Below are 288,358 nucleotides of genomic sequence, written 5' to 3' on the forward strand. Positions count from 1 at the left end.
CAGAAAGAAGAAGATTACAAGTATTTGCTATATGAGCCATTCCAATCACAACTCTTTTTAAGATCCGAATGCTTATGGCCAAATTTCAAAATGGAAGTTGACATACTTCACTTTGTTAGCCTTTAGAAATATTGTTTTTTGGCGTTAAACGAAAATCACATCTTCACATTTCTAGTCTCTTCAACACATTAATGCACGTCAATAGCAATGTGAACCGAATGATATTAGATTACCTTAGTCGGATATAATAGTATTAATGAACATTGGTTCTTGCTTATAGGGAACGGAAGAGATCGAGGCAATTGATCCGAGTAGAGGCGGCTCGGATGACGACATTTACACAGATGAACAATTCAAGAAGTTGACAAGTCTAAGATTTCTTCACATGACGATGGGGGCACATCTCACTGGTGATTTTAAGGACTTGGTTGAGGGGTTAAAATGGCTTCGTTGGCAAAACCGTCCCGCGAATTTTGACGTAAAAAATCTTCACGCAAATGAATTAGTTGTGCTGGATTTGTCAAGTAGCGGGATAAATGAGAGATGGCAAGGGTGGAATTCTTTCGTGGTAAGAGCAAGTCTTTTTCTTCTTCTTCTTTTCCCTTTTATGTTTTTTTATTTTAATCATAATCACCCTTCTTGACAACCATTTCTTTTTACCGGATGGCAAAGAAGCTCAAATTTCTCGACCTAACATGTTGTGGATCCTTGGAAAATACGGACTTCCTCTCGCCTTTTAAGAATTTAGAGGTTTTGATCCTCAATTATTGTACAAGCCTGCAGCAAGTTGACTCTTCGATTGGAGACATGAAGGACCTCGTTCGCTTGGACTTGAGCTACCGTTGGAAACTCATGACGCTTCCGGAAGAAATAGGTAAATTAAAAAAACCGGGGCAACTCCTTCTAAAATACACTCCGGAACTTTCTGCATTACCAGAAAGCATAGGATCTTTGCAAAATCTAGAAATTCTAAATATTGCGAAAAGTGGTATAAAAGAATTACCCAATGATATCGGGAGGCCGACAAATCTCCGAGAATTACATCGCCTTGAATGCGCAAAATTGGGAGGAAAACTTCCGGAAAGCATAGGGTCTTTGGAGAAACTAGAAATTCTAAATATTTCTCGCACTAGTATAGAAGAATTACCCAACGATATTGGGAGGCCGAGAAATCTCCGAGAATTACATGTTGGTGGATGCGGAGGAAAACTTCCGTAAAGCATATGGTCTTTGGAGAATCTAGAAATTCTAGATATTTCTGGAACCGGTATAGAAGAATTGCCCGGAGGTATTGGGAGGCCGAGAAAGCTCCGAGAGTTGCGTGCTTCGAGTTGCGAGAATCCGAAAGGGGAAAGGAGAGAAAGCATGTGCAATCTTTCATCCCTACAACGCCTTGATGTTAGTGGCTGCAAGAAGCTCCAATCTCTCGCGGACCTTCCTTCCACCTTAACATATTTGGGAGTCACCCGTCAAAGTCGCAAATTGCCTTCACTCTCCCACCTAACCCGTCTCAAGGAGCTAAAAGTCACTTGCTGTGAATTCATCGAGTGCATCCAGGAGCTTCCATCAACACCACTAAAGAATTCTGAATGCTCCCAACCGACGGGTGTTGAAGAATCGGAATTGCCACAATCCCTAAACACTCCCTTCAAGTTGGAAATCTTGGAAGTCTGTGAATGTGAATCTATTGAAATACTGGACGTTTCACAGTTTATCCATCTAAGGACATTATCTGTCGATCGTTGCTGGAATTTACTTGAAGTTCGAGGTCTTGATAAATTGAAATATTTGGGATCCTTGACCGTTGAGTCCCGCAATTCGGTTGAACGGTTGGAGCTTTCAAAGTCCGAGGGTCCGTATGAAGTGCACGTTAAAGATTGCGCAAACTTAGCCGAAATTCAAGGCCTCGATAGGTTAGAGTTTTTGGAACATCTAGATATCACCGGATGCGCTTCAATTGAAAGGCTGGACCTTCCAAAATCCGGGATTATGAATATGTTAGATGCTATAAACTGCGCAAAATTAGCCGAAATTCAAGACCTCGATAGGCTGGAGTTTTTGGGATGGCTAGATATCTCCGGGTGCGCTTCAATTGAAAGGCTGAACCTTCCAAAATCTAATAGTCTCGAAGTACTTACGTTCGACTATTGCGAAAGCTTAGTCGAAATTCGAGGCCTCGATGGGTCACAGTTCTTGGGAGAGTTGCATATCTCTTGTTGCACTTCAATTGAAAGATTGGACCTTCCAAATTCGATAGTCCTGGAGAACTTAAATGCTGATGGTTGCGAAAGCTTAGTCGAAATTCGAGGCCTCGATGGGTTACGATTCTTGGAAGAGTTGAATATCTCTTCTTGCACTTCAATTGAAAGATTGGACCTTCCAAATTCCGATAGTCCGAAGAACTTAAATGCTGATGGTTGCGAAAGCTTAGTCGAAATTCGAGGCCTCGATGGGTTACAATTCTTGGGAGAGTTGCATATCTCTTGTTGCACTTCAATTGAAAGATTGAACCTTCCACATTTCAATAGTCCGAAGAACTTAGATGCTAGCTTTTGCGAAAGCTTAGTCGAAATTCAAGGCCTCGATGAGTTACCGTTCTTGGAAGAGTTGAATATCTCCTGGTGCACTTCAATTGAAAGATTGAACCTTCCAAAATCCAATAGTCTGAAGAACTTAGATGCTAGCTTTTGCGAAAGCTTAGTCGAAATTCAAGGCCTCGATGAGTTACAGTTCTTGGAAGAGTTGAATATCTCCTGGTGCACTTCAATTGAAAGATTGAACCTTCCAAAATCCAATAGTCCGAAGAACTTAAATGCTGAATATTGCAAAAGCTTAGTCGAAATTCGAGGCCTTGGTTGTTTGGAGTTCTTGGAAGCGTTGAAACTCTCTTGTTGGACTTCGCTTGAAAGGCTACCAAACTTATGTTGCTTTGACTCCTTGAAAAGTTTGACTATCAACGGGTGTGACAAGCTTCAAGACATACAGAGCCTAGAGAGATTCTCATCCCGCAAAATTTTATGGATTGATGAATGCAAGTCCTTAGCAAAATTACCGAACTTGTCAAGTTTTCGTGATTTGCGAGAATTGTTCCTGTCAAACTGTCATGAACTTCGAGAGATCCCGGGGCTTGAGGAGTCAATATCTCTAGAACGTATTACTATCTCGGGATGTTCCTCGATTGAGATCCTACCGGATTTGTCATCATGTACCCGCTTGATGAGTCCGATTGTGCGAGATTGCGAGAAATTGACCGAGATTCGAGGGCTCGAGAAACCGGAGCAGCTAGCGGAAATGGATATTTTCGGATGCAAGTCACTTAAAACAATTCCGGAATTGTCTGGAAGGCAGCTTTATCAAAATTACGAGAGAAAGCCATCTTTTTCTGTTAGGGCCCTTGGGGGGATAGAATTTGGATAGACTTTATTCGGACGAACTCGGATGAGCCAAGATAAGGGAGATGATCCACATTTTCTAACAAAGGTACATAAAACGGGTGAGTTACCCTTGCTCTTTTGAGATCTACCGCCCAATTGTCATTTGCAATTTCTTTCAAGATTTATCATCTTCTCATAATCATTTCCTGGTGGATAGTGTTATCATTATTTTTGTTACTTGAATTCAAAGAATCTGGGGGAGATGTTCATGGAAGTTAATGTGTGCTTTGGCAAAATGATTCTTCTTATCATGCCAAGAACGGAAATAGATGAAAAGGCTTTCTAAGCACATCATATGTCTTTAGACTTTGGGTAAGATCCTTCATCCTATGCAGAAAAATAACTATTCCTAGCGTTTGATTGTTTCTGGATTTCTGGAAAATCTTATTAAAACCGATGTATACGGGCATTTGATAGCATGCCAAAGGTCATTGTATAGGTTGAGAAATACTAAATGGAGGACCCTATATGGCGGTCCTTGTTTGAATCCATGTTCATTTGTTTTGGATCCGGGATATACCTAAAAGTCCAAGGCAAATAATAGATTACCAAAAGATCGCATCTTGATGTTTGTAGAGTTGGTATAGCCATCTGTGAGATGCCCGAACATTTGAGCCAAGCAAGACATTAACTAGAATGTGGTTTGACATGATTGATTGTACTTCCCTTATATCGTACATAAGCACTTGTTAGTTCATTTACTTGCTGAAAAGAAAAACACAGGAAGCATTTCCATAAGTTTCCCGAGGAAACTTTATCCTATATGCCGTTTGAAAACTGTCTTGCATTATTTCTAATACATGAATGGCAAATGATGACAAGGAAAGAATCAAACTATATCCCACAAGAGCAAGCAACTTGAGTTGAATTCACTATACTAACTTCCTCAAAGCTTCTGTGGTTGATGATGTTGGGTGTCCCATTAGTTGGACCCGTACGGTTCAAAAAGAATATCGAGTTTGACAGACAGGGATCCCTAAACTTCGGAGTGTTATTAGGAGTGCGTTGATGTTAGTTGCTGGATTGATTTCATCCGACTCACCGGCCATGGTTGATGTTGATGCTGAAATATGCAAGAGAGCTTTCGCAAGGCTTTTCTAAAAGAAAAAAAAATCATCAAAGTATGAGGAGCTCGATGTTTCTTGAACTTCTCCAATGCCCGACAATGCATCCTTGGAATGGTAAAGGATATTTGCATGTTGTCATCTCACATTTGCCCTACTTATATTTAGCAGAAGCTTTGCAGAGCGGGAGATGTCCGCCTCCGCTCCCGTAATGAAGTCTCTATCTTCCTTATTATCTCTCCCACATGTTCCTCTTCCGTAGTTTTATTCATGCTACTCTCGGACTTGGGGGAAGTCTAGCCTTGAGCTTTCCTCCGGGTTTTCGAGTACCGACGAAGGACCGTAGCGTGTGCTTCCGTTCCCGCTTCGGTTCAATAAACCGCCGGCTTCTCGGGTTCGTCTCCTGTTCGGCATTCTTTTGCGACCTAATGGGCAGTCGTCTCAATTGTTCTGACTCGGTTTTGTGAAGTTTGCTTGATTTCTTGTTGGCGGGTGAAGATCGCGGGCTGGAATCCGGAGAAGGATTTGTTGGTGATGGTCACAGAGGACCCGTACGTGTGCTTCATGACTTCAATTGGCAGAGGCCGTAGACAATCTCTCCCGGTAATTTCTTTGAAACGAGAAAGTCTCTCCCGGTACTTGCTTCGACTAGAGGAAGTTCTCTTTTTAATTCAGCGTGTTTGTTCCTTCAACAATGGCTTGGTGCACTCTTTGAGTCATTGGCCTTATCTCGTTTTACTTCTTTCACTCTTCCTAAATGTGCTACGCTTCCTTCTCCCAAGAGAAACCACTGTAATTGCCAATCTAGATCGATTTGTGTTTGATGGATAATTGGACAAATATAAAGGTGAAGTGCTTGAAAGTCTAAATGAGAACAACTAAGGAGTTCCCTAACTTAATCGACAAATACCTAGACCAACCGGAAGTGTATCATGCTGCTGTATTGCCATCTTGTTTCCCTTCCGTGTACACCGGTTAAAATGCCCATGAAAATAAAGAACTTGAATTGGAGGGGATGTCATGTATTCTAGATAGACTAGCTATATCGGTTGCAGAAATGCTTGATGCCCACTTGGAGTTGGTGGGTTTAGACCCGTGAGAACAACATCTCGACACTGTCAGGCATCTATATAGTTTCCTTGGATTTCTACACAATGTAATTCTCGCCTCGGCTCCTCTTCTTCCTCTTTTTTACTGATTGAGAGTTCCCAACAATGAGATATTTAATGTACACTAGATTGCAGAGTATAGGCTGGAAAGTTTCTCGCATTTTGCACTACTTGAAGTTAATTTATCTTCTTCTGATTACAGAGGGCCATTGCAATGCATCATTTTGATTAATCAAGTTCGCCGGTGGGAGTTTAACTTACTTGTTAATAGGATATCTCAAGCAATGCCGCATACTTGTATGATAATCTGGTCGAGAGGGATGGAGTCGGGGATTAGAGAAAGCACGTAAACTAGGAGTGTAGTGGGAGCCGCATCCAAGTATGTCAAGTTCTTATATGATTCTATCTCTTGGTAATTCAAATTCGTAAGGACTTTGGATTAGATGCGTAGCCATGGCGCTTCTTGATAACTATTCTCGCTGGAAAAATTTAGAGACCAATTTAGAGAGCAAGCATCTTTTCTCCGTAAACATCCGAATGCTTCACGCATCATATGATCTTCTGGATTTGGAGAACATGTTGTTGAGTGCACTATAATTCTTGAGCCAACCTTTGAATGGTTTCTGTTGAGATCCTAAGTTGTAGATACTAGTACACTCATGATCCTTGCCCGAATCCACTCCACCTCGAGGTTCCAAAGCGGAACAACAAGATTCATTTTGGGATTGTGATAATGGATTGGAGGCTGCCATAAAGTTGTAGATTCCTGTCACTTTACGTGACACTACTAGCCCAAATAAATCCCATATCAAGTGACCGATATCCCTCTCGGTTGTATTGTACTGTTGTGACGCTTTGCCTCACTTAACAAATTTTTATTAACATTTTCTCGTTATCGTGCGTTAGCTATCTTCCCTCTTATTAATTTTGCGGTGAAAAAATTATTCATGCTTTTTATCTCTCTGTTGTTTTCTTGGCACATTCATTGTGTCGTCAATACCGGTTTCTCATAATTATTCTAATCTACTCCAGGTAAGTGTACAACATCATTATGCTGGCTCGTCCCGGTGGCGAGATTGTTGTCCGGGGATTTGAACATGGTACAGTTTCACCGCATGATGTAGAAGTAAGTTTTCATCTTGTGGCAGCAATGTTACCCTGCGTTACTTCTCAACAAGAAATTCACCCGGCAAGAATCCTTTATCATCAGAATGTGTTCTTCTGCGATCTCTCTTGGGAAATATTCTGAATTGCTCAAAAGCCGCATGATGCAATGCAAACAGCAAGCTTGCTGAATGAACATTAAGTTAAGATGTTTCTGAAACACCGAAAGTCCAGCCAACTCGTTTGATATAATGGCCAACTAATCGGACGGTTGTATCTTAAGTCAACATCGTAGTTGACACTTGTAGTGTGTATTGGAGTCTTTATTCAAAAAGAGTTGTTTGTGATTCGGGTTTGAATCTTCATGTTAAAGTGGAAGCTATTCGGTCCGAGGTTGAGATCCTATCGGTGTTGATTTTTGCTGTTAGAATGACGGAGGTTTGTGGGGTTCAGCTAACATAACATAAAAAGAAAACCAAAAAAGACGAAAAAGTCGAAAAAAGAAAAAGAAAGAGGGGCTGTTCGTGGAGTGAAGAGTACAGAGAAAGCGTTCCCGGAGAAGAACGCACAAGAAAAGGAAAAGGGGCAGCGGCTTTCCGGTCCAGATTCGAAGGCCCAACGTTGTTGTGACTCAAATTTCAGTGTATTGTTACCGAGTCTAAATTGTTCGTTGTTTTCTCCAATCGAAGGCCCAACAAGGTTGCTGTTGGAACCAAAGTTGAAAATGTTTCTAGTGTCACGAACGAGGTCGCTAGAGTCTAATTGATGTGCATTTGAGATTGTGCTTCTATAATTCTATTTGGGATATTGAAGCTCCGTTAGTGTTGCTTTAAGCTTTGTAACAAAGAATCGGCTCTCACGAAAAGAAAAATGATACAAATGAACTTTATCTCAATATACAATCTCATCCTTGGACTTTTTAATTGGTTAATATGATCATTGACCTATTGATAGATGTTCAATCTAAACCCTAAGTTATATGAAAATGTTCAATGCCGCTATTTCGTTAATTCAAATTTAATGAAGTCTTCTCACGTGGCTTCTAATTCGTTAAATTTGAACGGTGGACAAAAAATAGATATCGGGTGGATTGTTCACATAAATTTTCATTTCTGCATATGATAATCGAATTCATATTATGATAATGTACATTATAGAACATGCGTCATTAGATAGTGTCTCATTATTTTAAAAGGACTGTAGTCATTGATTTAAGTCTGCGTAATTGTTTTCACACATCCGACTTGACATACAATAATCAATATCATTAAATGATGTTTGATTTGTCATTTAAGCAGATGGAAGAACTAAATTGGAAATTTAGCAATAGTTCATGGACTACACCGAACAAACTAAAAATTCAAAGACTAATTACATCATATTTTTCCTCATAAAAAATGCAATATTGGAATCTAACTACCAACTTGGTTTTTGAAAACAGATGCCCAATAGTTTGTCTCATTCCTTGTCATTAACTAGAGCATTCCTCGTGGAATCAATGGTCGCACTCGATAACCAATTGAATTAATATTCATGATCAACACAAAAGGCAAGGTGGTGTGAACGACCGGATGAACTTAGAAGGGGCATCCAAGTATCCAAATTCACAGTAGAGAAAATGCAAAATCTGTTGAACTTACTCATCTCAATTGAAACTCTGGGGAGAGATTAATGAAAAATGAACTTAAAATGGGGTTAGACACGAATTGCTTCCTTATAATTGAACAAATTTGGTAATTTCTTAGATAAAATACTTAACCATCTGAATTTCTTTCTGCTTATCATAGAATGCTTTATTCTCATTGCTGTAGTAAAAAATCACCGTGTAGCAACCCACGGATTGGGCATGATCGGTGAGAAAAGAAAGAACCTTCTTTCCTAACCGCATCCCCCTAGAATCACAATCAACGGCCGCGTCTTCAATATGGCCAACCTTGCTGCAGTTCCTTATAAACTTCTTTTCAATGAACACACTTCCAATAGCGACTATCTTTCCACAATCAGTATCCTCTATGGTCATCGCCGAGAGAGCTGAGCTCTTGGAACCGCTTTTGGAAATCCTCATCGGAGATAGCATCGCAAACTATCAGTTGCTGCAGTAGCTCTACAAACCCTTTGCTTTTGTGGGGGATCTCTAGTTTACGAACTTGAAGATTACGTGCTTCATTTAGTGGGACCCCAATCTGCATTTCCTGAGATGAGGCTTCTGTTTACACCAACTTCATTCACATCGACAAGGAGAGAATTAGAATTCATAGAGTCAGAGAAAAGAACATGGAACGCATTTAGAAGCTCCACCATGTTATTAACGGGAAATCACACATAAGACACATAGCATTTCTCTATCTAAGCAAGCCACCTAGCACAGGCTTGTAGTGGCCAAATCTGCTGAGCTCTAAATCATAAAGCAAAAGATAAATGCAATTCCCTTTTCTGCCTTCTTCTATGAAGGTAATATTAATGCAAATGCGATATCAGTTACTTCCTAGTGAGTCTGTTCGCAAAAGATAAAAACAAGAGGGGAGAAGGAGGAGAACTTGCTAATGAGGCTAAAAGAGTATGTACGTACTCAATACAGAGAGGAAAAAGAAGCAGTTCTATAGACTCCTTTGTTCACAGAGTGATATTCTCACTTTAAATTACAAACTTAGAAAGCAGAATCGAAGAACCTATCCACAACTTGGCAACAATTACCGCTGAAAAACAGAGAACGATGAACAAGTTTCCTTCGCTTTGTCATTTTTCAAAACAGCTCATTAAAGCTTCAAATAAAATTCCAACTAAGAAAATGCCATTAATTGCATTCTTTGGTGCACAGTAGGTATCTGTAACAATGTTTGGTGTTAATACACGACACCATTCTCCATTGATACATCGGAGAACAACATCTGCAGTGCTTATTAGTCAAAAAATCGCAAATGGAGTATCTCTTTCTCAAAGCATAAAATATCTCAAAAGATTTTTCTTACATGGACTTAGTTCATGTCTAGGATATGGCAGATAATCCATAGAATACTATCTTGACACGGCTGCATATTTTGGACACAATGCCCATGATGACCACACAACAACAGGAACAACTTTTGCCAACACTCATTAAGTGATTTGCCGGCATTCGTAAAAGCCAGTAGAATTCTTACAGGCAAAAGGGAAAAAATGAAGTTCAAAGTGATGTTGAGAAAAGCTTTACTACTAATTGCTGCAAATTCTGCTAAAGACATCCAAAAATGCCTGCAAAAGCTCTATCTTTAGAGGCATTTGATAGTGGCATTTGCAAATGCCGCAATGTGTATTTCTTGTAGCAAAAATTGTAAGTGCCAGAAAAAAGTCATCGCAAATGGTCCCTGAAAACATTGCTTCACCGCGAATTAACTCCCGCTTAAAACTGTGAGGTTGAGACAGAGAGACAGATTACGAAGTTTGCAACTCCTAAACAGCCGTAACAGTATTGAAACATTCAACCCAAAAAGCAAAAGAAATCGATGGATTACAAAAGCTTCATATCAACTCATGCATCAATGCCAGACACGATAGCAATCTCGGAGAGAGTACACGAGACTGTCCTGCGCTTTTCTAGGGTGTGATTGAGCCTAGCCATCGCCTACTTCTAATCACAATAGCGAAGAAGTCCAGGGTCAAAAAGCTTATCAAATCAAGTCGAAATTCCCAGAATCGCACGATGGCCAGCATCCACGCTCGACACCCAACACTGTCTTGCGCTTTCAATTCAGGAGGACCAAAAAAAGATTACGCATTCCCAACGCTCGTGATAATCACAATCACAAACCAGATGAACGAGAGAGTTACCTTGGGCTCGATTTAATTGCTGTTCCCTGCTCTCTCGATTCGAAGTCGGCAAGTGATTGATGAAATGAGAGCGAGAGACAAAAGGAAGCAAAGAATCTGAGATTTGCTGTGCCTTTGGTAACCTATTTACCCCCAAAGTAAACGAGAGGGGGGCAAAAAAGGAATTTCAGTTTGGGTCGCACTGGGCCAGATCCGCGAGGCGATGGTGGTGGAGAGGAGGGCGGTGAGGGCGGAAAGTTCCGCGAAGGTGGAGAGAAGTTGGGCTGGTGTTCAGTGGTCTCTCTCCGATGAAAACAGAGCGTGGTAGGGAAGAGAAAGAGAGAACAAAGCAGAAAAGGGCAGAGAGAAAAGTCAATGAGAGTGAGACTGAGTGGGTTAACTTTTCTATTTTCGGAACAACTTTTGAAATGAGATATTTTTTTTTCTACTCTCAATAATAATTTATAAAAATAAAAACATGCTTGATAATTATAAAAAAATTCTACCCCTATTTTTTTCATTTAATTGAGGAGATTATATATATATTAAAATTAAGATATATTTATCTTTTTAACTTATTAAATCAAATTAAATATCATTTACTTAGATCAATATATATGAGTAATTTTTGCGTAATTTATCAAATTACAACATAGAAGAGATCAACTATAAAAATATTCAAGATGTGTGTTCAAGAACAAAAGTGCTCCTAATTATTTCTAAAAGTGTTTCAAATATATTTCTAAAAAGTGTTTCGGGAACAGAGAAGTAAGTTTTTTTTTTTTACTTCAAAAGTGTTTTTATTTCTTAAAAGTGTTCTTAGGAACACTTTGGGAATGCTTTTTTACCATACTTGGTTTTGTACCCAAAATATTCCAAAAACACTTTGAGAACACTTTTTTACCATACGCGTGACTAGAAACACTTTTTCGTTTTCTGAAACGTTACCATAAGTAGACTAAAAATCATAAACTTGTATTATTGTGACACATTTTCCCTCTCTATGATAGGATTCTGTTAAAAATGGCCATTAAAAATTTGATGTGGCGCCACGTTAACGTCATGTAAGTGCCACGTCAAGTGCCACGTCAATAAAAGATTAACAATTAAAAACTAAAATAGAAGAAAAAAATCTAATTCACTGTTCATCATCTTCAACCTTGCGATCAGTCGACCAAAGCTTCTCCGGTGCTCGGCGTCGCTATTCACTGCCTAAACCTCCCAGCAGCGTTGGTCGACCCTTGCTTGACCTCCCACCAAATCTGTCCACGGCGGCCACTAGCTTCGTGGGTGGATCTGGCTGCGAAGTTCACAGCCGCCATGGCCACTCGAGCTCGAAGCCGGCATAAGGGTTTGTGAATTTCATCTGCTTTGCGAGGGAATGGGCAAGCCCTACACTTGGGCTCCTGTTGGCCCTGAGTCGCTGAGCGCCGCAGCCCCAAAGCTTCTGGTGCTTCAAGTCCTTGTACTGCAGGTAAAGGCTGTCCTTTAGCGGAAGTCCCTCCAGGCTATGCTTCTTCTCTTCGACCTTTCCCTGACGATGCACCTCTTGCCTGTCCATGGCTCATCTTTTCCCAATCAACAAAATGAACAATAACATCTCATTTTTTTTTTCCCTGAATCAGACCTCAAAGCTTGCCGCCACCATGACCAGATCTATTAGATGTGGTCAAGCAAGGGACGATGAGCGCCGTCGGAAGTCCAAACGGAAGTGGGTCGCAACAGACCATCGCCCAAGGACCTTGCGGGGTCGAAGACAATGAATAGTGACTTTTCCTTTTTCTTCTTTTTAATGTTGTGCCATCTTGGATTCATGTTAGGTTTTTAACTGTCACTTTTAATAAAAGAGGGTAAATGTGTCACAAGATACAAATTTAAGGTTTTTAGTGTCACAAAAAAAAGTTAGGATAAATGTGTCGTAATAGGTATAGTTTGGGATTTTTAATGTCACAAAAAAATTTCAGGGTAAATGTGTCGCAATGGGTTAAATTTAAGGTTTTTTGTGATACTTTCCCTTAAATTTATTAATTCCAAACAATGACTCGTATTAACTAACACTGAATTAATATTTATAGTGTAAATTCATTTTTTGGCTCTCTTTTATTATTTATTTTTTTGTGTATTTGAATTAAGTTAGTTTGATTGTAATAAGTATAGAAATGATAATTTATCATGTACATATCAAAATATATGTTTAATATATAACGTGTCCCAATGTATTAAAATTCTCTATTTATGTAAAAATGATGTGTTGGTATGTCGTGTCGTGCCACGTGTCACGTATTGATGTCGGTGCTACCTAGAAAAAATGTACAGCGTAAATACCAACTTAAAGCAATAATTTCAGAACTAAATAGCATGCGTATGAAGAATTACAAGTACCATTAACATTAAAACGTGAAGTCATGGCATTGCTTTTCGGTCATCAAACAATTTTGCGTCGAATCCAATAAGATGATGATTTTTTTTAACGGATGTCAACTTTATTGCGTCAAGCTAATGATCGACAGTTGTGTATACATTGATACGCCGAATATGTTAGTGTCACGACAGTTAACGCGGTAAATATGCCTAGTACACCTATTAGAGTGGTAAATAGCTATAGGTTGATATATTACATTCATGTCTGATTCCGTTTAGTTTAGATGCATTATAGGCAAAGTAGTCTAACGTCCGAGCTAGAGTTGATTAGCTTTAGAGAACAGTGCAGTTATGCTCTTGAATTTGAAGTGATAATTTAGCACGCTCTTTCCTTTCTTGTTTCACACTCCATAATTTCAAGTATTGATATTTGAGTTTGGATTGTTGGTACATAAATAGCATTGATAATTCTTTTAGCTTGCATTGTTACAAGTGAATATCAGAATAACCTTCTTTGTATTGTAAGATGAAGTAATTAATGCATTGATTTTTTAACCTCTCACTCAATTCTTGATATAAACCTTTTTACTGAAGTTCATTCGACACGTTGAGACATGTTATATATTAAATATATAATTATTATTTCTATGATTTTTTACAAAAATGAAGAATAAATTTCCTGCCCGAGGTACACCTGTAATTTGAACTAGAGTCTAGACATTCGACAGACTAGACCGGACACGTTCTCTCGCACGCTCGGCCGACCGGGGTGAGCCCACCCCTTGCACTAGCAATGTGCACTGCACGGTAACACTAGACAGAACACACACTCTTTCCTCTCTTCTCCCACCCTCCCCTTCATTTACTTTTTGTAAAAATCTCTGCCTCAGCTCTATCTCCTTCCTATCTGTCCCGCGAAAGGGAATGACAACCACCATGATTTTGGCTGTGTCATCTCTCTTCCGGCGCTCTCTTGCTTTGTCCTGCGGCGCTCTGCTCCGGCACAACCGAAGCCTGTTCTCTGCTCCAGTGCTCACCGCGCGTCGTCGGCTCTCTCCCTCATCCGTCTCATGGCCCAAGATGCAGACAACTCCTCCCTCTATCCCCCGATCTACGCCCTCCAGATCTGCGCCATCCTTGCCCCCCTTCCTCACCGACTCGCATGCGCCCGGTGTGTTGATCGTGTGTTGGAGCATGCCGAATGCGTGTCCGTGTCCAACACCAACACAGCACCTCCCTTGACCGGTCGGTGCTTCATAGCGTGCACCAACCATGTTGAATAACAATGTTAATATGCTTAGGTATAATTTGAGTTGCAAGCAAAACCACTCAAAGTTGGTTAACGTGGCATTTCTATGTCAATTGAAAATATACATTAACCGGACGATACGAAAAATTGTCTTCAAAAGAAAATCTTTTTTTAATCAAAAATTTGAAAAAACTAGGGACGATTTACAATGATTTTTTTATGGAGGGCTAGGCAGGTAGATTTAGGGCAAGACCTACAATTGAGGTGTTTTTTTAGACAAAATTCACTTTGGGCAAATTTGAGACTTGACCCAAAGTTACTATGTTTTTTTTTTTCAAGAAAAAAAAAATTTGACATAGAATTGAAATTAAACCTAAAGTTGAAATATTTTTATTTTTTTCAGAGAATTAGGCCTTTTATATTGATAGGTATTGTGTTTGGCTAAAGTCACCGAACCTTCTCATGAAAAAAATTAATATCAATCTCTAGTCCTAATTTCCCTAGAAAATTGAGCATTTTCTTAGACAAGCAGCGCATTGACTTGAGGGCGAGGTCAAGAAGAATTATTTAATCAAAGATAAGCGTACCAATACTACTTGTCCAAGTTGACCAGAAATATGCTCTCCATTATTTAGATATGTTTGTAAGAGTTGCTATAGCTCGAAATGAATGAGAGTGCATCTTATCTTTTGATATCTTGAGACTTGCAGCCACATCCTTATTATTGACCAATCAATTAATTAGTACTCAAGCAATATGTGGTTTATCCACTTTTCATTTTGAGGAATTTAACATTTCACTCTCTTATTAACCATCACACACGAAGAGCGAATAAGATTGCTTTATGTGTTTGATATGGATTATCTAAGGAAATGAACTTAATTTGCTAAAATAAATTTACAAGGATTAAAATTGTGAGCGTCCTTTCTTACAAGATTTGTGCATGTAGGCACCAAGTAAGCTTGTACACGTGAGCTTGTACTATTCCAGTTTGTCGTTTTTTGTCTACACAGTCACAAATTTATCTTGTAACAGGCATGGGCATGATAGTTTCATAATAACAGTACGATGCATCCATCTCTCACGAGCTCGCAGGTGATTTTCAGGTTGGGGTTGTACAAGCATGTGAGTGAAGCAGTGACCACAACGGAAAGATCAAGGATCTGGAGCGGGGGAGATAAAAAAAAATGTGCAAAGGTCGAGGAAGCAACTAGAAAGAATTATCGTGAAGTTAAAAAAGTCTACCTGGTAAAAAAATTAAACACGAGGAAAGGCAAAGGTATTGAGCATAGATGTGTTCAGCATGTGCTTACTGATTCTTCTGCAATCCTTTAAATAAATAACAGTGATCGGCGCATCAGCATGTGTTTACTGATTCTTACTCGATATAAAATTATAATTTAATGTTTCTTGTCCAGATGCATTCCCCAAAGGACATCCTAGTCCACTTTTCATCTTCCCTATAATCCACCTTTTTATGTGTATTGAAATTTTGACAGGCCTCGTCTGTCATCCTTGGATTCTCTTGGGCATTAAGATTTCAGCCGCGTGAAGGGCACCGACTCCTACCCCACGTGGTCGCGGTTCCACGTGAATGAATTACTTAACAAGCTTGACTTATATAAATCAAACCACCAGAGAATAGGTAACAAGAAGGCATTTCCTGTTTCCTGAGAGGCATTCTGGTTCTTTTCTCTGTAAGACTTGAGAGCCATAATCAAAGGCAGATCAGAGCAAAGACGAAATGCATCATCCCATTTTTGGGTAGTCTTTCGCCGTGCTCATGGCACTGATCCTTCTCTCCGGGCTGGCGTTCTATTTTCTCAATAAGAAGAAAGCTTCACACGGCCCTATTTGGGCCCGAAGCACCACGTATTTTTCGTGTGTTTCTTCATTATTTTTTTCCATATTTCCTCGGAAAATTGAATTTATTCCCAGATAACAACGCATTAACTTGAGGGAGGGGTCAAGAGGATTATCAAATATAAATGTACAAATATTTTTTTGTCCAGCTTGATTAGAAAGATGCTCTCCATTGTTTAGATTTGTTTTGGAAAGTCTTTATAGATGAAAAAGAATGAGAGTGCATCTCATCTTCTAATTTGTGCTTAAGCAAGATGTGGTTTATCCACTTTTGATTTTATGACTTTAACTATACACTCTATTACCAACCATCACACGACAGGTGAATAAGACCGCTTTAGGAAATATTTCTTTACATCGGTATTGTGTGCTATAATTACCCTAATTTATTATGTTTCAATCTGTTAAACATTGTCCAAGAAGATGCTCGTAAAATATAAATGAGAAACCAATCCACGTTATGAACCGAAAAAAGGGCACACAAATATATGCTTGATTTGGATTATCTATGGAAATGAACTTAATTTGTTATGGGGTCAAAAAATTTTAATCAATTTAATGGAGATGTTTTTGACTAGTTTTGTCTCTAAAACAAATTATAAGGAATGAAATCGAACATTCAAAAGAATATGATGATCAAAAGTGGAAGGTTTGTGCACGTAGACACCATGTAATCTCGTACATGTGAGTTTGTCCTCTTCCATATTATCATTTTGTCCAAACACAGTAATAAAGAGTTGTCATGGAGTTACAAAGTCTACCTAGAAAAGAACTTAAACAAGCAGAAAAATATCTGTGGTCGATGTATGAGCGTGTTTCTTATTCGGATGCATTGCAAGTCGCTGTCTATTTTCTATTATATATTTAGATATGCCAATTGTATTCATTTACAAGAAAAAAAATAGGCCAATATATGTAAAAATTTACATATCATCGAAAGTTATTTCAGTATGTTCTCAATTATAAACTATACTAATTTAATACAGAGAAAGGCGTACTGAAAGTCTTAAAAGTAAAGTTTATTATAGGAGTCGAAATATCAAGCTACTAAGGTTTATTATATTCCATACTACTAAGAAAGCTATAGATCCCCGGGTTACTCACATAGTCAATCAAGTTAACATAGATATTGCGGGAGGTTGTGCTCATCCTGGCATCACGAGCTTTAAATATATTCAAAAAAATACATTTTCTGGTGGAAAATAAATTTAAAAAAGTGCAGGAAAGTTCAACGACGCAGCAACTGTATGTATTTATGAATTATGACCACTTGTCTACGGATAATAACAGAAATTGTTTTTTTATTCAAAAGTTTTATTTTTATTTAATAATGCCATCGAAACTTGCTCACATGTGCAGTGAAACTTCCACCACATGAAGGCAACGACTCTAAACGCGTGGTTGACTTATGGGTACAAGATTCTCTTTGCCAACTGGTTCCCATTATACAAATCAACCCACAGGGAGAGAGAATTGGCAACAACAAGGCATTCCCTGTTTCCTGAGAGAGGCATTCTGGGCTTTTTCCTCCGTCTGATTTAAAAGCGAAAATCAAGGCCAGAGTCTGAGCAAAGCCAAAATGCTTCGTCGCACCGGGCTTGCATTTTATGTTCTCAATGAGAACAAAGCTCGTGCGCGTAGAAAAAAAGAAGATGTTCTCAATAAGAAGAAAGCTCGTGCGCGTAGAAAAAAAGAAGATGCTGATACAGGCGCACCTGGTTCGATGACTCCGCCGACAGAAGCTAATTCTGATGGATCTAGTTCGTTGCCGACAGAAACTAATGACGGTGGATCTACTTCGTCTCCGATGGAAACTAATAATGGTGCATCTACTTCGCGTCCGACGGCAACTAATTCCTGTGGATTTAGTTCGTCTCCGACAGAAGCTAAATCTGGTGGATCTAGTTCGTCTCCGACAGGAATTAGTAACGGCGCATCTAGTTCATCTCCGACAGAAACTAACAACAGTGCATCTAGTTCGTTGACCGCGGCTACTGGAAACCGCTATGAGGTGTTCTTGAGCTTCAGAGGCCGAGATACTCGATACGGCTTCACTGATCACCTCTACCACGGTCTCCTCAACGCCGGAATCGACACTTTCAGAGACGATGACGAGCTCTGTCAAGGGCAGGACATCAGACCAGTGCTCATGGAAGCCATCACGAACAGCAAGGTCTTGATCCCCATTTTCTCCGAGAGTTATGGTACAAGTAGTTGGTGCCTGGATGAACTGGTTCAGATAATGGAGCGCAAGAATAACAACGGGCAGATGGTCTTGCCTATATTCTACAAAGTGAAACCATCTGACGTAGGACATCAGAGGGGAAGTTTTGGAGATGCATTTCTTAAGCGTGAGACGCGTTTGCTTAAGAGGGGTTTCGATCCAACGACTTTGGAGAATTGGAAGAAAGCACTCCTCGAAGTCAGCACCTTGAGTGGATACGAAGCTGATGGGTAAAATTTTCCATAAGTTATCCTCCTTTTTTCTTTGGAGAATCATAGATTTTGTTATCATGATCCCATTGGAAAAAAGATTTTTTGAATAAACTTTTACTTTTACATCTAAAGATTTTGTAACATTGTGCCAATTTTTTTTTTTTTTGGCTTGTTTATCCTCATCACACACTTTTCTAATTTCCGCGTTTATTCTAGATTAATAGTACAACTCATTGGTGATTTTTTTATTTAAAGCTCATAACATCGTATACCGTGCATGTTAATTGTCACAGCCATAACTCTTTATCTTCCTAAGTTACATTCATTGAGTCATTAATATTGTTCCATTGGTGATATATGGTGATGGTAAATATAAAAAAGGAAATAACAGGTTGTTTTTTTTTTTTTTCATATGTTTGTTTAAATCATTTTCAATTAATTTTCCTATCTTCAACAAGTAATTTCTATATCATGCACCTGCATATATTGAAGCAATGTTCTTATTTTGGGTAAAAATTACTCTTCTCCTTCCGTATAAAACCGATAATAGACACTTGCAATGAAAACTGATAAGAACACAAATTTAGAATATACTAAAATTCACAGCACGAGTAGGAACTTGCAAGCGTGTAGAAGTGGGCAAACAAGGAGAAAGCCTCTCAATTGCAATTACGGTAGTTCGCAGTATCGGACTCCGAACAACTTTTCTAATTGGTATGGCAAGACCCGAAATCATCTTGTATCAAAAGTTATAACTTGTCTTTGCTTATTCAAACGCCCTACAAATTTTCAAAGTCACCTCCACGTCATCCCTCTTATCTTTAACAAACAACAAGTTCAAAATTTCACTCAAATCCATAATAGTTAGAGTATTTAATATTCGTAACTCATACCCTCAAGTTTATTCTGGCTTAATAAATTATTCTGGAGCAACAGTGGGATTGGGCACGCCATGTGAAGCAACCACCAATATCCGGAGGTGTGACAAAAATGATTTTTAAAGTTTTTCAATCAATCCGCAGATTTATTTATTGTTGTGTTCTCATTTGATAAACAACATAAAATTACTGTTGCCACATAATCGAACTCTTGTCACATTTAACAGGTCCGAAGCGGACTTGGTGAAATTGATTGTCGGAAAAGTATTGAGCGAACCGAAGAAAAAGTTTGAGTTGGATATTTCTGAGAATTTGGTCGGAATTGATCGTCATGTGAAGGAGATTATGGAATTTGTGGATACTCAAAAATCTCATGCCACCCTATTTGTTGGTATCCACGGAATGGGAGGCATTGGTAAGACTACTCTTGCCAAAGCCATCTACAACAAGCTTACCGATCGATTCGAGAATCGTAGCTTCATTGCCGATATAAGGGAATCATGGAAGCGTAATGGCGCACATTACGTACAAAATCAATTAATCTATGATATATTGAAGCGCAAAGCCCAAAATGAGGATGAAGGGGCTAAGTACATCTCTTCCAACTTTAAAGGTAAAAAGGTCCTCCTTCTTCTTGATGACGTGGATGATGATGTTCAATTGAAGCGTTTAGCTGGTAATCGTGATTGGTTTTTTTCGGGAAGTATGGTCATTATTACCACCAGAGATGAGAGGATTCTTCAAAAATTTGGGGTGGACTACGCCTATGAGCATAAAGAAATGGATAAATATCAATCTTTGATTCTGTTTAGCAAACATGCATTCCAAAGGGACTCTCCTCCAAGGGATTTTGATGACCTCACCCAAGTAGTTGTATCCACCACCGGAGGGCTTCCCTTAACCCTTGAGGTTTTAGGCTCATTATTGTGCAAACGAGAGCCGGCGCATTCGCGAAGTACAATAGACAAGTTAAAAAAAGTGCCTCATAAGGAAGTGCAAAAAAAGTTATGGATAAGTTATGAAGTATTAGAATATGAACAACAGCAAATATTTTTGGATATTGCTTGTTTTTTCATTGGCTTTAATAGAAGAACCGTATCCTACATGTGGGACGCCTGTGGCTTTTTCCCCGACGAGGGAATTGAAGTATTGAGATCCATGTCATTGATAAAAGTTGGAGATGATCATAAGTTCCGAATGCATGACCAACTAAGAGATCTCGGTAGGGAAATAGTCCGCGAAGAAAACCGGCGGGAGCCTCGTAACCGTAGCAGGTTATGGGACTTTGAGGAAGTCGAAAAAGTGCTAAAAAAAAATAAGGTAACCGTTTCGTGTCTTCTTCGTACTTAGTCCATGTTCGATTGTTAGAGTAATGTTGGTCCACCGCTTAGCGCTTGCTCTACTATTATTGCAACTTGAATGTTTCATTGACGAGATTAGAAAGTAGGGAGGTTGCTCTCTTTGAGTAAGTATTGTAGTGTTAAGATCATGAATTTCTACATTTGCGTCACTTACGTCTTTGATAAATGCGGTGAATAACTTGACTAACGATAAATCATAGAATCATAAACTCAAGCGGAAAAAGAAAAAAAAAAGTTTAGGTCCGAATTAGCACAATTGAAATAGATTTAAGACTGTTTTGGTAATTCTAGAATACTTTAATTGGATATAGTATTAATGGACATTGAATCTTTGCATATAGGGAACAGGAAAAATTGAGGCCATTGATCCGAGTGAAGGCAGCTCAAAAGGCTTCGACAAAATAGTTGAGCGAGATGACAACATTTACTCGGGTGAACAATTCAAGAAGTTGACAAGGCTAAGATTCCTTCACATGATGAAGGGGGCACAACTCACCGGTGACTTTAAGGACTCGGTTGAGGAGTTAAAATGGCTTCGATGGGAAAACCGCCCCACGAATTTTGAAGTGAACAATTTTCACGCAACTGAATTAGTTGTGCTGGAATTGCGATGTGGCAAGATAAATGAAGGATGGGAAGGATGGAGTTCTTTCAAGGTGAGAACGTGTCTTTTATTTTATTTTATTTTTTTTATTTTGCTTTCTTGTGTATCATACTCACTCTAGACTAACCCCTTAAAAGCATAAAATTATTTGTTTCACCGGATGGCAGAGAAGCTCAAATTTCTCGACCTTTTCTTTTGTGAATCCTTGGAAACTACGAAATTCCTCTCGGTTTTTAAGAAGTTGGAGGTTCCGATCCTCAATGGTTGTCGGAGACTGCAGCAAGTTGACTCTTCGATTGGAGACATGAAGGACCTCGTTCGCTTGGAGTTGAGGGGCTGTGAGAACCTCACGAAGCTTCCGGAAGAAATAGGTGAATTAAAGGCGCCGCAGCAACTCCTTCTACAAAACACTCCAAAACTTTCTGCATTACCGGAAAGCATAGGATCTTTGCAGAATCTAGAAATTCTAAATATTGCATCCAGTGGTATAGAAGAATTACCCGACGGTATTGGAAGGCCGAGAAATCTCCGAGAATTAAATGCTTTGAATTGCGTAAAATTGGGAGGAAAACTTCCAGAAAGCATGGGGTCTTTGCAGAATCTAGAAGAGGTACATTTTTTCATATAGTTACTTCAGTATTTTTGCATGAATCCATTTCACTCTTCATCCATAGTATCATAAAAAAGAAGCACAGCCTTTTGCATATGGGCCGAAAATAACATTACCTTTCAAACTCATGTTTTCGTTCATGGGATAAAAGTGACATCCGCCGTTAGTTTTTCCTATTCTCGGTTTAAATTGCTTGGCATCATCCTTGCCATTGCTAGGGGAGCTTGGCCTCGCCGCCGACCCTCGCGTCTCACCGGCCGCCAATCCCATGACCAGCAAGAGGAAGAAGAAGAAGGGAAAAAGGGAGAGAGAAAAGAAAAATAATAAAAAAACAAAAAGAAAATTGATATAATAGCAATCATTACTATAAATTGCCACATTAGAGCCGGCCGGTCAAAGTTGGCGAGATTGATTGAATTGGTATAAACGTAAAAAGGTTTAGGACTCGACTAGCAAAGAAAAAAATTTAGATTTGAACTGGCACGATTGCAATAGGCGGAAGACTTTTTTGGTAATTTTAGATTACTTTAGTTGGATATAATATTAATGGAAATTGAATCGTTGCATATATGGAACGGGGAAAGATCGAGGCCGTTGATCCGAGTGAAGGCCGCTCAGAAGGCTTTGGCAAAATAGCTGAGCTAGATGACAACTTCTACACGTAAAAACAATTAAAAAATTGACTAGTCTAAAATTTCTTCGGATGGAGCGGCCTCATCTCACCGGCGATTTTGTGGACTCAATGCGGGAGTTAAGACGGCTTCCACGGGAAGAATGTCCCGTGAATTTTAAGCCAACAGAATTAGTTGTCCTGGATTTGTCAAGAAGCATGATAAATGAGAGATGGCAAGGGTGGAGTTCTTTCGTGGTAAGAGCAAGTCTTTTTCTTCTTCTTCTTCTTCTTCTTTTCCCTTTTATTTTTTTTTTATTTTAATCATAATCACCCTTGACAACCATTTCTTTTTACCGGATGGCAAAGAAGCTCAAATTTCTCGACCTTACAGATTGTCGATACTTGGAAAATGCGGACTTCATCTCGGCTTTTAAGAATTTAGAGGTTTTGATCCTCAATTATTGTTCGAGCCTTCAGCAAGTTGACTCTTCGATTGGAGACATGAAGGACCTCGTTCGCTTGGAGTTGAGGGGCCGTGAGAACCTCACGAAGCTTCCGGAAGAAATAGGTAAATTAAAAAAACCGGAGCAACTCTTCCTAAACAACACTCCAAAACTTTCTGCATTACCAGAAAGCATGGGGTCTTTGGAGAATCTAGAAATTCTAGATATTTATTTTAGTGGTATGGAAGAATTACCCGATGGTATTGGAAGGCCGAGAAAGCTCCGAGTTTTAAATGCTGATCGGTGCAAAAACTTGGCCGAAATTCAAGGTCTCGAAAAGTTGGAGTTCTTGGAAATCCTGAATGTCTCTGGGTGCGCTTCAATGGAAAGTCTTCTCTTTCCAAAATCTGGGAGTATGAAGAAATTAGATGCTAATTATTGCACCAAATTAGCCAAAATTCAAGGCCTCGATGGGTTGGAGCTTTTGGGAGAGCTAAATATCGGTGGCTGCACATCAATTAAAAAGTTGCACCTTCCAAACTCTAAGGGTTTGATAAGATTAAATGCTGATGGGTGCAAAGTCTTGGCCGAAATTCAAGGTCTCGAAAAGTTGGAAATCCCGAATATCTCTGGGTGCGCTTCAATGGAAAGTCTTCTCTTTCCAAAATCCGGGAGTATGAAGAAATTAGATGCTAAATATTGCACCAAATTAGCCAAAATTCAAGGCCTCGATGGGTTGGAGCTTTTGGGAGAGCTAAATATCGGTGGCTGCACTTCAATTAAAAAGTTGCACCTTCCAATTCAAGGTCTCGAAAAGTTGGAAATCCTGAATATCTCTGGGTGCGCTTCAATGGAAAGTCTTCTCTTTCCAAAATCCGGGAGTATGAAGGAATTAGATGCTAAAGATTGCACCAAATTAGCCAAAATTCAAGGCCTCGATGGGTTGGAGCTTTTGAAAGAGCTAAATATCGGTGGCTGCACTTCAATTACAAAATTGCACCTTCCAAACTCTAAGGGTTTGATAAGATTAAATGCTGATGGGTGCAAAGTCTTGGCCGAAATTCAAGGTCTCGAAAAGTTGGAAATCCTGAATATCTCTGGGTGCGCTTCAATGGAAAGTCTTCTCTTTCCAAAATCCGGGAGTATGAAGAAATTAGATGCTAAAGATTGCACCAAATTAGCCAAAATTCAAGGCCTCGATGGGTTGGAGCTTTTGAAAGAGCTAAATATCGGTGGCTGCACTTCAATTACAAAATTGCACCTTCCAAACTCTAAGGGTTTGATAAGATTAAATGCTGATGGGTGCAAAGTCTTGGCCGAAATTCAAGGTCTCGAAAAGTTGGAAATCCCGAATATCTCTGGGTGCGCTTCAATGGAAAGTCTTCTCTTTCCAATATCCGGGAGTATGAAGAAATTAGATGCTAAAGATTGCACCAAATTAGCCAAAATTCAAGGCCTCGATGGGTTGGAGCTTTTGAAAGAGCTAAATATCAGTGGCTGCACTTCAATTACAAAATTGCACCTTCCAAAATCCCGGAGACCGAAGATGTTAGATGCTCAAGATTGCACCAAATTAGCCGAAATTCAAGGCCTCGATGGTTTGGAGGTTCTGGAAGAGCTAAATATCGGTGGCTACACTTCAATTAAAAAATGGCACCTTCCAAAATCTGAGGATTTGAAGAGATTAAATGTTGACGGGTGCAAAATCTTGGCCGAAATTCAAGGTCTTGAAAAGTTGGAAATCCTGAATATCTCTAGGTGCGCTTCAATTGAAGGGCTTCTCTTTCCAAAATCCGGGAGGCTGAAGAAATTAGATGCTATACATTGCACCAAATTAGCCGAAATTCGGGGCCTCGATGGGTTGGAGCTTTTGAGAGAGCTAAATATCGGTGGCTGCACTTCAATTACAAAATTGCACCTTCCAAAATCCAAGAGTCTAAAGAAATTAGATGCTAAAGATTGCACCAAATTAGCTGAAATTCAAGGCCTTGATGAGTTGGAGCTTTTGGAAGAGCTACATATCGATGATCGCACTTCAATTAAAAAATTGCACCTTCCGGAGCGTGTGATGAGATTAAATGCTGGCTGGTGCACAAACTTAGCCGAAATTCATGGTCTCAATAGGCTGGAGTCCTTGGAAGAGCTGAATATCTCTCGGTGCACTTCAATTGAAAGTCTAGACCTTCCAAAATCCAGGAGTTTGAAGGAGTTACATGCTAGAGGCTGCAAAAACTTAGCCAAAATTCAAGGGCTCGAAGGGTTGGAGTGCTTGATGAGGCTGGATATCTCTACGTGCGCTACAATTGAAAAGCTGGACCTTCCAAAATCTGATAGTCCGAAGATGTTAAATATTAAAAATTTGAAAAACTTAATCCAAATTCAAGGCCTCGATGGGTTAATGTTCTTGAAAGAGTTGAATATCTTTGGATGCGCTTCAATTGAAAGGCTACCAAACTTATGTTGCTTTGACCACTTGAAAAGTTTGACTATCAACGGCTGCGACAAGCTTCAAGACATACAGAGCCTAGAGAGATTCCCATCCCGCAAAAGTTTATGGATTGAAGGTTGCAAGTCCTTAGCCATATTACCAAACTTGTCAAGTTTTCGTAATTTACAAGAATTGTTCCTGTCAAACTGTCATGAACTTCGAGAGATCCGTGGGCTTGAGGAGTCAATATCTCTAGAACGTATTGCTATGTCGGGATGTTCCTCGATTGAGATCTTACCGGATTTGTCATCGTGTACCCGCTTGATGAGTCCGATTGTGCAAAATTGCGAGAAATTGACTGAGCTTCGAGGGCTAGAGAAACCGGAGCAACTAGCGGAACCGGATATTTCTGGATGCAAGTCACTTAAAACAATTCCAGAATTGCCTGGAAGGCAGCTTTATCAAAATTACGAGAAAGAGCCATTTGCATATAGTGGGGGGATAAAATTTGCATAAGACTATTCGGGCGCCTCGGATGAGTCAAGATACTAGAGATGATCCACATTTTCGAACAAAGGTACATAAAGCAAGTAAGTTACCTTTGTTCTTTTGAGATCTACGACCCAATTGTCATTTGTAATTTCTTTCAAGATTTATCATCTTGTCATTATTATTTCCTGGTTGATAGTGTCATCATTATTTTTGTTACTTGAATTCAAGGAATCTGGGGGAGATGTTCATGGAAGTTAATGTGTGCTTTGGAAAAATGATTCTTCTTATCATGCCAGTGATAGAAATGGATTAAAAGGCTTTCTAAGCACATCGGATGTCTTTAGACTTTGGGTAAGATCCTTCATCCTATGCGGGAAAAATAATTACTCCTAGCATTTGATTGTTTCTGGATTTCTGGAAAATCTGATAAAAACCGATGTATACGGGCATTTGATAGCATGCCAAAGGTCATTGTATAGGTTGAGAAATACTAAATGGAGGATCCTATACGGCGGTCCTTGTTTGAATCCATGTTCATTGTTTTGGATCCAGGATATACCTAAAAGTCCAAGGCTAATTATAGATTACCCAAAGAATGCATCTTGATGTTTGTAGAGTTGGTATAGCCATCTGTGAGATGCCTAAACATTTGAGCCAAGCAAGACATTAACTAGAATGTGGTTTGAAATGATTGATTGTACTTCCCTTATATTGTGCATAAGCACTTGTTGGTTCATTTACTTGCTGAAAAGAAAAACACAGGAATCATTTCCATAAGTTTCCCGAGGAAACTTTATCCTATATGTCATTTGAAAACTGTTGCATTATTTCTAATACATGAATGGCAAATGACGACAAGGAAAGAATCAAACTATATCCCACAAGAGCAAGCAACTTGAGTTGAATTCACTATAATAACCTGCTCAAAGCTTGTGTGGTTGATGATGTTAGATGCCCCATTAGTTGGATCCGTAGAGTTCAAAAAGAATATCGAGTTTGACAAACGGGGATCCCTAAACTTCGGAATGTTATTAGGAGTTTGTTGATGTTAGTTGCTAGATTGATTTCCTCGACTCACTTGGAAGGATTCAGTTATCATTCCACCGGTTGATGTAGATGCTGAAATGTGCAAGAGAGCTTTCGCAAGGCTTTTCTAAAAGGAAAAAACATCATCAAAGGATGAGGAGCTCGATGTTTCTTGAGCTTCTCCAAAGTCCGACAATGCATCCTTGGAATGGTAAAGGATGTTTGCATGTTGTCATCTCACATTGCCCTCCTTATATTTAGCGAAGCTTTGCGAGAGCTGGAGATGTCCGCCTCTGCTCCCGTAATCAAGTCTCTCTCTTCCTCATTTTCTCTCCCAACTGTTCCTCTTCTGTAGTTTTATTCATGCTACTCTCGGACTCAAGGGAAGTCTAGCCTCGACCTTCCCTTTGTGTTTTCGAGCACCGACGAAGGACCGTAGCGCGTGCTTTCGTTCCAACTTCAGTCAATAAACCTGCTGGCTTCTCGGGTTGGGCTCCCGTTCGGCATTCTTTTGCAACCTAATGGGCGGTCGTCTCAATTGTTCTGACTCGATTTTGTGAAGTTTGCTCGATTTCGATTGGCGAGGTGAAGATCACGGTGAGGAATCTAGAGAAGGAATTTGTTGGCGATGGTCACGGAGGACCCGAAGGCGTGCTTCACGGCTTCAATTGGCAGAGGCTATAGACAATCTCTTCTGGTAATTTCTTGCAAACGAGAAAGTCTCTCCCGGTACTAGCTTCGACTAGAGGAAGTTCTCTTTTTAATTCAGCATGTTCGTTCCTTCAACAATGGCTTGGTGTGCCCTTTGAGTCATTGGCCTTATCTCGTTTTACTTCTTTCGCTCTTCCTAAATGTGTTAGGCTTCCTTCTCCCGAGAGAAACCACTGTAATTGCCAATCTAGCTCGATTTGCGTTTGATGGAGAATTGGACAAATATGAAGGTGAAGTTCTTGAAAATCTAAATGAGAACATGATGTCAAACTAAGGAGTTCCCTAACTTAATCGGTAGTCACCTAGACCGACCGGAAGTGTACCATGCTTTTGTATTGCCATCTTGTTTCCCTTACGTGTACACCGGTTGAAGTGTCCATGAAAATAAAGAACTTGAATTGGAGGGGATGTCATTTATTCTAGATAGACTAGCTATGTCGGTTGCAGAAATGCTTGATGCCCACTTGGAGTTGGTAGGTTTAGGCCTTGCGTAATCACATCTCAATGCTGTCGGGCATGTATATAGTTTCCTCGGATTTCTAATGCTGAATCTCACAATGTAATGCTACTTGTGGCTCCTCTTCTTCCTCTTTTTACTGATTGAGAGTTCCCGGCAAGGAGATATTTAATGTATACTAGATTGCAGAGTATAGGCTGGAAAGTTTCTCGCATTTTGTGCTACTTGAAGTTAATTTATCTTCTTCGATTACGAGAGGGCCATTGCGTCGCGTCATTTTGATTAATCAAGTTCGCTGGTGGGAGTTTAACTTACTTGTTAATAGGATATCTCAAGCCATGATGCATACTTGTATGACAATCGGGTTGAGAGGGATGGAGTCGGGGACTAGAGAAAGCGCAGAAACTAGGAGTGTAGAGGGAGCTGCATCCAAATATGTTAAGTTCTTATATGACTCTATCTCTTGGTAATTCAAATTCGTAAGGACTTAGGATTTGATGCCTAGCCTTGGCAGTTCTTGATATCTATTCTCACTGGAAAAATTTAGAGAGGAGGAGGCATCTTTTCTCCATTAATATTTGAATGCTTCACGCATCATATGGTCTTCCGGATTTGGAGAACATGTTGTTGGGTGCACTATAATTCTTGAGCCAACCTTTGAATGGTTTCTGTTGAGATCCTAAGTTGTAGATACTAGTACACTTGTGATCCTTGCTCGAACCCACTCCACCTCGAGGTTCCAAAGCGGAACAACAAGATTCATTTTGGGATTGCGATAATGGATCGGAGGCTGCCATAAAGATATAGATTCCTGTCACTTTACATGGCCCACTAGCCCGGATAAATCCCATATTAAGTGACCGATATCCCTCACGGTTGTCTTGTACTCTTAGGACACTTTGCCTCACTTAACAAATTTTGATTAACATTTTCTCGTTACCGTGTGTTCTCTATCTTCCCTCTTATAGTAATTTTGTGGTGAAGAAATTATTCGTTCTTTTTTGCTCTCTGTTGTTTTCTTTGCACATTCATGGAGTCGTCCATACTGTTTTCTCATAATTATTCTAATCTACGCCGGGTAAATGGACAACATCATTGTGCTGGCGCGTCCCGATGGCAAGATTGTTGTCTTGGGACTTGAAGATGGTACGGTTTCCTTGCATGAGTTAGAAGTAAGTTTTCCATGATATTGCTGTAATGTTACCCTCGTTACTTCTCAACAAGAAATTCACCCCGCAAGAATCCTTTATCATCAGAATGTGATCTTCTGTGATCTCTCTTGGGAAATATTCTAAATTGCTCAAAAGCTGCATGATTGCATGATGCAATGCAAACAGCAAGCTTCCTGAATGAACATCAAGTTAAAGATGTTTCTGAAATACTGAAAGTCTAGCCAACTCGTTTGATATAATGGCCGATTGATCGGACGGTTGTATCTTAAGTCAGCATCGTAGTTGACACTTGTATTGTGGGTCCATTGGAGTCTTTACTCAAAGAGAATTGTTTGTGATTCAGGTTTGGATCTTCATTGTTCAAGTGGAAGCAATTCGGTCCGAGGTAGAGATCTTATTGGTGTTGATTTTGCTGTTAGAATGGAAGTTTGTTGGCTGGTTCCGCCTCTTTGTGGGGTTCAGCTAACATAACATAAAAGAAAAGGAAAAAATGGTTAAAAGTCAAAAACAAAAAGAAAGAGGGGCTGTTTGTGGAGTGAAGAGTGGAGAGAGAAAGCGGTCCAGATTTGAAGGCCCAGCGTTGTCGTGACTCAAATTTCAATGCATTGTTACCGAGACTTACAAGTTGATTGGTTTCGTTCATTGAAAACATTTTCCAAATTATTTCTTATTTTCTCCGATCGTGGTTAGAGTTTCTTGCTCCATTTATATTAATCCACTTTCGTGCTGATGAAATTTCTATTGTATTGATGTTGAGCCTCTATTGTATAACAAGAGAAGAACGTTTGTGTATCTATTATTCTTGATGATTAGTGGAAGTTTTTAAGCGAGCCGTGGTTATTTTCCCGCATTGGGTTTTCCACAAAAAAATCTTGGTGTTTTGTTGCCTTGCTCTTAACATTTAACATTTCAGCATTATATTTTAATTATTTTGAGATTGTATTGCTGGAATACACTACTGATTGTTGCTGGGATTAAGTCGATTTTGGTCTGTTCAGTTTTGGATAAGAAATTGATTATGAATTGGATTAGTTTTGGTGAATTGTTGTCCACGTCTCCCCAACAAGGTGGTTGGAGCCAGAGTTGAAAATGTTTCTAGTGTCAATAACAAGGTCGCCAGAGCCCAATTGATGTGCATTTGAGATTGGGCGTCTATTTGGGATATCGAAGCTCGGTCGGTGTTGCTTTTAGCTTTGTAACACGGAATCAGCTCTCACCAAAAAAAAAAAATAACAAAAATAGTCTATGAACTTTAACTCAATATGCAACGTCGTCTTTGGATTTTTAATTTGGCCAATGTGATCTTTGGCCTATTGATAGATATTCAATTTGGTCCCTAGATTTTATGAAAATGCTCAATGTCATCATTTCGTTAATTCAAATTTAATGAAATTTACTTATGTGACTTCTAATCTGTTAAATTTGAATGGTGGACAAAAAATAGATAACATGTGGATTGTTCACATAAATTTTCATCTCTGCATATGATAATCGAGCTCATAATATGATAATGTCTATTATAGAACATACGTCATCAAATAGTGTCTTATTATTTTAAAATGATTGTTGTCCTCGAATAAAACCCGCCTAATCGTTTTTACACGTCCGACTCGACATATAATAATCATCATTAAATGATGTTTGATTAGTTGTTTGAGCGGATGAAAGAACTAAATTGGACATTCAACAATAGTTCGGGAATCACACCGAATAAACTAAAAGTTCAAAGACTATTTATATCATTTTCTCATAATGAAAAATGTGATATTAGAATCCAACAACCAGCTTTGTTTTCGAAAATAAATGCCCGATAATTTGTCTCATTCATTGTCATTAACTAGAGCAGTTCTCGTGGAATTGATGGTTGCATTCGATAACCAATTGAAATTTTAGGGAGATTCATGTAGTTTTCCTTAGATTTATAATCCCGACTCTCACAATGTAATGCTACTTCTGGCCACTCTTCTTTCTCTTTTTACTGATCGAGTTTCCCTTTCAAGGAGATATCTAATGTATACTTAGATTGTAGAGTATAGGCTGGAAAGTTTCGCGCATTCTGTACTACTTGAAGTCAATTTATCTTCTGATTAAAGAGGGGCATCTTGTCGCATCATTTTGACTAATCAAGTTTGCCGGTGGGAGTTTAACTACTTGTTAATAGGATATCTCAAGCTATGCTGCATACTTGTATGACAATCTGGTCAAGAGGGATGGAGTTGGGAATTGGAGAAAGCACGGAGGCTAGGAGTATGGAGGGAATTGCATCCAAGTATGTTAAGTTCTTATATGACTATGTCTCTTGGTAATTCAAATTCGTAAGAAGCTTCACGTCCCATGCGACAGTTGTGGCGTGTCTCAATTGGGAGGAAGATGTCCAAGTGAACAGAGTATGCATCTTTCAATTTAAAAGTTGATACGACTTCTTGATCTCAATTCTTCATATCTTACATGTTATTTCTAATGCTTTGTTTGCAATTAAGTTCCAAACTGAGAATCTTATTTCACTGTCCAGCAGCTTTAATATGGGTTGATGGAAGATTTTTCAAAATCGTCAAAGGATCAGGAGCTCGATGTTTCTTGAACTTCTCTAAACTCTGACAATGCATCCTTGGAATGGTAAAGGATGTTTGCATGTACCTCCTGGTCCTTGTTGTGTGGATTTGGCTCTATATAAGGTAAAAGCTTGGTAAATTATATTTCAAAGCCAAATTTGCAAATGTGGATAATATATCCTCTTGGAAACAGGAACATCAAATTGTGATGTTGCTAAATAAGATGAATGATACTCGTGAAAACTTGGAAGATGCCGAGATGATGATCTTGCAGGCCAGTGACCTTCCATTTGTGCATATTGCAGGAACCACTTGTGCAAATAACTGGGAGTTGTACCAATTGAAGTTAACTCATGATATCCTAAGTTCTATTCCGATCATGTCCATTCACTATTTAATGGAAGAAGGAAAAAAACTAGCATATTGTGGCTCTGGTTCTTTTCTAAGTTTTAAGAAGTGGCTCTGATTGGAATGGGAACCAGAACTGTCCAGTCTGGTTTCCCAGCAGAAATAGTGTTGATCAGGAACTGGTGGTGCTGACGTTCACCCGGTAACCAGGTGTACCTGTCAACTGGTACCCTGCAAACCTGTCAACTAGTCTGGACCATCTGGGCCTTAAAAGAATTTGGAGGAGTAGTATTGGAGTTGGGTTGGGGTTTGGAAGTCCAACCTCTTATAACTAACAAGCGTGCCAACTATTTGCATTGGTGTCTTCTTGTTTTAATTTGTGGTGGCTAATTCATTTGTTGACCATATTAAGATGACATCAAGTGTGTGTAATGTTTTAAGATGCTACGGTGTCTGCTGACTCACTGGGCTTCTATTGTTCGCTTGCAGACTCACTGGGCTTCTCTTGTTGTGAACGTGTGTAATCTAATATATGCAGAGTATTCTATCAGATGACATCACATGCAATCGGTTCAATCGGTCGAACTGGTACAGCAATGTTCCGAAGATTTTTTCTTTGAGCTTCTTACCATGTCCATTCGCAGTTTTGGATGTCTGGAAACTTATTGTTGCCCATACTCTTCCCATTGTGTATCAATGTCCTATAAACTTGCCAGTGTCAGTAACAAATTTATCTCATTGGCTGGGTGGTGGAACTGAATTAATCCTGTCCACGCTCCTTACTACATTTCCACTCAGGACCTACTCTTAAGTTTAAGTGCGACTGACAGGTACGTCGTGCGTCTTTAGTGGACCACTTCATGTTTGTTCCTACAGATTGAAGAAGTGCAAAAGTAAGCTCCAAAGAAAAATATTTATTCAGTTGAAGAAATAAAATACTGAAGCATTGAGTTTTCCCCTAAAACGTTTCAAATGAATTGAGAGGACAAAGTGCAAAAGGGATAAATCTATAGTCGCCAGACAAATACAAAAAGAATAATCATCCTCTTGTGGTAGGTGCCTAGCAGTCTGAGTTACTGACTGAGAACTGCTATGTGCAAGTTCATGATGATAGATACTATCATGGTCTCTAGTATAGCAAGATACCGTAGAGCATTCATAGTATACGTGCATGCCATAGCCTCTTTAGGCACACAAGGTTTGCTTCCCACCTGTGTTTCAGCATAATGCATGTGTCGTACTTTTACTTTTACCAAAAAATGTATCTAAACATCACGTTAGTTATGCCCACATATTCAAGGAACACCGGAATGAAATCAAGTTGATGTTTTTTTGGCAACAGAAAGTAGAGGCGTGGCTTGTGTTTCATATGCAAGAAAGGGAGCCCTGGTCTATATACTGGATGACGATGAAGATGAAATCTCTGATTCAGAATGACTGTTTGTTCAAGAATTTGCAGTGGTTATGCTCGTGTTGCTGCTGTGGTGGACCTCTAATACTTGAAGTTGCAGACATGAGTGTGAGAAGCAATGCATGTGGGCTTTCTGACTGAAGCTCTTCGACTCCACCACTCTTGGAAGGTCTTAATCTATACCTGCCATGTGCCTTTTCTGCTAGGCAGGCATTTGTCGAAGAGAAAGATGGAGTAAAAGGTAAGTATTTGTCTATTAACTCAGATAGAGTCGACCGATGATTCATGGCTTTTATCTGGTGCTGTCTTCATGGTATTGCTGCAAGCTCTGAGACCTCCTCAAGAGCTCCAAGCTTTTGCTTCATCTGTATGGGGTTATCATTTTCATGTGTAAGAGAACCAAATGTTTGGTTTGTATTGTTTATTCTTTGGGTTGAATTGTTCATGCAGTGTACTCGACTAATGAACTTTGCGTTTGAATGTTGAAATCTCTCACCTGAGATTGACTCAGCAACTCCACATGTCATTTTTAAGTAATGCATCTGTCTTGTGTGGAACACGACTAGCAGATATTTGATTTCAAGGTGGCAGTAAAGAACATAGGCTATATTCTAATCTCATAGATTTGGAATCCTCAAATAAATGGTAGGCTTAAGATCATAAGATTATGTCTACAATATTGTTAATTGGGTTTCGTATCCTTAATAAGGACATGGCAGGCATGAATCGAAAGAGAAGCTGGTTGAACCTGGCAAATTGTTCGAATTCCACCAGCAACTTCTATGCCTCCCAAGAGTTTCTAAGAATACTAAATTGAGTTAATTGAGTTTAGAAGGCGTTCAGCATAATGAGCAGAATGGCAAGGAGGTGTTATTAGAAGCAGCAGCCGGATAGAATCTAATCCTGACAAATTGCTTGAATTCTACCAGCAACGGCGATGTCTTGCAAGAGCTTCTAAGAATGCTGAATTGATTCAAGCAGTCGTTCATCACAACGAGTAGAAAGGCAAGCAGAGGGAAGGTATTATTGGTAGCAGCAGCCAGACAGAATCTGAAAGGTTTGATGTTGATGCGGTCCTCTCTTTCAAAGTTATTCTCCAATTTCCAAATATGTTCAGAAAAAAGGCCTTAGAAGCCACATGGAAATAATAGTGCTCTTTCTGAAAGTTACCCTCTGACTATTGTTGTACAAGTTTCTTGCACTGCTATGCTAACTTATGGGTTATGAGTTAGACAAAGAAAAAAGTACTTTAGAAGTGTAATCAATTATGCTGCTGCAAAATTTTTTAAATGGCTGTAGTGAAGATTTTCAATTTCTGGCATGAAGTTCCAAACTATGAAACAGACTGGTAGTTGATTGATGTCTTGGGTTATAAATTCATTTGTCTTGCCTCGATGCAATGAAGTACAGATAGGTGGCTTCAGTTTGCAGTAGGGCACGATGTCGAAGAGGCATTGGTAACCTTGCAAGCCTGGCGCCTCAAAAGTTTTGCCTTGCCACCAATATTGTCCTGCTACACTACGCAGGTGAGTTTGTGTGATGCCCGGAAAATTCGAAATTTGTAAATTTTCCCGAATTCAATAAAAAGAAAGAGAATTGAATTTTAGTAGGTGCAAATTTTGGATCGAAAGGACGAAAGTGACGAATTTGGACTAATCCCGAAATGTCGTTCGATTTCGATTGAGTCTCGAAATCTCGGTCGCCGCGACTTAGGATTTTTAATCCTCACGCCTAGCCTTTTTCCCGAACCGAACCTAGCGGTGAAAATCCAAATTTCAGTCCCAATAGGTTGAGCCAAAAATCCAATCAGTCTCGATTTGCCAAGTTACGGAATTGCCCTCGGATATTATACGTTTCAGACAAAAATCATTATTTTTGAAGAGATGGGTGGGCCCCACTCTCGGTCAATTCAGCCCCACCAGTCAAACCAGTCAACATTTCTCTCTCTCTCCTCCCATTCTCTCTCTCTCCCGTTGCTCTCTCTCCCTCCCCAGTTCACGCACGACCACCCCCCACCGTGCACATCATCCTCTTCCTCCGGCCTCCTTTGCGCGACCTCAGCCTCGAACAACACCACCACACCTTGCCACCTTCCTGCCACCTCGTCGCCACCTCCCGGACCGTCTCGCGCCGCCACAGGACACCGGAAACAGCCCTGGCGCCTGACTGCTCTGTTTCGGGCCTCAGTGGCTGCCCGAGCTGCTCCGGCCGCCCCGAGCCGCTTCCGACCGCCACCTACCACCACCCCATCTCCCTCTCGACCTCCAGAAGCCACCCTACCGCCGTGCGCCGCCACAGACCCGCCGGACAGCCCCGAATCAGTCCCGAAGTCTTGTCTGCCCTGTTTTCACCTCGCCGGTTCGCGCCGCTGTTTCGGCCTCCTCCGCCGTGACCCACCGCCCACCGACCACCCTAAACGGTCACCCTCGACCTCTCACAGCTCCATGAAGTCACTGGTAGCCGATCGCCGCCCGTAGAGCTTGGATTGAGCCCGGAATCACCTCCCCTGTTCTGCCCGAAGTTGCCCTGTTTTGTACCCGGTTCTGCCCACCGGCGGTTCAGCCGCCTCCGGCCGTCCTCTGCCGCGACCGGCGCCACCAGCTGCTTCCCCGAAGACCCCCGACCGAGGCCCAACCTTTCCCCCAGCCTTTGGCCGCCTGGAACCACCCAAAACAGCCCCCAAAGTCACTGTTCTGCTCTGTTTTGCCTCTGCCCATTACTGTTCACCGTCGTCCACCGCAGCTCCGGCCGCCGGCCGCCACCCTCAAGCCCCGTGCCACCTTCTCGAAGTGTCGCCAAGTAGTTCGGGCCATCCCGGACCGAGTTGAAGCCCGAAGTCCAAGTTAGATCGCGGGTCGCCAATAATCGCCGCGAGCTAGGCCGAGTTCGTGTCGCCGCCACCCGATTTGAGACCGCCCAAGCTTTTAAAATTGTGAGTTAGCCCCTAACTCTTTGTTAGGCCGCTAATTACGTTCAGATTAGATTTTTTAGCTAATTAGGGTGTTTAGGTAGTTTAATTACGGTCGGATTAGATAGAAATATGGTTTAGGTTAAATGACCATAATTAGTTAAGATTAGTCAATTAGCTAGGTTGTTTGTAACTAATTAGTGAGTAAAATTGATTGATTTGACTGATTGAATTGATTGATCGCGAGCGAGCGATAGGTCAGAAACGAGTGCACAATTGGAATTGAAATTGGGAATTAATAGTCAACTGGCCGCAATTGATTAATTGATTATTGAATTGTTGGCCGTGAATGCCGGTTTGATTGTTGATTGTCGTGGGGGTCCGATTAGAGGTTAATCGCCCCAAATTGTCTGATGTGTCGGTCGATTTAATTGCGCATTCATGTGACCACGTATGAGATAAAATTGCAGTTTTTTACACGAAAACGGCCTTGGGCCAAGTATTTGAACATGCAAGTATAAGCATTCGACCTAAATCCAAGAAATGAACCGGCTGGTTGTCGAAGTACACGAGTGGTCACATAATGGGATAATTCCGACGATCATTGTCTTCTGATCGTTCGGTCATGGCAATCATTGTCTTCTGATTGCTGGATGCGCGTCGATCATTGTCTTCTGTCTGTACGTTTGCCGGTCGCCGCTTGTGATGGGCCGAAACATTTTAAGATTCTTGTTAGCTCCGTGCCATATCGACAATCATTGTCTTCTAGTTGGTCGAGCTGAGTCACATGGACCATCGGACGCCCTGGCCGGAAGTAAGGGACGATGCCCGATCCCGCCAAGAGAGCACCAACCGACTAGTGTGCTTGACCTACGGGTCGGATCTGATAATAAATGGACTACGCGTGGTGTCCTGTGCATGCAAGTGCTGTGATGCTTTGTAGTAAACTGAATTGATATGGTTGATTGATTGTTGAGTCGAGTCCGCATTGCATTATGTGTGGCCTGAAGGTAAAGCTTGCATGTGATTGAATTATCTGCTCTGTATTGTTATGACTGTTTATTAGGGTGTCCGAGCGAATCAACGTCCTAACCGGGCTTAGGCGTTGGCTCACCGAGATTAATTTCTCACCCAATCGTGGTTAACAATCTTTAGGTAGTGCTGAAGGCTGCGGACGTTGAACCGGGAGGAGTGTGGTAGGATTTTTTGGAGTAGACGAAGGATTAACCTTACTTGACCTCGTGTCTTTTTGAGGTCCTAGTGAGCCGCCCCGAAGTATGGGGTTGTACATATTTACTGTAGCTCAGTAGGGTTAAGATTCGTTTGCTTTGGCTTTGAATGAAGTTATTTTTTGTGAATTGATTGTGTTAATTTTCCTGATATACTATCCCGCTGTTTTGATTGTTTGAGAGATTTACACGTTCCGCATGCGCCGTAAATTCATAGGTCGATAGCCTACCCGGGACGCTATTATTCATGATCCGAGGCGAGTAAGGTAGGGATATTGCGAGCTCGAAAGTCGGGGCGTGACAGTTTGCGCATGTTCCAATGCCATTTTTCGATATTGGATATTGGATACTGTGCACCGGTGTTTGCTGAAGACATTGCGCATTGGACATGCGGAGCTAAAGGATTATTCTTTGATAAGAGTTCTGAGTGGTAGCCCTGTTTTAGAGTTCCTTGAGTTGAAATGATTGCTAGGCTTCAAGCGCATCATAGTTCAATCGAGAGGTCTGAGAGAGTTGGTGATTTATTTTCAGAGGTTTCACTAGAGCAAACTCACAGCATAGTGCAGCGGACAAGATGAGCTGCTGGTTCAAGATACTATGTTTGCTCGTTTGTTTGGTCTGTTAGCTATCGTGAGTGCTTGTGAACCTATGCTATTAGAGACAAACCCACTGTGTTAATCTATGAACAAAATATTATGCTGAGCCAAAAGTCCAGTCGAACAAACACACGGTTATTATGTCAAATTTCTGCCCTGGGCCATTGTAGTCTAAATGCCTTCAATCACAATTTCTGTAAATGTTGGGCTAAAACAGATGTGCATGAAGGAGCCGAAGACGTCATCGGGGTTGATGAAAAAAAAAAAAAGGATGTAGGTACACGTTTTAGAGGTACATCCTTGGGAAGGATACCTAAGAACGACCCTCCACGCTTGGAGGATTGAGTCTAGAAGGCGTCCAGTATAGCGGGCAGAAAGGTTAGTAAAGGCAAGGTGTTATGGCAAGCAACAGCCAGAGAATCTGAAAGGTTTGATGTCAATGGTGCAGTCACTCTTTTGGAAGGATATTCTCTAGCTTCGGAAGATGCTCGGGAAATAAAATCAGCTTCAAATTTCTTCACGGTTCGTTGCAAGTCACAATGTAGCTTTACTTTGGTAAAAGCTTCAAAATGGTGCTTATTTGACTGGCCTATCTTTGTTGATGAGACACTTAAATCTGAGCAAAGGAGCACCATGTGAGGGACTAGTAGACTAATAAGAACTAGGATTCAGTACATTCGTTGCCCAGGAGAGTCTAACTGCGGTTCTTCTTAGGTTGTATATCTCTTTGCCGCTGCTAGCAAGACCTCGCTTTTAACAATAGTTAAAGAAAACCTAGCTATTTCAAAAGCTATTTCGTAGGGTAGAACTAGCCGTGGCAAGGACTCGAGAGATTTTGGCTGGCGTCTTACGCTGCTCTTGCTGTTAATGACCATCTTCTCCAGCAGGAGTGCAGCTCTTGGTAAAAGCAGCATTGGCAAGGCAAGCTTCAATCCGTCATCGTCAAAAGAGTGAGCTTTGAACCCGGCAATCTCCACGCTCTTCAGATACGAACCCAGCAATCTCCATGCTCTTTAGATGCCGAGCCAAGCATAATGAAGTTTTGCAGCAGGCAGAATTCCTGTGCATCGCAGATAAGAGGGAATGGTCGGATCAAACATGGCCTGCACATTTATTGGTAAAAAGACTATAGTGATCCGTCCAAAATGTAGATGAGGATAAGCATGGACACGAATCACATTCGCCGCTTGAATAGAGAATGATTTTGTACGTGCAAGTTTGATATGCATTCATCACAAATTGGAAAGAAAAAAAAATGGCGCGCAGAAGGGGATTGGATTTCGGGTGGTAATGGCAAATGACATGGTCGAGTGTTTCTATCCAGCCGAGTGTTTTGGAGCTTGGTTGGTGATGGACAATGGCTCGGTGGAGTTCGAGCGTGACCCCTCATCTCGACATTTAACCGGGCGTGAGTGTTTTTTCTCGTCGATTTGAGTAATTCATTAGCATATATTTTTTTAAAATTCAAAAGTAAATGAGAATGATCAGATTGTTTCTTCCAAATTACATCTCAATAACTAATCAATCACGTTCGCATCAATGTAATGTCCTTCAGCCTCCATGGGTGCGAAAGGGCGATGTCGGGCGTTTATTTAACGAGGCTATATAGTTATAAAGTCCGGCTCGACCCGGCCCATTTGTCAATCTGGTATGTCTTGGCCTTGCCCGGCCCATTTCTCCAGAAACATTTGAATGCTTCGCTCATTATACTGCCTTCTCTTACACTTGTAATCCGGTAATGGATAGCATTTTGAGTGCAATATAGTACTTGAGCCAATCCGGAATGTTTTTTGTTAAGATCTTAAGTTACACTTGTAATCCTCGCTTGAAGTAAGCTTTCGTGCATCCACTCCCCCTTGAGGCCCCATAGCTGAAAAACAAGATTTGTTTTCTGATTCAGATATTGGGTTGGAGCCTGCCAACAAGTAATAATTCTAATTTACTCCAGCTAAATGTATACCATCCTTATGCGGGCCTCCTGATGGCAAGGTTGCAGTCTTGGGACTGGAAGACAATACAGTTTTGCTACAGGATGCCGAAGTAAGTTTTCCATGTTGTTACTTGAACGTTACCCTTATTACTTCTCAACTATAAATTCCTCCTACAACAGTCCTTGACGAGCGCGTTCTTCTCTAATCTCTCTTGGGAAAGAGTCTGAATAGCTCAAAATCTGCATGGTGCAATGCAAACAGCAAAACTTGCTCAGCGAACATTCGTATGCTAATAGAGATGGCAAGCCATTTTCGTTTGTCATATCTGTCATTGTGAAGTTAACAACGGGTTGCTAGATAAGTCAATCTGAGCCGGATAAGATTAAGTAATAAAATTTATTAGAAAACTCTATTCGAACCTGACCTGTTTGTTAAATAGATCAACAAATTACAAGAGATGAATAAGCCGTTTGAGTAATTAGATTCAATTGAATGGGTCATTCCAATCCTAACATGTTCGACAGAGCAGATGTAAAATATGCATATCTTCATCAATGTCCAATAAGTTTCAAAAGAAACGAGCCGTAAACTTGCAAAATCCTCAGTTTATAAGAAAAGAAAGATTCATATGGTATGACAAATTGTAATCTGTAAAGTTGTGGAAACGAAATTCCCGAATGATGGACTTACTGAACAAAATAGAAACAAGTCATGATAGTTTAGGTTGCTAATCAAGTTGGCACTATTGTTTAGTTAGACAGATTACATGAGTCAATTTGTGTTTTGTGGTTTGAAACTTGAACCTGGAACAAAATTCGTCTATCAATTGTGTTAACTGTTAAATAGGTAGCCACAATTTTGATATGATATGATTACCAGTTAATTGTCACCCTTAGTTGTCATGGGGAAATATGAGTCATGAATCAAAAGGTTAAATCTATTGATTGCAGATTGTTTATGTTTGATATTGGTATTCCATGACAGATGTAAATTAGTTGTATGGTGTTATTTTTATCGTTAGGTAACAACCAATGATAAAGATACTTCAAATTCACTTAACCTCGTTATTTCCAGACATGAGATATTCCAACACGTTATTTTTCTTTTGTCAAATAAGTACCCATTTGACTGCAAGGACACAAAGATCGTGTACATGGTACTGTAATTGCATTCCCTTTCGCAGAATTTAGTATAAGACAATCAAACCGTCCACTAAGCCTGATGTAGCCAACAATATCATGCAAACGACTACCAAGTTTCTGGGGAAGATCAACTTTGAAACTCAAACAAGATCATTATTCTTCTTGAAACTCGTCATCCTACATTAAAGCCATGAAATGTTTTTGACACTACATTTTGATCCATGAGTTAAATTATGAATCAAGGAAATTGATCGCCTCATATCTAATCGGTGGAATCAGCATTGAATTACTTTAATCCCATATCATATAGAATTAATTTACTCATTCAATAGATTTATATACTTTTGGAGTTGAATCTGATTGATGTGCTCAATTGCATTCTCGTATAGGGCCAAAAAAAAAAAAAAATCACCTCGCTGCTAATGTTGTCATCAATGATTGAAACTATTTTTATTGTCAACGACAAATTACAGTATAGTGTTTACTGGGGTCCGGTTCTTCGCGAGAATCTGTGCTCCAAGTTGATGGTGTCATATCGAAGGATTCATCTGTGGCATGCTCATTTTCATCAAAATTAATAGCTTCCTTCGATTACCAGTGACATATGTTCAGTTCAGTCAAATAAGGAAGGTAATTACTTAGCTATAGCTGCTTGGTCAAGAGTAGAATGGCTGAGAACTTGGCTGAGGCTGCTACACTTCTGTTTCTTTGAGATTTCTACCAGTTTATTACTAATCTTCCACTTCATGGATTATATTTTGCTGAGAAGAGAGATTGCTTGTACATAATGAATGTTATCTTACCAGGTTTGCTGTCTATAACAACTTGTTGATTTGTTTGGCTCCTTAGCTCTAATCTCATAATTTTTCATCCTTTTGTTTTCCAACTGGAATGCAGTAATTCATTTGTTCTGTAGAACGCTTCTGGTAACTCTTTGGCATTTGAAGATAACACTACTGGATTCTTCCCTCCAGCTCCAAGGCTTCCTCGCATGCCTAGGCGATGGTCAAAATTCATTCGTAGCTCTCTCAAATTCTTCAGAGCAATGTTTCAATATCCTTTGCAGTGGAGATAAAGATGGGTTTTTGTGCTACAGAATACTTAGCAGTGTGGTCTATCAGATTCAGTCGATGAGTCCTTCTTTCCTTGTTCTTGCTTCTCATACGGCAGTTTTTCTTAATAAATGGATTTGAGGGCAGACTGGAAGTAAATCAGTATTGCCTGGAAAATAATGGGCTGGTTAAGTAAACAACCATACTAGGTGAAGTTATGCTCGTAAAAGTTCTAGATGCTTATGCCATCTCTCAGTCTAGATTTCACTTCTGTTGGTGTCACTTCAGAGATGACACATCCAACTTCGATACAGAACAATTAATTATCTGAAGCTTTTTGTCGTTTGGCCTGAGGCTAGCCTGCCGTGCATGCTTGCTGCTCTTCCCTCAGACTAGTTGGTTTCTGCTCTGTTCTAGGAAGATTTGAGAGAGCCTATGCAGATCTTTCCCTTTCCGGCTTGGAGAGCGAAGACGTTTGTCACGCTTTCCTACAAGATGATGCTGTAAAGACGATCGTGAGAAAAATGCAGAGGGTAAATACCAACTTCAAGCAATAATTACAAAACTGAACAGCATGCGCATAAGGAATTTCAAGTATGATTTAACTTTAAAACGTGAACTCATGACATTGCCTTTCTGTCACTAGACGATTTTGAGTCGAATTCGATAAGAGGGTGATTTTTGTTATCAAATGTCAACTTTATTGAGTCAAGCAAATGATTGACAATTGTGTATACATCAATAGGCTGAATATTTTAGTGTTGCAACATTTAACATGGCAAATATACCTAGAACTCCTATTAGGATGGTAAATAGCTATAGGTTGATATATTACATTCATGTCTGATTCCGTTTGGTTTAGATGCATTATAGGCAAAACAGTCTAACGTCCGAGCTAGAATTGATTGGCTTTAGAGAACAGTAGTGCTCGTGAAATGCGCAAGCATTCTTTTCCTTTTCTTTTTTCACACTCCACAATTTCAAGTATTGTTATTGGAGTTTGGATTGTCGGTAAATAAATAGCACCGATAATTCTTTTAGCTTGCATTTTACAATCGACTATCAAAATAACCTTCTTTCTATTGCAAGATGAAGTAATTAATGCATTGCATTTTTAACCTTTCACTCAATTCTTGACACAAACATTTTAATTGTAGTTCATTCAATGTCTGAAGAGCTTTATTTTATTGAGACAAAAGGACATTAAAAGTGTCAATATTTGTGTATGAGGTTTATTTTAATGCCAATATTTTTTTGAAATTATTTAAGTATCAAATCGGAGAAAAATGATAACTTAAGTGTCAATTCTGCCCACGAGGCATTTTTTTATTAATTTTTTAATGTTATGTGAAATTTTTTTTTAAAAGTCTGTCCACATAGAGTCCACGTGGCAACTTTTAAAAAAAAATTAATCCTTGTCGATGCTACATGTAGTATCTTTTTACAAAATAAGCTAAAATATTAAAAAAAAATAAATTAAATTTAAATAATTAGCTAAACAACTAAAAAATAAAAGAAATAAAAAAAACATCAATTGAAAATCTGTTGAAGCAATGGGCAATGGGCAGCGAGCGTGGGGAATGGCCCGCATTGGTCATTGAGTGGCCGGCAACCCTAGCCGGCCGTAGGCAAGGCCTCGCCATCGCAAATCTAGGTGAGGCTCAATTTTGCCCCATTCTGCGAGGTCTAGCCTTGTCGTGGGTGGGCGAGGTCGACCTTGCCTAACGACGGCCAAGCCTCACCTAGATCTGCGATAGTGAGACCCCACTATACCTAGTGTGGCCTTGCTTGCGGTTGGCCATTACCCGCAATGGTGGCCAACGGCGGCGAGGGCTTCCAAGCCCTAGCCGCAGCAACACAATTTGTTTTTTTGGCTTATTTTTTATCTTTTTAAATTTTTTTTATTGCTGACTTGGAAGTTCCCGGCGAGTCATGTAGATGCCACATCGGATTTCCGGCAAAGCTCACCCGAGTTCGCATTGCAATAATCGTTTTTCAAAAAATTGCTTCATATCTTGCACCCTAAGTAACATCGACACACAACACAACACGTTGCAACACGCCAACCTGTTCTTTGTGGAAAAAAAAATAGAGTTCTTCGACATGTTGAGATATGATATATATTAAATATATAATTACTATTTCTATGATTTTTCACAAAAATGAAGAATAAATTTCCTGCCATAGGTACTTGAACTAGCGTCTAGACATTTGATAGACTGGGCAAAACATACTCTCTCCTCCCCTCTCCCTACTTTTTGAAAAAAATCTCTTGCATGCTTAGCCAAGCGAGCCCAAAGCAGATTTCTGAAAATCTGCCTTTTTTTTCTCTCCTATTAATTAAAAAAATTGAGCTCTCAATTAGCCATGTGCACTTCGGACCAAAAAAAAAAAACTAGCCATGTGCACTGCACGGTAGACTAGACAGAACATGTTCTCTCTCCTCTCACGACTTTGTCTCTTCTCCCCCGCCTCTCTATCTTTAGTTTTTGTAAAAATCTCTGCCTCACCTCTCCCTCCTTCCTCTATGTCTCGCGAAGGGAATGATGACCCTAAAGGGTGCCATTTGGGCCTGTGGGCCCGGAACCGGCCCGAAATCGGCCCGTTGACCGGGCCCACGGTTCCAACCCGGAACCGTGGGAACCGGCCCAGAATCGCCGGTTCCGGGCCGGTTCCGATCCGTGAGAAGGAAAAAAAAAGGGGGGGAGGCGGGGGCCGTGGGGCAGAGAGCCGTTGGGCTCTCGAATTCTCTCAAATCCTCTCAAATCGCTCAAATTCTCCCAATTCTCTCAATCCCGACTCAATTCTCTCAATCGAATTTCCGATCAATTCTCTCAAAAATGACAAGTGGAAGCAGAAATGCTGACAAGGGCAAGATGACTATGGGAGATTCCGAGTATCCCATTCCTGAATATGATCCTCGTGAGTATGCATGTTGGGAAGACGACGACGATAATATCAACTATGTCCCGATTCCAAACGTCGAGTACATCCCAACACAAGAAAGTCTTCATCCTCCCACCGGTGTCGAAGAAACGTCAACGGCAAATGAGCCGAAACGGAAGGGCCGAGATAATACATCCGACTTGTGGCTACACTTCGACAAGGTACGTGATGAAGGCGAAGGTAAGTATAATATAAAATGTAAATATTGTTCGCAAACATATAAATTTACGAAAGGAGACGGCTACGGAACATTCCGTCGGCATTTGACGAAAAAACATCCAACACAAGCAGGAATCGACAATACGCAACAACAAATTTCCAGGTACGCCACTTCTAATCCTCATCCTATATTTCGTTACATCGATGCACTTTATAAACAAACATTAGATGAATATGTTGCCCTTGATTATGCTCCGTTTAATACTGGTGAAAATTTTAATATGAAATATTTGATAAATACTGCATTAATTCCGTAAGCGCCAACTATTCCAAAAAATACTCTTAAACGCGAAGTTTTTCATCTTTTATAAAAAAGGAAAAAAATCTTTAGCAAAATTTTTTGCGTAATTCAATGGATGTGTGCATATATGTAGCGATATTTGGAGTGATCCTTGGCAAATTCATTCTTATATGGGTGTCACGTGTCATTGGATAGGTGACAATTGGACGATTCAAAAAAGACTTATTGCATTCCGAATTTTTGATGAAAGAGATTCGGCACATAATATTTATAGAATAGTTAGGCAAGTTTTAGAAGAATATAATTTAATAAATAAAGTATTTTCAATTGGTTTTGATAATGCCACCGCAAATACCGCTTCTATTCCCGAATTAAAAAATATTTGCAAACCCACTTTTGGCGAACAATTTTTTCACATTAGATGTGCTTGTCATGTTTTAAATTTATGTGTACAAGATGGTTTACGAACTCTTGACACTTCTCTCGCCCCAATAAAGAGTGCAATTAAATTTTTATGGAGTCGTCCCCATTTTATGAAATCATGGGGAAAATTTTGTAAACAAAATGGGAGAAGGGCAAGAAGATTTCCAAAAGATATTCTGACTCGTTGGAATTCTACGTATGAGTTGCTTCGGCAAACTTTTGATTATAAAGATTTATTATGTATGTTTATTTCACAAAATATTCCCGAAATTACTTTACTTCCTCAACATTGGGACGTTTGCAAGAAAATTTTAGATTTTTTGAAAATTTTTAATGATGCTACTAAGACTTTATCTGGTATTTATTATCCTACTACGCATTTATTTTTAATAGAGTCTGTTAATATTGGTAGTGTTTTTAGTGAATATGAAAATGATACCGAATTAGGTCGAACTATTTTAGTAATGCGAGAAAAATGGTTGCATTATTATTTGCAAATTTCTCTTGTCTATTTAGTTGATATTGTTTTTTATCCACGTATTAAATTAGACGGTTTACAAGATTATTTGAATGTGTATTATCATGATTGTTTACATTTGGAAGATTCAATAGATATTTCAAATATACTAGGAGATGTTAAAGAATCTATAGTAGCATTATATGGAGAATTTTGTAGTAGATATGGTTTAAGTGATTCCGGATCTTTACAATCTACTGCCTCACGTAGCGAAGGTGGTAGTTCACTTAGTAGAGGATATAATATGCTTAAGAGTAGGCAAAAAAAAAAAAAAGGAGCAATAGGTAGTATTTCTGAATTAGAAAAATATTTAACCACTCAATTTCAGTTTCGTGATACGTAACATAGTACAGATTTCGAAATCCTGAAGTGGTGGAAGAGTCACCAAATCGATTATTCGGTTCTCGCTCTCATCGCTCGTCGGATATTAGCAACCCCTTCTTTAACGGTTGCAGTTGAACAAGCATTTAGTGCTGGAGGATTAAATTTGGACTCTCGCTGTTCAAGATTAAGCCCGGACTCTGTGGAAGCTCAAGCTTGTGTCGGCGATTGGACGAGGGCGAAATATCGACACCAAGAGTTAGATCGTGAACACGAATTTTTTAGCAATGATATTGGAGATACCACCGCCACGGGTACCACAATGGGTAGCAACGATTGACAATGAGGTAAGTTAGGGTTCTCAAAGGTAAAAGAACTACATGGGCTTTGATTCTTCTATCTCCAAGAAGATATGTAGGCGCTTAATAATAATTCATTAAGTTCAAGCCCATTCCTCCTCTCTTTTTTTTCTCCATATTTTATTACAATGTACAATTTAATTGTATTTTATAATTTATAATTTATTATGTTTATTTTATTATTTATTATTTTAAAAATTAATATTAAAAAAGGAACCGGAATGAACCGCCGATTCCAAACCGAAACTGGAATTTACAACGGCCGGTTCCGGTTCCACCTTTTCGTGGAACAGGAACCGCTGGTTCCTAAACCGGAACCGGCGGTTCCACCGAACCGGCCATGTATAGATGACCCCCATGGCTTGGGCCGCCTCATCTCTCTTCCGACGCTCTCTGTTGTCTTGCGCTCTTCGCGCTATGCTCCGGCACATTCGAAGCCCATTCTCTGCTCCGGTGCTCACCCCGGGTCGCCGTCTCTCTCCCTCATCTGTCTCATGGCCCAAGATGCAGACAACTCCTCCCCTTATCCCCCGATCTCTGCCCTTCGGATTTGTGCCATCCCTGCCCTCCTTCCTCACCGACTCGCATGTCCCCAGCGTGTCACTAATATTGACCGCGTCTCGGAGCATGTCTCGTGTCCGTGTCCTAACACCGACGCAGCACCTCCCTCAGCATGTCGGTGCTTAATGGCTTGCACCAGCCAAGTTGAATAACAATGTTAATATGCTTAGGTATATTTTGAGTGGCAAGCAAAGCCACTCGAAGCTGGTTCATGTGGCATTTCTATGTCAATTAAAAATATACATTAGCAGGGTGATATGAAAAATTATCTTCAAAATGAAATCTTTTTTTTTCAATCGGAAAATTTGGAAAACTAGGGATGATTAAGAATGATTTTTGGATGGCGGGCTAGCGGGGATAGATTTAGGACAAGACCAACAATTGAGGGGTTCTCTTAGACAAAAATCACTTTGGGCAAATTTGGAACTTGACCCAAAGTTACGTGTTTTTTTTAAGACAAAAAAATCTGAGATAGAATTGAAATTACATCGAAAGTTGATTTTTTTTTTCCAAGAAAGGTAGGCATTTTATATTGACAGGTGTCGTGTTTAACTAAAGTCGCCGAACCTTCTTATTAAGAAAAATTAGTATCAATTTTTAGGCCTACTGTCCCTGGAAAATTGAGCATTTTCCCAGACAAGCAGCGCATTGACTCGAGGGCGAGGTCAAGAAGAATAATTTTACCAACACTCTTGTCCAGGTTGATCAGAAATATGTTTGTGGGAGTATCTATAGCTCGAAATGAATGAGAGTGCATCTCATCTTTTGATATCTCGAGAGTTGCAGCCACATCCTTATTATTGATCAATTAATTAATTAGTACTTAAGCAAGATGTGGTTTATCCACTTTTCATTTTGTGGAATTTAACATTTCACTCTCTTATTAACCATCACACACGAAGAGCGAATAAGATCGCTTTATGTGTTTGATATGGATTATCTAAGGAAATGAACTTAATTTGCTAAAATAAATTTACAAGGATTAAAATTGTGGGCGTACTTTCTTACAAGATTTGTGCATGTAGGCACCATGTAAGCTTGTACACGTGAGCTTGTACTCTTATAGTTTATCATTTTTGTCTAAACAGTCATAAATTTATCTTGTAACAGGCATGGGCATGATAGTTTCATAATATTAATACGATGCATCCATCTCTCACGAGCTCGCAGGTGATTTTCGGGTTGGTGTTCTGCAGGCATAAGAGTGAAGCAGCGACCACAAGGGAAAGATCAAGGATCTGGAGCGAGGGAGATAAAAAAAAAACGTGCAAAGGTCGAGGAAGCAACTAGAAAGAGTTATCGTGGAGTTAAAAAAGTCTACCTGGTAAAAAAATTAAACAAGAGGAAAGGCAAAGGTATTGAGCATAGATGTGTTCAGCATGTGCTCACTGATTCTTCTGCAATCCTTTAAATAAAAAACAGTGATCGATGCATCAACATGTGCTTACTGATTCTTACTCGACACAAAATTATAATCTAATGCTTCTTGTCCGGATGCATCACCATGTGCTTACTGATTCTTACTCGACATAAAATTACAATCTAATGTTTTTTGTCCAGATGCATTCCCCAAAGGACATAATAGTCCACTTTTCATCTTCCCAACAAATCCACCTTTTTATGTGTATTGAAATTTTGACACCCCTTGTCTGCTATCCTTGGATTCTCTTGGGCATTGAGATTTTAGCCTCGTGAAGGCAACTACTCCTGACCACGTGGTTGTGGTTCCCCGTGAAAGAATTACTTAACAAGCTTGACTTACATAAATCAAACCACAAGAGAATAGGCAACAAGAAGGCATTTCCTGTTTCCTGAGAGGCATTCTGGTTCTTTTCTCTGTTAGACTTGAGAGCCATAATCAAAGACAGATCAGAGCAAAGACGAAATGCATCATCCCATTTTTGGGCAGTCTTTCGCCTTGCTCGTGGCACCGATCCTTCTCTCCGGGCTGGCATTCTATTTTCTTAACAAGAAGAAAGCTTTGCACGGCACTATTTGGGCCCAGAGCACCACGTATTTTTTGTGCATTTCTTCATTATTTTTTCCATATTTCCCTGGAAAATTGAATTTATTCCCAGACAACAACGCATTGACTCGAGGGAGAGGTCAAGAGGATTATCAACTATAAATGTACAAATATCGGCCGTCTAGCTTAATCGGAAAGATGCTCTCCATTGTTTAGATTTGTTTTGGGGAGTCTCTATAGATAAAAAAGAATGAGAGTGCATCTCATCTTCTAATTAGTATTTAAGCAAGATGTGGTTTATCCACTTTTAATTTCATGACTTTAACTATCCACTCTATACTAATCATCACACAATGAGTGTATAAGGCCGCTTTAGGAAATATTTTTTTACACCAGTATTGTGTGCTATAATTACTCTAATTTATTTTGTGTTAGTGTGTTGAATATTGTCCAAGAAGATGCTCATAAAATATATAGGAGATGCTCATAAAATATATAGGAGAAATTAGTCCACGTTATGAACCGAAAAAAGGGCACACAAATATATGCTTGATTTGGATTATCTAAGGAAATGAACTTAAATTGTTATGGGGTAAAAAAAAATTAATCAATTTAATGGATATGTTTTTGGCTAGTTTTGTCTCCAAAACAAATTATAAGGATTGGAATAGAACATTCACAAGAATATGATGATCAAAAGTCGAAGGTTTGTGCATGCAGGCACCATATAATCTTGTACATATGACCTTGTACACTTCTAGATTATCATTTTGTCCAAACACAGTAATAAAGAGTTGTTGTGGAGTTATAAAGTTTACCTGGAAAAGAAATTAAACAAGTGGAAAAATATATCTGTGGTCGAAGCATTAGCATTTTTCTTGTCGGATGCATTGCAAGTCGCTGTCCATTTCCTATTATATATTAAGTTCTGCCAATTGTATTCATTTACTAGCAAAAGAAAGGCCAATGTGTGTAAAAATTTACCTCTCGAAAGTTATTTCGGTATGTTCTTCATTAGAGTCGGGATATCAAGCCGCTAGGGTTTTTCTCTTAGCTTTTCTTGAGATTACTATATTCTCTACTACTAAGAAAATTATGGATCCCCTAGTTCCTCACATAGTCGGTCAAGCTAACGTAGATATTGCGGGAGGATGTCCATATCGTGGATTTCAGGAATAAATTCAACAGATCAATTTAGAGTTTCAATGTGAGAGGGGTAAATTCCAAAGTGGGATCAAGAGCTTTAAATATGTTCAACAAATACATTTTCTGATGGAAAATAAATTTAAAAAAGAAGAGGAAAGTTCAACGGCGCAGTCACCGTATGTATTTATCAATTAATGACCACTTGTCTACGGATAATAACAGAAATTGTTTTTTATTCAAAAGTTTTACTCTCTTTTTTTTTCTTTCCATTGCTGCTGCATCGAAACTTGCTCACATATGCATTGAAACTTCCACCGCATGAAGTTTGAATTATTGGTGCGATTCTCTTTGCCAACTGGGTCCATACATATAAAATCAAACGGGCAACAACAAGGCATTTCCTATTTCCTGATAGGGACTCCGGCTTTTTTTTCTCCCGCAGACTGGCAGGCGAAAACCAAGGGGCAGAACGGAGCAAAGCGGAAATGCATCGTCCCATTTTTGGGCATTCTTTCGACGTGCTTGTGGCACCCATCCTTCTCTCCGTGGTCGCGGTCAATTTTCTCTATAAGAAGAAAAATAGTGCTCGTAGATATGCGGAAGATGCTGTTGATACTGGCGCATAGATGCGTTCAGCATATGCTTTCTGATTCTTCTGCAACCCTTTAAATAAATAACAGTGATCGATGTATCAAAATGTGCTTGCTGATTCTTATTCCACATAAAATTATAATCTAATGTTTCTTGTCCAGATGCACTCCCCAAAGGACATCCTAGTCCACTTTTCATCTTCCCAACAAATCCACCTTTTTATGTGTATTGAAATTTTGACCGGCCTTGTCTGTCACCCTTGGATTCTCCTGGGCATTTAGATTTCAGCCGCGTGAAGGGCAACTACTCCTGACCACGTGGTTGCGGTTCCCAGTGAAAGAAGTACTTAACAAGCTTCACTTGTATAAATCAAACCACAAGAGAACAGGCAACAACAGCGCCTTTCCTGTTTCCTGAGAGAGGCATTCTGGTTATTTTCTCTGTTAGACTTGCGAGCGATAATCAAGGGCAGATCAGAGCAAAGACGAAATGCATCATCCCATTTTTGGGCAGTCTTTCGCCGTGCTCGTGGCACTGATCCTTCTCCCTTGGCTGGTGTTCTATTTTCTCAATAAGAAAAAAGGTTGTGTGCGAAGAAACGCAGAAGGTGCTCATACCGGCGCATCTGGTTCGATGAATGCGCCGATAAAAACTGATTTCGGTGGATCTAGTTCGTCTTCGGCAGAAACCAATGATGTTGCATCTAGTTCGTCTTCGATAGATGCTAACAATGGTGCATCTAGTTCGTCCACCAGACCGATTGGAAATTGCTACGAGGTGTTTTTGAGCTTCAGAGGCCTAGACACTCGAAATAGCTTTACCGATCACCTCTACAATGGGCTTTTGGAAGCCGGAATTGATGCTTTCAGAGACGATGACGAGCTCTGCCAAGGCCAGGACATCCGACCAGATCTTATGGCAGCCATCACGAATAGTAAGATCCTGATCCCCATTCTCTCCGTGAATTATGGTGCGAGCAGTTGGTGCCTAGACGAACTAGTTCAAATAATACAGCGCAGGAATGTTAATAATGGGCAAATAGTGTTGCCTATATTCTATAAAGTGAAACCAGCTGACGTGGGGCATCAAATCGGGAGTTTTGGAGGCGCATTTCACGAGCGTGAGAGGCGTTTGCTTAAGAGGCGTTTCGACCCGGCGATTTTGGAGAAATGGAAGCAAGCACTTCTTGCAGTCAGCACCTTGAAAGGATACGAAGCCGATGGGTACAACTTTTCACCAAAACATTCTCTACTTTCTTTTAACATGTGTGGATGTTTACAGGTTATTCTGATTCCCGCCCACGTCATTTTCATTCTTTATATAACAAGATATATATAAACACTAACAATAAGATCTTGTTATTCCTTTTTTTTTTTTATAAATTTTTTGCTTTAATGATATAGACAATCTAGTTATAGATATTATGTTCCTATTCGCTTGAAAAATAAATAAATTTCGAATGAATTTTTACTCTCATATTATTTTTATTATTTTGCTTTAATGATATTGACCATTTTTCTTCATGTTTATAGGGTACCTTACATTAGCGTTCGTCAAACTTTTCTAATTACATATTTAAGGGAGACTGATAGTAGCTAATTGGTGATTTTTTTTTAAAGCTCATAAAATCACATACCGTGCATGGTGATAGTCAAAGCCATCATTCTTTATCTTCCCAAGTTACATTTAATAAATCATTAACGTGGTTGATTAGTTGCTATCAAAATTACCTTTACAAGAGAAATTTTTTTGGTCGATACAAAAGAAAAAAAGATGATGATGGTAAATAAAAAAAAGGAAAAATGGATTATTTTATTATATTTTTTGTTTGAATAGTATTCAATGCATTTTCCTATCTTCGACAAGTATATATCTTTCCACAAAAAAAAAAAAAAACAAATATATAACTTACACCTGCATAAATTGAAGCAATGTATTTTGGGTAGAAATTACTCTATTACTTCCCTATAAAACCACTATTGGATCAATTATAATCGTATAACATAGATACTCAAAAGGAAAATAATGTACAACCTGCTATCATCCCTAGAGGCAATGAAAACAGATAAGAACACCAATCTAGAATGAAAATAAGTTCGTGACAAGAGTAGAAACTTGCAAGCGTGCAGAATTGCGCAAACAAGGAGAAATCCCCTCAATTGCATTTAGGTAGTTCACAATATCTCACTATGTACGACTTTTCATGTTGATATGATAGACGGGCCCTGAAATCCTCTTGCTTATGACATGTTTATTGATTGATGGCTGACTCTCATCTTGCGCTAGCTTATTGGATTTTTGCTTATTCAAACACTTTAGAAAAATTTTTAAAGTCAAAGTCCACGTGATCCCTAATATCGTTAACAAACAAGAAGTGTAAATATTGGTTCAAATCCGTAACACATACAATATTCTGGATTCATAAGTGATGCCCTCAAGTTTCTTCCGGCTTAATAAATTATGTCGTAATAGTGGAATGAGGCACACCATGTGAAGCAACCATCGGCATTTCCCACTTTAGTCATAGCATATAAGATAATATATAAAGGTGGAACGAAAGTATTCCTAAAGGGTTTTTTATTTATCCCCAGATTTATTCATTATTGCATTCTCAATAGATAAGCAATAAAAAATTATTGTTGTCACATATTTCAACTCTTGTCACATTTGACAGGTCTGAAGCAAAGTTGGTAAAATCGATTGTCCAAAAAGTGTTGAGCGAGTTGAAGAAAAAGTTTGAGTTGGTTATTTCTGAGAATTTAATCGGAATACATAATCATGTGAGGAATATTATGGAATTTGTGGATGATAAATCTCATGCCACCCTATTCATTGGCATTCGCGGAATGGGAGGCATTGGCAAGACCACTCTTGCCAAAACCATCTACAACAAGCTCTCCAATCAATTTGAGCATCACAGCTTCATTCCCGATATGAGGGAATCATGGAAGCATAATGGCGCATATTGCTTGCAGAATCAGTTTATCTTTGATATATTTAAGCGAGAAAATGAAGTTCATAATGAGGATGAAGGGACTAAATTCATCTCCTCCAAGTTTAAAGGTAAAAAGATCCTAGTTCTTTTTGATGATGTGGATAATGTCATTCAATTGAAGTGTTTGGCTGGTAAACGTGATTGGTTTTCTTCGGGAAGTAAGATCATTATTACCACTAGAAATGAGAGCATTCTTGAAGAGGTTGGGGTGGACTATTCCTATGACCTTAAGGAAATGGATAATGATCAGTCTTTGATTCTGTTTAGCAAACATGCATTTCGAAAGGATTCTCCTCCGGGGGAATTTAAGGACCTCACAAATGAAGTTGTATCCATCACGAGAGGACTTCCCTTGTCCCTTGAGGTTTTGGGTTCTCTATTGTGCGGAAAAAAGCTAGCATTCTGGAGAGGTACAATAGACAAGTTGAAAAAAGTGCCTCCTAAGGAAGTGAGAGAAAAGTTAAGGATCGGTTATGATGCATTAGAGTACGAACAAAAGCAAATATTTTTGGATATCGCTTGCTTTTTCATTGGCACTGACAAGAGAATCGCATCCTACATGTGGGAGGCTTGTCGCTTTTTCCCTGAGGAGGGAATTGATGTATTGAGATTCATGTCATTAATAAAAATTGGAGATGATCATGAGCTGCGAATGCATGACCAACCGAGAGATCTCGGTAGGGAACTAATTCGCGAGGAAAACCAACGGGAGCCTCAAAATCGTAGCAGGTTATGGGACTCTGAGGAAGTCCAGAAAATGCTAAAGGAGAAGAAGGTAAACATTCTGTTCTTTTGCTGACATAGTCCATATTCTATTGTTAGAGTAATGTTGGTTCACTACTTAGTGCTTCCTCTAAAAATCAATAATATCTAGATGTTAAAGTTAATATAATAGGACTAAGATGCCCGCATTTCGTAAGACTTATTTAAAACTTGCCGAATAAGATAGGAACATGAATATCATGCGAGCGTAACATCAAGCGTATTTTATGCAATGACCATGAAGTATGTGATTGTATTTGCATTGTCAATTTAATCATAATTCTGACTCTAGTACTTTTAATCCATCATTTGGTTTGACTCGAGTTGTTGCTCTAACAGACTAGAACTCATATGCAATCTCAACGCGCGACCCATGTATAATCTCAAGAGCCAATTCATTTATTAACAAATTCTAAGCCAATGTCTATTTATTATGTCTTTCGTTCATTAAATAAACTAAAATAACCAAAAGAAAAACGAATATGTTATATATTTTAGATACGACTAAAATTGTATAGATAAATTTTACAACTGAAAAAGTACTGTTTTATAATATTGTTTCAGTATTTTTGCATGACTCCATTTCGCTATTCATCCATGGTACTATAATGAGCAATGGCGGTTACCCATGGCGAGTTAACAATGATAACGGATGAAATTTGTAGAGGGTCTGAGCTTTGTTCTACGATTTTATGGTTAGCCTGTTGTTTATTACGTTTGAAAGGTCATGTTATTTTTGTGGTAGATTCTGAAGGTTAGGCCTTATAGTCGTTTGAAAGGTTTTGCTGCTTTTGTCCCAAGTAAAAAGAAATTGGGCTTATTTTCGGGAATTCGCCAAGAATAGCTTCCTCTTTCACATTTCAGAAATGCTTTGCGCTTTCAACAATTAATCTTTTTTTAGTATACATCAAAGTTAATAGGTTTGTTTAATTTTATTTATTGTTGAGTAGCTCAGTCATCTATGATTATGAATATATCAAATTGTAATCTATAGTTAAACTAAAATTCATGATACTATAATAAGTTGTAGAGAATATTAATATATCTAATATTAGTAAATTAATAGGTACATAATATATTAATATAACTACTATTAGAACATTCAGTTTCTTGTAATTAGTTATTGTTACTCCGATGGAAAATAAAAAGTATTTTTTTTATTTTTTTTAATTGATCGTGAAAGTAGCACAGACAAGTAATATACACGAAATTAGTACTAAGAGAAAGATATATTTCTATTAAAATTAATAAAATCAACTTTTGATTTTGCACATTGCAGTTTGATTAAATTCCGGGCATGCCTTAACTAGTATGGTAAAGAAGCTATAGTACCGGATAGAAGAAGATTACAAGTTGCAAAGTTTTATGCGTATGGACAGATTTCAAAACGTAGCTAGCCTTTATAAGTACTGTTTATTGGCGTAAAAATAAAAACAAATCTTTACATCGGTAGTCTCTTGAACACATTAGTGCACGTCAATAGCAATACGAACAAATCACTTTAGATTACTTTCTTTGGTTGGATATTGTAGTAATGAATGTTGATTCTTTGCTTACAGGGAACAGAAAAGATTGAGGCCATCTTTCTGAGCAAAGGCAGCTCGGAAGGCTCCGGCAAAGCAGCCGAGCGAGATGGTGCGATTCACACGGAAGGACAGTTCAAGAAATTGACCGGTCTAAGGTTCCTTCACGTGGAGGGGGCGCATCTAAGTGGTGATTTTGAGGACTCGGTTGAGGGGTTAACATGGCTTCGATGGCCAAATTGTCCTGCGAATTTTGAAGTGAAAAATTATCACGCAACAGAATTAGTTGTACTGGAATTGTCAAGAAGCAAGATAAATGAGAGTTGGCAGGGATGGAGTTCTTTCATGGTAAGAACAATTTTTTTTTTTTTTGGTACCATAATCACTCTAGCTAGGCTAACCCCTTTAACAAGCATGAATTTTGTTTGTTTCACCAGATGGCAAAGAAGCTCAAATTTCTCGACCTTTCCCATTGTGAATCCTTGGAAGACACGAACTTCCTCTCAGCTTTTAAGAATTTGGAGGTTCTGATCCTCAGGTTTTGTGGGGGGCTGCAGCAAATCGACTCTTCAATTGGAGACATGAAGGCCCTCCTCCGCTTGGAGCTGTGCTTCCGCACGAGCCTCACGGAGCTTCCAGCAGAAATAGGCAAATTAAGAGCTCTCGAGCAACTCCTCCCGCAGCACACTCGAGCCCTTTCTGCGTTACCGGACAGCATAGGACGTTTGCAGAATCTAGACACTCTCAATATTTCTTGGAGCGGTGTAAGAGAATTGCCCAGCTCGATTGGAAGGCTGAGAAAGCTCCGACATCTTGATGCCTCATGTTGCAGAGATCCGCAAGGGGAAATGCCAGAAAGCATGGGGTCTTTGGAGAACCTAGAAATTCTAAATATTTCTGAGGCCGGCGTAGAAGAATTGCCTATTGGTATAGGGAGGCTGAGGAAGCTCCGAGATTTAGACGCTTCATATTGCAAGAATCTGAGAGGGGAAATGACAGATAGGAGCATTGGTGGTCTATCTTGCCTACAACGCCTTGATTTTTGTGGCTGCGAGGAGCTCCAATCTCTGCCGGACCTTCCCTCCAGCTTAACATATTTGGATGTCACCTGTCGAAGTCGCAGATTGCCTTCGCTTTCCCGCCTAACACATCTCAAGGAACTGCGAGTTAGTGACTGCGAATTCCTCGAGTGCATCCAGGAGGAGCCGACGGATGTTGAACAATCAGAATTGCCACAATCCAAGTTGGAAGTCTTGGAAATCGGTTGCTGCCCACTTATTGAAACGCTGGACGTTTCACGGTTCAACCATCTGAGGACATTATCTGCCGATAGTTGCCATAATCTAATTGAAGTTCGAGGTCTTGATAAATTGATACACTTGGAAAGCTTGACTATCAATTGTTGCGATTCGATTGAACGGTTGGACCTTCCAAAGTCCGAGGGCCTAAAGAGATTGGTTGTTCAGCTTTGCGATAACTTAGTCGAGCTTCGAGGTCTCGATAGGTTGGAGTTCTTGGAAAAGCTGAACATCACTACTTGCACTTCGATTGAAAGACTGGCTCTTCCAAAATCGGGGAATTTGAAGATATTATATGTTGAAATGTGCATGAACTTAGCCGAAATTCAAGGCCTCGATAGGTTGGAGTTTTTGGAAAAGCTAAATATCTGTGATTGCACTTCAATTGAAAAGTTGCACCTTCCCAAATCTGAGCGTTTGAAGATATCAAATGTTCAACGTTGCGAAATATTAGTCGAAATTCAAGGTCTCAATAGGCTGGAGTTCTTGGAAGAGCTGAGTATCACCGAATGCGCTTCAATTGAAATGCTAGACCTTCCAATATCCGAGAGTCTGAAGGAGTTATATGTTTCATCTTGCGAAAGCTTAATTGAAATCCAAGGTCTCGATAGGTTGGGGTTCTTGGAAAGGTTGGATCTCTGTTGGTGCACTTCAATCGAAAGTTTACCAATTTTATGTTGCTTTGACACCTTGAGATGGTTGGCGATCACATGCTGTGACAAGTTTCAGGATATTCGGAGCCTAGAGAGAATCTCATCCTGCGAAAGTTTATGGATTGAAGATTGCAAGTCCTTAGAAGAATTACCGAACTTGTCAAGTTTTCCTAATTTACAAAAATTGCTCCTGTCAAATTGTCCTGAACTTCGGGAGATCCCGGGGCTTGAAGAGTCAATATCTCTAAAATTTGTTGCTATCTCAGGATGCTCCTCGATTGAGATCTTACCTGATTTGTCATCTTGTACCCGCTTGATTAGTTTGATTGTGCAAAATTGCGAGCAATTGACTGAGCTTCGAGGGCTCGAGAAATTGGACCAACTAGTGGAATTGGACATTTCTGGATGTAAGTCACTCAAAACAATTCCGGAGTTATCTGGAGCGCAGCTTTATCAAAATTATGAGAAAAAGCCATCTGACTCGGGTCGTGGATCGATAGAATTTGGATTTCCGGAATTGTCTCAGATGAGTCGGTATACTGGAGATGATCCATTTTTTCTGATATAGGTACGTAAAGCAGATTATTTGCCTTTGCTCTTTCAAGATCTTCCGCCCATTTTTCATTTGCATTTCCTGCTTGAGTTTCTTTCAAGATTTATGATCTTGTCATTATTATTTTCCTGGTTTCTCACTTGAATCAAAGGAATCCGTGGGAGATGTTCAAGGAAGTTAATGTGTGCTTTGGCAATATGATTCTGCTTATCGGGCCACTAATGGAAATAGATGGAAAGGCTTACTAAGCGCATCTGTCATTAGTCTTCAGGGAAGACCCTTCATCCTATGCAGCAAAATAAAGATTCTCAGTGTTCTGATTAATTCTGGAATGCTTGAAGTACCGAATAAAAACCGATGTATACAATGCCAAAGGTAATCATATAGGTCGAGAAATGCTAAATGAAGGGCCCTATATGGCGGTTCTTCTAATGTGAGATTTTAGTTTGCTCTGCTCTCACAGTTCATGACTGCATGTTTCTGAGGTACACTTAGAGGGCATCACTTAGGATGCATACTCTACTGACTTGGGACAAAATTTGTCCAACCATTGTGTTCCACGCATTTTATCTCACAGAACTGTCTGCATCAGGTTATTAAGGTAATCACATCAGTCTAGAAATGTTAAATGCAAGAACAGGCTCTTCTCTTAGTGTTGTGGTCGTGGAAGAACTAGCAAACAGGCCAGAAGCAAAACCAGCGTGAAATATTTGGATAAGATTTTAGAGAATTGCAATTAAAATTCTTCTGACTGACTATGAATCCATGTTCTTTTGTCTGAATCCAGGATATACCTAAAAGTCCAAGGCTAACAATAGATTGTCCTAAAGAATGCATCTTGATGTTTGTAGAGTTGGCAAAGCCATCTTTCCTATACCGGAACTTTTGAGCCAAGCAAATAATTAAGATAGCAGACATTAACTAGAATGTCTTTTGACATAATCAACTGTACTGTATTCTTAAATAATCCCTTATATTGTGCATAAGCTCTTGTTAGTGCATTTTCTGGCCGAAAAGAAAAACGCCGGAAGTGTTTCCAAGAGTTTCCTCAAGAAACTTTTTCGCTTTCCTGTATGCCATTTGGAAACTTTCATTAATTCTCACACGTGAATAGCACGTGATTATAAGGAAAAAAGCAAGCAACTCTGAGTTGAATCCACTATGCTACCTTGATCAAAGCTTCTGTGGTTGATGATGTTAGATGCCCCATTAGTTGGATCCGAAGAGTTCAAAAAGAATTTCGAGTTTAATAAATAAAGATCCTTAAACTTTGGAGTATCATTAGTAGTTCGTTGATGTTAGTTGCTGGATTGATTTCATCTCACTCACTGGCAGGATTCGGTTAGCATTCCACTGGTTGATGTAAGTGCTGGAAATATCCAAGAGAGCTTGCCCAAGGCAATCTTAAAAGGAAATCATCAAAGGATCAGGAGCTTGATGTTTCTTGAACTTCTCCAAGCTCTGACTATGCATCCTTGGAATGGTAAAGGATGTTTGCATGTTGTCATCCCACATTGTCCTGATTTACATTCAACAGAAGCTTTGCAGAGCTGGGACTTTCCGCCTCTGCTCCTGTGACCAAGTCTCTCTCTCTCTCTCTCTCTCTCTCTCTCTCTCTCTCTCTCTCTCTCTCTCTCTCTCTCTCCTGCAATTTTCTCTGCAAAGTTGCCGTCAGGGTTGGCTTGGAAATTTGGAATGGATGTATCCCCTGCGGTCGAAAGTTTCTGAGCCAGAGTTTTGCGAGGTTGAGATTTCTCATTGCTGTTGATTTTGCTGTTAGAACGATGGAGGTTTGTTGGCTAGGTCCACCACTTTGTGAGGCCCAGCTAACATAACATTTAAAAAAAAAAAAAAGAGGGGTCAAGGAGAGGGGCTGTTCGAGCAGTGAAGAGTGGAGAGAGAGAGAGCGTTCCCCAAGAAGAACACGAGAAGAAGAAAAAGGGACGACCGATTTTCGGTCCAGATTTGAAGATCAAATGTTGTTGGAATTGGCTCAAATTCAGTGTTGTTGGTGAGACCGACACCCACGAGTTGATTGGTTTCGTTCTTTGAAAACCTTCTCCTAATTGTATGTCGTTTTCTCCAATCACGATTACGGTTTCTTATTCCGTCTGTGTTAATTTACGTCCGTGGAGATGAAATACTGTTGTATTGTTAATGTTGAGCCTCTAGTGCATGACTAGAGAAGAACTTTTATGTATCATACTTTTCTTGGTGGTTAGTGAAAGTTTTTTAGCGGTTCGTGATTTTTTCCCCGCATTGAGTAAAATGTTGGTGGTGTTGTTGCCTTTATCTCTTTAATATTTTAGCATTATATTTACTTATTTGGAGGTTGTTCTGCCAGTTGTTGCTGGGGTCAAGCCGATTTCGGTGAATTGTTGCCCCGTCCTTCCCGACAAGGTTGTTGTTGGAGCTGGAGTTAGAAATGTCACTGGTGTGAAGAACAAGGTCGCTGGAGCCCAGTTGACGTGCGTTTGAGACCGTGCTTCTATTTGGGATATTGAAGCTCGGTTAATGTTGCTTTTTAGCTAACTCTCGGTAGTTACATCATACGACGTGAGTTCAGTGAAACATCAAGTTAAGCAAGGACAGGCGGGACCCAGTCACTGGGAGATATCTTATTACAAATATGCCCCTGGATGATAAAGCTCCTCGACTTTTTCTCTTTTCCTCTTTTTATACGGGGCTAAATCCGTAACAACGCTTAAACTTTAAATTCAACCTTAATTCCGTAATAGACTTTTTTATTTAAAAACTCTTCAACTTTATTAGAGTTAGTCGTAAATCTGCCTCCAATTTTTCTATCCAAAAAATTCTGAAATCTATGTCATGTCTCAAATTTGCTCTGGTAACTTTTTGTCTGAAACAACACACTAGCTGGTCTCAAATCCGCTTTTGCGAATCTTCCGTCCAAAAACAGTCAGTTATTATTTGACGCGACATTTCTATGTCAATAAAAAAAAATCCACATCAACAAATATAAGGTGGAATATTATCTTCAACAAAATCGTTTTTTGATAAGGAAATTACGAAAACTAGGGACGACCGACGGTGATTTTTGGACAGAGGGCTAGCAGAGGCAGATTTAAGACTAAACTTGAAGTTGTAGTTTGCTTTAGACGAAGAATATGCTTTATCAATGAGCGGTCATGTAGGGGCCTTATCTAGTGATCCGCATTGTTTCCCTCTCGACAATTAAGCTTATCCCCCACATCTCACTGGCTGACCTTAACCCCTTCTATTTGGAGGATGAGGCAACTTTGGGACGGAACTTGTAATTAGGTTTTTTTATTAGAATTTTTTTTAAACTAGACCTAAAGCCTTTTATATAGATAGGTACCCTTCTCGTTAAATAATTAATTGTTCGATTTTTTATGCACTAGAACGAATTTTGGGTTTAATAAACTTGTGAGTGATCATTACAGTCGCATGACACTATTTGGGAGCACCACCTATTTTTCATGCATTTTCTTCAATATTTTTTCCATATTTCCTTAGAAAATTGAATTTATTCCCAAACAACAACGCATTAACTCGAGGGAGAGGTCAAAAGGATTATCAACTATAAATGTACAAGTATTTTTTGTCCAGCTTGTTGAGAAAGATGCTCTCCATTGATTAGATTTGTTTTGGGGAGTATCTATAGATAAAAAAAGAATGAGAGTGCATCTTATCTTCTAATTAGTACTTAAGCAAGATGTAGTTTATCCACTTTTAATTTGATGACTTTAACTATCCACTATTACCAATCATCACACCATGAGTGAATAAGACTGCTTTAGGAAATATTTTTTTACATCAATATTGTGTGCTATAATTGCTCTAATTTATTATGTGTCAATGTGTTGAACATTGTCCAAGAAGGTGCTCATAAAATATATGTGAGAAACCAATCCATCTCATGAATCAAAAAGAGGGCACGCAAATATATGCTTGATTTGGATTATCTAAGGAAATGAACTTAAATTGTTACGGGGTTGAAAAAAGTCTAATCAATTTAATGGAGATGTTTTTGACTAGTTTTGTCTCTAAAACAAATTATAAGGAATGAAATCGAACATTCACAAGAATATGATGATCAAAAGTGGAAGGTTTGTGCATGTAGGCACCATGTAATCTTGTACGTGTGAGCTTGTACTCTTCTAGATTATCATTTTTTTCCAAACACAGTAATAAAGAGTTGTCGTGGAGTTACAAAGTCTACCTGGAAAGAGCAATTTTCATATTGACAAGGGAGCAATCTCAGCATTGGGACCGAAACTCACGGTCAAGTGGGGCGGTAGATTTTTCAGCACATAATCATTGCCAATGGGAGCTCAAAAAAGAAAAAGGGTGGAGCTTTTCTTCACGACCAAGAAAAAGATATAAAGAGAGCGTTATGGTCGGCAAAAGAGAGAACAGAGGAGATATATTCTCGTGGAGGAGGTAAAAAGGGAAAATTGAAAAGACAGAGAGACAAAAATTGTCGGGGCACGCGTGAGGAAGAGCTAGAGAGCAAAAGATTGGGTATCAAATCATCTAACATTCAATATCAGAAATCAAATTCATTATCTATCTCATTAATTAGAATACTTTTCATAGATCGTTTTCATTGTACCAAACATATATCCTTTCACAACATAATAATTAATAACTTTAGTTAATCAGATATACAAATCAATAGGTATAGCTTTTTTGCAATCCCTTGATAATTCTCAAACCATTTCACAATAATCAACTCACAAACCGTTTCTGAAAATGCTTTTCATGCCATTTCAAGTAGTTTTGCCTTTTAGCCAAATCATACTTTGCACGTAATATGTCTAATCCTTTTTATTGAAGAGATAGCACTACTCAGCCGAGAATGCCCAACAACATATTTATTCGAGCAGACCATCTCGTAATCATGTTAATTAAAGGAGAATCAACATCAAAACCAAGTAACATGCTACCTCAATTTTGAATTGGCTAAAACGCAGCTTAATCGCTAACAAAAGGATTCCCAGGTTGCAACAAATTGCTCGAGCAAAGCAATTATTCAAAGCTGTCTGAAATGCAGAGCTCACACGCAAAATTTGAAAATTTCGCTCCAATTAAAACGTTACTTCAAATCAACTCGCATCAAGCCCCATAACTTCACGATATCATAATCCATGATTTCCATGTAATTCCATAATTTAAAAATTCCAATTGAATTTCGCAATTCAAATTTCACATAATTTCGAATTTGCATCATAATTTCGAAAACTCCTTCATCCTCACCGGACATTACGGGTCGAAAATGCTCTTTCTTTTTCCTTTCCCTTCTCCCTCTTCTTTCCTCCTCTTTCTCCCTTGGCGCGTGCTCCCCCTTTTGCCTTTATCTCTTCTTTTGCTTTTTTATTTTTCTAAAGCCCACTTTTTGACCAAGTCAAGAAGAAGGGCAAATTATTACGGCAATCGCTAAACTAAACCAAGAAAGGCCACTTGCCGAAAAATTGAAAATTTATGTTTATTAATTTGGCTTTGGATTGATTAAGAAATTGTGAAATCAATAAATACGACTAAATGATATCAATAAGTTGACATTTTAAAAAAAATAATACTCACTTGACAACTAAGTAGAGAGAAGAGTGGTGGGCCTAGCAACTCATTTGAAATAAGAAACAATTAATTTCATGAAAAATCTCAATTGGGTATATTTGTGATAAATTTATCTCAAATTAATAAAAAAATCTCAAATTGATAAAACCGTGACAATTTACCCTTTTTTAATTTCTATTAAATGTTAAATTGTTGAGATGAGTGATATGTGGCAGTTCACTAGTGTACTAATTTAGGGTTTTTACCCTTCGTTTGTCACATGTATACTAGTTTAGGGTTTTTCATGATATTAACTCAATTTAATGGAAAGTAACGGAGGGCAAATTTGTCATGTATGTATCAATTTAGGGTTTTTTATGGTCAAAAAATTAGTTTTGAGTAAATTGGTCACATGTATACTAATTTGAGGTTCTTTCATGGTACTAACCAAATAAGAAATAGACAAAAACTTAGCACAAGTTAAGCAAAGACTAATGGGACCTAGCCACCGGTCGAGGGGGAATACGAAGAAAATTATATATGCTATTTAATTACAAATATGCTCCTCCATGATTAGAATAGGTGAAGCTCCTCGACCTAAATACCTTCGAATTTTAAGTTTAATTTTAATTCTACCTAAAATTTTCTATTTAAAAAAACTTCAATTTAGATTCATTCCTAAATCCGCCCCCCAATTATTTTGTCTAAAAAATTCTCAAATTTTACGTCCAATCCTAAATTAGCTCGAACATCTTTAATAAAAAAAGAACACCGACTATTCTAAAATATGCTCCCGATAATCCTCTATCTAAAAACCGTCGTTAGTTGTTTGAGAGTGCATAAATTAGGGACAATTGAGAGTGGTTTTTGTGACACCCTTGTCCCACATGGCTTAGGGAGTGGACCTTGGGATGGTTTATATGGCTAGACCCTCCTTAGACTTGCAAGACGCGTTTTTTCGAGGGTTGTATGGGCGGCCCTCGGAAGAATAATATCATGAGAATTGTGTGTTCAAAGCGGACAATATCTTGCAAAGTGGCACAGTGGAAGCGTGGTGGGCCTAAGCCATTACAGTTTTTGGATGGAGTGCTAGCGGGGATAGATTTAGGATTAGATAGATTTAGGATTAGACCAAATAGTGAAGGGACTTCTTAAAAGCCTCGTAGAAAGGATCACACAGAGAGTTCTTTCTTCAACAGCCCGAAGGAATGCTTTAAACCCGGTGATTTGTGTTGTGAGCTTTATATCAAAATTGAGTTGTTAATTTGTAAACACTTGGAGCTTGGGTGTAATCTAAGTGTGGGAAACACTCGAGCGAGTGATCTAGCGTAACTTTGATTCTTCGATTGATGGATCTCCATATGGATGTAGAGAACAACACTCGGACCAAACCATGTAAATTGCTTATGTCCTTTATTGTTACTTGTTTATCTCTCTAGTTCTCTCTTGTTAATTTAATTGCAAAATCCTGCCAGTTTTCATGCTAATATTACAAAAATTATCAGAGCCAATGGTAGATTGGTGGTCCCCAATCTATTATGGTGTTTGGTAAATATCTCAAGAAAGGAATTCGGTGACTAACACTGTCTCCGGATGGTGGCTATTGTAGTGTAGCAACCCACAAGCCTGATGGCAACTTTCACGATTTGCTCGGGAGAAAGAGACTAGAGATAAAAGTGAGCATTTAAGATTTAAGTCGAGATAAGTTAATACAAGAAAATACCTAAATTAAGGGGGAACAAACCTAACACTAAACTCACACATGAAGGGGAGGTATTGAGATACACGTAGAGTTCAGTTTGAGAAGTCTCATACTGAAAAATTAATGTAAAGTGGAGCATTTAATATATCAAGTTGCCCATAACTCATTAGATTAAATTTTTAAGTGAATGTGGGTCCAGTTAGATATATTAACGGGTCTGAACTTGGGCTTCCTCTTAGCTGTCTCCTTGCTCCGTCAACTTGTTCGATTAGATAAACCAAACCAATAGTAAAATAAAAAGCAAAAGCAAAAAGGCATTTTCATTTCTTTCTGAGATTTGAAGGATAAATTAAGCCAAGACCAGAGCAAAAAAGGAATTCTTCTCATCAATGCTCGAGAAGTTTTTTAGGATCCTCGACACGTGTTAATAACGTTAGTTTTTTAGCATATGAAGACAATGACTCTAAGCATGTGGTTGCTGTTCCCTGGGAATGAATTACTAATTTATTATGTAGCTTGGCAACTTTGACTTTTTGGTGCGATCCTGATTGCCAACTGATTCCATTATATAAATCATATATCACAAGAGAATGGTCCACAACAGAGCATTTTCTGCTTCCCGAGAGGCATTCCGGTTCTTATCGCCATGAGATTTGAACTCAAAAATCAATGCCGGAATCAGAGCAAAGACGAAATGCGTTGTCTTATTTTTGGATATTCTTTTGCCGAGCTCGTGGCACTGAACCTTCTCTCGGGGCTTGCATTCTTTTTTCCCTGGAAATTCTTTTGCCAATTGATGCGCTCATGTTGGAAAAGTTGGTCCTCAAAACTTAAAGACATGAAAGGCATGAATTGAAAGAGAAGCTAGTTGATCCAGGCAAATTGTGACTGAAGGCATTTAAACCCGATTCTAGAGTTTGCTGAATCGAGTCTAGAAGGCGTTCAGCATGACGAGCAGAAATGCAAGTAGTGGCAAGGTGTTATTGAAAGCAGCGGCCAAACAGAATTTGAAAGGTTTGATGTCAGCGGTCCAGTCCTCTTCTTGAAAGATATTTTCTGGCTTCCGAAGATGCTCTAGAGATAAAGTCTGCTTCAGATTTCTTCCTAGTTCATCGCAAGTTGCAATACAACTTTCATTTTAATGGTGCTTATTTGACTGGCTTGTCGCACACTGAAATCTGAGTAAGAGAGCACCATGTGAAGGACTAGCCACAATTTTGATATGACATTATAACCACTTAGGATCACCCTTAGTTGTCCCATGGAAATATGACTCATGAATCGAAAAGTTAAAAGTATGGATGGTGGATCGTGAATTTCATCAAACAAAATCATAAAATGGAATATAATATTTGAGATAGGTATTTCATGATAGATTGTAATTTATTTTAAATGATCGTTAGGTGAAAACTAATGATAACATTTACTTGGAAGGCTGAGATGTTTGTCAAACTTTTGCACAATATGATGTTGTGGAAACTAGTGTGAAAGAATGTACAACGCAAATACAAACTTAGAGCAACATTTACAAAACTAAATATCATGCATATAACGATTTATCAATATGATATACTTAAAAATGAAATGTCATCGCAATGGTTTGGTTTTTACTTACCAAATAATTTTAGGTTGAATTCGATGAGATGGTGATTTTCTTATCGGATGTCAACTTTATTGTGTCAAATTGACGAAATAATCAATGATTTTATATCTTGATAAGTATATCAGTAGTTAGTGTGGAATAGATCAATAATATGAAATTTTGGATGAGAAAATGTGAAATCAACAAAATTGATCAAATGATTAATTGGTAACTTGACAGTTGAGTAGAGAGAAGAGTGGTGGGCCCACCCCACTCATTCGAAATAAGAAATGGACGAAAAAAAATTGGCAGACGGGAGCGGTGGCCTCAAATTAAGCAAGGATAGGCGGGACCCAGCCACTGGAAGAGGGGGCAGGCTTTAACTCATTCAATCTTAACTCTATCCTCATCTTTTTTATCTCAATGATCTTCAACTTTAGATTTATTCCTAAATCTGCTTCTAATTTTTCTATCCAAAAAATCCTGAAACTTATGTCATGTCTCAAATCTACTCCGACAACTTTTTGTCTAAAAAAACACACTAGCCTATCTCAAATTTGCCCTTGTGAACCCTCCATACAGAAACAATCGTTATTTTTCGATATGATATTTCAATGTCAATGAAAAAATCTACATCGGCAAAGTGAGGTGGAATATTTTCTCCAACTAAATTTTTTTTTAATAAGGAAATTAAGAAAACTAGGGACAATTGACGTTGATTTTTGGATGGAGGGATAGCATGGGTAGATTTAGGACTAAACCGAAAGTTGTGGTTTGTTTTAGACAAAGAATTTGGGACAACTTCGGGACTAAACTTGTAATTAGTATTTTTTTATTAGAATTTTTTTTGAAAGAAATGGCACTAGACCTGAAGCCTTTTTTACAGATAGGAACCCTTCTCATTAAATAATTGATAGTTCCCTTTTTTATGCACTCGAACAAATTTTTGGGTTTAATCAATTAGTGTGTGATCACTGATTAGTATAGTCGCACTGTACTATTTGGGACCAGAGCACTACGTATTTTTCGTGTATTTCTTCATTATTTTTTCCATATTTCCTTGGAGAATCGAATTTATTCCCGAACAACAACGCATTGACTCGAGGGAGAGGTCACCAAGATTATCAACTATAAATGTACAATATTGTTCGTCCAGCTTAATAAGAAAGATGCTCTCCATTGTTTAGATGTGTTTTGGAGAGTCTCTATAGATAAAAAAGAATGAGAGTGCATCTCATCTTCTAATCAGTACTTAAGCAAGATGTGGTTTATTTTAATTTCATAACTTTAACCATCCACTCTATTACTAACCATCACGATGAGTGAATAAAACCGCTTTGGGAAATATTTTTTACTTTAGTATTGTGTGCTATAATTACTCCAATTTATTATGTGCCGATGTGTTGAACATTGTCCAAAAAGATTCTCATAAAATATATACGAGAAACCAGTCCACCTTATGAACCAAAAAAAGGGCACACAAATATATGCTTGATTTGGATTATCTATGGAAATGAACTTAAAATATTACGGCATAGAAAAAATTTAATCAATTTAATGAATAAGTTTTTGACTAGTTTTGTTTCTAAAAAAACCCGTAAGGATTGAAATCGAACATTCACAAGAATATAATGATCAAAAGTGGAACGCTTGTGCATGTAGGCACCATGTAATCTTGTACATGTGAGCTTGTACTCTTCTAGATTATCATTTTGTCCAAACACAGTAATAAAGAGTTGTCGTGGAGTTAGAAAGTCTATCGGGAAAAGAAATTAAACAAGAGAAAAACTATATTTGTGGTTGATGCATCAGCATGTTTCTTGTCCGGTTCCATTGCAAGTCGCGTCTATTTCCTATTAGATATTTAAAAAAGAACAGTAACGTTAAAAAAGAACAGTATCGTTCAACGGCGCAGCCACTGTCGCGACGCTTCGTATGTATTTATCAATTATGGCCACTTGTCTACGGATAATAACTGCAATTGTTTTCCATTCAAAAGTTTTACTCTTTTTTTTTTCCCCATTGCTTCTGCATCGAAACTTGCTCACATGTGCATGGAAACTTCCACCACATGAAGGCGACGACCATAAACGCAGGGTTGACTGATGGGTACGAGATTCTCTTTGCCAACTGGTTCCATTTTACAAATCGACCCACAGGAGAGAGGAGGCATTCTGGGCTTTTCCTCTCCGTCAGATTTGAAAGCGAAAATTAAGCGCAGAGTCTGAGCAAAGCCGAAATGTTTCATCTCAGTTTTGGGCGTTTTTTAGCCGAGCTCGTCGCACTGATCCTTCTCCCCGGGCTTGTACTTTATGTTCTCGATAAGAAGATAGCTACTGCGCGTAGAAATGAAGAAGCTATTGATACTGGCGCACCTGGCTCCATAACTACGCCGACAGAAGCTAACTCTCGTGGATCTACTTCGTCTCCGACAGAAACTAATAATGGTGGATCTAGTTCGCCTCCGACCTCAACTAATTCCGGTGGATTTAGTCCGTCTCCTGTGGAAACTAAATCTGGTGGATCTAGTTCATCTCTGGCAGAAATAAACAAAGGCGCATCTAGTTCGTCTCAGACAGAAACTAACGATGGTACATCAAATTCGTTAAACGCGTCTCCTGGAAACTGCTATGAGGTGTTCTTGAGCTTCAGAGGCCCGGATACTCGGTATGGCTTCACCGATCACCTCTACCATGGGCTCCGTGGTGTCGGAATTTGTGCTTTCAGAGATGATGACGAGCTCTGTCAAGGCGAGGACATTAGACCAAAGCTTACGGCGGCCATCACGAACAGTAAGATCTTGATCCCCATTTTCTCCGAGAGATACGGTACAAGCAGTTGGTGCTTAGATGAACTGGTTGAGATAATGCAGCGCAAGAATAATAACGACCAGATAGTGTTGCCTATATTCTACAAAGTGAAACCATCTGACGTGGGATATCAGGCCGGAAGTTTTGGAAAATTATTTCATGAGCGTGAGGGGCGTTTGCGGGAGAGGTCTTCTCAAGACCTGGCGAATTTGGAGAAATGGAAGCAAGCACTCCTTGAAGTCAGCAATGTGAAAGGATACGAAGTCCATGGGTAAAATTTTTCACCAAGACATTCTCTACTTTCTTTTAATGTGTGTGGGTGTTTACTGGTTGTTCTGATTCTCACCTGCTTCATTATATATAATGACCCATTCGCTTGAATTATAAGATTTTTTTAGTGAATATTTACTTTTATATCCAAAGATTTTGTAACATCGTGCCATCTTTCTTTCATGTTTATAGTGTGTGCTTCATTGATCTTCATCACAAACTTTTCAATCTATGAAAATTATTTTACAAAGGAAATGGTTATGCATGATGTTAGCAAATACAAAAAAAGAAAAAATATTGTATATTTGTTTAAGAAATTTTCAATGCATTTCCTATCTTCAACAAGGAATTTTTATCTCATACAACGGCATATATTGAACCAATGTTCTTACCTTGGGTAAAAATTATTCTTCTACTTCCATAAAAAGTCGATGTTAGATCAATTGAAATCACAGAACATAGATACTCAAAAGGAAAATAAAGTACAACCGGCTATTATCCCTAGGGAAATTGAAACAATATAAGAACACCAATCTTAAATGAGAAACTTGCAAGCGTGTAGTATTGCACAAACAAAGAGAAATGCCCTCGGTTGGATTCAGGTAATTCACAAAATCACCCTCTGTATGACTTTTAGTTTTCAGATTCGTATTATAGGGCCTGAAATCCTCTTGCATCAAAAGTTATGGCTGACTTCCATACTGGGTTGGCTTATTGGATTTTTGCTTATTCAAACACGCTAGAAAATTTTCGAAGTCATGTCCTCGTCATCCCTAATATCATTAACAAACAACAAGTTTCAAATTTGGTTCCAATCCTTAATATATGCAATATTCAAGATTCGTAATCGATGCCCTCAAATTTCTTCTACCTTAATAAATTATGTCGGAGTAATAGTGGAAAAGGGCACGCCATCTGAAGCAACTACCAGCATTTCCCACTTTAGTCTTAGCATTTAAGATCATACGGAGGTGTGACGACAACGATTCATGGAGTTTTTCAATCTATACGCAGATTTGATTATAATTGTGTTCTCAATAGATTAACAATATAAAATTGTTGCCACTTGTTTGACCTCTTGTCACATTTGACAGTGAGTGTGTCTGAAGTAGAGTTAGTGAAGTTGGTTGTGCAAAGAGTGTGGACAGAACTGCAGAAAAAATTTGAGTTGGTTATTTCTGAGAATTTGGTTGGAATTGAAAATCATGTGAAGAAGGTTATGGAATTTTTAGATAGCAAATCTCAGGCCACCGTATTTCTTGGCATCCACGGAATGGGAGGCATTGGTAAGACTACTCTTGCTAAAGCCATCTACAACAAGCTCTCCAATCAATTTGAGCATCGTAGCTTCATTGCTGATATAAGGGAATCATGGAAGAAAGGCGTTCATCGATTACGTAAACTGTTAATCGGTGATATATTGCAGCAAGATATTGGAGTTCGTGATGAGAATGAAGGGACTAATATTATCTCCTCTAGGCTTAAAAATAAAAAGGTGCTCGTTGTTCTTGATGATGTGGATAATGTCAATCGGGTGAAGCGTTTGACTGGTAATCATGATTGGTTTTCTTCGAGAAGTAGAATCATTATTACCACTAGAGATGAGAGGATTTTTAAAGGTGTTAAGGTGGACTGCAAGTATGACCTTAAGGAATTGGATTCCGCTCAATCCTTGATTCTGTTTAGCAAACATGCGTTTCTAATGGACTCTCCTCCGAAGGAATTTGGGGACCTCACTCGTGAAGTTGTATCTATCACCGGAGGGCTTCCCTTATGCCTTGAGGTTTTTGGTTCATTATTCTATGGAAAAGAGTCAACAGAATGGAGAGATATGATAAAGAAGTTAGAAAAAATCCCTCGTAAGGAAGTGCAAGAAAGGTTAAGAATAAGTTACGAAGCATTAGATGATGGACAAAAACAAATATTCCTAGATATCGCTTGCTTTTTCATTGACACCGACAAGACAATCGCATCCTACATGTGGGAGGCCTGTAGATTTTTCCCAAAGTTCAATATTGAAGAATTGAGATTTATGTCATTAATAAAAATCGAGGATGATTGTTGGCTCAGAATGCATGACCATTTGAGAGATTTAGGTAGGACAATTGTTCGCGAGAATTACGAGCGACAGCCTTGGAAACATAGTAGGTTATGGGACTCTGATGAAGCCTTGAAAGTGCTGAAGGCAAATAAGGTAACCATTTATCTTCTTTTCTTCTCTTAGTCTATGTTCTACCGTAAGAGTAATGTTGGTCCTTTATTTAGTATTGCTCTAGTGGGCATAGAACCTTCTGATATTGGTATGCTCGTGTTATTTTATTGACGTGATTAGAAGGTAGGAGGTTGCTCGTCTTAGCATCACAGCTTATCTAGGATATTTCTTAAAGCAGTCTATATTACGAAGTTATCTCCAAGAATGAGGTACTTTCAGTGTTTTTTTTTTTTTAACCAAGATCCTGAATTTCTATATTGTTTCGGCTGCGTCCGTGACACATGCAATAAATTAATTGGCTATGCTGCTGTGAACCATAACTACTCAGGATATATAAACCATATGTTAGAGTTAATATAATATGACTAATGATGCCGCATTTATCGTGAAATTTTAGTCACTATTCCATCATGGAGAATGGAAGGGATACTTATTTTATGTGATATTACGTTAAGTATTCCATTTTACTAATATTCATACGACAAGAAGTAATATAAAACTTACCAATTTGTATAGTACTAGAGATTATATTTATGTATATTATGTAATGACCATTAAAAAGATAAAATTTTTACTTTTTCTACATAAAAGGTCCAAGAGATAAATACTCTAAAGAGTTACACTATTTCATATCGAGAAGCCCAGCCTTTTGCATATGGGACGAACATGATATCACCTTTCATACTCATCTTTTTACTCATGGGACAAAAAATGACATCCGCCATCAATTCTTCCTATTCTCACTTTTAAAATCGCCCCGCACCAAAAAAAGGTTTAAGACTGAATTGGCACTAATGCAATAGATTTAATATACATCAAAGTTATTGGGGTTTTTTTTATTATATTTATGATACTTGAGTAATTCAATTATTTATGATTATGATTTTATCGCATTAAAAACTAAAATTTATGATTAAATAAGAAGTGTTAGATATTAATATTGTCACAAATTTCAGTTCCTTGTTATTAGTTAGTACTCGAATCGAAAATAAGAGTATACGTTATTTTCTTAGTAATCGCTTAAGTAGCACAATCGAGTAATATACACAAAATTAATATGAAATTTACAGAAGGAAGTAATCCTATTTCTATTAAAAATTCATCAAATCAAATTTCGATTTTGCACATTGTAATTTGATTAAACTTCGTGCATCGGACACGCATGTCCTAAGTGATAAGCCAGTGGAGCTACGATACCGGAAAGAAGAAGATTACAAGTATTTGCTATATGAGCCATTCCAATCACAACTCTTTTTAAGATCCGAATGCTTATGGCCAATTTTCAAAATGGAAGTTGACATACTTCACTTTGTTAGCCTTTAGAAATATTGTTTTTTGGCGTTAAACGAAAATCACATCTTCACATTTCTAGTCTCTTCAGCACATTAATGCACGTCAATAGCAATACGAACCAAATGATATTAGATTAATGAACATTGATTCTTGCTTATAGGGAACGCAAGAGATTGAGGCAATTGATCCGAGTAAAGGCAACTCACATGGCGATATTTACATAGATGAACAATTCAAGAAGTTGACAGGGCTAAGATTCCTTCACATGATGAAGGCGGCACATCTCACCGGTGACTTTAAGGACTCGGTTGAGGAGTTAAAATGGCTTCAATGGAAAAACTGTCCCATGAATTTTGAAGTGAACAATTTTCACCCAACAGAATTAGTTGTACTGGAATTGCCGGGAAGCCGGATAAAAGAGAGTTGGCGGGGATGGAGTTCTTTCAAGGTGAGAACATGTCTTTTATTTTTTTATTTTTCTTGCTTTCTTGTGTATCATTATCACTCTAGACTAACCACTTTAAAGCATAAAATTATTTGTTTCACCGGATGGCGGGGAAGCTCAAATTTCTCAACCTTTCCTTTTGTGAATCCTTGGAAACTACGAAATTCCTCTCGGCTTTTAAGAATTTGGAGGTTCTGATCCTCAATTATTGTTCGGGGCTGCAGCAAATCAACTCTTCAATTGGAGGCATGAAGGCCCTCCTTCGCTTGGAGTTGATGGGCTGTTCGAGCCTCACGGAGCTTCCAGCAGAAATAGGTAAATTAAAGGCGCTGCAGCGACTCCTCCCGAATAATACTCGTGTCCTTTTCGCATTACCAGACAGCATAGTAGATTTGCGGAAACTAGAAATTCTAGATATTTCTCGGAGTGGTATAAGAAAATTACCCAATGATATTGGGAGGCCGAGACAGCTCCGAGAGTTACGTGCTTCACATTGCAAAAAAATGGAAGTGGAAATGCCGGAAAGCATAGGGTCTTTGGAGAATCTAGAAATTCTAGATATTTCTTGGAGTGGTATAAGAAAATTACCAAACAGTATCGGGAGGCTGAGAAAGCTCTTTTTAAATGCTTCACATTGCAAAAATCTGAAAGGGAAAAAGCCAGAAAGCATGTCCAATCTTTCATCCCCACAACGCCTTGATTTTCATGGCTGCAAGAAGCTCCAATCGGTGCCGGGTTCAGTAATTATATGCTGAACATATTTGGGCGTCACCTGTCAAAGTCGCATATTGCCTTCACTCTTCCACCTAACCCGTCTCAAGAAGCTAAAAGTCGGTTTCTGTCGATTTCTCCAGTGCATCCCGGAGCTTCCACCAACAATACTAAAGAATTCGGAATGCTCTCAACAGCTGCCAGGTGTTGAAGAATCAGAATTACCACAATCCCTAGACACTCCCTTCAACTTGGACAACTTGGCGATCATTGTTTGTGAATCTATTAAAAAACTGGACGTTTCGCAGTTAATCCATCTAAGGGCATTATTTACCATTGATTGCAAGAATTTACTTGAAGTTCGAGGTCTTGATAGATTGAAATATTTGGAACGCTTGACTATCATGTTCTGCAATTCACGGCTGGACCTTCCACGGTTCGTAGGTCCGAAGGAATTGGATGTTCGTGATTGCAAAAATTTAGTCGAAATTCAATGTCTCGATACGTTGATGTTCTTGGAAGAGCTGAGCATCTCCGAGTGCGCTTCAATTGAAAGACTGCTTCTTCCAAAATCCGGGAGTTTGAAGATATTGGAGGCTAAATCGTGCATGAAATTAGCCAAAATTGATGGCCTTGATGGGTTGGACTTCTTGGAAAGTTTGTATCTCTTGGGGTGCGCTTCACTTGAGGAGTTACACCTTCCAAAATCTGGTCGCTTGGAAAAATTATGTGTTGCTCGTTGCAAAATTTTAGTTGAAATTCAAGGTCTCGATATGTTGGAGTTCTTGGAACGGCTGTATATCTCCAAGTGCGCTTCAATTGGAAGGCTAGACCTTCCAAAATCTGATAGTCTGAAGAAATTATATATGCTAAACATTGCGAAAGCCTAGTCGAAATTAATGACCTTGATAGGCTGGAGTCCTTGGAAAAGTTGAATCTCACTGGGTGCACTAAAATTGACACGCTAAAACTTCCAGAATCCGAAAGTCTGAAGAAATTAAATGCTGGATATTGCGAAAGCTTAGCTGAAATTCATGGCCATGATAGGCTGGTGTTCTTAGAAAAGTTGGATCTCACTGGGTGTGCTTCAATTGAAAGGTTACCAATTTTATGTTGCTCTGACACCTTGAGATGGTTGAGTATCAATGGCTGTGACATGCTTCGGGATATTCAGAGCCTAGGGGAATTCCCATCCTGCGAAAGTCTATGGATTGAAGATTGCCAATCCTTAGCAAAATTACCAAACTTGTCAAGTTTTCATGGTTTACTAGAATTGTTCCTGTCAAACTGTCATGAACTTCGAGAGATCCAGGGGCTCGAGGAGTCAATATCTCTAAGACGTATTGCTATCTCGGGATGTTCCTCAATTGAGATCTTATCGGATTTGTCATCATGTACCCGCTTGATGAGTCTGATTGTGCAAGATTGCGAGAAAATGACCGAGATTCGAGGGCTCGAGAAACTGGAGCAGCTAGCGGAACTGGATATTTCTGGATGCAAGTCACTTAAAACAATTCCACAGTTGTCTGGAAGGCAGCTTTTTCAGCATTACAAGAAAAAGCCATTTGACTCAGATGATCCTGGAGTGATACAATTTGGATTTTCGTATGTTGACTCGGATTACTCGGATGACTTGGATGAGTCAGATTACTAGAGATGATCCACATTTTCTAAGAAAGCTACATAAAGCAGGTTACTTGCCTTTGCTCTCTTGAGATCTACCGCCCAATTTTCATTTGTATTTCCTGCTTGGATTTCTTTCAAGATTTGTGATCTTGTCACTAATATTTCCTGGGAGAAGATGTTCATGGAAGTTAACGTGTGCTTTGGCAAAATGATTCTGCTTATCATGCCAGTAATGGAAATAGATGAAAAGGCTTCTTAAGCGCATCATCTATCATTAGTCTTCGGATAAGATACTTCATCTTAAGCTGAAAAGATAAAGATTCTTTTAGCGTTTGAATGATTCTTAAGCGCATCATCTATCATTATTCCGTTCCTTCAACGATGGCTGGTTTTACACTTTGAGTCATTGGCCTTATGTCGTTTTACTTCTTTCGCTTTTCCTAAATGTGCTAGGCTTCCTTTTTCCGAGAGAAACCACTGTAATTGCCAATCTAGCTCCGATTGCAGCCGATGGAGAATTGGACGAATATAGAGGTGAAGTGCTTGAAAGTCTAAATGAGAACATGATGTCGAACTAAGGAGTTGTTGTTCTACTGAAAAATGAAGAGTGAATGACTGTTGCAAATAAAGAATTCCAAGTTGATATCAGTTGAATGGAGGGACTCTTAGTTATAGGCGTGATAGGTTCCTATCAACTCTTAGACAAGGTTGGTGCCTTTAGGTGATTTTTTCCCTGACTTAACCTGCAGTTACCATCGCGTTTCCGTTCTGGGTACACTAGTTTAAGTGTCCATGAACATAAAGAACTTGAATTGGTGGGGATGTCATTTATGATAGATGGACTAGCTATGTCGCATGCAGAAATGCTTGATGCCCACATGGAGTTGGTAGGTTTAGGCCCTGCAGAATATATTCTCAATGCTCTCAGGCATCTATATTGTTTTCCTTAGATTTTTAATCCTGACTCTCACCATGTAATGCTACTTCTGGCCACTCTTCTTCCTCTTTTAACTGATTGAGCGTTCCCTGCAAGGAGATATCTAAGGTATACCAGATTGTATAGGCTGGAAAGTTTCTAGCATTCTGTACTACTTGAAGTCAATTTATCTTCTTCTGATTACAGAGGGGCATCTCGTCGCGTCATTTTGACTAATCAAGTTCGGTGGTGGGAGTTTAACAACTTGTTAATAGGATATCTCAAGCTATGCCACATACTTGTATGACAATCTGGTCGAGAGGGATGGAGTTAGGAATTGGGGAAAGCACAGAGATTAGGAGTATAGAAGGGACTGCATCCAAGTATGTGAAGTTCTTATATGACTTTATCTCTTGGTAATTCAAATTCGTAAGAGCTTAGGATTAGATGTCTAGCTTTGGCAGTTCTTGATATCTATTCCCACTGGAAAAATTTAGAGAGGAGGCCTTTTTTCTCGGGAAACATCCGAATGCTTCAGGCATCGTACGGTCTTTTGGATTTGGAGAACATATTGTTGAGTGCACTATAATTTTTAAGCCAACCTTTGAATGGTTTCTGTTGAGATCCTAAGTTGCAGAGTAGACTTCTGATCCTTGCCTGAAGTAAGCTTTCATGGATCCACTCCACCTCGAGGTTCCAATGCGGAAAAACGATTCATTTCTGGATTGAGATAATGGATTGGACGCTGCCAAAAAGATATAGATTACCATCGCTTTAGATAATGGATTGGTTGATGCTGCTGCTTTTCTGGTTCTCTTAGACTTCTACAATTTTATTAACCATCATCCACTTCGTGAAACGTTTTGCTCGGAAGAGAGTTTTTCACATAATACATTATGAATGTTGTCTTGCCAATCTAGCTTTCTTTACTTAACTATGGATATGTGGTGTGCTGTTGCAGCAGTTCTACATGCTCTGGTATAATAGTTTCTAACCTGGTATAAATATTAAGCAGAATGGGAAACTGTTTAAGAAGCTTCAAGTCTCATGCGACAGCTGTAGCGTGTCTCAACTGGGAGGAAGATGCCCAAGTAAACAGAGTATGCATGTTTCAACTTAAAAGTTGATATGACTTCTTGATCTTGATTCTTTATATCTTACTTGTTATTTCTAATGCTTTCTTTGCAGCTGAGTTCCAAACTTAGAATCTTATTTCACAGCCCAGCAGCTTTAATATGGTTGATGGAAGATTTTTCGAAATCATCAAAGGATCAGGAGCTCAATGTTTCTTGAACTTGTCTGAACTCTGCCAATGCATCCTTGGAATGGTAAAGGATGTTTGCATATACCTCCTGGTCCTTGTTTTGTGGATTTGGCTCTATATATGGTAAAAGCTTGGTATATAATATTTCAAAGCCAAATTTGCAAATGTGGATAATATTCTCTGTTGGAAACAGGAACATCAAATTGTGGTGTTGCTAAATAAGATGAATGATACTCATGAAAACTTGGAAGATTCTGGGACGACGATCTTGCAGGCCAGTGACTTTCCGTTTGTGCATATTGCAGGAACCCCTTGTGCAAATAACTGGGAGGTGTACAAATTGAAGGTAACTCATGATATCCTGAGTCCTATTCCGATCATGTCAATTCACTATTTAAGACATTGATGAAAAAAAAAAAAAAAAACTAGCATATTGTGGATCTGGTTCTTTTTCGAGTTTTAAGAAGTGGCTCTGGTTGGACCGGGAACCAGAACTGTCCAGTCTGGTTTCCTAGCACAAATAGTGTTGGTCAAGAACTGGTGGTACTGACCCTGTTTGACCGGTAACCAGGTCTACCTGTCAACTGATACCTTGTCAACTAGTCTAGACCAGTTCTGGGCCTTAAGAGAATTTGGAGTAGTGTTGGGTTGGGATTTGGAAGTCCAACCTCTTGTGACTAACAAGCGTGTCAACCATTTGCTTTGTTGTCTTCTTGCTTCAATTTCAGGTGGATAATTTATTTATTGACCGTATTTTCCTAATATATTAGAAAACAGAACAGGTTGCTAGTAAGATGACATCAAGCGCGTGTAATGTTTTAAGATGCTATGGTATTTGCCGACTCACTGGGCTTCTTTTGCTCCCTTGCAGACTCACTGTGCTTCTCTTGTTCTGAGCGCGTGTCATATAATATATGCAGAGTATTCTATCAGATGACATCACATGCAATCGTTTCAATCAGTCGAACTGTTACAGCACGGTTCTGAAGATTTTTTCTTTTAGCTTCTCACCATTTCCCTTCGCAGTTTTGGATGTCTGGAAACTTATTGTTGCCCATACTTTTCCCTTTGTGTATCAATGTTCGATAGACTTGCCAGTGTCGGTAACAAATTTATCTCGTTGGCTGGGTGGTGGAACTGGATTAATACTGTCCATGCTCCTTACTACATTTCCACTTAGAACCTACTCTTCAGTTTAAATGGGACTGGCATAGGTACATTGCGCCTCTTTAGCGGACCACTTGATGTTTGTTCCTACAGATTGAAGAAGTACAAAAGTATGCTCGAAAGAAGAATATTTTTTCAGTCCAAGAAGTAAAATACTGAAGCATTAAATTTTCCCCTAAATGGTTCAAACCAATTGAGAGGACAAAGTGCGAAAGGGGTGAATCTATAGTGGCCATTACAAAAGGAATAATCATCCTCTTATGGTTGGTGCATAGCAGTCTGAGTTACTGACTGAGAACCGCTATGTACAAGTTCATGATGATGGATACTATCGTGGTCTCTAGAATAGCAAGATACTTTAGAGCATTCATAGTATACATGCATGCCATAGCCTCTTTAGGCACACAAAGGCTTGCTTCCCGCCTGTGTTTCAGCATAATGCACGTATTGTATTTTACTTTTACCAAAAAAGGTATCTCAACATCAACGTTTTTTATGCCCACATATTCAGGGAACAGCGGTCTGAAATCAAGTTGATGTTTTCTTGGCAACAGCGAGTAAAGTCGTGGCTTGTGTTTCAGATGCGAGAAAGTGGGCCCTGGTCTATAAACTGGACGAGGATGAAGATGAAATCTCTGATTCAGAATGACCGTCTGTTCAAGAATTTGCGGTGGTTATGCTCGTGTTGCTTCCGTGGGAGGACCTCTAATACTCGAAGTTGCAGACATGAATGTGAGAAGCAATGCATGTGGGGGCTTTCTGACTGAAGCTCTTCGACCCACCCTTCTTGGAAAGTCTTAATCTATACCTGCCATGTGCCTTTTCTGCTAGGCGGGCATTTGTCGAAGAGAAAGATGGAGTAAAAGGTAACTATTTGTCTGTTAACTCAGATAGAATCGACCGAAAGATGCTGAGTCATGGCTTCTATCTGTTGCTGTCTTCATGGTATTGCTGCAAGCTCTGAGACCTCCTCAAGAATGCCAAGCTTTTGCTTCATCTGTATGTATTTATCATTTTCATGTGTAAGAGAACCAAATGTTTGGTTTATATTTGTTTATACTTCGGATTGAATTGTTCACGTAGTGCACTCGACTAACGAATTTTGCATTTGAATGTTGAAATCTCTCACCTGAGATTGACTCAGCAACTCCACATGTCATTGTTAAGTGATGCATCCGATCCGATGTACAAAACACATTCTTGTGTGGAACATGCATGAGTGGCTGATATATGATTTCAAGGTGGCAATAAAGAACACAGGCTGTATTCTAATCTCATAGATTTGGAATCCTCAACTAAATGGTAGGTTTACGATCACGAGATTATGTCTACAATATTGTTAATTGAGTTTCATATCCTTAAATAAAGAGTATCATGTCATGATGATAGCTTTTTGTGAACTTTAGCTGAATTTCCGCTAAAACTAATTAAATCCTCCGCGTTATTTATTTCCCTTCCAAATCTTCCCGTCTTCAATGTATTCTTCCCTGATGCAAGTGCAGAAAGAGTGACGTCGAACGTTAATCATAAGATGGGATAATCACTTTACCAACAAAATAAATGATTGTCATCAGGTCCGCTGCAAGTGCAATCCCCATATAAAATTTTCAATTAGACGAGCTATTTTAGACAAGCTCATTTTGAAGAAATTGCAGTTAAAAGTTTCGAGGACCGAGAAAACAAGAAGAGGAGGCCAGGAAAACAAGTACAATATCGAAAGATCTAAAGTGGGCAATCAAGCTGTTCTATACGAATAAGTAATTAATATGCCCTCAATCGGTGGTTCATCTACCTGCACAATTCTGACACCACTCTTCCTGATGAAGAAACCCCACTGCATCACTCCCTTCATCTTGAGCCAGGCATGAACACCTTTGCTGGCACCTCTAACAAAACCTTCATCACATGATGGGTTTTTACTGAGCACACTAGCCGGCCAGTTCTTCAAACTATCATCTGAAAAGGTCAATTGTGCGTTTTCCATCACGTGATAGCCTTCAGGAAGAGGAGATGTATTTTTAGATTGCAAGCTTGATTTTGAGGCACGGGGTGGTTCAGAAGGGAGAACATTCTCAGTTACTAAAGCTTCCGGACCAACTGGAGCAGGCAAAGATTGGGGTGAGATTTTTCAACTTGTCCTTCAAAGATTTCGAGTTGGAAAGGAGCTTGAGCCTTTCTTCTGCATCGAACAAGAAAAGGTCTCGCCATTGAACTCCCTCACATCAGTTACAAAAGGCCTTTTTTTCACGATGGCATCTCCATGCTCCTGGAAGAAGAAAACACTCAGCGCATTGGTCAAGCTGGACTAATGGAAAGCAATAGTTTCTCTTTTATGGGATCGCAAGTAAAAGCAATGTTGCATTCCAAGGGACGTTGTCCGAACTGCATCTTCCTGTTCCTCGACATCACGGACGTTGTCCGAACCTGCATTTTGTCGAAGCAGTGGCGATCCGTCTGGATCGCTGCCCCGGTCCTCGTCTTCTTCTCCTTTTCCCCCGGCAGGACACCCAGTTCGCCGATAACCTCTCGAGGCCTCTACGCGTCGCCTCGGGTCAGGAAGTTCCGTCTCAACATTGAATTTTTTCGACCATTGGATGCCTACTCTCAGTCCGTGGCTTCATTTTGCTGTCGAATGCCGTGTCGAGGATTCTTCTGTCAATGTGGATACGAGATCGTGCGAGCGCAGTTCCGCTGCTCCTTTATGGATGCTCTTCGTTGGTGAACCTGTATTTGAGGATATGTAGCTTCTATTTAGTAGGCGGTCACCGATTAGATGATGCATGAGACCTTGAAGGATAGCCCTGTTCTTGAGTACCTTAGGTTGGAAGAATGCCGCGGTTTGAAGCAAAACATCAAAGCTTACTTTGAGGGAAATTGTGGTCGATCCCTGCTTTTGGTATGCAATTGACAAGATTTTCCCGTTGGAGATTTCGGGTCCTGTTTCACTGTCGTTGAGTTTGAGAGGATGTTTCGGTATGATGAGGCAGATGGTATTGAAGCCTCATCCTTGATTGAAGCTGAGTTGAACTTTTTTTTTTTTTTTTGAGAGGTGAGGATTTCAGAAGGCCAACTGATTGTTCTGTTCAAAATTGGTTCGAGTCTTAGTGCAATTCAGCCTGGTTGAGGGAACTTCTTCAGAAGCCGCAGAACGCGATTATGCTTTTGATTTGTAATCGGGTCATTCGGGGTGAGCAAATTGTTTTCTATTTCATATTTAATCAATTTATGGATAGTTACTGTTTCCTCTTCCTGGAGTTGAGGAAGTTCATCCTAAATTTTATCACAGTGGAATCTGGTTTACATCGTTTGCTACTCTGCCTGATGTCTACTGGTGCAAATAGACGTTGTGCCTTCAGAATAATTATCAAAAGACCACAGAAAAACCAGGTGGCGTAGGGTCGGTCTATATCCTGCTCAGTTGTGCATCTGCATAATCATGATTCCAACAGGTCATGACAAATTGTTAATGGAAAGTAGTTGTTTCCCGTTTATCTAAGTACTTAAAAAGAAGTTGTTGACTAGAATGAATGTGTAAACTCTGTTATTTCAAAATTTGAAAGCTTGAGCATCACTCAATTTGTCATTTAGATGGGAATCGAAAAACGTCTCATATCGTATGCTTGCTGGGATTTTGTAATCTGTATTTGGAAAGAAGAGTACATTATCTTATTCCTATTCTTATATGTTGCCTCTTTATTGTTGGATGTGCTCAGGCCTATCACTTGCAGCAAAGGTTGAAGATGTGCCATTTTTGCTTCCAGGTTGCAAGTCTCTGACTCTCCATGCAAGCGATTTTTCAAAGTTGGGATTTTCCTGGTATAGCAAAGCTGCTAGCAATTCACCTAACGTAGAGAAGGTACCAATAAAATGTTGATTCCTTTGACTACATTAGGTGAACTTGCTAGCTCCCGTGTTTCATTGATTCATGTACTTTTGGTAAATCTAAAAATCATCTGGAACTCAAAATCCAAAGAACTCGTCTGTTCTAGAGTGACCAAAATGTGTGGCCCTTCATTTGTCTTCTTCATCTTCAGAAATTGCGGAAGTGAATAGTCTCGAGACAAACGAGGCACTTTTGGAACTCTTAGTAGCTTTATTATGCTGTGTGAGTTCAGCGAAGCATCATAGCTTTTGCTTTCCTAGTCCACGATAAAAGGCATGAGCTAATGCTACCACTATATGCAAATGGCATTTCATGAATAGCTTTGGGAACAATGAGAAGCCTTCAATTGATGGGGAGAGATGAAATAGGAGGCATAATTCATCTCTGCTGTACTTCTTTTCGGTTGATATCTTAGCCGGAGAATTAGGAATATTCAGTTTATCATAATAGGGGTGATTGATGTCCATGATGATTATTGTTCATAGAGACTACTGTTCAATCGTGTAAAATGTCTAAGTTCATCGAATTTCAAAAGAAGTTAGTTTTGATATCCATTTGCAGATCAAGTGTGACTTAGCGTTTCGGAATATTGATGAGGAGGAATATTGCCATCTGAAGCTGTTCGTGGGTTTGGCTCAACAACTAAAGAGGGTTGAGATTGTTGGGTTAGATGCTGATTGTCTAGAACTAAAATCTGTGCTTTTCCTGGTGAAGTTTTTGCTAGGTGATGCACTAATGCTGGACCAGTTGGTTCTCGAAGCTAGAAGGCATGAATCGAAAGAGAAGCTAGTTGGTTCTCTGCCTCCCAAGAGCTTTTAAGAATGCTAATTGAGTTTGGAAGGATTTCAGCAGAACAAGCAAAAAAGCAAGAAGACTTAGGAACTGCACGATAACACTTCTGCTTCTGAATTTCTCTCCCATAAGTCAATCTGGCAGGGAAATTCGTTTGGTAAAAACCTTGCCGAAATAAAAATCTGTTTGGTAAAAAATTGATTTCTGGTATGATTTTTAACTTCTAATAGTATTTTCAACTTTTGCCAAGGTTTTGGGCCAACTTTAAGAAGTAAAAAAATTTTACTTCTCCGCTTTAGAATCACTTTTTTTTATCACACTAACCTCCGCCCGCCCACCTCCGCCGGCCGTCGACCGCCGACAGTAGGCCGCCCATCGCCCTGCCCTCGGTAGTCGACCGCCCGCCACCGCCCAACCCCCCATCGTCGCCCGCCGCCGTCAGCCGCCGAAGATTTTGTTAATAATATTTCAAAAGTAGAAATTTTCAAGTATTACCAAACGAATTTTTCTGATCAAAAGTCAATCAGTAACAAAAGTAAAAAAATCTAACTTCTATTTTTAAGGAGAAGTAGAGAAATCAACTTCCGGTCAGAAGTTGATTTACGGTAGAGAAGTGTTACTATGCGCACCATTAGCGATCTGTTCAAAGTATGGATGAGGATAAACATGGAAACAAATCATGTTCGCCGGTTTTTTTTTTTTTTTTGGGCCAAAGTTCACCGCTTGACTAGAGAATGATTTTCTATGTTCAAGTTTGATATGCATTTATCACAAATTGGAGAGTAAAGAAATCGACGCGCACAAAGGGATTGGATTTTGGGTGTTGATGGCAAACGACATGGTTGAGTATTTCTATCCAGCCAGGTGTGTTGGAGCTTGGTTGGTGATGGCAACTGGCTCAATTGAGTTCGAGCTTGACCCGTCATCTCGGCATTGAACCATGCGTGAATGTTTTTTCCCATAAGGTACCGATTCGAGTAATTCATCAGCATTTTTTTTTAATTCAAAATTAAATGAGGATGATCAGATTGTTTCTTCGAAATTACATTTCAATAACTAATTAATCACAGTCGCATCAATGTAATGTCCTTCAGCCTTCATGGGCCCGAAAGGGCGATTCCGGGCGTTACTTGACAAGGCTATATAGTTATAAAGTCCGGCCCGGCCCATTTTCTCAATTTGGTATGGCCCGCCCATCAAGCCAATGAGTCCGACTCCACTCGTGAGCTTAAATCTCTCTCTTCCTTATTTCCTCTCCCGCCCGTTCCTCCGCTTCCGCAATTTTTCACCGCGAGTTCTCACTTTCCACAGTGGACCTCCTTCCTCTCTTGCATTTTCCTTGCTCCTCGCGATTTGTTCCAGTAGTTGGTGCTTGCGGAGCTTTCTAGCAATGGAACCCCACGAAGGGTCGCGGCATGTGCTCCCGTTTCAGCTTCGATTCGATTGCTCCGATTCGGTTTCGTGAGGTTTGCTCGATGATTTCCGTTTGGTAGGTGAAGATGGTGGAGTGGAATCCGGAGTAGGATTTGCTGGCGATGGTCACGGAGGACTCGAAAGTGGTGCCTTCATGGCTTCAATTGGCTGGGGCTGTGGACAATCTCTCCTGGTAATATAAATGAGAAGGTGACGTCGAAACTAAGGAGTTGGTCTTTTACACAGAAACGAAGAGTCAATGATGGTGATGCGAGTGGAAATCTAGAGATGACTTAGTTGCAAGTAAAGAATTCCAAGCTGGTTTTATTTGAATTAAGGGATTTCATTTATAGGCGCAGTAGATTCTTATCATCTTCTCGACCAGGTTGTTGCCTTGGGAGATTTTTTTTCCATTACCTACACGACTGTCATCTACACCGACCGTTAGTGTACCATACTCCTGTATGGCCATCTTGTTGCCCTTCATTGTGAATTAGTTGAAGTGTCCATGAAATTGCACAACATGATCGGAGGGGATGCCATTTATGCTAGATGGACTAGCTATGTCAGATCCAGAAATGCTTGATGCCCACTTGGAAGTTCGCAGGTTTAGCCCCTGCAGAATACCATCTAAATGTGATCAGGCATCTAAAAAGATCTTCTTAGATTTCTAATGGTGACGCTCACAATGTAATTGTACTGCTGACCGCTCTTCTTTTACTGATTGAGCATTCTTTTATCGTCTGAGCATGCCTTGCAAGGAGCGATTTAATGGATACGGAGATGTAGACTATAGGTGGAAAGTTTCTCACATTTTGTGTTACTTGAAGTTTAATTTATTTTCTTCTCACTACAGAAGGGCATTTCGTCACATCATTTTGCTGATGGGGAGTTTAACTTTTGAATAGGATATATCTCAAGCTATGATGCGTACTTGTATGACAATCTAGTCAAGAGGGACGGAGGGAGGAATTGGAGAAAGCAAATAGACTTAATCTTTTGGTAATTGAATTTCGTAAGAGCTTAGGATTAGATGTCTAGCCTTGGTAGTTCTTGCTGTCTATTCTCACTGGATTTAGAGAGGAGATTTTTCTCCAGAAACATCTGAATGCTTCGCTCGTCACATTATCTTCTGGATGTGGAGAATGTTTTGAGTGCACTATAGTATTTGAGCCAATCCTTGAATGGTTTCTCCATTCTGTTAAGATCCTAAGTTACACTTGTAATCCTCGCCTGAAGTAAGCTTTCGTGCATCCACTCCAACTTGAGGTTCCATAGTTGAACAACTAGATTTATTTTTTGATTCAGATATTGAATTGGAGCCTGCCAACAAGATATGGATTCCCTTGCTTTAGATGACCAACTAGCCCAAAGAAATCCCATATCAAGTGACCGATATCCTTCTCAGTTATTTTGTATACTTATGATGTTTTGCGTCACTTCACAAATTTTGATTAACTTTTTGTCAGTTAATGTGTGTGCTCTTCATTCCTCTTCTTATGTTGATTTTATTGGGAACAAATTATTTCTCTCTCTCTCTCTCTCTCTCTCTCTCTCTCTCTCTCTTTCTTTGTGTTCTTTTTTGTTTATAATGAACTCACTTTCTTTGCACATTTCAATGTGTGTCGTGAATACTGGCTCTTCTTAATCATTCTCATCTACTCCAGGTAAATGTATAACATCATTATGCTGGTGTCCTGATGGCAAGGTTGTTGTCTCGGGACTTGAAGACGGTACGGTTTTACTGCATGATTTCGAAGTAAGTTTTTTATGTTGTTACTTGAACGTTACCCTCACTATTTCTCAACTAGAAATTCCTCCTACAACAGTTGTTTATCATCAGAATATTTTCTTTTCTCTAATTTTTATTGGGAGAGATTCTGAATTGCTCAAAATCTGTATGATGCAATGCAAACAGCAAATTTTCTCACCGAACATTCAGCTGCTAATAGAGATGGCAATCCATTTTTTTTTGGTCATGTCTGTCAATGTTAAGTTAACAATGGATTGCTAGATAGGTCAATCTGACTTGGATAAAATTATCAACAAATTTTTTAGAAAACTTGATTTGAACATCTGTTAAATATGGTAATAAATTACAAGAGATGAATAACCTGTTTGACTAATTAGATTGAATTCAATGGGTCATACAGTATGAATATTTTCATCAATGTCAAACTAGTTTGAAAAGAAACTAGCCATAAGCTTACAAAACTAGCCGTATAAGCTTACAAAATCTAATTATGCTTGTGGGTGACTCTTAAATGATAGGATTTGTATGTGCCTCAATTATGCATGTGGGAGGAAAAGTTTATAAATAACTGGTTATGTTTTTATCAAGCTATATAGCTGCTTTCTCATGAGTAGAATGGCTGAGAACTTGGCTGAGGCTTCTGCCATTCTGTTTCTTTGAGATTTCTAGCAGTATATTACTAATCCTTCGCTTCATAGATTAAATTTTGTTGAGAAGAGATTTTGTTTGTACATATGAATGTTATCTTACCAAAGTAGCTGTCTTTATGGAACTATGGATATGCGGTGTGCTGCTTTGGATATGCTAGTGCTTGCGGCAGTTATGCACACTGTGGTATAATCATTTCTAACATGGTATAAATATTAAGCAGAATGGAAAACTGTTAAGAAGCTGGAAGTCCCATATGGCAGCTGTGGTGTGTCTCAACTTGGAGGAGGATGCTCCAGTGAATAGAGTACGCATCTTTGAACTTAAAAGTTGATACGACTTTGTCATCTTTATGACCGATAGTGCATATCTTATGGCTCACACTTAGTTATTTTAGTCTGGTTTTCTTAAATACTTTTTTTTCCAAACTTAAAGGGTCCCGAGTAAGAATCTTTACCACTAGATTACTAGAAAGAACGTCGAAGACTTCAATCTCCATAACTCTCAGCAACGATGATGCGACGTGATTTTGAAAGAATAAGACTAGTTGATCGACCAAGAGGAGAAAGTTTGTGGATCAGTCGAGAAGAAGGATCCCTTATACCAACCTAGAAATAATTCCATATTTCCTGTCGTCCTCCCTTTTAATCGGCTTTTGGGAGGGACGACTAATTCAGCACATAAGTCCTGTCTTCCACACGGGAAATAGTTCTGTATTCCTATCTTGCTGTCATCCTCCTTTTCAATCAGCTATTGGGAGGGATGGCTAATTCCGCACGTATTTCCCATCTAGTTAACGAGACCCGCATGAACAAAAAAAAATAGAAAAAAAATAAGAGGAAGGTTTCCAGACAACATCACTCTATTAATCGAGAGCTTTGTATACATTGATGTATTATGAGCACTGTCCGGAAAATATATTGGGTACTCAAGTAATGTCAGACAGGAAATACGGCGTATATTATACACGACTCTACTCATTGCTGGTCAAGTGTGCAACTTGGACCGGACGAGTCTCCCTTTTTCTCTCTCTCCCCCCTCTTTTCATCATCTCCCACAAATTCATGTCACAATCTCGTCCCAAGACTCTCTCTCTCCACTTTTCATCTTGCCAACATGTGGTTGAAATTTTGACAGACCTTATCTATTATCTTTGGATTCTCCTGTGCAATGATATTTCAGCAACGACTCTAAGCGTGTGGTAGCTTGACAAGTTTTTGACTTATTGCTGCCATTATGGTTGCCAACTGGTGCCGAAATTAAATCAAACTTGAAAGCAAAAATCAAGGGCAGAGTCAGATCAAAGCCGAAATGCATCGTCTCATCTTTGGGCATTCTTTCGTTGAGCTCGCGGCAGTGATCCTTCTCCTGGGGCTAGCGTTCTATTTCCTCAATAAGAAGAAAGCTAGTGTGCATGGAAATACAGAAGATGCTGATACGGGCACATCTGGTTCGTTGACTACACCGAAAAAAACTAATTCCGGTGGATCTAGTTCATCTCCGACAGAAACTAGCAACATTGGATCTAGTTCGTCTCCAGCGACCGATACTTCCGTAGGATCTAGTTCGTCTCCGACAGGAACTAAGTCCATTGCATCTAGCTCATCTCTGACAGAAGCTAACAATGGTGCATCTAGTTCGTTAGCTGCTTCGACTGGAAACTGCTACGAGGTGTTCTTGAGCTTCAGAGGCCCAGATACTCGAAAAGGCTTTACCGATCACCTCTACAATGGGCTCCTCGATGCCGGAATTGACGTTTTCAGAGACGACGATGAGCTCCCCCAAGGCGAGAACATCAGACCAGAGCTTTTGGCAGCTATCACGAACAGTAAAATCCTGATCCCCATTCTCTCTGTGAATTATGGCACAAGCAGTTGGTGCCTGGATGAACTAGTTAACATAATAGATTGCAAAAATAATAACGGGCAGATAGTTTTGCCTATATTCTATAAAGTGAAACCAGCTGACGTGGGACATCAAATCGGGAGTTTTGGAGAAGCATTTCATAAGCGTGAGAGTCGTTTGCTTGAGAGGCGTTTCGACCCGACGATTCTGAAGAAATGGAAGCAAGCACTCCTTGAAGTCAGCACCTTGAAAGGATACAAAGCCGCGGGGTAAATTTCTCACCAAAACATTCTCTCCTTTCTTTTAATATGTGTGGGTGTTTACTGGTTATTCTCTTTTTCAGTTTTTTGATTTAATGTTATTGACCAATCTAATTATAGATTTTATTATCATGATCCCGTTCGCTTGAATAATAAGATTTTTTTAATGTACTTTTAATCTTATATCCAAAGATTTTGTAACATTGCGCCAATTTTTTTCTTCTTTATAGTGTACTCTACATTGATCTCCATCACAAATTTTCTAATTACATATTTATTTGAGATTAAATAGTACATCTTATTGGTGATTTATATTTAAAGCTCATAACATCATAATATACCGTGCATAGTGATTGTCAAAGCCTTAATTCTTTGTCTTGCCAAGTTACATTTATTAAATCATTAATGTCGTTGATTAGTTGCTATTAAAGTTTTTCTCAGAATAAATGTTTCATTTGTTATATATGATGATTGTAAATATGAAAAAAGAAAAAAACGATTATTTTTATTATATGTTTGTTTGAATAATTTTCAATGCATTTTCCTATCTTCAACAAGTAATTTCTATCTCATGCACCTGCATATATTGAAGCAGCGTTCTTATTTTTGGTAATAATTATTCTTCTACTTCCTTATAAACTGAATCATAGAACATAGATACTAAAAAGTAAAATAAAATAAAATAAAGTATAACCTATTATTATCTCTAGAGGAATGAAAACTCATAAGAGCACCAATCTAGAAGGATGCTAAATTCAAAACACGAGCAGAAACTTGCAAGTGCGTAGAATTGTGCAAATGAGGAGAAATCCCTTCAATGACATTCAGGTAGTTCACAATATCGCACTCTAAACGACTTTTCGGATTGGTATTGCAGGACCTGAAATCATCTTGCATCAAAAGTTATGACTTGTTTATTGATTGATGGCTAATTCTCAGTAGCTGGCTCATTGGATTTTTGCTTATTCGGACGCTCTCCAAAATTTTCAAAATCACATCCACATCCCTAATATGTTTAATAAACAAGAAGTTAAAAATTCGGTTCAAATCCTTAATATATACAATATCCAACATTCGTACGCGATGTCCTCAAGTCTCTTATGGCTTAATAAATTATGTCGAAGTAACAGTGGAATGGGGCACGCCATGTAAAGCAACCACCAGCTTTTCCCACTTTAATTTTAGCATATATGATAATATATGGGGACATGACAAAATCGATTGCCTAAGTTTTCCAATCTATCCCTAGATTTATTTATTATTGTGGTCTCCATAGGTAAACAATATAAATTATTGTTGCCTCATATTTGAACTCGTCATATTTGATAGGTATGAAGCAAAGTTGGTGAACTCGGTTGTCCGAAAAGTGTTGAGCGAACTGAAGAAAAAGTTTGAGTTGGTTGTTTCTGAGAATTTGGTCGGAATTGATAGTCATGTGAAGAATGTTTTGGAATTTGTGGAGAACAAATCTCATGCCACCCTATTTGTTGGCATCCATGGAATGGGAGGCATTGGTAAGACTACTCTTGCTAAAGCCATCTACAACAAGCTCTCCAATCAATTTGAGCATCGTAGCTTCATTGCTGATATAAGGGAATCATGGAAGCGTAATGGCATACATTACTTACAGAATCAATTAATCTATGATATATTGAAGCGAGAAAATGAAGTTCGTAATGATGATGAAGGGACTAAGTTCATCTCCTCAAAGTTTAAAGATAAAAGGGTCCTCATTCTTCTTGATGATGTGGACAATATTATTCAGTTGAAGTGTTTGGTTGGTAATCGTGATTGGTTTTCTTCGGGAAGTAGGATCATTATTACTACCATAAATGAGAGGATTCTTGAAGAAGTTGGGGTGGACTACACCTACGACCATAAGGAAATGGATAAAGATCAATCTTTGCTCCTATTTAGCAAACATGCGTTTCGAAAGGACTCTCCTCCCAGGGAACTTAAGGACCTTACTTGTGAAGTTGTATCCAAAACTGGAGGACTTCCTTTGTCCCTTGTGGTTTTAGGTTCATTATTGTGCGGAAAAAAGTTAGCATTCTGGAGAGGTACAATGGAAAAGTTAATAAAAGTGCCTCCTAAGGAAGTGCGAGAGAAGTTAAGGATAAGTTATGAAGCATTAGACTATGAATAAAAACAAATATTTTTGGATATTGCTTGCTTTTTCATTGGCACTGACAGAAGAATTGCATCCTATATGTGGGAAGCTTGTCGGTTCTTCCCTGCGGAGGGAATTGAAGTATTGAGAATCATGTCATTTATAAAAATTGGAGATGATCATGAGTTTCGAATGCATGATCAATTGAGAGATTTTGGTAGGGAAATAGTTCGTGAGGAAAACCAGCGGGAGCCTCGTAACCGTAGCAGGTTATGGGATTTCGAGGAAGTCCAAAAAGTGCTAAAGGAAAATAAGGTAACGGTTTGGTTTCTTTTGCTCACTTAGTCCATGTTCTACTGTTGGAGTAATGTTGGTCCACTACTTAGTGCTTGCTCTAGTGAATAGAGAACCTTCGACTATTATTTGCCCTCGAATGTTTCATTGATGAAATTAGAAAGTACGGAGGTTGCTCTCTCTTAGTAAGTATTGTAGTGTTATCTGAGATTTTCCTTAAAGTGAATATTACGAAAGTATCTCCAAGAATGAGATACTTTCAATTTTTCTAGATAAATTATAGAGGTATTCAATTTTGGAAAGACCTTAAATTTCTGTAATTGCTTCATTTACTTTTTTGATACATGCAATAAATAAATTAACTATGCTACTGTAAACCATAACTACTTACAATATATAAAGTATAATCCATAGAATTTTAATAGGATTAACGATGCCCACATTTCTCATGAAATTGTAGTCATTATCGCATAATGGAGAATGGAAGGGTTACTTATTTTGTGTAGTATTGCGTTAGGAATTGCATTTACCAATATTAATAGGACAAGGACTCATTTATAACTTACGACAATAAATTAGGAACAGAAATTTCTTATATATAATATGTGTACATATATAACATCAACGTATTTTATGCAATGACCATTAAAAAGAGAAATGTTTTGCTTTTTCGTAGTAAAAAATCCAAGACATAAATAATCAAATTCTATTTTTGTCGTAGATGCCGAAGGCTAGGCTTTAATGGTCAAGTACAAAAGTTTGGGCTTATTTTCGGCATTTGGCCAAACTCTAGCTATCGATTTTTGGTGGTGAAAAATGTTACACACCACACAAAGAAATCTTGGAGATAGAGAAAGGTATCTTGATATTTTGAGAGGGAAGTTTATGTGGGAAATGACTAATCTTAGTAGATAACTTCTGTTGAAGATCTCTTTCTTTTCTTTTTTTTTTAGTAGTTACTCTTTCTTGGATTCCTTTTAAGTGTCGAGATCTAATTATGTCCCAAATTATCAGGGGAAAGTGTCCAAAAAGTTTTAAACCTATTGCATTGGTGTCAATTTAGTCCTAAACTTTTTTTTGTGCCAATTCAGTCCAAAACCTTTTACATTGAAGTCAATTCAATCATAAACCTTTTATTAGTTCCATTTGAGTTCTAAACCTTTTGGATTGATGTCAATTCAGTCCTAAGATTTTTTTGTATTTGTGCAAATCGAGTCAATCTGGTCAATTTTGACCCAAAATTGCTAATGTGGACGTCAATTGCCCTACGTGGACTTTTGTTTAAATGTTACTTATTATTTTTAATAATTGTCACTAATTTTTAATATTTTTTAAAATTATTTAAAAATATTAAAAATAATATTAAAAAAATCCACGTCAGCGCTGGACGTTCCACGTAGGACAACCGACGTCCACGTCTACGATTTTCGACTAAAATTGACCGAATTGATTCAATTTGTACAAATGCAAAAAATCTTAGGACTAAATTGGCACCAATCCAAAAGGTTTAGGACTTGTTTGGCACCAATAAAAATTTTAGAGCTGAATTGGTACCGGTGTAAAATGTTTAGGACTGAATTGGCACAAAAAAAAAGGTTTAAGACTGAATTGGTACCAATGCAATAGGTTTGTGACTTTTTGACACTTTTCCCCAAATTATCATGTCGTCCGCCTATGAGTATCCATGAAATCTTGTACAACATTGTGACTTACAACAACCAAATATCTGGTTTGGAGAAATCCATGTATAGGTGAATATATATATTTTGGTGTGAATGCTTACAACGCATTTGGTTCTCAGGGATAGGATAACTATTCTATTTTCAATCTATTCAAGAGGAAGCAATTATTCCTTCTTTTTCGTTCAGAAATGGGTTAGAAATTACTATTCTCTCGCAAATCAGGAATAGTTATTTCTGGGGGGCCAAGGAAAAGCTATTCCATATAGGGTTGTAGCCAAAAATAGCCTCAGCATTTACATTTCAAAAATGCTTTGCACTTTCAACAATTAATTTTTTTCTATGTACGTCAAAGTTATTAGGGTCTATTTACTATATCTGTTATACTTGAGTAACTCAGTTATTTATGATTATGATTATATCAAATTTTAATCCATAGTTAAACTAAGATTTATGATAAAATGTTTAGTTTTAGAGATTTATAATATAACTGAGAAGTTATATATGGTTTTGAATATATCAAATTGTAATCCGTAGTTAAACTAAGATTCATGATAAAATAATACGTTGTAGAGTATATTAATATAGCTAAAAGTATTGTCTTAGCTATTTATAAGTTGAAAATAATTAATTAACAATATTTCTAGTTACTATTAGGAAAATAATAGATGCATAGTATCTTAATATAACTACTATCACAATATTCAGTTTCTTGTAATTAGTTATCACTCCAATGGGAAATAAGAGTATATGTTAGTTTTTGTATTAATAGCGTAAGTAGCACAGTACAGTAATATATAAGAAATTAATATAAAAATTGCAGAAAAGTTATATTTCTAGTAAAGTAGATTTTGAAAGATTTTATTCTGTATGTGCCATTACATCATAGTTCTTTTTAAGATCCGAATGCTTATGGCCGAATTTCAAAATGGAAGTTGACATCCTTCACTTTGTTAGCGTTAATAAATATTAAATGCTGCTTATTGTCGTAAAAAGAGAATCATATCTTCACATTAGTAGTCTTTTGAACACATTAATGCACGTCAATAGCAATATGAACAAAATTGTAGTACACCACTTTAGTTGGATATAGTACTGATGAACATTGGTTCTTGCTTATAGGGAACAGAAAAGATTGAGGCGATTATTCTGAGTGAAGGCAGCTCAAAAGTCTCCGGCAAAACAGCTGAGCAACATGGTGATGTTTACACAGAAAAACAATTCAAGAATTTGACGAGTCTAAGGTTCCTTCACATTAAGAGGGCACATCTCAGTGGAGATTTTAAGGACTCAATTGAGGGGTTAAGATGGCTTCGATGGCAAAAATGTCCCATGAATTTTGAAGTAAATAATTTCCATGTTAAGGAATTAGTTGTACTCGAACTGTCAAAAAGCGAGATAAATGAGAAATGGAAAGGATGGAGTTCTTTCACGGTAAGAACAAGTCTTTTTTTCCCTCCTTTTATGCTTTCTTTTGAATCATAATTGCTCTAGACTAATCCCTTGACCATCATTTTTTTTTACCAGGTGGCAAAGAAGCTCAAGTTTCTCGACCTTACAAGTTGTCTGTCCTTGGAAAACACGCACTTCCTCTCAGCTTTTAAGAATTTAGAGGTTCTGATCCTCAATAGTTGTTGGGGACTGCAGCAAATTGACTCTTCAATTGGAGACATGAAGGCCCTCCTTCGCTTGGAGCTGATCGGCTGTGACAACCTCATGGAGATTCCAGCAGAAATCGGTAAATTAAAAGCACTGGAGCAACTCCTTCTAGAAGATACTCAAAAACTTTCTGCATTACCGGACAGCATAGATTCTTTGCAGAATCTAGAAACTCTAAATATTTCTGGCAGTGGCATAAAAGAATTACCCAACGGTATTGGGAGGCTGAGAAAGCTCCGACATTTAGATGCTTCAAGGTGCAATAAACTGGAAGGGGTAATGCTAGAAAGTATAGGGTCTTTGGAGAATCTAGAAATTCTCAATGTTTCTGAAACCAGCATGAAAGAATTACCCATAGGTATTGGGAGGCTGAGAAAGCTCCGAGAGTTACATCCTTCAAGTTGCAGAAATCTGAAAGGGGAAATGTCAGAAAGCATGTGCAATCTTTCATCCCTACAACGCCTTGATTTTCTTGGCTGTATGGAGCTCCAATCACCGCCGGAGCTTCCTTCCAACTTAACATATTTGGGTGTCACCTGTCAAAGTCGCAAATTGCCTTCACTTTCCCACCTAACCCATCTCAAGGAACTACGGGTGAGTGAATGCAAATTTCTCGAGTGCATCCAAGAGCTTCCATCAGCACTATTAAAGACTTGAGAATGCTCCCAATGGACAGATGTTGAACAATTAAAATTATCGCAATCCCTAAACGCTCCCTTCAAGTTGGAAATCTTGGAAATCCGTCACTGTGAATCCATTGAAACACTGGACGTTTCACAGTTTATCCATCTAAGGACATTCTACGCTGGATATTGCAAGAATCTACTTGAGGTTCGAAGTCGTAACAAATTGAAATATTTGGAAAGCTTGATTGTTGCATGCTGTGATTCAATTGAACGGTTGGACCTTCCGAATTTCGAGAGCTTGAAGATACTGGATGCTCGTGACTGTGATAACTTAGTCGAAATTCAAGGTCTCGATAGGTTGGAGATCTTGGAAAGCCTGCATATCGCTTGTTGCACTTCAATTGAAAGGCTAGACCTTCCAAAATCTGGGAAGTTGAAGAAATTAGAAGCTGGAGGCTGCGAAAACTTAGCTGAAATTCAAGGCCTCAATAGGTTGAACTTTTTGGAAAAGCTAAATATCGAAGGGTGCACTTCAATTGAAAGGCTAGACCTTCCAAAATCGGGGAGGCTGAAGAAATTAGAAGCTGGACTTTGCAAAAACTTAGCTGAAATTCAAGGCCTTGACAGGTTGGAGTGTTTGGACATGCTAAATATCAAAGGATGCACTTCAATTGAAAAGCTAAACCTTCCAAAATCCAGGTGGCTGAAGAAATTAGAAGCTGGAAGCTGCGAAAATTTGGCTGAAATTCAAGGCCTCGATATGTTGGAGTTTTTGGAAAGGCTAAATATCGAAGGGTGCACTTCAATCGAAATGCTAAACCTTCCGAACTGCGGGAGGCTGGAGAAATTAGAAGCTGGAGGCTGGGAAAACTTAGCTGAAATTCAAGGCCTTGATATGTTGGAGTTTCTGGAAATACTAAATATCGATGGGTGCACTTCAATTGAAAGGCTAGACCTTCCAAAATCTGGCAGGCTGAAGAAATTAGAAGCTGGAGGCTGCGATAACTTAGCTGAAATTCGAGGTCTTGATAGGTTGAAGTTTTTGGAAATACTAAACATCGAAGGGTGCAATTCAATTGAAAGGACAGACCTTCCAAAATCCGGGAGGCTAAAGAAATTAGAAGCAGGAGGCTGCGAAAGCTTGGTGGAAATTCAAGGCCTTGATATGTTGGAGTTTTTAGAAATGCTAAAAATGGAAGGGTGCACTTCAATTAAAAGGCTAGACCTTCCAAATTCTGGGAGGATGAAGAAATTAGAAGCTGGAGGCTGCGGAAACTTGACTGAAATTCATGACCTTGCTAGGTTGGAGTTTTTGGAAATGCTAATTATTGAAGGATGCACTTCAATTGAAAGGTTAGACCTTCCAAAATCCAGGAGGCTGGAGAAATTAAGAGCTGGAGGCTGCGAAAACTTAGCTGAAATTCAAGGCCTCGATAGGTTGGAGTTTTTGGAAATGCTAAATATCGAAGGGTGTACTTCAATTGAAAGGCTAGACCTTCCAAAATCTGGGAGGCTGAAGAAATTAGAAGCTGGTGGCTGCGGAAACTTAACTGAAATTCAAGACCTCGCTAGGTTGGATTGTTTGGAAATGCTAAATATCGAAGGGTGCACTTCAATCGAAAGGCTAGACCTTCCAAAATCTGGGAGGTTGCAGAAATTAGAAGCTGGAGGTTGTGAAAACTTAGCTGAAATTCAAGGCCTTGATAGGTTGGAGTTTTTGGAAATGCTAAATATCGAAGGGTGCACTTCAATTGAAAGGCTAGACCTTCCAAAATCCGGTAGGCTGAAGAAATTAGAAGCTAGAGTTTGCAAAAACTTAGTTGAAATTCAAGGCCTCGATAGGTTAAAGTTTTTGGAAATGCTAAATATCGAAAGGTGCACTTCAATTGTATGGCTAGACCTTTCAAAATCCCGGAGGCTAAAGAAATTAGGAGCTGGAGACTGCAAAAACTTAGCTGAAATTCAAGGCCTCAATAGGTTGAAGTTTTTGGAAATGCTAAACATCGAAGGGTGCACTTCAATTGAAAGGCTAGACCTTCCAAAATCCGGGAGACTGAAGAAATTAGAAGCTGGAAACTGCGAAAACTTAGTTGAAATTCATGGTCTCGATAGGCTGGAGTTCTTGGAAAGCCTGAATATCGCTAGGTGCACTTCAATTAAAAGGCTGCTCCTTCCAAAATCCGGGAGTCTGAAGACATTATATGCTGGTTCATGCAAGGAATTAGCCGAAATTCAAGGCCTCAATGGGTTGGAGTTTTTGGAAGTGCTATGTATCGAAGGATGCACGTCTGTTGAAAGGCTAGAACTTCCAAAATCCGGCAGGTTGAAGATATTAGAAGCTGGAGGCTGCGAAAACTTAGCTGAAATTCAAGGCCTCGATAGGTTGGAGTTTTTGGAACAACTGAGTATCATTGGATGCAAGTCACTTCAAACAATTCCAGAATTATCTGGGACGCGGATTTATCCAAATTAAGAGAAGAAGCCCTTTGCATATCAAGGAACAGTTCTAACAAAGGTACATAAAGCAGGTAAGTTAACTTTGCTCGTTTGAGATCTACCGCCCAATTTTTATTTGTATTTCCTGTAATGATCCTGTCATTATATTTCCTGGTTGAGAGTGTCGTCATTTTTTCTTACTTGAATTCAAGGAATCCGGGGAGATGTTCATGGAAGTTAATGTGTGCTTTGGCAAAATGATTCTGATTATCATGCCATTAACAGAAATAGATGAAAAGGCTTTCTAAGCGCATCATTTGTCATTAGTCTTCGGGTAAGATCCTTCATCCTATGCAGAAAAATAAAGACTCTCGACGTTTGATTGATTCTGGAATGCTGGAAGTACTGAATAGAAACTGATGTATACAATATTTGATAGCACGACAAAAGTCATTGTATAGGTCGAGAAATGCTAAATGAAGGACCCTACATGGGGTCCTTCTTATGTGAGGTTTTAGTTTGCTCTGCGCTCACCATGCAGCTCATTACTGCGTGTTTCAGGTACACTTGAGAATGAATTTACCATGCAAAAGGAGTATGTTGAGAGGAAATCCCTTAGTATGCTTACGCTACTGACTTGGGACAAATTTTGTCCAGCAGTATAGTACACTTCACATTTTCAGACGGTCTGCATTAGCTAATAAAAGTAATCACATCGGTCTAGAAATGCTAAATGCAAGAACAGGCCCTTCTCCTAGTGGTGTGGTCATGAATGAACTAGCAAACGGGCCATAAGCGAAAACGTCGTTGAATTGGAGGTTGGTGCCTTAGGGGATTTTTTCCCTAACTTAACCGAGAGTCATCTAGACCAATATGAAGTGTACCATACTGCTGTATTTCGATCTCGTTTCCCTTCTGGGTATACAATTTAAAGTGTCCATGAAAATTAAGAACTTGAATTGGAGGGGATGTCATCTATGCTAGATGGACTAGCCATGTCAGATGCAGAAATGCTTGATGCCCACATGGAGTTGGTAGGTTTAGGCCCTGCATAATAACGTCTCGATGCTGTCAGGCATCTATATAATTTTCCTTAGACTTCTAATGCCGACTCTCACAATGTAATGCACTTCTGGCTCCTCTTCTTCCTCTTTTTTACTGATTGAGCGATCCCTACAGGGAGATATTTAATGTATACTAGATTGTAGAGTATAGGCTGGAAAGTTTCTCACTTCTTGTACTACTAGAGTTAATTTATCTTGTTCTGATTACAGAGCAGCATTTTGTCACATCATTTTTAATTAATCAAGTTCGCAGGTGGGAGTTTAACTTACTTGTTAATAGGATATCTCAAGCAATGCTCCATACTTGTATGACAATCTGGTCAAGAGGGATGGAGTTACGAATTGGAGAAAGCGCAGAGACTAGGAGTGTAGGGGGAGCTGCATCCAAGTATGTTAAGTTGTTATATGAGTTTTATCTCTTGGTAATTCAAATGTGCAAGAGTTTAGGATTAGATGCCTAGATTTGCCAGTTCTTGCTATTTATTCCCACCTAAAAAATTTAGAGAGGAGGTATTTTTTCTCCAGAAACATCTGAATGCTTACGCAGCATATTGTCTTCTGGATTTGGAGAACATGTCGATTGCACTTTAGTAATTGAGCCAACCCTGGAATGGTTTCTGTTGAGATCCTAAGTTGTAGGTACTAGCACACTTGTGATCCTTGCCTGAAGTAAGCTTTCATGGATCCACTTTACCTCGAGGTTCCAAAGCGGAACGACAAGGTTCATTTTTGGATTGAGATAAGATTGGAGACTGCCAAAAAGATATAGATTCCCAACACTTTAGATTACCTACTAGCCAAACAAATCCCATATTGAGTGACCTATATCCCCGTCGGTTATCTGGTACTGTTATGACGCTTTGCCTCACTTCACAAATTTTGATTAACATTTTCTGGTTACTGTGAAGAAATTATTCAGTTTTTCTCTCTCTCTCTCTCTCTCTCTCTCTCTCTCTCTCTCTCTCGTTTTTTTGGTTGTCTCATCGACCCACTTTCCCTTGCACATTCATTGTGTATGATTCGTCAATACTGGCTTCTCATAATTATTCTAATCTACTCCAGGTAAATGTATCACATCATTATGCTGGTGCGTCCTGATGGCAAGATTGTTGTCTTGGGCCTTGAAGATGATGCAGTTTCACTGCATGATGTAGAAGTAAGTTTTCCATGCTATTGCTGTAATGTTACCCTCATTACTTCTCAACAAGAAATTCCTCCTGCAAGAATCCTTTATCATCAGAATGTGTTCTCCTCTGATCTCCCTTGTGGAATATTCTGAATTGCTCAAAAGCTGCATGATGCAATGCAAACAGCAAGCTTGCTGAATGAACATTAAGTTAAGATGTTTCTGAAATCCTTAAAGTCTAGCCAACTGGTTTGATATAACGGCTGATGAATCGGACGGTTGTATTTTAGGTCAGTACAGTAGCTGATTCCCGTATGGAGGGTCGGTTGGAGTCTTTATTCAGAGAGAGTATTTTGTGATTCAGGTTTGAAACTTCATGCTAAATTGGAAGCAATTCGATGCTTGCCTGCTAAATTTTTCGGGGTTGATAAAGAACTTAAGAGGTTCTTGCTATGGGAAGCTGCTGTCAGAGTTGGCTTGGAATGGGTATATCCCCTGCGGCTTTCCGGTCCAGATTCAAAGGCTTTTGTCGGAATTGGCTTAAATTCCAACACGTTGTTCGTGAGATCGAGAGCTAGGAGTTGATCAGTTCCATTCATCAAAGACTTTTCTCTCGTTTCTCCAATCGTGGTTGGGATTTCTTGCTTCATATGGAGTAATTCCATTTTCGCAGTAATGAAGTATTGTCGTATTATTGACGTTGAGCCTCTAATGTATAACTAGAGAAGAACCTTTGTATATCTAGTGAAAGTTTTTTAGTGGTCTGTGATTTTTTTTTCCCGCATTGTTTTTTTCACTTAAAAATCTTGGTGTTGTTGCCTTGTCTCTTTAACATTTCAGCATTATATTTGCTTATTTTAAGGTTGTATTGCTGGAATATACTGCTATTGTTGCTGGGGTGAACTCTATTTTGGCCAGTTTAGTTTTGGGGACGAAATTTATTCTTGATTGGGTTAGTTCTTGGTGAATTGTTGCATGGTTCTCCCCAACAAGATTGTCGTTGGAACTAGAGTTGAAATTGTTCTTGGTGAGAAACTGTGTGCTTCTGTTTCGAATATTGAAGCTCGCTTAATGTAGCTTTAACTTTGTAACAAAGAGCCAGCTTTCACAAAAGGAAAAATGACACAAATGATCCATAAACTTTAACCCAATATGCAATGTCGTCCTCGGATTTTTAATTTGTTCAGTGTGATATTTGAATTATTAGTAAATATTCAATCTAGTCCCTAGGCTATACGAAAATGTTCCAGGTCATTCTTCTTAATTCAAGTCTAATGAAATCCATTGATGTTGCTTCCAATCCTTTAAATTTGAACGATGAAAAAAAAAAAAAGATAGTTACCCAAGTAATATATACGTGAGTATTCACCTCTACATATGATAATCGACCTCAAAATATAATAATCTATGTCATCAAATAGCGGCTTCTTATTTTTGAAACGATTATTGCCATTGCATGAAGTCTGATTGATCATTTTTATATGTCCGACTCACCATATAATAATCAAGGTCATCATATAATGTCTGATTTGTCGTTTGAGCAAATGAAAGGACTAAATTAAATATTTACCAGCAGTTCAAGGGCAATACTAAACTTGTTAAAAATGCAAAAATTATTTGTGTCATTTTTTCCTCGTGAACCATGCAATATTGGAACAACTAGCAATTTAGCTCTCGAAGACGAATGTCCGATAGTTTGTCTTGTTCCATGTGAAGCAGTCCTCGTGGAATCGATGATCGCATTGGATAACCAATTAAATTTTAGGGAGATTCACGTACTCCTTCAATGCCCTCCCTCGTCATATTATTTCTCCCACCGCGTACAAGGGATTGCCTTAACTGGGAAATCGAGTTTTGATCAATTTGATAACGAGAGCACAATTTGATAACTGACGCATAATAAAGGTGGCCATTGTGCTTGCAACTCTTGGTAACCCGGCCCATCTGAAATCACATGCGTTTCGCCATGATGGACGAGCCCCGGCAACAAGTTCAGGTCCGGCATATAGCCCGATTCCGCCAGAATCAGCCTGCCCATCTATCAAATGAGTCCACCTCCACTCCTCTCTTCCTTATTTTCTCTCCCGCCCGGCAGAGCTTCTTAGCTATGGAGACCGGCAAAGGACTGTGGCACGTCGTGCTTCCCTTTCAGCTTCAGTTCGATAAATCTGGGCATGCATTGCACCACTTCTATTTCAGAAATCAACTTTTGGAGCAGAAGTTGATTTTTCTACTTCTGCTCTAGAAGTTGATTTCTGATAAGGGAAATTCATTTGATAACTGTTGAAAATTTCTACTTCTGAAATATTATTAATACAAAATCTTCTACGAAAAATTAGTGTCAGCGCCGAAAAATTTCTACTTCGTTTTAAATTTTTTTAATATCTTCCGAAATAAATTTTATTATTAAAATTTAGTTATTTAATTTTTAAAGATAAAAAAAATTATTTATTTTTTACTTTGGCGGTGGCATTGGTCACGGTAGCCGGTGGTTTGCAACCGGCGGCGGTTGGCGATTGGTGGCCGAGGGGCGGGGCGGGGCGAGGTAGGGGAGGGGGGTGGCCGTGGTCGCGACGACGATGCGGCAGTGGGGGGGCGCGCGGCGGAGGTCGACCGCTTGATGGTGGGCGACAGAGGCCAACGGCTAGTGGCAATGGTCGGCGGTGGGCAGCTGTTGGTGGTTGCCGGCGAAGGTCGGCGGCGGGCGGCGATAGCGGAGGCATGGTTGAGAGAGAGAAGCATTGAAAATGAAAATAGGATGAAGTGATAGAAACATTGATGTTGAGAGATTTTTTCTTTTGAAAGAGAAGTAACTTTTTTTAACTTCTGGAATTGGTTCAAAAACAACTTCAAAAATAGAAATTTGCTTCAGAAGTAGAAATGTAGTGTTGCGTAACCAAATGGATTTCTGCTTCAAAAGTTGCATTATCGAACGGATTTCTACTCCCGAAGCACCTTTGGAGTAGAAATTCATTTTCAGAAATGTTACCATGGGCATACTAAATAACTTGAAAAACACTTGTACCCAAATGCGGTACGAATATTACAATTAGATAAAATCTGCACAACTATTGTACGCTAGATATAGAGCAAAAGACCACACCTCACTATTACAACGCGTACAAAACACACGGAGCAAACTAACTCATACAATTTGTATTTCAAGGACAGTCTTAATTATGCCACCAACTTTTTAATCTAAAAAAAGCCTCATTTTAGATGTAGAGACTAAAAAAAAAACTCAAGCTTTATGTAAAGTCCCAAATCTTCTTCAAATATTTTTTGTCTTAAAAAATCACTAGATAGTCTGTCAAATTTAACCTTGTTAACCCTTTGTCCAAAAACCATCATAGATGTTTAACGTGGCATTTCGATGTCAGTAAAAATTCAACATCAGCAAAGTGATATGGAAATTTATCTTCAAAATGAAATCTTTTTTGTGATCATAAAATTAGGAAAACTAGGGACGAGTAACAATTATTTTTGGATGGAGGGCTAACGAGGGTAGATTCATGACCAGACCTAAAATTGAGTGTGCGAATGATAACCATTTTATTTTTCTATTTTTATTCTAAACCTGTTTATTGAATAGATTTGGAACAAAGATCGGTTTGGTAACTCAATTTCTTTTTTCTATTTCTTCTGGAACAAAAATTTATTCCTCTTTGGAACAGAAAGAAGAAGCTAAAATTCCTAGCTTTTCTGTTTCTGAAAAAGGATTGAAAAATAATTCTTCTTCTTCTTCTTCTTCTTCTTCTTCTCTCTCTCTCTCTCTCTCTCTCTCTCTCTCTCTCTCTCTCTCTCTCTCTCTCTCTCTCTCTCTCTCTCTCTCTCTCTCTTCCTTGTCTTCGATCCGCTGTACATTGTCCATCGGTCACCAGTCCGCCTTTGCTTGTTCCTCCGGTCGCCGATCCACATCCCGTCTTCCAATGGTCGCTAGTCTCATTTAACGGGTCGTGGGCCGCCGGTCACCTATCCGCCCTTCGTCAGAAGCTAGTCACCCATTCGCCGTCCACCGGTAGCCGATCGTCGCTGGCAAACCTAGAAATTTTATGATGCTATCAAATGAATTTCTATTCGGGAATAGAAAATTTGTATTATTATCAAACACGTTTATCCGCTTAGAAACTAGTCCAAAAAACAGAAATAAAAAAATCTATTTCTGACCAAAAATTGATTTCGGAATCAAAATGGTTATCATTCGTGCCCTAAGGGTTTTTATAAAAAGAATTTTGGAAAAATTTGTGATTGGACCCACATTTATATGCTTTTCAAGACAAAAAAAAAATTGAGGCAGAATTAATAGTAGATCTAAAGTTGAAATTTATTCATTTTGGCTAAAATCACCAAATCTTCTCATTTAAAAAGGTATTATCAATCTATAGGCCTAATTTTGTGAGCGTCGGCATCATATAAGCTATGGCTAAGCATAATGGACCAATCAGTTTGGGAATCACTTAGAATAGACCGAACCAGCTAGTGTGGTTTGGTTTTTGGGGGCTTCGGTCCGATTCTCGATTTCGGGAGTACTAGACCGCCCATACCGGACCAAATAACATATATATTTTGAAATTTCCTAAACTTGAACCTAATATTTTTGCTTTTTGTTTCCTTAGTGGTGTTTTAGCAATAATGCGACACAATTAATGAGAGGTGGTCCAATAAATATATCGCTAGCGAGATAAATTTAACGACACATCACCAAAAAAAATACGACCGGTCTAATGATTGGACCATCAAGGAATTGCATCGCACCGGTTGGTCCCAAGATCATCCGATCCGACTCTCGCTCTCTAAAATTGAAAACTAGTCCTCCCAATTCGGTTCTTGGTTTAAGGGTGGGACTGAACCGACCGATCACCCCTAATATAAAAGCTTGTACACTTTCTTTCTGACGCTTACTCCAAAGTTTTCTTATAAGGTGGGCCTTTCCTCTCAGAGGACCCCAATAGCTTTGGTAGAGATCGTACGAATTATTCGATGGACAGTCCAACTTCAGAAGACAACAACTGTAAGGTCATCAAAATCGTCGTTTTGTTACTATCATTATTATGATTAACTGGGTTCCAGCCAGATAAATGGCTGGTGAACATTGGCTTTATGTGTCTTTTATTATCAGGAGTTGTTGAAATTTTCGCCCTTATTTTAGGGGAAGAAATTTTTAAGGGTGTTTTCGATGGAAGATGTGACGGGGATAGATTTATACGCACGTAAATCATACGTCATCAATGACGTATTCTCTTAATTAGAAGTTGGTTCGACCACAAAGTGCGTGCGGGTATATATATATACCGGGTTCCAACTAGACGAATGGCTCTTGTTTTAGGGGAAGAATTTTTTAAGGGTGTTTTCGGTGGAAGATGTGACCGAGATGATGCGTCATCAGTGACGTCTTCTCTTCATGAGAAGAAAAGGCCTTGACTGCCATATACTCTTGGCCATTTTTGTATGAATTGAGAAGTGTTGATTTTCGAAAAAAGATCAGATTGAAGATTGAAAATAATAAACTTTCCATATTTGAATATTAAGCGTGCTACAGCTATTTACAGAAAGTGGCATAAGTTTATTTCATCAAGGGTTAGGAATTCTCTAGAAAGACATTAAAAGATTTCCACCGATTAAAAAGGTTTCTTCAGAGTAGTTGGTCGAATAATCCTTAAGCTGTGATACACATGCAAATCAATAGCAGCTGTTTCAACTAGCCCTCAAAAAACAGACTTCCTTCAGCTTTTTCTTCAGAGTAGTGGTCGATTTGCCAACTTGTTTAATATAAGATTATTACTTAGTTTTGTATGTATATACGCTTCGCATCAAGGCATCTTCAAGCGGCATCTTCTTTCCTCCCGTAGAAACACATCGTACGTTCCGCAATTGAAATGAGTAGCTATTACTTAGCTCCATATCCACAAGGTATCCTGCAGACAACTATTAATTAGAACTCAGCTTTGTTCAAGCACGGACCAGAGACTGTGCAATTCCACTCCCTCATCATCTTCCCAAAAATAGATATCCAACCCAACCACAACAACAGCAACGTCTTATCAAAAGAGAGAGAGGGAAAGGGGAAGAGAAAGAGACAGAATGGAAGGAGATAATAGGAATGAGGCATACAGAGAGTGCTTGATCAGAAGGATGCTCTCCCCATTGTTTAGATTTGTTTGTGGGAGTCTCTATGGATCAAAACGAATGAGAGTGCACCTCATCTTCGGATATCTCCAGACTTGCCATCACATCCTTATTACTCATCACTTAATTAATCATTACTTAAGCAAGATGTGGTTTATCCACTTTTCAATTGAAGAATTTAACCATCCACTCTCTTACTAACCATCACAAGAAGAATGAATAAATCATTTTAGGATATGTTTTTTACATTAACATTGCGTGCTAAAATTACTCTATTTTACTATGTGTCAGTGTGTCGAACATTATCTAAGATGATCATAATATATATATATATATATATATATATATATATATATATGAGAATCAGTCCACCCAGATCAGTTTGCTTATTTAATTCACTAGCAAAAAAGGGCACACAAATATGTGCTTGATTTGGATTATCTAAGGAAATGAACTCTATTTGTTGAAGTGTGAAAAACATTTAACCAATTTAAGCAAAAGTGGAAGGTTTGTTCATGTTGGGACCATTCACGCTGCTTGGACTCTTCTAGATTATCATTTTGTCCAAACACAGTAATAAAAAGTTGTCGTGGAGTTACAGTCTATCTGGAAAAGAAATAAACAAAAGGAAAGACCCCAAAAAAAAAATGTTGAGCATTTATGTGTTAAAGTGGTATCCATTCTCCACCATAAAAGACGTGCATTAAGGGCAATAGGCATACCTACCCTTGTACTAGCCGGCCGCATCTGAACGTTCAACACAGGCTGCTCTTTGGTTAGTCCAAGAAATAATTAACTATATCCATGGTCGATGTATCATCATGTTTCTTGTCCGGATACATTACAAGTCGCTGTCCATTTCCTATTATATATTGAGAGAATCACCCCTATTATAGGATTTGGCCTTTTAGATTGATTGCACAAATTTTGAATTGATTGAATCATTTATTCAATCAATCCATAGGACTAGATCTCTAGTCCGCATAATAGGAACAGAGTTATTTCTCACCTGTTATATATTTACAAAATCATCCCATTATGTCTGCCTAATAAAGGCAAATGTGTGTACAAAATTACATGTCACCAACAGTTGCTTCGACCCGAGACTATACTAAATTAATAGAGTGACTAAAAGTCCTAAAAGTACGAATTGGCCGGCGGGGCCCTCAACTACTTCTGTTGAGGAGTTGGGATATCAAGCCCATTATGGCTTTCCACTCCGCTGGCAATAATAGAAATTTTATGCTGCTATCGGATGAATTTGTATTTGGGGAACAAAAATTTTGTATTATTATCAAACGCGTTTATCCGCTTAGAAACTCATCCAAAAATTGTAAATGGAAAAATCTATTTTTCGGCCGAAATTGATTCTATAATCAAAATAGTTATCATTGATGCTCGGTTTTGCAGAAAAGAATTTTGGAAAAATTTGTGAATGGACCTATATTTATGTGTTTTTCGAGACAAAAAAAATTGAGGCCGAATTAATAGTAGATCTAAAGTTGAAATTTATTTAGAAAATTAGGCCTTTTATACGGATGGGTACCTTGTTTGGCTAAAATCACCGCACCTTCTCATTAAAAAAGTTATTATCAATCTATAGGTCTAACTTTGTGAGCATAGGCATCACATAAGCCATGGCTAAGCATAATGGATCAATCGGTTTGGGAACCGCTCAGACCGGACCAAGCTGGCCAATATGATTCGGTTCTTGAGGACTCCGATCCAATTCCTGGTTCCAAGTGAATGGACCACCCATACCGGACCGAATAATTTTTATATTTTCAAATTTCCTAAATGTAAACCTAAACTTGAATACAATATTTTTGTTTTTTGTTTTCTTAGTGACGTTTTAGCAACAATGTTATACAATTAATGAGAGGCGGTTCGATGAATAAATCGTTAGTGAGATAAATTTAATGACACATCACAAAAAAAAGTCACTGGTCTAATGATTGGACAGCCGAGGAATTGTATCGGACCGGTTGGTCCCAAGATCATCTGGTCCAGCTCCCAATCTTTAAAACTGAAAATTAGTCCTCCCGATCCGATTCTCAATCTCGGCGTGGGACCGAACCGAACAATCGCCCCTTATATAAGCATGTACAGTTTCTTTCTAATGTTTACTCCAAAGTTTTCTTATAAGGTGGGCCCTTCCTCTCGTAGGCCCCAACAGCTTTGGTAGAGACCGTACGAATTATTCGATGGACGGTCCAACTTGAGAAGACAACAATTGCAATAGAGGATGCCAAATGGACCCGTGGGCCCGGAACCGGCCCGTTGACCGGGCCCACGGTTCCAACCCGAACCGGAACCGGCCCTCAAGGGCCGGTTCCGGTTTGTAAATTGTTGGAACCGGCCCGGAACCGCCGGTTCGGGCCGGTTCCAACCCGGTTTTTTTTTTTTTTTTTTTAAAAGGTAGTAGGTTTGATAAAAAGAGCAATTGGGCTTTGGAACCGGCGGTTCCGAACCGGAACCGGAACCGGCCCGGAACCGGCGGTTCCGTCGAACCGGCCAACGCTAAACTGCAAGGTTGTCGAAATCGTCTTTTTTTCACTATTGTTATTGTTGACTGCGTTCCGGCTAGATAGATGGCGACTTTTATCATCGGGAGTTGGTTCGACCCCAAAGAAATATATACATACCGGGTTCCAGCTAGACGAATGGCTCTTGTTTTAGGGGAAGAATTTTTTAAGGGTGTTTTCGGTGGAAGATGTGACGGGGATGGATTTATATGCACGTAAATCATACGTAATCAATGACGTCTTCTCTTAATTAGAAGAAGTCGAATTGACTCACGCTGCCATCTATTCTTGGTTTTTTTTTTTTCAGGTATTGATTTTTTTGGTCTGGCCCTACACTATTTACAAGCTACCGTGTGTGCTTTGGCATTAATTTATAAGTGTTGATTTTCGTAAAAAATCAGATTGAAGATTGAAAATAATGAACTTTCCTTATTTGAATATTAAGAGTGCTACAGCTATTTATTAACAAAATCCAATCTGACTGATATGTTTTTGTCATTTTCTTTTGGGTCGTATATGTTCTTGTCATTGACTCATGCACATTAGCATCGAGAGCAAGTGAATATTGCTTGTTATTTTTTTTTTTTTGGATAATTGTATTGAAAGTTCTAAAACTTGTTATGAAAGTGCAATTGAGTCCTAAAAATTTTTAAAAAGTGTAATTAAGTTCTAAAATTTGTCGCAAAAGTACAATTGAGTCTTAAAATTTTTAAAGAGTACAATTAAATCATAAAACTTATCAAATTGATCCAATCAAGTCCTTCTATTGATTGCATTTTTACAAAATAACTAGACGCTGAAAATTGTGGATAAGATACTCATGTTAACAATTTTTGTAAAGTCTCTTTTTATATTATCGTGTTAAAGGAACCTTCGTTTACGTTGATCCCTATCAAATGAGCTGTAAGACAGGTACCCTGTTTTACATTATTCTAAAGTCAATTTGCCAACTTATTTAATAGAAGATTATTACTTCGTTTTGTCTGGATGTACGCTTCGCATCAAGGCATCTTCAAGCGGCATCTTCTTTCCTCCCATAGAAACACATTGTGTGTTCCACAATTGAAATTTTAACTCCTTATCCACAAAGTGTCCTCTATTAACTAAAACTCAGCTTTGTATAATTCCTCTTCCTCATTATCTTCCCAAAAATAGATATCCAACCCAAATGCAACAACAGCAACATCATATCAAGAGGGAGTGGGGGAGAAAGAGAATGGAAGGAGATTAATAGGAATGACGCATATAGAGAGTGCTTGAGTAACCATGCAGCCAGCTTGGGGAGCTATGCGACTGACGGGTGCGGTGAGTTCACCTCGGACGACACCTCCTCGGGCAGCTTCCAACACAAGGCATGTGGCTGCCACCGCAATTTCCATCGGAAGGTGATTTACGTGACTGCCCATGCCGGCAGCGGGGGCTGATGGTGTGTCGATCGAGTGGGCAAGAGAATGCCGAGTCGGTCGGATAGACTTTCTTGGTAAAACATGAAATATGTTTAAGACTCAATTAACACAATTGAAACGTTAGGACCGAATTGGATGGAGTTGATTCAATGTCTGAAGAGCTTTGTTTTATTGAGTAACTAAATATCAACATTATAAATATTTGAACTAACACACATTACAAATTATAGGTGCTTAAGGAATATTTCAGTCATTAAACTAAACCAAGGAATAGCATTTGCCGGGAAATTTTGAAATTTTTTTATTTATTAATTTGACTTTGGGTTGTGAAATCAATAAATTTGATTAAATGAAATCAATGAGTTGACATCTTAAAAAAAGGGGATAAGTACGTTAGAAGTTTTAAAATTTGTAACGAAAGTGCAATTGAGTCCTAAAACCTTCAAAAAATGCAATTAAGTCCTAAAACTTGTTACAAAAGTGCAATTCAGTCCTAAAACTTTCAAAAGTGCAATCAAGTCTTAAAAATTGTCAAATTGACCCAATCAAGTTCTTCTATTAATTGCACTCTTTGAATATATTTAGGACTTGATTGCATTTTCGTGACAAGTTTTAAGACTTGATTGTACTTTTTGAAAGTTTTAGGACTCAATTATAATTTCTTAAAAAATTTTAGGATCTTGGTGCACTTATTCCTAAAAAAAATTAATTGGTAACCGGACAATCCGAAATAAGAAATTGACAAAAACTTGGTAGAGAAGAGCGTTGGCCTCGAGTTAAGCGGGGATTGGTGGGTCCCAGCCACCGGGGGAGAGGGCAGAAAGTAAATTGTTATATGCTATTAGTCACGGCCGGTTCGGTGGAACCGCCGGTTCCGGTTTAGGAACCGGCGGTTCCGGTTCCACGAAAAGGTGGAACCGGAACAGGCCGTGTAAAATGGCGGTTCCGGGCCGGTTCCGGTTCCGCTTCGGAACCGGCGGTTCCGGTTCGGAACCGCTGATTCATTCCGATTCCTTTTTAATAATAATTTTTAAATTAATAAATAATAAAATAAATATAATAAATTATAAATTATAAAATACAATTAAATTGTACATTATAATAAAATATGGGAAAAAAAAAAGAGGAATGGGCTTGAACTTAATGAATTATCATTAAGCGCCTACATATCTTCTTGGGGATAGAAGAATCAAAGCCCATGTAGTTCTTTTACCTTTGAGAACCCCAACTTACCTCATCGTCAATCGTCGCTACCCGTTGTGGTACCCGTGGCGGTGGTATCTCCAACATCATCGCTAAAAAATTCGTGTTCACGATCTAACTCTTGGTGTCGATATTTCGCCCTCGTCCAATCGCCTACACAAGCTTGAGCTTCCACAGAGTCCGGGCTTAATCTTGAACGGCGAGAGTCCAAAATTAATCCTCCAGAACTAAATGCTTGTTCAACTGCAACCGTTGAAGAAGGGGTTGCTAATATTTGACGAGCGATGAGGGCGAGAACTGGATACTCGATTTGGTGACTTTTCCACCACTTCGGGATTTCGAAATCTGTACTATGTTCTGCATCACGAAACTCAAATTGAGTGGTCAAATATTTTTCTAATTCAAAAATATTACCTGTTGTCCCTTTTTGTTTTTTTTGCCTACTCTTAAGCATATTATACCATCTACTAAGTGAACTACCACCTTCGCTACGTGAGGCAGTAGATTGTAAAGATCCGGAATCACTTAAACCATATACGCTACAAAATTCTCCATATAATGCTACTATAGATTCTTTAACATGTCCTAATATATTTGAAATATCTATTGAATCATCCAAATGTAAACAATCATGATAATACACATTCAAATAATCTTGTAAACCGTATAATTTAATACATGGATCAAAAACAATACCAACTAAATAGACAAGAGGAATTTGCAAATAATAATGCAACCATTTTTCTCGCATTACTAAAATAGTTTGACCTAATTCGGTATCATTTTCATATTCACTAAAAACACTACTAATATTAACACACTCTATTAAAAATAAATGCGTTGTAGGATAATAAATACCAGATAAAGTCTTAGTAGCATCATTAAAAATTTTCAAAATATCTAAAATTTTCTTGCAAACGTCCCAATGTTGAGGAAGTAAAGTAATTTCGGGAATATTTTGTGAAATAAACATACATAATAAATCTTTATATTCAAAAGTTTGCCGAAGCAACTCGTGCGTAGAATTCCAACAAGTCGGAATATTTTTTGGAAATCTTCTTGCCCTTCTCCCATTTTGTTTACAAAATTTTCCCCATGATTTCATACATTGGGGACGACTCCATAAAAATTTAATTGCACTTTTTATTGGGGCGAGAGAAGTGTCAAGAGTTCGTAAACCATTTTGTACACATAAATTTAAAACATGATAAGCACATCTAATGTGAAAAAATTGTCCGCCAAAAGTGGGTTTACAAATATTTTCTAATTCGGGAATAGAAGCGGTATTTGCGGCGGCATTATCAAAACCAATTGAAAATACTTTATTTATTAAATTATATTCTTCTAAAACTTGCCTAATTATTCTATAAATATTATGAGCCAAATGGCTTTCATCAAAAACTCGGAATCCAATAAGTCTTTTTTGAATCATCCAATTGTCATCTATCCAATGACACGTGACACCCATATAAGAATGAATTTGCCAAGGATCACTCCAAATATCGCTACCTATATGCACACGTCCATTGAATTCCGCAAAAAATTTTGCTAAAGATTTTTTTCCTTTTTTATAAAGATGAAAAACTTCGCGTTTAAGAGTATTTTTGGGAATAGTTGGCGCTTGCGGAACCAACGCAGTATTTATCAAATATTTCATATTAAAATTTTCACCAGTATTAAACGGAGCATGATCAAGGGCAACATATTCACCTAATGTTTGTTTATAAAGTGCTTGAGTGAAACGAAATATAAGATGAGGATTAGAAGTGGCGTACCCGGAAATTTGTTGTTGCGTATTGTCGATCCCCGCTTGCGTTGGATGTTTTTTCATCAAATGCCGACGAAATGTTCCGTAGCCATCTCCTTTCGTAAATTTATATGTTTGCGAACAATATTTACATTTTACATTATACTTACCTTCGACTTCATCACGTACCTTGTCGAAGTGTAGCCACAAGTCCGATGTATTATCTCGGCCCTTCCGTTCCGGCTCATTTGCCGTTGACGTTTCTTCGACACCGGTGGGAGGATGAAGACTTTCTTGTGTTGTGATGTGCTCGACGTTCGGAATCGGGACATAGTTGATATTATCGTCGTCGTCTTCCCAACTTGCATACTCACGAGAATCATATTCAAGAATGGGATACTCGGAATCTCCCATTGCCATCTTGCCCTTGTCGGCATTTCTGCTTCCACTTGCCATTTTTGAGAGAATTGATCGGAAATCCGATTGAGAGAATTGAGTCGGGATTGAGAGAATTGGGAGAATTTGAGCGATTTGAGAGGATTTCGGAGAGAATTGGAGAGATTGTTCAGAGAATTTGTGACAAAAATGAAAGGGGAAGCATATGTATTTATAGGCAAGAATCATTTTTAATTCTTTTTTTTTATTATCTAAAGCAACGGCCAAATTGGCCGTTGCACGTTGGCAACGGCCCAAAGGAGAGAAGAGGGGGGGGGGGGGCCGGGGGCGAGAGCCCAACGGCTCTCGCCCCGGCCCACTTATTTTATTTTATTTTATTTTATTTGGTTTTGTTTGTGGACGGTTCCGAACCGGCCCGGAACCGCCGGTTCCCACGTTTCCGGAGCCGTGGGCCCGGTCAACGGGCCGGTTCCGGGCCCACGGGCCCAAATGGCCCCCTCTATATGCTATCTGGTTACGGCTGCGTTTGGGAGTGGCTTTCCCAAGGGGCTTTGGACACCCAAAGCCCCTTGGGGTAAAGCCTAGGTGTTTGGGAAATATTTTTGGAACTTACCTTGGTGAAAAGTTGCTTCCAAAAGGCTGAAAGCCCAAGGCAACCTTGAGGTTGCCTTGGGCTTTCTAGCATTCTCGGCATGCTGCCGAGAATGCACTGTACCCCTTTTTATATTTACTCAAATGTCCTCAATATTTATTGTAATTCCAAAATTAGCCCTTATATAGGAGAAAAACTCACGAAGCATCGTTCTTTCCTTCATGTGATTCCCAGAGGACTATCGCAATAAGACAACCAAAAACCCTAGATCTGGATACTCGATTCTTTCCTTTTGTGTGATTACCTTCGACGATGATGGCTCTGTGAAGGTCGGTCTCCATCCGTTCCTTCTCTCGATCCATTGCGTTGGCCCTCGCGATCATCATTTCGACTCAACTACACGGTGAGTTCATCTTCTCTCATGTCGCCACTGTTTCCCTTTAGCATTCGAAGTAGATTCCTTTAATTTCCTGGCACAATCAGCGAAATACTTCACTTTTAGGCCTTTATTAGTGTCATTTTTGCCTGGATTTTCTCTGCAATCCCGAAGCTCACTCTCGAGCTTGAACTCCTTCGACGAGTTCATCCGGAACATGATGCAGGAAATCATCGACGAGTCGGCCAACATCGAGATTCGGCCCGAGTCGCAACACAACCTCGGGCACCAGCCCGATTTCACCAAGGTCGATTTTTTTTTTTTTTTGTGTCGGAGAAGCTTTTGTTCCGTCGAAATGAGCATGAGCTTTTTTTCGCATTTTCGTTTGGCCGTTCGACCCATTTCGATTCAACTTTGGGAGGGTTTAGGTCAGTAACGGCTCTTTAAGGATGGAAGTGTTAGGGGTTGTGGTTTTGGAGATGGTCTAACTTTAGGCGATTGCCACTCTTTAGTGAATACAGTCATAACTATTCATATTGCATAGGTCGCTCCGATTGCAGCTTCGGTCTTGCTGATAGAAATGCTTCAAAAACCTTATCTATGTGAGATTTGTCAAGCACGTTGTTGAACTTGAATGTACTTAGTTTCATAATTTTAGTTCATTGGGTTATCTGTGAAGTAGGAATATTGATAATGGTCTTCAATTGACGACAATTTGTTGTTAAGCTTATTTTAAGAGGATATGCATTCTAGAAGGTGCTTCAATGGCAATAGGATTCTGTCTTTTTCTATTTGTGGAAGGACTAGTTTCATTCTATTCTTGAAAGTCTTGTTGTACATGGTAGCATTCGAGAAGTGAGAAATTTAGATGAATGAAAGGGAAAAGTAATTGAGTGCCTTTTTCCTTTGGGATATTTTAAAGTTTATTTAGACCAAATTTATGCTAGATTAATTTCGGGCATATTGTCCCTCTTAAGTCCAAGGTCGACTCATGCTGCTTTTAGTTGTTATGCATGTTGGTGGTCATCAGAATAGTACTTCATAGACCTATATGCAGTTGGTATATCTTGGATATTGCAATGTTTAACGCACATTTCAATCGATGCATTTCGGTGCTCATTTTTGTGTTTATTTTTTAAAGCACACTACTAGAAATGTAATTTGTTTGCATCTTTAAAATGTTTGTCTTCATTTTATTGGAAGATGGCGGCAAGTTCATCGAAGGAAAAGGCATATTGGGGCCCAGAAGATATAGAAACGTTTTGTAAATTGTGCATTGAACAAATTGAACTAGGCAATCGTCCTGGAAATAACAAAAAGGTTGGGTGGACTGTCATAATTAACAAGTTTGAGGAAGCGAGGGGCAAAAAGTATGACAAAAATCAAATGAAGAGTAAATGGGATAATCTTAAGGAAGAATACAAAAGATGGAGGAAATTGCTTCTACATGAAACAGGATTGGGATGGGATGTAAGGAAGAAGACTATCAATGCAAATGATGAATGGTGGGAGAGAAAAATTAAGGTGTTTATCTCTTTTCTTGTTACTTTTTTCTAGATTCATCTTTTTATGATAGAACTCACAAAAATGTTCCATTATAACAGGAGGATCCTAAGTTTAAGGCTTTTCGAACGAAAGGCATACATCGGGATCTTGAAGTTTTATTGGATAGAATGTTCGGGGGCACGGTTGCAACTGGAAGTGTCACATGGAACCCTGCAGAAGGTTTAATCAATAATGATGCTATTGAGGCCCCACAAGATGATATGGGTGATGGTGCGGGATCTACAAATGATAATTTAGAGGGTAATGCGGTAAAAGATGTTCACCCAAGTCCAAGTAAGAGCCACAAAAGAGCGGCGCAAAGGCAAGCTGGAGGAAAGAAAGGAAAAAAGTTGATTGGACTCGCTAAGTTAGCATTGCAGATTGATAGACTTGTTTCAGTTGTTGAAAGTAGGAGCAGTGTATCATCTCTTGCAAGGGAGTTTGATCCTTACAAGGAAATTATGCAAACATTGAGAGCCATACCCGAGATTAAGCAAGATCGAAAGTTCTACTTTTTTGCACTCTCCCACTTTGTTGAAAAGAAAGATAATCGGCAGATCTTTATGAACTTGGATGGAGATGAAGAAAAACTCGAGTGGCTCAAATATAAGTTGGAAGAGCACAATAGTCGTCGGTAGGATGTTAGCTACTTGTTTGAGCTTTTTCGTATGCTATATTGTTGTAATGTGAGACCTATATGCAGTTGGTATGATTTGCACTCTATTCGTACTCTATTCGCACTATGTATGAACTCTATTCCTATTTATGTTCTAATGTGAGACCTATTTTCATTTGATATTCTTTTGATTGGGTGGAGTTTACGAATATACATATGATGGATGATTTTTATTTATGGATGATTTAAATTATTCATCTATCTTCCGATTGGAACTCTATATTTGTTACTTTAACCAGTTATGGATGATTCTCCTGAAGGGGGAAATCACGACGAAGATGAAGAAGAATATTGGCAAATAGTGGGAGTCGCTCGGGCCGCAGTGGCTTATCGGGCAATATACAGTTACAAAGAACCCTCTATGACATCTTCATATACAGGAAATCAATGGTTGAAAGAATTGATGGGTGAAGATGCTAATCCGATAAGGTACTATCAAATGTTCAGAATGGATAAAAATGTATTCAATAGTTTAATGCATGATTTAGTGACAAGCTACGATCTTCAAGAAAGTAGGAATATTGATGTAATAGAAATGCTTGCAATATTTCTTCTCATTTTAGGACATGGTGTGGGCAATAGATTAGTACAAGAGCGCTTTCAGCACTCCGGGAAAACCATAAGTAGGTACTTTAGCTTAGTATTAGACAAAGTATGTGCAATGGGAAAAGATTTGATCCAATCATCCGATCGGCAATTTAGGGAAGTTCCGGAGAAGATCGGGAATAATCAAAGATTTTATCCTTATTTTAAGGTATGTTCCGCTTATACAATATAAATGTAGCACTAAATATATATTTTTATTACACAATAATATTTTCATTTTCGTGTCGGGATTGTATTGGGGCTATTGATGGCACACATATTCCAGCAGTGGTACGTACACACGATCAGATTCGTTTTATTGGTCGAAAAGGAACACCGACTCAAAATGTATTGGCAGTGTGTAATTTTAACATGGAATTTATTTATGTTTGGGCTGGTTGGGAAGGACAAGCTCATGACACTCGTATCTTCTATGAAGCCATTGGGAGACATGATTTACAATTTCCTCATCCTCCTCCAGGTTCGTGAATTATTGATTTTTGTAGAGTAATACGTATACATGTGTCTATGTTGATTGAATTTACATTATATTTGTGTAGGTAAATATTATTTAGTAGATGCCGGATATCCAAATCGGACAGGTTATTTGGGGCCATGCAAAGAAGCTAGATATCATTTGCCGGAATTTCGACAAGGTTCCGGACCTACAGGTTATCGGGAGGTATTCAATCGTACTCATTTCTCGCTACGATCGGAAATTGAGCGAGCCTTTGGTGTGTTGAAAAAGAAATGGAAGATTCTAAAGCAAATGCCAAGTTACCCGTTTGAAAAGCAAGTGAAAATTGTGATAGCGGCAATGACTTTGCACAATTATATACGGAGATACGCCGTCAATGATAGACATTTTGCAAGAGCTGATTTGGATCTCGATTATGGATATTCAGTTAACCTTAACAAAGCAAATGTGGGGACTAGTGCTTCAACCGATAATTCATCTTCTGACATGGAATGTTTACGTGATCAAATAGCAATGAGTTTAGCAAATAGTTAAGGATGCTTGTAAGTGTGGATATTCAGTTGATCATAATTTATGAGTTAAATTAATATTTAAGGAAGTTTGTAATATTAAGGCGAACTTATTTCCATCCTCATGATTCATGTGATCGTATTCATTATTATGATCTTTTCATATCATGCATGCAAGTAATTATATTTTAACTTTTGTATCTTATTAATTTGTTAATATGTGCTTTTTTTTTTCATATCATGGCACGTAAGTTACTCTCAACGTGAGCATATAAAAATTGCCATTATTATTTTTTCATAATTTTAAACATTTAAAGTTAAAAAAATAAATTAGCACATAAAAGGATTTTCTAAATGTGAGTTCATCAAACAACATTTTTCCCAAAGTCACATCTCAATGCACTTTTTAATTTTAGTTTACCAAACAACATTTGCATTTCACCAAATGTCTTTAGCCCAAAGACACTTGCATTTTCTCAAAGGCTTTCCCCAAAAGCTTTTACAAATCTGCCCCCTGGATGATTAAAGCGGGTGAAGCTCCGCAACTTTATCTTTCCCATTGTTTATATAGGCCTATTTCCGTAAAAGCCCTTCGACTTAAAATTTAATCTTAATTCTATCCTAAACTCTCCTTTTTTTTTTCTTGAAAAAATCCTTAACTTTTGATTTAATCCCAAACCTGCCTCCACTTTTTTTGTCAAGGAAATCCCAAATCCAGTCTCAAATCTACTTTGAGCATTTTTTTTTATCTCAAAAGACAACTCATTAGCTAATCTCAAATCCACCCATGTTACCTCTCCGTCCAAAAATAGTCATTATTGTTTGACGTGGTATTTGTATGTCAATAAAAAAAATCCACATTGGCAAAGTGAGGTGGAAAATTATCTCAAACAATCGGGTTTTCGATCCGGAAATTAGGAAAACTAGAGACGACTACAATGATTTTTGGACAGGGGGTTAGCAGGAACAGATTTTGGACTATACTTAAAGTTGGGGTTTTCTTTTAAGACAAAAATAATTAGGGGCAAATTTAGGATTGAACTTACAACTAGGGTTTTTTCTAAGAAAAAGATTCCGAAAAAGATTGAAACAAGACCTAAAGCCTTTTTAAATATACATAGGTTTTGTGTTTGGTTAAAGTCACTGGCCCTTCCGCTTAAATAAGTAATTGCTCAATTTTTTATGCACTCGAAAGTATAATTTAACACTGAATTTTTTGGGTCTAATGTAATTGTAATGATCAGTACAACCGCACCATACTATTTGGGACCAGAGCACCGCGTATTTTTCATGCATTTCTTCATATTTTAACCATATTTCCTTGAAAATTGAATTTATTCCCAGACAACAAAGCATTGACTCGTGGGAGAGGTCAAGAGGCATAATTTAATCAAATAGAAATTTACAAATATTATTTGTCTAGCTTGATCAGAAAAATACTCTCTCCATTATTTACATTTGTTTGTGGGAGTCTCTATGGATCAAAATGAATTAGGATGGATCTCATCTTCGGATATTTCCAGACTTGCAATCCCAGCCTTATAACTGATCAGTAAATTAATTAGTACCCAAGCAAGATTTGGTTTTTTTACTTTTCAATTGTGGAATTTAACTATCCACTCTCTTAGAAACCATCACAAGAATAGCGAATAAGACTGCTTAAGGAGATATTTTTTACATTGTCTAAGAAGGAAAACAGTCCACCTAGATCAGAACTCTTATTTGATTCACCAGCAAAAAAGGGCACACAAATGTGTGCTTGATTTGGATTATCTAAGGAAATGAACTTAATTTGTTGAGGTGTCAAAAACAGGAAAATTTGTCAAAAAAGTCCTAAACCTATTTCACTTTTGCCAATTCCGACCTATACCTTTTCATTTTGCCAATTCAGTCCTAAACCTTTTGAATTTGTGCCAATTCAATTCTAATTATTTATTTGCGCCAATCAGTCCTAAACCTTCTGCATTTATGTCGACCTCATCCAGCGTCGCCGTCACTTGGCGAGCTCGAGCTCGCCCGACCATGGTGTCCCCGTCGGCGGGCGAGGCCAAGCTCGCCCAACATCGATAGTGCCGGTGGCCAGCGAGGTCAAGTCTCGCCGGCCCTCATCTCGAGTCGGGTTCCGATCCGGCGATTGGCTAGAGAAAGAAGATGGACTAGCAAATAGAAAAAATATTAAAAAATATCTAAATATTACTAAAAATTACCTCATCAGAGCTGGCCGGCATCCACGTTATCGTCAACGGGTCAAAGTTGGCTGGATGAACTGAATTGACACAAATACAAAAGGTTTAGAACTAAATTGGCACAAAAAAAGGTTTAAGAATGAATTGGCACAAATGCAAAAGTTTTAGGATTAAATTGACAAAATTAAAATATTTAGGACTGAATTGGAAAAAGTGCAATAAATTCAAGACTTTTTTGACAATTTTCTTTGGCATTTAACCAATTTAAACAAAAGTTGAAGGTTTGTTCATGTAGGCACCATACGACCTTGTACTTTTCTGGATTATCATTTTGTCTAAACACAGTAATTAAGAGTTGTCATGGAGTTTAAAAGTCTATCCGGAAAAGAAATTAAACTAGAGGAAAGAAAAAAAAATAAAAAAAATAAAAAGGATATATTCACTAGAAGTCCTAAAACTTGTCAAATTGATTCAATTGAGTCATTCTATTAACATCGTCAATTTATCTAATGGAAAATGCTAACGAGGTATTTTTAAATTAATTTTCTTATCCTAGGTGGCATTTTTAATTATTTTATTGTTGAAATCTTATTTAAATCAAATTAAAAAGTGAAAAATGCTAAAAAAATTATTTGAAACAAAAAAGAAAACTGGAAAAAACAAAGAAAAGGGCGGGGCCTCACTGGTGAGGCCCCGCTGCCGCCGCCGCCCATAGCCAGAAGGGGCGGTCGGAGGTCGCCGGCCCTAGTGGCCGGCCCTCACGAGTCTCGGGCGAGGCCTCATAGGCAAAGCTTGCTAGGTACGGGCAAAGCCTCACCCCGATCCGGGTTGAAGAAAACCAAACTCCGGAAGTGCCTAAAAGCCAATCTTGCTGCCTGAAGCCTATTGCGGATGTACGTCTTCATGTGGGGGATGGACTCGATGGGGGAAGAGAGGACCGAGAAAGAGTTTGAGGCGCTAGCGAAAGCGGTGGGATTTTGCAGCATTACGGTGGCGTATTCCGCCCATAACTTCTCCCTTGTTGAGCTATGCAAGAATGGCAAATCTTGCTAATTGGATGCTGCTTCACATAGGCCAGTGCTTGCCCAGCTCAACATTCAAGTGCCCGCCATTGACGAACGATGTCTGTGATTTCTCATCTCATGGGGAACGAGATCTTGGACTAGTTCCTGTCGTTGGTCAACAAGCGCCCGGTGCTCAACACGCCGACCGACTAGAAGGAGACCCCCGCAGCCCATCTGTTCATTGCCTATCTCTCAGGGGTGAAGGAGGAGGAGGTGAATGTGGAGGTCAACGGAGATGAGTACCTAGCAAACCTTGCCAGATTTGGGTTTCTTCGACCCCGATCTCGGGGAAGGTTTCGCTCGCGCCTAGCGAGTCTCGCCGGCCCTCACTTGGGGCCGGTGAGGGCCAGCCACCCTCGCCCGTGGCCGGCGACCTCCTTCAGACCCTCCGGCGATGGGCAGCGGCGGTGGCATGGCCTCAATGGCGAGACCCGCCCTTATCATTGTTTTTTCTAGTTTTGTTTTTTGTTTCAAATAATTATTTTTAGCATTTTTCAGTTTTAATTTGATTTAAATAAGATTTTTAAAAAATAGAATAATTAAAAATGCCACTTAGAATAAGAAAATTAATTTAAAAATGTCACGTCGGTATTTTTCGTAAAATAAATTGACGATATTAACTGAAGGACTCGATTGAATCAATTTGACAAGTTTTATGACTTGATTGCACTTTTTGCAAATTTTGGGACTCAATTGTACCTTCATGACAAGTTTTAGGACTTCTAGTGAACATATCCCTAAAAAAAAAAAAATATTGAGCAATTATGTGTTTAAAGTGGTCTCCAACATAAAAGATGTAGTAAGGGCAACAGAAATACCTACCCTCATTCTAGCCGGCCACATCCGAACGTTCAACATAGGCTGCTCTTTGGTTAGTTCAAGAAATAGTTTAACTATATCATTGGTCGATGCATTAGCATATATCTTGTCAAGATGCATTGCAAGTTGCTATCCATTTCTTATTATGCATTTAGAGAATCATCCATTTATATGTAACATGTAGCCGAAAGTTATTTCATTTGCTAGTAAAATAAAGGCAAATGTGTGTGAGATGCCGCCGAAAGTTGTTTCGGTCTGTTGTCCACTATAGGCTATACAAATTTAATAGAGGTAAAGGCGCACCAAAAGTTCTACAAGTGCAATTTGGCCTGTAGGGCCATCGCCTAATTCCCTTAAGGAGTCAGGATGTCAAGTTGCTCGGGTTTTCCTCTTAGCCCTTTTTTTTTTTTTGGGTTTATTATATTCCCTACTACAAAGAAAACTATGGATCCCCTAGGTACTCTCATAGGCAATCAAGTTACGGTATAGATATTGCAGGAGGATGTCCATATCGTGTGGTTTCAGGATAAATTCAACATATCGTTTAGAGTTTCAAAGTGAGGGGTAAATTGCTGAGTGGGATCAGCAAGCTGAAATATATTGAACAAAAATATATTTTCTGATGGAAAATAGTTTAAAATAAATAAATAAAGGAAAGTTCAACGGCGCAGGCGTCGTCGTGACTCGTGACGCTTTGTTTGTATCTATCAATTAATGAATGACCACTTGTCTACGGATAATAACAGCATTTGTTTTTTATTCAAAACTTTTACTTTTTTTTTTTCTTTCCATTGCTTCTGCATCGAAACTTGCTCACATGTGCATTGAAACTTCCACCACATGAAGGCAACGACTGTCACTGCATGGTTAGCGGTCCCCGTCAATGAATTACTAATTTATATATTGGTGCGATTGTGGTTGCCAGCCGGTTCCATTATACAAATCAAACCACGAGAGAATGGGCAACAACAAGGCATTTCCTGATTACTGATAGAGGCATTCTGGTTCTGTTCTCTCCGTCAGACCTGAAAGTGAAAACTAAGCGCAGAGTGAGAATAAAGCCGAAATGCATCGACCCATTTTTGGGCATTCTTTCGCCGTGCTCGTGGCACCCATCCTTCTCTCCGTGCTCGCGTTCTATTTTCTCAATAAGAAGAAAGCTAGTGCACGTAGAAATGAAGCAGATGCCGATTCTGGCGCACCTGCTTCGATGACTACGCCGACAGAAGCTAATTCTGGTGGATCTAGTTCGTTGCCGACAGAAACTAATAACGGTGCATCTGGTCCGTCTCCAACAGAAACTAATTCTGGTGCATCTACTTCGTCTCCGACAGAAACTAATAATTCGCCTCCGACGGCAACTAATTCCGGTGGATTTAGTCCGTCCCCTGTGGAAACTAAATCTGGTGGATCTAGTTCATCTCCGGCAGAAATAAACAAAGGCGCATCTAGTTCGTCTCAGACAGAAACTAACGAAGGGACATCAAATTCGTTAAACGCGTCTCCTGGAAACTGCTATGAGGTGTTCTTGAGCTTCAGAGGCCCGGATACTCGGCATGGCTTCGCCGATCACCTCTACCATGGGCTCCTTCGTGTCGGAATTTGTGCTTTCAGAGATGACGACGAGCTCTGTCAAGGCGAGGACATCGAACCAACGCTTACGGCAGCCATCACGAACAGTAAGATCCTGATCCCCATTTTTTCTGAGAGTTATGGTACGAGCAGTTGGTGCTTGGATGAACTGGTTGAGATAATGGAGCGCAGGAATAATAGCGGGCAGGTAGTGTTGCCTTTATTCTACAAAGTAAAACCATCTGACGTGGGACGTCAGGCCGGAAGTTTTGGAAAATTATTTCATGAGCGCGAGGGGCGTTTGCGTGAGAGGTCTTCTCAAGACCTGGCGAATTTGGAGAAATGGAAGCAAGCACTCCTTCAAGTCAGCAAAGTGAAAGGATACGAAGTCCATGGGTAAAATTTTTCACCAAGACATTCTCTACTTTCTTTTAATGTGTGGGTGTGGTCGTTCTGATTCTCACCTGCTTCATTTTATATTATATATATATATATATATATATATATATATATATATAAAAGATTCTAAGATGCATGAGTTCTACAATTTTTTTCCCAGTTTTTTGCTTTAATGATATTGACCAATATAATTATAGAATTTATTGTAATGACCCATTCGCTTGAATTATAAGATTTTTTAAGTGAATATTTACTTTTATATCCAAAGATTTTGTAACATCGTGCCATCTTTCTTTCATGTTTATAGTGTGTGCTACATTGATCTTCATCACAAACTTTTCAATCTATGAAAATTATTTTACAAAGGAAATGGTTATGCATGATTTTGGAAAAAAAAAAAAGAAAAATATTGTCTATTTGTTTAAGAAATTTTCAATGCATTTCCTATCTTCAACAAGCAATTTTTATCTCATACACTGGCATATATTGAACCAATGTTCTTATCTTGGGTAAAAATTATTCTTCTACTTCCATATAAAATCAATGTTAGATCAATTGAAATCACAGAACATAGATACTCAAAAGGAAATAAAGTACAACTGGCTATAATCCCTAGGGAAATTGAAAAAAATATAAGAACGCCAATCTAAAATGATACTAAATTCAAGACACTAGTAGAAACTTGCAAGCCTGTAGAATTGCACAAACAAAGAGAAATGCCCTCGGTTGGATTCAACTAGTTTACAAAATCACCCTCTGTATGACTTTTAGTTTTCAGATTCGTATTATAGGGCCAGAAATCCTCTTGCATCAATAAGTTATGGCTGACTTTCACACTGGGTTGGCTTATTGGATTTTTGCTTATTCAAACATGCTAGAAAATATTCGATGTCATGTCCTCGTCATCCCTAATATCGTTAACAAACAACAAGTTTCAAATTTGGTTCCAATCCATAATATATGCAATATTCAAGATTCATAATCGATGCCCTCAAATTTCTTCTACCTTAATAAATTTTGTCAGAGTAATAGTGGAATAGGGCACGCCATCTGAAGCAACTACCAGCATTTCCCACTTTAGTCTTAGCATTTAATATCATATATGGAGGTGTGACGACAACGATTCATAGAGTTCTTCAATCTATACGCAGATTTGTTTATTATTGTGTTCTCAATAGATTAACAATATAAAATTGTAGCCACTTTTTTTATCTCCTCACATTTGACAGGTCTGAAGTAGAGTTAGTGAAGTTGGTTGTGCAAAGAGTGTTGAGAGAACTGAAGAAAAATTTTGAGTTGGTTATTTCTGAGAATTTGGTTGGAATTGAAATTCATGTGAAGAAGGTTACGGAATTTTTAGATAACACGTCTCAGGCCACCCTATTTGTTGGCATCAATGGAATGGGAGGCATTGGTAAGACTACTCTTGCTAAAGCCATTTACAACAAGCTCTCCAATCAATTTGAGTATCGTAGCTTCATTGCTGATATAAGGGAATCATGGAAGAAAGGCGTTCATCGATTCTGGAAACAGTTAATCGGTGATATATTACAGCAAGATATTGAAATTTGCGATGAGAATGAAGGGACTAATATTATCTCCTCCAGGCTTAAAGATAAAAAGGTGCTCGTTGTTCTTGATGATGTGGATAATGTCAATCGGGTGAAGCGTTTGACTGGTAATCATGATTGGTTTTCTTCGAGAAGTAGAATCATTATTACCACTAGAGACGAGAGGATTTTTAAAGGTGCTCGGGTGGACTACAAGTATGACCTTAAGGAAATGGATTCTGCTCAATCCTTGATTCTGTTTAGCAAACATGCGTTTCTAATGGACTCTCCTCCGAAGGAATTTGGGGACCTCACTCGTGAAGTTGTATCGATCACCGGAGGGCTTCCCTTATGCCTTGAGGTTTTTGGTTCATTATTCTATGGAAAAGAGTCAACAGAATGGAGAGATATGATAAAGAAGTTAGAAAAAATCCCTCGTAAGGAAGTGCAAGAAAGGTTAAGAATAAGTTACGAAGCATTAGATGATGGACAAAAACAAATATTTCTGGATATCGCTTGCTTTTTCATTGACAACGACAAGAGAATCGCATCCTACATGTGGGAGGCCTGTAAATTTTTCCCAAAGGTCAATATTGAAGAATTGAGATTTATGTCATTAATAAAAATCGAAGATGATCGTTGGCTCGGAATGCATGACCATTTGAGAGATCTAGGTAGGACAATTGTTCGCGAGAATTACGAGCGACAGCCTTGGAAACATAGTAGGTTATGGGACTCCGATGAAGCCTTGAAAGTGCTAAAGGCAAATAAGGTAACCATTTATCTTCTTTTCTTCTCTTAGTCTATGTTCTACCGTAAGAGTAATGTTGGTCCTTTATTTAGTATTTGCTCTAGTGAGCATAGAACCTTCTAATATTGGTATGCTCGTGTTATTTTATCGACGTGATTAGAAGGTAGGAGGTTGCTCCTCTTAGCATCACAGCTTATCTAGGATATTTCTTAAAGCAGTCTATATTACGAAGTTATCTCCAAGAATGAGGTACCTTCAGTTTTTTTTTTTTTTAACCAAGATCCTGAATTTCTATATTGTTTCGGCTGCGTCCATGACATATGCAATAAATTAATTGACTATGCTACTGTAAACCATAACTACTCAGGATATATAAACCATACGTTAGAGTTAATATAATATGACTAATGATGCCGCATTTATCATGAAATTTTAGTTGCTATTCCATCATGGAGAATGGAAGGGACACTTATTTTATGTGATATTACGTTAAGTATTCCATTTTACTAATATTCATACAACAAGAAGTAATTTAAAACTTACCAATTTAGATAGTACTAGAGATTATATTTTATGTAATGACCCTTAAAAAGATAAATTTTTTACTTTTTCTACATAAAAGGTCCAAGAGATAAATACTCTAAAATTATATTTTGAATAATTATGTGATTGTGTTTGCTTTTGTGAATTAATCCTAATTATGACTCTACTACTTTTTATTTATCATTTGGTTTGACTCAAGCTGTTGCTCCAAAGCCTAGCACTTACTTGCAATCTCAACGTGCGTCCCATGGATAATCTCAAGAGCCAATTCATATGTTAAAAAATTCAAAGGCAATGTGTATCTATTTTGTCTTTTGTGCTACATGATGAAATAAGCTAAACTTACCAAAGGAAAAACGGATATGCTGTATATCATTATATGCAAACACAATGGTGCTAATTTTTACTACCACTGCATGACTCCATTTGTCTATGTAATTATTTCCCAACTAAAAAGGTACACTATTTCATATCGTGAAGCCCAGCCTTTTGCATAGGGGACGAAAATGATATCACCTTTCATACTAATCTTTTTACTCATGGGACAAAAAATGACATCCGCCATCAATTCTTCCTATTCTCACTTTTAAAATCGCCCCGCATCGTCTTGCATAGCTTATTGCGCAAACATGCACAATGACTCACGTTGACCAGACCAAATAACTTATTATTATTTTTTTTTTCACAAGACACGTCATCCTTTTTGGTGTGGGTTGATATGGCTCAGCACAGTAAGCAATGTCGGGTACCCCGTAACGAATTTAACGATGATAATGGATGAAAATTGTAAAGAGGCATCTGCTTTGTTCTACGATTAAATGATTGAGCTAATTTTATTACGTTTGAAAGGTTATGTTTGTTTCGGCCGGAGATGCAGAAAGTTGGGCTTTTGTTGATTGAGACGTTTGAAAGGTTTTGCTAATTTTGTTTCTAGTACGAAAGGTTTGGCTTATTTTTGGGATTTGGCCAAACTTTAGCTATCGACTTTGAAAGGTCAAAAAAGTAGGCACATCACACAAAGAAATCATGAAGATAGATATAGGGTATCTTGGGATTTTGATAGGTAAGTTTATAGTAAGTCTTCTCTTGGATTTCTGGTGAAAGTTTTCTAAACATTTTGTCATGCCTCGACTCTCGAGCTCGCGACATCCCTACCAATATCGCAACAGGTCATAAAAGATAGCGTCCCGGGCGGGCTATCGACCTTTGCACTTACGGCACACGCGGAAACGTGAACTCTCCGGTCAACAAACAACGTGGGATAATAAAGCAAGAAATAGACACGAAAGTCATTCACAAAAGATAATTTTATTCATAAAGTTAAAGCAGATGAGTTTTAACCCTACTGAGCTACAAAAGGCATAAACAACACCATTCTTCGGGGTGGCTCACTAAGACCTTAAAAAGAAACACGGTCGGGTAAGGTTAAGCCATCATCTACTCCATAAAACTGCTCTAACAACCAGGTCCTAACATCCACGGGCTCCATCACTTGGGACTTGAAAAAGGTTTAATAACGACGGGGTGAGAAATAAATCTCGGTAAGTCAACGCCTAAGCCCAACTAGGGCGTTGATTTGCTCAGACATCCTACCAAGCAATCCCGGAAGCATCAAGTATATACTTCACCCACATGCAACCTTACCGGTCTTCGACCATGCATAATGCGATGCAGACGATTCCATAGTCAAGCCAACCAATTCAATCCATTACCAACGCATCATATCAATTTGCATGCATAGGACACCACACGAAGTCCAATTTTTAATAGATGAGGCCATATGGCCCGGCACACTAGACAGTTGGTGCCTAGCATACTAGACGATTGCTGCTCTATTGGCAGGACCGGACATCGTCCCATTACTTCGGCGATGGCAACTACTATGCCAATGTAATTCCAATCGACACGGCACGACATAGCAGGCATTCTAAAAGGAGTGTCGGTCCGTCACAAGCCGCAACCGGCATTCGATCAACCCGACGATACTGATTGACGTGCATCTGACAAGTCGTATGATTCCGAACGACATGACACAATCATGTCGGGAACATCCATTACGTGATCATTCAAGTGCATCCGACAATAATCAATCAAATTCTTATCTTTACACTTAGCTAGATGCTCATACGGTCATGATCAAAGACTCGGCACCGGGCCGTTTTCATGATAAAAATATGCAGTTTGCTTTCACTCGGTTCGCATAAACGCACATATTGTCCACCATACTTTGCATCTAATAACATGGGACTGATACCCACAATTTTCACTCATAACATCCAACACGCAAAACCAAGCATCTAGACATGCAATCGGGACAATTAGCCAACATCTTTTAATAATCTGACGATAAAGGTCAATCCAAATTTATAATTCAACTATCAAAATTCCAATCCAATCATCAATCAAGCGTCCACTCGGTCCTGTCCTATCGCTCGCTCGTGATCACACATCGACAATCATCGCCCAAATAATCGATCCGATCTAGCATCAAATAGCAGCAGACATTCTAACTAGCAAACCGACTTAATTAATCATGGCCAATTAACTTAAACCCAGTCTCTATTTAACTGACCATGATTAGGCTATCTAAACACCATATTAGGCTAATTACTCTAATTATAATAACTAATTACTGCTAATTACACTAACTAAGCACAATTAGCACCCTAATCGGGATTTAACTCACAATTAAAAATCGGCAGTCGGTGTCGGCTCGGGGTTTCAAATTACTATTCACGGATTGAGCCGAATATTGTTTACGACAGCACTATTCACGAGGTAATGTTCACCGAGCACTGTTCACCAACAAGAATTTCCACTGCGGCTCTCGGGACGACGGTGGGGCTACGATTCGGGCGGCTTGGGAGTTGGGTGAGTAGAGGGCGAGGTCGACGGGGCTCCGCGGGCTGAGTTGGAGGTCACAGCTGCGGCGCGGCGATGGCGACTCTGGTGGCCGAGGCTCGGCGGTTGGGGCGGCGCATACGGGTCTGTGGGTCACGGGACCGCCGGGGACTGTCGTCGGGATTTCGGGGCTCGCGAGTCGGCTGTGGGTTGAGGGGTGGCGGCGCACGAAGGCTCGGGCTTGTAGGGGGCACGACGGGCTGAAGGTGGGCGATTCGGTGGAGGAAGCTCGGGCTTGGCGGAGCTGGGCGTCGGACCGGTGACGTGACGTGAGCGCAGAGCTCGGGTCGAGCGGCGCGGGATGGAGGGTCGTCGGGGCTGTGGGCTAGGTTCGAGCGGCTCGCGGTGGTTCGAGCTCGGCGCGCGGCGGCTGGCGACGGAGGGGGTGAAGTGGCGGTTGGGATGGCGTGGCGGTCGCTTAAGTTGCGGGAAAAAGTAAAAAAGAAGAAGGTAAAGTTGAAGGAAGAAGATGAGCAGTGAAAGGAGGGGGGTCTGGGGGACGGCTGAAGGGACTTCCCCACCGTGGCTTGGTGGGGCCCACGGTCCTTTTAAGATTTCAAAAAATTTGGCTCACATGCATTAAGAAGGGTAAAAAGGTAAATTGTCATTTTTGGACTGAACGAAATTTTGGTGCACTGAAAGAAGGGTATTTCGGTCGACTCACGGGCTCGGCTCGGTCAGAATTGGGCTTAGGAGCGAGGATAAAAAATCCTAAAACGCAACGACTAAGGTTTTCGAGACCCAATCGAAATCGAGCGACAAATCGGGACTCGTCCAAAAATTGTCACTTACGTCTTTACGATTCGAAATTTTATATCAACTGGAATTCAATAATAATCCTTTTTATTGAACTCGGTCTCTTAACAGAGAGCCTAATTTCCAGGGCGTCACATACTTAGTTAACAGGAACAACCATTCTATATCTAATCTATTCTGATGAAGCAATTATTCCTTCATTTTGTTCATAAACAGATTATAAATTGCTATTCTCTCAAAATCAGGGGTAGTTATGCCTTGGGGGCCAAGAAAAAGTTATTCCACGTAGCCGAGAACAGCTTCAATTTTCACATTTCAAAAATGCTTTGCACTTTCAACAATTAATCTTCTTAATATACATCAAAGTTACTAGGGTTTGTTGATTATATTTATGATACTTGAGTAATTCAATTATTTATGATTATGATTTTATCACATTAAAAACTGAAATTTATGATTAAATAAGTGGTAGATATTAATATTGTCACAAATTTTAGTTCCTTGTTATTAGTTAATACTCGAATCGAAAATAAGAGTATACGTTATTTTCTTAGTAATCGCTTAAGTAGCACAGTCAAGTAATATACACAAAATTAATATGAAATTTACAGAAGGAAGTTATCCTATTTCTATTAAAAATTCATCAAATCAAATCTTGATTTTGCACATTGTAATTTGATTAAATTCCGTGCATTGGACACACATGTCCTAAGTGATAAGCTAGTGGAGCTGCAACACCGGAAAGAAGAAGATTACAAGTATTGGCTATATGAGCCATTCCAATCACAACTCTTTTTAAGATCCGAATGCTTATGACCAAATTTCAAAATGGAAGTTGACATCCTTCACTTTGTTAGCCTTTAGAAATATTGATTTTTGGCGTTAAATGAAAATCACATCTTCACATTTCTAGTCTCTTCAACACATTAATGCACGTCAATATCAATATGAACCAAATGATATTAGATTACGTTAGTTGGATATAATAGTATTCATGAACATTGGTTCTTGCTTATAGGGAACGGAAGAGATCGAGGCAATTGATATGAGTAAAGGCAGCTCAGATGGCGACATTTACACAGGTGAACAATTCAAGAAGTTGACAAGTTTAAGATTCCTTCACATGATGAAGGGGGCACATCTCATTGGTGATTTTAAGGACTCGGTTGAGGAGTTAAAATGGCTTCGATGGGAAAACTGTCCCATGAATTTTGAAGTAAACAATCTTCACGCAGCAGAATTAGTTGTACTGGAATTGTCGGGAAGCAAGATAAATAAGAGGTGGCGGGGATGGAGTTCTTTCATGGTAAGAACAAGTCTTTTATTTTATTTTATTTTTATTCTGCTTTCTGCTGTATCATCGTCACTCTAGACTAACTCCTTAACAAGCATAAAATTATTTGTTTCACCGGATGGCAGAGAAGCTCAAATTTCTCGACCTTTCCTTTTGTGAATCCTTGGAAACTACGGAATTCCTCTCAGCTTTTAAGAATTTGGAGGTTTTGATCCTCAATTATTGTTCGGGGCTGCGGCAAATCGACTTTTCAATTGGAGGCATGAAGGCCCTCCTTCACTTGGAGTTGTGCTCCTGTGAGAGCCTCACGGAGCTTCCAGCAGAAATAGGTAAATTAAAGGCGCTGCAGCAACTCCTCCCGAATAATACTCATGCCCTTTCTGAATTACCGGACAGCATAGTATCTTTGCCGAAACTAGAAATTCTAGATATTTCTTACACTGGCATAGAAAAATTACCCAATGATATTGGGAGGCTGAGACAGCTCCGAGTGTTACGTGCTTCACATTGCGAAAATATGGAAGTGGAAATGCCGGAAAGCATAGGGTTTTCGGAGAATCTAGAAATTATAGATATTTCTTTTAGTGGTATAAGAGAATTACCAAACAGTATCGGGAGGCTGAGAAAGCTCCGAGTTTTAGAAGCTTTATATTGCGAATATCTCGAAGGGGGAAATGCCGAAAGCATGTGCAATCTTTCATCCCTACAACGCCTTGATTTTCGTGGCTGCAAGAAGCTCCAATCGCTGCCGGATCTTCCTTCCAGCTTAACATATTTGGGCATCACCTGTCAAAGTCGCAAATTGCCTTCACTCTCCCACCTAGCCCGTCTCAAGGAGCTAAGAGTCAGTCTCTGTCGATTTCTCCAGTGCATCCCGGAGCTTCCACCAACAATACTAAAGGATTCAGAATGCTCTCAACAAGCGACGGGTGTTGAAGAATCAGAATTACCACAATCCCTATACACTCCCTTCAAGTTGGAAGACTTGGCAGTCACTTTTTGTGAATCTATTGAAATACTGGACGTTTCGCAGTTAATCCATCTAAGGGCGTTATTTACCATTCATTGCGAGAATTTACTTGAAGTTCGAGGTCTTGATAGATTGAAATATTTGGAATGCTTGACTATCATGTTCTGCAATTCACGGCTGGACCTTCCACAGTTCGGGGGTCCGAAGACATTGAATGTTCGTGATTGCAAAAATTTAGTCGAAATTCAAGGTCTCGATACGTTGATGTTCTTGGAAGAGCTGAGCATCTCCAGGTGCCCTTCTATTGAAAGTCTGCTTCTTCCAAAATCCGGGAGTTTGAAGATATTGAAGGCTACATCGTGCATGAAATTATCCAAAATTGATGGCCTTGATGGGTTGGAGTTCTTGGAAAGTTTGATTGTCATTGGGTGCGCTTCACTTGAGGAGTTGCACCTTCCAAAATCTGATCGCTTGAAGATATTAGATGTTGAACGTTGCAAAGTGTAAGCTGAATGGAGGGACTCTTAGTTATAGGCATGATAGGTTCCTATCAACTCTTAGACAAGGTTGGTGCCTTTAGGTGATTTTTTCGCTGACTTAACCTGCAGTTACCATCGCGTTTCCGTTCTGGGTACACCAGTTTAAGTGTCCATGAACATAAAGAACTTGAATTGGTGGGGATGTCATTTATGATAGATAGACTAGCTATGTCGCATGCAGAAATGCTTGATGCCCACATGGAGTTGGTAGGTTTAGGCCCTGCAGAATATATTCTCAATGCTGTCAGGCATCTACATTGTTTTCCTTAGATTTTTAATCCTGACTCTCACCATGTAATGCTACTTCTGGCCACTCTTCTTCCTCTTTTTAACTGATTGAGCGTTCCCTACAAGGAGATATCTAATGTATACCAGATTGTATAGGCTGGAAAGTTTCTAGCATTCTGTACTACTTGAAGTCAATTTATCTTCTTCTGATTACAGAGGGGCATCTTGTCGCATCATTTTGACTAATCAAGTTTACTGGTGGGAGTTTAACGACTTGTTAATAAGATATCTCAAGCTATGCTGCATACTTGTATGAAAATCTGGTTGAGAGGGATGGAGTTAGGAATTGGGGAAAGCGCGGAGACTAGGAGTATAGAGGGAACTGCATCCAAGTATGTTAAGTTCTTATATGACTCTATCTCTTGGTAATTCAAATTCGTAAGAGCTTAGGATTAGATGTCTAGCTTTGGCAGTTCTTGATATCTATTCCTACTGGAAAAATTTAGAAAGGAGACGTTTTTTCTCGAGAAACATCTGAATGCTTCAGGCATCATACGGTCTTCTGGATTTGGAGAACATATTGTTGAGTGCACTATAATTCTTGAGCCAACCTTTGAATGGTTTCCATTGAGATCCTAAGTTGCAGAGTAGACTTCTGATCCTTGCCTGAAGTAAGCTTTCATGGATCCACTCCACCTCGACGTTCCAATGCGGAAAAACAATTCATTTCTGGATTGAGATAATGGATTGGACGCTGCCAAAAATATATAGATTACCATCACTTTAGATAATGGATTGGTTGATGCTGCTGCTTTTCTGGTTCTCTTAGACTTCTACAATTTTATTAACCATCATCCACTTCATGAAACATTTTGCTCGGAAGAGAGTTTTTCACATAATACATTATGAATGTTATCTTGCCAATCTAGCTTTCTTTACTTAACTATGGGTATGTGGTGTGCTGTTGCAGCAGTTCTACATGCTCTGGTATAATAGTTTCTAACCTGGTATAAATATTAAGCAGAATGGGAAACTGTTTAAGAAGCTTCAAGTCTTATGCGACAGCTGTAGTGTGTCTCAACTGGGAGGAAGATGCCCAAGTAAACAGAGTATGCATGTTTCAACTTAAAAGTTGATACGACTTCTTGATCTTGATTCTTTATATCTTACTTGTTATTTCTAATGCTTTCTTTGCAGTTGAGTTCCAAACTTAGAATCTTATTTCACAGCCTAGCAGCTTTAATATGGTTGATGGAGGATTTTTTGAAATCATCAAAGGATCAGGAGGTCAATGTTTCTTGAACTTGTCTGAACTCTGACAATGCATCCTTGGAATGGTAAAGGACGTTTGCATAAACCTCCTGGTCCTTGTTTTGTGGATTTGGCTCTATATAAGGTAAAAAGCTTGGTATATAATATTTCAAAGCCAAATTTGCAAATGTGGATGATATTTTCTGTTGGAAACAGGAACATCAAATTGTGGTGTTGCTAAATAAGATGAATGATACTCATGAAAACTTGGAAGATTCTGGGATGACGATCTTGCAGGCCAGTGACTTTCCGTTTGTGCATATTGCAGGAACCACTTGTGCAAATAACTGGGAGGTGTACAAATTGAAGGTAACTCATGATATCATGAGTCCTATTCTGATCATGTCAATTCACTATTTAACACATTGATGAGAAAAAAAAAAACTAGCATACTGTGGATCTGGTTCTTTTTCGAGTTTTAAGAAGTGGCTCTGGTTGGACCGGGAACCAGAACTGTCCAGTCTGGTTTCCTAGCACAAATAGTGTTTGTCAAGAACTGTTACTGACCCTGTTCGACCGGTAACCAGGTCTACCTGTCAACTGATACCTATCAAACCTGTCAACTAGTCTGGACCAGGTCTGGGTCTAAAGAGAATTTGAAGTAGTGTTGGGTTGGGATTTGGAAGTCCAACCTTTTGTGACTAACAAGCGTGCCAACCATTTGCTTTGTTGTCTTCTTGCTTCAATTTTGGGTGGGTAATTTATTTATTGACCGTATTTTCCTAATCTATTAGAAAACATAACAGGTTGCTAGTAAGATGACATCAAGCGCGTGTAATGTTTTAAGATGCTACGGTATCTGCCGACTCACTGGGCTTCTTTTGCTCGCTTGCAGACTCACTGTGCTTCTTTTGTTCCGAGCGCGTGTCATCTAATATATGCAAAGTATTCTATCAGATGACATCACATGCAATCGTTTCAATCGGTCGAGCTGGTACGGCACGGTTCTGAAGATAGCTGGTACGGCACGGTTCTGAAGATTTTTTCTTTTAGCTTCTCACCATTTCCATTCGCAGTTTTGGATGTCTGGAAACTTATTGTTGCCCATACTCTACCCTTTGTGTATCAACTTTCAATAGACTTGCCAGTGTCGGTAACAAATTTATCTTGTTGGCTGGGTGGTGGAACTGGATTAATACTGTCCATGCTCCTTACTACATTTCCACTTAGAACCCACTCTTAAGTTTAAATGGGACTGGCATAGGTACTTTGCGCCTCTTTAGTGGACCACTTCTTGTTTGTTCCTATAGATTGACGAAGTGCAAAAGTATGCTCGAAACAAGAATATTTTTTCAGTCCAAGAAGTAAAATGTTGAAGCATTAAATTTTCCCCTAAATGTTTCAAACCAATTGAGAGGACAAAGTGCGAAAGGGGTGAATCTATAGTGGCCATACAAATACAAAAGGAATAATCATCCTCTTATGGTTGGTGCATAGCAGTCTGAGTTATGCTCCTTACTACATTTCCACTTAGAACCTACTCTTAAGTTTAAATGGGACTAGCATAGGTACATTGCGCCTCTTTAGTGGACCACTTATTGTTTGTTCCTATAGATTGACGATGTCACGCCCCGACACTCGGATACGTAATAACCCTACTAAATCGCCTCGGGTCATAATGATAACGTCCCAGGTACGCTATCGACCCACGATAACATATGGTACATGCGGAAACGAACAAACTCCCAACCATACAAAACAACAGGGATAGTCAAACATAGTACCCGTAATAGTAAGATATCAAAATACATATCTATCGGATAATAGGTAGCTCTATAGAGCTACAGACAAGGCAAGGTCAAATCCTCATCTACTCCAAAAAGAATCAACGGGTCCCAGCCTACGAACTTCATCACTTCGGACTTGAAAATGTTCCTACAAAGGGGTGAGATAAAAATACCAGCGAGTCAATGCCTAAGCCTCGACTAGGACGATGATTCGTCCGGATACAATATCAGGCAATCACATATTCATATCAATCACATGAAACTTACTTGACATTAAGTCACGCAGATGTGCATCATGAATATAACGTGAGACCATGCCAACTCGAGACGATCATCGAGGCAATCAAGAACCATGGTACACTCAAACATAAAGTAACCTTGGACATCACACGTAGTCCATTTATTAATGATGATTTTCGTGAATGAAATTCTTTGGATCCATACAACGCAATGCTGGGGTCCATTAATTTGACCCGCACAACACAATGCCGGAATCGACTTCTGATAAACAGGCATCATCCCGACTCCTTTCGGCGACGGCAACCACAAGCGATAACTCAATATCTCAAGTAGGCATTCCCCTAAAGGGCTTCGGTTCGTCACAAGCTGTGACCGGCAACCGACAATCCATGACTCGACATGGAAGGTCGGGCAATTGACAAGTCGTGTGATCCTTACAAAAAGATACGATACGAACTTCACAGGCCACGAATCATCATCCATTATGTGATCACTCAATTCATCCATTAGTCATTCCACTTACTTTATTTAAATTATAACCGGATGCCCAAAACTTGACCACAGGCCATTTTCATGCTACGTGCATCACAATAGACAATTGAATGCATATCGCTATCTACCAGCTTTTGCAAGTAAATACGGGAGGGACAGTTATCAAACAATCATGCAATCATGACAGTCAATGGCCTTCTATTTATAGGCAATCCATGCGAATAAGTCAAGTTAAATATAAACCCAATTCAACTATGTCAACTAAAATTCATAATGACAAAATTATCATTAATCAATTATTAACTAATCAATCGCTCTTGGCTAATCAATCCTTCGCTCACTATCAAGCAAGGCCAAGCACAAAATAAGCAATCTCAAATTAGACAGCCATAAATATGACTAACCCAACCGATTATGGCCATTTAACCTAAATCCACTTTCTCGCCTAGCCGGCCCTAATCGAACTACCTAAACACCTAATGATATAGGAAGACTAATCCAAACATAATTAAAGACCTAATCAAGAATTAGAGGTCAACTCACAGTCAAATACTCGAGTTGAGATTGGCGCCGGTCCTCGAAAATTCTTCGATGCGAGCCTCGAATTCGAACGATCCACGAACATTGGTTTCCGTCCTACGAGTCCAATTCTTTAATTTCTTTGGCCCACGGGCCCAATTCAAGGCCCAACTTCGAAGCCCAACAAGGTAAGACATGGCCCAAGTCAAAATGGGCTTCGGCCCCACTCGATAGGCCCAAATAATCTTGGCCCAAGCCCAAAACAGGGCACCCAAGTCCAGAAAACAGGGGAGGCCAAGACTGTTTGGGGCTGGAACGGCGGCTACGGGCGGCGGTCGGAGCTGGGGTCGGCGGCCAAAGGTCAGGGAAGGTCAGAGGGTGTCGTCGGTGGTCGGTGGTGGCCGGACCAGCGACGGCAAGGGCAGAACAGTCCGGTTTCTCCAAAAACAGGGCAGATTGAGCAGTCTGGACGGCGACGTGGACAGTTTCAATTTCGGGGACTGATCTGGGGGTTTTCTTTAGATGAAAATGTCGTAGAGAGGTAGAGGAAGGTGTGTACAAAATTTGGGGTGGTTTCGGGTCCGTTTGCTATGCGAACGGGCTCTGTTTCTCCAAGTCAGTCTTTAAAAACTGCACTGTACAGTAGCTTGGCAGGGGACGGTTTGGGTTGTCCGGGGTTCCAACGGTGTTGAGACTTCGTGAGGTGGTTGGTGGAGGTCTGGAGGGTGTCGGGGGATGTCGCTGGTCACTCGTGGTGGCCGGAGTACACCGGGGCAACAGTAAACAGAAGCTACAACAAGCAGAAATAGGGGTGCGATGCAGAGGCAGAGACAGGGGAGGTTTGGTCGGGGCTGTTTGGGTTTCCGACAGTGCTGAGGATAGAATCGGGCAAAACAGAGGCTAAAACAGAGCAGACTGTAAGTAGTAGCTGTTTTGCCTACTCCAACGGTTCTGTGGAGGCTTCCAGCAGTCGAAGGCGGTGGTTGAAGGTCAGAGGAATGTTAAGATGGTTGGAGGACGTGGTGGTGTGCGGTAGTGGGCTGGTATCACAGCAAAACAGAAAGAAAAAGAAGAGGAAGGGAGAGAGTCGGTTGTGCAGGGGGTTTACGTGGAAAAGAGAGAGACGAAGAGAAGAGTTACCGCCTTTGACCAAGAAGGAAGGGATAGAGTGGGCCCCATCTCATTTATTTACTTGTCTTGACATTCATAAGAAAACCTAGGGAAAAAAATTTTGTCATTTCAAAAATTGACAGAGGGTAATTTGGTCATTTTGCAACCACGGATAATTCGAGCATCCGGAAATCCGACGGAGGATAATTTACTCCAATCTCGGGTCAATTTGGTCAAACGAGGCTCGGGCGGTAGAATTCCCATTTCTACGGCGCGACGACCAAACGATCGAACCCTAAACTAAATCGATCGACAAATCGGGAATTTTCCAATTTCCGTCACTAAATCCTTAGAAATTCCATTCTGAGCAGCAAACTGGGATTTACATTCTTTCCATAACTGAATTCTACTACTAAACGGAAGTCAAATTTCCAGGGCGTCACAACTCTCCCCACTTTAGGAAATTTCGTCCTCGAAATTTAACTACGGTTACATTTCCTCAAAAAGATCTGGATAATTACGCTTCATAACTTCCTCATTTTCCCACGTAGCTCCTTCGGTTCCGTGGTGCTGCCAAATCACTTTGACTAACGGAATTGTCTTGTTCCGGAGGACATGCTCTTTCCGATCCACGACCTTGATTGGGCGCTCCACATATGATGCTCGCTCGTCCAACTCAATCTCTTCGTAACTTAGCACATAAGCGGGATTGGGTTCATACTTCCTCAACATCGAGACGTGGAACACGTTATGAACTTGAGCCGGTCTCGGTGGTAATGCAAGACGATACGCCATATTCCCAATTCGTTCCAAAATCTCAAATGGTCCCACGTATCTTGGACTTAACTTGCCTTTCTTGCTGAAACGAGACGTTCCTCTCATTGGCGATACTTTCAGGAACACATGGTCGCCTACTTGAAACTCTAAAGGTCTACGTCTTCTATATGCATAGTTTTTCTGACGACTTTGTGCTGTCTTGAGTCTATCTCTAATGAGCTTGACGGCCTCCATTGACTGTTGTACTAGTTCGGGGCCTGTAATTTTTCTTTCGCCCACTTCATCCCAACACAATGGTGTTCTACAAGCCCTACCGTATAATGCCTCAAACGGTGCCATTTGAATACTCTGGTGATAACTATTGTTGTAGGCAAATTTAACCAAATGTAACTGTTCCTCCCAGTTACCTTGAAAGTCCAGGACACAAGCTCGTAGCATATCTTCGAGTATCGGGACCGTCCTTTCAGATTGACCATCCGTCCGAGGGTGGTAAGCTGTGCTAAATTGCAACTTCGTCCCCAAAGCGGTTTGCAGGCTTTTCCAGAATGTAGCAGTAAACTTAGGATCACGATCTGACGTGATAGTCACGGGAACTCCATGCAATCTCACAATATTCCTCACATAGAGATCTGCATATCTATCTAAGGCGAAATCCTTTCTAACCGGGATAAAGTGAGCTGAATTCGTCAATCGATCCACTATGATCCAAATTGAATCATGTCCGCGCTGGCTTCTTGGTAATCCCATCACAAAATCCATTGTGATATGCTCCCATTTCCATTCAGGAATTTCCAGCGGCTGTAACAATCCTCCAGGTTTACAATATTGTGCCTTAACACGTTGACAAGTCGGACATTTCGCCACGTGTCTAGCTATGTCTCCCTTCATGCCACTCCACCAATAATGCTGTTTTAGATTTTCATACATCTTAGTGCTTCCAGGGTGAATGTTATAATTACTACGGTGTGCCTCTGACAAGATATCCTCCCTTAGCCTCTTGTCATTAGGCACAACTAAACGTCCACGGAACTTTAAAATTCCGTCATTAGTTACATGGAAGTCGACACTTCTCTTAGCTGAATCTTCTTGCGGGATCTTTCGGGCGGTGGGGTCCGTTAACCGCAAGGTCTTGATCCTCTCTTGCACTTCCGGTTCAATTCTCAAGGTGGCGATTAGACTCGACGGACGACTTACTTCCAACTTAAAGTCAGAATCCCTAACTTCCTCAAGCAAACGCCATTCACTAACATGTAATTGAGCAATCCCCGATTTTCTACTTAAGGCATCTGCGACTTTATTCGCCTTACCTGGATGGTATAGGATCTCGCATTTATAATCCTTAAGCAACTCCATCCATCGGCGTTGCCTCATATTCAATTCTTTCTGTGAGAATAAATACTTCAAATTTTGATGATCAGTACACACTTGAAATTTTTCTCCAATCAAGTAATGCCTCCAAATTTTCAAGGCAAACACAACTGCAGCCAATTCCAAGTCATGCGTTGGATAATTCATTTCATGAGGTCTCAATTGCCGAGAGGCATATGCAACTACTCTTCCATGCTGCATTAAGACGCAACCCGGTCCCCTACGCGAAGCGTCACTATAAATTTCAAATTCTCCAGGACCAAATGGAATTGTTAAGACAGGAGCTGTAGTTAACTTATGCTTGAGTTCTTGGAAACTATGCTCGCATTTTTCTGTCCACTCAAACTTCGTGTCCTTTTTAAGTAGTCGTGTTAAAGGCGAGGCTATAGCAGAAAATCTTTCCACAAATCGCCTATAATAGCCTGCCAATCCTAGGAAACTCCTAATCTCGGTCCTTGTCGTAGGCCTTGGCCAATTTATAACTGCTTTGATCTTGGCAAGATCAACGGCAATGCCATCTCCAGAAATCACATGGCCCGGGAATGTCACACGAGCTAACCAAAACTCGCATTTACTAAATTTGGCATACAAGCGATGTATTCTCGGGGTTTCCAATACTATCCTTAAGTGTTATTCATGCTTCTCGGAACTTCTTGAATACACCAAAATATCGTCTATGAATACAATGACAAAACGATCCAAGAATTCCTTAAATACCGTATTCATCAAATCCATGAAAGCAGCAGGAGCATTCGTCAATCCGAACGGCATCACAGTAAACTCATAATGTCCATATCGCGTCCTAAATGCCGTCTTAGGAATATTCTTTTTCCTAATTCTCAACTGATGGTACCCCGTCCTTAGGTCAATCTTAGAAAATACAGAAGCTCATTGCAACCGATTGACCAAATCATCGATCCTTGGTAACGGGTATTTATTCTTGATCGTTACTCGATTTAATTGTCTATAATCAATGCACAACCGTAACGATCCATCTTTCTTCTTCACAAACAATACGGGTGCTCCCCAAGGTGATGCACTAGGACGGATAAATCCCTTATCCAGTAACTCCCGCATCCGAACCTTGAGTTCCTTAAGTTTAGACAATGACATCCTATATGGCGCCTTGGAGATTGGTTCCGTTCCAGGAATCAATTCAATCACAAATTCAATTTCCCTTTTTGGTGGCAAGCTTGGCAATTCCGTAGAAAAGACATCGGGGAACTCCCGTACAACCGGTATGTCTTCCAGCTTAGGCTCTTCAATAGAGGTATCAACCACCGACGCCAAATAACCATAACACCCATCTTCCAATAATCTAGTCGCCTCGAGCGACGATATCATCGTCGTCGAGGTTCCTCCTCGATTACCCACAAATTCAAAACTAGCACTATCCCGAGGATTAAATTGAATCACCTTACGATGACAATCCACTATCGCCCTCTGTTTCTTCAGCCAATCCATTCCGACTATCAAATCAAAGTCATACATTTCCAACATAATCAAATCTATCATATCCTCACGACCACTTACTATCGGTTTACATCCAGGGCAGCCTACAACAACCACTACACTATCTTGTAAGGGCGTAGAAATCCTATATGTTGTATTCAACGGATTCGGTTCCAAGTCAACTAGCTTAACAAATTGTTCAGCCACAAATGAATGTGTCGCATCGGGATCAAACAAAGCGTATGCAGCTTGATTATGTAAAAGGACCGTACCTGTCACGGTTGGCGAATCATTCGCCGTATCTCGAGTGACCGCAAACACCCTTCCTTGAGCTGGAAGTCGATTCTGAGTGTTTTGTGGTGCACTTCCTCCAGGTTGCCCTCCCCGTGGCCTATTCCCTTGGCGTTGCGGGCAATCTCTCACTTGATGGCCAGTTTGACCGCATCTAAAACAGGCTCCGGTTCTCATAGGGCACGGGCACGGCCTATGCCTTCGGCGGCAAATGTGACAATCCTCATTCTGATAATAGGTGGGCTTAGTAATGGCGCCAGCTCTGTTTGGTGGGATAGAGGTCCCGCTACCGGGCATCGACCTCTTGCCTTGCCTAATATCTCTTTTGACACGAGCAAACCTTGAACCGGCAGTGGCGGCTCTTTCATTAATACCCCTTTCTACCAATTGAGCCCTCTCATACAGCTCATTATAGTCTTTCAAATTAAAAGGCAATAGTACTTCCCTTATTTCGGGCCTCAGTCCGTCCCGAAATCTTCCGGCCTTGTCTTCGGGGTTTTCGACCGTTCGTGGAGCATATCGAGACAACTCAGCAAATCTTGCCTCGTCTTGATCTACGGTCATCCGATTCTGGTGCAAGCTCATAAATTCATTCAGCTTTCTTTCTCGCACCGTGTCTAAGAAATATTTGTTATAAAAAGCTTCCACAAACTTATCCCAATTAAAAGTTGTACCTTGAGGGAAGACTCATCCTTTGGATGCATTCCACCAATGGCTCGCATTTCCTTGCATCCGATAAATAGCCAAAGTGACCTTATCTTCATCGGTGCATCGTAGTAGGGCGAACGCTTTTTCTAGATCCATAATCCATTGGGTCGCAACTTCAAGATCTCCTTCTCCTGCGAACCTTGGTGGCTTCAACTTCATGAAAGACTCCACCAGTCTATGCATCGGAATACCTTCTACCATAACGGCCGAAGGACCTACTTGAGATGGCTCTGTAGTGATGTTCTGACTTCTTGCTCGTTGACTTATCAATTCCCCAAGTGCGGGAAGGATGTCATCAGTCATCCTTGGACCTCTTTCAGGTGGGGCTTGAGATGGCGTTTCACCTTCCAAGGTCTCATCGACCCTTGGTTCTTGCCTTTCAGGTCTAGCTCGAGGTGGTCTTCCAGCTCCCGAGGTCTCATCAATCTCATTGATCCTCAATCGCCTGACAGGCCTAGTTCGAGGTGCTCTTCCACCGCGTTCGCTCATTATGCAGGTATTATATGGAGTCCTGCTCACCCCAGAGCAAAGCACGATAAGAACAACTCAAGCTATTAAGTTAACAAACAGCAATCACATGCACTAATCGCATAATCCTACTAACTATCCCAATTTCCCCATCGCTCCTTATTACTCCAAACTTATGACCGGGTGAATCGGGCCGACCCGCTCCGATACCACTTCGGGCGGGGATGTCACGCCCCGACCCTCGGGTACGTAATATCCCTACTAAATTGCCTCGGGTCATAATGATAACGTCCTAGGTACGCTATCGACTCACGATAATATATGGTACATGCGGAAACGAACAAACTCCCAACCATACAAAACAACGGGGATAGTCAAACATAGCACCCGTAAAAGTAAGATATCAAAATACATATCTATCATATAATAGCTAGCTCTATAGAGCTACAGACAAGGCAAGGTCAAATCCTCATCTCTCCAAAAAGAATCAACGGGTCCCAGCCTACGAACTTCATCACTTGGGACCTGAAAATGTTCCCACAAAGGGGTGAGATAAAAATCCCAGCGAGTCAACGCCTAAGCCTCGACTAGGGCGATGATTTGTCCAGATACCATATCGGGCAATCACATATTCATATCAATCACATGCAACTTACTTGACATTAAGTCACGCAGATGTGCATCATGAATATAACATGAGACCATGCCAACTCGAGACGATCATCGAGACAATCAAGAACCATGGTACACTCAAACATAAAGCAACCTTAGACATCACACGTAGTCCATTTATTAATGATGATTTTCGTGAATGAAATTCTTTGGATCCATACAACGCAATGCTGGGGTCCATTAATTTGACCCGCACAACACAATGCCGTAATCGACTTCTGATAAACAGGCATCGTCCCGACTCCTTTCGGCGACGGCAACCACAAGCGATAACTCAATATCTCAAGTAGGCATTCCCTTAAAGGGCTTCGGTCCATCACAAGCTGCGACCGGCAACCGACAATCCATGACTCGACATGGAAGGTCGGGCAACTAACAAGTCGTGTGATCCGTACAAAAAGATACGATACGAACTTGACAGGCCACGAATCATCATTCATTATGTGATCACTCAATTCATCCATTAGTCATTCCACTTACTTTATTTAAATTATAACCGGATGCCCAAAAATTGACCACAGGCCATTTTCATGCTACGTACATCACAATAGACAATTGAATGCATATCGCTATCTAACGGCTTTTGCAAGTAAATACAGGAGGGGCGGTTATCAAACAATCATGCAATCATGACGGTCAATGGCCTTCTATTTATAGGCAATCCATGCGAATAAGTCAAGTTAAATATAAACCCATTTCAACTATGTCAATTAAAATCCATAATGACAAAATTATCGCTAATCAATTATTAACTAATCGACCGCTCTTGGCTAATCAATCCTTCGCTCACTATCAAGCAAGGCCAAGCACAAAATAAGCAATCTCAAATTAGACAGCCATAAATATGACTAACCCAACCGATTATGGCCATTTAACCTAAATCCACTTTCTCGCCTAGCCGGCCCTAATCGAACTACCTAAACACCTAATAATATAGGAAGACTAATCCAAACGTAATTAAAGACCTAATCAAGAATTAGAGGTCAACTCACAGTCAAATACTCGAGTTGAGATTGGCGGCGGTCCTCGAAAAATTCTTCGATGCGAGCCTCGAACTCGAACGATCCGCGAACCTTGGTTTCCGTCCTACGAGTCCAATTCTTTAATTTCTTTGGCCCACGGGCCCAATTCAAGGCCCAACTTCGAAGCCCAACAAGGTAAGACATGGCCCAAGTCAAAATGGGCTTCGGCCCCACTCGATAGGCCCAAATAATCTTGGCTCAAGCCCAAAACAGGGCACCCAAGTCCAGAAAACAGGGGAGGCCGAGACGTTTGGGGCATGAACGGCGGCTACGGGCGGCGGCCGGAGCTGGGGTCGGTGGCCAAAGGTCGGGGAAGGTCAGAGGGTGTCGTCGGTGGTCGGTGGTGGCCGGAGCAGCGACGGCAAGGGCAGAACAGTCCGGTTTCTCCAAAAACAGGGCAGATTGAGCAGTCTGGACGGCGACGTGTACAGTTTCAATTTCGGGGACTGATCTGAGAGTTTTCTTTAGATGGAAATGTCGTAGAGAGGTAGAGGAAGGTGTGTACAAAGTTTGGGGTGGTTTTGAGTCCGTTTGCTATGCGAACGGGCTCTGTTTCTCCAAGTCAGTCTTTAAAAACTGCACTGTACAGCAGCCTGGCAGGGGACGGTTTGGGTTGTCCGGGGTTCCAACGGTGTTGAGACTTCGTGAGGTGGTTGGTGGAGGTCTGGAGGGTGTCGGGGGACGTCGCTGGTCGCTCGTGGTGGCCGGAGTACACGGGGGCAGCAGCAAACAGAAGCTGCAACAAGCAGAAATAGGGGTGCGATGCAGGGGCAGAGACAGGGGAGGTTTGGTCGGGGCTGTTTGGGTCTCCGACAGTGGTGGAGCTTCCTGGGGCTGATGGTAGAGCTCTAAGGGGGTGTCGGGGAGTGAGTGGTGGTTGGAGATGGGCGGAGGAAGGCGGCGGAACGGCGGACAGCTGCTGAGGACAGAATCGGGCAAAACCGAGGCTAAAACAGAGCAGACTGTAAGTAGCAGCTGTTTTGCCTCCTCCGACGGTTCTGTGGCGGCTTCCAGCAGTCGAAGGCGGTGGTTGAAGGTCAGAGGAATGTTAAGATGGTTGGTGGACGTGGTGGTATGCGGTAGTGGGCTGGTATCACAGCAAAACAGAAAGAAAAAGAAGAGGACGGGAGAGAGTCGGTTGTGCAGGGGGTTCACGTGGAAAAGAGAGAGACGAAGAGAAGAGTTGCCGCCTTTGACCAAGAAGGAAGGGATAGAGTGGGCCCCATCTCATTTATTTACTTGTCTTGACATTCATAAGAAAACCTAGGGAAAAAAATTTTGTCATTTCAAAAATTGACAGAGGGTAATTTGGTCATTTTGCAACCACGGATAATTCGAGCATCCGGAAATCCGACGGAGGATAATTTACTCCAATCTAGGGTCAATTTGGTCAAATGAGGCTCGGGCGGTAGAATTCCCATTTCTACGGTGCGACGACCAAACGATCGAACCCTAAACTAATTCAATCGACAAATCGGGAATTTTCCAATTTCCGTCACTAAATCCTTAGAAATTCCATTCTGAGCAGCGAACTGGGATTTACAGTCTTTTCATAACTGAATTCTACTACTAAACGGAAGTCAAATTTCCAGGGCATCACAGACGAAGTGCAAAAGTATGCTCGAAACAAGAATATTTTTTCAGTCCAAGAAGTAAAATGTGGAAGCATTAAATTTTCCCCTAAATGTTTCAAACCAATTGAGAGGACAAAGTGCGAAAGTGGTGAATCCATAGTGGCCATACAAATACAAAAGGAATAATCATCCTCTTATGGTTGGTGCATAGCAGTCTGAGTTACTGACTGAGAACCGCTATGTACAAGTTCGTGATGATAGATACTATCGTGGTCTCTAGTATAGCAAGATACTTTAGGGCACTCATAGTATACATGCATGCCATAGCCTCTTTAGGCACACAAAGGCTTGCTTCCCGCCTGTGTTTCAGCATAATGCATGTATTGTATTTTACTTTTACCAAAAAAGGTATCTAAACATCAACGTTTTTTATGCCCACATATTCAGGGAACAGCGGACTGAAATCAAGTTGATGTTTTCTTGGCGACAGCGAGTAAAGTCGTGGTTTGTGTTTCAGATGCGAGAAAGCGGGCCCTGGTCTATAAACTGGACAAGGATGAAGATGAAATCTCTGATTCAGAATGACCGTCTATTCAAGAATTTGCGGTGGTTATGCTGGTGTTGCTCCTGTGGGTGGACCTCTAATACTTGAAGTTGCAGACATGAATGTGGGAAGCAATGCATGTGGGGACTTTCTGACTGAAGCTCTTCGACACCACCCTTAATGAAAATTCTTAATTTATACCGGCCGGATGCCTTTTCTGCTAGGCGGGCATTTTTCGAAGAGAAACATGGAGTAAAAGGTAACTATTTGTCTGTTAACTCAGATAGAATCGACCGAAAGATGCTGAGTCATGGCTTCTATCTGTTACTGTCTTCATGGTATTGCTGCAAGCTCTGATCCCTCCTCAAGAGTGCCAAGCTTTTGCTTCATCTGTATGTATTTATCGTTTTCATGTGTAAGAGAACCAAATGTTTGGTTTATATTTGTTTATACTTTGGATTGAATTGTTCACGTAGTGTACTCAACTAACGAATTTTGCATTTGAATGTTGAAATCTCTCACCTGACATTGACTCAGCAACTCCACATGTCAATGTTAAGCGATGCATCCGATCCGATGTACAAAATACATTCTTGTGTGGAGCATGACAAGCAGATATATGATTTAAAGGTGGCAATAAAGAACATAGGCTAAAAGTTTCGAGGACTGAGAAAACAAGAAGAGAAGGCCAGGAAAACAAATACGATGTCGACAGATCTAAAGTAGGCAACCAAGCTTATACAAAGGAATATTGATGATGACGGAGCCAAATACAGATAAGTAATTAACATGCCCTCAATCGGTGGTTCATCTAACTGCACAATTCTGACACCACTCTTCCTGACGAAGAACCCCACTGCATCACTGCCTTCATCTTGAGCCAGCCACGAACACCTTTGCTGGTACCCCTAACAAAACCTTCATCACATGGTGGGTTTTGACTGAACACACCAGCCAGCCAGCTCTTCGAACTGTCATCTGAAACGGGAAAAACTCAAATTTACTGTTAGCTAAGGAAAATGGTCAATTGTACGTTTTCCATCACCCGTAAGCTTCAGTAAATGAGAATGTTCTCCCTTCCAGTCAGTCCGGAAGCTTTGGTAACTGAGAATGTTCTCCGCTGATTCGAAGTATTTCACCCTTTTTCTGTCTTTTTGCCTGGTGTCCGGGAGTGGAGACGACGTAGCAAGATGAAGGTGAAGGACAATCAAGACATTTTCCTTTTTCCATTTTTTTCCATTTTTTATCTAAAATATTCCAACAAATTCCACATGCGAAATTCTTTGGTCATAAATGCGGTGCTTATTTAAAAAGTAAAATTACGAAAAACACAGAGTGAAAATTAGATGGTCGACGTGAAAAGTGAATTGGGAGGACAAAAACTAAATTTAAACTTAGTGAAAAAAAGGTGTTAATTTATGCATAACCCACTCAGTATTTCTTTTTCTCCTCATAAAATGCATGTTCATCCTATTTGGTTCAGATTTGGAGAAATGTCTTTGAGAAAATACAAATATTTTTGGGCTAAAGGCCTTTTTCAAAATGCAAGTAGTGTTTGGTAAAGTGTACTTTATAAATACATTGAAAACAACTTTGACGTAAATGAACTTTGTGAAAAGTACACTTTGTAAAGTATTTTTACTTTTAAAAAAAATTTACTATATAAAAAAAAATTTAAAATTGCACTTACCAAAAAAAAATTAAAATTACTTGCGTCGGCCAATAGCCGAAGGTCAACGGGCGGCGACGGGCGGTGGGTGGGCAACGGTAGTAAGCGGTGGGTGGCAATCGACAAGCGGCGGTGGGCGGCGAGTGGCAATCCATGGGCGACGGGGGGCAGTGCTAGGCGGCTGCGACAAATGGCGATCAACGGTAGATGGCTGGCGGCGATTGACGAGGAGCGGCGAGTAGCGATGGGCAATGGTGAGCGATGGCAAGTGGCTGTCGACAAGCGACGGTGGGCGGTGGCGAGCAGGGACGACAAGTAGTGGTCGATGGGCGATGGCAAGCGGCGACGATGGTGGGCAGCGACGGGCGGCCGTAGGTACCGGTGGGCGACGGTGGTTGAATTAAAAACTTATTTCATTTAGGCTCTGTTTTTTTCCCGAAAAATGAACAACTCAAAAAATATTTTCCTAAAATGATCTCTCATATCACTCATAAAAATGAATTAGCCGAAAAAAAACTTCATTGTCCATGAAACAATGAGACCAAAGGTATTATCCACTATGAAACTATTTTCTATTAGGTATTTATTTCAAATAATTTAAGCCATCATTTTTATGAAAATTTTTGAAATTGCTCATTTTTTACGAAACAAATGGAACCACACTTTTTCTAATTAATCAATCATTTTCCTATTTTAAACTCAAAAAAAAAAAATCAATATACGTTTGCTTGTCCTTTGTTCTGAAATTGAAATTAAAGACAAAAGTTAAGATGATAAATGAATAAGCTGAAGCCCATCCATCAAATTCGAGCCACATGGCAAATCTATGTCATGGGTATTGCCATGCGGCAATCATAGAGGAAAAGTGAAATGCCTCATGGCGATCCCAAGAGCAAGCATTCCCTCCGCTCCGAACTTAATTATAGGCAATAGGTTAGCATTTTCTCTCACCTTTAGTATTATGATATTATAATGCGTCAAAGGATATTTTATGATTCTTAATAGTAAAAGTTTGAGATTGGCATCCTTCTTTGCATTACATAGAGGGATTTGCATACACCTTTCATAGCAAGGTTAGTTGTCATGTAGCGTAAATAGAAGTGTTTAGGCCCATTACATATTGGGTATGCCAAAGAAGTAAATAAATAGACTTGGTCTATATGGACCCGCACCATCTTGATCAAAATAGGTTTTTGCGAGAAGGCGCGCAAGTAAATCATTTTATTTCTTACATTATTATTATTATTAACTGGGGTTCCATCTAGATAAATGGCTGGTGAACATTGTTTTTATGCGACTTTTATTATCAGGAGTTGGTTCGACCAAAAATATAAAAAGATTTGTTAACTGGGTTCCAGCTGGACGAATGGCTTTTGCTCTAGGAGAAGAATTTTTTAAGGGGGCTTTCGGTGGAAGATGTGACGGGGATGATGCGTCATCAGTGACGTCTTCTCTTCATGAGAAGAAGAGGCCCTGACTCGACTCATGCTGCCATCTACTCTTAGGCCATTTTTGTATGAATTTAGAAGTGTTGATTTCGAAAAAAAATCAGATTGAAGATTGAAAATAATAAACTTTCCATATCTGAATATTAAGCGTGCTACAGCTATTTATTAACAAAATGCAGTCTTTTTTCCTTTTTGGTCGAAACAAAATGCCATTTGACTGATACGTTTTTGTCATTTTTATTTGGCTCGAGCATGTTTTGGTCATTAGCACCTGAAGCATGTGAATATTGCTCGTTGGTTTTCTTTTTTTTTTTTTAGTAATAGAAAGTGGCATAAATTTATTTTAATCATGGGTTAGGAATTCTCTAGAAAGACGTTAAAAGATTTCCACCAATTAAAAAGGTTTCTTCAGAGTAGTGGTCAAATAATCCTTAAGCTGTGGTACGTAATATGCAAATCAGTAGCAGCTATTTCAAGTAGCCCTCAAAAAACAGATTTCCTTCACCCTTTTCGTCAGAGTAGTGGTCAATTTGCCAACTTATGTGATACGGTTTATTATTTACTTCTGTCTGCACGTACGCTTCGCATCAAGCATCTTCAAGCAGCATCTTCTTTCCTCCTGTAGAGACGCATGATCCGTATCTCAACTGAAAGGAGTAGCTATTACCAATTAGTAAAAGATAGCAGAAACCCATGATTGCAAATTAGAAGACACAACACACATACACACTCTCTCTCCAAATGGTGACCTACATTATCCCCCCACGCCGACAGTTGGGGCCGATGGCATACTATTCGGATAGCCAAGATAATGCCGGATGGACTTAATTGGTAAAACGAGAAATTATTTAAAACTCAATTGAAAAAATTAAATGATTTATGACTTGATTGACAAAAATGCAATAAATTTATGACTTTTTTTTTAATAATCCTCCCCATGGTAATTATATATAGGCTTATACATTACATTCGTGTTTGATTCTCCGTAGGTCAATGCATGTTAGGCTTAGTACTTTTAACTTGCTAGTTGGAGTTGATTTGCTTTAGAGAATAATGCATTCAAGTCGTCGATTGAAAAGTTATATAGCATTCAAATCGTGCTATAATTACTTTAACTTATTATGTGTCAACATGTCAAGCATTGTCCAAGAATATGCTCATAAAATACATACGAGGAATTGGTCCACCTAGATCAGTTCGTTTATTCAGTCTGCTAGCAAGAAAAGGCTTGGTTCCACATAGATAAATGGCTGGTGAACTTTGGTTTTGTGCGACTTTTATTGTTAGGAGTTGATCAAATTTTTGCTCTTAGTTTAGGGGAGGGGAGTGTTTTCGATGGAAGATGTGACGGAGATAGATTTGTATGCAGGTAAATCATACGTCATCAATGACGTCTTCTCTTCATTAGAAGAAGACGACTTGACTCATGCTGCCATCTATTCTTGTTTTTTTTTTCTTTTCGGGTATTGATTTTTTTGGTATGGCCCTAGACTATTTACAAGCCACCGTGTGTGCTTTGGCATTAATTTATAAGTGTTGATTCTCGTAAAAAATCAGATTGAAGATTGAAAATAATGAAGTTTCCTTATTTGAATATTAAGAGTGCTACAGCTATTTATTAACAAAATCCAATCTAACCGATACGTTTTTGTCATTTTCGTTTGGGTTGTATATGTTATTGTCGTTGACTCATGCACATTAGCGCTGAGAGCATGTGAATATTGCTTGTTAGTTTTTTTTTTTTTTTTTTGTGGATAAGTGCATCGAAAGTCTTAAACTTGTCATGAAGGAGCAATTGAGTCTTAAAAACTTTCAAAAAGTGCGATTAAATCCTAAAATATATTACAAAAGTACAATTGGGTCTTAAAACTTTCAATAAGTACAATTAAATTATAAAACTTATCAAATTGATCCCGTTAAGTCCTTCCATTAATTACATTTTTATAAATGAATAGACACCGAAAATTGTGCATAAGATACTCACATTAACAATTTTCCTAAAGTCTCCTCTTTCTACATTATTGTGTTAAAGGAACCTTCGTTTACGCCGATCCCTATTGAATGAGCTGTAAGAAAGGTACCTTGTTTTACATTATTCTAAAGTCAATTTGCCAATTGTTGGAGTTGGCGAATACTTCGGGGACCCTTGTTTCTCACACCGGGTACGCCCACGTGAGTTTAGAGAAACCGAAGTATTACCCAACGACATGTGACCCCTGCGCGCAGGATGCGGGGGTTCGGGGGCAGCGCCCCCGACACGGGTGTCCCGCTGCCCGGTCAGCGGGCGGGGGTTCGAGGGCAACGCCTCCCGACGAGGGTTCCGCGCATTGTATGAGTTGGCCCGTATGGTTGGAATTAAGAGGTTTTAGGTTTTTTAGCTCGTTTTTTGGGCATATATATTTTACTCGGTTTTATCATTGTATGAGTTGAATTGGCTGTAAACCAAAAAATATATTGAAATCTCTTTGCAGGACGTAGCCCTAATCTTGGGGTGAACCTGGATAATCTCGTGCGTCATTGCAATTTTTCTTGATTCTCTATATGATCGTCTGATTCAGTTCCGACAAATCCCTTCACCAACTTGTTTAATATAAGATTATTACTTAATTTTGTCTATATGTACACTTCGCATCAAGGAATCTTCAAGCGGCATCATCTTTCCTCCTGGAGAAACACATTGCGTGTTCCGCAATTGAAATTAGTAGCTACTACTTAGCTCCATATCCACAAGGTATCATGCAGACAAGTATTAACTAGAACTCAGCCTTGTTCAAGCACGGACCAGAGACTGTATAATTCCACTCCCTCCTCATCTTCCCAAAAATAGATATTCAACCCAACCACAACAACAACAACATCATATCAAGAGAGAGGGAGAGGGGGGAAGAGAGAGAATGGAAGGAGATAATAGGAATGAGGCATACAGCGCATACAGAGAGTGCTTGATCAGAAGGATGCTCTCTCCATCGTTTAGATTTGTTTGTGGAAGTCTCTATGGATCAACATGAATGAGAGTGCATCTCATCTTCGGATATCTCCAGACTTGCCATCACATCCTTATTACTCATCACTTATTTAATCATTACTTAAGCAAGATGTGGTTTATCCACTTTTCAATTGAAGAATTTAACCATCCACTGTCTTACTAACCATCACAAGAAGAATGAATAAAATAGCTTTAGGATATGTTTTTTACATTAATATCGCATCCTAAAATTGCTCTAGTTTACTATGTGTTAAAGTGTCGAACATTGTCTAAGAAGATAATCATAAGGAACGGGCACACAAATATGTGCTTGATTTGGATTATCTAAGGAAATGAACTTAATTTGTTGAAATGTGAAAAACATTTAGCCAATTTAAGCAAAAGTGGAAGGTTAGTTCATGTTGGGACCATACGCGCAGCTTGTACTCTTCTAGATTATCATTTTGTCCAAATACATTAATAAAAAGTTATAGTGGAGTTACAAAATCTATCTGGAAAAGAAATAAACAAGAGGAAAGACCCAAAAAAAAAAAATGTTGGGCATTTATGTGTTAAAGTGGTATCCATTCTCCACCATAAAAGAGTAAGGGCAATAGGCATACCTACCCTCACACTAGCCTGCCACATCTGAACGTTCAACACAGGCTGCTCTTTGGTTAGTCCAAGAACTAATTAACTATATCAATGGTCCATGCATCACTATGTTTTTTTTGTCCGGATGCATTGCAAGTCGCTGTCCATTTCCTATTATATATTTAGAGAATCATCCCTATTATAGGATTTGATATTTTAGATTGATTGTACAAATTTTGAATTGATTGAATCATTAATTCAATCAAGCCATAGGACTAGATCTCCGGTCCGCATAATAGGAACAAAGTTATTTCTCACCTATTATATATTTACAAAATCATGTCTGCCAAATAAAGGCAAATGTGTGTACAAAATTGCATGTCACCAAAAGTTATTTCGACCCATTCTCCATTATAGACTGTACTAACTTAATAGAGGGACTGAAAGTCCTAAAAGTATGAATTGGCCAGCAGGGCCTTCAACTATTTCCCTAAGGAGTCGGGATATCAAGCACGTTAGGGTTTTCTACTTCGCTGGTAGCCGACCCATTAATCGCAAACACCCAAGAAATTTTATGTTGCTATCAATGAATTTCTATTCGGGGAGCAAAAATTTTGTGCTATTATCAAGTGCTATTATCAAATGCTTTTATCTGCTTAGAAACTCATCCAAAAGATGTAAATGGAAAAATCTATTTCTGGCCAGAAATTGATTCCATAATCAAAATGGTTGTCATTCACGCTCGGTTTTTACAAAACGAATTTTGGGAAATTTTGTGAATGGATCAATATTTATGTGTTTTTCAAGACAAAAAAATTGAGGCAAAATTAATAGTAGATCTGAAGGTGAAATTTATTTAGAAAATTAGGCCTTTTGTATGGATGGGTATCATGTTTGGTTAAAATCACCGTACCTTCTCATTAAAAAAGTTATTATCAATCTATAGGTCTAATTTTGTGAGTGTAGGCATCATATAAGCCAGTGCTAAGCATAATGACCCAATCGATTTGGGAATCACTCATACTAGATCGAATCGGTCAACATGGTCTGGTTCTTGAGGGCTCCGGTCCGGTTCTCGGTTCCAGAGGAATGGATCACCCATACCGGACAGAATAATATTTATATTTTTAAATTTCCTCAATGTAAACCTAAACCTAAATATAATTTTTTTGCTTTTTGTTTCCTTAGTGACATTTTAACGACAATACGATACAATTAATGAGAGGTGGTCCGATGAATATATCATTAGCGAGATAAACTTAATGACACATCACAAAACAAAAGTAACCGATCTAATGATTGGACCGTCGAGGAATTGTATCGCACTGGTTGGTCCCAAGATCATCTAGTTCGGCTCTCGATCTCTAAAATTGGAAACTAGTCATTATGATCTAGTTCTCAATCTCGGGGTGGGACCGGATGGACCAATCACCCCTAATACAAGCTTGTACACATTCTTTCTTCCGTTTACTCCAAAGTTTTCTCATAAGGTGGGCCCTTCCTCTCGGAGGCCCCCAACAGCTTTGGTAGAGATCGTATGAATTATTCGATGGACGGCCCAATTTCAGAAGACAACAACTGCAAGGTCTTCGAAATCGTTTTTTTTTTTTTTAAATATTGTTATTATTAATTGGGTTCCAGCTAGATGAATGGCTGGTTAACATTGGTTTTATGCGACTTTTATTGTTAGGAGTTGGTGAAACTTTCGCCCTCATTTTAAGGGAAGAATTTTAAGGGTGTTTTCGGTGGAAGATGTGACGGGGATGGATTTATACGCACGTAAATCATACGTAAACAATGACGTCTTCTCTTAATTAGAAGAAGACGACTTGACTCATGCTGCCATCTATTCTTGGTTTTTTTTTTTTTTCAGGTATTGATTTTTTTGGTCTGGCCCTACAGTATTTACAAGCTACCGTGCGTGCTTTGGCATTAATTTATAAGTGTTGATTTTCGTAAAAAATCATATTGAAGATTGAAAATAATGAACTTTCCTTATTTTTGAATATTAAGAGTGCTGCAGCTATTTATTAACAAAATCCAATCTGACTGATATGTTTTTGTCATTTTCTTTTGGGTCGTATATGTTCTTGTCATTGCCTCATGCACATTAGCATCAAGAGCAAGAAAATATTGCTTGTTAGTTTTTTTTTTTTTTGGATAATTGTATTGAAGTTCTAAAACTTGTCATGAAAGTGCAATTGAGTCTTAAAAACTTTTAAAAAGTGTAATTAAGTTCTAAAATTTGTCTCAAAAGTACAATTGAGTCTTAAAATTTTTAAAGAGTACAATTAAATCATAAAACTTATCAAATTGATCCAATCAAGTCCTTCTAATGATTGCATTTTTACAAAATAACTAGACGCTGAAAATTGTGGATAAGATACTCATGTTAACAATTTTTGTAAAGTTTCCTCTTTTTATATTATCGTGTTAAAGGAACCTTCGTTTACATTGATCCCTATTGAATGAGCTGTAAGAAAGGTACCCTGTTTTACATTATTCTAAAGTCAATTTGCCAACTTATTTAATAGAAGATTATTACTTCGTTTTGTCTGGATGTACGCTTCGCATCAAGGCATCTTCAAGCGGCATCTTCTTTCCTCCAATAGAAACACATCGTGTGTTCCACGATTGAAATTTTAACTCCTTATCCACAAAGTGTCCTCTATTAACTAAAACTCAGCTTTGTATAATTCCTCTTCCTCATCATCTTCCCAAAAATAGATATCCAACCTAAACGCAACAACAGCAACATCATATCAAGAGGGAGTGGGGGAGAAAGAGAATGGAAGGAGATTAATAGGAATGACGCATGTAGAGAGTGCTCGAGTAACCATGCAGCCAGCTTGGGGAGCTATGCGACTGACGGGTGCGGTGAGTTCACCTTGGACAACACCTCCTCGGGAAACTTGCAACGCACGGCATGTGGCTGCCACCGCAATTTCCATCGGAAGGTGATCTACGTGACTGCCCATGCCGGCAGCGGGGGCTGATGGTGTGCCGATCGGTGGCCAGGAGAATGCCGAGTTGGTCGGATAGACTTTCTTGGTAAAACATAAAATATGTTTAGGACTCAATTAATACAATTGAAAGGTTAGGACCGAATTGGATGGAGTGGATTCAATGTCTGAAGAGCTTTGTTTTATTGAGTAACTAAATATCAACATTATAAATATCTGAACTAACACACATTACAAATTATAGGTGCTTAAGGAATATTGCAGTCATTAAACTAAACCAAGCAATAGCATTTGCCGGGAAAATTTGAAATTTTTTTATTTATTAATTTGGCTTTGGGTTGTGAAATCAATAAATTTGATTAAATGAAATCAATGAGTTGACATCTTTAAAAAGGGGGATAAGTACGTTAGAAGTCTTAAAATTTGTAACGAAAGTGTAATTGAGTCCTAAAACCTTCAAAAAGTGTAATTAAATCCTAAAACTTGTTACAAAAGTACAATTCAGTCCTAAAACTTTCAAAAGTGCAATCAAGTCCTAAAAATTGTCAAATTGACCCAATCAAGTTCTTCTATTAATTGCACTCTTTGAATATATTTAGGACTCAATTATATTTTCTTGACAAGTTTTAAGACTTGATTGCACTTTTTGAAAGTTTTAGGACTCAATTATAATTTCTTAATAAATTTTAGGACTCTTAGCGCACTTATTCCTAAAAAAAAATTAATTGGTAACCGGACAATCCGAAATAAGAAATTGACAAAAACTTGGTAGAGAAGAGCGGTGGCCTCGAGGTAAGCATGGATTGGTGGGTCCCAGCCACCGGGGGAGAGGGCAGAAAGTAAATTGTTATATGCTATCTGATTACAAATCTGCCCCCTGGATGATTAAAGCAGGTGAAGCTCCGCAACTTTCTCTTTCCCATTTTTTATATAGGCCTATTTCCGTAAAAGCCCTTCGACTTAAAATTTAATCTTAATTCTATCCTAAACTCTCTTTTTTTTTTTTTTTTGAAAAAATCCTTAACTTTTTATTTAATCCCAAACCTGCCTCCACTTTTTCTGTCAAGGAAATCCCAAATCCAGTCTCAAATCTACTTTGAGCATTTTTTTTTTATCTCAAAAGACAAATCATTAGCTAATCTCAAATCTGCCCATTTTACCTCTCCGTCCAAAAATATTCATTATTGTTTGACGTGGTATTTGTATGTCAATAAAAAAAAAATCCACATTGGCAAAGTGAGGTGGAAAATTATCTCAAACAATCGGTTTTTGATCTGGAAATTAGGAAAACTAGAGACGACTACGGTGATTTTTGGACAGAGGGTTAGCAGGAACAGATTCTGGACTATACTTAAAGTCAGGTTTTTTTTTAAGACAAAAATAATTAGGGGCAAATTTAGGATTGAACTTACAACTAGGGTTTTTTCTAAGAAAAAGATTCCGAAAAAGATTGAAACAAGACCTAAAGCCTTTTTAAATATACATAGGCTTTGTGTTTGGTTAAAGTCACCGACCCTTCTACTTAAATAAGTAATTGCTCAATTTTTTATGCACTCGAAAGTATAATTTAACACTGAATTTTTTGGGTCTAATGTAATTGTAATGATCAGTACAGCCGCACGATACTATTTGGGACCAAAGCACCGCGTATTTTTCATGCATTTCTTCATATTTTTACCATATTTTCTTGAAAATTGAATTTATTCCCAGACAGCAAACCATTGACTCGTGGGAGAGGTCAAGAGACATAATTTAATCAAATAGAAATTTACAAATATTATTTGTCTAGCTTGATCAGAAAAATACTCTCTCCATTGTTTACATTTGTTTGTGGGAGTCTCTATGGATCAAAATGAATTAGGATGGATCTCATCTTCGGATATCTCCAGACTTGCAATCCCAGCCTTATAACTGATCAGTAAATTAATTAGTACTTAAGCAAGATTTGGTTTTTTTACTTTTCAATTGTGGAATTTAACTATCCACTCTCTTAGAAACCATCACAAGAAGAGCGAATAAGACTGCTTAAGGAGATATTTTTTTACATTGTCTAAGAAGGAAACCAGTCCACCTAGATCAGAACTCTTATTCGATTCACCAGCAAAAAAGGGCACACAAATATGTGCTTGATTTGGATTATCTAAGGAAATGAACTTAATTTGTTGAGGTGTCAAAAATAGGAAAATTTGCCAAAAAAGTCCTAAACCTATTTCACTTTTGCCAATTCCGGCCTAAACCTTTTCATTTTGCCAATTCAGTCTTAAACCTTTTTAATTTGTGTCAATTCAATTCTAAACATTTTTTTGATCCAATTCAGTCCTAAACCTTCTGCATTTATGTCGATCTCATCTAGCGTCGCCGTCACTAGGCGAGCTCGAGCTCGCCCGACCATGGTGTCCCCGTCATTGGGCGAGGCCGAGCTCGTCCAACATCGACGGTGCCGGTGGCCAGCGAGGTCAGGTCTCACTGGCCCTCATCTCGAGTCGGTTTCCGATCTGGCGACCGGCTAGAGAAAGAAGATGGACTAGCAAATAGAAAAAAAAATTTAAAAATATCTAAATATTACTAAAAATTACCCCATCGTAGCTGGCCAACATCCACGTCATCGTCAATAGGTCAAAGTTGGCTGGATGAACCGAATTGACATAAATACAAACGGTTTAGAACCGAATTGGCACAAAAAAAGGTTTAAGAATGAATTGGCACAAATGCAAAAGGTTTAGGATTAAATTGACAAAATTAAAAGATTTAGGACTAAATTGGCAAAAGTGCAATAAATTCAAGACTTTTTTGACAATTTTCTTTGACATTTAACCAATTTAAGCAAAAGTTGAAGGTTTGTTCATGTAGGCACCATATGAGCTTGTACTTTTCTAGATTATCATTTTGTCTAAACACAGTAATTGAGAGTTGTCATGGAGTTTAAAAGTCTATCCGGAAAAGAAGTTTTTTTTTTGTTTTTGGGTAAGGTAAGAATGTATATAACTTTTCAAAGCGCCATTTACAAGGAAGAGACCGAACACAAAAACCTCGTACCCATTAGTACACAAGGGCGTGTCTTAATGGGTGCAAAGGTGTAGCGGTCTATCAAGATACACAAACTGAAAGCGCATGTACCAAAGAAGCCAAAGAGATGGCTATGTAAGAGGGAACGGCCAAAACAGCGGCCAACCAAGACAAAGAGTATCTAACGGGTCATAGATACCGGCCAAGACAGCAGCCAAAAAACACAAGGAAATTACACTAAACAGCATCGGGGCAGTCTTCAAAGATAGAGGATGGGAGCCCCCAATTTCTTTGGAGTCGCCTATTACGATGGTGGTCTTGAACATGACCAAGAGAGATACTCTTGTCTCTCACAACTTTAACAAGGTGTTTGATAATAGCATGCACAAAAAGAGGCTTGTCTCGGAAGAGGATATTGTTCCTTTCGGTCCAAATGATATGATAGGGCACCGAGAGAAAACCTAGTAATGCGATGGTGAAAAGAACGGTCTCCAAAAACTTGCATAGCCCAACGAATGAAGTCATCCCAATGACGGTTCCGCCAAGCTATGTCGTATTTCGTAGCCCAATATAATGCGAGAGTACCCGTAATGGAGCATCCAAAAAATAAGTGGTCGATAGAGTTAGGTCTAGATCGACAGAAAGCACACACTCCATATTCAATTCTACGGTATTGCAACACCAAAATTTGAGTAGGGAGGCGTCCGAGGGTGATTAACCATAGTAGAAAGGCATGCCAAAGGGGTTAAGGAACAATCCCGGATGAAAGAGTGCCAATGTACTACACGGCCCCTCGTCCTAATACAGTCCCAAGCTGAGGCAATCGAAAACACACCGGAGGGGTGACTCCGCCAAATAAGCTTGTCAATTCTTCCATCCACAAAAATAGGGGCAGGCTCCGGCCAAGTTAGGAAAGTGTCCAGAACAGCCGAAGGTTGCCAATCAGAAGCATAGAAGGACTGGACGGTAGCATTGCGAGGGATCTTAGACCTGTATATATCACCGGCCGAGAATTGCTTGTGGAGGGGGCCTCTATCGTGCCACCAATCAAACCAAAAGGAGGTGGATAAGCCATTTCCAATTCTCCATCTAAAGAGCAGTGAGAAATCTGACCGAAGATCCAAGATTTGTTTCCATGTCCAAGAACGTAAAGTGGGTGTAGGGACCACCCAGGAATTTTTGTTCTTAATAAAATTGGAGTGGATCCACTTGCACCATAGAGACTCTTTATTAGTGAAAAGGATCCAAATATGCTTGAGCATTAACGCTTTATTACAATCTCTCAACCTTCGGATTCCAAGGCCTCCCTCATCCTTCGGCCTACATACATCAGCCCAAGATACTTTAGCTCCCCCAAATCCCAAGTCCGGACCCTTCCAAAGGAATTGTCTTAGGGTGAGCTCAATTCGAGACAGTATAGACATTGGCAGAGTGAAAACACTAGCCCAATACACGTGGATAGCATGCAAGACGGATTTAATAAGTTGTAGTCTACCCGTAAAAGATAATAATCTTTGGGACCATGAGCGAGCTCTGGCAGTAATGGAGTTAACCAAAGCATTACGGTCTGACTTAGTAAGCCTGGATGCAATGATGGGGCCACCAAGATAGCGAAAAGGGAGATTACCTTCCCGAAACCCCAACACCAATCGAATCCGTTCACGAAGCCCAATGGAGCCACCGGAGAGGAAAAGCTCACTTTTGTTGGCATTGGGCTTTAATCCGGACCACCTTGAGAAAGTATCTAGGCCTTCCTTCAAGAGAGTGATGGAGGGTATGTGTGTCTCAGCAAAAAGTAAGACATCATCAGCGAAAAAGAGATGTGACACACGAGTACGTTTGCACCGCCAATAGAACTTGAAAGCCCCCGAGTCGGTCTCGGACTTGAGGAAGCCGCCAATAGAACATCATCTGGAAAAGAAGTTAAACTAGAGTAAAGACAAAAAAATAAATAAAAAGGATATGTTTACTGAAAGTCCTAAAACTTATCAAATTGATTCAATCGAGTCATTCTATTAACACCGTCAATTTATCTAACGGAAAATGCTAACGTGGTATTTTTAAATTAATTTTCTTATCCTAGGTGGCATTTTAAATTATTTTATTTTTTTGAAATCTTATTTAAATCAAATTAAAAACTGAAAAATGCTAAATAATTATTTGAAACAAAAAAAAAAGGAAAAAACAAAGAAAAGGGCGGGGTTCACCGGTGAGGCCCCGCCGCCGCCGCAACCCATAGCCGGAGGGGCGAGTGGAGGTCGCCAGCCCTAGTGGCTAGCCCTCACCGGCCTTGGGTGAGGCCTCGTAGGCAAGGCTCGCTAGGCACGGCCAAAGCCTCGCCCCGATCCGGGTTGAAGAAAACCGGACTCCGTAAGTGGCTAAAGCCAATCTCGTTGCCCGAAGCCTATTGCGGATGTACGTCTTCATGCGGGGATGGACTCGATGGGGAAGAGAGGACCAAGAAAGAGTTTGAGACTCTAGCGAAAGCGGTGGGATTTTGCAGCATTAGAGTGGCGTATTCCGCCCATAACTTCTCCCTTGTTGAGCTATACAAGAATGGCAAATCTTGCTAATTGGATGCTGCTTCACATAGGCCAGTGTTTGCCCAGCTCGGCATTCGAGTGCCTGCCATTGACAAACGATGTCTGCGATTTCTCATCTCATGGGGAACGAGATCTTGGACTAGTTCTTGTCGATGGTCAACAAGAGCCCGGTGCTCAACACGCCGACCGACCGGAAGGAGACCCCGCATGCCCATGTGTTCATTGCCTATCTCTCGGGGCTGAAGGAGGAGGAGGTGAATGTGGAGGTTGACGGAGACGAGTACCTAGCAAACCTCGCTAGATCTGGGTTTCTTCGACCCCGATCTAGGCGAGTCTTCCCCCGTGCCTAGCGAGTCTCGCCGGCCCTCGCCTGGCGTCGGTAAGGGCCAGCCACCCTCGTCCAGGGCTGGCAACCTCCGTTATGACCCGAACCCCGTGAGTCGTCGACATCCCACCCGGCCACAACCGTGTACAGTTCTCCGGGATCCAAAGGCCAACAATATTAAAACAACATATGCGAAAGCAACAACAATCCCCGTACATAAACCAACAAAACTACGATTACTTGGGATGATAAAACACAATTATGTACATATACACATAACTGCTACAAACTCGTCAAACCTAGGGTTTCGGGAGCTCTTGTACAAGACCGTGACCACCTACAACAAAAAGAGACGTGGTCGAAGCCCGCTACACAACCAAAATACAACACTTTACAAAAACCGAGAGGCCAACTATCCTAAGCCTCGTCCTCGCTATTCAGCACAATCTTATCTACAGCTGCTAGCTCATCCTCATCCAACTCCGGAGATCGCTCCGCATCCGAAGGCTTGATGATCTGCACATCCTCTCTTGGCGTCACGATCTCTAGGTCGGATTCTGAGTCTTCCGGATTGGTGTCCGGGCTCGTCACTACACCGTCGGGAGGTGGAGTTTGAGTGGGGTCCCATTTCCCAACACCATCGTAAGGGATATCTAAACCGGTCGGCGGACCCACTGACAAATCTCCGTGGCGGTACGTCCACGCCTCGTACTTGTGAGTCTTCCAAAAAGGCTCTCCCGTATCCACCAAAATGGTAGTAACGTACCTATAGTACGCCTTGTCTTCTCCCACCGGATACTTGGTAACTACTGTATCCATGTCTCGTGGGATTCCAAACCTCTGGGGCGGGTCATTCATGCTTACGACGGAGGGTCCGAAATAAACAACGAGCCCACGACGGGGTGAGATAAAATCTCAGTAAGCTAGCCCCTAATCCTAGATTAGGGCTCTAGTGCCTCCAGATACAATTTTAGTGAAAAATTTCCATCCAACAATTCTTCTTTCTTACCAAAAATTTCACAATTTAATTCCAGAAAATTCCGTTCTTTCTCCGAAAATTCCTACACCTCAAATATTCTACGTTACTCCCGTTTTGGCGTTCCACGCCTCGGTCCGACAATAAAATATTCAACGTGCTCCGGGACCCGCGTTTAACGCACCAGGCCATAATATAAATATCCACGTTACTCTGAAAAATTCCACGTTACTCCGCCAACATCATACAAGTTCATAACATTGAGTCTCGGACCTTTATAGAACACGGCTCTATATATATACCAGGGTCTCAGACACAAAGGAATACGACCCATAAATCTCGGTCTCGGACACATAGGAACACGACTGGATTAAGTCTCGGACAATTAGTCAAACACGACTCACTTTGGTCTCGGACGACTTAATTGAACATGACTTTCATACCTTCTCGGTCTCAAGCAATCGGACGAATATGGCTCACTTTGGCCTCAGACAACTTGATTGAATACGACCCTCATATTTCTGAGAATAGATCGGGACCACGTGATTCGCTCACGTTAGAGAATTAATAAATCGGGATCACCCGATTAATTCACGCTAATCCATAGATTAATCCAGACCACACGATCAATTTATGCTACCACAGAATTCAATCTACGCCATACGACCATATTTATGCTATCGTAACAATAAATAAATAACGTACATTAAAATTATACTAACGTGCAATTAATACGCACCATACAATTTAATTATACCAACGTGAGAATTTATCGAGGCCAAACAATTTAAATATTCTAACATGCAATTAATACTACTATAGTACTAAACTATAATAATACCACATTTAATTAATTCCATGGCATAACAACATAATGTCACATAAAAGTAACTATAGTTAAAATATAATTTAACCATGGTTCAAAAATTAACTAGAATTAATAACTAATCTAACCATGGTTAAATAATAGCATAAAGTAACTAGAGTCAGCAAAAGTAACCATGGTTCAACTTTGACCATGCAATATCCTCTTGAATTCACTATTCACTTCAAGAACATGATTTCTCTCTCCTCAAAACTTCATTCTCGGCCAAGGCATAAAAATGGCCAAAAACAACCAATTTTTTACCCAAATCTATCAAATCTCAAGTCCATTAGTACCCTAGGTACCTAATATAAGGTTAGAGACCAACTTACAACAATTTTTGCAAGTTTTCTAGTGAGAAACGGGTGAAGGAATCTTGGTTCAAACCGGCGGCTCCGGCGACTCCCTTGCTCGGCTAAAAATCCACAAAACTCCTGCAGTTCAAGGTGGTTCGGGTGGTAGTCGAGCTCCGGCGATCCAAGACAAATCCGGCGAGGCATAGGAAATTTTTCGGTGAGAGAGAGTGAGAGCTATGGTGTTCGGCCAAGGGGGGGAGGATGAGGGGTAGAGAGAGAATGTTGTCTTGAGATTAATGAGCAAGAAGACTAAAAATTTAATAAGAAAGGGTATGATAATTATTTGGGTGGGATATTTTAGGTCTACAAAGTCAAGAGGGGTAAAAATGGAATTCCTCCCCACAAGACTAGTCAAATTTTCGGCCAAGAGAGAGGGTTGATCGAAATGCCCTTCGATCCAAATGAAAAATTGGGTACTCCTCAAGGGCAAATGGGTAATTTCTCATTTCCAGTCCAAATTTATTTTTCCTGAACCTCTTGGGCGAACCGTGAAGAAATTTGTACACTGGATGAGGAAACGTCCAAAATTTTATTTATTGAAACCCCTGAAGGTCCGACATCAAATTCTGAAACTCGATTCGCGATCAATCTCGATCAATAGAATTTTTAGCATATCTCAAACTAACGGGCGGCTTTTAGGAGTTACACGTATCGACCCGTGATTAAAATCACGTTTAAGAATTACTCGAGCCATGGCGACCTTAGTTGTCATTCAATTGCGGGGTCAATCACTAGTCCCGATGGTCGCAATCGTTAGAAAATAATTTTGGAACGTTTGGAACCCATACGAGGTCAAACGGAATCGTCCGTGATCCAAGCATAGGGTATTATCCAAATCGTTCCTTAATTATTCTAGGATCGGCCTATATTGGTCCAAAATATTCCCTCAACAATTTTCATGGCTAAAGAGTCTGTCCGGGATCAAGTTCTTAGGTCCACGTACTTAATTTTCCTAGCTAGCCATTCCCATTTGGTTAGTCTGCTTGAGAGGGATCAACTCCGAGTGAGATTAGATTGAAATACATCGATGAGACTTTTCATTTATTCAAGGCTCCAAAACAAGTTGGAATACGGGATGTCACAACCTTCGTCGGACCCTCCGGCGATGGGCAATGGCGGGGGCATGGCTTCAACGGCGAGACCCGCCCTTTTCATTGTTTTTTCCAGTTTTGTTTTTTGTTTCAAATAATTTTTTTTAGCATTTTTCAGTTTTAATTTGATTTAAATAATATTTCCAAAAAAATAAAATAATTAAAAATGCCACTTAGAATAAGAAAATTAATTTAAAAATGTCATGTCGGTATTTTTGTTAGAGAAATTGACAGTATTAAATGAAGGATTTGATTGAATCAATTTGACAAGTTTTATGACTTGATTGCACTTTTTACAAATTTTAGGACTCAATTGTGCCTTCGTGACAAGTTTTAGGACTTCTAGCGAACATATCCCTAAAAAAAAAATATTGACCAATTATGTGTTTAAAGTGGTCTCCAACATAAAAGATGTAGTAAGGGCAATAGAAATACCTACCCTCATTCTAGCCGGCCACATCCGAACGTTCAACATAGGCTGCTCTTTGGTTAGTTCAAGAAATAGTTTAACTATATCATTGGTCCATGCATCAACATATATCTTGTCAGGATGCATTGCAAGTTGTTGTCCATTTCCTATTATGCATTTAGAGAATCATCCATTTATATGTAACATGTCGCCGAAAGTTGTTTCATTTGCTAGTAAAATAAAGGCAAATGTGTGTAACATGCCGCCGAAAGTTGTTTCGGTCTGTTCCCCATTATAGGCTATACAAATTTAATAGAGGTAGTGGCGCACCGAAAGTTCTATAAGTGCAATTTGGCCTGTAGGGCCATCGCCTAATTCCCTTAAGGAGTCGGGATATCAAGTTGCTCGAGTTTTCCTCTTAGCTTTTTTTTTTTTTTTTGGGTTTGTTATATTCCCTGTTACTAAGAAAACTATGGATCCCCCTAGTTACTCTCATAGGCAATCAAGTTACCATATAGATATTGCAGGAGGATGTCCATATCGTGTGGTTTCAGGAATAAATTCAACATATTGATTTGGAGTTTCAAAGTGAGGGGTAAATTCCTGAGCTGGATCAAGAGCTTAAATATATTGAACAAAAATATATTTTCTGATGGAAAATAATTTAAAATAAATAAATAAAGGGAAGTTCAACGGCGGAGCCGTTGTGGTGACGCTTTGTATGTATCTATCAATTAATTAATGACCACTTGTCTACGGATGATAACAGCATTTGTTTTTTATTCAAAAGTTTTCCTCGCTTGTGCATTGAAACTTCCACCACATGAAGGCAACGACTACAGATGCATGGTTAGCTGTCCCGGTCAATGAATTACTAATTTATATGTAGCTTGACAAGTTTGAATTATTGGTTGGATTCCCTTTGCCAGCTGGTTCCATAACATAAAATCAAACCACAAGAGAGTGGGCAACAAGAAGGTATTTCCTATTTCCTGAGAGGGACTCTGGCTTTTTTCTCCCTCAGACTTGCGGGCGAAAACCCAGGGGCAGATCAGAGAAAAGCGGAAATGCATCGTCCCATTTTTGGGCATTCTTTCGCCGTGCTCGTGGCACCCATCCTTCTCTCCGTGCTGGCGTTCTATTTTCTCAGTAAGAAGAAAAACAATGCGGCTAGAAATGCAGCAGATGCTGATAATGGCGTGCCTGGTTCGTTGACTGCACCAACGGATACTGATTTCGGTGGATCTAGTTCGTCTCCGACCGGAAATTGCTACGAGGTGTTCTTGAGCTTCAGAGGCTCAGACACTCGAAAAGGTTTTACCGATCACCTCTACCACGGGCTCGTCGATGCGGGAGTTGACACTTTCAGAGACGATGACGAGCTCTGTCAAGGGCAGGACCTCAGACCAGTGCTCATGGAAGCCATCACCAACAGCAAGGTCCTGATCCCCATTATCTCCGAGAGTTATGGTACAAGTAGCTGGTGCCTGGACGAACTGGTTCAGATGATGGAGCGCAAGAATAACAACGGGCAGATAGTCTTGCCTATATTCTACAAAGTGAAACCATCTGACGTAGGACATCAAATCGGGAGGTTTGGAGACGCCCTTCTTGAGCGTGAGGGGCGTTTGCTTAAGAGGGGTTTCGATCCAACGATTTTGGAGAATTGGAAGAAAGCACTCCTTGAAGTCAGCACCTTGAGTGGATACGAAGCTGATGGGTAAAATTTTCCATCAAAAGCATTCTATGCTTTCTTGTATCATGTGTGGTTGTTTACTGGTTGTTCTGATTCTGACCTGCTTCATTTTCGTTATTTTTCTTAGTGTATTTATATATAAACACAAGAAAGATCCTGCAATGCATGAGTTGTATGAGTTATTTTTTTTTTCGGTCCTTTTGCTTTAATGAAGACCAATCTAATTACAGATTTCGTTGTCACAATCCCATTTGCTTCGATAATAAAATTTTTTAATGGACTTTTACTCTTATACCCAAAGATTTTTCAACATTGTGCCATTTTCATGTCATGTTTATAGTGTACGCTGCATTAATCTTCGTCTCAAACTTTTCTAATTACATATTTATTTGAGATTAATTGTACAACTTGTTGGTGATTTTTCATTTAAAGCTCGCAACATCTTAGGCTGTGCATGGTGATTGCTAAAGCCATATTTCTTTATCTTCCCAAGTTACATTCATTAAGTCATTAATATAGTTGATTAGTTGCTATTAAGATTATTTTTCACAAAAGAAATGTTTCTTTGGTTGCATATGATGATGGAAAATATAAAGAAGGAAAAAAGGGATTATTTTTATTATATGTTTGTTCAAATAATTTCCAATTCATTTCCTATCTTCAACAGGTAATTTTTAATCATGCACCTGCATGTATTGAAGCAATGTTCTTATTTTGGGTAAAAATCATTCTTCTACTTTCGTGTAAAATCAATAATAGACTAGTTAAAGTCATAGAACATAGATACTCAAAAGGAATATAAAGTGCACCCTGTTATCATCCTTGGAGGCAATTAAAATTATAAGAACACAAATCTGGAATGATACTAAATTCATAGCACGAGTAGAAACTTGCAAGCATGTAGAATTGAGCAAACAAGGAGAAAGCCTCTCAATTGCAATTTAGATCGTTCACAATATCATACTCCGAACAACTTTTCTGATTGGTATCGCAATACCTGAAATCATCTTGTATCAAAAGTTATAACTTGTCTTTGCTTATTCAAACGCGCTACAAATTTTCAAAGTCACGTCCACATCATCTCTCATATCTTTAACAAACAACAAGTTTAAAATTTGACTCAAATCCATAACAGATACAATATTTAATATTCATAACTCACACCCTCAAGTTTATTCTGGCTTAATAAATTATTTTGGAGTAACAGTGGAATTGGGCACGCCATATGAAGCAACCACCAATATATGGAGGTGTGACAAAAATGGTTTTTAAAATTCTTCCATCAATCTGCAGATTTATTTATTATTGTGTTCTTATTTGATAAACAACATAAAATTACTGTTGCCACATAACTAAACTCTTGTCACATTTGATAGGTATGAAGCAGACTTGGTGAAATCGATTGTCCGAAAAGTCTCGAGCGAACCGAAGAAACAGTTTGAGTTGGATATTTCTGAGAATTTGGTCGGAATTGATCGTCATGTGAAGGAGATTATGGAATTTGTGGATACTAAAAAATCTCATGCCACCCTATTTGTTGGCATCCACGGAATGGGAGGCATTGGTAAGACTACTCTTGCTAAAGCTATCTATAATGAGCTTTTCAATCAATTCGAGCACCGTAGCTACATGGCTGATATAAGGGAATCATGGAAGCGTAATGGCACACATTACTTACAGAATCGGTTAATCTATGATATATCGAAGCTCAAAAATGAAGTTCATAATGAAGATGAAGGGACTAAGTTCATCTCCTCCAAGTTTAAAGGTAAAAAGGTCCTCCTCCTTCTTGACGACGTGGATAATGTCGTTCAATTGAAGCGTTTGGTTGGTAATCGTGGTTGGTTTTCTTCGGGAAGTATAATCATTATTACCACCAGAAACGAGAAGATTCTTCAAGAATTTGGGATGGACTATGCCTTTGACCATAAGGAAATGGACAACGATCAATCTTTGATTCTGTTTAGCAAACATGCATTCCGAAGGGACTCACCTCCAAGGGAATTTAAGGACCTTGCTCATGAAGTCGTATCCATCACCGGAGGGCTTCCCTTATCCCTTGAGGTTTTAGGCTCATTATTGTGCGGACAAAAGCTAGCATTTTGGAGAGGTACAAGAGACAAGTTAAAAGAAGTGCCTCTTAAGGAGGTGAAAGAAAAGTTACTGATAAGTTTCGAAGCATTAGAATATGAACAAAAGCAAACATTTTTGGATATTGCTTGTTTTTTCATTGGCACCGACGGAAGAATCGCATTCTACATGTGGGACGCCCGTCGTTTTTTCCCCGAGAAGGAAATTGAAGTATTGAGATTCATGTCATTAATAAAAATTGGAGATGATCATAAGCTCCGAATGCATGACCAACCGAGAGATCTTGGTAGGGAAATCGTTCGCGAAGAAAACCGGCGGGAGCCTCGTAACCGTAGCAGGTTATGGGACTCCGAGGAAGTCAAGAAAGTGCTAAAGGAAAATAAGGTAATTGTTTCATTTCTTTTCCGTACTTAGTCCATGTTCTACTGTTAGAGTAATGTTGGTCTACCGCTTAGTGCTTGCTCACTATTATTACAACTTGAATGTTTCATTGACGAGATTAGAAAGTAGGGAGGTTGCTCTCTTTGAGTAAGTATTGTGGTGTTAAGATCATGAATTTCTACATTTGCTTCACTTACGTCTTTGACAAATGCAGTAAATGACTTGACTAATGATAAATCATAGAATCATAAATACAATTGGGAAAAAAAAATTATAACTGAATTGGCATAATTGGAATATGCTTAGAACTTTTTTGGTAAGTTTAGATTACTTTTGTTGGATATAATATTAATGGAAATTGAATTGTTTCTTCTAGGGAACGGGAAAGATTGAGGCCATTAATCTGACTAAAGGTAGTTCAAAAGGCTCCGGCGAAACAACCGAGCGAGATGACAACACTTACACAGAAGAACAATTCAAGAATTTGACGAATCTAAGATTCCTTCTGGTGAATGGGGCACATCTAAGTGGAGATTTTAAGGACTCAATGAAGGGGTTAAGATGGCTTCGATGGCGAGAATGTCCCATGAATTTTGAAGTAAACAACTTCCCTGTGAAGGAACTAGTCGTGCTTGAATTTCCAGAAAGCAAAATAAAAGAGAAATGGGAAGGATGGAGTTCTTTCATGGTAAGAACAAGTATCTTTTTTTTTTATTTTTCTTTTTTGTTATACTTTCTTTTAAATAATAATCACTCTTAGCAACCATTTCTTTTTACCGGATGGCAAAGAAGCTCAAATTTCTCGACCTTACGGATTGTCGATACTTGGAAAATACAGACTTCCTCTCGGCTTTTAAGAATTTAGAGGTTTTGATCCTCAATAATTGTTGGGGACTGCTGCAAATTGACTCTTCAATTGGAGACTTGAAGGACCTCAATCGCTTGGAATTGAGCAACCGTGGGAGCCTCACGAAGCTTCCGGAAGAAATAGGTAAATTGAAAAAACTGGAAGAACTTCTTCTACCGTATACTTGGTGCCTTTTCGCATTACCGTAAAGCATAGTATCTTTGCAGAATCTAGAAATTCTAAATATTGCTGGCAGTGGTATAGAAGAATTACCCAACGATATTGGAAGGCTAAGAAATCTCCGAGAATTACATGCTAAAAAATGCCAAAAATTGGGAGGAAAACTTCCAGAAAGCATAGGGTCGTTGCGGAAGCTAGAAATTCTAAATATTGCTGGCAATGGTATAGAAGAATTACCCGATGGTATTGGAAGGCTGAGAAATCTTCGAGAATTACATGCTGGTGGATGCAAAAAATTGGGAGAAAAACTTCCGTAAAGCATAGGATCTTTGCGGAATCTAGAAATTCTAAATATTTCTCACACTGGTATAGAAGAATTACCCGATGGTATTGGAAGGCTGAAAAAGCTCCAACATTTAGATGCTTCATGGTGCCGTGAATCGGGAGGGGAAATGCCGGAAAGCATGGGGTCTTTGGAGAATCTAGAAATTCTAGATATTTCTGCAATCGGCATAGAAGAATTACCAAACGGTATCGGGAGACCGAGAAAGCTCCGAGATTTAAATGCTTCATATTGCAAATATCTGAAAGGCGAAAGGACAGAAAGCATGTGTAATCTTTCTTCCCCGCAACGCCTTAATTTTCTTGGCTGTATGGAGCTCCAATCACTACCGGACCTTCCTTCGAGCTTAACATATTTGGGAGTCACCTGTCAAAGTCGCAAATTGCCTTCACTCTCCCACCTAACCCGTCTCAAGGAGCTAGAAGTTATTGACTGTCAATTTCTCGAGTGCATCCCGGGGCTTCCATCAACACTACTAAAGAATTCAGAATGCTCCCAACCGACGGGTATTGAAGAATCGGAATTACCACAATCCCTAAACACTCCCTTCAAGTTGGAAACCTTGATGGTCAATGCGTGCGAATCTATTGAAACACTGGACGTTTCGCAGTTTATCCATCTAAGGACATTATCCTTCTATAATTGCCACAATTTACTTGAAGTTCGAGGTCTTGATAAAATGAAATATTTGGAATCCTTGACTGTTGAATCCCGCCATTCGGTTGAACGGTTGGACCTTCCAAAGTTCGGGGATCCGAAGATAGTGAAAGTTGAATTTTGCAAAAACTTAGTCGAAATTCAAGGTCTCAAAAACTTGGAGTCCTTGGAAACCCCGAGTATCTCTAGGTGCGCTTCAATGGGAAGGCTGCTCGTTCCACAATCCAGGAGTCTGAGGGTGTTAGATGCTGAATATTGCACCAAATTAGCTGAAATTCAAGGCCTCGATGGGTTGGAGCTTTTGGGAGAGCTAAATATCAGTGGCTGCACTTCAAATAAAAAGTTGCATCTTCCAATATCTGGGGGTTTGTATAAATTAAATGTCGAAGGTAGTGAAACCTTAGCCAAAATTCAAGGTCTCAATAGGCTGGAGTTCTTGGAAGTGCTGAACATCTCTCGGTGCACTTCAATTGAAAGGCTAGACCTTCCAAAATCCGGGAGTATGAAGGAGTTATATGCTAGAGGCTGCGTAAACTTAGCTGAAATTCGAGGGCTCGAAGGGCTGGAGTTCTTGCAAAAGCTCGATATCTCCGCGTGCGCTACAATTGAAAGGCTGGACCTTCCAAAAACCAATAGTCTGGAGATATTAAATATTGGAAATTGCAAAAACTTAATCCAAATTCAAGGCCTTGATAGGTTAGAGTTCTTGAGAGAGTTACATGCCGGAGGCTGTGTAAACTTAGCCGAAATTCGAGGGCTCGAAGGGTTAAAGTTCTTGGAAGAGTTGGATATCCATGGGTGCACTACAATTGAAAGGTTGGACCTTCCAAAGTCCCATCGTCTGAAGAAATTACATGCTGAATATTGCGAAAGCTTAGTCGAAATTCAAGGCCTCGATAGGTTAGAGTTCTTGAAAGAGTTACATGCTAGAGGCTGCGTAAACTTAGCCGAAATTCGAGGGCTCGAAGGGTTGGAGTTCTTGGGAGAGTTGGATATCCATGGGTGCGCTACAATTGAAAGGTTGGACCTTCCAAAGTCCCATGATCTGAAGAAATTACATGTTGAATATTGCGAAAGCTTAGTCGAAATTCAAGGCCTCGATAGGTTAGAGTTCTTGGAAGAGTTGAATATCTCTGGGTGCGTTTCAATTGAAAGGCTGGATCTTCAGAAATCCAAGATGCTGGAGAGATTAGATACAAACAATTGCGCAAACATAGTGGAAATTCAAGGTCTTGACAACTTAGCGATGTCGAATGTCTCTGGGTGCACTTCGTTTGAAAGGCTACCAAACTTACATTGCTTTCGCTACTTGAAAAGTTTGACTATCAACGGCTGTGACAAGCTTCAAGAGATACTGAGCCCAGAGATATTCCCATCCCGCACAAGTTTATGGATTGGAAGTTGCAAGTCCTTAGCAAAATTACCGAACTTGTCAAGTTTTCATGGTTTACAAGAATTGTTCCTGTCAACCTGTCATGAACTTCGAGAGATCCCGGGGCTTGAGGAGTCAATATCTCTAGAAAGTATTACTATCTCGGGATGTTCCTCGATCGAGCTCTTACCAGATTTGTCATCGTGTACCCGCTTGATAAGTCCGATTGTGCAAGATTGCGAGAAACGGACCGAGATTAGAGGGCTCAAGAAATTGGAGCAACAAGTGGAATTGAAAATTTCTGGATGCAAGTCACTCAAAACAATTCCAAAATTATCCGTAACTCGACGTTATCGGATTTACAAGGGATTTGCACCAAGCATTTCGGATGACTAAGATGAGTCAAGATAAGGGAGATGATCCACATTTTCTAACAAGGGTGCATAAAGCGGGTAAGTTACCTCTGCTCGTTTGAGATCTACCGCCCAATTGTCATTTGCAATTTCTTTCAAGATTTATAGTCTTCTCATTATCATTTCCTGGTTGATAGTGTCATCATTATTTTTGTTACATGAATTCAAGGAATCCGGGGGAGATGTTCATGGAAGTTAATGTGTGCTTTGGCAAAATGGTTCTTCTTATCATGCAAGAACGGAAATAGATGAAAAGGCTTTCTAAGCACATCATGTCTTTAGACTTTAGGTAATTCATCCTCTGCAGAAAATTTACTTTTCCTAGCGTTTGATTGTTTCTGGATTTCTGGAAAATCTGATAAAAACTTATGTATACAGGCATTTGATAGCATGCCAAAGGTCATTGTATAGGTTGAGAAATACTAAATGGAGGACCCTATATGGCGGTCCTTGTTTGAATCCATGTTCATTTGTTTTGGATCCAGGATATACCTAAAAGTCCAAGGCTAATTATAGATTACCCAAAGAATGCATCTTGATGTTTGTAGAGTTGGTATAGCTATCTGTGAGATGCCCGAACATTTGAGCCAAGCAAGACAAGAACTAGAATGTGGCTTGACATGATTGACTATACTGTGAAATAATCCCTTATATTGTGCACAAGCACTTGCTAGTTCATTTACTTGATGAAAAGAAAAACACAGCTAGCATTTCCACAAGTTTCCCGAGGGATTTTTGAATTATCTTATATGCCGTTTGAAAACTGTCTTGCATTATTTCTAATACATGAATGGCAAATGATGACAAGGAAAGAATCAAACTATATCCCACAAAAGCAAGCAACTTGAGTTGAATTCACTATACTAACTTGCTCAAAGCTTCTGTGGTTGATGATGTTAGATGGCCCATTAGTTGGATCCGAAGATTCAAAAAGAATATCGGGTTTGACAAATAGGGATCCCTAAACTTCGGAGTGTTATTAGGGGTTCTTTGATGTTAGTTGTTGGATTGATTTCATCCGACTCATTGGCGGGTTTCGGTTATCATTCCATTGGTTGATGTAGATGCTGAAATATGCAAGAGAGCTTTCGCAAGACTTTTCTAAAAGGAAAAAAAAATCATCAAAGGATGAGGAGCTCGATGGTTCTTGAACTTCTCCAAAATCTGACAATGCATCCTTGGAATGGTAAAGGATGTTTGCATGCTGTCATCTCACATTGCCCCGCTTATATTTAGCAGAAGCTTTGCCGAGCTGGAGATGTCCGCCTCCGCTTGTGTAATCAAGTCTCTCTTATTTTCTCTCCCACCTGTTCCTCTTACGTAGTTTTATTCATGCTACTTTCGGACTCAAGGAAAGTCTAGCCTCGAGCTTTCCTCCGGGTTTTCGAGCACAAATGAAGGACCATAGCGCGTGCTTCCGTTCCGGCTTCAGTTCAATAAACCGCCGGCTTCTCGGGTTCGGCTCCCATTCGGCGTTCTTTTGCGACCTAATGGGCGGTCATATCAATTGTATCGACTCGGTTTTGTGAAGTTTGCTTGATTTATGATTGGCAGGTGAAGATCTTAGGGTGGAATCCGGAGAAGGATTTGCTAGCGATGGTCACGGAGGACCCGTAGGTGTGCTTCATGGCTTTAATCGGCAGAGGCTGTAGACAATCTCTCCCGGTAATTTCTTCGAAACGAGAAAGTCTCTCCTGGTACTTGCTTCGACTAGGGGAAGTTCTCTTTTAAGTCGGCGTGTTCGTTCCTTCAACAATGGCTTGGTGTGCCCTTTGAGTCATTGGCCTTATCTCGTTTTACTTCTTTCGCTCTTCCTAAATATGCTACACTTCCTTCTCCCGAGAGGAACCACTGTAATTGCCAATCTAGCTCGATTTGCATTTGATGGAGAATTTGACAAATATAAAAGTGAAGTGCTTGAAGTCCAAATGCGAACATGATGTCGAATTGAGGAGTTCCCTAACTTAATCACCGATCACCGAGACCAACTGAAGTGTACCATGCTGCTGTATTGCCATCTTGTTTCCATTCTATGTACACCAGTTGAAGTGTCCATGAAAATAAAGAACTTGAATTGGAGGGCATGTCATTTATTCTGTCATTTATTCTAGATAGACTAGCTATGTCGATTTGCGAAATGCTTGATGCCCACTTGGAGTTGGTGAGTTTAGCCCCCGCAGAATAACATCTCGATGTTGTCAGGCATCTATATAGTTTGCTTGGATTTTTAATGCTGACTCTCACAATGTAATGCTACTTCTAGCTCCTCTTCTTCCTCTTTTTTACTGATCGAGAGTTGCCAACAAGGAGATATTTACGGTATACTAGATTGCGGAGTATAAGCTGGAAAGTTTCTTTCATTTTGTACCACTTAAAGTTAATTTATCTTCTTCTGATTATAGAGGGGCTTGCGTGGCATCATTTTGATTAATCAAGCTCGCTGGTGGGAATCTAACTTACTTGTTAATAGGATATCTCAAGCCATGCTGCATACTTGTATGACAATCTGGTTGTGAGGAATGGAGTCGGGGATTGGAGAAAGCGCAGAAACCGGGAGTGTAGAGGGAGTTGCATGCCAGTATGTTAAGTTCGTTTATGACTATCTCTTGGTAATTCAAATTCGTGAGGACTTAGAAATAGATGGCTAGCCTTGGCAGCTCTTGACATCTATTCTCACTAGAAAATTTAGAGAGGAGGCATCTTTTCTCCGTAAACATCCGAAAGCTTCACGCATCATTTGGTCTTCTAGATTTGGAGAACATGTTGTTGAGTGCACTATAATTCTTGAGCCAACCTTTGAATGGTTTCTGTTGAGATCCTAAGTTGTAGGTACTAGTACACTTGTGATCCTTGCCTGAATCCACTCCACCTCGAGGTTCCATAGCGGAACAACAAGATTCATTTTGGGATTGTGATAATGGATTGGGGGCTGCCATAAAGATATATATTCCAGTCACTTTACATGACCCGCTAGCCCAAATAAATCCCATATCAAGTGACTGATACCCCTCTCGCTTGTCTTGTACTGTTACGATGCTTTACCTCACTTAACAAATTTTGATTTTCTCGTCACTATGTGTTCTCTATCTTCCCTCTTATAGTAATTTTGTTGTGAAGAAATTATTCATTATTTTTCTCTCTCTGTTGTTTTCTTTGCATATTCATTGTGTCGTCAATGCTGGTTTCTCATAATTATTCTAATCTACTCCAGGTAAATGTACAACATCATTATGTTGGCTCGTCCTGGTGCAAGACTCGTTGTCTTGGGACTTGAAGATGGTACGGTTTCCCTGCATGATGTAGAAGTGAGTTTTCCATGCTATTGCCGCAATGTTACCCTCATTAATTCTCAACAAGAAATTCACCCCGCAAGAATCCTTTATCATCGGAATGTGTTCTTCTGCTATCTCTCTTGGGAAATATTCTGAATTGCTCAAAAGCTGCATGATGCAATGCAAACAGCAAGCTTGCTGAATGAACATTAAGTTAAGATGCTTCTGAACTACTGAAAGTCTAGCCAACTCGTTCAATATAATGGCCAACTAATCGGACGGTTGTATCTTAACTCGGCATCGTAGTTGACACTTGTATCTAGCATCTATTGGAGTCTTTATTCAAAGAGAGCTGTTTGTGATTCAGGTTTGGATCTTCATGTTAAAGTGGAAGCAATTCGGTCCGAGGTTGAGATCCTATTGGTGTTGATTTTGTGCTGTTAGAATGACGGAGGTTTGTTGGCTGGTTCCGCCTCTTCGTGGGGTTCAGCTAACATAACATAAAAAGAAAACCAAAAAAGGCGAAAAAGTCGAAAAAAGAAAAAGAAAGAGAGGGGCTGTTCGTGGAGTGAAGAGTAAAGAGAGAGAGAGCGTTCCCGGAGAAGAAAGCACAAGAAAAGGGAAAGGGGCAGCGGCTTTCCGGTCCAGATTCGAAGGCCCAACGTTGTTGTGACTCAAATTTCAGTGTATTGTTACCGAGTCTCGATTGTTTCTTGTTTTCTCCAATCAAAGGCCCAACAAGGTTGTTGTTGGAACCAAAGTTGAAAATGTTTCTAGTGTCAAGAACGAGGTCGCTAGAGTCTAATTGATATGCATTTGAGATTGTGCTTCTATAATTCTATTTGGGATATTGAAGCTCCGTTAGTGTTGCTTTAGGCTTTGTAACAAAGAATCAGCTCTCACAAAAAGAAAAATGATACACATGAACTTTATCTCAATATACAATGTCATCCTTGGACTTTTTAATTGGTCAATATGATCCTTGACTTATTGATAGATGTTCAATCTAGACCCTAGGCTATATGAAATTTTCAATATCACCATCTCATTAATTCAAATTTAATGAAGTCTTCTCACGTGGCTTCTAATCCGTTAAATTTGAACAATGGACAAAAAATAGATATAAGATGGATTGTTCACATAAATTTTCATATCTGCATATGATAATCGAGTTCATAATATGATAATGTACATTATAGAACATGCATCATCGGATAGTATCTCATTATTTTAAAAAGACTATGGTCATTGATTTAAGTCTACCTAATTGGTTTCACACATCCGACTCGACATACAATAATCAATATCATTAAATGATGTTTGATTTGTCGTTTAAGCAGATGGAAGAACTAAATTGGAAATTTAGCAATAGTTCATGGACTACACCGAACAAACTAAAAATTCAAAGACTATTTATGTCATTTTTTTCCTCATAAAAAATGCGATATTGGAATCCAACTACCAACTTGGTTTTTGAAAACAGATGCCCAATAATTTGTCTCATTCCTTGTCATTAACTAGAGCAATCCTCGTGGAATCAATAGTCGTACTCGATAACCAATTGAATTAATATTCATGATCAACACAAAAGGCAAGGTGGTGTGAACGACCGGATGAACTTAGAAGGGGCATCCAAGTATCCAAATTCACAGTAGAAAATGCAAAATCTGTTGAACTCACTCATCTCAATTGAAACTCTAGGGAGAGATTACTGAGAAAAATGAACTTAAAATGGGGTTAGACACGAATTGCTTCCTTATAATTGAACAAATTTGGTAATTTCTTAGATAAAATACTTAACCATCTGAATTTCTTTCTGCTTATCGTAGAATGCTTTATTCTCATTGCTGTAGTCAAAAATCACCGTGTAGCAACCCACAGATTGGGCATGATCGGTGAGAAAAAAAAGAACCTTCTTTCCTAACTGCATCCCCCTAGAATCACAATCAACAGCCGCGTCTTCAATATGGCCAACCTTGCTGCAGTTCCTTATAAACTTCTTCTCAATGAACACACTTCCAGTAGCGACTATCTTTCCACGATTAGTATCCTCTATCACACAAATCACATGGTCATCGCCGAGAGAGCTGAGCTCTTGGAACCGCTTTTGGAAATCCTCATCGGAGATAGCATCGCAAACTGTCAGTTGCTGCAGTAGCTCTACAAACCGTTTGCTTTTGTCGGGGATCTCTAGTTTACGAACTTGAAGATCACGTGCTTCATTTAGAGGGACCCCAATCTGCATTTCCTGAGATGAGGCTTCTGTTTACACTAACTTCATTCACATCGACAAGGAGAGAAATTAGAGTTCATAAAGTCAGAGAAAAGAACATGGAACGCAATTAGAATCTCCACCATGTTATTAACGGGAAATCACACATAAGACACATAGCATTTCTCTATCTAAGCAAGCCACCTAGCACAGGCTTGTAGTGGCCAAATCTGCTGAGCTCTAAATCATAAAGCAAAAGATAAATGCAATTCACTTTTCTGCCTTCTTCTATGAAGGTAATATTAATGCAAATGCGATATCAGTTACTTCCTAATAAGTCTGTTCGCAAAAGATAAAAACAAGAGGAGGAGGAGGAGGAGAACTTGCTAATGAGGCTAAATGAGTATGTACGTACTCAATACAGAGAGGAAAAAGAAGCAGTTCTATAGAGTCCTTTGTTCACAGAGTGATATTCTCACTTTAAATTACAAACTTAGAAAGCAGAATCGAAGAACCTATCCACAACCTGGCAACAATTACCGCTAAAAAACAGAGAACAATGAACAAGTTTCCTTGGCTTTGTCATTTTTCAAAACAGCTCATTAAAGCTTCAAATAAAATTCCAACTAAGAAAATGCCATTTATTGCATTCTTTGGTGCACAGTAGGTATCTGTAACAATGTTTGGTGTTAATACACGACACCATTCTCCATTGATACATCGGAGAACAACATCTGCGGTGCTTGTTAGTCAAAAACTCGCAAATGGAGTATCTCTTTCTCAAAGCATAAAATATCTCAAAAGATTTTTCTTACATGGACTTAGTTCATGTCTAGGATAAGGCAGATAATCCATAGAATACTATCTTGACGGCTGCATATTTTGGACACAATGCCCATGATGACCACACAACAACAGGAACAACTTTTGCCAACACTCATTAAGTGATTTGCCGGCATTCGTAAAAGCCAGTAGAATTCTTACAGGCAAAAGGGAAAAAATGAAGTTCAAAGCGATGTTGAGAAAAGCTTTACTACTAATTGCCGCAAATTCTGCTAAAGACATCCAAAAATGCCTGCAAAAGCTCTATCTTTAGAGGCATTTGATAGTGGCATTTGCAAATGCCGCAATGTGTATTTCTTGTAGCAAAAATTGTAAGTGCCAGAAAAAGTCATCGCAAATGGTCCCTGAAAACATTGCTTCACCGCGAATTAACTCCTGCTTAAAACTGTGAGGTTGAGACAGAGAGACAGATTACGAAGTTTGCAACTCCTAAACAGCCGTAACAGTATCGAAAGATTCAACCCAAAAAGCAAAAGAAATCGATGGATTACAAAAGCTTCATATCAACTCATGCATCAATGCCAGACACGATAGCAATCTCGGAGAGAGTACACGAGACTGTCCTACGCTTTTCTAGGGTGTGATTGAGCCTAGCCATCGCCTACTTCTAATCACAATAGCGAAGAAGTCCAGGGGCATAAAGCTTATCAAATTAAGTCGAAATTCCCAGAATCGCACGATGGCCAGCATCCACGCTCGACACCCAACACTATCTTGCGCTTTCAATTCAGGAGGAGCAAAAAAGATTACGCATTCCCAACGCACGTGATAATCACAATCACAAACCAGATGAACGAGAGAGTACCTTGGGCTCGATTTAATTACTGTTCCCTGCTCTCCCGATTCGAAGTCGGTAAGTGATTGACGAAATGCGAGCGAGAGACAAAAGGAAGCAAAGAGTGAGATTTGCTGTGCCTTTGGTAACCTATTTACCCCCAAAGTAAACGAGAGGGGGGCAAAAAAGGAATTTCGGTTTTATTTCTATTCTCAATAATAATTTATAAAAATAAAAACGCGCTTGGTAATTATAAAAAAAATATTTTTATTTTTTTATTTAATTGTGGAGACTCTATATATATATTAAAATTAAGATTTATTTATCTTTTTAACTTATTAAATCAAATTAAGTCCCATTTGTTCAAAAACTAAATCAAATTAAATCAATATATATATATATATATATGTGTAATTTATACATGATTTATTAAATTATAATATGGATGAGATTAACAATAAAACTATTCAAGATGTGTGTTCAAAAATAAAAGTGTTCCCAATTATTTCTAAAACTAAAATAGAAGAAAAAAATCTAATTCACTGTTCATCATCTTCAACCTTGTGTGATCAGTCGGCCAAAGCTTGTCCGGTGCTCGTCGTCGCTATTCACTGCCTAAACCTCCCAGCAGCGTTGGTCGACCCTTGCTTGACCTCCCACCAAATCTGTCCACGGCGGCCGCTAGCTTCGTGATTGGATCTGGCTGCGAAGTTCACAGCCGCCATGGCCACTCGAGCTCGAAGCTGGCATAAGGGTTTGTGAATTTCATCTGCTTTGCGAGGGAATGGACAAGCCCTACACTTGGGCTCCTGTTGGCCCTGAGTCGCTGAGCGCCGCAGCCCCAAAGCTTCTGGTGCTCCAAGTCCTTGTACTGCAGGTAAAGGCTGTCCTTTAGCGGAAGTCCCTCCAGGCTATGCTTCTTCTCTTCGTCCTTTCCCTGACGATGCACCTCTCAGCCTGTCCATGGCTCACCTTTTCCCAATCAACAAAATGAACAATAACATCTCTTTTTTTTTTCCCTGAATTGGACCTCAAAGCTTGCCGCCGCCGTGACCAGATCCATTAGATGTGTGCTATTACTTTACGTATGTCATTTTATTTTTTTGCCCAAAAAAGTCTACAAGATAGTTGGATTAATTAATTAAGGAGAAAAGGGCAATGGAAGAACTAATTGGGCTTTGGCAGGGTTTATAATTTTCACGATCCGCGTTTAAGGTAAATGGGCTCTCTCTACCTTTTTTTTTTTTTTTTGGTCGAACAGGTAAATGGGTTTCGAGGGCACTTTAGTTTACCTTGACATTTGAAGTTAGATTTTTGTTTTGAACGAGTCGATTTTGGTTAGGTCTAAAACGAGTCGACGATGGTTCGCTAGAATCTTTTCGCATGAAAAAAAAACGGATCAATTTAGATCATATACATTTTCGACCCATCTAAATCTAACCCAACCTGACTCGCTAGAGGCGTCAAAACCCACCAATGAGCTCCTTGGCACACCTGTGCATGAGAAGATACCACTGTCCATTTTGACTCATCACATGATAAGACATGATGCTCATGATTATAGTCATGTGACGCATTAGAGAATAATAATCATCAATATGCATATCTACGAAAATTAATCGGATAAACCATGTTAATCAGATGACCAAACACATGTACATTGCCCTAACGAAGAGAGAATCGGTATGCCCACGACATTTTCCCGTGGACCGGTCCCTGCTTTTCGACGAGTTTAACAATACTTCGTCCAAATCCTATCAAAGTACCCTTTGCATGAAAAGATTATCATTTGGTCATCATCATTCCTCATACATTAGTTACATCGAAACAAACCCCGGCTGAGACAAACTCAAACTCTACTTTGAGCGACTGCCCAAAGCTATGCCGCAAATCGCTATAACTCGTTACAAACCGCGAGAGCTCAACATTGTTGGATCACTGCAGATCATGGATTTGCCTCTGCCATCAATCATTCAATATTTCCGATCCGTGAAAGACGTGATATAGATTGATGCAAAGTTTTTAAGAATTCTCAAGAATCCTGTTGCCCCTTTTCAGGGGACGCAGCCTCAAGATCAGCAGCTCCATCTCCATCATCCACGCTGTTACGTGCGGAATCAAAAGGAAAGCTCCAGATTGAGAGACAGTTCTCATCACCTGCAAAAGACAAGACAATACAATGTAAACCAAGTGGCAACAGTAAATTGTTGAGCTGATCAAAGGAGAGTGCCCACATGCACGGCTGGCAAGAGATATCCACTCTAATCCGTGTAATTAAACATGCAACAAATTTTATCCGAGTACATCATCGAAGAAAAGCAGAACAGTCTATGGCTGTTGAAACTAGCAAAAAAAAACTTCAAGATGGCATAATCTTCGCTGGCCGAAGAACTTGAAAAACAAAAGGATATCTTTTCCCCAGGAAAATTCCAAACACTGGGCCGTGGAAGACCCTCAAGTGGGACTTTGGGGAAAAAAGGGAAGAACAAGAAGAAGAAAAAACCCAATGGAGGATGATCTTCTAGGGGACTTAGGGGAAAAATGGGAAGAACAAGATCAAGAAAAAACCAAATGGAGGATGACCTTCTAGGGCCCAATATTTTGATTGAATTAGCACAATCACCGAGGCAATCAATCAATAAGGCAAAGTGAAATATGCTGCAAAGCTTTAACAGGAAAAGGTGGACATCTATGATACCCCTCAAATGAAATACTGCATCATCCTCCTCAGGAACCTCAAATCTTCAGTGCCCGGAAGAAGAAGCAGCCATTGGCAGAAACGGATGATAAGAGAAGCCATTTACTGTATCTGGATTATCACGGAAGACAAGGAAAGGTTCATCATCAGGCAAATCAAGTACAACTAAACACAATACGCATAAATGGACAAGAAACCCATCAATTACAAAGTATCAGACCTGATGCAGCCCGAAAGCCTGAAATCCACTGGCCAGTTTGAAGATCATATATATGAACTAGACCATCCTGATGGCAAAGAGTCAGAAAGAGTTGACTATTGACGATATAGTTCGCTACAAATGCAAAAGCAGCATGGTACCTGACTGCCTGTACCAAGATATCGACCTAGAGGTTCAACATCAAAGTATATACGCTGGTTGGTATCTTCAGATGACCGGTACAACCTATATAAACAATTGAGGGACAAAAAAAGTCACTTCAATGATACGGAAAAACAATAATGATAGCAAAAGTGATTACTTGAGGGGAAAAAAAAAAAATCCACCTTGGGAGAGGCATATTAGCAGGAAATATTCTCCTTTCTTATCTAAGACCCAACATTTCATTAAAAATATGTTATTCAGTTGCATGGAAAAAGGAGCTTTGCTATCATTAGAAAACAATACTCACTTGTAGACAACATCAACAGTCTTGCGAACATCCCAGCACATAATGAAAGGGTCCTACAAGAAATTTAAGAAGAGACAATTATCAAAGATAGACATGCCTAAAGTAAACAACTCATAAAGAATGTTTACCATGATTCCTGGAGGTTAAGTCCATCCCAAAACACTACAGTGGTTCTCACACAAATTCAGAGTTTAGACTCTGTTTGATCACAGGAAAAGGACAGAATTGAGACGAAATGTTTGTGCATTCATTTGGAGAGTGACTAGAATTAAATATGTTCTATCTTATCCGGCTCACCAATTAACACACATCCCAAATCAGCAAGTGCCTGGTTACTTGGTAGGTCACTGTGTCTGGAAAGAACAGGGCAGGATCATGCACGCGCGCGCGCACTACCAACCGAAACCCACCCACCCCCCCACCCCAAAAAAATAAATAAATAAATAAATAAAATAAAAGCCACTCATCTTTTCCTCTTCTGCCACAATCGCCACCCCCAATTCAAACCAAAGCCATTCCCTGCCACCTAAGAGGAAAGCTTTCCACATTTAGCTTGTCATTCAAGCAAGTCCAAGACATGAAAAAAGGATATGTTTCCATGATTATCACCATTAGTAGCAGATTAAACAAATCTGCATATCTTAGAGGCAACAACGAATTCAATCACTCATCATTACAAAGTAATTGTTCCAACTTTTATCTAATTAATCGATAAAAAAAACTCTGGAAATGACCAAATAAAATGCTTCCATCACACACCATTGCATGAGAGAGAGAGAAAGAGAGGGAGAATGGTAGAGAGTCATTCTATATATTTTCAAGAAAAGGAAAAGAGAAGGTTTAGAGTATTCTACCTTTCGTCCTCCAGTATACAAGTAGTTTCCATCTTTCGAAAATAACACCTGGAATTGCAAGCTTATCACCTATAATTTCTTGAGAAATAACTATCACATAAGGGAAATCCAACCTTCTAGCACTTACATGGGTAACCCCGCCTTGTTGACCATGTAGGATGTACAAGAGTTCCATGTTATCTTCTCTGTAGATTGCAGTAGTCTGGCTGTAGGAACCAGTTGCCAGCATTCCAGTATGAGCTGGAGAGAAAGCAATGGCAGATATAATACCTGCACAAAAGCAATAGCCAGTAAGACACTAAATTCTTCCCTTTTATCTCGCGATCTCAATATTATCTTGAATCATTATATAATTAACATGCAAATCCAGGGCATTCAGGAGATATGCTATTTCCCTTTACATGCATTGTATATCAGCCCCATGGCAAAATAAACAGAAAAAGTCAGCCTTACAATCCAAAGTATTCCATTGAAGTTGAAATACTCAATTCTTCTCGACTGGAGTTTTTGAATTCCTCTTTTATTTAACTTGTCAGACAAATATAAAGAAACAGCTAAACCAGGACAGGCACAACAATGCACCTGTTTGAAACCCTCTTTGTTTCCTTGAAGTGTTGAGTGCTTCTCAAAATCTCTACTAGGGCGGTGTACGTCAAACACTCTTATGGATTTGTTATATCCAGCAAAGATCCTTCACAGGAGCAGAGGATGTAGGTTGAAACTTTAATAGACTTAAAACGCTGTAAACCCAGCATATAGAGAATAGCTCCAACAAACTAAATCATTCTTGATAACCGCAAAAACCACTAACTAACCAAACACCGACATTTGGAAATTCGGATAGCAGAGCATAACCTACATCACCAAATGCTGATTTCTTTCAACAATAGAAGGTAAAGTACTGTACAATTTCAAGGGGAATTAGAGTGAATCGTTGACATGTGGGAATTTAAGAGTCTTCAAATGGAATGTTAACCTTACTTGTTCCCCGCAGGATTAAATGCAATTGAAAATGCAGCTGTAATTTCATCCACAGCATCATAAGCCCTGTACGTGCAACGTAGCTGCAATGTCAATTGTACAAGTCAATAAAATTTCCTTTTTCTTGTCGAGACAATTGTACCAGAAGTTGTACAAAGAAGATTGTAAAGGAGAAAATGAGGGGTAGGCAGACAACAGAGTAGCTACAAAGCATGTCTAAGATGTGTGATAAGCTCAGGGTCCACAACTTCAGTGTACCCCTAATTAACTATATGGCTTCCATAAAGTCTCCCTAGAGTTCTTGAAACCTCTAAACTAAGCTTAACAATTCTGACCTGTCCAGTAGTAGCATCCCAGACATGAATTGGAAGATCACGAGTAGTTGACGCAAATATACAGCTAACTGGGTCTGAAATATGAAAAACTTCCACACTCAATTCTAGCTGTAGCTAATTACCAGAAGAAAATTAACTATAGCTGAAAATATAACCATGTTACGTAAAAGAAGAGTAAAATTTAAAGAGACAACCTGTAGCAGACATGTATGGGTACCAACAGAAATCATAAACCGATTCCCCTTCTGTCACAACAAGATTTGCTGTGAAGGAATCTGCAACCAAAGAGAACTACATGAGACATAGACCACCCAATGTCTGGATTTGCTAATATTTGGTTGTAGATATTACTAGCAAAATAGTCTCAGCAGTCCTAAAGCTAACATCTTTTCAAGCTACTTAAATACACAGAAACAACACACATACTAAATGACCCCAAACTCCTAGCGAACGTGTACCTTGATCAACATCAGACGAAATTGCCTTTGCGCTGTCGTCAACCCCATAGTCTGGTCTGATCATGAAACACAGCAATTAAAGTACGACCAACATCGCCACTTCTCGTGAACGACTAAACATAAAAAGGAACAGAAAAATCAGCAAGCACCACCATTGTCCCAAAACAAACTTACAAAGTGAACACACGAAGTGTATTGTCCTCTGAACTACTGAGAAAGCAAGTCCCATCAGGTGACCTAACGAAGCCCAAAAAAGAAGAGGCAATCATCGCTCCAAAAGCCACACCACTACTCAGAATGCGGACAACCAAACACCCATCAAGGGAAAACGAAAAATTACGCACCATTTGACGCCTTTCAGAAAGTTGTTCGGCTTCTGGTCAGTTCTGAACTGTTTGTGGAAATGATAGGCTCTTTGAGGAGGGACATCGAACCGAATCGCGGGCCATGAGTAGTCTTGATGAGCGGCCACTGTGGGTTCGTCGAGCGGGCTCAGTTGACGCTGCTCTTCTTCTTCAACCATCCTCGTGCGAGAGAAAAGAGTGTGTGTTGAAGAGCGTCGAGCACGAGCCGTGACAGATTTCTCGAGGGGTCGCCGGCGAGTTGAAATCTGATTTTTCCAACAAGTGTATAGGCCGCCAATGGGCCAAAAGAAAGGGCAAGTAATAAGGCAGCTTTTATGTGGCTAGTTACGATACATTTGCTCTAAATTTTTTTTTATGATACAAAAAATCTTAAATTTATATTTATGTAACACATTTATCTCAAATTTTTACCCATGCGACATATTTACCCCAACCTTTTTATTATGACACTAAAAACCCTAAACTTGTAGGCATATGACACATTTATTCTAAATTTTGAGGTAAATGAGTCACACGAATACAAGTTTAGGATTTTTGATGTCATAAAAAAATAATTTGGGATAAATATGTCACATTGGTATAAGTTTAGGGTTTTCGATGTCATAAGAAAAAGTTTGAGATTTTTGATGTGACAAAAAAAAGTTTAGGGTAAAAAGTTTAGCCTTTCCAAAAAAAAAAGTTTAGGGTAAATATATTGCAGTTGATATAGTTTAGGATAAAAATTTATGCAAGTAAAATAGGGTCTAAAATAAAAAATAAAAAATAGGGTGTAAAATTTCGATCAAACAAAAAAATGGGGTCTAAAATTTCGAATGAAACGGTAGCTAGAATTGAGATATTTTCTTTGGAACCCTAAAATGGCAACGTTAAGAGTCACGTCTTACTTCTTTTGGGCAGCAAAGCAGCACTTCGAGTTTTGTCATTTGAAATCAAACGCAATCGAAGGAGCTACTTGCTTGCTTATTCATAAATTTGCGAGCACTGCAAGGAGTTGTTGCTTCACTTGAAAACAAGGAGTTGTGTTGAAACTAAAATCAAATTGTAACGATGTCTATATAGTTAAGCATAAATATGTGAAATAAAATACATATTATGATACTCGGGATTTCGTGCGACCTTCCAACAATGCACATAAATAAGGAAAATTTTCAATTAGGAGCCTAAAGTGCCCTTATTTCTCAAATAATGGGTTGAAATGAATTTTGCTTTAAATAAGAGCCTGAAGTGGTCATTATCTCAAATAAAAGCATGAAGTAGTCATAGTAGTCTCAAAGAAGCGCTTGACTTGGCCGGCCGGAGGACAATTTTGTCTTTTTACTTTTTATTTATTTTTTCTACTTTTCTACTTTTTTTTTTCCTTTTTTCCTCCTCCCGCCACCATTGGATCGGTGGAAGTTGCTGGATTCTGGGGAGGGATGCCCTAGCCTGAGCGAGCGAGGGCGAACCACGGCAAATCCAGCGAGGACCATACTCAAAGTTTTCGGCAACTAACTCGCTGCCAATGGATCCTGTCCCTTCCTAGGAAAGGCATGTTCAGAAACTACTCTACTTTCTCATCTAAAGACTCAACATTTCAGTAAGAATATGTCATCCAGTTGGACGGAAATAGAAGCTTTGCTATCCCTAGAAAACAACACTCAATTGTAGACAACATCAACAGCCTTGCGAACACCCCCAGCACATGATAAAAGGGTCCTACAAGAAATTTAAGGAGAGACATTGTCGGAGAGAAACATGCCTAATGTAGAAATAACGCTTAACGAATGTTTGCTCATGATTCGTGAATGTTAAGTCCATCCAAAATGCTCCAGTGGTTTTTCTCACAAATTGGGAACTTAAGTTTACTGTGTTTGATCACAAGATAAAGAGAGAATTGATACGAAAATACTTTTTGATTCAACCTTCAGAGCTAGTACATGAAAAAATTAGACATGTTCTCCTATCTTATCCTGGTTCATGTCCCATATTAGTTAGTGTCTTGTCACTTGCTAGGTCACTGTGTCCGGAAAGAACTGGGCACAGGATCATGCACACTCTTTTCCGCTTCCGCCACAATCCTCACCCCCAACTCAAACCCCAAAGCAAATTCCCTTCCACCTAAGAGAAAAAGCTTTCCACGTTTATCTTGTCCTTTGTTGTTGGGACTTTATATCTGGCTCCATATTTGGGTATATCCAATCTGATGGGACTTTGCATTTTGCCAAAGAGGACACCATAACTCCTATTAGCTTGTATAAAAACCAAAGAACATTCAAGCAAAGTCCAAGACGTGAAAAGAAAAAAAAATGATATCTTCCCATGATAATCACTATTAGAAGCAGACGGAATAAATTCGCATACCTTAGAGGCAACGACGAATTCAATCACTCAATATCGCAAAGTAATTTTTTCCAACTTTTATCCGATTAATTGACAACAAAACCTCTGTAAATGTCCAATTAAAATGTTACCATCACATGCCATTGCATGAGAGAGAGAGAGAGAGAGAGAAACTAGTAGAGAGTCATTGTATTTGTTCCCAAGGACAGGACAAGAGAAGGTTTAGAGCATTCAACCTTTCATCCATCTTTCGAAAATAACACCCGGAATTGCCAGCTTATCACCTATAATTTCTTGAGGAATAACCATCACATGGGTAACCCCATCTTGTTGACCATGTAAGATGTCAAAGAGTTCCATGTTATCTTCTCTGTCGATCGCAGTAGTCCGGCTTTAGGAAGGGAACAAGGTATCTTGTGATCGTGAGCTGGAGAGAAAGCAATGGCAGATATCATACCCGCATAAAAGCAATAGAGAGTAAGATACTCAATTCTTCCCTGTTATCTTGTGATCGTGATGTTATCTTGGATAACAATACGCATGGAAATCCAGGGCATTGAGGAGATCTGTTATTTTACTTTGCATACAAAACGAAACAAAGTAAAAGTCAGCTTTCCAACCTTCTTTGTTTCCTCGGTTTTGAGTGCTTCTCAAAATCCCAACCAGGACGACATAAGTCAAACACTCTAGTGGATTTGTTATAAGCAGCAGAGATCTTACACGTGAACCGGGGATGTGGGTTGAAACTTTATTAGACTTGAAATGCTATAAACCCTAGGTAAAGAGACTAGCTCCAACACACCAAATCGTTTATGATAACAGCAAAAACAACTAAGCAACCAACCACGGACATTCTGAAATTCTAGTGGTGGAGTATAACCAAAATCACCAAATGCTGATTTCTTTCAACGATAGAAGGTAAAAAGTAATGTACGAATTCAAAAGAAAATTTCGAGGGGAATTAGAGTGGACCTTTAACATGAGGAAATTAAGAGTCTTCAAAATTGAATGTTAACCTTACTTGTTCCCCCCTGAATTGCAATTGAAAATGCTAAGGGATATGCAGATAATAGAGTTACTATGAAACATTTCTAAGATATGTGATTAGCTCGGACTCCACAACTGTCTAGCTCAAAAGATAATGTTTTCCCGTGCACTTATACCGCATAGGTGTTGAAGGCCATTGAGCACGAGCCGTGACAGTTTTCTTGAGTTTTGGCTTCATCAAACCTTCCCTCTTTTGAGTTCGTTAAAGAGCACCGAACTAAAATGGGAATAAATGATAATAAACTAAACTCGAAATTAAGGCTCTATTTATTTCATGAAAAATAAATATTTTTAAAAATATTTTTCCTAAAATGATTGCTTTTATCGCTTACAAAAACTAATGAACATAAATTATTTTCATCATTTACGCAAATACTTAGATATAAATTTCTATCGGTAATGAAAATATTTTTCATTGACTGCAATTATTTTTTGAAATTTTTTTTGACAAATCACTCATTTTTCGCTAAACAAATGGAGTCTAATATTGAGCAGATAATTTCATAATAACATTAGCAAGCTTAAATTTTTTAATCTTTTTTAATTATATGTTAAATCCTAAGATCATATAATATTGCATTGTTTTCTATTAATGTTATGTTAAAGATCATAAATCATAAAAAAATTGACTATTTTAGAACAAGAATACATAGTTACAGGTTATGGATTATTAACAGTTTTTGAAATGAATTGTAATTATTAGTTATGATAACATCGCTTTAATTTATTATGATAATTAATGCCATGATTATTTAAGTTTGAAATTGAGTTATCTTACGATTGAAATTCCACTTAACTCAATAATCTAATATTTGAGAAATTAATTCTAGTACGGTTTGCTTATATACTGAGCATCACGCTTCATTCAATATAAATGACATGTCTGTGAAGAGTAGAAAAATCACTTAATATTTCTACTTATGATTAGAATATTAAACTAAAAAGATATGAAAAAACACTAATTCATCATTGGACATTACATATTTAAGTACTTAAAATGTTTCAAGTGTTTCATATTAAATAAATAATCATAGAAGTGCCGCAAGACTAAAGAAACTTAAAATTTTGTGAGTAAAAAAATGTTAAAAATTGAAGCAGTCGAAGTCTGCTTTTTCAACAGGTGATAAGCAATCGACCCAAAAAAAAAAAAAAAGTGATAAGCTGCTAATGGGCAAATAGTAAGCTGCTTTAATGTCCTTAATTTATATTAAATTACATATTCACAAGTTTAAGCTGCTTAAATAGGTAATAACTATGTTAATTAGCTTCGTAATCATATAAGATACTTCTTTTTTCAGATAATTACCGGACAAGTCCTAAAAATTTGCTATCACAATTAGCTTGAATCACAAAGCTTGCATTTCATGCATGCAAGTCCTCAAACATGCAACTTCGATGCGCCTGAAGCTTTTCTTAACTGCGTCAATTGTAGGTGGAGTGAAAACGTCACGTGACTTTTATTTTTATAATATCTCGTGCCTTTTAGAAAAAAAAGAAAAATGCCACGCAAAATACAGTTTAGTTCCCATTGCAAACTTTTTTTTTTCTCAGGAAAAAAAAAAAAAATCCTTTTAAACCAAGACACTCGTATTGGGAAATGGATCCCCTAACATTGGAATCTATGTTAGGGGTAATATAACCCCCCATCAGACCGTCCATTTCCCATCGGACTGTCAACAATCAATCAATTCAAATTTTGAGAAGGGGAAAATTTTGGGTGGGAAATTTTTTTTTTTAATTGACGCAATCGATTGTTAACCGTCCGATGGGAAATGAACGGACCAATGGGTGGTTATGTTACCCCTAACATGGATCCCCAATGTTAGGGGATCAGAATCTACCGAGGTTTCTCCTAGAGAGATTTATATTTGCAACTAGAATAAAACTTGAAACAAGAGCAAATTAGGCACACGTTAAAAAACTAATACTGTCCCACTTACATGTAACTTTACTGTCAAAGTGTGGATACAAATGACCAGTGTAGTGCCCATGAGTTCAACAAGAAACCCGGTTGAAACGATAAACAAAGATAACCTCTGCATTTTGGGAAGCTCTTCGACAGCTGAGCACATTCTTGTTCATACCATATAGTTTCAATAGATCAGCGGCTTGAAGATGCTTTTGTACATGTCGAGTCAATCGAGCCTTGATGATCAACTTCTCCAGCGCGTGTGCATTTCCAAGAAGAAACTTAATCAAGGAGAGCAGATGATTCGATCCTAAACGATTGGCTTCGTAACCGATGATCTCAACTCTCTTGAGATGTTTCGCTAAACATTCAAAGCTCCCCTTCCTTGGGCACAAATAATCTTCTCCGTTGAAGTTAAAACGTCCTCTAGATTCGTCATCAAGCCCAAACTGCACGTGAATACCCCATTTAAGAAACTCACTTCGCATTAGATGTGGGTCCATGAGGAAAAGAAAATTCACTGCCTCGCTAAAATTTCAAACAAACAACCTTTATTTGTCCACTGCAAATGGTAGTTTGTTTTACTTTATATGAGGTCTTAATCAATTTGAGCTCTTAAACTCGCGCCCACAATACAATATATTCTCTTTCTAGCTGCTCATTGCTGACCTATTAGTTCAAGATCCAAACCTACATGGCAGCAATAGAACCTCCAGTACAGCACTGCAGTTACTTTGAAGACATGAACTAAAACAGGTGCACATATGTTGAGTGCACTGACCAAAGTTACGTGCAATTTTCAATTGCCAAAACAAATAAGATTTTGGATTTGATAATCTTCATGTGCTTCTGAAGTTTTAACTCACATTTGTGCGAAATAAAAGTCAGCTCAAGAAGTGAAATTAAAATATCATAGCAAATGAACAAACCTTAAACAGGATGTAGCCATCCAGGCATATGAGTAAATTTTCCAGGCATGGTAAACTACGTAGCAAGTGTGCTATCCAAGGGAAGTCCCAATGAGTAACTGGTGCATGCAGTGTCAAATTCTGACATTTTGACAATGGAAATGGCACTCCTTCCATCTCCCAAGGAGACAAAATCTAAGCACATTGAGCCAGCAAAATAGAAAAATTTTGATTGTTATTTCTTTTCCTGTTCAGGATGAATAAAGACAAACAAAATTTACAGTCCATCCAAATACTCTATCCCTTGACCCTGTAGGTCGCTCTAGTGGGGCAACATACATTACTAAAACACTGCTAATCACAGATCCCATTCAAGGTAAAAAAAAACGGAGGTCGTACCTGGAAACACCGGCCGCAGGTGGCAATCGTAGGAACTCCCCGCAGCTTCTCCAGGAGTCCCTTTAAAAGATCCAGCATCCTCTCTCCACGAGACATAAGAAAATATAAGTTGGCTTCCACCAACGAAGAAACATTGTCAAGTCTGAACATGGGATCATTAGGCAAAAACCCTGATATCCACAGTGACAGCAGATAACGGGCCCAAATTGTCTCCACTTTACAGGTCATGGGGTAGACGAGTATCAATTTTTTCACACTCATTGAATCTATTCTGATGTTCTTCACGCCCTTGCACATGTGCAGCTCAAGGGACTCTAAAACCGGACTTCCCCTAACAATTTCCTCTAGGATATGATCACTCAACTCCGCAAATGACATCGACAAGACCTTAAGACGAGGCCACCTAACAGTAGTGCCCAGCGAAAAGCGGCACTTTCTGAATTCCAGGCGTACCAACCAACTCAAGTGACACACGAACTGCGGCAAAGCGTACGAGAACAATGGCGTAGCAGCCGGCAACAGGCGGAGATCCTCCACGCGGCGTGCTGCCGCGAAGCAGAACCAGGAGTCGAACTTGGGTGAGTTGACCCCGTCGCACATGATGTGGAATCTCTTCACGGTCGGGGAGGTGCTCTGAAGCAGGACGCTGTCGACAAAGGACGAGAAGTCCCTGGAACTGTGAGGCAGGTCATCACCAATCCCATCATTGAAGACGAGGTCGGTGGTAGAGGTCCAAGTGGACTGCCACCGCTTGGAGAGGATGCTGGTCTTGACTACATCTCGGAGGGTCAGGAACGAGAAGATGTGGTGGATCACGTCGTCTGGCAAGGCGCTGATGTCATCCCTACGGTTCAAAGGAGGAGGAGGTGGGATTCGTCTTGTACGATTCGGCCGGTCGCCGGGGGATTTGCAGTGGATGGCGCCGTGGACGGAGGTCTCCGCCATGGTCTAAAAATCCTAGGGTTTCTATCCCGAGCTTTCGAGGCTTTTGACTTTCGCGTTTTATATTTAAATGGCATAATTCTTTTTTTTCTGTTGGGCGTATTTTTTGTTTTTCAATATATATAAGAATTTCTTTTGGGGTGACAAAGCAAGTGCTCAATGGTCAAGCAATTTTCCTACGAAAAACGGTGAAATTTTGATTCTTTTAGGCTCCGTTTAATTCTTTTAAGTCCGGCCGACCTTATATGGTCACGGGCTGACAAGCTCTCGCTTGCTCTCGTCTCCTTCAATCTCTCACCTGCTCATGCTCTCTCTCACTCGGTGGCTCCGTCCGGCGACGATCTCTTGCTCTCTCACCCCAGCCACGCGGAAGGAAGGAGGAGCACAAAGCAGCGGTATGATGATATTCCTGCGGTAGTTTTGGGCGTAGGATCGAGGTAAGTCTGAGTCTTGCAGTGGTTCCGCGATTTACTTGTGTTCATGTGGATGGAAGGACGAGCTAGCAGCGGCACGGCGGATCGGTCCCGTGGTGGGCCTCTCGCGTAGGAGTCCAGGCAAGTAGATTTCTAATTCGTGTAACCCTCGGATCGTGGGTTTCGGCTTGTATATTGCCAATGTTCTTTGCATGTTACTTTTGTTGGTTTGCATGATATCCTAGAATGTCGGATGAGTGAAATTGAGAGATGATGAGAGTTCGGTGGGGTTGTCACGAAATGAGAACGAAGAAGAGGAAGAAGAAAAGAAGAAGAGGAAGAGGAGATGGTGGCTTGAAGGTTCCTATGCCACATGGGGAGGGAGGTGTCGTCCATGAAAGAAGAGAGAGGGGTGAGGTGCAATTTTTGCTCGGTCGGGTTCCAATTTCACATATTTTTTAACTCTATGGGGTCCAAATTATACCGTAGTGTATCCTCAAAAATATCGTTTTTACTACCGACTTGAGACCAATAAGTACCGATTCACTCATAACTTATGCTGGTGGAAAAATCGGTTCATTTCAGTACATGTCTCGTTTAAATATTCATCAATTGGAATCATATTTACACTAACCTTACTTTGATTTTTTTTTTATATAGATAGAGTAGTTATGAATAGATAGTGCTCTTATATAAAACAAATAAACTTTTCTCCCTTTCACATGCCTTCGGATGAATTTTTTCTAATTAAAAAAAGGAATTAAAAAATAGAATTCATATTTTTTTATTTCTTCGGATTAAAAATACGAATATACAAAAAAATCAAAATAGTTATACTCTTATATATATAAATATTTTTTTCTAATTTTAATATACTACTTAACTATACTATTCTATTAGTTATAATAAACTATAATATTAGTTATACTAGGGCCATACGGACTCGAATTGTAGACCTTCTCGGTAAAACAGATCAAATCGATTATTATCAAAATGATTCGAACTGTTTCAAAGACTCAACATGCCTCTCTTTTTTCCATTTTGTTTGCATTGGGTTAATATCAATTAGTCCACTTATCTTTTTTCTTGCCGATAAGGAGATGGCTCCTTGCTCTGAATCATGATTTTTGGTTTCAACTCAAGAGCACTACCAGAGCGTTTCAAAGAAGGGTTATTTTGATGTGGGTTTGGTTCTTGCCGAGATTAACCTAGATAAGGAGATTTTTAGGGGATTTTTTATCCCATTAATTTACCACAATCAGTAGGAAGATTTCATCCATTGTCCGCTCTTTCCAGTATTTGACGTACCACAGAAATGAAATTAGGAATATTAAATCTATATTAAAGAAAGTTTGAAGTTTTGAAGACAGGATATGCATTGTTATTTTACACATTGTGGTTAGTAACATTGATAAATTAATTTAAGAAACGGAAAGAGAGGGATTCAAACTACACCTTGCACCACTCGGCCAACTCTCCTGCAGAGGCTATGATGATCATATCCTACAAAAAGGGCACAAAGTTCAATGAATGATGGCGGACATCATAATTCATCTTCATCAAAGTTATAATATCGAGGAAATCTATTGGGCAATTGGCTTCCCATAGAGGATATCTCTGATCCTAAACCTCTTCATTGTGGCCGAGGCCCACGGGCCAAAGCCATTTCTACCAAGGCGGAGAAGGCTCCGATGGATCGTCTTGCCAGTTTAAGCATCTTAGCGCACAAAGTTACAAACAAAAAAGGAGGCCGGCGGCAATAGTCAGGTGGATCGCCACCGCTTTGATAGGATGCAGTGTCTTAAAAATGTCTTCAATACGTCAAGAAGGATAGACGTGGCAGCTTATGGCTTCGCGCAAGGCGTCGTTGAAATCATGGAGATAAAATTTGTCAAGGTTCCTGCTTCGTTTCGTTTAGAAGGAGAAGGCTCGCTTCGTTTTGCAAGATTCGGTGGTTTCGCCATGAAAATTTGCCTTGGATTATGCCGTGGGCAGAGCTCTCGGCCATGAATTTCACTTCCCAGGTTTCTATGAGTCCTGCCACCAAAACAGCTTTGTAAAAAAGGACGCCTCTTTGAAAGAATGATTGAAGATGACTTCAGCATTTTGGGAACCTCTTCGATAGCTGAGCACATTTTGGCGTTCGCCAAGTAGTTCCCAAAGAACAGCGGCTTCATAGTGTCTTAGTCCATAATGCGCAGGCAATTCAGCCTTGATAATCAACTTCTCCAGAACAAGTGCTTCCTCAAGAAGAAACTTAATCATTGCGAGTAGATGTTTCGACCGAAAGCAATCAGCTCCAAAGCCGATTATCTCAACTCTCTTGAGATGTTTCGCCAAACATTCAAAGTTCCCCTTCCTTGAGCACAAAAAATCTTCTTCCTCAAAGTTATTCATGTAGCTCAAACTGCACATGAATACCCCATGTAAGAAATTTTGCACTAGATGTGTGGGTCCACAAGGATAAAAAAAAAAAAAATTCAACAGCTCACTAAAATATCAAACAAACAACCTTCATTTGCCCACCGTAAATGCTAGTTAGTTTTACTTTGTATCGAGTCTTAATCAATTGGAGCTCTTAAAGTCGTCCACACAATAAAATATCTTCTCTTTCTAGGTGCTCATTGCTACCCTATTAGTTCAAGATCCAAACCTACATGGCAGCCAAAGAACCTCCAGTAAAACACTGCAGTTACTTTAGCTGCACAGATGTTATGTAGACTGACCAAAGTGTTTGAAGTTGATCATCTTCATGTGCTTCTAAAGCTTTAACTCACTGTTTAAAAATTTGTGCAAAAGAAAATTCAGCACAAGAAGCGAGATGAAAGTATCATAGCAAAGGAACAAACCAGCACGTTGCTGCGGGCAGCCAGGCGGATGTCTAATTTTTCAAGGCACGGTGAACTTCGTAGCAGGTGTGCTATCCCAGGAAGTTCCCAACGATGAACTGGTGCAAGTAGTGTCAAATTCTGACATTTTGACAATGGAGATGGCACTCCTCCCATCTCCCAAAGGGACAGAATCTAAGAACATTGAGCAAGCAACATAGAAAATTTTGACTATACTTTCTTTTCCTTTTTCCTGTTATAAGATGAATGAAGACTAACAAAAATTAAAGTCCATCCAAATACCTTATACCCTGACTCTGTCTCCAACGAGTTCACAATGATACATCTTGATGGCAGACTAGAATGCCACGGAGAGCTGTAGTTGCTCAACCGGGGCAACAAACAGCACTACAACAGTGCTAATCACCGACCGCATTCAACACGAGCAAGTCTTATAAAGGTAAAAATACTGAGCTCGTACCTGCAAACATGGACAGCCGATGGCGATTGCGGGAACTCCGCGCAGCTTCTCATAGAGTCCCTTGAAAACGTCACAGGGCATCCTCCTCACAGGAGACTCGAGAAAATATAACTTGGCTTCAACCAAAGATGATACATCCTCAAGTATAAGCATGGAACTATTAGGCCAATACCCTGATACCCGCAGCGACAGCAAATGCGGAGCCCAGAGTTTCCCCATGTTCGAGTACTCTACAATATCGCGGCGGAAGAGTACCAACTCTTTCACACTCGTTGAATCTATTCTAATGTTCTTCATCCCCCCGTCATACTCCAACTCGAGGGACTCTAAAACAGGGCTTCCCCTGAGAATTCCTTCCAAAATATCATCACTCAACTCAGCGTATTTTATAGACAAGACCTTAAGACAAGGCCACCTGATATTAGTACCCGACGAAAAACAGCAGAAACGGACTTCCAGACCTACCAACCAACTCAAGCAACACACGAACCGCGGCAGTGTGCACGAGAATAGCGAATCGCTCGGCCACAGGCAGAGATCGTCCACGCGGCGCGCCTCCGCCAAGCGGAGCCAGAAGTCAGGAGCCGGAAGTCAAGCTTGGGGGAGTTGGCCGCGTCGCACTTGAAGCCGATGACGTGGAACCTCTTCACCGTCGGGGAGGTGCTCTGGAGCAGGACGCTGTCGACGAGGGACGACAGTTTAAGGGGCTCGTGGTCTCCATTGAAGACGAGGTGCGCGGTGCTGGTCCAAATGGACTGCCAGCGCTTGGAGAGGACGCTGGTCTTGACAACGTCCTCGAGCGGCAGAAATGAGAAGATGTGGTGGATCACGGCGTCCGGCAAGGCGCTGATGAGATCCCTAGGGCTCAAAGGAGGAGGAGGAGGAGGAGGAGGAGGAGCTCGGTTTCCTTCGGTGCGATTGGGCCTGTCGCCGCCGTGGACGGAGGTCTCCGCCATGGGATTGAAATCCTAGGGTTTCCGCGGATTTTCCCGCTGATTCGAAGGATTTTACTTTTTCCCGTCTTTTTACACGACGACGTAGCAAGACGAAGGTGAAGGATAATCAAGTAATTTTCCTTTGCTTCATTAAACAAGAAAAATTACCAAAAAAATAGAGTGAAAATTAGATGGCCTCGAATGTGAAAGATGAATTGGAAGGACAAAAACTAAATTTAAGCTAGTGAAAAAAGGGTGTTAATTAATCTATACTAATCATGTATAACTCGTTCCGTATGTATTTCATTCATCAAGCACTATGACAAATTTCCTAAATTCCTACATCCGTAACTCTATTCCTTGTCAACCCCGCCATCGTAGTCGCCATACTCGTCACTCGCCCCTCTCTACATCCGAACATACTCTAGAGTCGCGCCACCTCCAACGGGTAAGGAATTTTCGACATGATGTGTTTACACGGCGCCCAAATGAGCGTGCTTGGTTGAAGCTTAATCGATACCTTGTCATCAACAAAGGGGACATTGTTTAAACGCATATAATAAGTACGCCGTCGCTTATTGAACCTTCCAACGCCTTTATTACATTCGTAGACACGTCAACACTTGCCTGGGTTGATACCACATGTTGTAGATACATTTTTTGGTTCGTGTAATAAATGTCGAAGCACATTTTTTTTTCGTGTGTGTGACAAGTAATATCTTAAATGCGTTAAGCATGTCGTAGTGTCTAAGACGCTTAATAAACTTGTCGTATTGGGGCTTTTATTTGAAGTTAGTTGTTTGCTTCTAGATTGGGTTTGTTTCGATTAGGTCCCAGCTGGGTGGGTATGAATCGTCGAAATCATTTCCCATAAATTGAAGAGGGAGAGAGAGAGAGATAAGAGAGAGAGAGAGAGAGAGATAAGAGAGAGAGAGATAACTTGTGTCGAATCCATTTTTGACTCACCTAAACTCGACGAGGCTCGCCTATTTGATAGGTCTATATAGGACAGACAATGGCTATTAAATCTAGCAACGAAAACTTCAAGATGGTAAGTAAATCTTTTTCCCTACGGAAAAATCCAAAGATTGGGACTTCGGCAAAAAATGAAGAACAAGAACAAGAAAAAAAAAACCCAATGGAGGATCTTCTAGGGCGCCCAATATTTTGATTGACTTAAGCACAATCACCAAGTCATCCGATAAGGCGAAGGGAAAAGCACAAGGAGGACGTCTATGATACCCTTAAAAAAAAAAAACTGCATCATCCTCCTCGGGAACTTCAAATCTTTGGTGCCCCGAAGAAGAAGCAGCTATTGGCGTAAACGGGTGAAAAGAGAAACCATTTGCTGTATCTGCATTATTGCGGAAGACAAGGAAATGTTCATAATCGAGCAAATCATATACAACTAAACATGATACGCATAAGTGGACAAGAAACCCTTGAATTATGAAGTATCGACCCGACGTGACACGAAATCCACCGGCCGTTTGAAGATCATACGTATGAACTAGACCATCCCGAAGGCAAAGACTGTTACAAAGAGTAGACAATTTTACGATATAGACTGTTAGAAAGAGTAGACAATTTTACGATATATATTCATTCTAAATGTAAAATTGGCATGATACCCGACCGCCTATACCAAGATGTCGACCTAAAGGTTCAACATCAAAGTATATGCGCCGGTTGGTATCTTTAGATGATCGTCACAACCTATATAGTCAATTGAGGGGACAAAAGAAAGTCACTTCAATGATTGGGAAAACAATAATGATAGCAAAAGCAAAACACTACGGTGGTTTTCACACAAATTGAGAACTTGAGACTGTGTTTGATCACGGGATAAAGACAGAATTGAGATGAAAATGTTTGTGCATTCATTTGGAGAGTGATTAGATATAAGAATTAGATATGTTCCCCTATCTTGTCCGGCATCACCAATTAACACACATCCCATGTTAGCAAGTGCCTGGTTACTTGTTAGGTCACTGTGTCCGGAAAGAACAGGGCGGGATCATGCACTAACTCACCCTCCCTCAATCCCCCCTTTCAATGAACCCCCCTCTTCCCTTTTCCTCTTTCGCCACAATCCCCACCCCCAATTCAAACCAAAGCCATTCCCTTCCACCTAAAAGAAAAGTTTTCCACGTTTATCTTGTCCTTTGTTGTTCTTCTGGCTCGATAATTGGGTATATCCAATCCGATAGACTTTGCATATGCCAAAGACGACACCTTAAACATTCAAGCAAGTTCAAGACATGAAAATAGAATATCTTTCCATGATTATCACTATTAGTAGCATCTTAAACAAATTTGCATATCCTAGAGGCAACAAACGAATGCAATCACTCATCATCACAAGGTAATTGTCCCAACTTTTATCCGATTAATAGATAACAAAAACTCTGAAAATGTCCAAATAAAATGCTCCCATCACACGCCATTGCATGAGAGAGAGAGAGAGAGAGAGAGAGAGAGAGAGAGAGAGAGAGAGAGAGAATGTAGGGAGTCATTATATATATTTCCAAGAAAAAAAAGAGAAGGTTTAGAGCATTATACCTTTCGTCCTCAAGTATACAAGTAGTTTCCATCTTTCCAGAATAACACCTGAAATTGCAAGCTTATCACCCAATAATTTCTTGAGAAATAACCATCACATCGTGGAAATCCAATCATCCGGCACTTACCTAGGTAACCCCACCTTGTTGACCATGTAAAATGCATAAGAGTTCCATGCTATCTTCTCTGTAGATTGCGGTAGTCTGGCCGTTGGAGAGAAAGCAATGGCGGATATGATACCCGCCCAAAAGCAATAGAGAGTAAGATACCCAATTCTTTCCTTTTCTCTTGTGATCGCAATATTATCTTGAATCATTATAAAATTAACAAGGAAATCCAAGGCACTTAGGAGATCTGCTATTTTCCTTTGCATGCATCGCACATCAGCCCCACCGCAAAATAAAACAGAAAAGTCAGCCTTACAATCCAAAGTAATCCTTTGAAGTTGAAACACTCAATTTTTCTCCTCTGCAGTCCCTCTAAATCCTATTTTATTTAACTTGTTTGACAAACATACAAAAATAGCTAATCCAGGACAAGCACAACAACGCACCTGTTTGACCTTCTTTGTTTCCTTGAAGTGTTTGAGTGCTTCTCAAAATCTTTACCAGGGAGATGTACATCAAACACTCTTATGGATTCGTTATATCCAGAAAGTTCCTACACATGAACAAAGGATGTAGGTTGAAACTTTTATAGACTTAAAATGCAATAGACCTTATGTAAAGAGAAAAAGTAAATCATTTATGATAACCGCAAAAACCACTAAGCAACCAAACACCGACATTCCGAAATTCGGTTAGCGGCGCATAACATACATCACCAAATACTGATTTCTTTCAACAATAGAAGGTAAAGTAATGTACGATTTCCTACGAAAATTTCGAGGCGAATTAGAGTGCACTGTTGACATGAGGGAATTCGGGAGTCTTCAAAATGGAATGTTAAACTTACTCGTTCCCCGCAGGATTAAATGTAATTGAAAATGCAGCTGTAATTTCATCCACAGCATCAAAAGCCCCGTATGTGCAACGTAGCTGCAATGTCAAGTCCACAAGTCAATAAAATTTCCTTGTTTCTTTTCAAGACAATTAAAAACGAAGCTGCATTCGGAAGATTGTAAAGGAGAAGCTAAGGGGTATGCAGACAACAGAGTTGCCTAATAGTAGCACCCAACGAAAAACAGCATTCTCTGACTTCTAGGCGTCCCAACCGACTTAGGCAATACAAGAACTGCGGCAGTGCATAGCCGGAGATCCTCCACACGGCACCCCACCGCAAACCGTAGCCGGAGGTCGAGCTTAGGACAGTTGGCCTCTTCGCACTCGAAGCCGACGATGTGGAATTGCTTCGCCTTGGGGCGAGGTGCACCGGCTCGGGACGCTGTCCATGAGGGGGCGGGAAGTCCCAAGGGTTTACGAGGCCTGTCTCCGTTGAAGATGTTGGGTTTATGGGTGGGTGGGCCGCCCATGTGGGCTAACACATCCCATTACTCGTTATGGATAACTATCGCTTTTAAATGTGATGTCTAATCACGTTCTTTTGTCACCTAACATAATAAGAACATCATCTTTCTCCAAGAAGAAATTACGTGTGTCGTTCTCATTGTGAAGACAAAGAAGAAAAAAAAAAGAAAAACAACGACGTCTCTCTATGAACGTCAAATCGGTGGACTCTTTTTTTACATCGGGAACACTTAATCTCCGAAATAAGAAAGTATGTTTGTAATCATAATATACCTTTTCAATCAGTGATTCAAGACTTTTTGAACATGCTAATTCCCCAATCCATACTCATAGAATTAGGGATTGGTTCCCGTCATTGGTATCAGAGCATCTTGTTCCTATTTCCTGATCGAGTGAATTTCTGTGGTCGAATTAGTGTGAAAAATCCGTTTTACGAACCTACTATTCCTAGATCAATTCGTGACTTTCTATACAATAAAAGTATTTTTGAACATATAATTAGAACCGTTTCGGCGAAACGAGTCTTTTGAGTGGTGAAACGAGTCCTATGAACACACAGTGGTCTGCAGCGGGCGGCGGCGGGGACGAAGTTCTCCGCCATGGGTCGCACGTGTATGTTGGAATCAAATATTAAATGTGCTAAGCATGTTGTGGTGCGTAAGGCGTTTAATAAACTTGTCGTACTTGGGCTTTAAAGGTATATCACTAGTGATAATTATGTCGTGTTGAGGCCCTACTGAATTCAGTGCATTGGACACTGCGCATTTATATCTAGAGACAGAGATAGTTTCGGTGGATTTAGAGGCTCTTCGGTGGCCTTGTACACGATGGATCATATCAAGCAGCTTTCAAAGATCACCTACCTCCAAAGATTTTTCCCTGTATGTGCATACTGGCTATGATGATCATCTCCTACAGCAGAAGGGCACATGGTTTCATCTTCATCAAAGTTGTAATCTCAAGGGAATACATGGGGCGATTGGCTTCCGACAAAAGATGTCTCTGATCTGAGAACTCTTCACTATGGCAGAGGCGCACGGGCCAGAACCATGTCTACCAAGGCAGAGACGGCTCGGATGGATTGTCTTGCAAGTCTAAGCATCTTGGCGCAGAGCCATGAATTTCAGTTCCCAGGTTTCTACGAATTCTGCCGTCAAAAGAGCTTTGAAGTTTGAGGTTAATTTGTTGTCGAATTGTTGGCAAACAAGTGATGACCGCTCACTTTACACGCAAACTTCGGACTGTTGGACGATAAGGTGAAACAACAATTGTTATATCGACAGGCATTCGTGACTGTCGAAGTAAAATATATTCATTTCGGGCGTCGGACGGTCCATAATGGATTTGTATGTAGACAACATCTTCGACTTCCAATTTTAGGTAAATGGTATTTTGGAATATTGGGGTCTTGATTTGCTCTTTCGGTTTACAAATCGATTCGGATCATACATTCATGGCCCGGAATCATTCTTTCTCTCAAGGATCAGTTGATTTGGCTAAGTTTGTCGCTTATTGGAGGAGCCTTTCTCATAAGAAAGAGTCATGCCTATTCTGTGTTCATGTTTTGATATTAACTACAGGAATTAGCACATGATCGGAGAAAGATTGAAGAATTGGAAGTAGAAAAACATATAAAAGTTGAAACATTTGAAGTCTGATTATCCAACGAGTGATAAGCTGCCAATGGGCCAAAAGAGTGATTTTCCAACCATGACAGTGTCAAAAGAGTGTAAGTCGGGATGAGCATTGCAGTGCTCATTCAAGTTTAGAAACCTGGATTTTCATATGCTTTTAAAAGGACGTCTCTTTGAAAGGATGATTGAATATAACTTCAGTATTTCGGGAAGCTCTTCAATAGCTGAGCACTTCTTGCATCACGCCAAGTAGTTCCAAAAGAACAGGGTCTTGATGGCGCTCTTGTCCATATTGTGTGGGCAATTCAGCCTTGATAATTAACTTTTCCAGCACAAGTGCATCCCCAAGAAGAAACTTCATCAAGGCGAGCAGATATTTCGACCGAAAACTATTAGCTGGAAAGCCGATGATCTCAACTCGTCTGAGATGTTTTGCCAAACATTCAAAGTTCCCCTTCCTTGAACACAAAAAATCTTCTTCATCATAGTTAAAACGATCTTTAGATTCTTCATCAAGCTCAAACTGCACATGAACCCCCATTTAAGAAACTTGCTTCGCATTAGATGTGGGTCCACGAGGAAAAGAAAATCCATTAGCTCACTAAAATTTCAAACAAACAACCTTCATTTATCCACAGCAAATGCTAGTTAGTTTTACTTTGTATGGAGTCTTAATCAATTTGAGCTCTTAAACTCGTCCACACAACAAAATATCTTCTCTTTCTAGGTGCTCATCACCACCCTATTGGTTCAACATCCAAACCTACATGGCAGCCAAAGAACCTCCAGTACAACATTGCAGTTACTTTAGAAGTGAACTAAAACAACTTAAAGTTGTCCAGTACAGATGTTGAGTAGACCGACCGAAGTGAGGGGCAATTTTCAATTTCTAAAACAAATAAGAGTCTAAATTCGATCATCTTTATGTGCTTCTGAAGTGTTAACTCACTGTTTAAATATTTGTGCAAAAAAAAAAAAAAGTCCGCACAAGAAGCGAACTGAAAACATCATGGCGAAGGAACAAACGTGCAAATTGGTGAAGCCAGCCAGGCGTATGACTAATTTTTCCAGGCATGGTGAACTTCGTAGCAGGTGCACTATCCCAGGAAGGTCCCAACGAGAGACTGGTGCATTTAGTGTCAAATTCCGACATTTTGACGATGGAGATGGCTCTCCTTCCATCTCCCAATGGGACAAAATCTAAGCACAATGAGCAAGCAAAAGAGAGAAGTCTGATCATTATTTGTTTTCCTGCTTAAGGTGAATAAAGACTAACAAAATCTACCGTCCATCCAAATACTGTATCCCTTGATCCTGTCTCCCACGAAGAATTCACAATGATTCCTCTTCAGAGCACGTCTTATAAAGGGTAGAAAATACGGAGCTCGTACCTGCAAACACGAACCACCTGTGGCGAGTGTAGGAACTCCGCGCAACTTCTCAAGGAGTCCCTTTAAAAGGTCCCGTATCCTCTCCACATGAGACATACTAAAATATAAGATACGAAGATATAAGTTGGCTTCGACCAAAGAGGATACGTCGTCAAGTCTGAACATGGAGTCGTGTGGCGAGAACCCCGACACCCGCAGTGACAGCAAATGAGGGGCCCAAAGATTCTCCACGTCAGAGAACAAGGAGGGAACGAGTAGCAAGTCCTTCACACTCGTTGAATCTATTCTGACGTTCTTCACGCCCTTGCAGGAGTCTAACTCGAGGGACTCTAAAACAGGACTTCCCCTGAGAATTTTCTGGAGGGATTGATCGCACAACTCCCCATGTCTTATTGACAAGACCTTAAGACAAGGCCACCGAATACTAGTACCCGACGAAAAACAACAGTAAGAGACCTCCAGGCGCACCAGCCAACTCAAGCGACTCGCGAACCGCGGCAGCGTGTACAAGAACGGCGAAGCAGTCAGCCCCAGGCAGAGATCCTCCACGCGGCACACCATCGCGAAGCGGAGACAGAAGTCAAGCTTGGGTGAGTTGGCTTCGTCGTACACGAAGCCGGTGACGTGGAGCCTCTTCACCGTGGGGGAGGTGCTCTGGATCAGGACGCGGTTGACGAGGGACAGGAAGTCGAAGGAGTAGGTTTCGTGATTGCGAGGCCGGTCTCCGTTGAAGACGAAGTGGGTGATGGTGGTCCAAGTGGACTGCCACCGCTTGGAGAGGACGCTGGTCTTGACGACGTCTTGGAGGGGCAGGAACGAGAAGATGCGGTGGATCACGTCGTTTGGCAAGGCGCTGATGAGATCGCTGGGGCTCAAAGGAGGAGGAGGTCGGCTCCTGCGATTCGGGCGATCGCCAGAGGATTCGCGGTGGATGTCGCCGTGCACGGAGTCTCCGCCATGGAATATGTTTGCGTTCTCGGTCGAGTCCGCCATGGAATATATGCTTTCGAGGCTCTAGACTTTTGCGTTTTATATTTATATGGCATAATTTCTTTTTGTTGTGTGCGTATTTCTCTCTTTTTCAATATTTATAAGAATTTTTGTTTGGTGACCAAGCGAGTGCCCATTGGCCAAGTAACTTTCCCACGTGGAATCAGGATACCCAAGCAAATCGTTACGAATATTGATCCAAAGGTAAACAGGAAGAAGCATAATTCTTTCGTCATGCTAACGTGGCATTCAATTAAAAGGCAAAAAAGTGATAAACCTAGTAATCCTTTTGTAATAAGAATCTATATTATTATCCACGAAATAGTTATTATGGCAAAAAAAAGGTACTATTTCAATCTATTATCGGTAACATCCATCACGCGGTGGTATTTATGTGGCGGCCATATTTGCCTAAATAAATAAAAAAGATAAATACCATCAAAAATCCTAAACTATGTCCACTGTGACACATTTACCTTAAACTTTTTTTGTGACATCAAAAACTTCAAACTATACCCATGGTGACATATTTACCTTAAACCCTTTTTTTATGACACTAAAAATCCTGAACTTGTAACATTGTGACATTAATTTTCCAGTTAAAAGCAGCAATTAAAAATATAACATGAATTCAAGGTGGCGTTGATATGGCGCCACGCAAGCATCACATCAGAAAAACGTAAAAAAAGAAGAAGGAAAATCTGAAGTTATTATTCATCGTCTTCAACATTCGAGTTCCTCGGGCACTTGTCCATCCACTACCCACTTCTATTTGGAGACACCACCGGAGTGAGATACGATCGATGCGATGATTCCCGGCACTTTCCAAAATCATTTGCAATTGTTGATTTGGTGTTTTAGGTGCCTGTGAACGATGAGCTCGTTTGGGACAACGGGACCGCATTCCTTGAGCCTTGCATTGATTGCATCATCGATACTGTTGGAAAGTTTGGGATCTGTTTGTTCTATGGGATGGATGTTTTTCGGGATGGATGCCTAATTGTCAAAATCCTGTTTTAAGATCAAATTTGGAATAGATCTTAGCCTGAGCAAGGCCGAGAAAAAGGAAAGGACTGTGTGGCTTAGCTCAGTAGTAAATTGTGACTTATAGTATGAAGCATTGGCTTGGCTTTGTGGAGGTTCGAATTTCTCCTGCAATTTGGCTTCAACAAGGGCCAGCTCGGCCTCCTCCAATTCAGGCCCTCCTTGGATTCACATCATACTTTTAACTGGAAGGTAAATGTGTTACAATGGTATAAGTCCGGGGTTTCTAGCGTCACAATGAAAAATCTAGGGTCAATGTCTCACAATGGATACAGTTTAGGATTTTTAACGTCACAAAAAAAATTAGAGTAAATGTGTCACGGTATGCATAGTTTAAGGTTTGTGACGGTATTTTTTCTAAAAAGAAATATTAAAGATACTAAAAAGAGAGGGGTGAATACCACAAAAAATACCAAATTGGTACATCGGTGATAAATTTACCCCAAAATATTTTTTTACCGCAAAAAATCTTAAACTGGTACACATATGAGAAATTTATTCTAAATTTTTTTTTGGACCACTAAAAACCTTAAATTGGCACACATTTGATAAATTTACCTCAAATTGGTACACTTATGACAAGTTTATCATCCATTAATTTTTGTTAAATTTTATCATCAAATTGCCTAGTTGAATGATACGTGGCAATTGTCGAATGTACACATTTGGAATTTTTATCCTATGTTTATCACATATGTATCAATTTGGGGCATTTCGTTAGGGGTGTGCATGGTCCGGGCCGGTCCGGTCCCAGTATAGAACCGAGGACTAGACCAGTAGTCTCGGTCCCCAAATTTTCGGGACCAAGGACTGGACCAGGATTGGATTGGACCGGGACCAGCGGTCCGGCCCGGTCTCGGTCTCGGCCCGATGGGACTGTTAAAATCTAACCCTTGAAATACAATATGCTTCGATTGCATGTTAAATTACAATCTATACCCCCGGTTGAATAAAAAAACATGACAGTCCAGTTTGCTCACCTTCATGAAGGTGTGTCTTCGCATAATGTAGGTTTAACAATGACATTAGTCTAACCGCTAACACAATAGAGATATATAAAGGGCAGAATTGAAAAAACTTAGCTAGCGAAGACATACTAATAGTGATGTTGTTCACTAAATGAATTCCACATCCAAGCAATGTACAAAAACAAAATACATGATTAATCATTGAAATGAACAATCGAAATGCATGAACAGTAAGAAATTGCTACCATTATATTAAATGAACCGATTGAATCACGTCTTTCTAGAAAGAACATGCCAGCGTACACTCACCACACAATGCACTGGAAAATACCATAATAAATTGGATATACTGTATTCATAACATTGAGGGGCTATTCGAATTTTGTATAGCCTAACAATAGAAATGGCTCGAGAAATGAACATTGAAAACAAATGAAAACTTCATTTTTTTAATTGTATATATCTATATATATAAATAATTATATGTATTATAGGTGGTCCAGTCCGGGCTATCCGGGCCGGTCCCATCCACCTAGAACCAAGGATCGGACCGCTCGATCACTGGTCCCATTTATTGGGACCGGAGACCGAACCACCCCCCTCAAGGACCGGACCAACCCTCCCGGTCCGGTCTGGTCCCAAGCCGGTCCATACCGGTCTGGTCCAGTTTACTCACTCCTACATTTCGTGATATTAACTCAATTAATGAAAACTAACGAAGGGTGAATTTGTTACAATTGTATTAGTTTGGAGTTTTTTGTGGTTGAAAAAATTAATTTGGGATATATTTATCATGGGTGTACCAATTTCAAGTTTATTGTAATCAAAAAAATAATTTGGATAAATTTGTCACAGGTGTACCTGTTTGGGATTTTTTATGATCATAAAAATTATTTAGGGTAAACTTATTACGTATGTGCCAGTTTAGGATTTTTTTGTACAATTAACTCAAAAGAGAGGTAGTTGCCCTCTCCATACAATTATCATAGGAAGATCACTTCATAATTTATTAAAAATTGCTATTTCTTGTCAATTTTTAAATTAAATTATTCTTAGAATTTTCCTCTAATGGTTTTTAGCATTTTTTTAATAGTTATATCTTCGATGAAATGAAAAATAGCTGTATAAAAAAGGGGTGAATATTTTCAATCTTTTAGTTGCCGTCTTTTCATGGATAATGAGACATTTTTCAAAAATATTTTTCAGTAAATCATTTTTTAGGAAAATAACAATATTTTTTTATGTTTGGCTAAAACCTGAAAATAAATGTTACAATAGAAAAATAATCAAAAAAGTCATAAACTTATTGTAATTGTGCCAATTCAACCATTTAGTCGGCCGATCTTGACATAGATACTTTTTAATAATAATTTTTCTTTTCAATTTTTTTATTTTATCTTTTCTTTTCTTTTCTTTCTCTTTCAGTTTGTTTTTTTCTTGCCACCGGTCGGCGAGAGTTGTCGTAGCACGCCGGCCACCGGGCAAGCCCATCACAGCCACTAGCGAGGCCATAGCCGCCTTCGACCTCGGTTGATGAGGCTCTAGCAAGGTTGGCCTCGCCCATATCTAGGCTAGGCGGCCTTGTCCGCAACCGTGCGTCTCGATAGCTTGGGTTAGAGAGGCGTGCTCGTGAGCAAGGCAATTGTGCCCACACCCGCGATGGCCTCACCCAATGGTCGGTAAGGAGAAAGAAAAAATAGAGAGAGAAAGAAGAGAAAAAATAAAAAAATAAAATTGTTAAAATATTATTAAAAATTATCCACATAAGTGCAGGCCGGCCCACTAAATTGAAACAAATGCAAGAGGATTAGTACTCAATTGACGGAAAAAAAAATTTAGGATTGAATAGACACAATCGTTATAGATTTAAGACTTCTTTTATAATTCTGCCCGTTAAAATGTTTTCCACGTTTGGTACAGTTGATTTCCTAAGAGAAAATTGCCACAAATTTTGAATTTTTAATTAGTTTTTCCTTTTCTTTTGTTTCCTACTTCCACGGCTGGCGCTGGCTGCTCACGAGATCAACGCTTTACATTTGCACCATTACTCTCGGGATTAGACCATAAAAAACAGGAAAAATGAGGAGGGAGAAAACAAAGGCAGCGAAGAGCAATGCCTCTCTCTCTCTCTCTCTCTCTCTCTCTCTCTCTCTCTCTCTCTCTCTCTCTCTCTCCTCGTCGCTCTCCTCGGCGGCTATCCTCTGCGATTTCGGTTCGTGATTATTGAACATTTCATGTTTTGGCCTCGGTTTTCATTTCGACGGAACTAGATTTCAAGGCGTTTTGGCAAGTAGAGCAACGGTGGTCCCATTGCTTTAGTGCATCGGTTTGCTATAAAAGCGACGAACCGAAGACCAACAGCTTGACGATTATCGGTTCCAGCACCGGTAGCGGCAAGAGCCGTAAGAGCGAGGGCAAGAAGGAGGGGCCATGGAGGCCTCGCCCCAGGTCTATCACGGCCCCCCAAGCCAAGGAGATGGCCTCGCCCCAAGCCTTCGAGGCCCTTGGCCGAGGGCGACGTGGCCCTCTCTCCCGGTTTGAGTGAGCCCTTCTCGGCGGTCCGGGGTGGCGGGAAAAAAAATTGAAAAGAAAAAATAACAAAATGAGAAAATCTGAATGGAAAATTAAATAAAAAATCCATGTATGGCAATTTTGTCGGAAAGGACACCTAAATGATCGATTTTACTTCGATAAGGCACTTGAGTGAATAGAGAAAACAAATTATGACATTTAAGCGAGTGTCATACAAAAGATATAGTACTCCTGCTATTCTTATCCCCGTAATCGCTCTTTGTTAATGATCCTAAAAACATCTTGAATTCTCAATTTCATTTAAATGGTATATTGGGATTGCGCGGGACCTCCGGGCTTTCTTCGTTATTTTGCTCTTTCCCATATGGTATTAAAAAAGACTAGGGAAAACACCATAAAAAAACCCTTAACCATACCTACTATGACACATTTACCTTAAACATTTTTTTGTGATACCAAAAATCCTAAAATTATACCCGTGTGACACATTTATCTCAAATATTTTTTTTATGACACAAAAAATCCCAAACTTATAGTAATGTGACATATTTATCCCAAAATTATCTTTTTGTCACACAAAATCTCCCAAACTTATAAGCATGTGACTCATGTACACTAAATTTTGAGGTAAATATGTCACAAGGATACAAGTTTGGGATTTTTAGTATCACAAAAAAAGTTTGGAGTAATGAGTCGCACTAATATAAGTTTGGGTTAAATGCATCACATGGATAAAAGTTTAAGAGTTTTTTATCCAAAAAAGAAGTTTAGGGTAAATGTGTCACAATTGGTATAGTTTAGGATTTTTTTATGGGTTTTCCCTAGTCTTTTCTTGTGTTACTTGCTCAATGTGCTTAGATTCTGTTCCTATGGGAGATGGAAGGAGTGACATCTCCATTGTCAAAATTTCAGAATCTGATACTAGCCTCAACAGTTAGTCAATAGGACCTTCCTGAGATAGCACACCTACTACAAAGTTCACAGTGTCTAGAAAAATTAGTCATACACCTGGTTGGTTGAGCCAATTTGCAGGTTTGTTCCTTCGCTATGACATTTTCATTTCGCTTATTGTGTTGACTTTTATTTCGCACAAATGTTTAAACAGTGAGTTAAAATTTTAGAAGCACATAAAGATGATCAAATTCAAACTCTTACTTGTTTTTGCAATTGAAAATTGCCCGTTAACTTCGGTCAGTCTACTCAACATCTGTGGAAGCCAACTTTAAGCTATTTTAGTTCATGTCTTAAAGTAACGGCAGTGCTGTACTAGAGGTTCTTTTGCTGCCATGTAGGTTTGGATCTTGAACGCATAGGCTAGCAATGAGCACCTAGAAAGAGAAGACTTTATGTTGTGTCGACGAGTTTAAGTGCTCAAATTGATTAAGACTCCATTTAAAGCAAAACTAACTAGCATCTGTGGTGGACAAATGAAGGTTATTTGTTTGAAATTTTTGTGAACCAATGAAATTTTTCTTTTCCTCGTGGACCCACATCTAACGCGCAGTAAGTTTCTTAAATGCGGTGCTCATGTGCAGTTCGAGCTTGATGAAGAAACTAAAGAGCATTTTAACTTTGAGGAAGAAGATTTTTTGTGCTCAAAGAAGGGTGACTTTGAATGTTTGGCGAAACATCTCAAGAGAGTTGAGATCATTGGGTTTGGAGTTCACCGTTTTCGAATGAAACATCTGCTCGCCCTGATTAAGTTTCTTCTTGGGGATGCACTTGTCCTGGAGAAGTTGATCATCAAGGCTGCTTTGTGCACACAGCATGGACAAGAACATCTTCAAGCTGCTGTTGCTATGGAACTTCTTGCTGTCAGCCGAAATGTGCTCAGCTATCGAAGAGCTTCCAAAACTGCTGAAGTTATCTTCAACGTCCCTTTTAAAACGGTGTCCCTGTAAAAGCATATGAAAACGGGGGATTCCCATTAATTTCATGGCAAGAGGGTGTATTGCTGGGGGCACTACACTGCTCATTCATATTCACTCTCTTTTCGCAGTAAAGTTACATGAACAAGGACAGTATTTGCGAGCAGAACAGGACCATAAGTTCGACTCTTTGAAAACCAAAACACAATTTACTATCTGTCATTAAGATTTGAAATAACTTTAGATTCTTCAATCTAAAGTAGCTGGTACTTCATTACAATAATCGAAGATTTTACCAATTAGATTCAGCGCAATTCGGAACATAACTTGCCTTCACTTTAGCCCAATGTGGGTCCAAGATTTGTTCCATGAAATATTCGTTAAGCCGAATCAAGCCGCATTGTATATGCCTGGCGTAGAACCTTCTTTTGTTGTTTCTTATTTCAAAGGTCTTCCACAAATGAAGCAAACTTATTGTTCAATGGTCCGAATGCAAAACCTCCAACTTTTCAAGCCCTTTCGACGGCATAATTCCCAGGAGCCTTGGGAATGTATCCATGGCCGAGAGGGCTTCCCACAGGGTGATCCAAAGCAAGCCCGTTTTCTCCTTCTTCACCCCTTCCTCTGAAACGAAGCGAGGAATCCCGATGGTTTCATTAGCGCCTTTACCGAACGGCCTGGGGACGATTGTGTATATTATTTCACTGGGGACATGCAAATTCAAATGCAGTGTATATTTGATTGGTGTCCTCTAAGCTATGAGTGTAAATGCATTGTATATAAAATCCTAAACTATATTCATTGTGACACATTTACTCTAAAAAAATTTTGTGACAAAATTTTTTCCATGTGACACATTTATTTCAAACTTATACCAGTGTAACGTATTTACCCTAAACTTTTTTTTGTGACACTAATAGTCCTAAACTTGTATCCGTATACGGTTACCTCAAAATTTATGGTAAATGAGTCACATGCCTACAAGTTTGAGGTTTTTTGTGTCATAAAAAAATAATTTGGGGCAAATGTGTCACATTGGTATAAGTTTGAGATTTTTTGTGTCATAAAAAAATGTCCGAGGTAAATGTGTCGCACATGTACAAGTTGGGGTTTTTGGTATCATAAAAAAATGTTTAGGGTAAATACGTCGCAGTAGGCATAATTTAGGATTTCTGGTAGTGTTTTTCCCATTAAAAATTAAGGGTGATTGGTTCCCGATTCGGTCCGGTCCTACCTTGGAATCAAGGACCGGACTAGGAGGATGGGTTCTCGGGCGGTGCAATCATTGGACAGGTCGCATTTTTATGTATGTGATCTGTCATTAAATTTTTTTTGTTAACGACATATTCACTGCACCATCTTTCCTTAATTGTGTCACATTGTCGCTAAATGTGAAAATCACACTAAGCGTCCTAAACATCTTAAATTTAGGTTTAGGTTTATATTTAGATTTTTTCTTTTAAAAAAATGTTGTTTGGTATGGTCTGAGCGGTCCACTTCCTCCATGGAACCGGGAATCGCATCGACCTTAACCGGTTCCAATTATATGGAACTGAAAACTAGACCGGAACCCTCGAGAACCGTAACCAACTAGTCGGTTCAGTTCGGTCCGGGTGATGCCGATCGGTCCATTATCCTCAACCCTTTTAAAAACTATCCGCGGTCATCCGTTGGTTGACCCACAATAATTTGCTGTGTAAGTCGTAGCGACACTAAAGATTGAGTCCTAATTTCAAGTTATAGAATACTTGAGGCTCGCAACTTTAAGTAAATGTTATTTCACGATTCCCACTTTTAGATAAATGAGTCACATGTCTACAAGTTTGGGATTTTTTGTATCATAAAAAAATAATTTGGGATAAATGTGTCACTTTGGTATAAGGTTGAAATTTTTTGTGTCATAAAAAAATGTTTGGGATAAATATGTCACACGGGTACAAGTTTGGATTTTTCGGTATTATAAAAAAATGTTTATGATAATTGTGTCACAGTGGACATAGTTTAGGATTTGTGGTGGTGTTTTTCCAATTAAAAATTAGGGTTGATAGGTTCCCCATCCGGTCCGGTCTGGTCCCACCTTGGAACCGAGAACCGGACTAGGAGGATGGGTTCTTAGGCAGTCCAATCATCGGACCACCTTTCCTTAATTGTGTCGCATTGTTGCTAAACCTGAAAATCGTACTAAGCATCATAAACATCTTAGATTTAGGTTTAGGTTTACATTTAGATTTTTTCTTTTAAAAAAAGGTTGTTCGGTCTAATCCGCACTGTTCGGTTCCTCCATGGAACCGGAAATCGCACCGACCTTAACCAATTCCAATTATACGGGAAACCGAAAACTGGACCGAAACCCTCAAGAGCCGTACCTAACTAGCCAATTCAGTCCGATTTGGGTGATTCCGATCGGTCCATTATCCTCAACCCTTTTAAAAACTATTCGTGGTCAGCCGTTGTGTAGCCTGCAATAATTTGCGCTGTAAATCGTAACGGCACAAAAGAATGAGTTCTAATTTCAATTGATGCTCGCAACTTTAAGTAAATGTTATTTTGGGATTCCCACTTTTAGACAAATGTTCTTTTGGGATTTCACGGCGCCTTTGGGCATTCCTTATAATTTTTCTCTTTCCTATACCGTATAAAAAGACTACCGATGTCATACATTCATTGCCTACAAGATACCAATCAAATATACACTGCATGTGAATTTATATGTGTATGTCCAAATAATATACACAGTCATCCTCGGACGATTATTTCTTATCAATTTGTAAATAAATAAGGCCTACCAAAAAAAAAATTAATTTAAGGTAAACGTGAAATGGGATGCCGCTTTGGAATTTTTTTCGAAATAAAAAATTAATGAGGTAAATGCATCATGGCATATCAATTTGAAATTTATCATGGTATTAATTCTTGCCAATGTATTCGATGCACTAGAGGGAGAAGATGTCGTGGATTAGGTTGTCCGGTAAAGACACTAATGAAACTGTCGAGGTTCCTCACTTTATTTGAAAGGAGTAGAAGGAGAAAATTGGCTTCGTTACGTGCGATTCGATTGTACGCCAAAGAATTTGTCGTGGATCCGACCGTGGGCAAAGCTCTCGGCCACGGATATCATTCCAGGGCTTCTTTGAATTCTGCCACACGAAGGGTTTTTAAAGTTGAAGGCTTTTTTTCAGATGGTGAGCAAGCAACTAAAGGACCATTGTACGATAAGTTTGTTTCATTTGATGAAGACCTTTGCAATAAAAAGCAAAAGAAGAAGTAGTTTTTATACCTTGTAGAAACGTATAATGCTTCAAGGGTCCCTCTATTTGAGCAAGAGAGTAGGGGCAAACATTATGCAGCTCGATTCGGCTTAATGAATGTCGAATGGAACAAATCTGTATTACCATTATTTGACCCCAATTGTATGCAAGTGGAAGCAATTTATGTTTCGAATCAAACCGAAACTGATTGGTAAAACCTTTGATTCTTTTAATGTGCTCTTTGTTGCTGATTCTTTGAACTTACAAATTCACACAAACACGGCACAGCTCAAACAATAAATTAGTATTCTCATAGAGAAAATGTACCTCATAGATACATTATTATATATAGTAAATATTCCAGCTGAACTAGACTATAAAATCTAAGCTATTTAAAAATTTGATGATGGACAATAAAAATTAAAAAATGTTCCAGGGATTGATCTCGCACACTGTTTTGATTTTCAAAAAGCTGAACCGAAATTAGCCCCAAAAATGGTTATGTTAAATATTCGAGTTTTTCAACCCCAAAAAAAAAAAATTCAAGTTCATCTTCTTTTGGGAAACCAAGTACTTCAAAGTTTTCTTCAAAATCAAATTATAAAACATGTACCATGGTTTGATCTCGCAGTTCGTTTTGATTTTCAAAAAGCTCAACTGAAACTAACCACAAAAATGTTTATGTTCAAATTTCGAGTTTATCTTCTTTTGGGCAACTTATAAAACATGTACTTCAAAGTTATCTAAAGCACTACTATTAAAATCAAATTATAAAACATGTACTTCAAAGTTATCTTCGAAATCAAATTGTAAAGATGTCTTTGCCACATTAATATTTCCAAAATGTATAACCTTAATCTTCCAAGAGTGCACATAAATGATACACCCCTAAATTTTCTATTTTGCTTGAAAAAGAAGAGAAATATGAGAAATATCTTATCCAAAACACCCTTTCATATGTCCATTATCTAAAACAGTACTATTAAAATCTTTCCCCAAGAGGTTCATATTTACAACTAAACTAACCTAAACTTGAAAGAAGTGTAACTTAGGTTCATGTTTACTGTCAAAAGAGAGTGAATAAGAATGAGCAGTGTAAGGCTCCTTCAAGTTTAGAAACCCCCGGACCAAAAAACCAAAAAAAGGTTTAGAAATCCGAATCGTCATATGCTTTTAAAAGGACCCCCTATTTACAAGGAAATTTAAAGATAACTTCAGCATTTTGGGAAGCTCTTCGATAGCTGAGCACATTTCGGCTCACACTAAGAACTTTGGAAAGATCAGCGGTCTCTAGACGTTTTTGTCCATGTTGCACATGCAAATCAGCCTTGATAATCATCTTCTCCAGCTCAAGTGTATCACCAAGAAGAAACTTAATCAGGGCCAGCAGATGTTTCGACCCAAAACTATTAGCAAAACCGGTGATCTCCACCCTCTTGAGATGTTTTGCCAAACATTGAAAGTTTCCCTTCCGTGAACACAAAAGATCTTCTTCGTCAAAGTTAAAACGTGCTTCAGATTCTTTGTCAACCGCAAACTGCACATAGTTAACCATTTAAGAAACTTACTTCAGATTTGATGCGGATCCACGAAAAAAAAGCCTCACTAAAATGCAAAAAAAAAAAAAAACAACTTTCATTAGTCCATCTAAGATGATAGTACTAGTTCATATCGAGTATTAATGAATTTGAACTCTTAAATATGTCTACACAATGAAACATCTTCTCTTTCTAGGTACTTATCGCTAACCTATTAGTTCAAGCTCCTAACACTGCATGGCAGCAAAAGAAAAGAACCTCCAGTATGAAACTGCAGTTACTTCTCCTTTTTTTTTTTTTTTTTTTGTTTGTGGTCAAGACACTGCAGTTACTTTAGGACATGACCTAAAACTGCCTAAAGTGGCCCTGCACAAATGTAGAGTATGCTGACTAAGTTACTTTCAAATTTCAGTTGTTGGAATAAGCAAGGGTTCGAGATCGGTCATCTTTACGTGCTTCTAAATTTTAACTCACTGTTTAAACATTCATGTATATAGGAAGTTAGAACAAGAAGCGAACCGAAAATATCATACTGAGGGAACATACTTTCAATAGGGAGAGGTCAGTCAGATGTATGACTAATTTTTCCAGGCACTGGGAACTTTGTAGCATGTACGCTATGCCAGGAAGGTCCCATTGACAAACTTGTGCGCGTAGTATCAAATTCTGACAATTTGACAATGGAGATAGCACTCCTTTCATCTCCAACACGGACAGAATCTAAGCACATTAAGCAAGCAAAATAGAAAAATTAATTAGTATTTATTTTCCCGTTTAACTTGAATAAAGAATAACAAAACATCCTTTGACCTGTCTCCCAATCGGAAAAAGACCTATAAGGATACTGAAGGAGAAATGAACATATGAATCTCTTTAGGAATCGAGACTATTTACATAAAACTTGTGACACTTGAAGGATCTGATAATTCTAGTAGTTCTCACATGAGACAGCAAACCAGGTTATTGACTGAAGTTTCCAAGAAAATCCATCCATTGCCTCTGTAAAATATTCTGAGAATACTATTCTGTAAGATTATTATGGAACAGCAGCCTAGTGTGATGAGAGAGTTAGACTAATCACGGACATCATTCAACCCGAGCACATCTTATAAACGTTAAAAATACTGAGCTGGTACCTGCAAACACCAGCCGCCAATGATGATCTTAGGAACTTTGCGTAGCTTCTCAAAAAGTTTCGTTAGCAAATCACAGCACATCCTCATGTCACCAGGCACATCAAAATCTATCTTGGCTTCGACCAAAGAAGATATATCGTCAAGTCTGAACACGGAAGAAAGACGACCTGATAAACGCAACGACAGCAAATGTGGTGCCCAAATTTTCTCCGTGTTAGAGAACCTGTCGCCGATGAGCACCAACTCTTTCACACTCGTCGAATCTATGATAATGTTCTTCACGCCCCTGCACCAATGTAACTCAAGAGACTCTAAAACAGGACTTCCCCTGACAATTCTCTCTAGGACATCATCACTCAACTCCGAATATTCGATCAACAGGACCTTAAGACAAGGCCACCTAATGGTAGTACTCAACGAAAAACAGCACAAACCAACTTCCAGGCGCACCAACCAGCTCAAGCAATACAAGAACGGCGGCAGTTTATACAAGAACTGCAGCCCGGTAATCAGAACCAGGCAAAGATCCTCCACGCGGCACGCCTCCGCGAAGCGGAGCCAGAGGTCGAGCTTGGGGCAGCAGGCCTCGTCATACTTGAAGTGGGTGATGTGGAAACTCTTCACCGAGGGCGAGGTGCACCGGATCAGGACGCTGTCGACAAGGGACGGGAAATCAAAGGTGTAGGTGCCGTGATTGTGACGCCGGAGTCCATGGAAACCATGGAAAACGAGGTGGTTGGTGGTGGTCCAAGTGGACTGCCATCGCTTGGAGAGGACGCTGGTCTTGACGACATCTTCGAGCGGCAGGAACGAGAAGATGCGGCGGACGACGTCGTCTGGCAAGGCGCTGATGAGATCCCTAGGCCTCAAAGGAGGAGCTCGGTTTCCTTCGGTGCGACTTGGCCGGTCGCCGGAGGATTTGCGGTGGATGGCGCCGTGGACGTTGGTCCCCGCCATGGATTTGAAATTCTAGGGTTTCCGCGGATGTTCCCCCGAGTTTTCCAAGGTTTTTGCTTTTTATTTTTCCTTTCTACCCTTTCCCTCTTTATTCTAATTTCTGCAAAACTCAATTTGATTAGATCAATTAGTTATTGATTCGATTTGGAATATATATTTTTTCCTCTTTGATCCGATTTCCTATCCTTTTTTAAACACGCTGTCTTATCCTTCAATTTTTTTTTATACTTATTCCATTTTTAGGCTGAAAATTTTCTTTATCGAAATTTTTCTCTTTCGAGTTATTTATGCAAGCATGACTGAATAATGAATCTGATTGCAAAAACAAATTAGAAGATTTCGATGGGAGGAGGACTAAAATTAAACCTATGCTTAGACAAAAAAAATGTATTAAGAAATCGACTTACGTGATATACTAACTCATTCGATATTTTCTTTATTTTTTCATCCCCTTATAAATGTGTGTTTCTCATACACCTAGGATAAAAAGGTTCTTAATTTTGGTCCCGTATGCTCCTCACAATTTTTTAGTCGGCAAAGGTTAAGGGCAAACCCCTCGCCCTTTGATTTGCGAAATGAAATAACATCGAATCAATAATAATGATTTTGTGAATATAAAACTAAACTCGGAATGAATACGAAAAATATTTTTTTATTTGATTCGCAGAATAATCTAAGAATAACATCCGCATGCTCGAAATTCTTTTAATTAGTTTAATTATGTGAAGATTAAATCCTCCTGTTATAATGTTGTTTATTCGAATTATAAATTTGATATGTAACTTACAAGTTACTCGCATCTGATTATAATCATAAATAGTAATATTAGAACTATAATGCAATATCCGATGATTATAAGTCAGTCAAGAGTTATTACGACCTTTTAATATAAATTCTATCAAATAACTTTTTAATGAGTGTAATAATACAAATCATGAACTATTAGTAGTTTTTGCAATAAATTATTATTTACCCATTATAATAAAATTCACAATATTTAATTATGGCAATTAACATCTTCATTATTTGTGTTTAATAATCAAGTTATCTTATAATTTAATTTTCACTTAATTGAGTATTCTAACATCCCAGTATGGTTGCTCATCTACTGAGCATCATGCACTAGCTAATCGCAACATTAAATTAAAATGAAGGCTCTGTATGTTTCGTAAAAAAAAGAATGATTTGTAAAATATTTTCTTGAAAAATAATAACTTTTATCTCTCGAAATAATTAATCAATAAAAAATAATTTTGTATGAAAATATTTTGCATTTATCATTTTGCAAGAAATAAAAATGATTATTTTTAGAAAAGTATTTTTTAAACTATTTATTTTTTGCGAAATGAGCAAAGTCTAAATTAAAATATTATAATGGTTACCCTATAACCAATCGTGTATGTTAGATTCTTATTCTCGAATCTACCCGGCACCCATTAGATCATGCATGCTCGCTTTTAGGTCTCTAAAGACTCCCTTGTTTTGACAAATCACATGTTGAGTTCATTAATAATAGGCCTAAAAAAATTTAGTAAACCTCATAATTTTTTATGAGATTTTTTTCCTTAAAATTACTGAATAAATCCTACAACTGTTCCAATAATGCGCTTGAGTGCGAAAACTCACATTTCGTGCATTTAAGTCCTCAAACATTCAACTTGGATGCACAATTTTTTAACCTTTTCTATTCTTTTAATATCCCCCAACTATTAATTAAAACAATCTCACCCGAACATCCGACAAAACTTGCCGGAGCTAATGGAAAGACTAATGATTAAAAATCGAACCCCGAAATACTGATTAGTTCCGATTACAACTTTCTTGCCGGGAAAATACCAAACTAAACCACAAAAAGGGTTATGTTAAAATTCCACTTTATCTTCTTTTGGGTAGCACAGAAGTACTCCAAGTTCGAGTCTTTGAAATCAAACGCAACCAAATTATAAACAAATTTTCAGACAGAGAAAGCTGAGCAATTTCTCAACCAAAACATCCCTTTCATATGTCGAAAATTCGCTGCTGTTAACCTCCTTCCTTAAGGAGGTTCATATTTGCAAATGATCCAGTTTAAATCAGGAACATGTTAAAAACCTGATATCACAGTTCATGTAACTTTACTGTCAAAAGCGAGTGAATAAGAATGAGCAGCGTAGGGTGCAGGGCAACATACCCTTGCCATGAGATCAACCCAAAACCGGGATTTTCGCATGCTTTTATGAGACACCTATTCGAAAGGATAATCAAAGATAACCTCGGCATTTTTGGAAGCTCTTTGATATCTGAGTACGTTTTGGCTCGTGCCAAGTAGTTTCGACAGAACAGCAGCGTCAAGGCATTTTTGTCCGTGGCATGTGGGCAATTCAGTCTTGATAATCAACTTCTCCAGCACAAGTGCTTCCCCAAGAAGAAACTTAATCAGGGCGAGCAGATGTTTTTGACCCAAAACTATTAGCTCCAAAACCGATGATCTCAACTCTCTTGAGATGTTTTACCAAAAAGTCGAAGTTCCCCTTCCGTGATGGTAAAAAATCTCCTTCGTCAAAGTTAAAACGTTCTGCAGATTCTTCAAAGAGGTCAAGCTGCACAAAGATACCCCATTTAAGAAACTTACTTCACATTAGAAGATGATCCACAAGGGAAAAAAATTCATCTGCTAACTAAAATTTCAAACAAACAACCATCATTTGTCCACCGCACATGCTCGTTAGTTTTACTTTATATGCAGTACAGATCAATTGGATCTCTTAAACTCGTCCATACCATATAACATCATCCCTCTCGAGGTGCTCATATTAGTTCAAGATCCTAATGTACATGGCAGCAAAAGAACTTTCTGTACATCAATGCAGGTTACTTTAAGACATGAAAAACAACAGCTTAATATTGCCCTGTACAAATGTTGAGCTGACTGACAGAGTTATGGGCAATTTTCAATTGCTAAAATAAATACAGAGTTTGAGACTGATCATCTTTTTGTGCTTCCAAAGTTGTAAATCACTGTTTAAACATTCGTGCAAGAAAGAAGACAGCAGAAGAAGTGAACTGAAATATCATAGCAAAGGAGCAAACCTGAAGGGGGAGGTCAGTCAGGACTATGTCTAATTTTTCCAGGCACTGTGAACTTTTTAGCAAGTATGCTATCCCGGGAAGGTCCCATTTACTAACTGGCCCATGTAGTATCAGGTTCTGACATTTGAAGAATGGAGAAGGCAGTCCTTCCAACTCCAAAAGGGACAGAATCTAAGCAGCGAGCAAGCAACAAAGAAAATATAATTAATATTTCTTTTCCTGTATTACATGAATAAAGAATAACAAAATTACGGTCCATCCAGACAATCTATCCTTTGATCCTGTCTCCCAGCCGGGAAAAGAGCAATAGGAAACCACAAGCGGAAATAAAAAGTGAATCTCTTTACGAATCGACAGTATTTACATATGCTTCTCATGTAAAACTTGTGATCTTTGAATGATCTGAAAATTCTATAAGTTAGTTCCATGAGACATCAAACCTCGTTACTGACGGAAGTTTCCAAGTGAATCTGTCCATTGCCATTTTAAAATAATATGAGAAATCTCTGTAAGATATATTATCGAACAACAGCAAAATGTGACAAGAGACCATGATTTGGTTCTGCCAGCCTAAGATGACTAGATCCATTATTCTGTCATATTTCCAGATAAATGACTTTTCTATATAAACTGAAAGAATGAATTGAAAAGGCACACCTTCAAATGATCTATTTATAAATCTTTTTTTTTTTTTTTTTGTTGCAAAAATCAAGCGTCTAATAATGTTGTGTTGAGTAGCATCCATAATAATTAACAATATCTAATGAATTGAAAAGGCACACCTTCAAATGATCTATTTATGCATCCTTTTTTTTTTTTGCGAAAATCAAGCGTCTAATAATGTTGTGTTGAGTAGCATCCATAATAATTAACAATATCTAATGGCATTCATTGTCCTCAACAGAGTGATCCCAGATCCATTTATTGGAAATTAAACAGAGGGAAGAAGCTCCACGGTTCGCTATATGTTCTTAAATTATAATTTGAAACACTACCAGTAACTATTTATGCAGGCATTCACAATAATGCCGAGAATGCCACAGAGACCTGAGGTCACTCGACCTGGGCAGCAAACATGACTAGACGGTGCTAATCACAGACACTTATAAAACGTAAAAATAATGAGCTCGTACCTGCAAGCACCAACCGCCAATGGTGATTGTAGGTACTCCGTGCAGCTTCTCAAAAAATCCCTTCACCAAGTCGCACCACATCCTCTTTTTATCAGATACAAGAGTTCCAGTTCGAATTCGAATGGAAAAAACCAACTCAGCTTCAACCAAAGAAGATACATCGTCAAGTCTGAACATGGAATCATGATACCATCTGCCTAATACACGCAGTGACTGCAAATGCGGGGCCCAAATTCTGTCCGGATTAGAGAACCAGTGATCGTTGAGTACCAACTCTTTCACGCTTGTTGAATCTATTATAATGTTCTTCACTCCTTTGCACCCGCGGAACTGAACGGACTCTAAAACAGGACTTCCACTGAAAATTCCTTCAAGTATATCATCACTCAACTCTGAATATTCGATCACCAAAGTCTTAAGACATGGCCACCTAATAATCCCACCCAATGAGAAACAGCACAAACTGACCTCCAGACGCGCCAACCAACTCAAGCTATACAAGAACTGCGGCAGTTCATACTTTACCGGCGAGAAGAAAGACGGCCTCAGGTGGAGCTCCTCCACAGGGTGTCCCGCCGCGAAGCGAAGCCATAGGTCGACCTTGGGGCGGTCGGGCTCATCGTACCTGAAGTCGGTGAGGTGGAATTTCTTCACCGTGGGCGAGGTGCACTGGCTCAGGTCTTTGTCGACGAGGGACGGGAAGCCCAATGTACCGATCTGTCCATCGATCTGTCCAAGCTGACCGCCAGCGCTTGGAGAGGACGCTGGTCTTGACGGCGTCTCGGAGGGGCAGAAACGAGAAGATGCGGTGGATCGCGGCGTCTGGCAAGGGGCTGATGAAATCCCTAGGGCTACTACTCCGTTTCAAAGGAGGAGGAGGAGGATGTGGGTTTTCTTTGGTGCGATTCGGCCGGTCGCCGGCGGATTCGCGGTGGATGGAGCCGTGCACGGAGGTCTCCGCCATGGATTAGAAATTCTAGGGCTTCTTCTGCGGACGTTCCCCGAGTTTCTATCCTTTAATGTTCCTTTTATACTTACCCTATTTTTGTGGCAATGTGAAAAAAGAGTTTTTTTTTTTCCCCGACTGTGGAAAAAGAGTTGGAGAGCCAAAATTAAACTTAAACTCAGAGAAAAAAAAAAAAAGAAATCCACACAATTTAGTGGTACAATAAGGGCACACATGGTAATACTTTTACTTTCGAAATCAACTTCTAATCAGAAGTTGATTTTTCTACTTTTACTCAAAAGTAAAAGTTTATTTTTCTACATTTACTTTAGAAGTTAATTTTGATAAGGGAAATTTGTTTAGTATAAGTTAAAAATTTTACTTTTAAAACATTATTAACACAAAATCTTTTATGAAAAATTATTGTTGGTGGTCGAAAATTTTCTACTTTATTTTTAAATTTTTAAAATTTCTTTAGGAAATAATTTTTATTATTAAGAATATTATGTATTTTTTAAAAATAAAAAATTATTATTTATCTTTTTACTCCGACTCACGGAGATGGCGACTCGTTTGTGGTTGGCAGTGGTATGCGGTTTGCGGCGGCTGGCGGTGAACAACGGTTGGCGTAGGCCGGCGGTGGGCGGTGGTTAGAGATGGGAGGCGATCCGGGGTGTGCGGCGTCCAGCAAAGGTCTTTGGTGGGCGGCGGCAGGCGATGATTGATAGTTGACGGTGGCCGCGGGTGACAGTGGGTGAAGACGGGCGTGGCCGAAAAGAGATTGAGCATGTAATGAAAAGAGGGTAAGGCGAGAAACACTTCTTGAATTGAGAAGCAATTTTTTTTTAACTTCTCAAATTGGGAAAAAAAACAACTTCAGAAGTGAAAATTCACTTCAGAAGTAAAAATTTTTATCAAACGAATTTCTTCTTCAGAAGTTAAATTACCAAACGAATTTATACTCCATAAGCACTTCCAAAGCAAAGATCCACTTTCATAAGTATTACCATATGCACCCACTCACTCGATTTTTTTAAAAAAAATAAAGCTAAACGTTTGCCTAGTTCAGCACCACATCTTTAGAAACATTTATACACTTTAATAGTCCTTTGAGCACACTTTTGCACATTTATATGACAGAGTGTATCTTGATCTTGTTACGGATGTGTACGTAGTGCAATAAACTTCTCGTATTTGGGTTTTTAAGATATGTTACGTCCGATAAATTTATTATGTTCAATCAAGCGAAATTTGACACAGCGTAATCACTTAGTGTCACGGTTACGTAACGGTGGCACTAAAACTTACTTTTAGGAGACATCATCCCACACTTCCTTACGTAGTCCACGCAATCGCGTCAGCCTCTCTTCACTCTCTCTCACTCACTCTCTCTCTCTCTCTCTGGCGTTTAAGTCATCAAAGGGAAGAAGAACTGGCGGTACAAAATTGTCGTAAGGAAGAAGAAGAAGACAAGAAAAGACGGGAAAAGGGAAAAAGCAAAGGGAAGAAAACAGACCTTCGGTTCTCCTAAATTGAGGTAAATGGGAATTGGGATGCCCATTTGGAATTTTTGTGAAATAGAAAAACAATTTGAAGTAAATGTTCCATTAACATATCAATTTGAAATTTATAATGGAACTAACTCTTGCAGTAACATCCGCCATGGTTTTGCTTGGCGGACCAAGTCAGCGGAGAAAAGGAGGTCGGTGGCGGTTGAACACGCAGGTCTTGAGAGCGTCTTCGATGAGCAAGGAGGCGGGGAAATGTCCGCAAACTAGGGCATTAGGTAAAGGCACAAATGAAGTCGTCGGGGGTTTCTTCGCTTCGTTTCGAAGTCAGAGGAGGAGATTGATTTCATTCTGTGCATTTTGGTCGTCGGCCGCAGAATTTGCTTTGGATCACTCCGTGCGTGGGGAAAGCTCTAGGCCATGGATATCATCCACTTCCAGGGTTTTTTCTTGAATTTTGCCACCAAAAGAGCTTTGAAGTTGGAGGTTTTGTACTCGGATGGCGAGCAAGCAACTAAAAGACCGGATCTATTTAGACGATAAGCTTGTTTCATTTGATGAAGAGACCTTTGCAATAAGACTACTTTCGCAGAGGAAAATGAACCTCATGGACACAGACACTGATTAGAATAAAAAGTCTTAAGCAATCTCAAATCTTAGCGACGGATGTTTTGATTTTCAAAAGGTTGAACTTATGGTCTAGTTCTGCTGGCAAACCCTTTTGCCGGGGAAAAAAAAATTCCCCTCGAGGCTCAAACCCAATTAAGCCACAAAAAAAAAAAAAAAGATAGTACTTCTAGTTTGTGTTATTGAAAGCAAACGCGAACCTCTTCCAACAATGCAGATATCACTAAGTTTTTTTGGGCCTAATACCCAAAAAAAAAAACTCCAATTTTATCATTTGTGATAATTATATCAAAAAAAAAAATTTCTCTCGTAAAAAACTTCAACTTTTACATTTGTCTCAATTCTATCCCAAACTTTTACTTTTGTCTCAATTCTTCCAGTCTAGTACTAAAAAAAAAAAAAGCTTACCTTTAACATATGTCCCAATTATATGCAAAACTCTTTTTTTTGTCTCATCAAAAATCTCCAACTGTTACTTTTATCCCAATTATACCACCGTTACCCTTCCGTTCATAATCGCTATTAGTTAATCTTACGTGGTATTTTCACGTTGTTAATGAATTACACCTCAAAAAAGCTGATATGAAAAAACCTCTATACTTATCTTCTATTGTTTGCTTCCTCTACATATTACCAGGAGATATAGAGTCATTCATCACGGCACGTCGCGTATTTTCTTCGGCACTTAATAGCCCAAAAAATGGCTAGATATAGAGATATTTGGACTAACGATCTAAAATCTTGTCATCCTTGAAATCTACTATTTCTAAATTTCAAAGATTCATTGGTAAGTTCGGTGAGAAAACTCGAAGCGCGTATGATTAATTAACGGTAATTATGGACGGAAGGCCGACGGTAGTAGAATTGGGATAAAAGTAAAAGTAAAAGTTTTTTTATGAGACAAAAAAAAAAGTTTTGGATATAACTGGGACAAATGTTAAAGTTAGGAATTTTTTTGGGTATTAAATAGGTAGAATTGGGACAAAAGTAAAAGTTGAGATTTTTTATAAGACAAAAAAGTTTTGGATATAATTGTCACAAATGCTAAAATTAGAGGGTTTTTTTTTAATATTAGGCCATAAATTTTCTGTTCTTCCTCAAGAAGTGCAAATTAGGTACATGTTAAAGATCTAAGGGAAAATTAATTTTAAAAAAAAAAGGACCTAAGGGAAAATTTCAAATAAGTACCCGAAATATCATCATTTTTTTGAATAAGGGTATGAATTTGGTCTTGTTTTAAATAAGAACTTGATGTGATTTCATTGTTTCAAAGAAGGGCCGACCTAAATGCATTTTGGTCATTTATCTCAAAACCTAATACTGTCACAGCTCATGTAACTTCGTGGTTAAAAGAGTGTAATCTTGATGGGCTTTGCTACACCCATGATGCTCTCGTGACGCAAACCCCAAAATCCATCTTCATCATTTTTATAATCTTTGGGTGAGAGTTGGCGTGGTACAGTAAGGAAGGCAAGGCATGGTGTGAGAAGAGAGCTAGACGTCAAATCCCCGGGGACAAACCATGTCTGCGAGGATGGCGGCAAGGTACAGCAGCATCGTGAAGATGAACCCGTGCGTGCAGTGGCCGTGAGGAGAGATCTTGACGTTGAAGCTTTTCCTGGACGACGTGCTCGCTGTTTATCTCTATTTTATCTAATGGGGAGGGCCTGTACTGTACCTGTCCAAGAGAGAGACGAGAGTAATAAGATGATGGCGGAGACTAGAATTATCAAAATAGGCCGCGGACCCATTTCTTAATCATAATTGAGAGGCCGAGTCATCATATGGATTAGTTATGTTTAGTGAGGTTATAAATATGTTTAGAATGGCAAAGCCCAAAAATATATAAGTGTTAAATGGGTTCGCAGTTTTATCCCAAACCCAACTCACGTTGGGGAATCTCTCTTCACCCTCTATTAGAAAATAATGAGTGCTTGGGACTGTTGTTCCAAGTTTAGAAAAGTCTTGGTGGACTCACAAGATGGGCACGACTTCACTTTTATTAAAAATATCAAGAGGATTTCATTTCTTCCGGTTAATTTTTTTTTATTAAATTTGTAAGTTGCGTCTGTTAATTATTGGAACATATGCTTCCATGGTTTCATTTGGCATTTTTATTTTGACGTGACATGATACGAAATGCGATACTTAATTTCTCAAAAAAGTATAGAATTCCGACACGTTGGGATACGTTGTATGTTAAATATGTGTTTGTATATTTACAAGGTCCATTATCATGTATCATAAAAATATCAACAATGAGTTTCTTCTTCTTGATTTTTTTTTTGTGCCTCGATATATAACTTAAGTATATATATTTTTGATAATTTATATTTTGATACCTGAAATTGCATAAAATTGACCCTGTGTGTGTTGATGCAAACGTGTAGCTGGCGTGTCCGGAGCGCCGATCAGGTACTTGTCGCATGTCGGAGAGTGTCGGACGCGCGCAGAGGTCTCGGGCGATTGTCGGTGCTTTCTAGCCAGCAACAACCATATAGACGCAAAATTTTTATCCACTGTTGTAGATTGGTCGTAACAGTAATATTTCATAGCTTTTTGGGAATTATTAGTTCATACTATTTAGACATGTCTCCATCTTCATCCAAAGTTCAGAACGCGCGTTTTCCCTTTTTAAATTTTGAAGAAAATCCCGAAGATTTTATGGGGATTTTAGTCTCTGTACTGATCAGAAGTAGCACTTATGTAGTCGTCTCTTGTCGTTTTGCCAAACCCTAAACGCTTCATTGTCGTGGCGCAGCCAGCAGCAAAAGCTTGACGAATCCTCCATACATGGACAGGATCGAACTGCCACGTCCTTCTTCTGATCAAGATGAAACCCGAGAGCCAATGGATTACATCAGCCAATTGCCTGACGCCATCATCCTTCATATCTTCTCCTTCTTGACCACAACAGAATCCATCAAAACCAGTGTCTTGTCCAAGCGTTGGCGTTCCACTTGGACCTCTAATCCATATGTTACTTTCTCTTTACCGGTCGACAAAAGGCCGAAACGGAACTCCAGGAACTTCATACATTTCACAGAAGCTTTCACAGACACGGTACTGTCATTCTGGACCACAATTAAGGTAAAAAGGTTGCTCTTTGACGTTCCTTTCCATGCCTCGATGCAGTCGAGCATTGATAGGTTGCTCCAATTTGCTGTCCGGCACATTGGAGCATTGATGACTAACTAGAGGTTCTATGTTCTTCACTCTCTTTCGTCCATCCCCTCCACCATAGCCGTTGCTACACTTGCCACTCGCCCACCTCCGCATCCGACCATACCCCGAGTCGCGTCACCTTCAAATTAAGGCTGGCAATTTTCGACATGATATGTCTACACGATACAAAAGTAAGCATGTTCTGTTGAAGTTTAATAAATTTCATGTCATGAATGGGACAACCGGTTTAGTTACTAATAATGAACATGTTGTTCAAGGACTGAGCCTCTCTATGTTGTTATCATATTCTTAGATACCTTTAATTAAACAAGTTAACATTTACGTGAAGAACAGGAAATATGGGAAAAGATAGAAAGCGAAGGGAAGCTCGCATAGTTTTGGTATTCCATTCGTGCACTAATCACCATTGAGAAGTCGTGATAAAATTAGCTCAAGACAGTAACCAAACGATTGATGGACATGTAAATCAAATATATGCTATCTTTGTATTAGATGCACCTAATCTTAACATTCACTAATGAACTGCCATAAAGCCCTAAATGCCATGTGTGCTATGCTATAATGAATTAAGTATGTGCAATGGCAGGAAATTAACCCCTAAAGCTAATGAAATTATATGTCATGAATGCTATGACATGAGATAGAATTAAGAAGGGATTAATCTTATGATTCAAGTAATATGAGATTTTTTTTTTGTATTTTTCTTCTCTATGAAAACAGCAAATTATTCTATTGGAATCCACAAGTCACCTAATGAACTTGCCATTAAGTGAGTAATAATTTAATGATGCAACAGCAATTAAATTTTTTCGTCCGTTCTTTCATGACACATGAGACGCAATTTGAAAACGCTGTCTATACGGAATGCTTATAGCATGTTAATCCTAAGACACGTTACCCTCTAATGACATGCCAAAATTGATAAACACTAGTGATGTTGAAGAATTCGAGTTATCTTTTACAGGAAAATTGTGATGTTATATAATCCCACAAGAACAAAGCACGGTCGCTGCGGAGATGAGTTTTTACTTCAAAAACAAAAAAGCCCAACAAGTTTTTATCTTCATGCAACAATTCGCGAGCCAACACGCAAGATTCTCAAGTTTCACAATCCAAAGTCCATTCGCCTTTTATGTTATGCTATCTTTGTGTTCCTCTGCTAACAGAATTTTCTTCGTAAAATAACTTTTTTTAGGTTATTTTCGGCATAAGAACATAAAAGTGTCAAAAGTTTCGTGAGACGCTCATGTTGATATCAAAAGTATTTTTCGGATCACTTGAGTGCCACTTGAAAAAATGATCAGTTAAATGCCAACTCCAATTTGGGTTGCTGAAAATATGAAGTGGCCATATTTTATTATACATGGCTTCCCGGCAATGCCTAGTCAACATACGTGCCCATAAATGATGTTATCTACACGTTTTTTCCCCAAATATAGACCTTTCTTTTTCTCTTTCTTTCTACCTAATCACCATTTATTCTAGTTTCTTCAAAAAAATTCAAGTTGATTTCATCAATTAGTTATCGATTATTGATTTGGTATCTATCTTTTTTTTCTATTCGATCCTATTTCCTATCCTTTTTTAAACACCCTGCCTTATCCTTAAATTTTTTTCGTTTATACTTTTCCTAATTTTGTGGCTGAAAATTTTTTTATTAGAATATTTCTCTTTCTAGTAATTCATGCAAGTGTAACTAAAAAAATAATCTTATTGCGAAAACAAATTCGAAGATCTCGACGTCGAAAAAGAGCTGGAGCACCACAACTAAAATTTCTGCTTAGAGAAACAAGTATTAAGCGATCGACTTACGCTGTGCACTAACCTGCTCGATATTTTTTCTTATTTTTTTTTCCTAAAATACATGTTCATAAAAAATTTAGAATAGAAAATTTCTAATTTTGGCTCAGTTAGCTCAACCCTCTTTTTGAGTTAGGGAGAGAGCGAGAGCCCCCGAGCCTTTGATTCGCGAAATGAATGAGCAGGGGCGTAAATAATAATCTTATGAAGGTAAACTAAGCTTAGAACAAATACGGGAAAGATTACTTCTAGTTGTTTCACAAGATGATCTAAGAATAACATCGGCAAGCTCGAAACTCTTTTTAATCAGTTTTGATTTCATGATGATTAAATCCTAATATCATAGTAGTGTAATACAGATCAAACAAGCTGATAGATAGGAAAGTCAAATATTTCATCTCCCATAGGCAAGGTCAAGATTGAAGAATGCCATGCTTGGAATTGACAATTTATTTTATACAGGAATTGACAATTTATTTTATACACGATGTCATTTTTATGGTTTATTTCAACTAAATGCAAACGTAACATTGACAACTTACAAAGTTGGGTCGGCAAAATCAAATCTGACAACACTTCTATAAGGATTTCGAATGAATACAAGTAACCAAAATATCTCGAATGTAGTAACCAGTAGAGGTAATTAAAAAAAAAGAAAAATAAAAATAAATCATCGTACTCCAAATATGCCAACAATTTTTTTAACGAGCACAACCACACAAGTGATGAACTATTAACAGTTTTTGCAGCAAATTGTTGTTTGCCAAGTATAATAAGAATCGCATTAATGAATTGGGATAATTAACATCTTGATCATTTAAGTCTAACAACAGAGTTATAATAGGCTTGAAAAGAACTAGCAAAACTCGATTTATTCGCAATTCGTGTCGTGTGGGCAATTCGGCCTGCATAATCAACTCTCCAGCACTAGTGCATCCTCTTAATCGGGGCGAGTAGATGTTTTGCCTACAGCTATTAGCTACAAATCCGATGATGTCATCTCTCTTGAGATGTTTCACCAAACATTCAAAGTTCCCGTTCCATGATCATAAAAAATTTTCTTCGTCAAAGTTAAAATGTTCTTTAGATTCTTCATCAAGCTCAATCTGCACATAGATAGCTTATTTAAGAACCTTACTTCACATTAGATGCGGATCCACAGGAAAAATACAGCATCGGCTCGCTAAAATTTCAAATGAGCAACTTCCATTTGTCCATTGCGGATGCTAGTTAGGATGTGTTTGATTGGGGAAAAACTCCATGAAAAACAAAATAAGTTTCCGTGAAATCATTTTCCTAGAAATTGGTTATTTTTCATATATTTGGTGATATGTGACCAAAAATGGTTTCTCGTATTTGAATCTCATTTGATAAATTATTTCAATTTCATGTTAAAAAAAATCAAAATTTGAAAGTATTTTTATATTTTCCTTTTGTTTTCTTTCTCCCTCCATCTCTACCGGCCAATAGCGACCACGGGCGAGCTCGAACTTGTGGGATCTGGCGAGCCTTGAGCTTGCCGGCCCATGTCTGTAATCGGTCGTCGGTTGTTGCCGAGGCAAGCCGACCGGCAGAGGAAGAAGAAAAAGAAAAAGAGAAAAAAATAAAAATATTTAAAAAATAAAAAGTAGGAAAATATATAAATAAAATAGAAAATAGAATATTAAAAAAATTCGAGATGAATAATTTCGGAAAGTGTTTTTCATTGACTAAGTCACTTTTAGAGAACCAAACGAGCGAAGTTCGGTAAATAAATTCTCGGAAAACACTTTCACTGAAAGGAACAAACCCTGGTTTTGTTTTAATTTAAGCTCTCAAACTCTTCTACACGTATAAAACATGTTCTCTTTCTTGGTGCTCATTGCCAAACTCTAAGTTCAAGATCCGAACGCAACATGGCAGCAAAAGAATCTCCAGTACAATACTGCACCTACTTTAAGACACGAACTCAAACAGCTTAGTGTTGTCCTTGCACAAATGTTAAGTAGACTGACGGAGTTTCGGACAATTTTCTGCACTTAAGAGAAATTTATGCTGAGGCCGATGAGTACCCACTTCTTCGTACTTAATGAATCTATTATAATGTTCTTCAGGCCCCAACACCTGCGCAACTCAAGGGGCTCTAAAACAAGACTTCCCCTGAAGATTCGCCCAAGGAAATCATCACTCAACTCTGTATATTCGATCGAGAAGACCTTAAGATTGAGCTGGGTATGTTGACCGGCATTGACTTGGGCTTCCTTTCGGTGATCTCCCAAAGCAAAGGTGTCGAGCTTCTGCTGCGTGCTCCCAACATACAATGCGTGTCCACTTTCGAGAAAAAGTTATCGTGTGAATCATGCATCAATGGACAATATGATTAAATATCAATTGTTCAATACATAGGCAATATCAGCCATTGATTTAAAAATCATCCATCGCCAGTCACTAAATAGCCCACGATAATTTGTTATATAAAGCATTGCAACACTGAAGAAGAGTCCTGTTTCGCCGGAAATATCCGTGACGAAAGAGCTTTCACCGAATGTGTAGAGCCTTCAAATTTGAAGATTAAACGGGTTCTTGTGGCGATTTCTGACAAAAAGTAAAGTAAATAAATAAACGATAAATTGTGCAATAAAGATAAATGCATATAAAATAAATTTCAAGTAAGATAAAATGCAGACCAAAACGATAAGTGTTATTGATTATTGGATGATTGAAGGTCTCCTACAAAGAGTTGTCTTTGACTATGTATACCATAGTGCAAACTATAACCATCGACTGCGGCTACTTACGTACGTCCTATCCCTAAATTCTCGAATTGGCTTCGGTAACTGCTCTTCTTATCTTTTAGACGATTTGAAGTATTGACTCATCTGCTCCACTCGTGTGTCGATGTGACGTACCGATCCTGACTTTCTGCTTAACCAAGCATCGATTTGCCATGCCATTGGCCACCAATGTGTGTTTCCCTGTGGGCCTTTAGACAGCGCATTGCTCTTGTGGGCGCTCCGACTGTCCGAAGCCCATGCTGACTTTTGGTGTTAACGGGTTCGGTCTGATCTGGTTTGAATATTTTCGACACCCTAGCATTGGCTTTGGAGCTCATGTTGCGCGAAAAATCATTGTACTGATTCCTTTTGAAATATTCATACGGGAAAAAGTTTAAGGGGGGCACTACATGGAGCTCATATTGCGCGACAATAGCTGGACATTTGAAAAAAAAACCGTGATGCAAATCCTTTAACCTAAGCGATATCTATATATAGTTCTCTCCTTTCGTTTTGCCAACCTAAACGCTTCATCGTAGTCGGCAGCTAAAGGCAAAAAGCTCGAAGAATCCTCCAGACGTGGCGATAATAGAATTCTCCGCCAATCCATCTTGCCTACCGAAACGTCCACGATCATCTCCTCCTTTGGGTAGAGATGAAACCCGAAACTCAGTGGATTACATCAGCCAATTGCCGGACGCCATCATCCTCCATATCTTCGCCTTCTTGTCGTCAGAAGACGCCGTCAGAACTAGTGTCTTGTCCAAGCGATGGCGTTCCACTTGGACCGCTAATCCACATATATCTTTCTCTATGCCCAGCCGCCATCACCGCCATAGTAGCATGATGTTGGAGCGTTTCATGGCTTTCATGGATGCCGTGCTATTGCGCTGCACCGCAATTAAGGTGAAAAGCTTCATCTTTGCTGTTGATCGGGGGCTCGACTCTGCTGTTGCGCCAACCATTGATAGGTGGCTCGACTTTGCTATTAGGCACGACCTCGAAGAGGTGACCCCGCGTAAGGATAGCATTTATGCGTTGCCGCAGTTCTTTTTTCGCTGCACTACGCTGGTGAGTTCTCACTTGTCCCGTTGCCGTTTTTCGAAGATTGCTACTGTGAATTGGTCGTCGCTGAAGAGATTGCACATTGAAGATGCGGAGTTGGAGGATAACACCATGATGCAAGTTTTGAGGGGCAGCCCTGCTCTAGAGTTCCTTCACTTGGATTACTGCGTGGGCTTCAATCGCATTATAGTCGAATCAAGATGTTTGAGAGAGCTGGTGATCGATTGTCACAGATTTCATCATGCTCAAGTTCCGATTTTGAAAATTTCAGCTCCTCATCTTCTCAAATTGCTTCTATTGGGCGATTATTGTGAGACAGATTTTGAGGGAGAGTTAGGAGAGTTCAAACTAGATGAAGTATCTTCTTTGGTTGGAGCCGAGTTAAATTTCGAAATACAAATTTTCGAAAACGATAAGGCTAAGGTTTGTGTGGATATTGTCAAGGGGCTTCTCGAGAGACTGCATCATGTAACGACATTGTAGATAGGGAGCTGGTGCCTTCAGGTGCAAGCCTATTTAATTAATCTTGAATCCCGTCGGTTCTAGTTCAAGTTGCGGAGACACATTACCGTGCCATTTCCTTAGGTCTGATTGTGTTAATTTTAGTTGGCTTGATGATACCATGCTCATAAATTGTTAGTTTAATTATCTTATAGAAATTCATTGAAACTTTTGGCGGATGAGTTTTTTTTTTTTTTCTAATAGACTAATACACATCTTAACCTAATATCGCCATTATGGATCCAACAATACATTCAAACTTTGATAAGACTCATTATGAATCCAAATATACAGTCAAACTTTGATAAGACTAAAATCTGATGTGCTATAAAAAGATTTTTCATGAGAAGATCTACTGGTTGTTTGCTCATTTCTTTGATCCGTCAGCTATTGTGAGAGATCGCTAATGTGCATGTCTTATGAATGAACTTCTTTAGGGCTTGAAGAAGTGAAAGTGATTAGTTTCTGCTTCTTCCACCACAATTGACATGCTTAGGTGCTATCGATAATGGAGGCGAGAGAAGTGTTTCTTCCATCCTTAGAATGTCGGCATCTGATGTTCCACGTCGCAGCGGACCATTTTGGAGTTCATAGTATAGTGAAGATACTCGAAAGTTCCCCACACTTGGAGAAGTTATTCTTACAAATGACTTGCACACCTGGCTCTGAATATCCAGTAAACAACTTGTCACGCCCCGACTCAAGAGTACGTGGCATCCCTACCAAATCGTCTAAGGTCATAAAGGATAACGTCTTAGGTACGCTATCGACCTATGATACCATAATACACAATTGGAAACGTATACAATCCCATTCTAACAAATATGATAAGGATATCAAGTAGGAACATCCATAACAGTCAAATACCAAAATACAATTGTCGATACCATATCAAAAGTAGATGGTAATTAATCCTACTGAGCTACTGTCATATACAACCCCATTTTTCGGGGCGGCTATCTATGATTAACAAAAGGATAAGGGGTCAGGCAGGGTTAACATCACTTCTATTCCCAAAAGAAGCTACATCACCATGGCCTTCAGCCTCAACTCCAAAAAAAAAAAAAAAGAAAGACCCTAAACTCCATCATTTCGAACCTGAAAAAGGTTAACAACGACGGGGTGAGATAGATCTCAGTAAGTCAACGCCTAAGCCCCACTAAGGCATTGATTCGTCCGGAACATCTTATTGATCAATCACAGACCATGGAATACATGTATGACAACCACAAGCAACTTACCCGACAGGAAATCATGCATAATGCAACATCGATGTAGTGTATGATCGTGCCAATTCGACTCAATAGTCAAATTCTCAAATATCCATAATGCAGCTCAACATCGGTTAGACATTGGACACCACACAAGTTCAGTTATTAACGATGATTTTGCGTGATCAAGGCAAATAGATCCATACAACACAATGCTGGAATCTATTAGTACGATTCAAGCAATACAATGCTATGGTCGTCATCCGGTAACCCAAGCGTCGTCCCATAACCTCTTGGCGATGGCAACTACAAGTGGTAATGCAATACCTCAAGTAGGTATTCCATTATGGAGCATCGGTCCATCACAAGCTGCGACCGACATCCGACGATCCATGATGCAACACAGAAAGTCGGGCAACCGACAAGTCATGAGGTTCATGCTATAGGCACGATACGAACTCGACAGGCCACACATCATCATCCCATCATATGACCAATCAACTCATCTAGCAACCATCTCCCTTTTAGCTTTGAATTTAGCCGGATGCTCACACAATTATGCTCAAAGACTTGGCTCTTGCCATTTTCATGCTCAATGCATTTTGGGACATTCAAGGTCATATGAATGCATAGTGCCAATTAAAAGGTCCAGCTAACCAAATAGAGTCAATACAACTCAAACGAGCATCCAATCGATTCTCAATCGTTCATAGCACATAATTGCGTAACTGAACCAATTAATCAAATAACGTGAATAGCCAATTCATTGTCAAATGAATCACTTTGAGTACCAACTTCATTCTTATCAAGGTGCCCAAAAATCAAGCAGTCACATTCCAAGCAATTATAATCGACTAACCTCCTCAATTAGGGCCATTTAGCCTAAATTCAATTCTAACCTAAACCGACCCAAGTCGATCTACCTAAATACCTAGATAATCTAATCACACTAATTCCGAACGTAATTAGTGACTTAACTAGGGATTAAAGGTCAACTCACCATCGGTTGGTGTCAGAACAACAATTTATGATCCTCTGTGGTTCTCGGGTTCCAAACTGAGATTCAATGAACAATGAGCGTCGATGCGACCAAACAATGGCTATTCCTCAAAGTCGAGACCTAATATAGAGAATCACACAGGTCAACGAGGTCATGTCGGAACTCGTTTGAGTCGTGATCAGCAATAATTAGTTTAAGCAGAATCAAAACAGACTAAGAACAGAAACTGTTCTCATCGAACTGGGGCTGTTCGGGCCTCTACAGCCCACAACGAAGCTTGGAAATGATCCAAGGACGTCTTAAGAGGTCAAGAGAGGTGTCAGGGGGCGTGCGGTGGTCTGTCGAGGTCGGCAAAGGGCGAAGCAGTCCAGTTTTCCCAAAACCGGGCAGATTGAGCAGTCTGGACGGCAACGTGTACAGTTTCAAATTTCAGAACTGATCTGGGGATTTTCTTTAGCTGGTAATGTTGTAGAGAGGTAGAGGAAGGTGTGTACAAAATTTGGGGTGATTTCGGGTCCGTTTGCTATGCGAGCGAGCCTTGTTTCTCCAAGTCAGACTTTGAAAACTGCACTGTACAGCAGCAAGGCAGGGGCGGTTTCGGGCTGTTCTGCAAAATTTCGAGACTTCAGGCAGCTATACGACGGTACAGGGTGGTTGAGGATAGTCTGGAGGATGCTGTGGTGGTCGGAGGTGGTTGGGACAACAAGCAGATGCGGCGACAGAGACAGAAACATAAGCTGCAGCAGCTGTAGAAGCAGAGCAGGGCGTTGGGTAGAACAGGGGAGGCGACACAGCTTAAGTTTGAGGGCTGTTCGGGGTTCCAACGACATCGGGGCTTCGTGGGGGTGGTCTGTGAGGGTTTAAGGGAGTGTCGGGGAGTGTTTGGTGGTTGGAGATGGGCGGAGAAAGGCGGCGGAGTGGTGGACAACTGGTGAGGACTGAACCGGGCGAAACAGAGGATCGAAACAGGGTAGACTGGGGCAGCAGCTGTTTCAACTCCTCCGGCGGTTCTATGGCTGCTTCCGACGGTCAGAGGTGGTGGCTGGAGGTCAGAGGAAGGCTGAGGTGGTTGGAGGACGTGGTGGTGGCGGCTGATGATGCGTGAAAGCCGTTGGAACAACGACGGACGCAGCAGGACAGAGCAGGGGCTGTTGCAGGACTTCCGGCCTCTCGCGGCTGTTCTGAGCTCGACGGTGGCCGGCGGTGGATGTGTGGTGGTCTGAGGTGGCGGTGACGAGGTGGTAAAGCAGTGGCGGTGATGAGGGTGGCTGTAGTGTGGTGGTTTTTGCATGAAAACAGAAGAAAAGGAAGAAGAAGGGCAGAGTCGGTTGTGGGGAAAAGTAGCGTGAAGAGGAAGAGAGGGGGAAAAGAGAGAGAAGAAGAAGAGGGTTGGTGGTGGCTGCCGCCTTTGATTAAGAGAGAAAGAGATAAGAGTAGGCCCCACTTTATTTATTTTTTTGTCTTGGCATTCATGAAGACCTAGGGGTAAAATCGTCATTTCCTAAAATTTCAAGGACCTGTTTGTCAATTGTCTTCCTAAGGGCACTCTTGTTATCTGGCCATTCTAAAAAGGCCGATTTCATCCAATCCCATCTTTGTTGGGCTAGAATAAGACTTAGGTATAGAAATTTCCAATTCTAAAACAAGGCGATCGATCGATCAATCCCTAAACTAATACGATTGACGATTCAAGAAATTAGGAATTTCCATAGCCAGATTTCCATGAATTCAATTTCAAACAATAGATTGGAGTCCACAGACATCCCGCAACCTATATTATATCGCCAAAAAGGTTCGAATTTTTCAGGGCATCACACAACTACTAGAACTCTCCCAATTCACTTTTAACAGCAGATTGCATGAACATATACACAGCTTGTGAATTTCAGCCTTGGGCCAGTTATAAACCTGTCATTTTCTTTTCTTTTCATGATTGACAATCGTCTTAGTACCTCTGTCATTTTAACTGACATTTCGGATTCTCCATCAATTTATATTTCTCCCGAATGTAGCAACTGCTGTTTTATATTGTCAAACCTTGATATTTGTCTCATCCAGTTCCAATTGTTGCTGATCGTTTGTCATGATGTTCCATTTCTCCAAATTAAGTTCTTTGCGGAGAATGTCCGCCATCGCAACTTTGATGCAAAAGAATTGCGGAATTCTGCCGAACAGAGAAGGATCTATCGGTGTTTGATGCATCTCAAGGATGTATCCCGGTGCCAACTGGCTGGCTTGGGAACCTGTTCTTTCCCTGCTCGAGTTTCTTCTCCAGAATGCACACTGGCTGGACAAAATAAAGATCGACAGTAACAATTCCAGACTGACCAAGAGACTTGCACCCTGGGGGCTGCTCGAAGTGGCTCGGATGATTCTGTCGGACCCAAATCGCTCTCCCAATTTGAAGGTCATTCTTAGTTATCCCTCCCGAGGATGATGTCCTTCTGAAAGCCCGCATTTACAGGCGTTCTGATTGCATGCATTTAGAATTTAAGATCAGCACAAAAGGAAAGAAACTAAACCCACTTCTGTCTTTTCTTTAGAATTAAGGAAAAAAAATATCTCATTCTACTTTTCATTGTAAAAAATAACTTCGGGCATAGTATGAAATATTATTGTTCTGAACTCTCTGTGGTTATAGAAGATTTCCCTCCCTGCAGTTATTGCTTGTACATGGCAAGAGTCCATTACATTTAATCTTCCCTGTTTAATACTATCCACTGATTATTTTTCTTAATACCACGGAAAACTCTAAACTGTCACACATGTAATAAATTTACCTCAAACTTATTTTGTCACAGATGTATCAATTTAAAATTTTCCGTAATGCTAACCCTGTTTTTTTTTTTTTCAATGTTGACATATTATCGTGCGGCATGAGTGTCATGTGGCGGCCACACCAATTTTTTTAATGTCTGATTGCATGATTGACGTAATTTTATAGAGAATTGGTCGTCCTCTGTATATATAAAAAAAAAAAGGTTAAAGGATTTTAACATTATTGACAAGTTTATAAAGTCTATAGAATCGGTTTATGTAGTCCCTAGAGTCGAACAATGCGTATTACATTTTGGATGAAATGTAGAGTATTTTAGTATAACCATTTTACAAACATATATTTATGTATAAAGTAGAGTATAATGCAATTTAAACAATAATGAAAAAATTTAAATCACTTGAAATTTTGATTTTTGCAAAATTTTACCGAGAGAATTTCATTCAACCCTCTTCGCAGTAGGCTTCAACTTTTGCAACTGTTTCCTATGAAACGCAATTAGCCTATTATTTATTTTTTTCAGTTTTCCCATTTCAATACTTGTCTATAAATTCATTTTATTTTCAAGCCATTACGCCGCAACTTGAACACCCGTGGAGGCGGCATTCACTTTTTCGTCGTGTCAATATTTTTCCAAATTGAAAACCTACCAAACTAATTACTGTAGTGATTTTTCATAAACTAGAGTGGTGTTAAAGAATCTTTCTTTAATAAATAATCGTGATCTTATAAAGTAAGTAGCACCGACACATGACATGCCGACACATCATTTCTAAAAAAAACAGATAATTTCGATACATTGAGATACGTTGTATATTAAATGTATATTTTTTACATATACGTAATAAATTATAATGTATAAATAAAAATATCAGCGATAAGTTTCTTCTTTTTATTCTATTAGAGATTCACAATTAGGTTTTTTTTTAGCTGGCTGGGTGTATTAATTTTAAGGTAGCTGAATATATGACTTAAATATTTATATTTTCGATAAATTTATAGTTTGACCCCTAATTTATTGAAAATGCTTAAAATGGATATCTTTCACCAAATGCATAGAACCTTCAATTTGATGAGTAAATAAGGTCTTGTGGTGATTCCGGACAAAAAGTAAAGTAAATGTCTAAAAGATAAATTGTTCCATAAAGGTAAATGCATATAAAATAAATTGCAAGTAAGATAAATTGCATAGCGAAATGATCTCTACGTCCTATCCCTAAATTCTCGGATTAGTGTCGATAATCGATCTTGTTATCTTTTAGATACTTTGAAGTACTGAATCATCCGCTTCACTTGTGTGTCGGTGTGACGTACCGATCCTAACTTTCTGCTTAACCGAGCATCGATTTGCCATGCTTTTGGCTACCAATACGTGTTTCCCTGTGGGCCTTTAGACAACGCATCGCTCTTATGGGTTCTCCGACCGCCTGAAGCCCAGGTCGACTTTTGGTGTTAATAGGCTTAGTTCGATCTAGTTTGGATATTTTTGACACCTCTAGCGATGGCTATAGAGCTCATGTTGCGCGAAAAATCATTCTACTAATCCCTTTTGAAATATTCATATGGGAAAAAGTTTAATGTGGCCACCACGTGGAGCTCATATTGCTCGACAATGGCTGGACATTTAAAAAAAAATCAATATAGTACAGAAAAGGGAAAATTAAATGATACGGGGTGTTGCCCTATCTATATGGTTCTCTTCTCCCCTATTGGTTTTGCCAACCTAAACGCTTCATCGTAGTCGGCAGCTTAAGGCAAAAGCTTGAAGAATCCTCCATACATGGCCATAATAGAATTCTCCGCGGATCCATCTTGCCTACGAAAACGTCCACGATCACGACCTCCTTTGGGTCGAGATGAAACCCGAAACTCAGTAGATTACATCAGTCAATTGCCCGACGCCATCATCCTCCACATCTTCTCCTCCTTGACAACAAAAGACGCCATCAGAACTAGTGCCTTGCCCAAGCGATGCCCTCCGATGATGACTATGTTGATGGCATGACGTTGGAGAGTTTCAATGCTTTCATGGACGCCGTGCTGTTGCGCTGCACCGCAATCAATGTGAAAAGCTTCCTCTTTGAAGTTCCTTTGTCTCACCTTCCACTCGCGAAGCGACTCTGCTGTTGGGCCAACCATTGATAGGTGGCTACTCTTTGCTTTCGGGCATGGCCTCGAAGATTTGACCCCGCACGAGGACAACATTTATGCGTTGCCACAGTTCTTCTTCCGATGCACTACGCTGGTGAGTCTTCACGTGTCACGTTGCTGTTTTTTCGATGATTGATGCCATGAATTGGTGAAGTTCCGATCTTGAAAATTTCGGCTCCTCATCTTCTCAAATTACGTTTATTGGGCAAGTATTCTGATTTTGAGAGAGAGTTAGGAGAATTCATTAGTAGAATTCAGACTAGATGAAGTATCTTCTTTGGTTGAAGCCGAGATAAATTTCGAAATGCTTACGGAGATGATAAGGTTAAGGTTTGTGTGGATGTTGTCAAGGGGCTTGATTGCAGCATGTAACGACATTTGTGATAGGGAGCTGGTGCCTGCAAGCCAATTTAATTAATTTTGAGCCCTATCGGTGTCGGTTCTAATTCAAGTTGCGAACAGAATTACCAACTGTGCCATTTGCTTAGGACTGATTGTATTATTTTTTGTTGGCTTGATATGCCATGCTCATAATCATTTATTCAATGAAACATAGTCATCTTATAGAGATTCGGTGGAACTTTTGCGGAATGAGATTGTTTTTTCCTTTTTGTAATTGGAATTATACACATCTTATCGCTATTATGGATCTAACAATACATTCAAACTTTGATAAGACTAAAATCTGTTGTGCCATAAAAAGATTTTCTTGAGAAGCATCTGCTGGTTGTTTGCTCATTTGTTTGGTCTGTCGCCTATAGTGAGAGATGGCTGGAACCATACGCATGTCTTATGAATGAACTTCTTTAGTGCTTGAAGAAGTTAAAAGTGATTAGTTTCCACAATTGACATGCTTAGGTGCTGTCGTTAAGGGGGGCGAGAGAAGTGTTTCTTCCATCCTTAGAATGTCGGCATCCGATGTTCCACGTTGCGGCGGACCTTGAGGGAGTTCGTAGTATAGTGAAGATACTCGAAAGTTCCCCGCACTTGGAGAAGTTATTCGTACAACTTGCGTAACCGGCTCTGAATTTGCAGTAAACAACAACTAGAACTCTCCCAATTCACTTTTAACAGCAGATTGCATGAACATACATAGTTTGTGAATTTCAGCCTTAGGCCGGATATAAACTTGTCATTTCTTTTGGTCTCGTGATTGAAAATCGTCTTTGCACTCTGACATTTTAACTAATTTCGGATTCTCTATCTATTTACATTTCTCTTAATGTGCAACTGCTATTTTATCTCTGTCAAACCTTGATATTTGTCTCATCCAGTTCCAATTCTATCGCTCATCTTTTGCCATGATGTTCGAGATCTGCATCTTGAGTTAATTCCAACATTTATAGTCAATCTCAAATCTGCTACAAGCATTTTTTTTATCTAAAAAAAAACACTAGCTAGTGTCAAATCCACCCTTGTTAGCCCTCCAATCTAGAAACAGGCATTATGTTTGACTTGTCATTTTTATGGCAGTAAAAATCTGCATGCACCGCCATTGTCCCAAAATAAACTTGCAATATGAACGCACTTAAAAGGGCCTATTTGGCATTCCAAATAAGCGATTCTAATGAGAATCATATTTTTTTATTCCATTCTACATATGACTTTTAGAGAATCATAACTACATAAAATTTCTGTTTTCGAATAGAAATGCATTTCTTCTTTTTAAAAAAAAATTAAAAATGTTTTTTCAAATTTTTTTAAACTTTTTTTAAATTTTTTAAAATTCCCCCATTTTTTAACTTTTGATTTTTTTCATTCTTTTGATTTTTTAAAATTTTTAATTTCCCCTTTGAATTTTTTAATTTTTTCTTAAATTTTAAATTTCATTTTTAAATATAAAAAATTAGTAATTAATAAATTTTCAAATATAATTTTAATTTTTTAAAAGTTCAAAAGTCCACGTGGACTTAATTTAAAAAAAAAGAACTGAGATTTTATTTTTATGGTGATTTTGAAAAATATTTTTTTTTAGAATTAATTTTCTTTTTGTTTTTATTTTTTGTCCAAAATATTCAAATTCAAAATCATTTGCGTTACCAAACATGTTTTTTATTTTTTTTGTTCCGAAAAGCAGAAATAGAGAAATAGAAACGTTACTAAATAGAACATTGGTGCATTGTCCCGAGACTATTGAGAAACCAAGTTCCATCAAGTGACCTAACGAAAGCCCAAGAACAATGCTATCATCGCTCCAAAAGCCAAATCACTGCTGAGAAAGAAAAAGAAAATAACCTAATATTCTCGTAGAAAAATAAAAGATTACGCGCCATTTGACGCCTTTAAATTTGCCCTTGTTCGATTTCGACAAAGGGAAAGAGCGAACCCTTTATAGTTGAGAAATTGTTATGATAATTCCTTTTAGAGTAATTCAAATTTAAGAATAATAAATTTGGAAAATGCATTCCTACGTCGTGCTATCAATAGCTCGAACTAAAACAAGAAAATCACCAAATAAAAAAAGTTAGCAATGATCCTATAAAATCTTACATTGTATCAAATTAGGAAGTTCTGAATTTAAATCTTTTCAATCCCCTACTGTTAACATAATAAACCACGCCTTGATCCCACAAAATGTCACATTCTATAAGCGCTCATTTTTATGCTAATTTATTTGCCTCCAAAAATGGAACTTCAATTAGTCTGCCGGCTTGTGTGATGGGGCATTGGAATTGCAAGCAAGTTGACAAAGAAGAAAATCAGACATACCTCGGTTACTCCTACACTCCACGACTCGCATCTCACGAATTATTAATGCAGATTTCCTATTTTAAAATCAAAATTTAGCCCAACACCATGCGTCATAAGGCCCACCGGCCCGACCAAGGCGCTACACTCTATTAAGACCTCATTTTATAAGGATATGCCCCTCTCTTTCTCTATTTATTGATCGATGTGGGACTACTATCGGACTCAACTTGTCGAGGAAGAATGACACCGATAGTAGTTCCATATTGGTCAGCAAATAGAGAAAGAGAAGGACACATCCTTATAAAATGAGACCTCACCTCAAGAGAATGTAGCGTTATGACCGGACTAGTAGACCTTATGATGCATGATATTAGATCAAATTTTAATTTTAAAATATGAATTTTGCATTAATAATCCGTGAGATACGAGTCGTGAAGTATATGAATAACGGAGGTATGTCTGATTTTCTCTTTGTCAGCTATGTAGCACTGACACATTGGAGGAGTTGCTGTGTCGGTGTCAGATACGTGTCGGACACGGACATGCTCCGACACGCGTTGTCCGACACGAGGTCAACGCGTGTCGGAGGTTCGACACCTGGTCAACGGGCGCGATACGCCGGGGACACTCACGTCGGTGAGGAAGGAGGGCATGGATGGCATAGATCTGGGTGATGGCATAGATCTGGCTGGTAGAGATGCGGGGACACTCGTATCCGTGAGGAAGGAGGGCATGGATGGCATAGATCTGGGTGGTAGAGATGCGGGGGAGAAGGGGAGGACGGAGGATTTGTCTGCCTCTCAGGCTATGAGAGAGACGGGGGAGAGAACCGGCAATCCGTAGAGAGGGTCTGAGCAGAGAGCGAAGAGTGCCGGAGGACTATGAAGCACCGACACGTGAAGAAGGCAACCGCGTCGGTATCGGATACGGACACGTGTTCGACACGCTCCGATTGCCGGTTCTCTCTACGGAGGTCTGACACGGCGTCAACGCCAGTGACACGCTCGGGACACGCGAGTCGGAGAGGAAGGAGGGCGTGAAAAGTACAGATCTGGAGCCATGAGAGAGATAAAGGAGCGAGCCGGCGACCGCAAGTCAGTGAGGAAGGAGTGCGGGGAAAGCGCGGATCTGGAGGAGAAGACAGAGTGCCGAGTTGTAGGTAGAAGCAGAGGCAGCGACGAGTACAAAGCGAGCCAGCGCCAGAGCGAGCAGAGTGCGAACGCCGGAGGAGAGACGAGGCAGCTAAAATCACGGAGGTCGTCGTCGTCGTCGCCGTAGCTTGCTTCGCGAGACAGAGAGGTGAGGGCGACGCAAGATGAGAAAGAGCTCTGGGAAGACAGGATGAGATGAGAAGATGAGAGAGCAGAGAGAGCGTTAGCGTGGGGAACGAGATCTTTCCAAAAAGTAAAGAGAGAGCGGGAGAGGGGGACGATCTTTTTCAAAAGGTAACGAGTGAGGGAGAGGGAGAGGGGGGCAGCACAAAGACAGAGAGGGGGGAGAGGTCATTGGGAAAACGCGAGGTGAGAAGATGAAGATGAGAGAGGCATTAGCGTGGGGAAGACGAAAGATGACAGGAGAGAGAGAGAGAGAGCGCGTTCAGTCAGTGTCTCATCAAGTCATTTCGGGATGCATCCTTCGGTCAAGTGATTCATTTTTCTTTTTTATTTTATTATCTTTTTTTCTTGGTTGGCTGAGCTTAAATTACGGGATGAATTACAGTAGAATTTTATTTATTTTTTTGTAAATTCTCTACTTTTATAAAATGTCATAAAAATAATAAATTATCTTTGTATATAAAAAATATTTATTTAATATATAATATGTCTCAACGTGTCGAAATTTTTTATATTTTAAAAAAAAATTTATTGATGTATTGTATAGTATCATATTCCGTATCGTGTTCGTTCTACATAGCCGGAGGACATCACGGGAGAGCGCTGGAGAAGAGCCGAGGCAGCCAAACCAAGGCAGTGGTCGTTCCCTTTGCGAGACTTGAGAGGAGAGAGGAAGAGGTGAGCTCGCCGTTTCCTTCGCCAGATAAAAGAAGAGAGAGAGATAAGGCAGAGATTTTTTAAAAAAGTAAAGAGAGAAATGGGGTGGACAAGACATGAGATAGAAAGGAGAGAGAGGGTTCTGACTTGTGTCTAATCTATCGTGCAGGGTACACAGCTAGCTAGTGTAACTCAATTTTTTTTCATTTAATAAGAAAAAGAAGAAGGCAGATTTTCGGGCTCACTTAACTAAGCGCGAGAAATGTTTTCAAAAAAAGTAAAAGAAGAGAGGGAGCGTGCTCCGTGGCATCCGGAGAAATTATTCGGTGGTTACCAACTGAGGCGCCATAAGCCTATGCGGCGTGCATGCTCCACTAAAATAACGACACATGTCCTCCGACATTGAAATGATGAAAAATGAGAAACTAAAATAAAGAAGTCTCGTTTATCTCTCCTCTGCAAAAGGCACTGAGCACAAGCAAAGCATTTATTGCTTGCTCTTTCTCTCTACCTCTCTCTCTCTCTCTCCTCTTTCACCCTCGCATCCTCTCCCCCGTTCACCTTAAGCCGTCCCCTTCTCCTTCTTCTTCACCTCCCTCGTTGCCATCACCGCCTTTGCGGCTTCGCTCCCCATTTCGGACTTGGGTAAGGGTGCGCATGGTAACACTTCTCTGTTCCGGAAGTCATTCCGGCAAGAAGTGAATTTTTCAGCTTCTGCTTTTTAGCAAAAGTAGTTTTTTCTATTTCTACTTCATAAGTTGATTTCTGATAAAGAAATGCGTTTGATAACCGAAATAAATTTTTACTTCGACCCGGCGGCGGCGGGCGACCGGCGGCGGGCGGCGGGGCGGGCGGCGGCCGGCGGTGGTCGGCGTGATCAAAGAAGTAATTCTAAGGTGGAGAAGTAAAAAAAAATTGCTTCTCAAAGTTGGCCAAAAATCTTGTCAAAAGTTAAAAATCTTGCCAGAAGTCAATTTTTTTACCAAACGGATTTCTACTTTGGCAAAGTTTTTACCAAACGGATTTCCCTGCCGGATTGACTTCTGGCGGAGAAATCCAAAAAAAGAAGTGTTATCATGCAGCACCTAAGTTGCCAACGATTTTGAAGTGGAAGAGGCCTGCGATGCTAGATATACCGGTGGCCGCACCGAGTTTTGGGGTTCCGGCTATTATAAACCAGGGGCTAATTCCGTAAAAAAGTACTAACTTTAGATTTAATGATGATTATGACCCAAACTTTATTTTGTCTCATAAAAAGGTATCAACTTTAGGTCCCATGACGATTCTGGCCCGAACTTTTTTCATCCCATGAAAAAGCCCCAACTTTAACTCGAGTCCCAAATCCGATCCCCCTTAATTTGGAACCATTAGTTATCAAACGTGGCAATCACACGTCATCAATAAATCTACGTGATTTATTGATGTGGATTTAAGGCACTATTCATCGTCTTCTTATCACGGAATTTGAAATTATTCATCTACTTCACCTTCGGCACAACTTGAAGGACGACGGTTTCGTTTCCTTCACTTCATCCACAAGCATTAGCTGTTTAATTGGAATCCGAAGTTGTGTATTACCACTCGGGGACGGATGCCATGGACGAGATCGCCAAGCTCACGACTAGAGTCTTCATTTTTTAACAAGCCTCGCCCTATCCCCTCCCAAAGCGAATGAACAACTTCATATTCCATTCCAAGAAGATGATGAATAGTATCTTAAATGCACATCGACAAGCCATGTGGATTTATTGATGATGTGAAATTGTTATATTGGATAACTAATGGTTCCAAATTAAGAGGGGCCAGATTTGAGACTCGAGTTAAAGTTTGTGCTTTTTCATGAGATGAAAAAAAGTTCGGGCCAGAATCGTCATTAGACCTAAAATTGGTGCCTTTTTATGAGACAAAAAAAAAGTTCGGGCCATAATCGTCATTAGACCTAAAGTTGGTGCTTTTTTAGGGAATTAACCCAATAAACCAGTGTAATTTTCTGCCTTTGCTCGTGTCTTGACAGTTGACATGCTTCTCTTAGGGGTGAGCCTTTACAACACCTGATTCTGCGTCTTCTTCAAATCAAGTCTCTCGCAATATCTCTCCCCATGTTGTACGCCAACCGAAGACAGCCACATTGGAGTCGGATTTTACGTCTTGTTTAGGAATCTACCTTCTTTATAATTTTGGGGATTTCTAGTTCTGGTTCTGGTTATATTTGTTAGCCACAAACATTTGTGATTTTTTACTAACAAGACAAATAATCCCCTAAACGAAATCAGTCAATTTCGTGATACATCATTTGTAATTGCACCAGGCCGAAAAAACATTACAAGCTTTTCTAACCCAAAAAAATCTGTATAATGTGTATAACAACCGAAGGCCCGCGTCTAGATCCTCCAAGGTGATTCTTCTTAGTTCATTTCGCCCGGGCATAAGGAGCATGTCTACAAAGTCAAAATCAAGCCGAAGATCCAAATTCTCCTTGGCATTTTTCAGCATGATTACTGCTAAACCTGCATTAAGTTTTAGAAAAACTCCTCTCAAATATATATGCAATCTCACCCGGTCACTTTCACGAACGCTTGGTGATCCATTCAAACAAAGAGCACATAAGCATCATCGAACAACTAATTCCAACCCAGACGATTTCGGGGACATTAAGATCTGCTCAAACAATTACTTTATCCTAATCATTACTCGATTTTTTTCTCAAGCTTCAAATACAACTTTTGGACTCAGCTTACTAAAACAGATCAATGATTTTAGCGACATTAAAATATGATGAGTTTTGGGAGACGCCAAGTCAGCGATTTTTTGAGCCGGAGAGGCGACGATGGCCATAAGGACGAAGGCGAAGAAGGAGGGGAGGGCTTGAGGTGAACGAGGGAGAGGAAGAGAGGGTGAAATCATTTTTGCAGAAGACAGAGGTTGAAACGTAAAGGAGGAGAGAGGGAGGGAGGAAGAAAGTAAATGCTTGCTTGTGGTCGGTGCTTTTTGCAGAGGAAAGAGAAACGAGAGCTCTTTATTTTAGTTTCTGATTTTTCATTTTTTCCATGTCATAGGACATGTGTCACTTTTTAGTAGAGCACGCACGCCACATAGGCTTATGACATGGCGGTTGCCGGTTGCTAACCACCGAATAATTTCTCCCACCTTTGATCGCTGTTAGGTTACGACTGTAAGAACTCTTCCGGCATTTGCCCAGCTTTTTAATGAAAGTATCCGAGTATTTTGACAAAAAAAATGGTTTTTTTTATTAAATAAAATATAGATGTGTATACTAATATCCATTCAAAGCTTTACAAGCGTGCACAACTAATTTAATGTTTGTAACATTTCGAGATATTTTAGATGTTCGTCGCAAAATAAAAGTCGAATTCCATTGTGACACCCGTAAGTTTTAGAAAAAGGAATGTGCGGAATTAAAATAACAGGATTGTAATTTGCTTTTGATTTTTAAGCCATTGTGCTAAAATTACCTTCCATATTTTAGCTGCCGGAAAAATGAGAAAATGTGTTTCAGTCAGAATATATTTTTTTTCTTGAATTTTGACGGTTTTTTTTTGTTTTTGGATCCCTATCGATAATAAATCATAGGTAGTCAAATTCCTAACCTTCATTCAATTTCAGTCCCAATCGAAGCTCTTCCCCTCATCTGAGTTTTGGGTTGAGCTCACCAAGATTTCGATTCCGATTTTTGGGTGTCGAAACAAAGTTTTGGGTTTAGGGGATGCCAATGCCCCCGTCCATTCACGGATGTCGAATTCATTTCATCGATTACGATGGACTAAAACCTTCAACTTTTATTTGATATCATTAGACTGCTTGTAAAATAAAGAGATTTTTACTTTTGCTTTGTGGAATAAAAATTTATTATATCTATTATTCGTGCATCTGGGATCCATTTGCTTTGAAGACAACTTGATTTTTTCAGAAAATGCCTGTGTTTGTGGGCTTTTTTTTTAAAATAGATGTAAAAATAAAAAATTTATCAAAATAGGTCTATTTTTTTTTATTTACGAATTTGGGTCTCGCGCGGCAGTGTTAGTGCCCCCTTAGCGTAGGTGGTTATTGAATAATTATCGTCTATAGTGAACATTATACCTAATAAAATTTCTTTAATTATCTTTTTTTTTATTGTATTTCAATATTTGGAAATGTATAATATGGGTTTTATGTACTTTCTTCTAATGCATACCCCAAGAAAGTCAACGATATGATTAACCATGGTATATCAACGCATCAAACTCTTAAGCCACTCAAGAGTTTGGAGGATCTCATGCGCAATTAAAGAGAAATAATAAGTCGTGTACTTTGTGTAGAAGAATGAATGGGACAAAAGCGTTGTTTACTTTGCGCAAAAATCGTTGTTTACCTAATTAATAGTCATTGGGCTTTTTAATATTACTTATCTCCTCATCGTTTCATGTCAAATAGACAGATTGAAGAGAAGAAAGAAAGGCCTTCAACCTGAATGCTCGTCAAAGTCCCACAAGGGAAGCGAGGTCACGACTGCGGGTTGCCGAAACTAGGCAACTACCCTTACCACCTTCTATGAACAAATCTCTCTGTATCATTTCAAGTGCTATGAGTACGACCATTGTCCTATACGTCGACTAATAGCGGCAGGAACTCTAATCAAGCATTGACCAACAGTGTCTCTCCTAACCTTTTCAAGAGATTTCGTTAGATCAAAATCATTGTGAATGCATACCCTTGTTCTGAAATGAAAAATTGTCGTTGTTGTACACTAACTTAGCGAGCACTGTTTTGCCTAAACATCCCAGCCTCATTATTTTGGATGGGCATGTGATCCGAACCGGCTCAGCACACTCTCTGCGATGCTGTAAAGAATTGATTTGGCCATTTTCTCTTCTTGCCATTGGAAGAACAGTAGGGGGTTATCAAGAGAGTTTGATGAACCGCAGACAATGAAGGTTTTAATATGGTTTGACTCCATCATTGGTTCTCCTAGGGCATATGGCTTTATGGTTATCTTTCTGTTTTCTCACTTTCAGGATGTCCATTTTGGGCGGTTCTGTGCAATCTAGTGTAGTCATGAAATCAACCGAGGAGATGCTAAACTTATGGAACCATAGCATTCAGAACTATGAGTTCATACAAATTTCAAACGAAAAAGAAAAAATAAAGAACTAATCTTCCTATTTAGAAGTAAAGTCAAACTGATTTAAAACGAAAAAGACGTTTTTTTTTAAATGCATTATTCCTGGGAAACTCTTTAAGTAGTCTAGTGGAATCATTACAAAAAAATCGAGTAATTGACACTCGTTTGGCAAAAATAAGATTTGGTGGTGTGGTATGATATCATTCAGCGTCCATGGGCGGAAGATAAATATCGATATAAACAAATTTAAATTGAGACAATTCGACAGTTGGTCCCATACAATACGAAGTAGGTATTTTTCTCCATAGAAAAATTTGAAATACAAACACAAACGAATAATAAACAACTGCACTTATTCAAGGAAAGAAAGAAAGAAGGACAAATAATACCCATGCCCATTGTTTTCATCCATGAAAATGAAAGAGATCGACGGAGGATTAGTTGAGTGTATGTCCAAATCTTTTGCAGAAGTCCACACGGCGTGACAAGTTGATCGCGGGAGCTCGTCTATGCTCAAAAGAGAAAAAAATGAGGTTAGAAAATGCATCACATAATATTATGACATTTATTCTGGTGCCAATTATCTGATTGCATAAAGTGAAAAATCTTCGTGAAATGAAACAATATATTACACACTTACTTAGAAAATTGTTATAAGAAGTTCAACCACATCACCATAACAATCGTGAACATAGATATCTGCAACTATTTTGATTGGACAAATAAATTGAACATTTTGACATTCTTATAATAACGTTGAGATTTTTTTTTTTTGAAGAAGAAGTGGGAATGTTAAATTGAAAGTGAAGAGATTTATCTGTGCATTAACTTTTCATGCATATGAAGTTAAAACAAATAAGTTTCTATTAGACGATTTATCTTTATTAAGCGCATTTTATTGGCTCCATTCGACCCACCTACAATTGGTATTAAGCCAAGTGTCTTGCCAACGAAGATAATCCAAGAGCCTTCAAAATACATTATTTGAAGTAGCAATCATTCTCGTGCTATGACCTGAATTGGATTTACGGTACAAAAACATTCTTTATTGTTTCACAATCCGAGTTAAAAAAAAAATAGATAGTATTACGAATTGAGTCTATAGTTTTAATCATTACTCGAGTATTAAATGCAACTTCTAATTTTTCGTTCAAATTTAAATTGGATAATTTGCTTTATGAGAAAGATCATTCTACATTGAATTCCTTTTGCAATCTAATGGACGACTATTGATTGTATCTTAGTAAACAACTTTTTTTTTTTTATCTCATTGTCGTTTTTTGAAATTGCAATACTTGTATTAAATTTTAATTCGATTGAATAAAATCAATCGCTATATTTCATCTAAGAACAAAGAAGAAATAGATAGGTGCTTACCTAATCCTCCATCCATTGTACCCATACAAGATCAAGACAGATTCGAGGAATGTGAGCGATTTTTGGCCAATCCACGCCCGTTGTTGGTCGACATCTCTCGCTCAGTTCACCACAATATTCGACTCGTAATTCTTTGAGGGCAGTGAGGGACTGGATTCCTTGCGGCATAGATGATAATTTGAGACATCTGATCAAGAAGATGTATCTGAGATGTGAATGATTGGGCAGCCATTCGGGTATAGCGGTGAAGCTCGGGCAATCATATACGTAAAAGGACTCCAATTTACAAGCAGATCGATCCAGACACTGCAGCAACTCCATCACTTGTTCGGATTTTGATATTGCCAGTGTATGAAGATTCGAAGGAAAAATGGGCTTGTTCTCCTCGGTCAACATGAGCTTTGAATCAAAAATCTCCAAGATCTGTAGGGCAGTTAATTCCACAAAAGGAATAGATATTGGTCCCCTACAATTAACAATTTCCAACCGTCGAAGGCAAGTCAGTCGACAAGTGCCTTCAAACAAAACTTGTAGATTTTGGCATCCATTGAGTCCCAACAACTGTAGATTTTCTAGGTATTGTATTCCACTTTCTTGCAAACTCTTCTGCTTTGTTGTTACGGTTAGAAGTCTAAGGCTGACAAGCCTCTGCATATTTTTGGGTAATTCGCCTAACTCTGAGCAACCATCGAGATATAAGTGTAGCAAACTCTGCAGCTCGCAAATGGTATCCGGAAGCTTCTTCAGTCGCTTGTTCCCAGAGAGAAGTAACGTCCTCAATTGCTTCAAGTTGCATATTGAACTTGGAAGCTCCTCAAGACTACCATTTCTTAAATACACATACCGTAAATTGTTACACTTGGAGATACAGGTGCTAGCAAACTCTCTAGTAATAACTCCATCCTTGACATCTAATTGAAAATCAATTACACAGAGCCTCTTCTAAGTTGGTTTTCTCAGAAATGGTGGGACTCCATCAAAACTAGAGAACGAAACGTACCGTGCTCTTTCCGAAATCTCTTCAGTGTCTAAGCCAACAATGGAGCAATCATTTCGAGCCACAATCGTTGCAAGAGAATGGACTAGATCGTGCACTTTAAAAGTTAATATTGATTCGGACTCCTCAACTTGTTGGATCAAAGATCTCTTCCACAACTCTCTGACGTACTCAACACTACTGTCTTCTTTTTCCGTTGTTGAACTAATGAGTCCTGAAGCCATCCATAAGGCACCTAAACGATCGCTACGAAATTCAAACCCTCTGGGAAAAAGCGAAAATGTGGCAAAGCAACGTTTTAAGTGGGACGGTAAATGATCATAACTGAGCTTAGGTACTGGCAGAAGGTCCTCTTTTTCTTCCACTAACTTCCATACCTCGCTATCTCTTATATGAGCCCAATATGGTACTTCGTCCTTTGCGAAAAGTAGACTCCCCAAAGTTTTCACAAGGAGAGGAACTCCTTGACATTTTTTGACAATGTCATCTCCCATTTCAAGGAGATCAGGACGTGGGTGCTTTTCCTTTTGGTCGAAAGCCCATTTTTTGAACAAGGCCATGGAGTCTTCATGAGAAAGACCTCTTAGATTATGTGCCGGATGGGTACCCGTTATTGAAGCGACTTTTGAACTGCGCGTTGTCACAATTATCTTGCTTCCACTCTCTCCTTCGGTTAGCAAAGCTTTCAATTCTTCCCATCTACTGCGGTCGTTGCTCCATACGTCATCCAAGACTAGTAGAAATTTCTTGTCTTTGATGATGTATCGCAAAGAGGTTTGCAATTGCTGAATGTCAAGGTTACTCGAGCTTTGACCAGTTGCATCTTTGATGATTCCTTCGATAGTTTTCTTTAAATCAAAGTCCTCGGGCATGCACACCCATAGTCCTGATTCGAATTGCTCTTTCACGTTGTCGTCATTATAAACTAATTTAGCTATGGCCGTTTTGCCCATACCTCCTATTCCGACAATGGGAATCACCGAGAGATTTTTCCGATCTGATTGCATTAATATCTCAATTATCTTTTCCTTATCACTTTCTCTTCCGACGACATCCAACTTGTTTATGAACGAGTAAGTCATCTCTCGCGATCGCAAATGCACCACACCATTGTCGACACTCCGCACATTAAGATCAAACTGATTCTTTTCGACGGAAATTTTTGATAATGTCTCCCTAATCTCCTTGATCTTACGACTGATTTTTGCACGGAGTATCAGTGGATTGAGAGAGAAAAGAAGCGGTGTACCTTCTCTTTGACGCCCCCGTACCGATTGATTACCCGCTTCCGTAAGGCTTCACACTCGAGTTCATCGAGCACATCCTCCGCATCGTACAACACGTCTCGAAGCCGACGTAGCCACAGTTGCAGGCGGTGGTTCTTCGCCTGTTGCTCCTCAGCATCTAACAACACGGCTGCAATGGCATCCATCGTATCTTTAAGCTCGTGGATCTGATCTTCAACACCGTAAACGGCGACAGCTTCTTGGAACGCCGGAGATGCTATCTTCCCCAGCACACCCTGTGCAATGCTGAAAAGGAGTGATTCAGCCATGCTAGGTGACGGGGAAATTGATTCAGGCTATTTGATTTGAGACAAATAAGAACACACAATGCCTTCCTCTCGTGAGTCAGCAGTTGATATGATGATAACTTGCTCACATATGGATGAAAAGGAGATTCTTTCCTTAACGAATGGCCTGCAAGCTAACCGAAACATTCTTTGTACCTTTCCTTTACCTTGCTTTCCTGGGAACAGTAAGGAATTAAGGTTACTTCAAAGACCCAATCTCGTCCAAGTATCTACTCTTTACCCGCTTATGTAATTCACCTGAGAAATGCTTTCATAATCAAACCAAGCAAAGAATCAAAAGATAGCATATATTGATGGTGCTATGTATAAAGCAAAATACAAAGTGAGATATGGACCAGACCTTGTACGGACCATGGATTGAACTCTTTTCGTGATGTGTTGGTTCACTTATAAAATTTTAATTAACGATGATCAACTCGTCTCGTAATGATTTTAGAAGACTCTATTTTATTCTTTGATGATCCGTTTGGTTCTTGAAAATTTTTTCAATTTCCATTTTCAATTGAAAATGAGAATCAAAATAGTTTTATATTCTCAATTTCTATTTTTTCTGACATTGCGATTGGTTCATGGGGAAGAAAACTTTCGATAGAGAAGAAATAAGTAAAATTTAAAAGTCAATCCGGATAGTCAGACCACTCTAAGCTTTCATAAACCAGAAAATTCTAGATGGGAGAAATTTTTAAGATTAATTGGTATTTGCGCGAAGTGGACATTATTTCAAATAATAAAAAGCTGGCAGCCCCGTGGGAAACTATGATGAGACAGCTAGGTCCAACAACCAGTATACTTCTGGAAAATTGGATCACTCTTTCCATAATTCCTTCCTCGAACCAGACCCAAAAATGTCCAAAATAAGTAGGGGCGAGTATGGTTTCAGAGTGAAACTTGGAACCTGGAACTTGGAATGGGGTCGGTTCGGTTCCATGTTCCACATTCCAATATATGCATAGTAGGATTCAGTTTCTAAAAATTTAGGAACATGTTCCGATGAATATGTTCTAGATTCTAAGTAACTTATAACTTGTAACAAGTTGTTATGGCTTTTCATGGCATCCGATGATGAGTGTATAATCTGAAACCACTAGTCTATCCTTTTATTTTCGATCATAAAATATGATGATTCACCGAGATTGTTCAATTAAGAATAGAGGTGGAATTTGTCTAGACTCTGAAATCGATCCTGGAATATGTGATAGGATAGGTTCCAGGTTTCAATGCATGCATAGTAGGTTTCAGGTTATAAAAAATGAGGAACCCGCATGGAACCTAATGAAAAAATGACTCTAATTATATTTATCTCTGATTTTAGACTAACGGGTGAAAATGATTGTGTATTCTCTTCTATTTAAGAACTTATATCTTTTTCTCGCCACAAATTATTGAGAAGAGCTTGCCACGCCTTTACATTTTTTTTTATCACAAATTTAGTGTAAGTTTCATTTCATTATCGTTAATAGTGACCCCTCTTAGAGCATGTCACAGGAGCAACTAGGTTTTTGAAATTTTCATTCATCTTTTATGCTTCGTTTGTTTCGCGAAAACTGTGAGGCTTTCAGAAAATATTTTCTCAAACATTATTTTTCAGAAAAATGACAATATTTTCGGGTGTTTGGCTAAACTATGAAAAAGACTCAAAAAATATTTTCCGTCATTTGGTTCCATGAACTTCTTTTAATAATTTTTTTAAAAAATCATAATTTTTTAATTTTTTTTTTCAGTTTTCTTTTTTAATTTTCTCTTTTGTTCAAAAAATATTTCTCATAAAAAGCCTTGACAAAGGCACCCTAGGTTATCTCGGTACCCGTAGGGAAGACTGTTCCCTTAATAACCTTCCATCAATAATTCGCAATATCCTATAACCGACATTCTGCCACTGCTACACGATCAACTTCCAAGCATTCCAAAAATGACAATATCTTTTCCAGTTCATCGATCCACAACTCCGCCTCATCAGGATTCCAGTACCAGCAAATTTAGTGAGGCCTTAATTTTAAAAATTGTTCATTCAAACCCTGCATATGAAGTCCGCCATTTTCAATCCCATATCCGAATGTCAAAGCATTTCTAGAGGCATTAGCTATCTGTTGTTGAGCTTGCTGCCCTATGAGGTTACCAATTTGAGTTAAGGCTTGCAGAATTTCATCCAGCCAGGGATCCTGTCTTGGAGGCCTTCCTCAAGTACCTATCTTGTTCTACTGTCAAAGCGCCTACTGAGGAAAGTTCTATACGACTACCATCAAAATTAGTACCAATTCAAAACAACAACGGTAAAGATTAAACTAACAATCACATGCACATGGTGTTTCCTATTCACTAAACCCATAACTCCAGCGCACCTTATCACTCAAGGTATAACCCCGCTATGATACCAAAATCGGATGTAACACACTCAACCCGATCCCAACGCTACAATTAAGATGAAAAGATCTTTGTGTGCATTTGACATTGCATCATTTGGAGTCGAAGCCAGTTACTGCCGTGGGGCCTAAGTGTCGGTGGGTGAGGTTCAATGACACCCCAAGCACGTCAACCTCAATTCGTCCCTTTAATTTGTATTCGACACCTCAATCTCATGCGGTAGCGAAATTTTAAATATTATCTACCATACGATCATGACAATGAGGGAAAAATTATATATACATGCATGCACGATACGAGTCTACCATTTTATATTACATATCCCTTTCACACAACTTATTAACATCGATATGGGCAAAGCTACACCTATCTCCACCAGTGGCATGGGTATCCAAAGATTTGCCCATCAAAAACTGTTCATCCTCCTTCATCAAAAGCTCCCGACTCTTCTTTGTCGCTCACATGTCATGCGGCCATCCTCTGCCATTGAAAAATGGCGATCCGTCAGAGTCTCTTATTGGACCTACAAGCTCTCCACCAAGTTCTACGTACTACGCCACATAATAACGACGGACCCAATGGTCTAGTCCCTCCTCCAAATATAAGGTTGTAAGCAAGTGGCGGAATGTTGTGTCACTCCCTACATCTACGACATCCACACGCATAACCTCTGTTGACATAGCAAGACCAAAACGCGGGGCGGCAGCCATACCTACAGATCTAAAAATTTAAAGGAATGAGAATAATTTCTCAGTAAGCAAAAATCTAAACCTATGTTAAGTAGTTAGCTAATACAAAACTCATGAAACAAGCAATTGAAAATAAATTGGCAAGAACACTTCCTTATCAAATTCGGCCATGTCAACTATTGTAGACCAGCATGCAATTCTCATTTATTCATATTCGTTCTGCACTCTTTGCAGGCCCATCCGTCCATTCTTGAACGAGGCATCTTGGTGCGCAATTTACATTTATACCGAGGCATCTCATAGGGCAACCCATTCAGGACTCAAGGAGTTACTTGCGTCGTTCCATTTGATTTGTCCCATACCAAATCTCATGATTGAGATGCACTTGCTTGCCATGAATGAGGCATATCATGTCATTTGTTATAAGCTTATCACCATGAGCGGCAAGACATGAAAAGAGCATGCAAACTACAATTTTTCTCATACAAGCACACAAGTCGATACTAGCCTTCGTCTTAACCAAGGTTTAGAGATTTACTTACATATCTTGTTGGCAAGAACTACAAAATGGCAAGACAAGGTTCGGTGGTGGCTAGAGACGGTCGGAACTAGGCTATGGTGTACGTGTGAGAGGGGCGACTGGTTATGGTGGTGGCGGTGAGTAGAGTGGCTGAGAGGTAGGGAGTGTGTGTGGAGAATAGAGAGTGGCGTGTAGATAGGTAGGGTCAAGGTGATGCATTGCTTATTTATAGTCCAATTTTCTTGATTTATTATTTTCTAAATTATATTTTACACTTGGTGTTGCGCGGAACAAGCGATCGAACAATAAAATAAACAGAACAAGAAAATAAATCGGACACCGGATGTACGTGGTTCGGTCGTAGAGACCTACGTCCACGAGGAGAGCAGCAACGAATTCCACTATAGATCAAGCGATACACGGAGATTACAGATCACACTCGAGTCACTCAAACACTCTTAGTGTTTCCAGCCCCAATTACATCCAAGAACACACACAATGTTTAGCCCCCAATTTCTAGCGAAACAATCTCTCGAACTCGCAAAGGAATTAAAACAAATCTAACCTCAAGATTTAATCGGCTTTGACACTTGAATACTTGATATAATTTCACAGAATAAATCCCACGAGCAAGCACTCGATAACCGGTGGTTCAAGAAACGCTGCATCAACTTCGGCACACCAAGCACTCAAACGAAATAGGTGCTTCAAGGACTCAAAGTGACAGCCACGGTGTTGCTTTCCTTTCATACGAAAGTGAGTCCCACAAAAAGACAAAACCTTGAGTTCTTCATATCACCAGTTGAGATATCCACGTTAGTTAGCAAAAGAAAAAAAAAAAAACTAGTTGACCAAGTCCACCTTGGACTTATCTTTCCCTTGTTTTAATTTCTTTCTCGCTGACTCCAACAGATCAAATCCAATCTTGATCGTGATTTGCATCATACGAACAGGAAATATAATTTCCACCGCTTCCATCAAGATTTCGGTGATATTCAAGCAAATCTTATCTTTAATTTCAAGATCAAGATATATCTATTTTGGAATTTAAATTTCCGTTTCGATCTTAAACTCGAGACATATTTTCAACACTTGGCATAATCTTATATTATTCATTTGCCACATAATCTAATGGCTAATGAGGCACCATATTATTGTTTCATGTGGCTCCTTATAATTTAATCCACCTACCTATCCTAATAGAGCTATACGGACATTTGTCTTGTAAATAGCATGTGACCTCCATCTTATGCGACATGCCCATGTGATGTGTCTTCCTCTAAATTTTCTAAATTTATTTCTAATAATTATTAGGATTTTCTAATAACATCAAATTTAATAAAAATGAGTTCTCATATTTGCACTATTATGAGATAAGTGGCGCCATTTGTGCCACCCACACAAGGATCGGCTCAAATGATTGTTGCCAATTACAGTTAATTTTACAGTTAAGCTTATGAAAGACAAAAGTAATTTTCTAATTGATTCTTTCTTTATAAGTACTAAAGTAATTAAAATATTACTAGGGGCAATTTGGATATTAAAAATATGGTAATGATTAGTCGGAGATTCTATAATCTTCTTATAAACTTGTGTTTGACTTTTCAAAGATTGAGTAATGATTACGGAAGATTCTCGTGCCTCAATTTTTCATTTTCTTGCTCGTTTTACTTTGCTATGATTGTATGCTGATCCTAACAGTAAGGAGGAGAAGGATCGGAGTGTGAAAGAGTGGTAGGAACCATGAAGCATGACTAGGGTTTCTTTCTTTTTCTATATACCGATCCAATTCGGTGAGCAGTTCTAGGTGTGGAACTAGGAACCAGACCGGTACTCAGCAATTCCCGTATATTGAAACCGAGAATCGGAACGATTCCCATGGGAACTTTCAGTCAGGGGGTCCGTGCGGTTCCCGACTTTTTTGCACATCCCTTGGTCATATGAGATTGCTTTGATTTAATGGAATGAAAAAAGGAGCCAATGTCTTATGCCTAATCCACTATTGACATTTGATTTTTTTTTATCATTTTTTTAGAAAATTAATTAAAAGTCGAAAAAAATTATAAAAATCAAAAATCAACTCTGGAACCCTTGGCCAAGCCTAGAGAACTATTTTTGAACAAAAAATATTTTTCGGTATTTCTTTCATTTTTCAGTATTTTTATATGTTAGAAAATAGCCAAACATTACAAAAATAGCACTTGTGACCGAAAATATATATATAAACAATAATCGTTAGTCTTTGTTTAATCCCAAATGCATTTTAGTCATTTTAAATAAAAAAAAAATGATCGGGAACCTCAATTTCCAAACATTTTGCATTTTGGTCTTGGTTGAACAAAAATCAAAAAATTGAGTCCTTTTTTTAGACCTCTTTCCACCTTTCGCCGGTTATAACATTTGATCTAGATACCTCGAAATGCTTTCGAGTCGAATCGGCCTCACAATTGATCAAGTGGGCATCGAATCGAGACAATGTCAAACCAGATCGGGCTGGTCAAACCCGACCCGACCCGACCCGACCCGGCCAACCCAGTCGACTCACAGCCTCCCACGCAAAAGAAGAAGCCAACAATGGCATATCTCTTCTCTCCTTTCTCGCGCGCGCAGGAACCCAGGAGGACAGAAAGACCAAAGGAGCTCAGTCGGGCCTCGCTTTCCACACCCACCAACCACCACCCACCCCCCCCCAACAATCTCTTCTCTCCTTTCTCGCGCGCGCAGGAACCCAGGAGGACAGAAAGACCAAACCAGCTCAGTCGGGCCTCGCTTTCCACACCCACCAACCCCCCCCCACAAAGAGACGCTGCATCAAGGATCCCCGTCTGCTCCTGTTGATTTGAGGAGCAATAGAAGGGACTAGTTTCAAGGAGAGCGGGGAGAGTTCTCGGAAGTCGTTGGGCAGAGGTAAAAAAAAAAAAAAAAGGAGGATAACGTAAAAGAGGCAGGTTGTATATATATATATATATATATATATATATATATATATATATATATATATCACAATTAAAGAGAAATAATAAGTCATGTTCTTTATATGGAAGAGTGTACGGTACAGAAGGAATACTTTATTCAAAGTGCACATTGCTTTTCTCAGAAATCGTTATTTACCTGGTGAATTGTCATTGGGCTTTCTGAATTTTACTTATCTCCTCATTGTTTCACGTCAAATAGACATCGTCTTTCCAGACAACTTATTGAATGACACATATTCGTAGTACTTCGGAAGAGGTCAAACTTGAATTCTAATGTCAATGCAATTAGATTTCCATTTATGTCGGGAAAATGAGATTCTAAGCCTAAACCTTAGAGATCAAAGTGCCAATATTTCTTTAAAGAAAATATGTTACTGACTCATTCTTTCTAACGTCGCGTTGTTTGGCCACCTTTTCAAGCTTTTGGGACATAGTAAATAATCCAGATGATATTGTTCATGAACCCATTTTGTCAAAGCTTAATCGTGCTTTCTTTAAAAATTTTGTACTGGATGTAAGGTTTTGTTTCGAACTATTGGTACCCTTTTAGCCCATTTATTTTCTACTCTAATCAAAGGAATAATGTACTTTTAGTTTTTAGTTTTTGTTTAAGCATGTGTGAATTGACTTTTACATTTCATTTTTTGCTGATAAAAAATTCGTGGCTGATGTATACTGACCTTATTTTAAATCAGAGACTTCCGGAACTTGCTGAAAAACATCCCTATGAAATTTTGATTATTCCAAACTATCATTGGTATAATATCTACAATGATAAGTGCCCACGCTCGTGGTGACATCTGAAAGACAGTGATGATATACATGACAGCTAAAGAGCTTAGCGAAGACTAGCTACAGAAATGTAGATTTCGGCAGGAGGTGAACAAGTCACGCGTGATGAGGTGCGTGTGAGAACTTGGAAGGTTCATGATCAACCTTTTAGAATCTTTGGAAGCTAATAAGTTCATGTGGAAAAGTCGCACCAAAGATGGCAGAAAGAAAGCTTACACTAGATATGGAAGACTCGCACATATAACACGACAACTTTCTTTTACAATCCGCGTTAATCAAGTCTTCAAAGTTTTTTTGACCAAAAAAAAATTCTTCAAAGTTTCGTTGTACGGCTGAATCCTTGTCGAACAGCAATTTGCTCGTATGGTATTAGCAAGATCGATGTTTGGTCCATTTAGACTTCTATTCTTGGCCTCTCCCCATAACTTAAGTGTAATTGTTACGCCATATACTTTATGGAGATCTAAATAGAAAGTTCATTTATGGCCTTCCAACTGTTAAAAATACGTCTCGAGTTTAAGCCTATCGAGTAAAACCCAAGTCAAAGCGAAGTGATTAAATTAAGCGGTCACGTGAAAAGCATGGGCTCCTCTTATGGAAATTTAAAACAAATAAAAATCATTAAAAAAAAAAAGATGGGCGTGTTATATCTTTTGCTATTGGAATCAGTATGGTGCACTTTTCCTACTCCAATATGCAGATTATCTTTGACGAAGGCGATGGCTACTTCAGCGTAATTATGGTTTTTTACTTGGTAATTATTTCCTTCTCCAATATGCATATATGTACCTGCAAGTTACATCGAGACAGAGTAGAGTTGTCTTGAAGCAACATTTTACGGTGAGTGCTCGGCAAGGGTTTTGTTCTTGGAATTATAACAAGTATTCAGATGTCGAAGTTGATTAAATCTTAAATCTTGTCATAACATTTGCGTTTAATTCCTTCATGAAATTGAAAGATTATTTCGTGAAGAATTGTGGGGCTAAACATTTGTGAGTTATTTGATTGTAATTAAGGTTGGGAAATACGGAGAGTATTTGAATGATTCAAGTGATTTGTAATCTCCATTGTATCGCTTGTTCTATAGTGGAACTTGTTTCTTCTCTCTCGGTGGATGTAGATCTCTACCATCGAACCACGTAAATCTAGTGTCCAATTTATTTTTCTTATTCTGTCTTTTTTAATGTTCGATCGCTTGCTTTTGCGTAACACTAACCATTCTCCAAAGTATGGATCTCGCTCCCGATGTTATCGATTTTCAACTTCCATTGTTCGTGTGCTGAGGAGTAATTGGAGCATGTTCTATTGCACAAAGTGTCTTCTTATCGATCGACAAGGGGAAGATCGGTGTTACTCAATCTAAAAGGTGCTCCAAGAAGAATAATGATTCCAGGGGATGGGTGGCGATGGCTGGGGTTTTGGCTCAACTATACCCAATGTCCTATGACATCCATCGACATTTTGTGTCACTTTGAGATCATCTTTAGATAGAACATAAGATAACTTCACCATTCTGAGGGAAAATTATACTTTTAGTGCCAAAAGTTGTGTACAGAGATCACTTTGGTATCAAAAGTTTCCACCGGATCACTTTAGCATCAATTCGGACATAAAAGGATCATTTTAGTGCCTCCGGTGAAATTTTTCAATCAAAATTGCCGTGTGTAATTAATAATAAATTTTTTAATGCAAAATGATAAAAATAATAATAAGTCCACGTGGGCTTTTACATTTAAAATAAATCAAATTTAAATTTAAAAATTAACTGAAAATAAATTTGTTTAAAATATAAATTGTATTTAAAGAAAAATTAAAAATAAGTTTAAAATTTAACTAAAAACCTTAAAATAAAAAGCAAAAAAAGGGGAGAAAAACCTTACCAACGGCAAGGGCTTTCACAAGCCTTCACCACTGCCGCCCCTACCAACTCTGGAATTGGCCGGTGGTGGTGGGGCATGGCCGCCGAGGGTCGCCAAGCCTCGGCCGGGGCCAGCAACCCCCGTCAATCGCCGCCGGACCTCGGGTGAGGGCTTTCACAAACCTTAACAACGGCAAGGGCTTTCTTGTTGACGGCTAGTGATTTCACCTAGAGGAGGGTGAATATGTGATAAAGTGTGATTTTAAGGTTTTATTGTGGAATTTAGATCACACAACGTAAAACAGAGATCTCAAATGATCAAGCAATTCAGTTGATGCAGGATTTGTAATAGGATCGATACGTGCTGTTCGTATGCAGTTTAGCTGTCACAAAATATTTAGAATGGTTAGAGTAAGAGATAAGGAAAACTGCACAGAGGGATTATAGTGGTTCAGCTTTGGTTAAGCCTACGTCCACTTCTTCGGCTAATGACCAATTGGCTGGATTCCACTAGAAAGTTGCTCATATGTTACAAATCGGTGATCTCCTTAATACGCAGGAATTCACACATAACGCTCAACACTCGTGTGTACACCTCCTTACAATTACAATGGATGAATCAAGAAGTGGATTTAAAATGGAGTACACTCTATCTAGGAATTATGAACACTTTTTCCTTTTTACGTCGATCTCTCTCTTTCCCTTCGCCTTCGAGATGTCTTTTATACTCTTCCGCCTTCAATCTAGCCGTTGCAAGGCATCCAGAAGAGATATCTCTAAATCTACCCTTTTGGACGAGATGTTTGCCAAAAGAAGATATCTTAGCCATTGGATATCGCCAAAGGAAAGTCTTCCCCGCTTGGATCAAATCGCCTATACAATTATGATCCCGGGTTTTCATAGATGGTTTCTTCCATTTGGAAAGTCCTTATTTGTCTTCTTGGTTCCACATCCTTGATTGATCTCTATCACCGAAAATCTTCAAGAATGATCTAGCTCGATGGCGTCCGTTGATATGCATCAATTTAGCTCAATTTGTATTCATCTTGAAGTTCGATTCATCGCTTGTGAAGTACTTCTCTCGGAGCTTGAGCGTCATTCCAACGCCTGAGCTATCCTCGCTCATCGTCCGAGCTCGAACCAGCGTCCGAGATTCTCAAAAACAACATGTGAGCCAAATCCTTTTGCTAGATATAATCCCGTGCATCCCCACACAAAAGGATAATCTGCAAAACAAGTAAATCACGCATTATCTCAAAGCACAAGAGTACTCGGATTGTTTTGTCAATATTCAAAACCATCTAGGGATTTTTTCTCAACATTTCTCACACAAAGTATAAGTTATCCTCTAAATTATTCACATTCAGACGAGCACTAAAGATCCCATTCGGATAAGGGGTTATGTCGGCTAATGTATAGGAGTTCCACGATTTTATCCTATCTTTTTTGAGCAGTCACGTCTATTGCCACTAATGATTATTGACATCAATATCTAATTACAAAGGAGCTACGAGTGTTACCATATCCTTTGAGAGAGAGAGAGAGAGAGTAGTCACTAGCGAGTGTTTGGCAGCTCACAATGCTTGCGAGGGAACATTATCGCCGCATGCCACAATCGGTGTGTGGCGGGACCCTTATAAATGTCCGGCCAAGGTTGGCGATGATTGTTAAGGTTGTACACCGTCACCTACCCTTGCCCAAACATGGGCACATACAACCCTCCTCTCCACGTCTCCCTCTGTATGTCTCGTGTGCATGTGCGTATGCGTGTGCATGTAGAAGTGCATTCACATAAATGACAATTTTCTAAAAAGTCAGCCATTCGACAATGTTTAGTGTGAGTAACAGCCAGCAACAAAAGGACTTATGTCAAGTGAGGTAGATGATTGCACCCAAAAAAGAAAAGGACATCTAGAAGATGAAAGCGCACCAAGTAGACAAGTTTGTCGACTAGGTCTCCGTCACGCCCCGACTCTCGAGCTTGTGACACCCCTACCTTACTAGCCTCGGGTCATGAATGATAGCGTCTCGGGTAGGCTATCGACCTATGAAATTACGGCGCATACGGAACGTACAATTCTCCCAAACAGCAACAACAAGGCGGGACAAGACAGCAGGAAAATTAACACAATTAATTCACAAAAATAATTTCATTAAACAGCCAGAGCATACGAATATTAATCCTATTGAGCTACAATAAATATATACAACCTCACTCTTCGGCGCGGCTCACTAAGGCCTCAAAAAGACACGAGGTCCGGTAAGGTTAATCCCTTGTCTACTCCCAAAAATCCTACCACAAACCTCCGGGTTCAACGTCCATGATCTCCATCACCGCTTGAAAATTGTTAACCACGACGGGGTAAGAAATTAATCTCGGTGAGCCAACGCCTAAGCCCGATTAGGACGTTGATTTGCTCAAACACCCTTAAAAGCAATCACATCAGTATATAGCATATATTTCAACCACATGCAAGCTTACCCTCCAGGCCACACATATTGCAATGCAAACTCGACTCAACAGCCAACCAACTAAACCAATTCAACCCATTGCAAAGCATCACAACACTTGCATGCACAGGACACCACACGTAGTCCATTTATTATCGGATCGGACTCGTAGGTCTCGCACACTAGTCGGTTAGTGCCAACACACTAGTCGGTCGGTGCTCTTCTCGCGGACCGGGCATCGTCCCTTACTTCTGATGACGGCTTCTGATAGTCCATGTGACTCCGCTCGAACAACTAGAAGACAATGATTGTCGACACGGCACGGAGTAAATAAGAATCCTTAAAAGGTTTAGGCCCATCACAAGCTGCGACCGGCAAACGTACAGCCAAAAGACAATGACTAACGCCCATCCAGCAACCGGAAGACAATAATTGCCAAGATTGATCGACCGTAAGACAATGATCGTCGGAATTATCCCATTATGTGACCACTCGTGCACTTTGACAACCAGCCAGTTCATTTCTTGGATTTTGGTCGAATGCTCATACTTACATGTTCAAATACTTGGCCCAATGCCGTTTTCATGCAAAAACATACAATTTTATCTCATACGTGGTCACATGAATGCGCAATTTATATCGATCGACAGACTAAGCAATTTGGGGCGATTAACCTCTAATCGGACCCCCGCAACAATTAACAGCCAAACTAGCATTCACAACCAACAATTCATAAGTCAATTAGTCAATTGCAGCCAGTCTATTATTAATTTCAATTTCAATTTCAATTGCGCGCTCATCTCTGACCTATCGCTCGCTTGCGATCAATCAACGCAATCAATCAAATCAATCAATTCTACTTACCAATTAGCCATAGATAATCTAGCTAATTAACTAATCTTAACTAATTACGGTCATTTAGCTTGAACCATATTTCTATCTAGTCCGACCGTAATTAATCTATCTAAACACCCTAATTAGCTAATTAAACTAATCCGAACGCAATTAGCATCCTAATCAAGAGTTAGGGGCTAACTCACAATTTTAATTAGCTCGAGCGGTCTCAAAAAGGGCCGCCACAACGCAAACTCGGCCCGATCCGGCCCGACGACGACGACGACTCGTGGCCCAAAATGAACTTCGGGCTTCCAACTTGATCAAGGGCGGTCCGCGGGACTTGACGACACTTCGGTACAGCAGCATTGGACTGCGGGGTGGCGGCCGGTGGAGGGAGCTGGCCAGAATAGTGGCTAGCCGACATGAATAGTGCTCGGGCAGAGGAACACGGAGCATAATAGTGGGCGTCGGGGGCTGTTTTTGGGGGTTTCGGGTAGCCAAAGGCTGGGGAAAAGTTGGTCAAGGCTGGGGGGTCTTTGGGGTGGCCGGAGGTGGCGCCGGAGGTGACGGCAGACGGCCGGAGGCGGCTAAACCACGGCTGGACAAAATGGGCGCCGAAACAGGGGAAATCGGGTTAGAGCAGGGGAGGTCCGGCCGGGGCTCAAATCAGGCTCTACAAGCGGTGATTGGTTGCCGGTGGCTCTAGGGGACGTCAAGGGGTCGAGGGCGACGTCCTAGGGTGGTCGGCGGGCGGTGGGTGCAACCGAAACATGGTGGAGGACGATGAAACAGTGGCACGGCGAAAACAAAACAAAGCGGATCGATGGGGTTGTTACGAGGCCGATTGGCGGCTCCGAGGCGGCGCACAGCGGTGGGTCGATGTCCGGGGCTCGAGAGGGAGACGTCAAGGTAACCGGTGGCGGTCGAAAGAGACGCTGGGCGACCGGGCAGCACACACAGCCCACTGGACCCGAAAAAGAGCAGGGGACATCGGGGCTGATTTCGGGGCTTCCCGATAGTGAACGGCGGCCGGGATGGTGGTGGCGAGGTGGCCGAGCGACGGTGGGGGCCTGAGGTGGTGGTCGGAGGTGGTGGTGTCGCACAAAAACGGTCACGGAAGGAGATGGGAGGCTCGGTGTGCGGGGGGCATTTCAAGTGAGCAACAAGGGAGGGCCCCGCAGACGTGAGGGAGAGAGAGAAGGTCACGTGGGCAGCTAGAAAATTTGACCAGATTTGACTAGTAGGGGAGGCCCACGGGTCTCTTCAAAATTAATAGTTTTTGTCTCACATGAATAATATCCAAGGGTGGTTTCGTAATTCGACAAATCGGGACTGATCGGATTTTTGGCTTAACCGATTGGGAATAAAATTTGGATTTTCACGGCCTGGGTTCGGTCCGGAAAAAAGCTAGGCACGAGGATTAGAAATCCTAAGTTGCGGCAACAGAGATTTCGAGATCCAATCGAAATCGAACGACATTTCGCAACTCGTCCAAATTCGTCACTTTCGTCCTTGCGATCCGAAATTTGCACCGACTAAAATTCAATTTTCTTCCTTTTTTATTGAATTCGGGCAAATTACATAGTCCGAATTTCCCGAGCGTCACAGTCTCAACCATTTTTTAGCAAATTTTGGGTCTGTTTGATAGAATTAACCAAAAAACCAAGAAGCTCTGTAGAATTGACAGAAATACTCGTGGTTGGGTTCTTGCATGCAATTTACATGCATAAAAGCTGGTGTTTTCCAATAATTCTATGTCCTTCATACTTGGCCATGGATATTATCTCCGTCTCTGTCTGTTCCATGTTTAATATATCGAGAAGATGCGTTGAAGTGCATCTGCCGGTGAAATTGATTGCCTTAATTAGATTCTTTTATTTACTTAGCCCATGAGACAGACACATGAAGAATATCTGGTTATGAAGTGCCATTGCACTCGGTTGCAGTTGTTGCAGAGACACTCGTCCATTCGAAATGGGAGCACTGTGATGATGCGGATTGTACCTTCACTGTCTTTTTCAATATGAAAGAGCACACTGTGTATGTCAAAAAAGGAGGCCTTATCTGCAAACCTTCTTGGAGAGAGAATTGTGGACATGTTCCATGTCATAATCTTTGCAGCCAGCCCAAGCATCTATGCAGAGCAACTGCTTGACATACTGGATCCATACCAGAAGTTAATATCAAGTCGAGTTTATCGTGAATCATGCACTTTTTGTGATGGGACATACACGAAAGATTTGACCATCTAAGGTTTTGACTTGGCTAAAGTTGCTATTATTGATTATTTTCCACAGGTACTCTCCTGTCCACTTCCTATTCAGTTACTTGTTTGCCTCTTGCTGACTTCGACTTTCATTTTCCTTGTCGTGCTTACCTTGAGTGCTCATCTTTTTTGTGGTGTGAGTTGTGCTTTACCATGTACTTTCAATTGGGTTACCTTCTGCACTCTCTAGTTTAAAAGCTTCTGGTTTTCACCCTGAAAATTGAAGTTCGACCGCAATACAAATAAAGTGGTTCTATGGGTCATATCTGTCTGAATATGATTTGCCGTCCAGATCAATTGAAAAGGCGTCGATTCAGGAATCCAATTTGTTATTTGCTGAGGGTGCACACAAGTGGTTTAAATCTAGAGCAGAGGGTGGAAAGTGTAAATTCAGATTGTTTTGTGCAAGTGCTTCCAAATGATACACACTATATTTGCAAGGAAGTGTTGTGAAGAATCATTGAATACCTTTTTCCTTACATAGAATTCTTACTTTTGGGGGTTGCTCCACTTTGATTATTTCAGGTATTCCGGTTGCAAGTGAATAATGGAATTCCTATTAGGAGTTGGTTTGATGATCCATCAGATTGTGCATTAGTAGCACTCCTTCCCTTTTTAGAGACTCTGGTTGGGGCTTATGATGTACGTCCTATAATTACTAGAAGATTCGGTAACAAGGAATAAGAACCCTCGTCATCTACACTTTTTAAATAGCAGTCCCGTTTCCTATTGTTTGCCCTCTTACTGTTGTTTTCTTTTATTTGGTGTTTAGATAATTGTTATAGGTCAAAGCATAGATTGTCGTATTCCTGAGTCTCCTTCAATTGCTTCTAAGTTTTTCCATATTTTCCTTCCTATTGACAGTTCCACGGAGTGTATTGGCTAATTTTGTAAATAGATGGTTCCAGAAAGAGCTTGGGGATTTCTGCTGTGGTTTAAAAATGAGCTATAGCATTCTTCATAGGGGTGTGTAAGCAAACCTCATATTATCGATTTCAGCATTTCTTTTTCTGGCTTCGTATGTCTGGCTAGGAAGCTAATTTTTCTTGATCTCTTGAGACCTTTTTTCCCTGCATAAAGGAATTGAAATTATCCCTGATAAATTCTTCCTGTTTGTAGTACCCTTTTTTAACCTCTTTAGTAATTGGTATAACGGTCTGATTGACAGAAACATCGGCACAAGATAGTATTTGGGGGATTAAGCAGAAAAGAATATGTATATTCGCATGAGCATAAATAACTAAGAAACTAGATCACAGAACTTCTTCACTAAAACTGGATTCAGATGCATAAATGTGTTAACTGCTAACATATTACCTCGACAATATCGTTATTGGTCATGGGGATCTAAACTTAGTTTACGCTAGTTTATAGCTCCATAAAATATTGTTTTGTAATTTGCGACAGTTAGGAGATATTGGACATGCACTAAAAGTGAGATCTTGCTACTTGTAGCAGACTTTATTTCATCGAAATGGTGCTGTCTAGCCTTCTCGAGGATATGAAGTTCTTTTTGTAATGATCCAAATATGGGAACAAAATGTAAGTGCAGGAACTTAATAGAAATTTAGTTCCGAGTAGTTATGGAAATACCGGACCTTGTCATGACGGATAAAGAGAGTGTTACTGAGCTGTAACATTCTTCATTTAATATGAAGATAAAGTAGTGAATTTTCGGAATTTTTTGTTCTTAGATCTGATCTTCTGTCATACTATGACCTGCAGATATCTCTCTCATTCTAAGTGGTTGAAGAATTTGAAGACTCGATTTATCTGGTTGAAAACACATTCCTGAGTATTCATTTGGCGCAATTCTTAGTGTACTTTTAAAGGGCATCTATTTATAACTTTGTGGAGAAATTGATTTCGCTTGTTTCCTCACTTTCTTTGGTAATGTGACTAGCACCGCATCTGGTTCTGTTTTCTTTTGGAGCGGCAAGAACAGTCATCATATATGCCAGAGTTATAAATTTGTAGAAAGGTGATGTAGTTACAGCTCCATATTGACTGAGACAGGTTGCTACAATGAGTTGCAACTGGCCCTGGACATGGTTGTTTCTTTGATCGATGTCCACTAAAGCAGGCAAAAGGTGCAACCTTGATGATGTTAACTTAAAAGTAACTCCATGCGAGAATAACCATTCATCAGAATATTTGCTTAGGTGAATAATGTAATGTCATATGAAATAAAAAATGATGAAGAAAGTGTAACTTAGGAATGACAGATCGCTCTTGGGATTCAATTAAGGATGACTTCTGTTAAGATTTGGTATTGTGTCTCTTCTCAGGTTCCATTTGGGTGTTCTCGATCTTATTTAGTTGAATGGGGTCAGCTGAGGTAAAGTTCTTTCTTTTTGCTTCTCAGAATTGTCATTTGCTAGCTACATAAATCCACCCGCTTGCTTTCTTCATTGTACTTCTTATTGCTCTTATGCATTTGTAACGTTTTCTGGCATCCTCTACCTTTAACCTTTCATTGGAGCAATTATAGAACACGTGCAAATAATCCTCCATGGTCATCGTGCTTTCCTTGTTTTATTACGCTGGCATATTTGATGATAATTATAACCTTTGTTTCACGCTCGGTCTTAGGGGAAGAGAAGTGGCTGTCTAAAAGTAATAATTATAAATCTTTTGGCTGTGCAGAAAGATGTTTCTGTCCACTGACCTTTTGGCTAGCTCTCCCGTCTTGATTGAGGAATAGGGTATCAATATTCTTTGAGCATCAAACTTCGGGGGTTCATTTTCTACCGAAATGGCTTGATGCCAATGTAGATTGCTTAAAGTATAAGGCTATGCTCTTATGAAGTTATAATTTTCAGCATTATTTTTCCTTTCTTGAAGAGAGTTTAAAACCATGGACGGGACCAGGATCACAAGATAGAAGCTTAATTTAGCTTGAAGTACTCGAGTTGAATATTTGGGGTATAAGAGGGACTTTATTGGTGAGCATTAGGAGTTGGGAAGATGCATCTAAGATTAAGAATTTAGCAATGGGCATCGAATTGTTAGGAATTGTTTGAATTGGAGCACTTTTCGTCGTTTTGGGTGTGAAAAATTCCCGTAAGAAGCTACTGATCAAAATTGAGATTGTGTCGATGTTGGTATCAACAGCCAACTATGCTACAATGGAGACGTCTTAAATCAGATGGCACGAACGGTTTACCGATTCTGCCATTGGCCTGGCATATTCTTAATAATCATAGTATTAATTTCTTTTTCCTCCAGATGTTTGTATGCCTTACTTGCAGGTCCTCATGAATCAAGAATAGAGTTGCTGTGCTGTAGTGTATGCTGAGTTGCTTCTTTGACTGAATCTATGTGTCCGAGTGTCGAACTCCTGATTGTAACATTCCCGGAAGTTTGAGAAGCTATCAACTGTTGTACCCTTCTTGTACTTGGAGTTAAATTGTGTAATTGTGACATAATCCTGTATTTGCTAATGTTTGCTAGTCATGCAACGCTAATTTGCTAATTGTGATTTAGTATTGTCCTTCTATGCACTCGTGTTCCTTGTTCTGCTAGTATTTGACAGTTCGCCTCCATGTATGTTCACTCTCTCCTAACCCTAGTTTTATGAAACAAGATTCAGTCTTCTTGCTACAATCATCAGAAGATTTTGTATGGGAGCTGCGAACTTTCTATAATTTAAACTTTAGGAAACGCGGGTCAAGCTTTTACTATCCTCACTTTTTATTGGCAATGTGTATTTTACGTGTGAATTATGTAAACCATTTAAAAACATTCCTTCAATGGTCTTATCAGACTCTCATTCGTGAAAAAACTCTCCACGGAAGCAAATTGAGGGTTGTGATGCATCATTGGCTGTCATTCAATTTATCCGGTACTTTTTTTTACGTACTTGAAGGATGCTCTCCTTCACTTGGAAATTATGTTATCCCTGGCTGAAAAAGCGAAACACGATACTTCACGCCCTTTATTTGAGTGGCTTTTTCTTAGTCAAATTCCCTGAAGCGGAAGCTTATACTTGCTTTGAGGTGGTAAAACGAGCGCCTCGATTTCATTGGAAAGGAGTTCCTCATAACATTTTTCACTCGGCCTATTTCGTGAAACGGTTGGAGATGTTCACACATGAGAACATAAGAAGCATAAGTGAAATTCTTATTCCTCCTTAATTAAAGAACCTATCCACTCAAGGATAGCACAGAGCAATAAGATGATATCATCGGGAACCTACACCATGTGATTGATCAGCTTGTCGACTCTTTTATCCGCTGAAGGGGTCCCCATTTTTTCCCTGGAGTAGAGGAGGTGAAAACAGAAGCCAACATAAGAAAGTAGTGACGAGACTAAATAAAGAATATTCTGTTAGATCATCTCGAAAAATGTTTACAACTAACATATTGTCAATAGCACCAAATTCAGAACCATGCAAAATCAATATAGACGGGGTAACATTTGAAGAACCGGATTGAATGAATTAGGATAGCATATTTTCTATTGAATTAGGAAATGAATTGAAATGTAAAGATATTCTAAAATCTTCCGGCAACAGCGTAGGTACAGCTCAAGTCACCATCAAAAGCTTTTTTTGGATGATGCGCTTGGGTTATTTACTTATGTTTTCCCTTGTATATGCCACATGAACCCGGTTGCAGCACAGCAAGGTGCCTATCTAGCTTATTGTTTTAACCCGGTGGAGGAGTGTGAGGAAAATCCAGAAGGTCCTCCTTTCCTGTTCGGAGGAGGGGGCTGCCATTGGTTACGTCCTTTTAGGTATATGAAAATTTGCTGAAGCGTCCATCCGTGAAGTCTAAGAAAGCCGCTCCTCATTTGTCCTCCTCATGAAGAATTATCGAGATCAATTTGGATACTTTGAATACAAATGGAGGAATTAAGCTTATTCTAATTACATTATCACAGCAAAAGCGGTGCATATCTGTGTGTTTATGATCTTTCTTCGAGACTATTCACTAAAGCTCATTACATTTTGGATTTCACCATTCCATCTGTGTTTTTGATAAGCAAAACTATTAGAAATTTTATCTTATTTCTAATTTTATTATCATACCGTGGTTGAGTCAGCCTTTCAATTTGCCAAAGACTTCATAAGTAGTTATGCCAAAAGTGTGAATGACCTTACTATCCCTCAAACCTACATGCTTTGTCATCGGTATCTAACACTCTTAAATGGGCAGGAGGATGCTACGGATAATCGGGTTAGATCCGACAAATCTAAGTACTTGGGAGGTGTGGGAGAGCATCCATCGGGATTTGACATTTTTCTCTTATTGTTTTTAGCTACATATTGACTTGGTTATGCATTCATTTTCTGATTTTCGTTCTCTCATGAATTATTTGTCTGAAATGAATCTATAGGGGCTAGCTTTTCCTTTTGGTTACCTGGGTGATGGATCTATTTTTATACTCATTTGTGATTAAATATGTGTTGATGTGTGAAAACACGGGGAGAACTAGAATCGGTAGTTAGGTGGGCACAAACAACATGACATATTATCGAGTGTTAAGTGAAATTGAAAAGGATGAGAATTGGATTGTATCATCAAAAGTTGAAGCATCCAGATATTTAACTAAGGAAATTGGCTTAGCAATAAAGAAAGTTAACTTTTTTTGAAAAGCAGTCTTTCTTTTTCTTTTTTAATCGAATTCCATAAATTTTGTCTTTAGTGGGGACAAACTTGTTAGTAATTTCTAAATGTATATCCAATCTGCAGAGTCCGGTTTGCTTCTTCAATGTGCTCTGAAATAGTCATTACTTTCATGCATCCTTTGCTACCGTAACAGTTGGAGTTTGCTAATTGCGGGAACACGACCATTCCAATTAATTTGGAGACTATTTTTTCTCCAATTTTGGGGCCCGGTGAACTACCCGGCACAGAAAGTGTCTCCATTGCTACTGTTTTGACTCTCATCCATCAAAGATGTTCCTGCAGCTAGATAGTCCCTTTTGCGCTCTCTCGTCTTGTCATCATTTTACATCCTTTTGTTACTTTGCTGCAACTACAATAAGGGAGGGAACCAGTTCTTGTTGGAGAGATCATATGACTGTTGTTTATCTAAATTGATGCGACTAATATCCTGTTTTTCCCCTACCTTTCTTTCAAGCACCAATTTTTCTTGTTGGATACGGCATTGGGGTAAGCATCCTTTGCTGCCAAGGATGCCATAATTTTCCTGGTAGTGTATTTGATCCCCCACGGGGTGTTTCTTTTCATTAATACATCCGTACACCACGAATCTTACCCCATGCCTCAATCCTTAGAATTTTTACTTCTTAAATGGAAGCAGGCTTCGTTATCCTTTACTTGTCGGATCATCCGGTCAATTCAATACTTTTCGTGTACGAACATTACTTGTTTAACGAGGAACTACTTATTCCGCTTGTTGAGTTGAGGCTATTTTATTTTCCTGGTGCGCATGCCGTCATAGAGTTATTAGTTTGCTTTTGAGGAGTTCAATTCTAATGCCTTGGTAGATTTGGTAGGGAGCACTAGATTTTGTTGAGGCATTGTCGGAGGCAGATGAAATCTTTGAAACGAGGGGTCATGTGACTACCAAAGTTGCAGTATATCAGATTTCTATGTCTCTGACATGTTTATAGCGTCTTGACGTCCCGATGATGTTACAATGGATGATGAGGATGCCACCGATTAAACGCCCGGGTACAAGGGTGATGAGTCAAGTACGTTCTTTGATGTTTCTGACAAATACATGATGGTACAACTTCTAGGGAGTACACTTATTACTAGTGCAACCGAAGATACCAAGTCACATGAAGAGGGAACAGTTGATCTAGATGGATCCAACTTTGATATGTCAATAGATCGGATGAGATGCTACAACTCTGAATCAGTATGCCATTCTGACGTGGGCGAAGCAGAGTGCTTCGATCCACATTTGTTCATCGGAACATTACATTGACTTTTTCGATGAAGTGTTAAGTTTTCAACTCACAGCATCGCACAAGGAAATTCAGAAAAAGGAAGTCTGTGACATTGGTGCTTGATCTTGATGGCAAGAAGCTTAGTTTATAGTTTGCCTCTCTCTCTCTCTCTCTCTCTTTGGTTGAAGTAAACAAACGATTGTAATTATCCGTGCGTATGATAGGTAGACCGACAGAAAAATTGAACGAATACAATTTCATAGCCTAGGGAGAAACTTTTGATCCCGCATGCTCACCTCTCCTTTTCGTTTCTTATCCCTTAAAAGGAAAAGTTTGTTGTTCCAATTTCTCCGTTGTAAACAAAAGCGTCAGAATGCAAAGTCAATGTCTTGTGGAGATACTAGGACACCCGCTGAGGTTCCGCCACTTTTAATGTCAATTTCTGAACCGAATAGCTAGTCAAATGCTACTTCTAAAAGAAAGCAGTATTTATCCGGTGCTGCCTTGCCTCTACTAATCATCACCTTTCCTTGTCATGTATCAATGCTTCTTGTTAGTTTCATCGTCTTATGAAAGCCCTTGACAGAAACTTATCTATGATTTTTCCCATCGGGATGAAATGCATATTGTAAATATGCTTATGTTAGCTGTCTATTCTAGACGAAGAGAGCCGGACATATTATACGATTTTGAGTGATAAGCACAATTTTTCATGAAACTTGGGTATTCTTGCAAGTTGAGCACAATTTTTAAGTATAATAAAAGGATCATATAAGTTTAATAGGCAAACATGAGCTCGGAGCTGTCCTGTTCTTTGTTGTAGCCAATGTAATCAATATCTGATTACAAAGGAGGGTATGAGTGTTGCCATATCCTTGGGAGGGAACATTATCGCCGCATGCCACAATCAGAGAGTGAGAGCGATCATTAGCGAGTTTTTGCATCTTCCTTGTCATGTCCTGTGAGTGGCATGATCGCTTGAAATTTTATGTCGTGATGCTTGAAAGTGAAGCCGAGAAATGCTAGATTTTCCACGGAGTAAGTCAATATAACACTTCGGGAGGCAGCTGATCATATCTTGAACATGTAATTACTCCATACTTCATTACATTGTTTCTTTGGTGAACCAGTTATTTCTTACTGTAATTGCATATCCGGTGTCCGTCTTCACAATTTTTCTTCTCCCATCTTGGGGGGTTTCCGCACTTTCAAATGTCACTATATGGATATTCTCCGGAATCAAGGCATACCGTAAAAACTGTTTATTTGATCAACCATGCATATATGTTCTAGTCTGAACTATTTTAACGCCATTAATATGCTTGCCTCGGTAGCAGAAGATTATCTTCTGGAATATATGCTAACTTTTGTGCCTTAGGCACGGCATGATTCTATCGATGGGGATTGGTTTTGCGCATAAGTTAGAAGAATTGTAATATCAACATCTTATGATGGTAGTGCGACCTCTCTCATCTATCCGGAGGCTGAAAGAGTAATATGCCTACTAATACCGGAAGTTTTATCGCCCTCATAATTTAAACGAGTTCAGCATACCAAAGACTTTTAGTCTTTGGCGGGTTCGGAAGAGATGGAATCGATCTAAAAGAAGGGTTGTGAAAGTAACCGACAAAGAAATGTCTACCCAAGAGAAGACCGGAGAAACATCTTCTATTCCCTATGGTATGGCTGCCTCGTCAACCGGTATTGGGCTGCGGCCTGTAGTAAGAGATTTCACGAAGCGAGTTGGTCGGGTATCTCATCCGACTATATGTTCGCTTCTAGTCTATTACATTTAAGCTAAGCATACACTTGTATTCTTGTGTGAATTAATTATTTTGGATTGACATCTTGGTGAAACGGGATAACGGACGCGCTCCGGCAAGCGATGAATGGTTTCGTGTTGAGAAATGTGAGAGCCTTTATGGGGTGATTGTCCCACAAGTGATTAGCGAAAAGTCATGGTAAAGTTCCCGTATAGCTCTTTAATAATACATTTCTCTCGTGTCCTTTGTGGCTTCTTTCCTTTCATTCTTAGATTTTTACTTGTCAATCTACTTGGAACTTAAATGCTAAGGTTGACATGTCACAATTTTTGTCTCCATCGAAAAAAAGCATTGTTCTAAACGATAGAATTGACTCTTCTCCGGAGTGTAAACATCCATTTTCCAGGCGGCATTTCACTAATGCGAAAATGCTTTGACGTGTGTCAAAGTTGTCTTGTGACAATACATAGTGTCTAAAGCCGATCCGCAATGCCTTAAATTTCATTATGAAAAGATAAGCACTTGCATTTTTCGTCGGTTTGTGTTCGGATTTCAGCACTTGCTATTTAGCATCCGTTTCGGTGTGCTCCGTTAAAATTCAATCAATCGAGTCTTTGAACAATTTGCACTTATCTATTTTGGCTTTCTCGGTCGAATTGCTAAGAGGTTGCTCCAGGAAATTATTGAAAAGGTTATGTCCTAGTATTGTTGCGGGGGTCGAAATTGAAGATTTTATTGGAGTTTAGAAAACCCGAATACGTTCACTCACAAGAGAGGGCCTTCACAAAACATGCTAACAAGCTAACTACTGGTCATGGCATATTTCTCTCTACACTAAGAAATGGAGACCGACTCCATCTAGGGATGGCGTGACGATTTGTTCGGTTGTTTGTTCTCGGGAAGATATCGCGGCTATATTTAGTAAGGTAGTTAAGGACAATTCGAGGACACCGAGCGTAAAAGAAGCTTGTGAGGTCATTGCTGACATCCGTGAAAGATACCCTCGGGTGGAGCTGTACTTGAATAATAAGAAATTGGGAGACATTGTTGATCCGTTGAAGGAATATTTACCGGGGATCTTTCCCGAGCGGATTCTCGGATGAAAAATCTTCAGGCAACAGCATAGGTACGGCTCAAGTCATGATCAAAAGCTCTTTTTGGATTATGCGCTTGGATTATTTACTTATGGTTTCCCTTGTATCTCGCCACATGAACACGGTTGCAAAGACAACGAGGTGCCTATCCGGTCGATTGTTTTAACCTGATGGAGGAGTGTGAGGAAAATCCAAAAGGTCCTCTCCGGTTCGGAGGAGAGGGCTGCCATCAGTTACGTCCGTTTAGGTACGTAAAAATTTCTTCAAGCATCCATCCGTGAAGTCTAAGAAAGCCGCTCCTCGTGAAGAATTATCGAGATCAATTTGGATACTCTAAATACAAATGTAGGAATTAAGCTTATTCTGATTACATTATCATAGCAAAAACGGTGTGTATCTATCTGTTTATCATCTTTCTCCGAGATTATTCACTAAAGCTCCAACGCACCTGAAAATGTTATTCGCTTATTCATAAATTTCGGACAGAGAGAAAGCCGAGCAACGTCGCAAGCAAAACGCCCTTTCATTTGTCGATAATCCAAAGCACTACCATTAACCTCTTTCCTTAAGAGGTTCATAAATACAGATGAACTAAGCTCGAAAGTTTAAATTAGATTACATGTTAAGAAACCTAAAAACCGTCACACGGTTCGAATAAGAATAAGCAAAGTGTAGTGCCCGGGGCAACATGCCTTGCCATGAGATCAACTCGATACCCGGGTTTTCATGTACCTTTTTTAGGACGCCTATTTGAAATGATAATCAAAGACAATTTCAGCATTTTTGGAAGCTCTTTGATAGCTGAGCACATTTTGGATCACTTGAAGTTGTTTTTGTCCATCTGGTGTGGGCGGCAATTTAGCCTTGATAATCAACTTCTCCAGCACAAGTGCATCCCCAAGAAGGAACTTAATTAGGGCGAGCAGATGTTTCGACTCACCAACATAAGCTTCACAGCCGACGATCTCAACTCTTTTGAGATGTTTCACCAAACATTCAAAGTTCCCCTTCCGTGAGCACAAAAAATCTTCTTCGTCGAAGTTGAAACGTTCTTCAGATTCTCGATGAAGCTGAAACTGCACATAAATACCCCATTCAAGAAACAAACTTCACATGAGAAGCTGAACCACAGGAGGGGGGGAAAAAACTTCATTGGCTCACTAAAATTTCAAACAAACGATTTCCATTAGTCCTCTGCAGATGCTAGTTAGTCTTACTTTAATTTAAGCTCTCAAACTCGTCTACACATATAAACATGTTCTCTTTCTAGGTGCTCATCGCTAAACTCTTAGTTCAAGATTCGAACGCTACATGGCAGCAAAAGGACCTCCAGTCCAACACTGCAGTTACTTTAAGACATGAACCAAACAGCTTAATGTTGCCCTGCACACAGGCTGCTAGACTCACAGGGTTGGGCAATTTTCAATTGCTGGAACAAATAAGAGTTAGAGATTGATCTTCTTTATGTGCTTCTAAAGTTTTAACTCATTGTTTAAACATCAATGCGAAAGAGAAGTCAGCACAAGAAGCGAATCGAAAATACCATAGCAAAGGAACATACCATCGGGAAGCAAGTCAGGTATATGACTAATTTTTCCAGGCACTGTGAACTTCGTAGCATGTATGCTATCCCGGGAAGGT

At 39.5% G+C, this 288,358-nt stretch overlaps 8 protein-coding genes, 4 long non-coding RNA genes and 7 pseudogenes across 15 annotated transcripts; 9 read left to right on the top strand and 10 right to left on the bottom strand.

Annotated features, from left to right (window-relative positions):
• Positions 1–663: 663 nt before the first annotated feature.
• Positions 664–3,417, top strand: LOC125314008 (putative adenylate cyclase regulatory protein). Its single transcript, XM_048275467.1, has 2 exons — positions 664–874; positions 1,253–3,417. The coding sequence occupies exons 1-2, from the start codon at positions 664–666 to the stop codon at positions 3,415–3,417; spliced, it is 2,376 nt and encodes a 791-aa protein (XP_048131424.1).
• Positions 3,418–8,396: 4,979 nt separating this feature from the next.
• On the bottom strand, positions 8,397–12,058 carry LOC125314009 (annotated as a pseudogene).
• A 7,628-nt stretch (positions 12,059–19,686) lies between these two features.
• LOC115732760 (disease resistance protein Roq1-like) lies at positions 19,687–58,492 on the top strand. Its single transcript, XM_048275468.1, has 4 exons — positions 19,687–20,604; positions 56,977–57,288; positions 57,378–58,397; positions 58,445–58,492. The coding sequence occupies exons 1-4, from the start codon at positions 19,687–19,689 to the stop codon at positions 58,490–58,492; spliced, it is 2,298 nt and encodes a 765-aa protein (XP_048131425.1).
• LOC115730320 lies at positions 32,705–34,021 on the top strand. Its single transcript, XR_004014091.2, has 2 exons — positions 32,705–33,153; positions 33,444–34,021. It is a non-coding gene; the product is annotated as an uncharacterized LOC115730320 (long non-coding RNA).
• Positions 58,493–58,543: 51 nt separating the features above from the next.
• LOC115732761 lies at positions 58,544–61,020 on the top strand. Its single transcript, XR_004014417.2, has 4 exons — positions 58,544–58,579; positions 58,715–59,459; positions 59,596–59,819; positions 60,780–61,020. It is a non-coding gene; the product is annotated as an uncharacterized LOC115732761 (long non-coding RNA).
• Positions 61,021–70,817: 9,797 nt separating this feature from the next.
• On the top strand, positions 70,818–177,755 carry LOC115730827 (disease resistance protein L6-like). Its single transcript, XM_048275469.1, has 6 exons — positions 70,818–71,350; positions 128,005–129,097; positions 134,295–134,582; positions 134,689–134,890; positions 175,447–176,622; positions 176,689–177,755. The coding sequence occupies exons 1-6, from the start codon at positions 71,136–71,138 to the stop codon at positions 177,753–177,755; spliced, it is 4,041 nt and encodes a 1,346-aa protein (XP_048131426.1). The 5' UTR covers positions 70,818–71,135.
• On the top strand, positions 81,527–102,849 carry LOC115733370. Of its 2 annotated transcripts, none has more exons than XR_007197878.1 (3): positions 81,527–81,849; positions 101,726–101,833; positions 102,508–102,849. It is a non-coding gene; the product is annotated as an uncharacterized LOC115733370 (long non-coding RNA). The 2 variants fall into 2 exon arrangements; XR_007197879.1 differs by lacking the exon at positions 81,527–81,849 and adding an exon at positions 101,188–101,199.
• Positions 90,748–98,014, top strand: LOC115733209 (disease resistance protein RPV1-like). Of its 3 annotated transcripts, XM_048276475.1 has the most exons (4): positions 91,377–91,586; positions 92,907–94,002; positions 96,783–97,094; positions 97,188–98,014. In XM_048276475.1, the coding sequence occupies exons 2-4, from the start codon at positions 93,787–93,789 to the stop codon at positions 97,974–97,976; spliced, it is 1,317 nt and encodes a 438-aa protein (XP_048132432.1). In that variant the 5' UTR covers positions 91,377–91,586; positions 92,907–93,786; the 3' UTR covers positions 97,977–98,014. The 3 variants fall into 3 exon arrangements, with proteins under 3 accessions (XP_048132431.1, XP_030519736.2, XP_048132432.1); XM_048276474.1 differs by lacking the exons at positions 96,783–97,094; positions 97,188–98,014 and adding an exon at positions 90,748–90,980 and having other exon boundaries at positions 91,131–91,586; positions 92,907–93,781; XM_030663876.2 differs by lacking the exons at positions 96,783–97,094; positions 97,188–98,014 and having other exon boundaries at positions 90,748–91,586; positions 92,907–93,781.
• LOC125314398 lies at positions 136,171–136,541 on the bottom strand. The gene is made up of 2 exons (XR_007197895.1): positions 136,413–136,541; positions 136,171–136,359 (listed from the first exon to the last, which is right to left on the bottom strand). It is a non-coding gene; the product is annotated as an uncharacterized LOC125314398 (long non-coding RNA).
• A 4,974-nt stretch (positions 177,756–182,729) lies between the features above and the next one.
• On the bottom strand, positions 182,730–186,396 carry LOC125314010 (glucosamine 6-phosphate N-acetyltransferase-like). Its single transcript, XM_048275470.1, has 2 exons — positions 186,321–186,396; positions 182,730–183,306 (listed from the first exon to the last, which is right to left on the bottom strand). The coding sequence occupies exons 1-2, from the start codon at positions 186,394–186,396 to the stop codon at positions 182,828–182,830; spliced, it is 555 nt and encodes a 184-aa protein (XP_048131427.1). The 3' UTR covers positions 182,730–182,827.
• Positions 186,397–186,665: 269 nt separating this feature from the next.
• LOC125314384 lies at positions 186,666–194,812 on the bottom strand (annotated as a pseudogene).
• Positions 194,813–196,597: 1,785 nt separating this feature from the next.
• On the bottom strand, positions 196,598–198,763 carry LOC115730736 (F-box protein At5g03100-like). The gene is made up of 2 exons (XM_030661347.2): positions 197,819–198,763; positions 196,598–196,960 (listed from the first exon to the last, which is right to left on the bottom strand). The coding sequence occupies exons 1-2, from the start codon at positions 198,761–198,763 to the stop codon at positions 196,598–196,600; spliced, it is 1,308 nt and encodes a 435-aa protein (XP_030517207.2).
• Positions 198,764–209,236: 10,473 nt separating this feature from the next.
• Positions 209,237–211,463, bottom strand: LOC125314011 (annotated as a pseudogene).
• Positions 211,464–222,306: 10,843 nt separating this feature from the next.
• LOC125314012 (F-box protein At5g03100-like) lies at positions 222,307–224,795 on the bottom strand. The gene is made up of 3 exons (XM_048275471.1): positions 223,795–224,795; positions 223,205–223,378; positions 222,307–222,657 (listed from the first exon to the last, which is right to left on the bottom strand). The coding sequence occupies exons 1-3, from the start codon at positions 224,749–224,751 to the stop codon at positions 222,307–222,309; spliced, it is 1,482 nt and encodes a 493-aa protein (XP_048131428.1). The 5' UTR covers positions 224,752–224,795.
• Positions 224,796–226,975: 2,180 nt separating this feature from the next.
• Positions 226,976–229,924, bottom strand: LOC125314365 (annotated as a pseudogene).
• A 9,139-nt stretch (positions 229,925–239,063) lies between these two features.
• LOC125314013 lies at positions 239,064–245,987 on the top strand (annotated as a pseudogene).
• A 13,668-nt stretch (positions 245,988–259,655) lies between these two features.
• On the bottom strand, positions 259,656–262,207 carry LOC125314014 (disease resistance protein RGA2-like). Its single transcript, XM_048275472.1, has 3 exons — positions 261,924–262,207; positions 260,656–261,849; positions 259,656–260,484 (listed from the first exon to the last, which is right to left on the bottom strand). Exons 1-3 carry the CDS (start codon positions 262,205–262,207, stop codon positions 259,656–259,658), a joined length of 2,307 nt encoding a protein of 768 aa, XP_048131429.1.
• Positions 262,208–275,499: 13,292 nt separating this feature from the next.
• Positions 275,500–277,983, top strand: LOC125314015 (annotated as a pseudogene).
• A 9,421-nt stretch (positions 277,984–287,404) lies between these two features.
• LOC125314016 overlaps positions 287,405–288,358 on the bottom strand; it is a 2,810-nt pseudogene continuing 1,856 nt past the window's right edge.

The sequence above is a fragment of the Rhodamnia argentea genome, chromosome 3 (genome assembly GCF_020921035.1).
Source record: "Rhodamnia argentea isolate NSW1041297 chromosome 3, ASM2092103v1, whole genome shotgun sequence".
Taxonomy (NCBI): Eukaryota; Viridiplantae; Streptophyta; class Magnoliopsida; order Myrtales; family Myrtaceae; genus Rhodamnia; species Rhodamnia argentea.

Bases quoted from the DNA above. Each gene is read 5' to 3' on its own strand.
- LOC125314008 (XM_048275467.1), top strand. From the start codon at position 664: ATGGCAAAGAAGCTCAAATTTCTCGACCTAACATGTTGTGGATCCTTG. The intron at 875-1,252 runs GTAAATTAAAAA...TAGAAATTCTAG, and splicing joins GACGCTTCCGGAAGAAATAG to ATATTTCTGGAACCGGTATA.
- LOC115732760 (XM_048275468.1), top strand. From the start codon at position 19,687: ATGGGAGGCATTGGTAAGACTACTCTTGCCAAAGCCATCTACAACAAG. The intron at 57,289-57,377 runs GTAAGAACAATT...TTGTTTCACCAG, and splicing joins AGGGATGGAGTTCTTTCATG to ATGGCAAAGAAGCTCAAATT. The intron at 58,398-58,444 runs GTTGTTCAGCTT...AGGTCTCGATAG, and splicing joins CCGAGGGCCTAAAGAGATTG to GTTGGAGTTCTTGGAAAAGC.
- LOC115730827 (XM_048275469.1), top strand. From the start codon at position 71,136: ATGCAGCGCAAGAATAATAACGACCAGATAGTGTTGCCTATATTCTAC. The intron at 71,351-128,004 runs GTAAAATTTTTC...CACATTTGACAG, and splicing joins AAAGGATACGAAGTCCATGG to GTCTGAAGTAGAGTTAGTGA. The intron at 129,098-134,294 runs GTAACCATTTAT...TCTTGCTTATAG, and splicing joins AAGTGCTAAAGGCAAATAAG to GGAACGGAAGAGATCGAGGC.
- LOC115733209 (XM_030663876.2), top strand. From the start codon at position 90,784: ATGCATCGTCTCATCTTTGGGCATTCTTTCGTTGAGCTCGCGGCAGTG. The intron at 91,587-92,906 runs GTAAATTTCTCA...CATATTTGATAG, and splicing joins AAAGGATACAAAGCCGCGGG to GTATGAAGCAAAGTTGGTGA.
- LOC125314010 (XM_048275470.1), bottom strand. From the start codon at position 186,396: ATGGACAGTGGTATCTTCTCATGCACAGGTGTGCCAAGGAGCTCATTG. The intron at 183,307-186,320 runs GTTGGGTTAGAT...TAGTGTAAACAG, and splicing joins TGACGCCTCTAGCGAGTCAG to AAGCCTCATCTCAGGAAATG.
- LOC115730736 (XM_030661347.2), bottom strand. From the start codon at position 198,763: ATGGCGGAGACCTCCGTCCACGGCGCCATCCACTGCAAATCCCCCGGC. The intron at 196,961-197,818 runs GTACGACCTCCG...ATTCACGTGCAG, and splicing joins CCTGCGGCCGGTGTTTCCAG to TTTGGGCTTGATGACGAATC.
- LOC125314012 (XM_048275471.1), bottom strand. From the start codon at position 224,751: ATGGCGGGGACCAACGTCCACGGCGCCATCCACCGCAAATCCTCCGGC. The intron at 223,379-223,794 runs GTACCAGCTCAG...TAATGTGCTTAG, and splicing joins TTGGCGGCTGGTGTTTGCAG to ATTCTGTCCGTGTTGGAGAT. The intron at 222,658-223,204 runs GTATGTTCCCTC...AACTATGTGCAG, and splicing joins CTGACCTCTCCCTATTGAAA to TTTGCGGTTGACAAAGAATC.
- LOC125314014 (XM_048275472.1), bottom strand. From the start codon at position 262,207: ATGGCTGAATCACTCCTTTTCAGCATTGCACAGGGTGTGCTGGGGAAG. The intron at 261,850-261,923 runs GTACGGGGGCGT...TGCAAAAATCAG, and splicing joins CGGAAGCGGGTAATCAATCG to TCGTAAGATCAAGGAGATTA. The intron at 260,485-260,655 runs GTACGTTTCGTT...TGTGTATTTAAG, and splicing joins GAGATTTCGGAAAGAGCACG to AAATGGTAGTCTTGAGGAGC.